Source organism: Balaenoptera borealis (genome assembly GCF_965194805.1).
Source record: "Balaenoptera borealis genome assembly, chromosome: 13".
Lineage (NCBI taxonomy): Eukaryota > Metazoa > Chordata > Mammalia > Artiodactyla > Balaenopteridae > Balaenoptera > Balaenoptera borealis.
In genome coordinates, this window is record NC_138870.1 from 74,453,063 (window position 1) to 74,696,855 (window position 243,793).

General features: G+C 35.0%; 6 protein-coding genes across 21 annotated transcripts; 2 read left to right on the plus strand and 4 right to left on the minus strand.

Annotated features, from left to right (window-relative positions):
• Positions 1-27,997: 27,997 nt before the first annotated feature.
• LOC309609835 (uncharacterized protein C12orf50 homolog) lies at positions 27,998-64,080 on the minus strand. The gene is made up of 12 exons (XM_082351827.1): positions 63,961-64,080; positions 63,489-63,609; positions 50,818-50,976; positions 49,536-49,613; positions 49,341-49,454; positions 42,263-42,373; positions 40,978-41,085; positions 39,508-39,624; positions 37,950-38,054; positions 37,495-37,698; positions 36,002-36,094; positions 27,998-32,882 (listed from the first exon to the last, which is right to left on the minus strand). The coding sequence occupies exons 1-12, from the start codon at positions 63,970-63,972 to the stop codon at positions 32,857-32,859; spliced, it is 1,248 nt and encodes a 415-aa protein (XP_082207953.1). The 5' UTR covers positions 63,973-64,080; the 3' UTR covers positions 27,998-32,856.
• Positions 64,081-70,089: 6,009 nt separating this feature from the next.
• Positions 70,090-83,427, plus strand: RLIG1 (RNA 5'-phosphate and 3'-OH ligase 1). 5 transcript variants are annotated; one of them, XM_082351844.1, is made up of 8 exons: positions 70,152-70,379; positions 73,439-73,556; positions 76,171-76,266; positions 77,047-77,163; positions 78,773-78,970; positions 80,028-80,197; positions 81,238-81,369; positions 81,486-81,603. In XM_082351844.1, exons 1-7 carry the CDS (start codon positions 70,290-70,292, stop codon positions 81,328-81,330), a joined length of 882 nt encoding a protein of 293 aa, XP_082207970.1. In that variant the 5' UTR covers positions 70,152-70,289; the 3' UTR covers positions 81,331-81,369; positions 81,486-81,603. The 5 variants fall into 5 exon arrangements, with proteins under 5 accessions (XP_082207969.1, XP_082207972.1, XP_082207968.1 ...); XM_082351842.1 differs by lacking the exon at positions 81,238-81,369 and having other exon boundaries at positions 70,143-70,379; positions 81,486-83,427; XM_082351843.1 differs by lacking the exons at positions 73,439-73,556; positions 81,238-81,369 and having other exon boundaries at positions 70,090-70,379; positions 81,486-83,427.
• On the minus strand, positions 82,275-176,759 carry CEP290 (centrosomal protein 290). 11 transcript variants are annotated; one of them, XM_082351777.1, is made up of 53 exons: positions 176,644-176,759; positions 175,802-175,931; positions 175,573-175,650; positions 174,516-174,585; positions 174,104-174,150; positions 172,240-172,383; positions 168,037-168,090; positions 167,135-167,287; positions 166,570-166,752; positions 165,826-165,915; positions 163,047-163,169; positions 161,981-162,104; positions 157,908-158,080; positions 157,015-157,177; positions 155,351-155,451; positions 155,191-155,278; positions 153,355-153,467; positions 151,680-151,764; positions 150,999-151,141; positions 144,109-144,273; positions 143,563-143,712; positions 141,847-141,962; positions 140,493-140,595; positions 139,833-140,063; positions 136,223-136,396; positions 132,006-132,117; positions 128,079-128,284; positions 126,987-127,138; positions 125,280-125,391; positions 124,201-124,656; positions 123,234-123,398; positions 122,225-122,332; positions 121,871-122,005; positions 120,391-120,657; positions 119,658-119,765; positions 113,698-113,897; positions 111,352-111,565; positions 110,250-110,387; positions 108,097-108,318; positions 107,427-107,549; positions 103,360-103,505; positions 102,862-103,017; positions 100,670-100,793; positions 96,360-96,494; positions 94,911-94,997; positions 94,059-94,223; positions 93,411-93,533; positions 91,568-91,740; positions 88,454-88,595; positions 87,247-87,320; positions 86,580-86,674; positions 83,634-83,713; positions 82,275-82,673 (listed from the first exon to the last, which is right to left on the minus strand). In XM_082351777.1, the coding sequence occupies exons 2-53, from the start codon at positions 175,901-175,903 to the stop codon at positions 82,440-82,442; spliced, it is 7,425 nt and encodes a 2,474-aa protein (XP_082207903.1). In that variant the 5' UTR covers positions 175,904-175,931; positions 176,644-176,759; the 3' UTR covers positions 82,275-82,439. The 11 variants fall into 11 exon arrangements, 10 of the variants coding, with proteins under 10 accessions (XP_082207903.1, XP_082207899.1, XP_082207902.1 ...); XM_082351773.1 differs by having other exon boundaries at positions 176,549-176,699; XM_082351776.1 differs by having other exon boundaries at positions 176,521-176,659.
• Positions 96,501-100,662, minus strand: LOC309609845 (uncharacterized protein). The gene has a single exon (XM_082351856.1). It carries the CDS (start codon positions 100,259-100,261, stop codon positions 99,563-99,565), a length of 699 nt encoding a protein of 232 aa, XP_082207982.1. The 5' UTR covers positions 100,262-100,662; the 3' UTR covers positions 96,501-99,562.
• On the minus strand, positions 152,079-153,348 carry LOC309609844 (uncharacterized protein). Its single transcript, XM_082351855.1, has one exon. The coding sequence runs from the start codon at positions 153,073-153,075 to the stop codon at positions 152,332-152,334; it is 744 nt and encodes a 247-aa protein (XP_082207981.1). The 5' UTR covers positions 153,076-153,348; the 3' UTR covers positions 152,079-152,331.
• An 11-nt stretch (positions 176,760-176,770) lies between the features above and the next one.
• On the plus strand, positions 176,771-242,562 carry TMTC3 (transmembrane O-mannosyltransferase targeting cadherins 3; the record flags this gene model as incomplete). Of its 2 annotated transcripts, XM_082351800.1 has the most annotated exons (14): positions 176,771-177,057; positions 190,755-190,971; positions 193,286-193,504; positions 194,851-194,950; positions 199,932-200,047; positions 200,509-200,681; positions 206,565-206,817; positions 211,962-212,110; positions 223,651-223,771; positions 225,697-225,808; positions 231,762-231,865; positions 233,145-233,314; positions 235,034-235,260; positions 238,430-242,562. In XM_082351800.1, the coding sequence occupies 13 exons, from the start codon at positions 190,783-190,785 to the stop codon at positions 239,242-239,244; spliced, it is 2,748 nt and encodes a 915-aa protein (XP_082207926.1). In that variant the 3' UTR covers positions 239,245-242,562. The 2 variants fall into 2 exon arrangements, with proteins under 2 accessions (XP_082207926.1, XP_082207925.1); XM_082351799.1 differs by lacking the exon at positions 176,771-177,057 and having other exon boundaries at positions 190,738-190,971.
• Between the last annotated feature and the right edge of the window lie 1,231 nt (positions 242,563-243,793).

The following is a 243,793-nucleotide window of genomic DNA, read 5'->3' on the forward strand; positions in this document are numbered from 1 at the left end:
TGAAACTTCCAAAGACTTGGGATTCACATTGGATATGGCAGCTCCCTGCTGCCCATCCAAGACAACCCTATAGCTGGAATAAAATAGTATTATAGTATGTATGAAATAACAATAATAAGATTAATATGAATTTTCTCTCAAGGAACTTATTATTATGTTCTATAGAACCATGGGGGATATTTAGTTATATCTATTTTACTTATGCATTTAAATCCCCTGAGAGGAGATGTAACTCAAAGTAAAAAAAAAAATTCAAAAACTTAAAATTACACTAACTTAAAATGTGTGAAATGGTTTTACATAGTTACAACATCAACATTCCCACAGGAATTGCTATTTTGTGACTCAGGAACACCTGGGTATGAAGTAAACTAGGAAACTCCATTATGGGAAGTGAGGGGCTTCACTGAATTAGGTTTAACTTTGATGTAAATTAGTGTAGCAAAGGAGAAAGAATGAATCAACACCAAGCAGTGGCTACCTCCCAAATGATAACGTGGTGGGCCCAAGAGGTTGTCAGCACAGGCGAATGCATGAAACGATTCTGGGAAGTGAGCTGTGGGAAAACAGAAAACCAACTGCCGAGCCAGGGACAAGCCAGCAGAGCTCAGTTCTGCATAATTCTAGCAACAGTAAGTAATTAATAAAGCCGGTAGGTACATATATACAATGGAATATTACTCAGCCATAAGAAGGAACAAAATTGGGTCATTTGTAGAGACATGGATGGATGAGAGTCTGAGTGAAGTAAGTCAGAAAAACCGATATCGTATATTAACGCATTATGTGAAATCTAGAAAAATGGTACAGATGAACCTATTTGCAGGGCAAGAATAGAGATTCAGACATAGAGAATAGAGGTGTGGACACAGGGGAGTGAAGGGGAGGGTGGGATGAATTGGGAGATTGGGATTGACATATATACACTACCATATGTAAAATAGCTAGCTAGTGGGAACCTGCTGTATAGCGCAGGGAGCTCAGCCCAGTGCTCCCTGGGGACCTAGATGGGTGGGATGGGGTTGGGGGTGGGAGGGAGGTCCAAGAGGGAGGGGATATAGGTACACATATAGCTGATTCACTTCGTTGTACAGCAGAAACTAACACAACATTTTAAAGCAACTATACCCCAATTAAAAAAAAAAAAGCCAGTAGGTGTGCAATAGTGAATAATATGTAACCATTTTAAGCCAGTGTTTCCAAACATGTTAAATCACAAGAGTTGCAAAGAGTATTGATTAAAGTAATAGATTCATGGATCTTCCTCTGTAGAGCTTCACAGTGGGTATCAGATAGAAACAAATATTTGCATTTTAAACAAATATCCATAATGATGAGTCTTGAAATCTGGAAGATTTAGGAACCACTGACTTTAGACTAATTAAACCAAAGTTTATGGTCATAACTATAAAACGGATGCAATACAAGTCAGTTTAGTAGAGATTTGTGCACATTCTTTTTAGTTTAGAGATGTGTACAATGTACATTCATGAGCTATTTGTTGGCTACATACTACATGCTAGCCATGGTGCTGTAAGTGGAAAGTTGTGATGAACAAGTTGTGGCTTCTTTTGTTGACTAAGCACTTCCAGAAGAAGAGATACACAGTCAACAGGCAATTATAATACACTTTGATAAATTCAATGTTAGAGTTAAGTATACAGTTTTACAGTAGCAAATAGAAGCTTGTAACCTAAATTTAGGAAGCCATACCTAAATTGAAAGTTGAAAGGCAAATGGAGAATAAATGGAACATGTGCAAAGACTGAAGGTCTTCCATGGCTGACATGAGGTGGGGGCAAAGTACTCAGAAGTAGGCAGGAGAGGTACATAGGAAATAGATAATGAAGGGTCTTCAGAAGATATGTAGAGTCACTGTAGAGATTTAAGCAAGGCAGTGACATAATCAGATTTGTGTCTTGGAACAGTGACTGCAGAGTAAACAATGAATTAGAGTAGGACCGACCTCACAGAGGTTAATTAGGAAGCTGGGGCACTAATTAAGCCTTTGATGATAGTCACCTATTGTATTAATTTTCTTTTGCTACATAATAACATCACACACTTTGTGGCTTAAAATAATACGTGTCTGTTTCTGTGGATTAGGAGTTCCATGGCTTCCCTGGCTCAAGGTTTTATAGGTTTACGAAGTGTCAGTCAGGGCTGTGTTCTCATTTGGAGACTAGGGAAGGATCTGCTTCCCGACTTTCATGGTTTTTGGCAATCTTAAATTCCTTGTGGTTGTAGAACTAAGATCTTCAGTTTTTACTGACTCTTGCCAGGGGCCATCCTCATTCTCAGAAGCTACCAGCAGTTCTTTGCCATGTGGAGTTCCCCAACATGGCTTGGGTGGTAGAGGCATCTTAAGATCTGTCCACCACATCTGAATTTTTTAAAAGTCATTAGGATTGGAAAGAAGTGGATAAATTTGAGCTATATTAGATTATTTTAAATAAGAGATTACATTGTTTACATCAATTACAATTGAGCCACTCATGAACCTGTATTACATTCATTAAATGTAAAAACAAAAATATCTGAAATTTCTCTTTTGGAGGGATAATTTACTCTATTAGATGCAAGTGCTGGGTTTATAGAATAATTGTTTTCACTACCATGCAATGATTATAAATTGTTTGCTCTAAGTAGAGAAATAGACTGGGGAGGAAAATTCTCCCCTAAGGAGAGTGAGTTTGAAGACATTCTTTAATAACCAAGAAAAGGTGCCCAAGAATGATGTGCTTTTCCAGCAACACTAACAGCAGGCATTAGTCACAGTCTTGGCACATGAGCAGATGCTAGAGTCCTGGAACTTCACTTGCAAGTAGTTAAAACCAAGCACATCATTTCGACATGTCACAGTTATTTGACATTTCAGGACAGAGATTACCAATTAGTTTAAGTAATCTAGCCAAAACCTTAGGAAATTTTTCCAAATTATTTCCACCTTGTAGCCTTGCCATATGTGTGTCTAAATTCTACTTCTCCTATATATGTCCCAGGTGTGTTATTATTCAGAGAGGTAAAAACCTGTTCAAATCATTCACAGAAATCCCATAAGCTCTAGCAGTGTCCTGGGCAGTTAATAAGACTAAATTAGGAATCTTTCATTTATCTTCCATGCTAAAAGTTCAAATTCTTGTGTGTTGATCTAGCAATAAATTATGAAGTGTTCCTCAACAGTTATACAGATGAAGTATTATTTTTAACTGATTTCCCATATCATTGTTAGCATATAGGAATAAAAATGGTTATTTCATTGGTATTGGCACTGCTAGATGATATCAATTTGAATTTTAAATGCCTTCTTGATCACCAAGGTGTTATATCAGACATGAAAACTGGATATGCCCACAGTGAGCACCCCAGCAGGTAAATTGAAGCTGGAAACTGAATGTTGCCCACGGATGTGTTGGATTATACAGAGCAGCTGCAGAATAGCCTCGTGCTCACTTCCTTTAATAGTTTTATTTTCTCTAGTTTGCTGCTCCTTCAGGTAAGACACATGGGTAAGGAAAGCAAGCGCTGCTTTTAGTCTACAAGTATAAGTTAGACTTTAGAGAAATAGATACAGCTAACAAAATAATGATAACAATGCTTTATATTATTAATTGTAATACTAATAGTGACAAATAATATAATTATATAATAATGCTAGCTCATAATAATAATAGCTAGTATTTTGGTGGTATATGTAGATAAGGTGTTGAGGTACGTAACCACCCTAAGCCTATTCTTAGTCCCCATTTTAGAAAAGAAACTGAATTTTGGACCTATTCATATGTTTTATCCAAGATATCGCACTCATAAGTGCCAGAGGCAAGATTCACACTCAGGTGTATCTTCCGTGAAGTTTTTGAAGTCCTTAAAGATATACAGTATGGCCAATTTCACTCCAAGGATGTGAAAAAAATAAAATAAAACAAAACACACAATCTGAATAAACTACAGGTTGAAATAAAAGAAAATTTTACAGCACGTAGGGTCTCTTCATTATGATGTGTAGCAAAGAACACTTGCCAGTAAACCATTACCTCCTAACTCACTAAAGTTCAAGGCTGTATCACTCTGCTTATGACTTTTTTTCCTTTTCTTCTTAACTTGAATTCTGGACACATAATTATGCCATTATAAATACTGCCTGTGGGAAATGAGGAAGTAGAGCCATTTGTGTACTACACCAACTGACATACCAGATGACAGCCAACTGCATAGCATTTAGCCAGTAAAACAAACAGAAACCACATTGAGGCTTCCACACATGGAGGAGAATTGCAAGCATATGCTCACCATGCCTTTCTTAATGGAAGCCGCTCAGCTTATTCTAGATATTTTATGTATCATGTTCCACCCAGAGCATTACAGAGGGTGTGAGGAATAGGATAAATAGTACAGAGAAACAGTATGATGTTTGGGAGTGGAGACAACTTTCCAGTGAAACGATTGCCTCTCTTTCTACTTGCTTTTTCTCATTTTCTTCCATTCCCTACATATTGAGAACATGTCTAACTAACCAGTAATAAACTGAAAGTGAAGTCAATGCCTAGCACATTATCTACAGCTCCCTCCTCAAAGTCTTTCTTCTTCTTTCCCTTTCTCTTCTTCACTCCTGGAGAGTGTAATGAATAGTCCACAGCACAGTTGAGAAATATTGTACTTCTTAGTACCCATCATCATTTCAATACAATCAGTGAACACAGAACACAGCTTTGTGGGGAAAGTAATTCTGCCACATATTAAGTCACTGTCTCTCAGTTCCAAACGTACCTTCTCCTACTCTTTGTGATGGGACTCTGCAATCCACTTTTCTTGTTCACAAACTGCTGCCTGTTAAGCTCTGACAGTGAGAAGAGCTAGAAGGAGCCTTCTAGTTTGGAGGAGGAGAAGGGCCTTGCTTTTTCCTGTTCTCTATTGGTTTCTGGTTGGTTTCCCGACTGCCATGGTTCCTGTAAGCATCATATCAGCAAGGCTTCTTCACCCTGGCCACTGCCAGGGCCATTTCTTCCCTTAGAACAATAGAGGAAGAGTAGGAAGCCAGACACAAAAAAGGAAACAAGCTTATCTCCATGTGTTCCCTGTGTGCTTCTTCTGGGATTCCTCTTTGCCTTAGTTTGCTGAGAGCATCACACCAGCAGCACACTGTCACCCTGACAGAGGCAGTTCCTTCCCATCGAAGCAAGTGAATCCAGTTTTCAGTCGCCCCAGCAATGGCAGAACCAGCTCCGCTGATACCAGCTCCATCTCACTGGCACCCCCTCCTCAGAAGTCTGGCTGACAGCCCTGTGGGACCCCTCTTCCGAGCTCAGAGACGGCCGCACCAGCTGAGCAGCACCCTCTCTTCAGAGAAGTGTGGCATGCTAGAGCCTGGCTTGCCTGGGCCAGGATAAAGATGGCTGAATGACAAAGTATCCGACTCTGTCTGTGAACTCTAAGGAACTTCACCCTTCTGCAGAGTGTGCTAACAGATTAAATGGGAGATAGAGAGCATGATTTAAAGCTGAAGAATTAATTTTTCAGATGCTGTTAAACATTTTTTACTCTGTTTTTAGAGCTTGTTAATATCACTGCCTTCACTAATTTTAACTGCTCCATTTGCCCTAAGAGCTTATGTATCTTCGAAGACCAATATTGTAAGCATGTAGAGGGTAGGAACCTTCTGTTTTGTACGCTCAGTACATTGACAGTGCTCAATATATCTGAAATGACAACAACAAAAGAATTGCTTGGCTTCTGCTGTAGTTCCTGATTTGTGAACAGCAGTTTGCTGGAAAGGCTGTCTACCTACAGTGTATGGAGATAGGGTTGTCCCAAAGGAATGGAATGGTAACAAAAACAACCTTAATTCAACGTGTCAGCAGGGGAGAAAATGTAAGCAGCAGCAAGAAATGGCAAATTGCAGCTTCTCCATGGCAAAGGGAAAAAAGAGCCAAAGAAAATACAAAACCCAAGAAACTCAGGACAGTTATATTAAGATTGCTCCAGTAAAGCTTTCTTAAAAGAGCAGTCTCTGGCGCCTGCCTGTTGCCATCATTAATATCATCGGCTCAGAATAGATGCTGTGAAACGCTATGAAGCTTCCAAAGAGTGAAGAGAAACTGAAGGGGTGAATAATACACTGAAAGCACAGTACTGCTAGGCTTATAAGGCTGTTTATTCTGCAGCAATTTCATCCAGAGCAAGCTGATCGCTTTTCTAATGCCTTGAACAGCAGGTATCTACAGCCTCAAGGTAAGAGGCATTAAGGTAAGAGGTAAGAAGCATTAAGCATTAGCCAACTTTCAGACTTGAAACATTGCAGAGGTGGAGTTGGAAGACTTCCCACGGTGGTTTTTCTTCCAATTTTTTTTTCCTTTTTTTGCCTTCATATCCTAAAAACTGATAATAATACAATTCCACTTCCATATCCCTATGTTGTTGTGAATTTCATCATCTTCCCTGTACAAAGATGAACACTTTTTATATGATTCATGGCCTAAATTTCAGTCAAAACCCATCTAAGTGTTTTGGAAATGTTTATACTCAAAACACTTCTGTTCCTTTTTTTTTTTTTAAATAGAAGCCTATAAGGTGGAAATTCAAGATCAAGATAAAATGGGCTGTGGTCCTCTTACTTTGTCTCTACAAATAATAAATCTTAAGAGATATTGGCATCAGTTCTGGAGAAGTTTCCAGAGGAAAATGTCCTGGACTCAAGAATCGTACAGCCAAAATCTCGGTATTAGAAGGGACCTGAAAGGTCATCTAGATCAAGAAGCAGCAAACTTTTCCTGTAAAAGGCCAGATGCTGAATACTTTAGGCTTTGCGGGCCATAGAGTCTCTATTATAATGTTCAGTTCTTCTGTTGCAGCATGAAAGCAATGTCTACAATACATAAACAAATAAGCATGGCTGTGTTCTAATAAATTGTTATCTACAAATACAGGAGGAAGTGGGCTGTATTTTGCCCATGGGTCAAAGTTTGTGACCCTTGATCTAGACTATTCAGCCATGAGATGGAAAAAGAAAACAGAAAGAAGAAACTCCTTTAAGTTGGAAAACAAAAGAGGTCCTAAATATCTGACCTCTATTGATTATTCAACTTTTTATTTTTTTAAGGTATAATATTCCAGCAGTTAAGGACATAAATCTTATATGTACAGCTTGATATAGTTATTTAAATATATATATCTATATCTATCTATAGATAGATAGATATAGATATAGATATATAGATATATATATACATATATATACCCCTGTAGAATCACCCAGATCATCATGATATAGAACATTTTCAACATACTCAGAAGTTTCTCTTGTCTCCCTTCTGAATTACTTACCCACAGAAGTAACCCCCATTCTTACTTTATCAATATAAATTAATGTTACCTATTCTTGAATGTCATATAAAGGGAATCAGGTAATTTATAATTTGTTGTGTGAGGTTTCTGTTGCTCAACACTATGACTGAGGACTTACTATTTTATAAAATTCTTGCTCTAAAATGTGAAATTTCAAACATGTTTATTACAGCATTACTTATGTCAGTAAACTATATATTCAATGATAGAGCAATGGTTACATAAGTGTGGTAGATCTTTTTGTGCCCACTGTATTTGTTTATAACTTAAATTATATTAGAATTGACTTGAGCCTCCACCTAACACATTGACAGAAGTTTTATTATCACACTCTTGGGACTCCTTCTCTCCCCATCAGCTCATGCCCCTTACCCATCATCCAAGAGCCATAAGGGCTTATGCAGTACAAAAGAGGGGTGGGCCAGGCTTCCTTTCCCAGGCTAGGGAGAGATCCACTGTATACCAGTCTGCAGCTGCCGTCACTGTAGTTGATCCTCCCAACCTCACAGTTGTGCTGTGCAGAAGGGTTTACCCCAGCCCTGCTGGCCCATGCCACAGTGAAGTCTCTCCCCAGGTCTTTCCAAGTCTTTCTTGCTGAGCTCCCGAACCATGATCCTTTGAAAGAGACCAATGTACCAGCAACTCCACTCTCTCCAATTTGGGCTAGGCCACAGACAACCCACATTTAAGGTCCCAAAGCTTTGTAGTGCTAAGTTTTAAAGGAATTCACACAGCTAGTTACTTCCTCAGAATACTAACCTAGAGGAGAGTCAGGACCCTGAGAGGCAGTTTGAGTGTAGTAGTTAAGAACATGAACTCTGGATTCAAACAGCTCAGATTCAGTTTCTGGCCCCTTTACTTACTAGCTGTGTGAACTTCAGTAAAACACTTAACTAATCTGTGCCTGTATTTTCCTGTGCCAAATGGGGATGATAACAGTACCTACCTTATAGGGTTGATGTAGGATTCAATTAATTAATGCACATAAAGCACTTGGAATAATAGAATAATGCCTAACACATAGTAAGCTACACTACAGAGCAACAACAATTAACTTTGAAATGCAAAGTCTTCCTGCTTACCTCTTTTGTAAAATAATCTAGGTATTATTATTCTAGGCCCCATAGTAATAAAACTTAATTGCCCAGATAGATTTTGTCAAAGGTTCCAAACTGGGCTGATACAGAAATAAAAAGAATAAATACAAAACTGAATATATTGGTAGTAATTAGGGGGATGCTAAAGATGGCAGAGGATTAAGACGTGGAGATCCCCTTCCTCCCCACAAATACATCAAAAATACATCTACATGTGGAACAATTCCTACAGAACACCTACTGACGCTGGCAGAAGACCTCAGACTTCCCAAAAGGCAAGAAACTCCCCATGTACATGGGTAGGGCAAAAGAAAAAAGAAAAACCAGAGACAAAAGAATAGGCATGGGGCCTGCACCTCTGGGAGGGAGCTGTGAAGGAGGAAAGATTTCCACACACTAGGAAGCCCCTTCACTGGTGGAGACGGGGTTGGGTGGTGGGGAAGCTTCGGAGCCACGGAGGAGAGTGCAGCAACAGGGGTGCAGAGGGCAAAGAGGAAAGATTCCCGCACAGAGGATCAGTGCCAACCAGCACTCACCAGCCTGAGAGGCTTGTCTCCTCACCCCCTGGGGCAGGTGGGGGCTGGGAGCTAAGGCTCTGGCTACGGAGGTCAGATCCCAGGGAGAGGACTGGGGTTGGCCGTGTGAAGACAGCCTGAGGGGTTAGTGCGCCACAACTAGCCGGGAGGGAGTCCGGGAAAAAGTCTGGACCTGCCTAAGAGGCAAGAGATGATTGTTTTGGGGTGCACAAGGAGAGGGGATTCCTTTCACATGTGCCCACAGAAGGCAGAACACCGCCTAAGTGAGTTCCAGAGACGGGCGCGAGCCATGGCTATCAGCTCAGACCCCAGAGACGGGCATGAAACACTAACACTGCTGCTGCAGCCACCAAGAATCCTGTGTGCAAGCACAGGTCACTATCCACACCTCCCCTCCTGGGAGCCTGTGCAGCCCACCACTGCCAGGGTCCTGAGATCCAGGGACAACTTCCCCGGGAGAACACACAGTGTGCCTCAGGCTGTTGCAACATCACGCTGGCCTCTGCTGCTGCAGGCTTGCCCCGCATTCCAATTATGACTACCCTACCCCTCCCTCCCTGTACCCCGGCCAGAGTGAGCAAGAGCACACTAATCAGCTGCTGCTTTAACCCCCTCCTGTCAGGGCGGGGAACAGATGCCTGAGGGCAACCTACACACAGAGGTGGGGCCAAAACCAAAGCTGAACCCCAGGAACTGTGCGAACAAAGAAGAGAAAGAGAAATCTCTCCGTGTAGCCTCAGGAGCAGTGGATTAAATCCCCACAATCAACTTGATGTACCCTGCATCTGTGGAATACCTGAATAGACAACGAATCATCCCAAATTGAGGAGGTGGACTTTGGGAGCAACTGTAGACTTGGGGTTTGCTGTCTGCAACTGATTTATTTCAGATTTTTATGTTTATCTTAGTTTAGTTTTTAGCGCTTGTTATCATTGATAGATTTGTTTATTGGTTTGGTTGCTCTCTTTTTAAAAAATTTTTTTTTAATTTTAAATATTTTATTTTATTTTATTATTTTATTTTCTTTTTTTCCTCCCTTTTCTTCTGAACCATGTGGCTGACAGGGTCTTGGTGCTCTGGCCTAGTGTCAGGCCTGAGCCTCCGAGGTGGGAGAGCTGGGTTCAGAACACTGAACCACCAAAGACCTCCCGCCCCTATGTAATATCAGTTGGCAAGAGCTCTCCCAGAGATCTCTGTCTCAGTGCTAAGACTCAGCTCCACCCAGTGGCCAGCAGACTCCAGTGCTGGCCACCCTATGCCAAACAACAAGCAAGACAGGAACACAACCCCATCCATTACCAGAGAGGCTGCCTAAAATCATACTAAGTTCACAGACACCCCAAAACACAACACTGGACGTGGCCCTGCCCACCAGAAAGACAAGATCCAGCCCCACCAACCAGAACACAGGCACCAGTCCCCTCCACCAGGAAGCCTACACAAGCCACGGAACCAACCTCAACCACTGAGGGCAGACACCAAAAACAATGGGAACTACGAACCTACAGCCTGTGAAAAGGAGACCACAAACACAGTAATTTAAACAAAATGAGAAGACAGAGAAATATGCAGCAGATGAAGGAGCAAAGTAAAAACCCACCAGAACAAACAAAGATGAAATAGGCAGTCTACGTGAAAAAAAATTCAGAGTAACAATAGGAAAGATGATCCAAAATCTTGGAAACAGAATGGAGAAAATACAACAAATGTTTAACAAGGACCTAGAAGAACTAAAGAGCAAACAATGATGAACAAGACAATAAATGAAATTAAAAATTCTCTAGAAGGAATCAACAGCAGAATAACGGAGGCAGAAGAATGGATAAGTGACCTGGAAGATAAAATAGTGGAAATAACTACCACAGAGCAGAGTAAAGAAAAAAGAAAGAAAAGAATTGAGGACAGTCTCAGAAACAACTTTACAGTCTCTGGGACAACATTAAATGCACCAACATTTGAATTATAGGGATCCCAAAAGAAGAAGAGAAAAAGAAAGGGTCTGAGAAAATATTTGAAGAGATTATAGTTGAAAACTTCCCTAACATGGGAAAGGAAATCGTCAATCAAGTCCAGGAAGCACAGAGAGTCCCATATAGGATAAATCCAAGGAGAAACACACCAAGACACATATTAATCAAACGATCAAAAATTAAATACAAAGAACAAATATTAAAAGCAGCAAGGGAAAAACAACAAATAACATACAAGGGAATCCATAAGGTTAACAGTTGATCTTTCAGCAGAAACTCTGCAAGCCAGAAGGGAGTGGCAGGACATATTTAAAGTGATGAAAGGGAAAAACCTAACACCAAGATTACTCTACCCAGCAAGGATCTCATTCAGATTCGACAGAGAAATTAAAACTTTTACAGACAAGCAAAAGCTAAGAGAATTCAGCACCACCAAACCAGCTTTACAACAAATGCTAAGGGAAGTTCTCTAGGCAGGAAACAAGAGAAGGAAAAGAACTACAATAACAAACCCAAAACAATTAAGAAAATGGTAATAGGAACATACATATCGATAATTACCTTAAATGTAAATGGATGAAATGCTCCAACCAAAAGACATAGACTGGCTGAATGGATACAAAAACAAGACCTATCTATATGCTGTCTACAAGAGACCCACTTCAGACCTAGGGACACATACAGACTGAAAGTGAGGGGATGGAAAAAGATAATCCATGCAAATGGAAATCAGAAGAAAGCTGGAGTAGCAATTCTCATATCAGACAAAATAGACTTTAAAACAAAGACTATTACAAGAGACGAAGAAGGATACTACATAATGATCAAGGGATCAATCCAAGAAGAAGATATAACAATTGTAAATACTTATGCACCCAACATAGAAGAACCTCAATACATAAGGCAAGTGCTAACAGCCATAAAAGGGGAAATTGACAGTAACACAATAATAGTAGGGAACTTTAACACCCCACTTTCACCAATGGACAGATCATCCAAAATGAAAATGAATAAGGAAACACAAGCTTTAAATGACACATGAAACAAGATGAACTTAATTGCTATTCATAGGACATTCCATCCAAAAACAACAGAATACACTTTCTTCTCAAGTGATCATGGAACAATCTCCAGGATAGATCATATCTTGGTCACAAGCCTGGGTAAATTTAAGAAAATTGAAATCATATCATGTATCTTTTCCAGCCACAATGCTGTGAGACTAGACATCAATTACAGGAGAAACACTGTGAAAAATACAAACACATGGAGGCTAAACAATACACTACTAAATAACCAAGAGATCACTGACGATATCAAGGAGGAAATCAAAAAATACCTAGAAAAAAATGACAATGAGAACACAATGACCCAAAACCTATGGGATGCAACAAAAGCTGTTCTAAGAGGCAAGTTTATAGCAATACAATCCTACCTCAAGAAACAAGAAAAATCTCAAATAAACAACCTAAACTTACACCTAAAACAATTAGAGAAAGAAGAACAAAAAACCCAAAGGTTAGCAGAAGGAAAGAAATCATAAAGATCAGATCAGAAAGAAATGAAAAACAAATGAAGGAAACAGTAGCAAAGATCAATAAAATTAAAAGCTGGTTCTTTGAGAAGATAAACAAAATTGATAAACCATTAGCCAGACTCATCAAGAAAAAAAGGGAGAAGACTCAAATCAACAGAATTAGAAATGAAAAAGGAGAAGTAACAACTGACACTGCAGGAATACGAAGGATCATGAGAGATTACTACAAGCAACTCTATGCCAATAAAATGGACATCCTGGAAGAAATGGACAAATTCTTAGAAAAGCACAACCTTCTGAGACTGAACCAGGAAGAAATAGAAAATATAAACAAACCAATCACAAGCACTGAAATGGAAACTATTCTGAAAAATCTTCCAACAAACAAAAGCCCAGGACCAGATGGCTTCACTGCCGAATTCCATCAAACATTTAGAGAAGAGCTAACACATATCCTTCTCAAACTCTTCCAAAATATAGCAGAGGGAGGAACACTCCGAAACTCATTCTACAAGGCCACCATCACCCTGATACCAAAACCAGATAAAGATGTCACAAAGAAAGAAAACTACAGGCCAATATCACTGATGAACATAGATGCAAAAATCCTCAACAAAATACTAGCAAACAGAATCCAACAGCATATTAAAAGGATCATATGCCATGATCAAGTGTGGTTTCTCCCAGGAATGCACGAATTCTTCAATATATGCAAGTCAATCAATGTGATACACCACATTGACAAATTTAAGGATAAGAACCATATGATAATCTCAGTAGATGCAGAAAAAACTTTCAACAAAATTCAACACCCACTTATGATAAAAACTCTCCAGAAAGTAGGCATAGAGGGAACCTACCTCAACATAATAAAGGCCATATATGAGAAAACCACAGCCAACATCATTCTCAACGGTGAAAAACTGAAACCATTTCCTCTAAGATCAGGAACAAGACTAAGTTGCCCACTCTCACCACTGTTATTCAACGTAATTTTGGAAGTTTTAGCCATGCCAATCTGTGAAGAAAAAGAAATAAAAGTAATCCAAATTGGAAAAGAAGAAGTAAAACTGTCATTGTTTGCAGATGACATGATACTACACATAGAGAATCCTAAAGATGCTCCCAGAAAACTACTAGAGCTAATCAATGAATTTGGTAAAGTAGCAGGATACAAAATTAATGCACAAAAATCTCTTGCATTCCTACACATTAATGACGAAAAATGTGAAAGAGAAATTAAGGAAACACTCCCATTTACCATTGCAACGAAAAGAATAAAATACCTAGGAATAAACCTTCCCAAAGAGCCAAAACACCTGCATACAGAAAACTATAAGACACTGATGAAGGAAATTAAAGATGATACAAACAGATAGAGAGATATACCATGTTCTTGGATTGGAAGAATCAACATTGTGAAAATGACTATAGTACCCAAAGCAATCTACAGATTCAATACAATCCCTATCAAACTACCAATGGCATTTTTCACAGAACTAGAACAAAAAATTTCACAATTTGTATGCAAACACAAAAGACCCCAAATAGCCAAAGCAATCTTGAGAAAGAAAAACGGAGCTGGAGGAATCAGGCTCCCTGACTTCACACTATATTACAAAGCTACAGTAATCAAGACAGTATGGTACTGGCACAAAAACAGAAATATAGATCAGTGGAACAGGACAGAAAGCCCAGAGGTAAACCCACGCACATATGGTCACTTTATTTTTGATAAAGGAGGCAAGAATATACAATGAAGAAAAGACAGCCTCTTCAATAAGTGGTGCTGGGAAAACTGGACAGCTACATGTAAAAGAATGAAATTAGAACACTCCCTAACACCATACACAAAAAAAAACCTCAAAATGGATGAAAGACCTAAATATAAGACTGGAAACTATAAAATTATTAGAGGAAAACATAGGCAGAACACTCTATGACACAAATCAGAGCAAGATCCTTTTTGACCCACCTCCTAGAGAAATGGAAATAAAAACAAAAATAAACAAATGGAACATAATGAAACTTAAAAGCTTTTGCACAGCAAAGGAAACCATAAACAAGACCAAAAGACAACCATCAGAATGGGAGAAAATATTTGCAAAGGAAGCAACTGACACAAGATTAATCTCCAAAATTTACAAGCAGCTCATGCAGCTCAATATCACAAAAACAAACAACCCAATCCAAAAATGGGCAGAAGACCTAAATAGACATTTCTGCAAAGAAGACATGCAGATTGCCAACAAACACATGAAAGGGGTTCAATATCACTAATCATTAGAGAAATGCAAATCAAAACTACAATGAGGTATCACCTGACACCAGTCAGAATGGCCATCATTAACAAATCTACAAACAATAAATGCTGGAGAGGGTGTGGAGAAAAGGGAACCCTCTTTCATTGTTGATGGGAATGTAAATTGATACAGCTACCATGGAGAACAGTATGGAGGTTCCTTAAAAACCTAAAAATAGAACTACCATATCACCCAGCAATCCCACTACTGGGCATATACCCTGAGAAAACCATAATTCAAAAAGAGACATGTACCACAATGTTCATTGCAGCACTATTTACAATAGCCAGGACGTGGAAGCAACCTAAGTGTCCATCGACAGATGAATGGATAAAGAAGATGTGGCACATATACACAATGGAATATTACCCAGCCATAAAAAGCAGTGAAATTGAGTTATTTCTAGTGAGGTGGATGGATCTACAGTCTGTCATACAGAGTGAAATAAGTCAGAAAGAGAAAAACAAATACCATATGCTAACAGATATTTATGGAATCTAAAAATAATGGTTCTGATGAACCTAGGGGCAGGACAGGAATAAAGACACAGGCATAGAGAATGGACTTGAGGACATGAGGAGGGGGAATGGTAACCTGGGACAAAGCTGGGACGAAGTGAGAGAGTAGCATTGACATATATACACTACTAAATATAAAATAGACAGCTAGTGGGAAGCAGCTGCATAGCACAGGGAGATCAGCTCAGTGCTTTGTGACCACCTAGAGGGGCAGGATAGGGAAGGTGGGAGGGAGATGCAAGAGGGAGGGGATTTGGGGATATATGTATACATATAGCTGATTCACTTTGCTATACAGCAGAAATTAACATTGTAAAGCAATTATACTCCAATAAAGTTGTTTAAAAAAATTAAAATAAATGTAGTAATTATAAGCATTTAAAAAACCCTGAATATATTATATAATCTTTACTTAAAAGTTACATAGATATGCATAGAAAACACACCATAAGGAAATGTCTAGATATTAGCAGTCATCTTGCAACTGTGAGATTACAGATAACTTTAATTCTCTTCCTTATATATTTTTATAATTTCCAATACAATAAGCAAATGTAAGTTCTAATTTTAACAGTAAAACTGTCTTCATGTGTAGCTTATTTAAAATAATGTATAAAACTTGTTTTTGAGTGCTGGAACTTCATATAGTAGAGGCATAATCATGAGGCAACTGGCATATCCAAACTCTGGTTTGCTGGTGTCTAAAAGAAAAATAATATCCCTACTTCAAAGGCAGAATCACATGAGGAAACCCTTTTATAATGTAATATACTATACAAATGTAAGAAATTTCCTTGATTGTACTATTGGGTTTAAAAAGGCAGATAAGGCAATATTTTCAGAAACTCGAGGTGTTCATTTATACTCAGACCATTAGGGAAAAAGTGAACAAAACTTCCAGCTGAGAAAGTGATTTAAAAGCTTATATTAATCCATGGTTCCTTCACTTTCATAATGAATGGTCATAGGACACTGTTGGCTGGCTTGTGCCTGCTCATATGAGAGAAAACCCACGTGAATACACCAAGAGTGCTAAGATGTTTCCAGTACTACAAAAATTGATTGAAAGTCTGATATGAGCCAGGCATTATGCTAGTTATTAGGGTTATAAAAATGAGTAAGACAGATCATTATCTTTAAAAACTTTACAGTGTAGAAAATTTGGAGACAATTTCATGCATTTTTATTCTACCTTAATCTAGCATTGTATACATTTTTAACTTTTGAAGAACGTATCTTGATTATTGTAGTTCCTTTATTTGTTAAAATAGCTGAGGAGTGTAAGTTGTCCTCCATCCCCCACCATCGTAGACAAAGAGAGAAACACAGCAAAAGTCATGTTCTGAAGATACTACCCAGCAGCTGCATCAAAAGAGAGAACGTGTTCTCAATCCCACCAGTATCCAATTCTGTCTTTTATAAACTGGGTGATTAGTGGTGATAAGACCCAAGAACAACCTCTCTTTTCCGTACTCAAGGCACTATGAGACAGTGGCATTGTTTCCATTCTCTATGTAGCAATCAAAAACTAGCAAGTAGCAGACACAAATTCCGAACAGAGAGAGATATAATGATTTTTAAAAACATTGTTAATTCCTATGTTCTCCCTTTGTTGTAACATGTACAAATTATATATCTTCAGACAGAACAGTCAGGACCTACAGTACCTCACTCTAGGAACACTGGTGACCATTTTTCCATGATGGCGAAAGAAGAGCTGTCACAAGACAAAAATCCAAAACATTTCTTAGCCTACGAGCAGGATTTTCCAAGGGCACCTCGGGATCCAGAGGGGGTCAAATTTCTCAGTTATATGTTATTGCTCCATGTAGCTCTCTTTAGGACAATCACAAAAATATGATTTATTTATGTGGTTAGTTGATTTATGGCTTTCACATCCCCTCAACAATAAGTTTCATAAGAGCAGGGACCTGTTTGTTTGTTTGTTGTTTTTTTGGCTCACCGCTTAATCCCCGGTGTCTAGAACAGAGTTTGGCATGTAATTGGAGCCCAATAATAGCTGGTAAATAAATAAGGGGCAAAAAAAGGGACAGTGGCAGTTAACATTTATTGAAAACTTTCCATGTACCAGACAGTGCTGAGCAGTCCACATACAGCTGCCCTGTGAGATAGGCATCCCATTATTCTCCTTACACAGGTGATGAAAAGGTATAGAGACAGAAGCTTAGAGAGGTGGGGTCCTTTGGCCAAGGTCACACAACTAGAAATGTGCATAGCCAGGGAAGTCCAAAAGTTAGCCTGACTTAGTCTGGACTCATATTTTATCCATTCTGTTCTTTGTTCTTGTTTTCCTTTTAATCTTACGGAATGAATAGCCCCTTTTCTACTGTAATAGTACATTAAAGAAAGAACTAATGGTCAAATTATGTAAGTAGTTTTCACATAAAGAAGCGATTTCAAGATGTAGGTTGTTCCTTAGCTAACTGTTCTACCTGAATCTTTAATAGACTAAAGTGAATTTCTCAGCTATAAGGGGAGTCCATATTATGTGGAATTTCCTAAAATAATCTGACCACAAATTCTTCAATATAATAACTTTCAGGACTTTTGTTCCACTTTGGGAATGTTTAAATTAAAACAGCAATATGTAAAATCACTTGAAATTAGAATTTACAAAGATTAAATATTTTCAGAAGACAACTAAATTATATAAGCATGTTAAAGGAACTATCCTATAGTTTACTCACTCTGATGGGAAATCTGGTCCATTATAACCACAAATTTGAATTTGGTATAAAATATCTTCTTATTATTACCTGTCCCATTAACATTCTTCTTCCCTGCTCCATCATTGTTAAACTTAATATAAACTGGCTCCAAGTTTCCAGTCTGGCATGTAAGGAGATTTAGAAGTTGCCACTCCATCCTAACAAGTAAAGCTGAACAGACTGAAAATATCAACAACTCTTCTTAGATCTGGCAGAAAAGTGAAGTCACAAGGCAAACCATTGCCCCCAAAATTGGAAAGACAAATAGACAGATACAGAGAATCACAACTTATCAGAACAGAAACTCACTAGCAGAAACCTCCTCAGGAACCAATACTGGGCTAGGAAAACCTTGAACTGCAGCTGACAAATTTCTGGAGGCTCAATGTAGACAACTCTGAGAGTTAGAACCTCCAGGGGGAGTTTTACCTCCAGGAGTCCTGCTAAGTCCTCACAGTGAATATTGGAGAAAATGTTTCAGGCCAGGAAGGGGAAAATAACCACCTTGAATCCACCAGAGCATTCTGTTCTTCTTAACAAGTCCTTTACTACAGCCTAACATGCTGGGGTTTTATCAGAGCCTAACCAGCCTGGAGAGAGGGAAACAGCCAACTGCAGCTCACCCAAGTGGGGGAAAAAAACTGAGAAGCACTGATAAAACTCACAGTCCGGGACACAGGCTCACAAAAAGACTGAGATCTAATCATGGGACTATAGAAGGCTTGCCCTTCCCCCATACCTTACTCTACATTACAAAGGCCTTTTTCCTGCAGTTCCTCTTACACAGTCCATCATATCCATTTTTCAACAAAATTTATAAGGCACACTAAAAGGCAGAAAATGCAGTTTGAAAAGTATTTGAAAGTAGCTTTAACAGGAGTCAGATATAACAGGAATAATCAGGTCAAGAATTTTTAAAGCTATGATAAATATGCTAAAGGCTTTAGCGGAAAAAGTAGACAACATTCAAGAAATGGATAATGTAAGTGGCGAGATGGAAATTCTAAGAAAGAATCAAAAATAAATGCTAGAGATCAAAAACACTGTAACAGAAATAAAGCCCTTGATGGGCTCAATCGTAGACTTGAAATGACTGAAGAAAGACTCTCTGCCTGACAGAAAACGATAAATGCTGCATGATCTCATTTATATGTGGATATTTAAAAAAAAAAAAAACTGAGCTCATAGATACAGAAAACAGATTGGTGGATGCCTGAGGAGGGGTGAAGGGGGTCAAAAGGTACAAATTTCCACTTACAAAATGAATATATTGAGTTGGCCAAAAAGTTCATTCAGGTTTTCTGTAAGATGTTACAGAAAAACCCAAACAAACTTTTTGGCCAACCCAATATTATGAAGACATACAGCATGATGAGTATAGTTAGTAATACTGTATTGAGTATTTGAAAGTAGCTAGGAGAGTGGATCTTGAAAGTTCTCATCACCAGAAGAAACATTTTTGTAACTCTATGGTGATAGATGTTAACTGGATTTATCATGGTGATTGTTTTGCAATGAGAATCATTATGTTGTACACCTGAAACTAATATAATGTTATCTTAATTATACCTCAATAAAAGAATAAAAGAATCTCTGCACTTAAGGATATGACAATAGAAACTTCCAAAACTGAAAAGCAAAAGGAAAAAAGAGTGAAAAAAAAAACAGAATATGCTAGAACTGTAGGACAACTAAAAATGTGTAAAAATGTGCATAATGAGAGTACCGAAAAGGGAGGTGGGGGGAGGAAGGGAGGGAAGGAGGTGGGGAGGGAGGGAAGGAGGTGGGGAGGAAGGGAAGGAGGGAAGGAGGGTGGAAGGAAGGAAGGATTTGAAGTGATAATAACTGAAAATTTCCCCCAAATTAACATCAGACACCAAACCACTGATCCAGGAAGCTCAGAGAAGAGAACATCAAGCAGGGTAAATGCAAAAAGAAAAAAAAAAAAAGACCTCACCTACTCATATCATATTCAAACTTCAGAAAATCAAAAATAAAAAATCTTGAAAGAAGCCAGAGGAGAAAAACACCTTACCTACAGAGGAGCAAAGATGAAAATTACACCTGACTTCTCCTCTGAAACCATGCAAGGAAGAAGAGAATGGGTGGGATGTTTAAAGTGTTGAGAAAAAAATCACCAACCTAGAATTCTGTATCCCAAAAAATTATCCTTCAAAAAAAGAAGGAGAAATAAAGACTTTCTCAGACAAAGAAAAATTGAGGGAATTTGTTGCCAGTAGACCTATCTTATAAGAAATGTTAAAAGAAGTTCTTCAGAGAGAGGGAAAATAATATAGGTCAGAAACTTGGATCTACATAAAGAAAGGAAGAGCACAGAAGAATGAATAAATGAAGATAAAATAAAGACTTTTACTTTTTCTTAATTTAACAGCAGTTTTTTCATAATAATAATAGCAACAAATGTATTCAGTTATATATGCTTATGTATATGTGTGTGTGTGTTTATGTAAGCTTATGCATAAGTAAAATGAGTGACAACAGTGATACAAGGGACAATAAGAAGGAATTAGGATTATTTTGTTTTTGTAAGGTACTTGCACTACCCATGTAATAGTATAGTGTTATTTGAAAGTGAACTTAGACTCATTGCAAACTCTAGGGCAACCACTGAAAATATAGTTTTAAAAGGAGCATAATTGATGTGCTAAGAAAGGAAAGAACTTGCTAAAACTTTGGAGCAACCAAGATGTTCAGTAGGTGAGCAGATAAATAAACTGTGGTACATCCAGACAATGGGATACTATTCAGCACAAAAAAGAAATGAACTATCAATCCATGAAAAGACATGGAGGAACTTTAAATGCATATTACTAAATAAAAGAAAACCAAACTGAAAGGCTACATACTGTATGACTCCAACTATGTGACACTCTTGAAAAGTCAAAAAACTATGGGGACAGTAAAGGTTTTGAAGGGAGGGAGTAGGCAGAGCACAGAGCTTTTTTAGGGCAGTGAAACTATTCTGTATGATATTGCAATAGTGGATACATGTCATTATACATTTGTCAAAACTCAGGACGTACAATGCCAAGACAATCCTAATGTAAACAACAGACTTTGGGTTATAGCAATGTTTCAGTATAGGTTCATCTATTATAACAAATGAACCAGTATAGAGTGGGATGTGTGGCAGGGGACAGGTAATATATGGGAACTCTGTACCTTCTGTTCAATTTTGCCCTGAACCTAAAATTGCCCTAAAAATAAAATTTATTAATTAAAAAAAATTATTATAAACCATACCTCATCCTTCAAGAGCTAGGGTCTCTGGGGCTTCCTTGGTGGCTCAGTGGTTGAGAATCTGCCTGCCAATGCAGGGGACACGGGTTCGGGCCCTGGTCTGGGAAGATCCCACATGCCACGGAGCAACTAGGCCTGTGAGCCACAACTACTGAGCCTGCACGTCTGGAGCCTGTGCTCCACAACAAGAGAGGCCGTGACAGTGAGAGGCCCGTGCACCGCGATGAAGAGTGGCCCCCGCTCGCCACAACTAGAGAAAGCCCTCGCACAGAAACGAAGACCCAACACAGCCAAAAATAAATAAATAAATTAAAAAAAAAAAAAAAACTTTAAAAAGAGCTAGGGTCTCTCTAGCTTTTAACAGGATGCAAACTAATAAACCAGTTCATAACACTGAAAGCATTCTCTATTGTATTGAACAGTTGGAAAATAGGCAGGGGAAGACAGTCACTCAATTCTTCATTGCAAAAAATTATTCTATATTAGCTACAGAGGTAGTTGAGAAAGAGATCTAGCAATGAAGGAACTAGAAGTGAAATAAGAATCACAAAGAAAAGAAGTAATATAAGTGTTCTATAGAAACATGAAAAAGGATATAATGAAGGGTGAGACTGAAGTGGCAGCACGGTAATTTTGAAAACAGCAACATAAATACTTCATGCAACCTACTCACTATTTGTTTGATGATTATGAATTTTCATGTGTGTCATTTGACTTCTCTAATCCTTTCATCATAGGTATAAAGTGAAAATAATGATGAATATTCTACTCTCCTGTGTTAGGAGCTTTAAAATAGAGAAAATGCGAACTCCTTTGATATAGCATTTATTGAGCAGCACTTTATTTGTGCTCATATCTGTCTATCTAACTGATCCTGAGTTTCTTGGGAGCAGGGATGATTTGTCCTCTTCAGCTCTCTAATCTTGCCATCTAGCATAGTGTCTGCTGTATAGTGAGCTTAATACATACTCATTAAATACAAGAAGACAGGAGGAAGGGCGGGAGAGAGGGAGGGAGGGGATAGAGGAGGGAAGGAGCCAAGAAGAGAGAGAACAAGGGATGTTACAAGGAAGAAAGAAGGGAGACAAGGAGGCATTAAGGAAGGATGGAAGGAAAGGAGGAAGTCTGGCTTTAATGATCCAAGAAAGAAAGAGAAAGTGGAACAAAATGTATCAATACCTAAAGTCCTAGTCAAAGTTTTTCGTATATACGAGATAAGGGGACTGTGGTTGAAAGGAGCAAAGATATATAATTGATCTCACAGGTGAATGAAGTAAAGATAAAACGAGAACTTCAAGTGGATGCAAATAATGAGTTATATTTATAGAACTTTGTAATCATGTGTGCCTAATTGGCTTTAATCGTTTTTTAGTCCATTTACCTCTTCAGGGTTTGGGGGCAATAAATTACAATGCATTTGTCTTGTATCCCTGTAAAAAATATAAACATTTATATATTTCTCTATTCCACAGGAAAAATGAGGCAGCAATTTTGACACATAATAATGTCATTCTATGAGCATGATATTTTTAAATACCATTGTGAAGAAACATATCCTGATTGAATGTATTTTTAGCATTATAAATAGCAGTTTAACAGAAGGTAAAGCAGTACCTGGAAAAACAGATATTCTGTGTCTCTGCCTCTGTATTTCTCACACAGACACACACACACACATGCATACACACACACACACACCCCTTTTCAATTTGTTGATCAAAATAACTAAATTTCTCCAATAGATAATCACCCTCCCTCAAATTTAAATCTAGTATGTTAGCTCCTGGTAGTTTACTTATCTGTATCAGTACCTACTCTATTTTCTAACAAAAATAGATATACCACCTATTTTACACAAGTCTGTGTGTTCCTTTCACTCATATTCAAATAAATAAATATTTCTTTTTTCTCATTCTTTCCAGCAGACTCTAAAGTTTTATTAGTTTTGCTGTGACTCTGTACTTTCTTCCTTTATGCACTATTTCTTTTCTTGTTTTATTTCTTACATCTTCCTCTATTCCCTGTTGGAAAGAAGATTACCATCCCTGACTCAAGCACTCATGACCTACTGGACCCAACAGCTACAGCCGATTTAAGTAGGGCCTCAGGCAGTACTGTCACCTTTCTTATTAGGAGGCACATATACCAAAGCTGCAGCCTGGCCCTTGAGAGGAATACCAGATCTAAACTGGGACAAGCTGGGCTGCTCTGTTCTCTATCCTAATGTGATTAATTGCTGCCAGCATGATTTCAGCAAGGGCATCCAGAGAAAAATATGCCCCAGAGTGTCCTTTGCTCCATCTGTCTTTATGCTTTTATTTTCAAATACTATAGAAGCCCCCAAGCTACGTTATAGCTTCTATGGATCCTTACAAACTGAAATAAATGATTTTTTCTTTATATAAAATGTCTTCGATGAAAAGGTTATGCTTTGTTTTTATTCCTGAAGACTCCTACTGCTAGCATCAGTGAGTTAGAAATAAATGTTCTCAAACTGTCTTATTGTGGTTTCTTCCTAGATGCATTTTCTGTTTGTGTGATACTGCTGACCTCTAGTGTTCAGAACACCAATATTTTCTTTAACTTCACTTGTGTTTAGTATTTTCAAACTTTATGGGTTTGGCTCTTCTTTTAGTGGAATCTGATAAAAATTCTAAGTTTAGTAATAAGCAAATGACTGTCTTTTTAATATAAGTACTGAATCTGAGAATTAAGATTTGGGGTCTTTTTAAACTATGAATTGTTAGAAGAGATGTAAACATTTTCAGTTGTCATCACAGGCATTCCCTTTGAAGCATCTCAAACTGAACATAATCCAAAACCAAACTCCTTATTCCTCTTACAGTCGCCAGCCTGCCATTTGTAAATCTTGGAGTTAACCTCGAATTCTTTACTTCCCTCACCCTGCAAATCCATGAGAAATCCTATGGGTTCTACTGCTGAACACATCAGCATCCAGCCACTATTCACCCTCTTGCCACCGCCCTGTCCCAAGCCACACGCTCCCTCACTGGGATTATGGTGATAACCTTCTAACTGGTCTCTCCCAGGCTACAGCTCTCCTCCTATACGGAGTCTGTTAGCTTTAGCAGCCACCGTACTCCTTCAGAATAATGGAAGGCAGATCGTGGCATTCCTCTGCTCAGAACCTTCAGATGGCTTCCTGGGCTCTCAGAGAAAAGGCTGAAGTCTAGAGATGACAGCAAATGCCCATCTGACCTGCCTCCACAGCCCATCTCTCTAACTCCATCGTTCACAACACTCCCTTTCTCTCTCTTTCCCTTCCATCCAGCTGCACTGGCTTCTTGGCTATTTCTTAAACAAAGACACTGACCAAGATGACCTGAAAGTTCTCCTCAGCTTGGCTAAAGTTTAGACAGTGTTCTTCCTGCCTCTAGGACTTTGACTTCCCTTTCCTAGTGTTATTCACTTTGCAAAGCATCCAAATGAAAATGTGAACCCTCCATGACCGTTTTGTAACAACAAAGAAGAAAATTAGTGTTTACAAGACTGAACACAGAGGTTGAGAACATAGATTCTAGAATCACAAAGACTTAGGTACAAAAAGGAGCGTTACACTTATTGGCTATTGACTCGAGTTACTGAGAAATTTGGAATCACAGCATTCTCATTTATAAGGTGGAAAGGTAAAATTAATGCATATTTGAAAGAATATTATGAGAATTAATAATATAATTATTAAGAATTAATAATAATAATACATGTAATTCATTTAGCATATGCCTACCATGGAGTAAGCACTCTATAAAGTTTTGCTATTACTGTGGGTGTTATTGCTGTTATTATTTGCAGAATCACAATCAACATATAACACTTCAATAAAATATAACTTTTGCTAGAGATGAAAGTTATTATTAATTATAGTATTATGGATTTTATTATAATTTAATATTCAACTTTAGAAAAATACTAAGGCTTGTTAATTATTAAACGCTCTAATCTGTTTTTCTCCTTAAAAACCATTTTGTTTCATTTTCTGATAGACTGTAATCTTGTTAAAGACAGAGATTGAGTCTCCTTCATTTGATTCAGCATCCTTATCGCCTACTGTGTGTCAGCCATCATTCTAGGCTCAGAGAAATCAATAATAAACTAAAAAGAAAAAGTCCTTACCTTCATGATGCTTTATTCTTAAGGATAAAAACTGGCAATAAACAAACAAACATACAATAGGTATATTATATAGTTAGTGGGATATCACCAATACCTTGAATAGGAACTGGTTCAGAATAGGCACTCAATTAATATGAATTAAATTTAATTTGATTATGTTAAATTATTTTATTATTACATAGAGAATACGCAGAGGTGTGCTGGAGTGAGTGCTTTCCAGCTCAGGAGAGCCAGTTGTGTGCGTTCCTTCCTAATTCTGTGTTCAGTGACTTCGATTTGATAGCTTTAAATCAACCATGGTGAGAGTTTTTACACTACAGAAATCACCAATGCTACAGACTGAAGCTGTTTTTCTTGAGAATCAGTTGTCAAACATTTATCAGCACACCACTGGATAAAGGCTGACAAAGTGTGGAATCTGAATTTTATGCACTTCTGAAAATAAATAACCCTTAATACATCACATTAATACATTAACATATATTAATATAATAGCACGTTAATATGTTAATGTTTCAGAGAGTCAAATTTACAAATTATATAACACAATGCTAGTCTGAAGATGATTCAAAAATATATACTTAGTTAAATGGAGCTATTTTCTCCCAATAATGAGTAACCATCTCTTGATTATTCAGGCCCATGCAAGAAGCAATAATGTGCATAAACTATAAAATCAACCAACTAACAAATGTTCTCTCTATAATTTTAAATATAGCTTTTTGATAAAACAATTTGCATTTTGAATAAGAATTTATATAGTATGATGAAAGCAATTTTATATCCTTTAAACATAACCCACTAGCTATGGAGGGAAAAAAGAAGCTTCTGAATGTCAGGAGGGAGCAAATTTCAAATTATTTCCCTGTGGAATGCAGAGCTGTAGTGCCCTGGGCTAGAAATGTCCCGGGGCCGCCTGCCTGGGGAGTATAAATTATTAAATCATAATTTAAAAAAAAAAACTAAAAAGGAATCTTTTAAAAATTCTCCTATAACTTATGACTTGGTATTTAATTTTTAATGGTATAATGTATCAAATTTATTTCATTCTTATTGTGTTTTATATATATATATATATATTCCTATTAAAATTGGATATAGATTTGTTATTGAATCAAAAATATAAGAAAGGGAAACATTTCTGCATCCTTAGTTATCAGATCTCATAGGAAAGGAGCAAGTGAGTCTGAGAATTATCATTCTCTTCTCAAAAACAACTTCAAACTGTATTTCTAGCCTATGCTCCAGCAGAAATATACAGATTTTATTATACTAAGTTGCTGTTTAATATCAGGCAAAGTAAATATCAGATTAAGTCCTAAGAGTATGGTCACATTATTTCTATTATATTGATCAACAAGTAGTGGTAACCTGTCAGATAATTTCCAGTAATAATAAATGAGTATCATTTATTGAAAACCACCTCTATCCCAGACACAATTCTTAGCACTTCATATATTATCTCTAATGCCCATAATAACTCTATCAGGAAGGTGTTATTACAAATGAGGACATTTATGCACAGAGAGACTAAGTATTTCCTCCAAGGCCAAATGACTAGCAAAAGGCAAAGCCAGGAGCCTAAAAATGTCCTCTGGCTCCAAAGCCCATGTGAGTTTATTGAACTCCTTGGCAATTACCTACTCTTCTTGATAATCACCCTTAATTTGTTCTATGGCAGCTTTTCCCTGGGGGAAAGAACATAAATATCAACTTGGCAATAGAGACAATTATCTTCACAAACACTGCCATCCAAAGCCAACCCAAAGCAGAATGAATTGGAACCAGAAGTTCTCCCAGCCTACTGTGGATGATCTGTTCTGATTAGCTTGCAAATGGTACAAATTGTCCTGAGTTTATGCCAGGAGCAAAGTAGAAGTTGTGGCTTTTATTTTTTCAGGCAGTTTAAACTCCAACTTGTGACAAAATAATTGTAAGTAGAAAGAAACTGATTTCCAGGTCAAATGGCAGCCTCTGGTAAAAGGAGCCAAAATTCATTTTCAAAGGAAATGCTGTCTATAGAAAATTTTTCTTAAAGATGGCATAGATATGTCCTAAGATTAGAAGTGAAAACAAGCTATTTGGATCCCTCAAGTAAATCTAAGAGGATTTAGGTAAAAATGTAAAATAGTCCTTATTGTAAGATAAGTTATTTACATCAAAGGAATAAAGGCTTTTAACTAATATGAGGATATATAAGACCAACCCTCTTTTTTTTTTTTTTTTTAAAGCACTTTTCTTTTTTATAGCTACTTTATTTATTTATTTTATTTTATTTTTGGCTGTGTTGGGTCTTCGGTTCATGCGAGGGCTTTCTCTAGTTGAGGCAAGTGGGGGCCACTCTTCATCGCGGTGCGGGGACCGCTCTTCATCGCGGTGCGCGGGCCTTTCACTATCGCGGCCCCTCCCGTCGCGGGGCACAGGCTCCAGACGCGCAGGCTCAGTAGTTGTGGCTCACGGGCCCAGCTGCTCCGTGGCATGTGGGATCTTCCCAGACCAGGGCTCGAACCCGTGTCCCCTGCATTAGCAGGCGGATTCTCAACCACTGCGCCACCAGGGAAGCCCAAGGCTTTTAAATAAGAGAAATAAAACACAGCCCCTTAAGTGATAAATGCAAGAGGACTAGTGCCTAATTTTTATAAATGTGCCCTTGTTTATTTGGAAAGTATATTTAGGGGGTTCTTGTGACTTTAGGAGTGGAACATGCTTGCCTGTCCCTCTTCCTGCCTTCCTTTACCCAAATATTGGCAAGCATAGCAGTAAAGAGAGGTTTATCAAACTTTTCCTTCAGTGGTACATTTCTAAATATTCTATGACTCATGTATACATTCAACAAGCAGTTTCTGTAGAGTTTAAGTTTTGCCTGTGCCATTGTGTTTGATTCATTTGAAATTTACTTCTTGTGTGATATTAGGGATCCATTGTCTTTTTTTTCTTTAGGGATACTCAATTTTCCAAAACATTTATTTAATAACCTCTTCTTTCTCTACTGATCTACAATACCATTTCTGCCATATGTCAGATTTACATAGATAGGTAGGTTGGTTTTCTAGGCTCTCTGTTCTCTTCGATTTTGCCTCAGATATCATAATAATGTCAATAGTATGCTGTAGCAGATATAAAATATAGTTTTATAATATTAGATAGCTTTAGAGCAAATCGTGATATATGACAGGCAAAGCCCCACACTTTATTCTTCTCTGTTGGTAGTATCTTGGTTATTCTTAAGGCTTTGGAATTTCATATTAGTTTCAGAATAAGCTTGTCAAGTTTCATGAAAAAAGCCTGTTAGGATTTTGATTGACATGATATCATGACTAGGTCAATTTGCAGACAATTGACATTTAACATATTGTGTTTGTCTATCCATGATTATGGTATAGCATTTCATTTATTTTTTTTAGGTGTTGTTAGTAACTTTCATTAAAGTTTTATAGATTTATGCACAAAATTCTTGCCCATTCATGAGTCAGTTACTTAAAATAAATTTCTTTCTCTTTACACACACACACACACACACACACACACACACACCCCATTGGTCATGTTTCTCTGGAGAACCCTAATAAAAATTTTGGTACTGAGAGTGGCTCTGTGGGAACATAACCTAAGGATAAGTTTTCTGAATTGGTTCTAGGGTTTCTGCCCTTGGATCTCTAATCTAATTAGTTTTAAAGGCACTAATTACTCTATTTCTAGCAGTAGAGCATTGATAATTAATGGTGTGATGTGGCAATAGAAATATGCAAAAATGTCACCATTGGATACTCATAATCAAACACTTCTATGGGGCAAGGATCTAGGTGACCATGTATATGATACTTTTGAGCATTTTTGTCAAACTAACAAATACAATGAGATTGGCTGGTTGTTCCTAATATCACTGAACAAAATGAAAAAAAGAAAAAAATGAACTCAGGAAATTGAATATTTAAAAACAAACAAACAAAAAAGGAACAAAAAGTACCACTCACCATCCAGTTATACTAAGGGTTAAATCACAACCCACGGCAGTCACCCACTGACAGAGCATGCCCTGAGAGGAATTCAGGATGGAGAAAACAGGATGAGACATTCTGAGCTTTGGAATAAACAGACCCCTAGATAGTTAGATATATATCTCAGGAAGAACTTCAATAATCCCAGATTCTTGCATCTTCCCATACATAGAAAAGCAGTAAAATCATTTGTTCTTTGTGATTAGCAGTAATCTTTTACTAAGATATATGCATGATTGATTACGTTTTTTCTAACCAAAAAATTCATATTATATACTGGCTTCTTCCCTGCTTCTTCAGAGCTGGTTACTCAGAGGTACTGAGAAGCTATCTCCCAGGTGATAGTCCTCAGTAAGACCCTGAATAAAACTTAAACTCACAACACTCATGTGCATTTTTCTTTACATTGACAAATTCCTAGCTCATACATCACATAGAAAGTGAAACCTGAAAGTTTCTATGTCTGCCCTGAAAGAAGGCTCTTTATTTGTCATAGGCACAGGGTTGAGAATGCTGGAAAACAAACCTAAAATCTCATTCTGGAGTGACTGAATTACAATGCAAATTGAATTCACAGGCTCACAGGGTATTTACTGTTACAATTATGGCATTGATTGCGAAGGAACATAATCCTGAAAGTTGAAATAGGGACATATAGGAAGACTTTGATGAAACTGGGAACCATAAGGAAGTATGCTACACTCCAAAGTAACTGCTTGAGTTTTCTAATTTATACAGACAAAAGTCCAAGGAATATGTGTGGGAATGAATTTTAAAGAAGTGGAATAATCATGGAAGGAACATAGAATTGGATCAAGCCAAATTTGTTGATATGGGCCCACTAAGCAGATGTTCTGCACTTAGTTGCAGCTTGGGAAATTAGAAAGGGTTCTAATTGGTTGGTTGGTTGGTTGGTTGGTTGGTTGGCTGGCTGGTTTATATATGGACTAAAAGGTAGTCCAGAGTGAGCAAATCTAGAGTGAGTCCAGACCTGCCTTGATTTATTGTAGAAGAAGGGATTTAAATGTTTAGAGAGATTGGAGTGTTAGAGTACATTTGTCACTTAAAATCTACTCACCCACCCTGGAAGGGTCCCAGAGCCACCTTTGTGTCCTCCCAAAATTCATATGTTTTTGAACGCCTAACCCCCAGTGCCTCAGAATGTGACCTTATTTGGATATAAGGTCTGTACAGAGGTAATCCAGTTAAAATTAGGTCATTTGAATGGGCCCTAATCCAACATGACTGTGTCCTTATAAAAGAATAAATATGAACACAGAAACACACATTAAGGGAAGATGATACGAAGAGACACAAGGAGAAAACAGTGATCTATAAGCCAAGAAGACAGTCCTGCAATAGATCCTTCAGAAAAAACCAACCCACTGACACCTTGATTTCAGACTTCTAGCCTCCAGATTTGTGAGACAATAAATTTCTGTTGAGTCACTCAGTTTGTGGTACTTTATTATAGCAGCCCTAGCTAACTAACATACTAAACACCCAATAAATGCTATTTTTATTATTATTTTTATTACTGTTGCATTTTGAAAAGAGTAGAATCATTGAACACCAGTGAAATTCATTGAAAGTTTTTGTATGTGCCAGATAAGCAACTGCCCAACAGTGGCGCTGTGGAATTTAAGCTTAAATGCACTCCTTGTATGTTTAGGAGTCAGTAAGCATTGCATCTTGCTGGCTTCCAAAGTTTGGTTGTGTACTTACCTTTATCATCCCCTATCTTTTCTTATTTTGGGGTTTGTTATCTTCTTCCTTCCTGGTTACTGGTTTACCCCCATTTAAACCAAGTGCCCTTTCTCTAAATCACAAACATTAAAACAAGGTTGATTAATGCCACTGTCTGACTTGGTCCTTTAGACAAAGTTTATCATAATAAAAATGTACATTTTTTCAGGAATTATACATGTACACATTCAGAAGAATCACATTCAAGCCTTCCTTTATATTTTCCTCTTTCCTCATTGATTCTTCAGCATTTGGCATGCAATGCAGATACACACTGAGAATCTGTACTTCAAGAAAGAGATCTTGAATTTCCTTCTTTGAACCCCTCCTTCTTCATCACTAGTTGAAAAGTTTTAGAAGGACACAGATCTGTCTGTTAAATGGAATTATAGGCTGTTTCCTATCTCCTTCCATCTAGACAGCTTTTCAACTCAGCTCTTTTCTTACATCCCTCTCAAACTATCTTACCAACATATTTTGCTGACACAGTTTTCATTTCTATCTGCTCTATCTGTAAAAACACCAGTGACTATAACCTCAAGTTTTTGCAAGTGTGGAGACAGAGCACCATTAGAAGCCAGAAACTAGGGTTTATTATTCCACAAGCTGGAATCACACCATATAAAATGTTTTAAAATAAAATATTTCTAAGAACCCTGATTGCCTCCCTTCCCCAATAAATATTGAACAAGAAGCTACCAATAACCACAAGATGCATGCAAATATAAATACAGGGTGTTCTAAAGTCTTAGTGAAGTTCTGAGCCTTCATAAACTCAGAAGTATAAGTGTTACAAACTTAGAAAAACATCATTTGAAAGGTTAATTACTTATACTGCTCTCATATTTTTTTTTTCTTAATTGGGGTATAGTTGTTACATTTGTAAGCATTTATACTTCTGGAGTTTACTGAAGCCTTAAAAGCTCACTCTAGACTTTGTGGATACCATGTTATTAATTCACTTTTTTTTTTCCTTTTACAAGTTCTTTTCTCCAGTATGATCATATAATTTTTGTTTTCATGGTAGGAAAATGTTTATTTTTCAGTTTTGAATGTAGCACATTTCAGCAGATAGATTTTGTAGTTGCCAATTAAAAGACATTGTTCAGCAACTGCCCTGAATAATAAACCAATCTTTGTCTCTTTCTACAACACATTGAAGTGTATTTCTATTAGAATTCCTCTCATACTCACCACCAAACTGTAATCCTGGGACTTCATTGAATTTGTTTACATTTTATCTGTAACTATCACCGACGCCCAGCTTAAAATCTAGGTAAAGAAAGAAAATGTGAGGTTTCTTCCTTAAAGAATATTGCAAAATAGAAATCAAAGGCACAGTTTTACTCCTCAATCTGTGCAATCTTAGTTTACAATTAAAGAATGATTTTAATTGTCAAACTTTTAAATTTTATTAAATGTTTGTGGCAATGCACTGAATGAATTCCAGACCTATATAAATACACAGGCAGCTGTTTGTAATTTGCATTTTTATCAGTTTTGAAAGAGCACAATGTACTTCCTGCATCTTATTTTCAGAATTTGCAATTATCATCTTTGGCTATCCAGTATACAGTATGGAGTACTTGAGTTATCTCATTCTTTGAATTTTCATTTTGATTGTAAACCAGATGATCTCTGGCACTTTTCTCTTTTCTCATTTTTCTCTTCTTTCAACCTCCAGGTTTACTTGCTCCCATTTCTTCTTGGCTCTAATAATAAAATAGAAAAAATATTTCAATTATTTTCTTTTTCAGCGTTTTTCAGGGTACCAAAAATTTGCATTTCTTTTGCTAATCACTTACCATAAATCTAAAGACAAAACAAAAACTAAGCTTATTGTTCTAATTCATAAATTTTCAGAATGCCATTCAAACTAATTCCACTTCTTTCTGAAGCCCGCTAGCTGTGATTTGAATTTAGATGGAGGGGTGGAGAGGAATGGAAATAATACTACAGTATATAGAAGGCTGCGCCATGGGGCACCCAGAATGAACAGAATGAATGTTCCCTCCTCTGGAGAAAGGCACCTCCAGTCACACCAGCTGTATGCCTATCAGAAAGGACAGGTGGCCTCAAGGAAAGGCTGACAACGACATCTCTAACTGCCTTCAGCTCCTTTCCTCGATTCCCGCAGACACATTTTCCTCTCTTATTGCATTAGCCTCATAGCAGCCAACATTGTCCCAAAGACTCCTCTCACCCAGTTACACTTCTGAGGCCTTGGCTCCAGATATTCCTTAGAGGAGTAGACTAGTGGCTCTCTCCAGCAGTCCACCTGTCCCCTGGGAAACGCTGAAATCTCTCCTTTGTGCCCTAGCAGGAAGTGCAGGGGAGGAAGCACAAGCTACTCCTTCTCTCCCTACTCTGGTGATGACAACAACAACCGGAAAGGATAAGAGTTTAGGGGTTACACATTTCCCAGCAAAAGCTCAGGTAAATAAGAACACTAACTTTATTTTGTTATAATTCTATTTAATTTCTTGATTCTAAATTCCCATTCTGCCTGATGTAGAAAATGTGCATATAAACTTAGTCCCATTCAGTGCTTTCTTAGCTACTTCACATGTATATGTCAATCACATTCAGATTTGAAATTCTGAGGGTTTTTCTCCCTCCCCTACCTTCCTGCTGCTTATCCTAATTTCTAGGGTTGGGACTGGGGAGGATGGTTCCTGCTGTGTGACAGGTAGGAAAAGAATGTCCTCTCAACAATCTTGGGTTTCAACAAGGTCTGGGTCCTGTGCTGGTGAACAGTGGCCCAGATAACATAGTCTAAGGTTTCACAGGCTTTAATGTGTATCCTAATCACCTGGGGATCTTGTTAAAATGCAGATAATGATTCAGTAGGTCTGAGATGGAGATTCCACACTCCTAACAAGCTCCCAGGTGATATCACTGCTGGTGGCCCTCAGACCATACTTCACGTAACAGGGGTTTGATCAGTGGATGATGGTTTGGTTTCTAATCGACTTCCTGGCACAGCAAACGGTTGAGGTTCCAGCTGAGTCCTCCCCGGAATAGCACCCAACCACAAAGGCATCTTTTTGATGCTATCCCTTTAGGCCTAGCCAGAAGACTTTGTGTAGACCTGCTGGTCCTCTTTCCCAGGAACTCACTCTCACTTGAAACTCACAGGGTTATGGGATGCCCTCCCAAACAACCCTGGAGCTCGGCAATCTCAAGAGGCTCTGTCTCCAGCCCTCTTGCGTTAGACATGCCTCGTCCTCCCCACAATCCCACCACCAGATGGCGTTGAGAAACTCTCCAAAGCTTCCCCCCTGGATTGCATCTGGGAAGTACAATGCAGAGCCTCTTTATACTCAGATTCTTAAAATTTCCAGAGGAATTCTATCATTGACCTTTCTATCCCTGGGCCCTGGCATAGCTGGAGGTGGTAGGAGAAGGGGAGGAGGGAACTAGTACTGCGTAAATGGCTTCACAGTTTTTGCTCTCTTGCTGTCTCTCCATACCCTCCTCCTTACTCTTCAGATTGAAAGAAAAGAGCAGTTTTGTTGGCTCACATCCCCTGTCACATCCCTTTTCCTGTGGTATACGTGGATGGTACATGCTTCATACTCTGAAGTGACCCCTCCTTTCTCCAAATCCTTTGGTGATTCATGTTTCACTGTGTGGGATGGGAGGGGAGAAGGCTGCTGCAATACAAGAGTAGTCACTGGGACAGGGGCAGGGGGGTGAGAAGCACATCCTTTAATGCTCCAAATAACATCCCACCCACAAGGAAACCATGGGAGAAAAAGATGTGACTTGACAATTGGTAGTTTAATCTAGGATTTTCATTGCCTTTTCACCTCCTTCCCCCCAAAATTAAGTGCAACCCACGTGAAATGAAGAGGAAATATAATCAATTAAATAGTGCCACAGCAGAGTTTTCTTGCAGTACAATATGATTTGGGAGGAGATGGGAAAAAAGAAAACAACTGACTCCAGTATAAATATATATACAGGTCTGCATACTGCATCACAGTTATAGTCAAGAGTTTATGGGGAAATACTGCTTTAGAAGATCTCAGCTGTATATTTTGGAAAGTGTACAGTTTCTAGTCTGGATGTGTTCTGATTCATTCTGGGAACCTCTTGTATAAGACTTTATGGATTTCAGATGATTCTGAAAGTTCTAGGCTACTGATTTAGGTAGGAACTCCCTATCTAGGTCTTTTTCTGAAAGGTTCAGTTTTCCAAGAAATAACTGAAACCATTTTATCCTGTGCGGTTTTCCAAACCTACTGAGCCAGCCCCCGAATAAGCTGGGAGAAGACAGCAAACTTTTTAGTAGAAGAACCAGATCCCAAACCTGAGGCCGGATCTGCTACAAACCTTTACACTGAGGAGGTTTCTGGAATCCCTGCGCCCTCCCAGAGCACAGAGCACAGGGGGAGACCATAGTCACTTTGAACGTCCCAGCCTGGAAACTACGTCTTAGATGCCCTGTCAGCCAGCACCAGCCAATATGTGTCCATGGTGGATATAGTAGGGCTTTAATATTTTGTGTCAAAATATGGATTTATATATTGCTTTGTAGTTCAACAAAGAATGCATCTTATATTACATAACTGCTGAAACTGCTATGCTTCTAAGGAGAGAAATATATCAAAAGATTTCTGATAAAATAAAAATGGGCAAAGGAAAACACAATAAAAAAGTAAAATTAAATTACTAGTAGAGAAGATATCTACTAAACTCCAAGTAATTATGTTCAGGTATATGGTGAAAACTTTCTAAATTTTCTAAAATATGTTCCTTGAGCTTAAAAACTTGTCATTTATTTTCAGAATTGTATGATACATTAAAATCACTAGTAAATATTTACCTGTATATATCTTTTCAGTTTTTGAATATGTTTTTGAAAAAGGAATTCTTTTTCGCCAGGCTGAACCATTATATGATGTTGACATATATTTATCTGAGAGAAAAAGGAAACAGGAATTAAATATTTTATAATGTAAAAATCATATTCCAGGAGCATTTCAAAGTTATAAATATCTCAGAGGTGAAGCTATTCTCTAATAATTCATTTTACCATTTCAAGGCTAAGGCATCAGGGATACAAGTGAGCTTATTAAAACCATTTAAGTTATCAATGAACACGGTTATACATCTCTTAATTGACTGTTCAGTTCCTCAAATAAGGTTTGCTCCCACGAGGCTAAGCTAGAGAAGAGTATGATACATGTATGTAATCAAAATGTTTCATTGCCTGGCCTTACCATGATTTTACATAAAATTCTGTTAACATTTGCAGAGCTGAAGAAAGGAAGGAAAGAAAGGAAGGAAGGAAAGAAGGTAGGTGAGGCCATCTTAACACAAATCTAGACTGTGGCATCAAACTGTTCCGGTAGTTACTGTATTCTTCACAGCTATCCACTCACAGTAAAATAATAATAAAATTAATAATAAAATAATAGTAGTAAATAAAATTAAAAGTCTGTTTCGCTTAAGAATATCCTTATTTTTATATATAAATCCATACATCATTCCATTCTAAAACAAATAGAAGAAAATAATTTAAAAGCCAACTTCTATTTAAATTGTAAAAGGAGGACCTAAGAGAGACATAGAGTTTTCACTTATGTTTCAGAAAGTACACAACATTCAGAACTCTACTAACTAGACTGTGTACACAGGAAAACACAGACATGAAATTACAGGGAATTGAGTGACCTTTTGTTAAGTTGAGAAGACAAACCCAACTTTAAAAGAGCCAAATTCATCTGAGAGAGGGAAAAAAAAAAAAAAGAGAGATTTGGTTCCCTCCTCCCTTGCGTCCTTGTACTTCCTAAGAAATACTATGACTTTGCCTATTACATGATGAAATGATTTAGAAGCAATCTGGGCATGGGTCGGAGAGATGAGAGGTTGTCAAAAATATTGCAATTAACCCCCAAACTAACCCTTTCAGAAAGTAATCGTGAAGGCCTAAAGAAAAACCACAGCATTAGACAGAAAGTGATAATTGAACAATGCAGTCAGTGGAACAAGAAAATGTCAACCATTCAAAAACAATCCTCAAGAGTGAAATAAAGTTATCCAGGGGGAACAAAGTGCAGTGCTCTGAGACAGAATTCTAGAGGGTCATGTCAAGCCATCTGCACCCAACATGTTTTCTCCAATATCCTTTAAATCATGTGCACTCCTGCACATGGACAAAAATCCTCTTACTAGTTTTCTAAGATGTTACGGTGGTGATGGCCTGGAAAAAGAAGGGGGTGGATAGCAATTAAGATTGGTTGGACCATCAGGAAATTCCATGGGAATGCAAACCACAGACATGAGTAAAGAGCCTATATAAGTGTAGAACTCCACCTGAACAGAGGTTGAATTTGGGTTCCTTGTTAACATCAACTTTATCGTAGGACCCGTTTGTGGGCCTGCTGCGGGGAGGTGCATTCATTGAGACAGTTCTGACAGCATCTCTCTGAACATGGATATAGGAGGCATTCTCAGAATTTCTGTTTTTATTATTGCGATGGTAACTCATTTTATTTTGGGGATTTGGAGCCTGTACTGCTATAAAAGAAAGGGGGAAGAGAGTGAGGGATAAAACAAGCTGGTTTCACACCTGTAAATAACATATTGCACTTTAAATGTTTGATAGCACAATGGAAGATAATGTAAGCTAAAAGAACTAAGTTTATAGGAATTGGGCTGACATCTAAAATAACATGTTGCATGACAATGACTTGTTTTTCTGCTAGAAAATATTATTTCATCTCTTTTCAAATTACAATTTAGGAATATCAAATACATAGACACTTTACCTCTCCGCATTCCTGGGCCAGGAAAGTTCTTTGGTTCATCATAAATCCATTTTCTTTTTTTCACGCCTTTAAAATGAGGCTTCCTCACTGGCTGGACATCATGTACTTAAAGAAGATACAAATTTTTACAGTTTTTAAAGAGACGCTTTCATCTGAAAATTACTGTAGGTGATAATTACATATCTGTGCATTCACATGTCAAGTAAGAGAAAAAAATAAATGTACCACCCCAATACTTTACTTTCTAGAACAAAGGGTGATTTAATTTTAAGTACCAAAAAAATCTATCTTGGAAATTGATTGATGAGAAAACTTTCAATAAGTAACGTTCCTTTGGAGAAAAATGCTTTTCTCCAAAGGAATGTGTGGATCTTTTTAGGTTTAAAAGAACATAAAATTACAATCCAAATATAATTATATATCCCATTATAATGTTATTTTTAAGTAGTTTTAGAATTGTGATTTTGAACATAAATCTTTCTGTACTTTTTAAGCCAAAACTACTACTTCTTAAGAAGTTGGATTAGTGTAAAATACTTTAATGACTATTACCTTACTGTTTTAAGATCTTAAGAAGTTGGGGGTATAGGTAGTTTGGTGAAACAAGCCTCAGTAATCAGAATTTGTAAGTGCTAATATCACTAAGTTATTCACTTCTTGCTTGTATGTTTTTACACGGAAAATTTTATGTGCATGCTCAATTTTCCAGGAATATCTAAGGTACATTTCTCCAGAGTATCTTAAAACGGTTTAGTAAAGAGGAGCATTCTTTATTATTTCTCTGTGTGGAGATCCTAAACATTCACAAGTAGCTACTACGCAGAGAAAATGAACATCAAATTCACTCTGTAGATTACGTTAGCTCTCTACAGCGGGCTGATAAATCTCTCTTCGCCCTAGCTCTCATCTTCGGCTCCAGCAGTAAGCCTTCAGTGAAGCTCTGATTCACCACCTCCGCTCCAAACATCATGCCCCACCCTTACTCTCATGCTCCCACTCCTAGAACTTGGAAACCATATTTTTCACAAGTGTCACTAAACTAAGCTTCTCTGAGGTAAACCATCACGGTTCCCTTTGTTTCCCAGCTGGGGCTGAAGAATATTACAGGGGTTCAATAAATGAAATAAGGAAGAGGAAGGAAGGAGGGAGGGAAACAGGAAGATTCATGAGCCTTAATTATATCAAGAGAAGAAGCTCCAAGTACTAAATAGCAAGGAGAAGCCAAATCAAGAAAAATATTCTGAAACATAATAAAAATTTGTCAACGTATCCCAGCACAGGTTAAATTTAAAATGTACTAATGAATCTTCAGAGAACGTAGTATATTATTAACTTTAATATCTAAATTAATCTAGTGGGAAAGTGTAAAATTTACTAGGACCTACATCACAATTCATTGTCAATTAGAAGAATATTGTGTCTTTAATTCCTAATCCTGAATAGTTTTCAAACCATCCTTTTTTCTTTCTTTTTTAAAATTCTCCTTCAAATAAGCAAAACAAATCCATGATAAGGCAAATATATCTAAGGCCCAAAAGTGATAGAGCTGATGTCTCACTTGAAGAGGGGTCCTCTCTGCACTTCATACTGATATTCTCAGTAGCATTTAATACATGCGTTGTAGGTACTAGTCGGGTAGTTAGGGAACGCTTTGGATGAGGACTGTCCTTGTTATCTTTTAAAAGCAAATTAAGAAAATAGAATGTCACTATTAGTAAAAAGAAGTGTTTCAGTTGGTATTTCACTTTGCAAGCATTATATGATGGGCATACCTATTTAAAATATATATACGTATATTAATTTTTAGAACCCACCACTGAAATTCCCTAATTACCACACTGAGTCCCCCAAATTTGTCACTAACAAAACATTAAAAATTCAGAGATAACAGCCATTATCTTCAATATGTAAATTATATATTTGTGGCAATATTTTTAATACCTCTGTATAAAAAACTAAAATACAAAAAAATAAAAGGTTATCAATTTTACATCAAGTGTGCCAATTTAAACCAAGGATGAAGAAATATCTGTAACAATCTTCACTTGTTCTAAGCTTTGGAGCAGGACCATCCAATAGAGTTTTCTACAATGATGGAAACATTCTAAATCTGTGCTATCTGAAATGATAGCCACTGGTCACATGTGGATATTGAGCACTTGCAATATGGCTAGTGCAACTGATGAGCTGAATTTTAAAATTTTTATTTAATTTTAATTAACTTAAACAGCCACACGTGAATGGTGGCTATGGTTATTAGTGTAGTTAGAGGTGTGTGTTTTTTGATGGATTGAGCAAAAGAGAGGAAACAAGATTTACATATAATTTTCCATAAGGAGAATTTGATCACAAGTGTCTTCCTGTTCTTGAGAATATTTATTTAATGGTGGGGAAAACAGTAGATGTAATTGGTTAATACTTAGATGGAGAACATGTGAAGTCCTCTAATTAGAGGACAGCTGTACTGTCTGTGACTGAGAGAGCTGCCCAGCAGAGGTCCCATCTGGGGGATTCTAAGCACGATAAAGGCAGCATAAAACTATAGAGGATGTATTTTATTATCATATCTCTGGATTATTCACAGACTATAATTAGTAACAATCATAAAGTGGGCAAGTCAGCATGAGAATTAATACTCTTCTCAGTATATATATGTTCACAAACAAAGCTTTCTAAGAAAATTCAATCACACTGAATATTGGAAGCTGAAAAAAAAAAAAAAAAAACTAGAGGACTGGGTATTACCATTTAAGAGAACCAATAACTTTAGAGCTAGCAAGACTCCTAGAAATTATGTAGTCCAACAGGCTAATTTTTCAGATAAGGAAACTGAAGCTAAAAAAAGATGAAGCCCCATAGGCAAATAATTAGGGATAGAGCCAGGACTGGAAACTTAGGGCTTCTGACTCCTACCTAGTGTATTCTGTGTATATTTTTATTTATTACCTTGCCTCTACAACAATCATGCTTTATATTTAAATTGTCTATACAAATTACAAATGGATCAAAATATAGACTGTCTCATTACCTTTAGCATTTGAACATTTCGACATCGTGATTTCTTTCTCTTCAGTTAAAGCTTCATTTTCATCTACTCCAAGAAATATGATCCTCTGTGGAATGTAGCAGTCACCTCCTATGACAATAACTTACTGTCAGTGGCAATGATGGCAGAAAATTGTACAAAACTATCTTTTAATACAGGATAATCCTCCCCTAAAATACCCCTTTTGCACACTTTTATGTAAATACTTCTCAGTGATACCATCACCATCTCTATACATATATATGTTTCGATTAATACATGTGTATATATATATATGAAAATACAGTATGTACATTTACAGATAATTGGAAGAAAATGCACACAGTCAACACAATTTTCCATATAACAATCTTTACCACACTTTAGAGATACTCAGAGTAAATATAATTTATCTTCCACATAATATCTTCAGATATATGAAAGCAGTTTTTATGTTCCTTAAAGATCTTCTATATTCCAGGATAAATATCCATAGTTGCTTTAAATATTACTTAAATACTTAATTTCAGATCCTTCACCATACAAGTTACCCTTTCTTAACATAAAATATTTGTTTCAAGTAACCTTGTTTAAAAATGATGCCCAAATGTGGACTACCCTGTACAGAAATCAGTGGAACTAGTATAATAATAGATGACATTTATAGAGCATCTTTCTATAAGTCATACACTCTACTGAGTATTTTAAATGACTTATCACATTTAATTATTTTCCTATACTACTCCTAATAATTCAGTGTAAGTTTACCTTAGCTATTCGGTAGCTGACACATGTTACTGAATTATTTTGAAACCTTGTGGCCAACAAAAACATTTATTTTTTTCCTCACAATATATATCATGTCAGGTCTTTCCCAACTTGAAGAAAACCTACCGGTAATGTCTTGGACTTAAATGCAAGAGATTATGTTTATCACAGTTTGAGTTTACGTTGTTAAATCTGGCTCATTATTCCAGCATATTAACTTCCAGTCATCTGTAAATTTTATAAACGCATCTCTATACATCTAGTCATTCAATTGTTTAAATGTAAAATCATTTATTCTACAAATATTTACGGAGTGCACATCATGTGCCAGACATTCTACTAGAGATTCGTCTAGAGCAATTGATTATACACAATTCCTGACCTCAAGGAGTTTATCCAAAGCCAATGAATAAAATGCTAAAAAGATGTTGATGAAACAAATCAGTTATGAGAGAGAAAATTCAGACTCATTTATTATATGGTGACATACTCAGAATCAATCAGTAATAAACTAACTTACCTCCATTTTCAAAAGCAGCACTGTCAGTCCTTGGTTTCCTATCCAGTGATGCTTTTATCTCACCTTGCCTTTCAAATAGGCTGAATTTTGTTGGAACTGTCAGACTGTCCCCTAGGAAAAAAAAAAAAAATCACTCCAGGAACCATTACGCGTTTACCTAAGTTTATGATAGAATTTATGATGACAGTAAAAAGCCTAAAAGTTAATGGAAATATTGTTTGCACAATGATTTGATGAACAATAAATTTATAATTATACAAATTTTAAGCCAATTTATAATTAGGAGGAAAGCAGAAGGCAAGTTTATTTTCCTATGTGGATAACGTATCAAGTGGCAGTTAAAAAATTTAAGCAATCTAACTCTATAGTGTATGTATATTTAGTTTATTTGATGTGCTTTTCATATAATGAATTTTGTAATATTTATTTTGTTTTCATCTACTAACCATGAACAGAGTAAAAAGTATTAGGGTCAACTACTGATTAAAAAATGCTAATTATACTGATAATTAATTCTCACCATTTCCTTATACATCTCTAACTAATTTTCTCCAAAAATAAAATATTAAAAGGAGAATAAAAGAGCTATGACAATCTGATACAACTCGTGATTCTGGACTGGATTCTAAACCAGGGAAAAAACTTCATTTTGTTATAAAGGACATTTATGGCACAATTGGTGAAAATTTTTTTAAAAAGTCTGTAAATAATATTAAATCAGTAGTACTTTCCTGATATTGATATTTATACTGCATTTGGGTGAGAGTTATGTAGGGGCATCATGCCTGCAACTAACTCTCAAACAATTTGAAAAAATAACAACAATGTGTGTGTTGAGAGAGAGAGGGAGAGAGAGTGAAAAATCAAATGTGTAAAATGATAACATTTGGGGAAATCTGGGTAAGGGGTATTCATGAGTTAACTGAAATTATTTAAAAATAAAAAGCTTTTTAAAGCCATAATATAAAGCAAAAATGCATATAATTGTCTTTATAATCTGCCATTTTTAATATTCATTGCTAATGTGTTTGTTTTTGTTTTGTTATTGTTTTATTTTTTCTTGTCTCCATAATTCAAGAAACCTGTCCTTCACTAGATGGCTCCCATCTATCAGCTAGGTCTTTTTGATTATTCTACCATCTGATGGCATGGTGCTGCCACCTACTGCCATATGTTTAAATAGTTTGCCACACATACGTACTTGCAAGAAAGGCATTCTACTTTTTATGCTATACTCATATTGATTCTGGGAGACTTTGCCAACTATCGTTTTTTTTTTCTTTTAAAGAGGAGAATAGAATTCAGATCTCTCCTACTCCTGCAAAACTTGTTTTTCAGCTCATCCCAGGGGCAAGAAAACTACTTAAACTCATGGCAACCATGTATTTTTTTCTCTGAGTTCCTTTTTTTTTTTGAATTTTATTTATTTATTTTTTTATACAGCAGATTCTTATTAGTCATCAATTTTATACACATCAGTGTATACATTCAATCCCAATCGCCCAATTCATCACACCACCACCCCCACCCCCCCGTGGCTTTCCCCCCCTGGTGTCCATACGTTTGTTTTCTACATCTGTGTCTCAATTTCTGCCCTGCAAACTGGTTCATCTGTACCATTTTTCTAGGTTCCACATATATGCGTTAATATACGATTTTTGTTTTTCTCTTTCTGACTTACTTCACTCTGTATGACAGTCTCTAGATCCATCCACGTCTCAAAAAACGACCCAATATCGTTCTTTTTATGGCTGAGTAATATTCCATTGTATATATGTACCACAACTTCTTTATCCATTTGTCTGTCGATGGGCATTTAGGTTGCTTCCATGACCTGGCTATTGTAAATAGTGCTGCAATGAACATTGGGGTGCATGTGTCTTTTTGAATTATGGTTTTCTCTGGGTATATGCCCAGTAGTGGAATTGCTGGATCATATGGTAATTCTATTTTTAGTTTTTTAAGGAACATCCATACTGTTCTCCATAGTGACTGTATCAATTTACATTCCCACCAACAGTGCAAGAGGGTTCCCTTTTCTCCACACCCTCTCCAGCATTTGTTGTTTGTAGATTTTCTGATGATGCCCATTCTAACTGGTGTGAGGTGATACCTCATTGTAGTTTTGATGTGCATTTCTCTAATGATTAGTGATGTTGAGCAGCTTTTCATGTGCTTCTTGACCATGTGTATGTCTTCTTTGGAGAAATGTCTGTTTAGGTCTTCTGCCCATTTTTGGATTGGGTTGTTTGTTTTTTTAATATTGAGCTGCATGAGCTGTTTATATATTTTGGAGATTAATCCTTTGTCCATGGATTCGTTTGCAAATATTTTCTCCCATTCTGAGGGTTGTCTTTTCGTCTTGTTTATGGTTTCCTTTGCTGTGCAAAAGCTTTGAAGTTTCATTAGGTCCCATTTGTTTATTTTTGTTTTTATTTCCATTACTCTAGGAGGTGGATCAAAAAAGATCTTGCTGTGATTTATGACAAAGAGTGTTCTTCCTATGTTTTCCTCTAAGAGTTTTATAGTGTCCGGTCTTACATTTAGGTCTCGAATCCATTTTGAGTTTATTTTTGTGTATGGTGTTAGGTAGTGTTCTAATTTCATTCTTTTACATGTAGCTGTCCAGTTTTCCCAGCACCACTTATTGAAGAGACTGTCTTTTCTCCATTGTATATTCTTGCCTCCTTTGTCATAGATTAGTTGACCATAGGTGCATGGGTTTATCTCTGGGCTTTCTATCTTGTTCCATTGATCTATGTTTCGGTTTTTGTGCCAGTACCATATTGTCTTGATTACTGTAGCTTTGTAGTATAGTCTGAAATCAGAGCGTCTGATACCTCCAGCTCCATATTTTTCCCTCAAGACTGCTTTGGCTATTCGGGGTCTTTTGTGTCTCCATAAAAATTTTAAGATTTTTTGTTCTAGTTCTGTAAAAAATGTCATTGGTGAATTGAGAGGGATTGCATTGAATCTGTAGATTGCTTTGGGTAGTATAGTCATTTTCACAATATTGATTCATCCAATCCAAGAACATGGTATATCTCTCCATCTGTTGGTATCATCTTTAATTTCTTTCATCAGTGTCTCATAGTTTTCTGCATACAGGTCTTTTGTCTCCTTAGGTAGGTTTATTTCTAGGTATTGTATTCTTTTTGTTGCAATGGTAAATGGGAGTGTTTCCTTAATTTCTCTTTCAGATTTTTCATCATTAGTGTATAGGAATGCAAGAGATTTCTGTGCATTAATTTTGTATCCTGCAACTTTACCAAATTCATTGATTAGCTCTAATAGTTTTCTGGTGGCATCTTTAGGATTCTCTATGTATAGTCTCATGTCATCTGCAAACAGTGACAGTTTTACTTCTTCTTTTCCAATTTGTATTCCTTTTATTTCTTTTTCTTGTCTGATTGCCATGGCTAGGACTTCCAAAACTATGTTGAATAATAGTGGTGAGAGTGGACATCCTTGTCTTGTTCCTGATCTTAGAGGAAATGCTTTCAGTTTTTCACCATTGAGAATGATGTTTGCTGTGGGTTTGTCATATATGGCCTTTATTATGTTGAGGTAGGTTCACTCTATGCCCACTTTCTGGAGAGTTTTTATCATAAACGGGTATTCAATTTTGACAAAAGCTTTTTCTGCATCTATTGAGATGATCATATGGTTTTTATTCTTCAATTTGTTAATATGGTGTATCACATTGATTGATTTGCATATATTGAAGAATCCTTGCATCCCTGGGATAAATCCCACTTGATCATGGTGTATCATCCTTTTAATGTGTTGTTGGATTCTGTTTGCTAGTATTTTGTTTAGGATTTTTGCATCTTTATTCATCAGTGATATTGGTCCTTAATTTTCTTTTTTTGTAGTATCTTTGTCTGGTTTTGGTATCAGGGTGATGGTGGCCTCATACAATGAGTTTGGGAGTGTTCCTTCCTCTGCAATTTTTGGGAAGAGTTTGAGAAGGATGGGTATTAGCTCTTCTCTAAATGTTTGATAGAATTCTCCTGTGAAGCCATCTGGTCCTGGACTTTTGTTTGTTGGAAGATTTTTAATCACAGTTTCAATTCCATTACTTGTGATTGGTCTGTTCATATTTTCTCTTTCTTCCTGGTTCAGTCTTGGAAGGTTATACCTTTCTACGAATTTGTCCATTTCTTCCAGGTTGTCCATTTTATTGGCATAGAGTTGCTTGTAGTAGTCTCTTAGGATGCTTTGTATTTCTGCGGAGTCTGTTGTAACTTCTCCTTTTTCATTTCTGATTTTATTGATTTGAGTCCTCTCCCTCTTTTTCTTGATGAGTCTGGCTAATGGTTTATCAATTTTGTTTATCTTCTCAAAGAACCAGCTTTTAGTTTTATTGATCTTTGCTACTGTTTTCTTTGTGTCTATTTCATTTATTTCTGCTCTGATCTTTATGATTTCTTTCCTTCTACTAACTTTGGGTTTTGTTTGTTCTTCTTTCTATAGTTCCTTTAGGTGTAACGTTAGATTGTTTATTTGAGATTTTTCTTGTTTCTTGAGGTAGGCTTGTATAGCTATAAACCGCCCTCTTAGAACTGCTTTTGCTGCATCCCATTGGTTTTGGATTGTCATGTTTTCATTGTCATTTTTCTCTAGGTAGTTTTTGATTTCCTCTTTGATTTCTTCAGTGATCTCTTGGTTATTTAGTAACCTATTGTTTGGCCTCCATGTGTTTGTGTTTTTTACGTTTTTTTCCCTGTAATTCATTTCTAATCTCATAGCGTTGTGGTCAGAAAAGATGCTTGATATGATTTCAATTTTCTTAAATTTACTGAGGCTTGATTTGTGACCCAAGATGTGATCTATCCTGGAGAATGTTCCATGCGCACTTGAGAAGAACGTGTAATCTGCTGTTTTTGGATGGAATATCCTATAAATATCGATTAAATCTATCTGGTCTATTGTGTCATTTAAAGCTTCTGTTTCCTTATTTATTTTCATTCTGGATGATCTGTCCATTGGTGTAAGTGAGGTGCTAAAGTCCCCCACTATTATTGTGTTACTGTCGATTTCCTCTTTTATAGCTGTTAGCAGTTGCCTTATGTATTGAGGAGCTCCTATGTTGGGTGCATATATATTTATAATTGTTATATCTTTTTCTTGGATTGATCACTTGATCATTATGTAGTGTCCTTCCTTGTATCTTGTAACATTATTTCTTTTAAAGTCTATTTTATCTGATATGAGTATTGCTACTCCAGCTTTCTTTTGGTTTCCATTTGCATGGAATATCTTTTTCCATCCCCTCACTTTCAGTCTGTATGTGTCCCTAGGTCTGAAGTGGGTCTCTTGTAGACAGCATATAGCTGGGTCTTGTTTTTGTATCCATTCAGCAAGCCTGTGTCTTTTGGTTGGAGCATTTAATCCATTCACATTTAAGGTAATTATCAATATGTATGTTCCTATGACCATTTTCTTAATTGTTTTGGGTTTGTTTTTGTAGGTCCTTTTCTTCTCTTGTGTTTCCCACTTAGAGAATTTCCTTTAGCATTTGTTTTAGAGCTGGTTTTGTGCTGCTGAATTCTCTTAGCTTTTGCTTGTCTGTAAAGCTTTTGATTTCTCCATTGAATCTGAATGAGATCCTTGCCGGGTAGAGTAATCTTGGTTGTAGGTTCTTCCCTTTCATCACTTTAAGTATATCATGCCACTCCCTTCTGGCTTGTAGAGTTTCTGCTGAGAAATCAGCTGTTAACCTTATGGGAGTTCCCTTGTATGTTTTTTGTTGTTTTTCCCTTGTTGCTTTCAATAATTTTTCTTTGTCTTTAATTTTTGCCAATTTTATTACTATGTGTCTCGGCGTGTTTCTCCTTGGGTTTATCCTGTATGGGACTCTCTGTGCTTCCTGGACTTGGGTGGCTATTTCCTTTCCCATGTTAGGGAAGTTTTCGATTATAATCTCTTCAAATATTTTCTCTGGTTCTTTCTCTCTCTCTTCTCCTTCTGGGACCCCTATAATGTGAATTTTGTTGCGTTTAATGTTGTCCCAGAGGTCTCTTAGGCTGTCTTCATTTCTTTTCATTCTTTTTTCTTTAGTCTGTTCCGCAGCAGTGAATTCCACCAGTCTGTCTTCCAGGTCACTTATCCGTTCTTCTGTCTCAGTTATTCTGCTATTGATTCCTTCTAGTGTAGTTTTCATTTCAGTTATTGCACTGTTCATCTCTGTTTGTTTGTTCTATAATTCTTCTAGGTCTTTGTTAAACATTTCTTGCATCTTCTTGATCTTTGCCTCCATTCTTTTTCCGAGATCCTGGATCATCTTCACTATCATTATTCTGAATTCTTTTTCTGGAAGGTTGCCTATCTCCACTTCATTTAGGTTTTTTTCTGGGGTTTTATCTTGTTCCTTCATCTGGTACATAGTCCTCTGCCTTTTCATCTTGTCTATCTTTCTGTGAATGTGGTTTTTGTTCCACAGGCTGCAGGATTGTAGTTCTTGCTTCTCGTGAATTCCTTGTTTTATATGCAGAAAATAATGTTCTTCTTATCTTGCCTTCAAGAGCAAGATGTTCACCAACAGAAAAGTCAGATTTACCAGAACATAAGATCCATAAAAGGCATAGCTTTGGAATTATTCACCTGCTTTGCCCTTGAAATTGGCTGGTACACAGGAGGCACTCATTCAATTAACAAACGTACCCTTGTTCTGCCATTAATGTTGTTCTGTGATCTCCCTTTTGTCCTTCTAGGGCTAAGTTGTCCCTTCTACTTATAAAGAAAAATCTACACCTGTTTCACAGGGAGATTTATTTTCATAGCCAAATAAAATGGTAAAACCAAATTATTTACAGAATGATTGCATGGGGTGTGTAGTGCTACCATGTGTTTATTAAGTCTATTCATTCTGTGCTTCCTCTGGAAAATACAATTACATTAATAGCAGCTTTTCATATTAAATTTAGGTCATCGATAAAATCACTTCCTTCTCACTCTCAATTCTGATGTATTATTTATCATTTGACTTCAGTGCATACCTTACTAAATAATTCACAGCTATCACACCAAGTACCTCTTATTCATCACCTTGAAATGCTTCCTTTTCATTCCTTACCTTCCTGCAATTCACTGCCATTTTCCAAAGGCTTTTCTAACTCTTTTTCCACCGTAGAGGCTATGCTTTTAGATGATAAAGTATCTGGAGGAGTATGAAATCTGTAGTATTCACCTAATCTCCCACAAGAAAATTAACAGTTAGTGTACTTCTCACATCAAATATTAGAAAATCCACAAATGTTTGATTTCTTACCAGATTTATAACACATCTCCTTTATTGCTCTTTTTTCTTCAATTTCTTCAGGAGTCTTTGTCCATAAACTAGAAGCATCTATAGGATATATATTTTTTTAATTAAATTGTCCCAAAGCCAAATAATCTGAAAGTTTATAAACCAGAATGAAACATCCCACACATTGTTCTCATGAATAGATTACTGTTTTAAAAAACATTTAAAATCAATAATTTGCACACCGTCAAATGTTTCTCATTGCTATATTTTACATTTTAGAAAGAATCAGTCAAGAGGAAAGAAATAACTATACATTATGTGTCTTGAGATGAGAAGCTTCAGGTACAGATTCACATTTGAGATCATCTTTGTTTGCTTGCTTGCTTGTTTGGAGAAGGAAGATGTAAGTATGGGAGACACAGAGCTACAGCAGAAAAGGACACATCTCCTTCCTCCTCTTCTTCCTCAAAGTTAGTTTTTAAAATTAAAGGATGGTGAATGGGTTACGATATATCCTCCTGAGGTTTCAGGGGCTCCCGACTCTGGGACAGAGGTGCAATTCCCTCCTGAGTTTGTTTCTGTAGTAAAATACCTACAGAAAAAATGTCACATTTCAGTTTTTCAATGTGCCCACATCCTGTGTCTCCGCGGAAGGACATATTCCAGGATAGAGACAGACTGAGAGTTTATTTTTCCACATGCCTATCTTGTTTGTACATACTTATTGGCACTGCAGGGCTGTGATGATATGGGAGGAATAGCATGGGCTACACTGCAAAAGACCTGGGTTCTAACCTTGTTTATACTTTGGCAAGGAGTACCTGGGATAATGCAGATGATAGTGCTTTATAAATTATAAACTACTCTATTGATCTCTATAACTTCAAGGATTAAATGTGAGACAGATGGATATAATCATGTAATAGATTGACACTCATGTATATCAATGTTAAGTTATATATAAATAATAAAAGTTATATAAATCAATGTTATCAATATTAAGTTATAAAAAATAAAACAGGTTATTAGTATACCTACAAGCAACTGTGTGTTTTTAAACATGAGATCTGTCTCCTAGCCATCATACAACAAAAAACTTCCAATCCAAATGATAAGCATATGTGTACACATAGAACAAATTAGAACATAATGAATTTAATATACTTAATAAAGTGAAAGCTATTTTCTCACCCAAATCTGCCTTATATATTACATTATACACTTCTAATAGTTAAACAAATATGTAGAAAATACCATGAGGTTTTTGAATGTGCACTGTGAATCTGAGAAAAGGTTTACTAACCATTTTGTTCATCTTCTTCCTCCTCTTCTTCCTCAAAGTTTGTTTTTAAAACTAAGGGATGGTGAATGGGTCGTGATATATTCTCCTGAGGTTTCAGAGGTTCCTGACTCTGGGTTGGGGGTGGAATTCCTTCCTGAGTTTCTTTCTGCGGTGTGATATCTATAGAGGAATGGCAACATTTCAGTCTTTTCAAGATACACGTTTTGGTGCATGTTCAATGATCAACTGTTGTCCTCCTGATTAACTGCATATTTGTTAAAAGCTGTCTGATCAACCGTTGTCCTCCTGATGAACTGCATATTTGTTAAAAGGTGTCTCTTCTTATTTCTGGAAAGGTTATTGAATTAACTTGCAAAAAAATATCAACATTTTGCTGGTAAGGTTTGGAAAATATGCTAATTCATAGACTTTAGATAGTAATTATAACCATAACTTGGTATATATCATACTTTGATATAAATACAAAGTGATCATAAGCATTACTGTATTCTTACATTACATCCGTGGGATAAGAATAACTTAACTAATCACATTACAATAATTTAACAAAAGCAAACTCATATAAGACATAGCTTATAATGGCAGAGTATACGTGTTCAAAAGAGGAAAAAATCCAATGGCTGGGGGTTGATAACTTCGAAGTGAGAATAATACTTTCAGATTCCTTTATTGACTCACATGTGTCAGATTGACCAAAGCTCTAGGTCATATTTAAATGTTCTATAACCTTCAAAACTAACCAGCAAATAACAGAAAAAGCCAGTGAACAGCTGTATCTTCTATCATTACTTATTCAATTCCCTTGGTTTTTCAAACCAATAGTTATCAAATTTGGCTAATTATCAGAATCAGCTAAAAAAATTTTCAAATCATCTTTTGGCTCTCTGTTTTTCAAGTTTCTGATTCAGCAGGTCTAAATTAAAGTCTAGAAATCTGATACTATTTTTTAATGTCTCCGATAATTACAAAATCAGCCAAGTTTGGAAACCACGGCCCCAAATCAATGATCATCTATCTGGTGTCCTGGGTCATGGGAAGGCTTTCAGTGGGTTTGCCATCCCAATAATTTGAAAGCCATCTATCGTATTCCAGATCCTTAATTTCCACATCCATTTTCACCCTAAAATTAGTTTGCCTGAGAGCAAGGCTCAGTTCACAGTAACCTTTTCTCCACTTTACAAAATAAAGCTCTACTTTACCCATGCCAAAATTTTCTATAGCACATTGCCCAAAAAAGAAATCCTCCTTTACTGATTAATCAAACCACCATGAACTCATAGGGCTTTTTCCATTACCTTGACTTATACACATTTCTACCAGGAGAAAATCATTTTGTGATAGGCAGAATAATATTGTCCCAAAGATGTCCAAGTCTTAATCGCTGAAACCTGTGTATGCATTAGGTTATACAGGAAAGAGGAATTAAGACTGCTAATCAGCTGACCTCAGAATTGGCAGATTATCCTTTATTATTCAGGTGGGCCTTTGAAAGTAGAAGAGAAATACAGAAGAAAAGAGCTAGGAAAAGAAGTGTGACAGTGAAAGCTAGGTCAGTGATGCAGTGTCAGAAGGACTTGACTATCCATTGCTGACTCCGAGGTGGAGGAAGGGGGACATGAACAAAGGAATACTGAAGACCTCTAGAAACTGGAAAAGGCAAGGCAACAGATTCTCTCCCAGAAATCTCCAGAAGGAATGCAGCCCTGGAGACACCTTAATTTTAATTCAGAGAGATCTCATCAAATTCCTAAACTATAGAACTACAAGACAATAAACTTGAATTGTTGAAGTCACTTAGTTAAGGGTAAATTGTTACAACAGTAACAGAAAATGGATACACGTGGTATTAGAAAAAAGTGCTATCTGGTTGGAATGTTCTGAATTCAAATGCATAATCGAGTATGTTGCTAGTTAAGAATTTTTGTTGAAAAATTTTGCTTGCTCCATTTCTAGACTATTGTGAAAGAATATGTCACTCTTGAAAAAAAAGTCTTGTGGTGTCAATGAAAAGAGAGCACTAGTAAGAAACTGTGAAGGAAAAACATGGCTTTAAACAGAACTTTTTAGCTATTCTCAATACATATTCCCAAGACTTGTCATTAGCTTCAAAGAAAAGCTTCACTGAACATTCAAAACAATACAAGTTAATATCACATTTTATAAAAGCTTTATTGAGATATAATTCACATACTATACGATTCCTCATTTAAATGTATAATTCAATGTTTTTTAGTATATTCAGGGAGATGTGCAACCATCACCATGATCAGTTTTAGGATATTTGATCACCCCAAAAAAGGAAACCCATACCAATTAGCAGTTACTCTTCATGTCCACCCAATGTCCCCAGCCTTACAGAAGCACTAGTATACTTTCTGTTTCTATGGATTTGCCTATTCTGGATATTTCATATAAATTGAATTATATAATATGTGATCCTTGTACATGACTCCTTCCACTTACCACAGTGTTTTTTATAGCCAAATAATATTTCACTGTATGCATATACCACAATTTATCCATTCATCACATGATGGACACTTGGGTTATTTCCACTTTTTTTGGTTGTTATAAATAATGTTGATACGAATATTGTTGTGCAAGTTTTTGTGAGGACATATCTCTTGGGTATATACTTAGGAGTGAATAAGTAGGACATATAGTGACTCTATGTTTAATCTTTTGAGGAACTGCCAGACTGTTTTCCAAAGCAATTGCACCAATGCAATTGCAATTACCTCGTCAACTCTTATTATCTTTTTGATTAAACTATTCTAGTAGATGTGAGTGGCATCTCACTGTAGTTTTGATTTACATTTATCTAATGGTTAATGATGATGAGCATCTTTTCATGAGCTTATTAGCCATTTGTATATCTTTGAGAAATATCTATTCAGAGTCTTTGTCCATTTTGTAATGGGATTGTCTTTATATTATTGAGTTGTAAGAGCTCTTTATATATTCTAGATATGTCTCTTATTAGATGAAAGATTTGCAAATATTTTCTCCCATTCTGTAGGTTGTCTTTTCACTTTCTTGATGGTATTCTTGAAACACAGAGTTTCTAATTTTGATGAAATCCAATTCATTTTTTTCATTGATTGCTTGTTTTTCTGGTGTCATAACTGAGAGGGGTTTGAATAACCTACAGTTTCTTATAAGAATTTTATAATTTTAGCTCATATTTAGGTCTTTGCTCTATTTTGAGTTAATTTTTGTAGAGTATAAAGAAGTCCAAGTTTGTTTGTTTGTTTTTAATATGGCTATCCAGTTTTCTTAGCACCATTTGTTGAGAATACTATTCTTTCCTCCATTGAATGGTCTATGCACCCTTTTCAAAAATCAATTGACCAGAAATTGATTTACGGAAAGGTTTAGTTCTGGTCTCTCAATTTTATCTCATCGATCTACATATTGATTTTTATGCCAGTACCAGATGGTCTTGATTACTGTAGTTTTGTAGTAATTTCTACATTTCAAAATCAGTAAGTATGAGTTCTACAACTTTGTTTTTCATTTTCAAGATTGTTTTTACTATTCCGGGTCCCTTGAAATTCTATATACCATTGACCCTTGAACAATACATGCTTGAACTGCAAGGGTCCACTTGTACACCGATTTTTTTTTTTAAATAGTAAATACTACAGTACTTGACAATCCAAGATTGATTGAATCTGAGCCTGCAGAACCATGGATATGGAGGAACTGCAGATTCAGAGAACCCTCTGAATCTATAGTTATCTGAGTATAACTATAAGTTATACTCGGATTTTATATGGCTTGGAGGGTCAGCTCCCCTAACCTCCTGTTGTTCAATGGTCAACTGTACATTTTAGAATCAGCTTGTCAACTTCTTCAAATAAGTCATTTGGGATTTTGATAGGAGTGGCATTGAATCTATAGACCAATTTGGGAGGTACTGCCATATTAACAATAAAACCAATCTATGAACATGGTCTATCTTTCCATTTTTAAAGTTTCTTTAATTTTTTTCAACAACGTTCTGTAGTTTTTGAATGTTTTGTTCTTCTTTTGTTAAAGTAATAACTAAATATTTTTAATGCTGTTGTAAGTGGAATTTTTTTTTTCATTTCATCTTCACTTTGTTCATTGCTAGTATATAGAAATACAATCAATTATTGTATATTAATCTTGTACCCTGCTGAATTTATTACTTCTAATAGTTTTAAACAAGTTTTTTAGATTTTTCTAAATGAAAGATCATGCCATATGTAAATAGAGATCATTTTATTTCTTCCTTTTCAATCTGAGTGCCTTTTATTTAGCTTTATTGCTCAATCCCCCTGGCTTTAATATAAATGGCAAGAAAACATCCTTATCTTGTTTCTGAATAAGGGGAAAGGCTTTCAGTTATGCCAGTAAGTATATTAGCTGTGGATTTTTCATATATGTCCTAGATCAGGTTGAGGGAGTTTCCTTCTACTTTTAGTTTGTTGAGTGTTTTTATCATGAAAGAGTGTTGGTTTTTGTCAGTGCTTTTTGTTCAATATACTATGATGACCATGACCATGGTTTTTTTTGCCCTTTATTCTACTGATCTGGTGTATTACATTAATTCATTTTTTGTAGTTAAACCAACCTTGCATTTCTGGGATAAATCCCACTTGGTCATGAACTAAAATCCTTTTTTTAATGTTGGATTTAGTTTCCTAGAATTTTATTGAGTATTTTTGTGGGTATATTCTGTATAATACTATTAATATTATATTACATCTGTAATGTGTTACAAACCCCAAAACACATTGTTATAATTATTACTTTCTATAACTTTATATTTCTTAAAGTAGTTGAGAGGAGAAGGAAAATACATATCTATAGAGTTTGATACATTAGCTTTCTTATTTATCATTTCTAGTTTTCTTCATTTGAGTTACCACCTGGTATCATTTCTTTACCATAATACAGGTTTGCTTTTGCCTGCCTCTTTTGTGCTGTTATTGTCAAATATATTACATTTCTAAATGTTATAGGTTCAAAATACAATTATATACATGTACATATTTTTTTTTTTTCTTTCAGTACTTTGAGTATGTCATCCTACTGCCTTCTGGACTACTTTTTTTCTGGAAAAGTCAGCTGTTAATCATACTGAGGTTCTCTTATATGTGACAAATCATTGTTATTTTGCTTCTTTCCAGAATTTGCTTCTGTTTTGGCATTTACTCTTTTAACTGTGATGTGTCTAGATGTGTCTATCTTTGGTTTATTCTACTTAGCATTTGTTGTGCTTCTTGGATATGTAGATGAATAATTTTCATCAAATTTGGGAAGCTTTCAGCCATTATTTCTTTGAATATTTTTTTCTATTTTCCCTCCTCTCATTCTGGTACTCCCACTATGCATGTCCCACATTTATCTGAGGTTCTGTTCATCTTTCTTTTTCTTTTTTTTAATTGAAGTAAAATTGATTTACAATGTTGTGTTAGTTTCAGGTGTACAGCAAAGTGATTCAGTTATACATACATATACTTCTATTTTTTTCAGATTCTTTTCCTTTATAGGTTATTATAAAATATTGAGTATAGTTCCCTGTGCTATATAGTAGGGTCCTTGTTGGTTATCTGTTTTATGTATAGTAGTGTGTATATGTTAATCCCAAACTCCTAATTTATCCCTCCCCCTCCCCCTTTCTCCTTTGGTAACCATAAGTTTGTTTTCTATGTCTGTGCGTCTATTTCTGTTTTGTATACAAGTTCATTTCTATCTCCCGCCCCTTTTTTTTTAGATTCCACAGATAAGTAACATCATATGATATTTGTCTTCTATGTCTGGCTTACTTCATTTAGGATGATAATCTCTAGGTCCATCCATGTTGCTGCAAATGGCATTATTTCATTCTTTTTTATGGCTGAGTAATATTCCATTGTATAGATAAAGGGAGAGGGCCCAAATCAATAGAATTAGAAATTAAAAAGGAGAAGTTACAACTGACGCCACAGAAATACAAAGGACTGTAAGAGACTACTACAAGCAATTATATGCCAATAAAATGGACAACCTAGAAGAAATGGAAAAATTCTTAGAAAGGTACAATCTACCAAGACTGAACCAGGAAGAAATAGAAAATATGAACAGACCAATTACAAGTATTGAAATTGAATCTGTGATTTAACAACTCCCAACAAACAAAAGTCCAGGACCAGATGGCTTCACAGGCAAATTCTACCCAACATTTTTCTTTTTTCTTTTCAATTCTATACCTTTTTCAGACTATATAATCTCTATTGATCTATCTTTAGTTTGCTGATTCTCTCTTCTGTCAGCTTAAATCTGCAGTTGAACCCCTCTAATAATTTGTCATTTTGGTTATTGTTCAACTCTAGAATTTCTATTTCATTCTTTTTCATAGTTTATATACTTTTCCAATAAAATTCTAATTTTATGTGCAGTAATTATTTCTCTAAGTTTGTAATGTAATTATGTTGTTTTAATAAATTATATATCAATAATAATTGCAATGACAACTCAATCCTAAAAAAATGTATTCAAGAGGTAAGTTAATGACTATAAGTCTCCATAATGTGGAGGCTTATTCTTATAGGAATTTTAAAAATTTAGATTTTAATTTATTCTATTTTATTTTATTTTTATTATATTTAAATTTGACACCTATTTGCTTTTAAACTTGGAGATGATCACCAGAAGGATTAGGCCTCTTTTGAAAATGTCTGGTTTAGCAACATTTAAATGAAATCTTTTTTTTTTGGCTGTGCTGGGTCTTAGTTGCAGCATGCAAGATCTTCGTTGCCACGTGCAGGATCTTCGTTGCGGCATGCAGGATCTTTAGTTGTGGCGTGTGGGATCTTTTAGTTTGGCATGCAGAATCTTTTTTTTTTTTTTTAGTTGCGACATGTGGGATCTTTTTTTTTTTTAGTTGCGGCATGTGGAATCTTTAGTTGTGCGTGCAAACTCTTAGTTGCGGCATGTGGGATCTAGTTCCCTGATGAGGGATCGAACCCAGGCCCCTGGCATTGGGAGCATGGAGTCTTAGACACTGAACCACCAGGGAAGTCCCTAAATGAAATCTTTTTCAAAAGAGTCCAAAACCTTTTTTAATTTTTTAGCAGATTAAAGTTTAAATTGCATAAAGACTAACTGGCAGTTTTATATTCCCAGACAAAAAATGCAGGACTCAAGTACTGAACTTAGTGCTTAAAGATAACAGACAATGGCAAATCAACTAATGGGAAATTGCTTTTGGCAAACACCTCATTCTGGAAGAGCACAGCTGGTAACTTAGATAGCATTGCTGTGGCTCCAACTCACCTACTTAATATGGACCACATGATGGGTCTCAATTCCTTGATCAGAGGCCCTAGAAATTTTCACAGGTTACACATTTAAATGTGTAAATTTTATCTTATTTTGACTGGCTACAAACTTACACATGAATTGCACAGTGCTATGTATGAAACAATAGTTATATTTCGCTACCAAAAAATCGTCATTAATCCCACCCTGAATTTGTCAATCACATGCACCTACTGAAACATAAAGGTAGATTTTAAAATAAAGGTATAACTTTGTAATTTAATTTTTGTCTAAGGTGAGATGATTTATTTTCCCGGATTTGGTTAATATGAACCTTGGTAGGTAAATGTCTCTGGAAATATTTTAGGAAATATTAGGTCTATAAAAGATCAAATTATATCTTCTGAGGTACTGAAATATTTTTAGAATGAACAGATGATGCAGTGGGTTCAACACATAATTCAAATGAGCTTCGTAGTTTCCTCTAGTCTGGAAATTGAATCCTCTTTCCTAGAGCACAGACATCTGTCCGGGCAGAGAAAAAATATTTACCTGCTTAACATGAATAAATACTTTTCTGGACTTCCTGGGATAGAATTAGCCACTATGTGAAAGGTAGTACTATGTACCTATGTTTCGTGGTTGGGATTCATCAGTAAACAAAATAAAGATTCCTACTCTTACGGAATGTTCATTCTATAGGGAGGAATCAGACAACAAACAATAGATGTAGTGAAGAAATAAATTATACTTTATCTGAGAAAATGATAAGGGAAATGGCAAAAGAAAGCAGAGCAAGGCCAGGAAGAATGTGTAGGGAGGAAGTGGGAAGGCTGCCACATTTCAAACAGAGTATTCAGGGTAGACCTCATTAAAAGATGATATTTGAGTAAGGCCTTGAAGAGGTAAAGGAGTTGACCATAAAGCTGTTGAGAGAAGGGCGTTTCATGCAAAGCCCTTGAAGCAGGAGCCTACTAGCAGGGAGAAGCAGGGAAACTGGTATGGTTGGAGCAGAGTGGGCAAGTAGAACAGCTGCAGGAGATAAATTCAGAGAGGAAACAGGGCACCAGATCAAGTACAGTCATTTAGGCCTTTGTCAGGACTCTGATTTTACTCTGAATGAAATGAAAACCAATTGGAGGGGTGATGTCTGATTTATGCATAAGAGTATCACTGACTGTGCTTTGAACAGACATAGAGGGACAAGAGTTGAAGTAGGAAAACCATTTAGGCTACTGCAGTAATCCAATCAAGAAATGATGTCGGTGTTTTGGCCCAAGGTGGGAATAGTAGAAATAGTGAGAAAAATCGGATTTTGGATATATTAAATACAGTAGAGTTAACAGGATTTCGGTATGGATTGGATGTGGGATATGAGAGAAACAGAGTTTGAGGATGATTCAGTTGACCTGAAGGATAGAAGGATAGAACTGCCATTAAACCAAGATAGAAAGGCTATGGATATAGCAGGTTTGGGGATATAGGAGTAAAATTGTGAGTTGAGTTTTGAATGTGTTAAGTGGGAAATATCTACTCAAGAGCCCAAGTGAAAAGTTGAATATAAGGATCTTTGAAGTTCAAGAGAGAGGTCTGGAATAGATATGTAAATTTGGGAGTAATTTACATGTGGATCATAATCAAAGGCATGAGACTGGATGAGATTACCAAGGGAGTAGGCAGAGAAGAAAACAGAACCAAGAACTAACTCCTAGAACATACCACATGTAAGAGGATGGGGAAAAGAGGAAAAACCAGTGAGGGAGAGCAAAAACAGAATACTAGGTAGATAGGAGTAAAACAAAGAGGTACAGGGTCTTGGAAGCTAGATAAGGAAATTATATCAATGAGGGAGGAGTGATCAAATCTGTCAAATGCTGCTAATCATTCCAGTTATGAAAGGACTGAAAATTGACCACTGGGTTTAATAATTTATATATCAATGGTGAAAGAGGCTGAAAAGGATGATTTACATGGGATTAAGAGAGAATGGGTGGGGAGGATTTGATAATACCAAGGATAACTATTTTGAGAACTGCTACAAAGAGAAAGAAAAAAATGGGGTGGTAGCTTGTAAGAGGATGGATTAAGACAAAGGAGATTTTTTTTTTTCAGTTCAAGTTTAATAGAAACTACAGAAGATCAAAAGTGATACCCTACCACTGTACACATCAGCTGGCCTGTCCCATAATACAGCTCAGGCCATTCCCTCCAGAGGAAGAAAGGCTGGCAATTAGTATTTAGAGTATTATAACTGAGAGAGTGACTGAGATGGGGAAGGGTAAGCTCAGTGGAGGAATTGAGTTCAAGGAACTGAGAGGCTAGGGTGGTAGATCATATACTTACATATTGGAATCACCAAGAATTGACACAGGAGTACAGTTAGAGTGACTATAGCCAGGAGTTCATACTTCTGAAAAATGGGGAGGAAGGACGTGAACAGATGTAGACAAAAGCAAAAAGAACAGCAACACCGAGGGGGGATAATGGCATGAGATACAAACTGGATGGTTTTAAGGAGAAGTGATAGAGAACAATCTGAAATTGGCAATAGGACCCAAGGAAACCTTCTACCTCATCTCCAGATCAAGTGGTACTTGAGAACTGGGGATAAAAACCGCCACCACTTGTAGAGTGCTGCTGGAGAAGGAGAGGGGAGTGACGCTTACACTCGACTATGAAGATGAAGGGAAAGTTCAGGGAAGAAGTTGAAAAAGAATTCTGCGGATAATGAAGGTTGGGGAGGAGTGGATGAAAGGGGCCAAATAAGGAGAGGAGTGAGTCATTTGAAAGATGGGGTTTCTAATATTGACTGATGTGAAATAATAGAAAAGAAATACATTGGTCTCTGCCCCCAGTTCCTGGCACAGAGTTCCTAAAACCTTGGTGATTTCCTAAGTAAAAAGAGCACTGGGAACATCTTTTGTTCTAATATTTGGCCTTTGACCCTGGTTCCTGACACAGAACTCCAAAATCCCTCAGAGTTTCCTCAGTGATGGCAATGTCCTTTGTTCTAATGAGGTGACTCTGGGTGGGCTCCTGGTAGCTTCATGAGTAGGGTTTGTCACCAGAAAGACCAAGCCAGCATTAGAAGCTTGGAACTCTCAGCCTCGCCCCCATGTCCAGGAAGGGGAGAGGGGCTAGAGATTGGTTTAATAATCAATCATGCTTACCTGATGAAGCCTCCATAAACATCCCGAAACTATAGAATTCAGAGAGCTTCCAGGTTGATGAACACATCCACGTACTGGATGGTGGCACACCCCAACTCCACAGGGACAGAAGTTCCTGTGCTCGGGCCCTTCCAGACCTCACCTTATGTGCCTCTTCATCTGGTTGTTCTATTACAGTAGAGGATGCCATCCTCTATGGCATCGTCTATTACAATAAACTCGTAAACATAAGGAAGCGTTTCCCTGAGTTCTTTGAGCTGTCTAGCAAATTATTTAATCCAGGGAGAGAGATCATGGAAACCTCCAATTTGTACCCAAGTTAGACAGAGCCTGTGGGTAACCTGGGGACCTTCTACTTGCAATTAATGTCTAAAGTGGAAGGTAATCTTTGGGGATACAGTCATTAATCTGTGGGGTCTGTGTTAACTCTGGTTAGTGTCAGAATTGAATTAAATTATAGGACACCCAGCTAATGTCACAGAGAATTGATTGGTGTGGGAAAAAACCCATTTGTATGGTGTCAGAAGTGTTGTGAGTATGGTACTAGTGTGAGAATAGAGGAGAAACACACAGGAGTATTTTTTTTTCCCCCTAGGGAAACTGACATAAACAGGAATAAAGGGCAGAATAAAATTAGTCCTGGTGAATTCAAAACACATAAGTGGATTTGTCCCCTGTAGACAGATGAAAGGAGGTTTGAGGAAGTAGGGTATTAGCAGCCTATGAAGCCTGCTTATCCCCTCTCACGATGGAGGTAGAATGGCTAGGGGAAGGATTTGGTCCCAGTGCATGGATCTGGTTTTGACCCTATTGAGAGAGGGGAAACCTTATTCCAAGAGTCAGGAGCAGTTTTGACACATGTTGAAGAAATTGAGACTTCCAGAAAAGCTAGAATTTATTTTTGACATCCAGATTCTATGCCTAATAAATGAGAATAATAAAATGTATCCCTACAGAACTTAGCCCAGGGCATGTCTTATAGTGGGGAGCCCAATAATTGTTACACAGACACTCTACCTTTCCTTTGCCCAGAGATGCAGTCTTTGTTTTCCTCTAGTCCTAAAAGAATTAGTTTGAAAGATAGCAATTTTACCCATAGACCTTTAGGAAGCAAACTATTACACTAGATATAGAGAATTTAGTACAATGTCCTCATGAAATAAAATCACACTAGATGTAAAACAATGGGATGAAGTTAACCACTTAGTAAGTGTAATAACTTGCATCCCAGTAGGTTACCTTCAGTAGTTATCTATCTGTCCCCATCCATCTATCCATACATCCAATTTTATTGAGCATCTGTGCTCCAGACACTGTGCAAAGCATTGGTAAAGAAACTAGTTATGATCCCCATCCTTGTGATGTTTACAGTCTAGTGAAGAAAAACATTGATCAAGGTATCACATGTATGATGAATGCTATGAGATCAGAGTTTTCCAGAAGACTATAACAAAGAAACATAATTTTTAGTCATTCATTTGCCAAGGATTATCTGAAGCCAAGTTTTCAAATCCAAAGGACTGATATTCTGTAAACTCATTTCTAGAATAATTCCATCATAAGAAATATGGTGGCCACAGCAGGAGAGTGGCATAGCTATAGCATCAGGAAAACCTGACAATCCCAACTTCTTAAGCAAAGTTCTTGCCATTCACTGTTATAGGGCTTGGTGTCTTCCCTATCCCCTTCCCAGAACCTAGTTTAAGGTTCATCACATAGTAGAACCTCAGTGTCATTTAGTTGGATTGAAGTATGCCACTTACTCTGCAACAATGGGATTGCATTTTATCCACAAATGAAGTCTTAGGAAGAACCACACATCTAGCTGTTCTTCTAGAAGCAGAAGTGTGCAAACCAGAGCATGCCCTTGCTCTCCCCACCTATGAGATAAGGGCACAACGGTGAGGCCAGTTGTGCGATGATTTGCTGAGACAGTTCCCCTCTACCTAGTGAGGTCAGTAGTCCTCTCACTTTTCAGATGAATAAATCCACTTTAGAAACACAGAGAAAGTTTGACTTGCTCTTTGTTCACTACATTTTTGTTGGCTACTTGATGGCTCATTCTAAGCTTCATCTCATGATTCTTGATAGAACCATCCCAAATCATTCACTGGCTGTTAAACTGCATTACTCACCTTGTCATACTTTATTTAACGTGTCATTCTATGCTGCTACTCCAAAACCAGATTATAATATGGTATATCCGTGTTATTCAAAAGAAATACTCACTGCTACTTGGTGGCAAAAATAATCCATTGATATTTCGAGGTTTGCTGTGATAAAAGATACAACTGATCTTCACACAACCAAGAGGCTGTGTTTCCCAGAAGCATGAAATGCTGCAGTTTTGCTAGACAAAGGAGGTGGGGGAAATGTAATGATCAGATGCCATATTCACAGTACATACAATGTGCTACAACACAACACAATGTGACAAAAACTACTGCAATTGCTGATTTAAGATCACCTGTGTTTCTAGGCTTTGAGTGTTTCTAAGCTCTGCTATTTAAAAGATGCAATGGGTTTCCTAAAATATACTTGCCCATTTTTTTTAAGAATTTAAATTGAGCAAAGTGCAAAATGCCTAAAATTAAGTAATGGAAGGAAAAATCATTTCTTCTCAATTGTGTTGTAAGAGTATAGTTCAGTATTATCGAAGGGAGATGCTTTTATCAAACGTGATGATGCTGAGTAATTCTACCTGCATTTCCATGTGTCTAGATCTACAAAGTGGATCTAAACATTTTCCTTCTCTCCATAATGAGCACACAGTGTCACTGCCAAGGGCCTCTTCACAGTGTCGGAATCGGCACTGGGAACCCTAAAAGGAAAAAGTAAACAGTATAGAAAACTCAATATATGAATGTTAGTGTTTAACAACAGATTACTAATCAACTAAAGAAAATATGAGGAGATCAAATTAAAACTTAAAAAAATACTACAAATACAAGGCCATAACGTCTAAATTCTAGCAAACCAGTCTAATTTTAATGAAAGACACAAGATAATCTAATGATTAAATAGTACAACACGCCATGAGTCACTGATAAAATTCTCCTTCTTGTTATCAGTTAATCCATATGGCTCACTAAGGATAAACATATAAAAGATCAGTGACACTTTTAATCACAATCCAGTGACAGAAGGATCTAATTTTTCTTTCTTAAGAAAGCCAGAATTTTTTAAAGAATCATCATCCATATTCTAATTGTAGAGATGATCTCTATTAATCATATCTTTTATTAGATAATTGTTTTCTTACTCAGTTTATGGAGATACTAAGTATATTTATATAGGGAAAGTGAATGGAGCTTAAACTTTATATTATTGTGGAATTTTAAATAATTAGCACATTGTGCTATGTTACATTACATGTATATGCCATATGCCCTTGGTCTACAATTGTGCCTATACATTTACACATTTATATCATTATATCCCAACAAAAGCAGATGTAGATTATTTTAAAGGGCTGCTATTTTTTTATTTTATATGTTTTACACATAGGTCCACAGTTGGGAAAACTTCAGGTCATTGGCTTTTGGGGCAGAGGGTGGGTAACATAGAATAAAAATATCCTATTAAACTCATCCCTTTTTTAGACACGTATTTCAGGGTTGTTCCTTATTTTTTTTCCCACCCTCTTACTCTCTGTCTTCAGTCTCTCTCCCTTTTAAGGTGGATCTGTAGGTCTCGTAGTCCAGGATAGTGGGCAGGAACCAGATAAACTGGTATTTGAACTCTATTTTGCCCATAATCAGAAAGTCAATCTGCTACTCACCCTCTCTGTGCCTCAGTTTCCTCACCTGTAAAAAGGGAATAAAGTGCCCTCCTCACAGATTGTTGTAAAAATTATGGGAGATAAAGTATTGTGATTGCTACTATTACTTTTATTTTTTCATTTATTTATTGAGAACTTACTAAGTATTTGAGGATACAGCAGTGAAATAGACAAAACTCTCTGCCCACATGGAACATAAATTCTATTATTTCTTATCATCCTAGGGTTTAATCTTAAAGTAACAGGTAAGAGAAGTAGATCTCATTCTTACAGTCAAGTTGACTCCATTCAGTTGTCCTAGCAGAGATGAAATGCTTCAAACCAGACACAGCATGTCTTTCACTGGGTTCATTCTGATATGAACATGAAGCTCCAAACACTGAATTTCTACATCTCTTATTTGGTTTCATTGAGATCCATTAATCCTAATCACATAGATTAAATATTTTTTCCCATTTTAACTTTATAAACTTCAATTAGTGTTTAGCCAATTTGTTTGTATTACTTTCTTTTCCTTTTTCCATGATATTATTTGCTGTTACTTTGACAGGGGAAAATTCAGTAATTTCGTTAATAAATTTCAAAATAGGGGGTAAATTAGATTTATTTAACTGTTTGATAGTGACCTGAATTTAACTATTCAAATTTATATGACTGGGGCTTCCCTGGTGGCGCAGTGGTTGAGAATCTGCCTGCCAATGCAGGGGACACGGGTTCGAGCCCTGGTCTGGGAAGATCCCACATGCCGCGGAGCGACTTGGCCCGTGCGCCACAACTACTGAGCCTGCGCGTCTGGAGCCTGTGCTCCGCAACAAGAGAGGCCGCGACAGTGAGAGGCCCGCGCACCGCGATGAAGAGTGGCCCCCACTTGCCGCAACTAGAGAAAGCCCTCGCACAGAAACGAAGACCCAACACAGCCAATAAATAAATAAATAAAGTGAAATTCTTAAAAAAAAAAAAAAAGAACCTCTATTTGAAACGCTGATAAACACCAGGAACAGCATTTAAAAAAAAAAAAAAAATTTATATGACTGGAATCACATTAACCAAAACAGTATGATGTATCATATAATGTTTCAATATTAGGAATTTGATGTTTCAAGGAGCCATAACATAGGCAAAAGTGCCACACTGAGGATTAAAAAGCCAGGGGCATATAACTGGCATATAGAAGGGTAGTTTCAAACAATTTTAAATTATCTCAGATTTTATCAGAGAAATTCAATATATCAAAAATATATGATAAGGATTTACTTCAGATTTTAAATACATAAAGTATTTTGTGGGAAAATAGTAAATTTTGATTCAGCAATGCAAATTATTGCCATATATTCCTTCATTCTACTAAAAAGCTTAAGCATGTGAAGTACCGTAAATTGTACAATATTTACCTTTATGCAGATGGAATTAAAAAAGAAATAGCAGTCATTCCCAACTTCTGCCATTTTCAACTCTCTTGCTGCTAATCCTATGTTTTTTAATATAAGAATTGCAGGAACGCAAATATAAGAACTATGAGTGTGTAAGGGGAAAAAATAATTTCTTTTCCACAGTCTTTCAGGCTATCAGTAGTATTTTTAAAACTGACCTCCTGTTGACAGTATATTACACAACAGATAATTCTTAAATAAATTTAAATTAGAAGATACCTTCTCTAGCTTTGCAGAAATGTTGAAAGTGGTTGCTAGTAAGCACACAAACTCAAACTTCCAGAATTTTGCTCACTGTTACCTAACCCATTATTTGCTCATCATAAATGACCTCACATCTAACTGTAGGCTAGGTTACCTTAGTGAATACTGTACAGTAATTTCTCTTACTCAATTCTAGTATATTGACCAGAAAAAGCTAATAAAAATAAAATAGTATGTTTTATCCTTCAATGTTCTGATTGAAATTGGAACATAAACTAGTTCATCACTTCATAATTAAAAAGTATTAAGTATTTCACAAGTAAATATTTTCTAAACTCATTTCTATATATGATTTGGAAACAAAACTAAAATTTTAAAATAGGTAAATATACTATCTATATTTCAAGATAAAAGTAAAATTATTTAATTATGTACTCACCGCTATCCACTGATTTGAAAAAAATCATTCAGATTGCGATATTTAATAGATGCCTGAAAATAAATTGGACTACTTATTCATCTTGTAGCTATATTCCATTTACTCTTCACCCATCATTAAAAGGGGAATAGCTTCTTCCTATAGCAGAAAGATTCCAGAATGCTTGCAAATTTTGAGAATTTGTTGAAAGCAAAATGAAGTACTCTGATTTCCAGGATGAGACATTTCAATCAGCAGTTACTGAGGTCTTCATCTTAGTATCTTTACTAAAAGAACTAGAACCTAGCAGAAATTAATAAAAATATCCATAGACGGTAACTTAGAAAATGCCATAGAGATGACAAATTACAGTAGATCAAAATGTATTTTTAAATTGCAGTGTACTTTTAATTGTAAATTTAAAAGATCAAGACATATAGATTTTCATTTTGGTTAAGTAAAAAAGACTAAGTTGGTATGAACTTTTTGAATACACTGCTTTAGGATAAAAATCTAGGAAATAAGCTAAAATTTAGAAAAGAGTTATTCACCTATAACTGTAAATAAAAGAAAATAATAAAAAGAACTACGCATTAGAAGTAAATGAAGTAGAGAATAAAGACTTGACTAAAACCTTGGAAATAATAGCAATGATATATAGAAGAATCTAATATCTCAACTTTTGTTTTGCCCTACCTTCTAACTCTAGAATAACAATGTACCCATCTTAAGCACATAGGTTACTGGGAGAAACACCCCTAAGGAATAGCTTTAAGTGGTCTTTGCCTCCAGATAAACTTCCTCTCCACCTGTGAACTTTTAGCTGCATTGGACTATTTTCAAATACTGTTACCAAACACCACTGTTGCGTGATTACATTAACATCATGATTAAAGCCATTGTGAGAACCCATGTTTTACATAGGGGAAAGGCTGAAGAAATGCTTTTACCTCTTGAAGTTAGTTTTGAACAATTATGTTCCATTAGAAACAGCAAAAACACATCAAACCCAGAAGGGAATTTTTTTTTTTTTGCCATTGTAAATAGACCTGTGCATTTTGGTAGTGTTTAGAATGCCTGGAACCCTAATTTCTTCTTTATTTCCAACTCTCTTTTCCTTTCCTTTTTTTCTTTCTACCCACCCCCCCCCCCCCACACACACACCTTTTCCTTATTCTCTTCACTCCTTTCCTGTTGTGAAATTCATTCTAGTTTTTCAGGGAAAGCTATGACTATAACCAGGACGATTTTTTCTCCCTGTAATGAGTAAAGAAGAGTTATGAGAAATTTGCCTGCACAGCTCAGGGTAGGCCTGAAAATTCTGTGTTTTTGTGTTGGCCAAGGTACACTCTGCACTGAACTTTCATTTTTGGTTCATGCCAGAACACTAACACATGAGAGAAAAAAAAAGTCTTTCTTCCAGTTCGTGTTAACACCACTTTAAATACTGGGGCTGGTAGTCACTCCTTGCTGACTCTTCAGACTTATGAGAATCGGGCAAAGGGGTTGGCTGCTACCATCAGAGAGAGTAGGAGTCCAGATTGTAACTGTGAATGGGTTCTGTGGCTGTCCCCTGCGTTGGACTCTCCTGTTTCTGCCAGAAGCTTTGCTCCAGGCACTGATGAAATCAAAGCACTAGAAATAAAGAGTGCTTCCTAAAAAATGGTTAGCTTTGTTGCTACTTTCAAACAGCAAGTGGAATGTTTTGGAAGATGATCTTTTCTCAGAAATGATAGAATGTTGGGACTAAAAGACTCTGTGGCAGTTTGGGAAATGACAGTTGAGAGTTGTGACGGTTATTTAATTGTTGTCTCCTTGAGACCAATGAAACAAGCTGCTTTTTAGGATTCCTCTGGAGGAACAAAGTCACGGTTTTTGACTACAAAATGCTAAGACGTTTCTGGTCCCAGGATCTCACATCAGGTGTTTTTGCCCCAAACCCCCTTATTTATTTATTTAATTTATTTTTCCTAAGAGAAAATCAAAGATAGCAGAAGAGAAAGTAAATACTTTTATACAGCAAATCTCTTCCATCCCTCCCCTCTGAATCCAGCAATCAAAAACCAGTGAATTTTTCGGAGGGTTATTTTATTCTTTGGGAATTCCCTTATACATAGATAACTCCAAGTGAGATATAGTCGTTTAATTTTCTGGGGGCTAAATCAGGAAACTGCTGGGCAGTCTGATACCTGCAGATAAGACAATTATAGGAATGAGACCTGGGCATTGTCCAGACATATAAAAGATGGCAGTAATCAAAACTCCCCTACTAGGGACTACTAGCTTCAATGAGATAGAAAGGCTACTATTACTAAATATTTAATATTTATTAATTTTTATTCAGTCATTGACTGTCATTACTTACCCTCCAAAGTTCTTTTGAGCAATAAGTCAAAGCGGTTTTTACCTCTGCAGTTGATTGACAAGTACTCAAGCCATTTGGACTCTGTTGGAGCTCATACTTAACTAAGGTAAGTGAGATTCCTATGAAAAATTGAGATTGAAAGCTGGTTGTTGGTATTCGTGTGGTTTTGGATTGGTCTAAGGCCACACTTTGCATTCACTCTGGAAAAGACACCAGAAACAATTTTGACCATATTATGCTGCACAATGAGGCGTAATACAAACGGTAATTTTTCTTTTTTGGGAGGGTCCTAGATGTTTTAATTGTAGCGTTTTCTAACATTTTTCCAGGGAAGTTACTTTTCATTTCGCCTTGAGATGTCTCCGGATATTTTTAAGCTTCTACAGTGCTTCTCCCAGGAACATATTAAAGGGAACAGGCAAATCGGTTTCATCAAAATGGTGTTAAATCGCCACCTAAAATGACTCATTACTTATCACTTGATAGCATTTAATTTTCATAAATATCATCGGCTACTAATACACACACACCAGAAACGGATCTTTGTGTTTTCAAGGTCATCACAACCCTGAGGGACGCTGGCGAGAGCACACACGGAGGTACCTTGGCTTCCGCACTACAACTCCCAGAAGGCTCCGCGGCCAGGAGGCCGCTTCCGGGCGTGCGTCCCGGCCCACCTCGGTGCCGGGGGACGCGGGAGCGCGGCCGCTGGTCCAGCGCGCGGAACGTGCGTGGCTTGAGTAACGCGGCTGACTGCTGTGGATGTTGTCCTGGCGCGGACCCGGCGCTGTTCGTAAGCGCGCTTTCCACTCGCACTGCCTGTGGACCCACCATGAGGCGCCTGGGCTCGGTGCAGCGGAAAATGCCGTGTGTGTTTGTGACGGAGGTGAAAGAGGAGCCTTCCACCAAAAGGGAGCATCAGGTACCGAGGAGCGCGGGGCCCGCGGGGCGGCCGCGGGTGGGCTGCTCCCCGCGGCGCGGGCTGCGTTTGAACCCGGACAGGGTTCCCAGGTGCGGTGGAGCCGCCCTGTAGACTGGGGGCGGGGGCGGTTTGCAGGTTTCGCTGGGGCGGTCTAGGGTACGGGTCTTCTACGCCCCGAGCTCCAGGTTCTTGTACCTTCTTAGTTGCAAGAGAGGGAATCTGCGGGATAATTTTTCTGATCTGGCGATTCAAACTTGCCATCGCATGGAAATTGAAAACCCGCATCTTAAATAATGTTCCTTTCTTCTTAGGTTACCATCTTTTGAGGAAAATCCTTTAAGTAGTCGCATAGTCACCGCAAAACAAGCTTTCCTACTTTTCACGAGTGTGGTGTCAAAGTGGAGATTTTAGAAGACTTGGTTCACCTGTTCAAACCTGGGAACCGATGACAGTGTTGACAACTAACCTAAATAGGTCACTAAAGATCAGACCTCGTGTATTGTTATCAGTAATTAACTACTTGATTCTAATTTTGGTGTTCCCATCTCAAGGTTTTCTATTCTCGCAGCAACGTGTTTTACGTATAGAAAGGTCCCTTAATAAATACTGGTGAATGATCCTGTATCAGGATAACTCTTTAATATATAGTAAAGTCCTTAATAGCAAAATCACCACTTATTGGTTGGGTGCTTCAACTCATCATACAAAATCAGCATGTGCATTTAACTCCACCTCCACTTCCCGTTAACTTCGTTCACACTGGCCTTCTTGTCTCCCAGGCTAAAAGACTTTTAAGGCCAAGACTGCTGTGTTATTTCTAGTCCCAGTTTTTAGGACCTGACACATGGCAGGCTACTGGATAAACCCTGGTGTCATTTCATGCCAGTTTTCCATTTACCTTGATGCTTTTTACCTTATAACATCTCACTGCCACCGCTATTATAGTTATTAATATTTTACGCCCTTATTGCACTAAATTGTTCTTTCTTGCCGCTGAGAATGATCATCATTATTCTTTCCTAGTCAAAACCCCGCAGTTACTACTAAATGTCTGTAGCAGTCGTTGTCAGACTTTTACTTTTTAAGCCCTAACAAACTTAATTCATACGAAACAATGTCATCCTGAATAGTGGTTCGCTCTAGCTGTGATTCTCAACTTTGTACGTTGCAGGTGGGAGGGGAGTAGTTTGTAAAAGCACCCTCCACCAGGAAAATAAGCCCCTTCTCTTGTTCCTTTGCAGTCAAGAATAGCTTATAGTGTTGTTTATAGCATAGCATTCAAATTCTTAACTGCAATTCAAGGATTCTCATTAATCAGGCCCAGTCTTAAAGTGACTGTTGGGCCCACAATGAGGTGCCTGAGCTCAGTGCAGTGAAAAATGCCATGTGTGTTTGTGACAGAGGTGCCTACTTAAAGTGACGTATCTGTTCTAGCAAAGTCTGTTTCATCCTGTGGACATACCAAGCACAATCCTGTCTCTATGCTCAGGCTACACACTCTGCCTGGATCACTTCCAGGATTTTAAAAATTTGGAATCAGAACTTCTCTATGAAATCTTTCATCAGCTTACTTATCCTAGCGATTTCCCCTACCAAGAAATTGTAGAGGACCACTCAATTGATACTAGCTATTACTTTTTATACATACATGCCTTCTGTTTCCAGTCAGAGTTTAAAGACTTAAGTGACAGAGAAGGAGAACTTTGCAAACCCCTTGGTATCTTATGCTGTCCTTTGGACATGTCAGTAGCATAGAGTGGTAGGTAATTCATTCTTATGGAAGGGATATTTGTACTCATCAAGAACTCCATAAAGTCATCTCCTCCCTAGAATCTTTGATAAATTTAAACACACACACACACACACACACACACACACACCAATTGGGCCAAACCTTGGTCCTACTGCCACAGGTTAAATTGATATCCTCTGATACCAATGTTGTAAGTTACTGATAAATCCCTAACCATTCAGTTTTATCTTAAAAATACTGAATCCCGAATTAGTACCCGAATGGGGCTAATTTCCTGTTTGCCAGACTCTGAAACAGTACTTCATTTATTAGTCTTAAGCCTATCACACCAGTATGTTTATATTGTACAGTGTTTTTTCACATTATGTAAGGTGAGTGTTACTTCAGATAATTTAGACTATAAAACAGTGGCAGAGTCTTTCTCATAAATGAAAATAAATTACAGATAAAAAGCTGGTAAGGATCCTAGAAACTGTCTTTTCCTCCATTCTTGATACTGTTTTGGCTTGTCTTCCTGACAGTAGAAAAACCGTAAGTTAAACATGCAAACAGTTTACTACTGATAAAGCTGAAAGGGTCCGCATTTGTTTTTCTCCTCAGCACTTATCATAGCTAACATTGTACTATACATTTTGTTGCTGTTGTCATCTCCCTCCTTAAAATGAACCTTCCACCAAAGGCAGGTCCTTTTTTGTTCATCTCTGTCCCAGTGCTGAGAACAATGCTTAACCCATAGGAGGCATTTAGCAAATAATTGTCAAGTAAATGACTGAACACACTTAACACCTGTGCTAGGGATGCAGCTCTGCATAGGACATGGTTCCTGGTGTCAAGCTTATTATGATGGATAAAGAAACGTGAATACAGTTGACCCATGAGCAATGCCAGGGGTTAGGGGCTTGGATCCTACAGCAGTGGAAAATCCGAGTATAACTTGTGGTTGGACCTCATATTCGAGTTTCCTCCATAACCAGGGTTCTGCATCCAGGATTCAACCAACCTTGAATGTGTAGTACTGCAGTATTTACTATTGAAAAAAAATCTGCATATAAGTGGTCCCTTGCAGTTCAAACCTGTGTTGTTCAAGTCGACTCTGATTACAAATCTGTGGGGAAAAACATGTATTGCTATGATAGCATAGAAGGGGAGTGGGTGATTTGTAAGAACTTCACAGGAGAAATATTTTGAAGGGTAAACTGGTGATCATCCCTTAGAACTAGTGAAATTAAGAACTTCCAGGTAAGAGTGTGTGCGAAGGCATAGAGGCTATTTATCTTAAACCAGTTTTCTCTTTCTCTTTTTTAAGCCATTTAAAGTTTTGGCAACTGAAACGATAAGTCACAAGGCATTAGATGCAGATATACACAGTGCAATTCCAACAGAAAAAGTGGATGGAACATGTTGTTATGTTACTACCTACAAAGGTAATATAAAACTGTACTACAAATATTACTTATTTTTCTTAGTCACTTAAACTATATATATCTGAAATGGGGCATTGCTCTTCATAAACCCTTGGAAACCTAAGTATAATAGGAAAATAATAAAATCACAGTTGGTATATTATACTTATTATATCATTGTATCTTTCTCTTGGGGGAAGAAGGAAAGATAACTAATATTTACTTAATACCCATTAAGGGCCAGACAGTATGATAAATGCTTTATATGTGTTATCTCTAATTTGCACAATAAGCCTCTCCATTTCACAGAAACGGAAACTGAAGCTCAGAGAACATAAATAATTTGTTCGAGACCATATAATTAATGAAGGCTCAACTGGTAATGGGGTTTATCTGACCCTAAAGCTTGTTCTCATTCCACTGATCCCAGTGCTGATGCCATTGTTTTTACTACTATTGGCAATGTCTCTAATTTATTTCATTTCAATGTACTTTAAACTCAAATAGAAATTGTCAACTATGTTAAGGGAAAAAAATGCATTGAAAAGAGAGAAATAATCTTTGTGATTTTTTTTCCGGATAGTGAAATTACCTCTCAATTCCAGCAAGAGAAATAGAACCGTTAAATGCATATTGGGCACATTCTTTATATCAGGAAATCTCTTCTGAAGTGCCTCTTTTTTCATGTTTAATTGTGATAAAATGCATATGACATAAGATTTACCATGTTAACCATTTTTAAGTGTACAGTTCAGTGGTGTGTGCAGTTCTCATCGTTGTGCTGCTGTCAACACAGCCATCTCCAGAACTCTTTCCATCTCGCAAAACTGAAACTTCATACCCATTAAACAACTCAGCATCCCCACCTTCCAGACACCATTCTACTTTGTCTCTAGGATTTTGACTACTCTAGGTAACTCATATAAGTGGAGTCTTAACAGTATTTGTCTTTTTGTGGCTGGCTTATTTCACTTAGCATATTGTCCTCAAGAGTCATCCATGTTGTAGTACATGTCAGAATTTCCTTCCTTTATAAAAGGATGAATAATATTTCATTGTATGTATATACCACAAGTTTGTATATACTACATAATTGTGTGTATATACCATTCATCCATCAGTGTGTACTTGGGATGCTTCCATCTATTGGCTCTTGGGAACAGTGGTGCTATGAACATGGTGTACAAATATCTGAGTCCCTGCTTTCAATTCTTTGGGGTATGTATCAAAAGATGGAATTGCTGGATCATATACTAATTCTTTTTAAAATTTTTTGAGGAACTGTCATACTGTTTTCTGTAGCAACTGCACTATTTACATTCCTAGCAGGACTTCAGAAGGGTTCCAGCTTCTCCATATCCTCACCAACACTTGTTTTTTTCTGTTTTTTTGATAGTAGCCATCTTAATGGGTGTGAGTGCAATGCATTCTTTTATGTTTACTTGTGAAAAGAACAAAAGGTCCGTTCAACAGAAATGACAATGTAGTTTTAATCTGGTTCTTCATATTATGTATTGGTATAGCTAATGAGTAATATACAGTGCCTAAACCAAACTTTAATCAATAATTTTTAAGATAAATCTCTGATTTATATATTTGAAGAAACTAAAAGATTTTTTTAGACTTATATTAAGAAATTTCAGTGTGCATCATATGTGTAATCATGTATAATGGTGGCAGTTAAACAAGATTGGATTGCTAAAGAAAACGTACAGAACCCAGAGTGACAGTGCTTGCAAATTCACAGTTTATTACAGGTAAAGGATAGGCAATGCAGCAAAGGCATTAAAAGGATGCGCATCACAACCAAAGACTCTCTCACAGCAAAGGGTCTGGTGAGACCAGGTGAAAGCTTCTATGGTCCCCTGCCCCGACTCCTCCCCCACCTTCCTGACAAATCCAGGCAGGACACACTTTCTTAAAGCAGGGACCACCACTGATATAGGCAGGGAACACCTCAGAAACCGGGAATCTGAAATGGAGTCTCAGCTGGGGATTTTTATATTTTGCTGGTCATGAAGGCATCTTTCTGCTAAGTAACCAGCCTCGACATCAGCCCTCTAGGAGTCTCACTGAGACCAGGTGCAACTCATTAGCCTCACTGTTGTCAATAAAGAATGCTGGCACCCGCCCTGAAACTTCTCAGATCCCTGACTGTAAAGCATTGTTATTAATCAGTGTTCCGTGCCTTGACCCCAGGGGTCAGAGCCATGCAAAACAGTTTAGCCTCACTCCACATTTTTGGGAATTAACCCTCATAGCACATAGTTCGGTTTCAGAGAAAGTGTGAATACAATTTTCTGGTTATGTTTCCATTTAGTATAGAGGTAGCTTTGGTTTCTCACAATTGCTAGTTTCTAATAAAATATGGCTGTGGAATGTCCTTATGAAGGAATCACATTTGCTTTTTATCTCATCCCCATCACTCTTTAACCAAAGACTTAAGTCTTATACATCAGGTACTGTTAGGTAGGACGTCTGTTATACTGCATATTTCCCTTTGTCTTCAGGGTTGTTTCTCTTAGAGGAGATGACTCCTACTGTTTATTGAAAAATTTTATACGGAAATGTCTTTCAAGATAAATTTTATTGTTTGCATCTTAAAACTTTTTTTTTCCTTTCATTATTTTTTTAGGTCAGCCGTACCTTTGGGCTCGGCTAGATAGAAAACCTAACAAACTAGCAGAGAAAAGGTTTAAAAATTTTCTACATTCAAAACAAAACTCAAAAGGTTAGTGGGTCCTTTTTTTTCTTTTTTTTTTTTAAAGCTTTTCATGATTTAAGTTGAAATTTTTGGCTTATTTCTTGCTATGGTGTTCTATATATTATATCCTTCTTTACAATTTAAGCACTTTGGGAAAAGAAAAAATTATAATTGAATATCTTTATATGTAAAAGCATATTCTTGAAAAATATTTCAAAATATTTTCCTAACACTTCTGTGACTCTTCATTGTAGCATGTCCATTTTATTAAAACATACAAATTATTGTGTGTGTATATATATATATATATACACACATATATATATATATAAAATGAGTGACACATTTTGGTTTTGTCTACCTAAGAGACAAATGGGTAATTTTATAAATCAGGCACAAATCTCAAAGGATTATTAATATTTTTAATTATTACAGTAGATGCCTCTAAATATTATATAAGTAGATATATACATTTATTGTTATATATCCACTCATTCATACACATAATCTTTATATATTTATATTCATAGTGCATTAAAAATTTACCATAAATCACACATGCTGGAACATTGGTTGCTTTAGTTAGACTGTTACTACTGTTACAGATAGTGGTGGGTTCAAAATTGAAAATTTAAAGTGTTAGTACCTTAACCCTGAGAAGTAGTCACATTGTGGTGGTAATGAATGGAGACTAATTATATGGTACCTGACATTATGGGGTTCATTAGCTGTTCCCACTTTGAATTTGTTCAGTGTTATATTTTTTTTTAAAGTATTGCCACACATAAGATTATTTAACTCTTTTAGAATTTTTTTGGAATGTTGAGGAGGACTTCAGACCTGTTCCAGAGTGCTGGATACCAGCGAAGGAAATAGAACAATTAAATGGGAATCCAATGCCTGATGAAAATGGACACATTCCTGGTATTATACATTCAATTGGAAATTACAGAACTTAATTTTAACATGGTACTTCATGGTATTTATCTGTATAGCAAGAATTTTCTAAGTCTAATTTAACGATACTAAAGATGTTTCATATCAAGAACGTCCTCTCAAGTTTAGAATCTTTTCTCAGGTGGACCGTTTACTACCTGTAGTCTGTGAAGATTAATAAAGCATTGAGTGTGGGAATAGCCTTGAAGTGTTGTTAGGATGATGGTATGTTCTAATCTGAAATGGGATATTAAGACTTTTACTTTTTAGACTGGGGATAACAATATGTATATATTTTTTGCAAAGATCCTAGAAGACTGTCTCAAAGGGAAGTGAAAATAGGTGTCTCACAGTAGTTTTTCTGGAGATGGGAAAATTTTGCAAAAGTGCGCTGAGTAGAAGGATAACTCCAGATTAAAAGAACCTGTAATGTGCAAAGTACTCTTTGATTCTAGTAATACAGAAGTGAGGAGGATCAGAACCTTTATCCTTGATGATCTTTTAGACAACAGGAAAAATCTACCAATAATAGTATGATTTAAGAACTAAAAGGAAATAATACACAGGGTACAGTTGGAGAAAAGAGGAAGAACTCCTAGTTCAACCTGTGGTGGTTAGAGGAGGCGTCTAAGGAGAGTGGACATTGAAACTGAAGCTTAAGAACCAGGAAGTTAGTTGGCAAGGGAAGGGAGAAGGTCAGCTTAGGCAAACTCCCACGAAGGGGAGAGATCATGGAGTCTTTGAGAAATTTTAAATAACACCTTACTGTGGCTGGAATGTTTAGAGTGTATGACACTTGAAGCTATAAAAGTAGAGGCTGGAGATGTGGAATGGGCTCAGATCTTAAAGGGGTTTATATTCCATCTGAAGAAGTTTGAAGTTTATCCTGAAGATGATTATTAAGGAGAGCTACAGCAGAACTAAATTTAAATTCTTGAAATAGAATTACAAGGGGTGGGGAATTAGAGATAGTAGATCAGCAAAGAGGTTATTACAGTAATCTGGGCGAATAATGAATGCCAAAGATGTGATGGTCATAATAGTGTTTATGCCCTAGTTTGTCTTTTTTTTTTTTTTTTTTTTGGTAAGGAATTCTCCACAACAAAGAAGCCTAATCTGGCATCAGTAGTAGTTAGGAAGGGAATAGCAGTAACAATCAATAAATTGTTCAATAAATACTGGAACAATACAGTAAATTGCGGAACACTTGCATCTGTCTATCGTCACTGAAACTGGAGAGAAGGTAGAGAGAAAACTTAATTTAAAAAGAAGTTTTAGTGCTGTGTCTTAGAATGGTGCTCAATTCTTATTGAAAATGTGAATTTTCTATTAAAAGAATGCTGGGTGCTCTGAAGTGAATAATCAAACGGGTTAATTCCTCAGCAGAATCAAGAATGAGACCTTATGATTAAAAAAAAAGATTATAATTTACAAAGTAGTAAAACTGCTAACATTTCCACTGATGTTAAAAGTGATACCTGTGTGTGATAGAACATCCAGAAAATACAGAAAATTTGCAACAAAAATTAAAGTTACTTTAGGTCTTAATCCAAAGAAAAACAGTGCAATAAAAAACACTTCCTTCTTTAAATGATAGGTTGGGTACCAGTGGAGAAAAACAACAAACAGTATTGCTGGCATTCCTCTGTAGTAAATTATGAATTTGAAATCGCCCTGGTACTGAGGCATCATTCTGATGATCCTGGTCTTTTGGAAATTAGTGCAGTGCCACTCTCAGATCTCTTAGAACAAACACTGGAGCTTATAGGAACCAATATTAATGGAAACCCATATGGTGAGTAAATCCTTTTTCTTGTTTAGTTACAGTAGTCATTTTTAAAGAAAACTTCCTAGGTTCAACTGAAAAAAAATACACACTAAAGAAATGACTAATAAACTTGGGTTATTTGTTTTGGTTTTTAGATTCCATATATAAGTGAAATCATACAGTATTTGTCTTTTTCTTCTTTCATTTAGCATAATATCCTTTAGGTCTATCCATGTTGTCGCAATTGGCAGGATTTCATTATTTATGGCTGAGTAATATTCCATTTTCTGTGTATGTGTGTGTGTGTGTGTGTACACACACACCATATCTTTATCCATTCATCTGTTGATGGGCACTTAGGTTGCTTTTCATGGCTAGGTAATTAGTTTAGCATTAATTAACAGCTAGGAGTAAAGTAAATAAAATAATTAGCAATGAATAGCATATCAAGCATTCGAATATATACCATGATGGTTTGAGTACAAGTCCTGAGGGCACTATGGAGTATTGTTAAGGGATGAACACAGACCCAAGGTCATTAAAGCTGGAATAGCAAAATCCTATATAGAGATCAGAAGTAGACTGATTGGCAGGTGAAAAGAATCTAAGACAGTAATTATACAAGTTATCAGATACAGCGTGGCTGTTTGGTAAATACTGAATGATAGTTGAATGTGGCTAATGGTGTACATACAGCAGCAGTTGGTGGACTTTCCTATAAAAGCTAGATAGTAAATATTTAGGCTTTCTGGGCCATATCTCTGAAACAGGCCATAGAGAGTACTTAAATGAATGGGTTGGCTGTGTTCCATTGAAACAATTTACAAAAACAGGCGCCTGGCTGGGTTTGGTTGAAGGTCATAGTTTGCCAATTCCTGGTATAGAGCACACGAAGGTGGAATTTAGATTTAATGGCATAAGGTGCCGACTTTCGAGTGAGGGCACTTGTCTCTCTTCAAGGAATCAAACTTTTTGGTAAATTTATTCCTCAGTGTTTTAGAGGCTTTTTTTAATTTGGAGGGAGAAATTTCCTCATGCTTTTTGAAACTTCTGTGTGGCTAATGGCAGAGTTTTACAATTTTAGGGTTAGGAAGCAAGAAGCATCCATTACATCTTCTTATACCACATGGAGCATTTCAAATAAGAAATCTACCTACTTTGAAGCACAATGATCTGTTGTCCTGGTTTGAAGGTTGCAGAGAGGGTAAAATTGAAGGAATAGTGTGGCACTGCAGTGATGGCTGTTTAATCAAGGTAATGGCAGAAAATAATTTGTGGGATTATGTCATTTTGTCTTCTTAAAGTAGAAGTGGCACTAAAATGCTCTACAAATTGCAGTAATCCTGATATGTAGTAATTTAATTTCTTCATCTCACATGCCACCATCTTTATGTGATAAAGTTGTGTTTCCCAGTATGTATTTACCCTGTGGGGCGTTGGTTCTTCTAGAAGCGCTTCAGAATTAGAGTGATGAAAATGTCCGGAAATCCCTGCGTACTATGTACTGCCTTCTTGGAAATTCATGTTGACCAGTAGTGTTCTCTGAGACATCTGTACTAATAACTTAGTTTAACGCAGCATTTCTCAAAGGTACCTGATTATAGAATTTGTTGAGTTAAAAGAGTGCCAAGGTGACAGTTAATATATACAGAATGAATTCTTTTACACTTTGCGCCCTTTCTGTCTCCTGGACTTGTCTGTTTGATTTCACATAGGTTCTCAAATGTTCAAAACTGGACCCTAGTCCAGTTTGGACCAACCCCAACTCCAAACAATTCACTGAAGCCAAAAACTTAGACATCATTTTTAACCCCTCTCTCCATCACTTCGTACATCCAATTATCAGTTCTAAAAGATTCTCATCTATTGCATCTGTGTACTTCTTACCAATTGGCTGTTGATTTTAATTTAAAACAAGATTCATGCTTGAATTATTTTATCACCCTCCTCAGCGTTATCTTTCAGTCTTATCCCTGTCCTGTCCATGCTTCACAAATGAATGAGAATACTACGTCCCTGCTTAAAAGTGTTCAGTGACATTAAGATTTTTCACGATCTGGCCCCTGCTAAAATTTCCAGAACTCTTTACCCCCATCTCCCAAACACCCACACTGTATATGTTCTTAACCAAACGCAACCAGAGCAAAAACACGATTCTATCACATGATATTTCTTTTGGTTAGAATGCCTTCCGCCCACATTTTTCAATTGGCTAACTTCTGCACTCAGCAACAGACTCTATTATTCATTACATTTTTATGGAGCCCCTGATTATGTTCCTGGCATGTTTCCAGGTGCTGGAAATAGAGTCAACAAAACAATGTCTCTGCCTTCATGAAGCTTACATTCTAATGGGGAAGATAGACAATAAGCAAGTTAATATGTAATATGTCAGGAGGAGAAGAGCTATGAAAAAAAAAAAAAGGGTAAGATGACATGGAGCCTTAAATAGTGCCTGGGAGATAGTAGGCACTCAAAAGATTTGTAAGTGAATGAAGATAATACAGGCTAAAAGCTAATACCCTTTTTTTTTTCTTTTCAGGTCCATCGCCATCATCTTGGTTTATGCTGGCCAATCCCAGATACTTATATGAATTCAAAACCAGTTATTATCAACATGAATCTGAACAATTATGTGTATGCCTTTGATGCTAAGTGTTTATTTAATCACTTTTCAAAAATAGATAATCAGAAATTTGGTAGGCTCAAAGATATAATACTCAATGTATAAACTGGAAATGCAATTAAAAACCAGCTTCTTTGTTACTATATTTCAATATTGAATACTCTGCCACGTTTAGAAGGTAAAAATATCTCAGAGTTTCTATTTATTGTTCAGCGTCTAATATAGCAACATGTCTTCTAGCATTTGAAGAAATGAATTTCCCACCTGCAAATATCTATTCAAAATTTTATTGAGAAACAGCAAGTGAGTTTTAACCTCTGGAATTTAAAATATAATAATAAGCTGCCCAGCTTGTACAAAGGTTGGATTCAGTCCATTATACATGGGTGGTAGCATAAAAGACAAACCAACAATTCTGGACCATTTACTTTAAAAATTAAATAGTTTTTAAGCTGAATTTAATATTGTTAGACATTTAAGAAAACTTACGGCTCAACTTCATAATGTATTTTTATCTATATATATATACACACACACACACACACATATATAATTTGAGAATATGTAAGTATATATAAAACCCCAGTTTTAAATGTTTAAGAAACTTAAAACATTATGAATGTATAGGAATTCACCATAGCTCATTGCCTATTTGACAGATATAACTTATCCTAAAAGTCTTCAAAAATACACTTTTCTAATATGTTGAAATTTTCATATAATTTTATTTACTAAAAATTCCAGTTTAGGTAAAGGTACAAGGTATTGGGAAGGAAATCATGTAGGTCAGAGACTTGCCTGATTTCCAGATGGAATTTTAACTTATAAAGTTAATAAACAGTTAAATAAAACTATAGTTAGAGGTGGCCCTTAGTATATAGGGAAATTAACAGGATTTTCCTCCTCTTCATCTTCAAACTGTTCAGAAGCAGCAACAGGACTAGTTAATTCAACTCCAAATTGTTCAGAGAGCTTTTTTAACTTCTCTTCTAAGAGAATATTTTTTTTCACTTCTTCTTTGTAATTATACTTCAGATCTTCGATTTCTTCAAAAAACGAAGGATCAAAATTTTCCAGTTCTTTTTTCAGCTTTTTTATTTCCTCCTAATAAGAACATATTATCTTTAAAAGGTATATATAGGAAAAAATACATTCTTTCTTTAGGTGTGAACTAAAGAGATTTAATTACAAACATGAAAGCCAAAGTAACCTGAATAGTCAAATATACGGCAGAAGTATTTTCTTAAGATTTTATTAATAAGGTTTCATTGTACAGTGTAAGTAACTAACTTGTTAACTGTCAAATTATTTGTTCTCTAAGTAAGTTATGCCCTGGTCTTGGACTAAAATTTATCAGCTCTTAAATCAGAGGGGATTTAATCTTTCTCCAAAATAATATTAAGATACTCTCAGTGAGGCAATCAAAAAACTTGGCTATTCACAACATGGAAGTTATTTTGGTTAAGATTCTTTGGTTAGGCTTTACTTGTATTTTCTTTACAAATATCTAATTTTCAATGAATAATCGTCACTTGCTTTAAATATATTTATGATCAGGTAAACTGTTGGGCTTCTGCCTGGCTAAAAGTTAGGCATCTGGTAAAGAAACAATTTGAGCTTTAATGACCATGTAGAATAGCCAGTGATCACTAGTGAATTTTCATATTTATGCTCTTTTGTTCTGTTTACAGATTCTTAAAGAGATAAAGCATATCAAATATCTTTCTTTAAGGGAACTATTCCTGAAAAGAATTTCAAAAGGAAATAAAAGACACTGTTCCCAATGTGACCCAAAACTTAGGAAAATATTACAATAATGAGCTATATTTGTGACAATTAAAAATAATTTACTCTTTAATCCTATTTGTCTCAATTTTTTGATAGTTCTGTTTTAATAAATATTTTTTAATACAGTCAGATGAATATAATCAACTTTGTAATATCAAGGTTAAATGTAAGTATAAAATGTGATCCCAGGAATATTTAGGATACATACTTAAAACTCGGTGATCATAAAAACAGTTTTCAACAGCTGTTTTCACAAAACATTTATAAAATAGTTACCTTCAAATGCTGCTTTTCTAGATCTGAGGTTTTGAGCTGTGTCTCTAGATCTTTGACCTTTTCCTTTAGTTGATCAGGATCTGCCTCCAAAAAAGTGAAAATTAGACTAAGCTTTTCCCACTCTGAATAAGTTCAAGATAAAGGATTTATTTTAGAGGATAAGGAGGAAACTTATGAAACTAGAGCCTGGAAAATTGTCTTTTATGGTTGAAACACTTCTCAGGCTGTGAATTCTGTATGCTACCTCTGTATCGGGTATTATAATTCCATTAGCAGACAAAGAGAAGAGGCATATGTTAGGTGTTAGAAGTATCGATCCAGGTTCATTCTTTACATGGAAGAAACCATTATTTTCAGAGAAAAATTCTAGAACCAAGAAAATTTGTTAGGTGCTACTAGTACAACATTAGAATAAGTAGACTGTTAGGGAAGGGGCTACAACCGTAAGGTGGCCAAATGCTCCTGTTACCCAACAGCTTTGACTATTCCATGTACTTCAGTGCGTATTTACTGTAATTATTGGATTGGCCAAAAAGTTCATTTGGGTTTTTCCATAAGATGTTATAGAAAAACCTGAATGAACTTTTTGGCCAACCCGATACTATGTGAAAAATGTTCTGGGCAGGATGCATAACACAAAGATGAACAAGTCCTAATATTTTGGTAGGAAAACATAAAAAGCACAAGGGCTTTAGTTTATTGATTTCTCCCAGAGTTAACATATCTCTAATTTTATAATGAGAATCAATGGGCAATAGGATTTTTGCTTTAATTGCCATCTTTGCTAGAAACATACTTTCTTTAAACTGCATATAATGTGCCATGTGGTCATATTTTACAGCCACTGAGGGGTAAAATTTTTAAAATAATGCTGAATTTTGAGAAAATAATGGTCAGCAAATACATTTTCATGGATGGGACAGGAAGCATATTCTATTAAGGTGACCTTGGAATGGTCCTCCAATTACTGTAAGGTGGAGACAAATATTTTCCTCATACTTTTCAAAGCTTCCCTCACCACTGCAGAAAGTACTAATGATTTTTACAGAGTTGATTCTTGATCACTGGAATGCTATATTGAGTTGTCTTAATCAGTGGGATGCTATATATTACACAGATTGGTAATTAAATTATGCAGTAAAAGTGATTATTATGTATAGCACTTTCCAAAAGTTAGCTTAATGATCACGTATACTTAAATAGTGCTTTAAAATTTCCAAAACAGTTTTGGTTGGATTTTGAGCCTTAACAATCTTTGATCCTCATTTTTAAATAGGAGATGAGGAAATGAGGGTTCAGAAGTTCCCTCTCAGGAAACTGAGGTTTAGAAAGAGAACTTGCCTAACATCAACAGCATTAACCGCTCTTTGGTGCTGTGTCTGGTTTAGTACACCAAGCTGGCTGCTGGAAGAGATGTTGTCAAGAGAGGTTTACCTATGTACTTCTAGTCACCAAGAGAGGAGGCAGTCTAGTGGTCAATAGCAGGGAATGGCAAGGAGCTTTGGAGTTTCACAGATTTAGGCTTCATCCTGCCTCTGCCCCTTCCTAGCTGCTTTGAATCTGTTTAACACAGGTAGAATGGAGACAGAGGTACTCAAAATTCAGGGCTATAAGAATTAAATTATAAAACGCTTGTAAAGCATTTAGCACAGTGTCTGGTACGACTCATACATGACAGCTTTAATACAAAGTAGCAACAAGACTACTTGGTAGGATATTGAAAAGCTATGTGAAATAGTCAAAAACTGTTCAGCTATAAATTAGTATAACCCTTTGGAACAGAATTTGGCATTTTCATAAAAGCTATCAAATACAATATGCATACAAACAATCGATTCTTATTATTCGCAGTAGTTATGTTCTATAAAGTCAACATGAACAATGAATTAGTGAATACTGAACCACTGCTCTTAGGGAAAATAAACCTACATACACATACATCTCACATCGATTTCATAATCTTAAATCCTGGAAACAACTCATCTTGGTAGGTTCTGTTTTCTTTGTTTTACAAGAGAGAACAAGGTTCAGAAGTATCAAGTGACTCCTGAGGCTGCCCCAATAACAGGCATCAGAGCTGAAATTTAAACCCAGTCCGGCTGGTCCCGGAACCAGAGGTTCCTGCCCTGTGCAGCAGTGCCCCCTGTTGTCTCCTCCTCTGGTCATCCTTGTATGAGAGCTGAAACAATTCAGAGCATCACCTTGCTGAATCTCATCTGGGAAAGTGTGGATCATAGAACTTAAATTTTTCACTGCTCTGTGTGTATGTCTGCAAAAGTACCACACAGTACTGATTTGGGGTTACAAGTAAATTTTACTGAGTAGGTGAATATGCAAATACAGAAACTGCAAATAATGAGGATCAACTATTCACTTATGTGTGTCCACGCATATACATATACATTACATACATATGTGTATATGTGCATACCTATGCACACAGGAACAGCGGAATGATTAGTAATCACTTCGGAATGCAAATAGAAGAGGGTAGAAGGATAGACTTTTTTACTTTGTAAAAGGAAAAAAAGGATATAGGCAATGTTTACTTATACACATGTAGTTTTTAAATTAATAACAAGATGAAAGTAACATTTAGAAGAAAATGTTCAAAGGGCTTAAAAGGGCCTATACTGAGAAACTGGAAGCAACAGACCTAATATTTATTACTTAGCATTGTATCATGGTTAAATCCATAACATCCAGATGGAATACAAGGAGAAAGACACTTGAATACTTGCTACTCAATATTACAGCCAACTCAAAGGGCTCAATGGGAATATTGTTTCATGGAAGACAGAGACAGCTTTAAAAACTTAAATCAAGGATTTGATTTTATAAAAGGAAGACAGTTATCAGAAATCTGTGAACAAACAAGAAAGGCAAACCCTAATTCAAAAACTTGGGTTATCTAACATGCTATGAGTGTGTTAAAAAATATACTACCGGGTATGGTGCTTTCAGGTCCATTCCGGTCTTTGTTAACTTCTATCTGATGGATTAATTCTTCTTTTTCTTTTTCCAGCTGACTATTAGCTAATCTAGAACACAATGATAATGTGTTAGAAAAAGACAGACAGACACTGCTCCACAAAATACATGAGCATTTCTTTAATTGTGTGATGTACAGTGCTTAGAACTTGCTGATATTTATAAAGGTAAACATTTGTCCATTTACTCTTCCTGCTGCAATGCTACCATTCTCAGAGATCAGAGAATCAAAATCCTTCATGTTCTTAAAATCTGATCTGATGTCAATTTCAAGAGTAGTTTTTCTCTTGCAGGGAGGAGCCTCACAAAAGTATGCTACACAGAGCCTTGGAAGGTTTTTTTCCCTCATTTCTATTAACATTTGCCTTTGGAAGCTAAGGTTTAATATATTCTATGCTATTAAGAAAGTTTAAATTACAAACTTGACACCTACATTAAGATCTGGTTTACCCTTTTTTTTAGCATCCATTACATAAAAGAGTGATTGGCATTAGAAGGATGAAATGAGGCTGAAAAACCTATTAGGCAGCAAGGTTGAAAAATCTTAACTTTCTAGATATAGCAAACGTGGTTATATTAAAAAATAATTTTTAAAAAGTAGTCATATGAACAAATAATATACCTAAGAACTTGAAGCTCCCATTGAAGGCCTTGCTCTGTTTCATCACCTTCAGGAACATGTTTGAGAATCTCAATCTTTGGGCACAATGAAAAGTTAGAAGACAAAGTTTGACATGGAAATATGAGGTTTTATAAAGATACTTTCAATGAAGCATAATTTTAAAAGTTGAGTTTTCAAAAGTTCACATCGCACAGCTATGGTCATCTATCCACTATTCATTCAACAATTATTTACTGAGGAACTACTGCATGCCAGGCATTGTCCTAGGCACACTGGATACAGCAGTGAAAAAAATAAGCAAAATCCCTTCCTGCATGATCCTGTGGTCCTTACATTTTTAGTGGGGGAAGACAAACAGTGAGCATGTGATGTGACTGGATAACACTTCAAGATGGTGGGAAGGGCTATTAAGAAAAATAACCTAGGGTAAGAGGACAGAGTGATGGAAAGTAGTATAGGTTTGGGAGGGTCTGAGGAGCTTGCATTTAAGCAGAGACATGAAGTGCAGGAGTGAGCTATGAGAATATTTGGGTAAACAGTATTCTAATCAAGGGAAACAAAAGCAAGGCCCAGAAGCTTGAATGAGTTTGGTTTGTCCCAAGGATTGAAAGAATGTCAGCATGGCTAGAGCACTATGAGTGCTGGAGAAAGTAAAGGTGAGGCTAGAGAGGAAACCAGATGCCATACCATGTAGGTCTTTACAGGCCATGAAAAGAACTTAGGATTTTGTTCTGGGGTAATGGGAACCACTGGAAGATTCTAAGGTGGGACTGCTATGATTTGCTTTATACCTTTAAAAGGATTACTTGGCAACTATGTGGAAAATAGGTCAGGGATAGGGAGAAGGTGAAACAAGGCAAGAGCAGAAGCAGGGAGACCAGTTAGGAAATTACTGCTATTCAGGTGTGAGAGAATAGCTTAGACTAGACTGGCAGTGTTGGAGGTGCTGAGACATCATCAGATTTGGGATATGAAATAGAGCTGACAGGATTTAATGAAAAAGACACAGGGTATGAGTGAAAAGAAAGGAGTCTATGATCCAAGGTTTTTGACTTAAATAGGTGAATGGTGGGGCCATTCACTTAGATGGTCCTTGTAGGAGAGGAATTAGTCCAGAGTTCATTTTTACCTACATAAGACAATGCCAAGGGGTGGTTTGAAATATGATGCATTATTTTATCACATAAAGAAAAATGACATTACTTGCCTGTTGCTCAAGGTCTTCCGTGTATTTCTTAACTTTTTGTTCCCTCTCTGTTGCTTGTCTTACAAGCTGTTTAAGATCAGTAAGGCTTTTAGTTTTTTTGGCAATATCAGTCTCCAATTCTTTCAACTTGGTTTCATACATTCTAAAAGTATAAAGGAAAAAAAATGGTGTAGACGTGGAAAATAATTTCTCTCATTGATTTAAAAGCCAGTTCAAGTTACTGCACTAAAAATAAAGAACATCTTATTACACTGTTTCTTCTAGTCAAATCTTTTCCTACATATTTACTTAGCATTAGGTGACAGCAAGGGATAAGTACCCCTAACTAACAGACAGGCCAATTAAATAGAGGATTTAGATGTTTCCCAAAGTTATAACAAGGATGGAGCCTGAATTTTACCACTGTCAAAGATTAAAATCAATACCTTTTTCAATCACAAAACAAAGAAATAGAAATTAAATTCATAAGAATATCAAATTCTGTATTATTGAATATTCTTAGGAAAATACTTAGAGATAAACTAAAGCATTTAATACATACACACGCGCGCACACACACACACACACACGTAGGAGGTATCCAGGTAGAGCAAAACCAAGACACTGCTGGGAGAGGGAAAAGAATGTGTAAAAGCAGGGGTAAGAAAAATGGCATAAGATGCGGGAGGGATGAAGCTTGTAAAAATCTAAATAGATATGTAAATTTTCAAGAAATTATCAATAGTTCAAAAAAAAAATCCAGACTCCAAAAGAAACTTCTAAAACACTGAGCCAAAATGGTTTTACAAACCCATCATACTACCTTAAAGGAGACAATGCTTATAACATTCAAATTTTTCCAGAGAAAAGAAAAGAAGGAACACTTTGGCAACAAAATCAGGTAAGGACAGGATAAGGAAGGAAAATCATTATCTCAGTATTACAACAAAATAATATAATTATTATCAAAGAGCCTGTGATAAACCTTAGGAACCTAGATTAGAAGGCAACGCTCTTAACCTGACAAAAGCTATCAAAGTGGTGAAATAGCTGAAGCTCACTCCGTCATTCAATTCCCAGCTCTAAATGCCACCCAGTCAGAGAGGCCTTCTCTGACCACCCTATCTAAAACAGCTCCTGCATCACCCCGGCCTGTCTCAGCAGTCAGTACTATAAAGCTGGATGTGGAATAGATGTTATTAGTTTGTTGAGTAAATAACAGAGCAACTATAAAGATTTCAGCATGAGCATAATGGTTAATGGGTACCAAAAGATTATCTCCAAACCACTTTACCGAACTGGGTGTCTAATCCCATCTGCAGACTTTAGTAATTTTTTTGGTGGATTTAGGGAGGCTTGAGGCCAAAGATCAGAATTAGCCTTCTGTCAAGTGCATTCTACTAGGACTTAGTTTTTTTTAAATGTGCTTACTGAAGGCCTACTCTATGCTCAGTTACCTGTACAGTTCTCAGACGAAAAACACATAACTGATCTAAAGGGCAAAGTCATCTTCAGTTATGGTTAAATCTCATCACCCCTTCAAATATTTATAAACTTTATAAACCCTTTTCACATTAATAATCTTTTCTGCAGCCTCACAGAGCCCTTTTTTAGAAAAGAAGAGGACAGGGATTATCATTTCCACAGCTTTAAAAAAACTTAAACTCACAGAATAACTATAATTTACTTAAGGGCATAGTGAGAAATAGGTATTTCTAAGCCCTGGAAGCTACCTGGCTCTCTGAAGGAACCTAGTCAAAGCAGGCCTTTTAGAAATACATCTAACATAAAGCAGAGTCTGGCATGCAGCAGGTACTGAGTAAATACCTGCTGGATAAATACATCTCGAAGCAACTCAAAATTCTTTGAGTCCATGTGTGATTGTAGAAGGAAATAAAGGACCAACCAAGAAATCAACTGATAGGGTTGCTGGTTGAGAGCCTCTGCTGGAGTCCAAGCAGGCAAAAGAAGACCCCTTCTCCCCTTTATACTATCACACATATTATTTCATCTAGCCCTCACACTAGCCCTCTGACAGAATTAAGAAACAGTTACGGGGGAAGAGTAGATTCTGAGTACTCTCAGTATGATGTTAGGACAGGAACCAAGGACCCTTCTCCAAGACTGCCTGGCCACCTGGGCCTTCTTATCTACCTGCAAAACCTTTCTCTTTTCTCCTTAGACTTGTCTGACAGGGGCAAGTGAGTGCAACAGGCCCACTAGGGGGCGTGCTGTAGCCTCACAGGGCTAAGATTCCCATCCCAGCTGCAGTGATGGTGACTGCCAATCCACATCAAGTCCATTCTAAACAGCAGGTAGATATCCAAGGGGATACTGAGATGCACAGACAGAAGGAACTCTAGGGATATGGTAAAATAAAGATGCGTTTGCCTTCTGAAATGGGGCCAGTAGATGTCAAGAACACCACTTCATACAGGATGACTTTATTGGGGAAGGACGTGGGCAGGATCTCACTGGTCTCTGGCTTCTACATATACTCCTTAAAGCAGCTGCTTAACGTTGGAAGTGAGAATGACACCAAAGCCTTTTACTGACTTACCAGAGTTATGATGAACCACCTCTGGTGATAGTGACAATGAACATATGAATGTTTACTAGTGAATTCCTATCACCTCTTTCATAGCCACAAAATTGATTTGACAGGCAGGAATTGCACATACTTGCAGAAAAGGCTCAAGGGATGGGAGAAAATCAAGTGCCAGAAAGCAGAGGCCAGTAAGACACTAAAACTGTTTGCTGAATTCATCTGTTGAGGCTATTTGAAGAGCAAGATGCCCAGAACATAACTCCAAAATTGCAGTTGTAGCTGGAGAAAAGCAGCACCGAGGACAAGCTGGGCACCATCAGTCCAGGCTCATGGCTGACAGCAGCTTCGTGATGCCCACCCAGCTCCAACACCCTTAGCCCAGCCCCAACTCTCCTCTGTCCCATGCCGACACCCCAATTAGTTAAATATTTTAAGGAAGAAAAAGTGAGGATCATGTTAAAACAAACAACCAAGCAGTTCTTCACGAAAGAACTAAGTGAATCAGGATACTGTCACATTCTTTAAAAACAATAATGGCAGAATTAGAGCTCATTAAACTGTGCAAATTTTAAACTGTTTGTTCCTACCTTGTAACAACAATTGATTTCCATCTCTTGCTGTCAGCCCCTTCAAGCTGTGGACCTCTACTTTCTGCCAACTGTAATCTCTTACCAGTCTCTTCTAGTTGAACTGTCATCTTCTCATTTAATATCTCCAAATTATTCTTAGCTATCCGTAATTTTTCTGCCGCTTCAGTTTCCTATCATTAAAAGCTAATTAGTATATTATGCCAAAATGTAATACTGTTCTCATGGATATAGTATATTCAAAATTATCAATCACTACGAACGAGAAAGAAAATAACCTGGACTTCTAAATGCCGATTAACATTCCAATAAAAATCCAATGTTTCTTTTACTCTAAAACAGCAATATGGTCATAATAATTAGAACAGATCATGTAAATGAGGTTAGAAAAATACATTTACAATATTTTACTCTAGTGGTTACTTTAAATTTGTCATATTTGTTTGTAATAGTTAGAGAAAATGGGATAGTTTATGTCTTCAGATTTTTAAAAGATGTTTTGACTTTTTAATACCTGAGAGACATAACTATAAGTATAAACTATGTGTAAGTACCACAGATTATTTCCACTATTAAACATCCACATTCACAGCACAGTATCACTCTGGCCTCACAATACATTCATATACTACTGTAACTAGTTTAAAAATATTAATTGCAATTTATTCACTGGATCATCCATATAAATAACAACACTTATTTGTCTGGGGCAAGGAATATATTTTGCCACTTAAATAGAAAGGAATCTTACTGTTTAACAAAATAGTTTCATATACAATTTATGGTACATCAAGCATTATTCTAAGACATGTGCATAAATATTAACTCATTTAAACCCTGTAGCAGCTCTGTGAAATAGATATACTCAATATTCCCAGTTTTATAGATGAGGAAATTGAGAGAAGGAGAGGGAATAGTAGATTCCCCTAGTTTCCACAGTTAAGAAGTAATAAAGCGGGCTTCCCTGGTGGCGCAGTGGTTAAGAATCCGCCTGCCAACGCAGGGGACACGGGTTCAAGCCCTGGTCCGGGAAGATCCCACATGCCGCAGAGCAACTAAGCCTGTGAGCCACAACTACTGAGCCTGCACTCTAGAGCCCACGGGCCACAACTACTGAGCCCACGCGCCACATCTACTGAAGCGCACGCGCTCTAGAGCCTGTGCTCTGCCACAAGAGAAGTCACCGCAATGAGAAGCCCGCGCACAACGAAGAGTAGCCCCCGCTCGCTGCAACTAGAGAAAGCCCGCACACAGCAACAAAGACTGAACACAGCCAAAAATAATAAATAAGTAAAAATAAATAAATTTATTTTTAAAAAAAAAGTAATAAAGCTAGGATTTGAATCCTGGCTATGTGGCTTCTACATTATACTGCCTCTGAATTTATTAATTTTTTATTTTCAATGTTCCTCATAGTGAAAGGATGGTGGGCATAAAAACACAATTCCTGGATGAATTGGGAGATTGGGATTGACATATATACACTAATATGTATAAAAAAGATAACTAATGAGAACCTGCTGTATAGCACAGGGAACTCTACTCAATGCTCTGTGGTGACCTAAATGGGAAGGAAATCCAAAAAAGAGGGGATATATGTACACATATAGCTGCTTCACTTCGCTGTACAGCAGAAATTAACACGACATTGTAAAGCAACTATACCCCAATTAAAAAATAAATAAATAAAAATAAAACAAAACAAAACAAAAAACAACACAATTCCTAAATCTCTTAATACCTACTCTGAGTAGGTACTCTCATCAACTTTTTCATTCCGTTTTCCCAAAATGTAGCAGTTAATTAACATAAAAATAAGTATAGTCAATAATGAAAGCCATACTTTTTTAAGTTCTTTACGAAGCCTTTCATTTTCAGCAACAATTTTCTCTGTGCCTTTGGTCTTGGATTCATAGTGCATGCTCAGCTGACGTCCAAGATGAACTTTGAGTTTTTCTAATTCAGCCTAGTAATTAAAAAACTCTACATTATCAAAACAAGGAAATAAACGATGATCTTGTAAACTCATAAAACTTAGTTTAACGTGGTTTTAGAGGCCATATTTGATATAATTAGAATTAAATTCTTCCCTTTAATACTGGTCATCTAGAGCAGAGGTTCCCAATCTTGGCTTAGAATGAGCTGATGACTTTAAAAAAAAATCACAATCCCGATGGTAGGACCAATCCCAAAATAATCTGATCAATCTCAAGATTGGGGGCTTAGGCAGCTGTATTTTTGAGAATAGATACAGTTAATTATTTTATGCTGCCAGAGTGAGAAGCAATGGCCTGGAAATAATAAGATGACCAAGTGGTGCTACTCTAACTACTCTTAGCCTTGTCTCCAACATTTTTTTTTCTGTATGTGTAAAATATCTACTGCATCCATTAAAGCTACTTTATACACTATATTTTAAATTGTCCTTAAAAATTAATAAAAATTGTATCAGTAAAACATTCTGTACAAATGACCACATTAAAAATATTACCTTCAATTTTTCGTTTTCCATTTCAATATTAGCCATTTTTTCACTGGTTAATATTCCTGATGCTTTTTTCAGCTGTTCATTTTCCCTTTGGACTTTTTCAACTACTTTTTTCATTAAACCAATGGTTTTTTCTAGTTCTGGGATTGTCTTTCCACTTCTACCAGACTAGGAAAAAATGTTAACTTTTTATTTAATCAAATATTTTAGAGAGTATAATGTAAAGTACCAAGAGTATAAGAGGTTTATTATTAAACTCATTGTTGATTCCTAACATTTGAAGCCAAGGCTTGTATGACTTCAACTCATTATAATAACCCTGTGAAAGAGGAATTATCCTTACTTTACATACAAGAAAATCAAGACTCAAAGAATTTGATATTCCTAAAGTCATGCAGCTAATAAGTAACAGCTTAAACCCTGGTATACTGGAAAGAACATTAGTATAGTAGCATTATAACTAGGAAGCTGCCATGGATATCATAAAAAATAATTATAAAATGTTAGAATCAGACCAAGGAGCAGTTAGTAGTTACCTCAATGAACAGATGGAAGATTCCTGGAAGTTAAATGTTTTCAAGGTGTAGAGGGATATGCAATGAAAAAAGAGATGGTATAGAGTCCAAGTGGAATAAAAAGCATGTAAGATGAGACAGATGATAAAATACATTAACTTGAAACAGAGAGAAAGCTTAATGATGTTTTACATTATAGATGCAGCAGAATAAAATTGAAACTAGAGGCACTAGTAAAGGCATATCAGTACAGTTATGACATATCCAAACTTTTTTTTTCATTTCCAGCTTATCACTTCTGAAGCCAAAACAAACATACGGCATACTCTCACATACTCACCCCTCTAACGTGGCCAAGTTTCCTCTCTACTTCTGCTTTTTCTTTCTTAAGAAATTCACACATTTCCTTCAAATCTCTTACCTGATTCTAGAAGATTAAAGAAAACATGTAACAATTTAACATAGCTATAGCCATTGAAAAGGAAAGGCAAACAATTCATCTGAACTATCAGTCTCTTCAACTGTATAGCTGAATTAAACAAGTGGGTCTTTACACCAATGAGGAGGATTTTGAACCATGACATATGCTGAATTAATACAACAGCATTTTGTATATGAATTTCAAGAAATATTTCCTGCATTATTGCCTTAGTATACAATATAAATTTGAGTTTAGAACTCCTGATTTCAACTCTCCCATAGATTACATATGTAGAACCTTACCCATATAGTACAGAGAAAGAGACAACTGATCTTCTGACACTGGTTCTAACAGTGTAAAAATCAGAATGAGAAGCAGGATATAGCTTAATTATACCATTACCAGTGGAATTAACAGATTGCTGATATTCTAAGTTAAAAAACACAAATGAAACAATCGGTCAAGAGAAAAGGACTCCCTTAAATAGGATAAGATTTGGAAAACCAAAAATAAACTTATTATAAACATCAAAATAAAGTAAAATTTCTAAAAGAGACAATTATCCTAAAATATTTTTTTTAATTTAAAGACTTTATATTTTTAGAGCTATCCTAATATTTTAAAGTGTGACAAGGGTTAATTAAATACATCAACCATCATCTTGCCACACACATGACATTTGAACTTGCTATTTCTGTTGCCTGGAACTCTTTTTCTAGTATCTGTATGACCTACTTCCTTACCTGTCCCCTAGCTCTCTGCTAAAATATCACTTTATTAAGGAAGCCTCCCCTTACTACCCTATTTTAAAGAGCAATCCCATATACAGTTGACCCTTGAACAATGTGGAGGTATAACTTATAGTTGGTCCTCTATATCTGCAGTTCCTTTGCATCTGTGGGTTCAACCAACCACGGATCAGGTAGTACAGCAGTATTTACTACTGAAAAATATCCCCATATAAGTGGACCCTCGCAGTTCAAGGGTCAACTATACCCCTATGCAACACACACACACACACCCTTCACACTAACTGTGCATTTTCTTCTTAGCACTTTAACATCAGCTGACATACTACATATTGACTTGCTTACCTATTATGAGCCTTCCCTTACTGGAATGTAAGCTCTACAAGTGCAAGAATTTTTTTGATTGCTGTTTACCAGCACCTAGAAGAGTACCTGACACAAAAAAAGGCCCTCAACAAATAACTGTTAAATGAGCAAATGTAGAAAGTATAACACTACCATGATATTTTATGAATATGAGTTTCTGACGTCTTCATAAGCTAACATGGTAAACATAACAATTAAGTAGGGAGAAAAAGGCATTAGATTTCCTAACTATAATAAAGAATATTAAATTTACCTTTAATCTTGGCAAATCTTTATTTGCTTGTTCAAGCTGAAATTTTAATTCAATATTTTCAGATGACAACTTCAAGTTTTCCCTCTGGAGCTCCTGTTCTTTTTGATAATGATCATCTGACTCTATTCCTGAAGTCTTCAGGAAAATGAAGTTAGGAATATTTTTAAGGTGTAACATATAAAAGCTACATAAGGCACACTGGATAAGAGAATACTACGTTGAAAGGGCACATTTTTCCTCAAAGGAATGAGAAAATTGGAGAGCTCTAGAGAAAACAACCATAAACGAACAAACAAACTCACATGAGAAAAGGTAATCAGTCTGTTGTAATTAATATAGAAAGCAAAGTCAGTATGAGTTAATAATGTCCACGCATATAATGCCTCCATGTATACTCTCATAATGACTAAACGAATTTGTGGTGGTCCTTCCAGGGCAAAAATAAAGTACTGTTACCTGTTACAGATTGTCTCATGCCCCAACCCCCACCCAGCCCCAAGTTCATATGTGAAGTCCTAACTCTCAGTACCTCAGAATGACCTTATTGGAGGATAGGGCCTTTTCAGAGATAACTAAGTTAAAAAAGGGTCATTAGGGTGGGCCTTAATCCAACAAGGTCTGATGTTCTTATACCAAAGGGAAATGTGGACATACAGACATACATAGAAGGGAGACACTGTAGAGACGGGGAGAAGCTAGCCATCTGTGAGCCAAGGAGAGAGGCCTGGAACAGATCCTTCCCTCACGGCCTAAAGAAGCCATCAACTCTGCCGATACCTTGATTTTGGACTTCTGGCTTTCAGAACTGAGAGAATACATTTCTGTTGTTTAAGCCATCAACTCCGTGGTGTTTTGTTGTGGTGGCCCTAGCAAACAAATCTACAAGCCTACAAAAATGCCTCAATTCCTCCTCCTTTACAAAGCTATTCATCATTCCTTGAGCTAAAGTAATCACTCCCTCCTCTGAAATCCAGTAACACTTTATTTGCATTTCTTTTGGCATGAATCCACCTTGGGTTATTATTTATGTTCATTTTCAGTTCTCATTCTAAGCTATAGATTATTTGAAAGAGAAATCTGTGCTTGGTTACTTTTTCCTATAAAGTGGGTAGAATACCCCTTACCCTAATAAACTTGTTAAGAGCATTATATGAGATAATTTTGTGAAAGCACTCAGAACAGCTTTAGTTTTTTCTCCCCCATTCCATTCTCTATTGGCTTGATCGACTGTCAACTCAATAACTCCACAGACATTATTATGATTATCATATTATTATATTATATATTTATATACTACACATTACATTATTATTATTAAAGTATAATATTCTATAAATACATTTATTATACATGGCTCTGTAACATCTTTTTAATTAGCAGTAGGCTAAATACATTCTGACATATTCACCATTAGGTTAAAAAAAAAAAGTAAAAAAAAGAAAAAGTTTTCTTAGGTAAAGTGCAGTAAAAGTAAAGAAATTAGAAAATAGGATACAGAAATGTAAAGAAATTCTGGGCTGACCTTTGATTCTGACCTGAGGGCATACAACACAACACTGGCAGAAACACTGCATGTATCTACCTGATTTCTAACTGTTTGAGGGAATGTGTGTGCGTATGAACATATATAGTGGCAAGAAAAAGAAGACAGACATATTTCATGGTGTCAGTAAACTATAGCAATATGTTCCTACTTATTCTCTGTCAGATAACCCAAGTATACATTCTGATTCTACTACTATTAAGGTTAACACTAGGCAAATCATGCCACCTGCAAGGTCCTTTGTTTTTGCATCTTACAAATGAAGGCACTAGACAGGATGATTTTTAAGATCTCTTCAGACATGGAAATCTATAGTTCCCTATCCCTGAGCTCTTCTGTCTCCCTTACTTCATCTCTTCAGTCTATGATAGCTATTTAATAAATGATAATAAGTACCCCTAACTGACAGATACAAAATATACAAAATTTCATTCACAGAAGAGAATAATTCTATCTGATGATATTACATGAACTGCTGAATTTTTTCAACAGTTCTCCTCACTAAAATATGGATGTAATTCTTTGTGTAAGTGAATGTGGATCATTTTTTCCTCCTATTCTCAGAAAACAAAAGTATTAGTTGAGATTGTCCAAATTTTTGGAAAATAAATTCTAATGAAACTTCTATAAAAGTAAAATAAATAAAATCTTTGTATAATCAATTTTGGGGGAACTTCCAAATTGTTCTATAGAAGAAGAATCCTGTTAAAAGGTATACACTGCCAAAAGTCAAATTCTTAGTGGATGAGAGTTAGCGATAACACACAGTGGAAGTCTCAAATTCTCAATTACTTATTATCAAGTGAAAAAAGAAGCATTATGTACCTGGATAAGGAAACGAAATAAGAATTAAGACATTTTCATCCATTTTCTCTTAATTTAAATGTCTGATTTAATGAGAATGAGGACTTAGGTGACTGGAATATCTGAAGTGGAAAGGAATGAATGAATGAATGAATGCTATTTGATTTCAACTGGGAACAAACTTCTTATTCTGTTGAATAAATTGACCAAAAGTAGTGTGTGTATGTAGAAAGTGCATAAACTGTAGAATCAGACCTGCATTTAAATCCTGGTTCTGCATCTTCTTGATCACTAGAGATGTTACTTATTCTCCAAGCTTCCCACATAAAGTAGAAATAATTCTCTGCAGAGTATTGTGAAAAGTATACCTAGGCAATACATGTAAGCTTCCTTTTCTCATTATAAAAAAGTATCTGTTACAATACAAGGCAAAAAGACCATCAAAGGAACTTGCTATATATGTTAGAATGTTACACAGCATCATAACAGATTTTTACTGATATTATTCATTGTAGTGAAATTTTACTTGCAGTGAGATCTTACAGCATGCTGAAGTAGAAATTTCTAAGGCAAAGCGAACTCATCTAAAGTGCCTTATTTTCGTTATTCTGTTATCTAATCTAATACTTTTTAAGCGAATACCAATGGTAAAACAGTGAGTACTAAAATGAATCAGGAAATGTACAACCACTAAGTTTTTGTAGGAACTAGTCAAATATTAGGGTTTAAGGAGAAGTTTATTAACAATTAATATTCTTTACAAATCCTACACAATTTGTTTCCATTTGCACCATATACGTATACTACTTGCTATGAGAAAACTCAGCCAAGAGAGAAATAAAGGACTGCCATGTACTCAAACCTGGGACGCTTCATTTCTTGGCTGGACTGACACATCAGTTTCAGAGTTTGCCTGTGCCTCCTCCTCAGCACACTGCCTCACTGCAGCAGCGCTTGTGGCGTAACCACAGTCCTCCCCAGCAGATTCTTCTGGATCCATGTGGTTGTTGTGACTCACATCTTCAGCTATGTGTCCCTTTTCTTTCTCATTCTTGCCTAGCTCATTCTCTTCCTTGTTTTTATATTCCTGTTTATTATTTTCACAACAGTCTTGATTAATTTTTTCAACTTTACAATCTGGTTCCTTTTCAAAATTGGAGTTAAAATCCGTCAAGGTACCATTAGTTGACCTAAATGGACTTGATTTACTATTTGGTCTTGACTCAGATTTATTTAACTCAGTAGGATCTACAATATCTTGTGCTTTGTGTTTTTCTTCATTACTGTAACACTGTAGAATATTCCTAGGTACCTGATGATGTAAGTTGTCACTAACATCTATTCCTTTCCTATTTTTAATTCTGAGTACTGTTATGGGGTTTTTTTGGTTCCTGTGTAAATTGTTCTTTTTGTGAAAAATATTATGCCTGTATTTATTAACACTGGTAGCAAGAGGAGAAAGCGTAGCTGTGTCACATAACAGATTCTGCTTGAAGCAGATGAAAGAGAAGAAACAGGAAAAGAAAAGGAAAAAAAATAATAAAAATATACACATGAATGTTTTAAAATAAGATACCACAAATAATTCTACATTAATGAGACTTTATAAAGAAAAATGAGAAATGTATCACATATTTGAATGGAAATAATGTTATAACATACCTTCTTATTTTATCTAACTATATGTTCTTGTCACAGCAAAACTCATAACTACATTTAAAAATCTCCAGAAATCATTTGTAATGACATTTTATGCAAAGCATAAAAATCATAAGTTTACCATTATTATATAAAAAGGATTATAGAAGTTAATATACATCACTACCTAGTAAAAATAAAAGTTGGATTTATTTCATTAATATTAATGAGAAGGATCTACTGTTTTTAGCTAGATAAAGGTAGAAGTTGATTTCACTTTTAAACTTTAGAATTAAAAAAATGAAAAGAAAAGATGTGCACTTACTGAAGGCCTAGAATACGCATCCTTTGAAAACTGTTTTTCTAAAGCATGAAGTTTTTCTTGGAGGTATTTATTTTGTAAACGTAAATCTTCTATAACAGAATCTCGAGGAAGAGCCTGATGGGCCCTATGAACAACAATCACAGACTCTTTACTGTTCAAACTTCCAACTTGTTACTGTTTTATCATATTAAAAAATAGAAAAAAATATTTTTAACACTGTATTTCTTTTAAATTCTACAAAACTTGAAAACTTTACAAAAATTAAATTAAAATATGACTATATTATAAACTGATCCTCTACAGAGGATTCACGGCTGGCCTCCTTTAAACTATGAGTTAAAAAGGGTATTTTGATTTAAAAAAAAAAAATACATTAACATTTGTAAAGAACATGCATCTATTTTGGGGATTGTGTAAAATAGCTGAATAAAAATACCTACTATTTTTAAAATATTATATAATAATTTCATAACATCCATGCGCTTCTCAAGATGGTCAAGGATTTTATAAGATTCTTAGTGGAGCCAGATAATAATCTATTTCTTCAATTTATACTACTCACCTGCATGGCCTACAAGGCCCTCCGCTATCTGGCACAAGCACACCTGTTCAGCACATTTGTCCAGGACTCTTCCCTTACTTCGGCAAATAAATCCACTCTTACCCACACATGAAAGATTCACTCCTGCCGCTATGTCTCTGCTAGGGTTCTGTTTTCTCGGAATGTCCTTTCTGCCTTTAAAATCTAGATCTGATTCATAAAATTCGGAAATTCACATTTGGACTGAGAATACAAGTTCAATCTCTTTTATAAAGTCTTCTCCAATTACTTCAGCCTCCACAGATTCATATTAGAAAAAAAGCTATTAAATATCTAAAAGTATTAGAAGGTTTCCAAACTAAAATATTTTGATCCTTGCGAAAACTGCAAAGGAGAATAAAAGGATTCGGTTTTATTCTGAACATATGTTTAGACTAAGAAAAACAGGGAGGCTAGGACCAGACAGTAGCTATAAATAGATGTCAAAACAAAGAAAAATGTTTCAATCATTTTGTTCTTCTCCATCATGGAAAATTCTGAAGAATTTAAGAAACAATAACTTAGAAGGAAATGAGATGGAAGGTAGGTTGAAAGCTCACAAGGACCTTGAAAAGTAAGTATTTTACAGATTGGGACAAAACACGAGAATCTGAAATATCAGCAAACAGGTGGTAAATTTACCTTTTCCTTTCCTCTAGTATTTCCTGACCTGAATACAACACAGCTTGAAACCTGAAGATGAGCGTCAGCACAGAGGGAGAGAGCTCCAGGCAAGGCTTAAAGTTCTAGCTCCACTAAGGAGAAAGGATGCTTAACAATTCTCACAGACAGTGCAAAAATCCCTCTTATTTTTCTCTTCTATGCATTCTCTCACGTCCCAACCCTCAGGCAATCTCAAGGCAGTGGTGGCAGAGGCTGCAATGGGAACTCACAGGAGCCAAAATTTTTAGGGAGAGGAATCTTCTTCTCCAATTGGTAGAGCTGTAATTAATAAGGTGGGAAGGCAAAGTGGTGCCCCCCGCCTCCGCCACATCCCCTTTCTGCCCTCCTGCTGCTGGCTTAGCTGCAGACAAGAGCACAATAGCTGAAGTGCACAGCGCAACAGATTTGGTTCAAAGTACCAAAAAGGGGAGCCCGAGAGAAACCAAATGTATCAGGGAGATCACAGAAGGAAAGGAGCTCAAGAAAGGAACCTTATAAAGTTGTTTATGAACTTCTGGGCTCACCCCTGAGCATGAATGTATGGATCTGATCCTAATCAGAATATTAAAGACTCTGAGAACTGAACAGAAGACAGCCCACATACCAGACTGCCAATAGGGAGTTGCATAGGCAGAACAGGGCCAAAGAGCATTGTAAAAGCTTTGAAAATGATACCGGAACCATAGCCCACATAAAGCAGGTTAGCACATGGGGCCTGAACCTATCCGGACTTGCTAAAACAAAAATATATCGGCATTTTCCATACAATTTAACCAAGATCCAGAGTCACAGAATATAATATTCAAAAGTTCAAGAATATAATCCATATTTATGTGGCATAAAAAAGCAGGAATATCTCAACTCACACGGGAAAAGAATCAACAGAACCCAAGTTTAAGATAACACACATTTATTATATCAGTTTCTACATTTCCATGTAGTAGCTTACCTCATATATGATATGTCATTTTCTAGGTCAAGATTTCTCTTTTTTAATTCTTCTAACTCTTTTTCTGACTCCAGTGCTCGCACTTCCATAACATGATCAACAGTCATGCCAGTTGTTTTTAGTTTCCTCTGTAAAGTAAGTTTCTCTTTATCAGCTCTGTGGGATTTAATACAGAATCATGAAAATATACCATTCACTGTTGGCTTGTTCAATTTATTAAATTGCAGCTTCCTTATTGTAAGGCCAATATACAAAAATTGGATCATTCTGTATTTGCTATGAGCTAACTTATTTCAAAATTATAGGAAACTACACTTATAAATTGTTAAAATATATTTAATACACATTTTAAAGAAAATAAAAAGTGAACTATAGATAATAAATGGTAATTAAAGCTAAAAAATTTTTCATATTATCAAGTACACAAAAACTATATAACTTCCAGGTCAATTAAAGACTATACATAATTAATTAGGTTTACATTAAATTTCAACTCACTTGGCAAAAAGATCCTTCAAAGTATTCAATTGCTTTGTTAGAATACAGACTTCCCCCTCTTTCTCTTTTAACCTGTTTCGAATACCCTCTATTTTGGTTTGCCATTTTTTACCTTCTTCCCACCTAATTACTTCTTCTCTGGCACTCTGTAAATAATAATAAAGGAGGAAGGAAATTACCAATATTGTTTTTTAGATTGATCAATTACAATTTACTAGAACAATGGTAAACCAATACTTCCTAAAGAATATGTAAACAGGTTCATTTTGCTATGTCACTTCTAGAATCTTTAGGCCTGCCAAGCTGTAAGCAAAAATGCCCTTCGGTCTAAGATTCTGTATTCTATAAGTTGACAGATGAAATTCTGGGGAACAGTCTGGACTAATGCCAACACTCCTAAAGGAGTCTAATACAAATGGATGATGACTAAAGTAAACTTCCAACAAAGAATGTATATGTATAAATGACCAACCCGATTTTGTCAGACCATAGCAATCTCCTAGTATCACAACTCCTTCAAATCTTCAATGCACATTATTTCTCTTATTCAACAGATATTTACTTAGTGTGAATCATGCACCAGGTACTACTCTAAGTACTAGGAATAGAAACAATGAATAAACCCGACAAAAAAGACTTATCTTCATGGGTATTACAGTCTAGTTTATGTTGGTTGGTTGGTTGGCTGGATTAGGGGAAGGGAGCAAAATATAGACAAAAAACAAGAAAAAAATTTTTTGGAGTATGTTAGCTGGTGATAAGTGCTTTAAAAAAAAAAAAAAGGGAAGGAACTAGGACACTTCAGGGCTAGGTGTTGTGGTTTGTTATAATTGATAAGGTGTCCAAGGAAAGTCTATGTAATGCAGAACAGTCCCATGTACTGAAGAAATATCAAGTGTCCTACTGAACATTCATATAGTTAAAAATTCTGTTCACAATTGTCTGAGCTAAGAATTTATGTCCTTTCCACCAAGCAATTTTTTAATGGTTTTACTATGTACTGAATTTTCTAGGAATACAGCAGCCTTATAAAAGTGAAGACTACAGACGTCATTTTGCTGAGAACTATAGAAACAACTGTTTACTATTTTGGAAATCAAATTAACAAATGGCAATGCCTTTGTGACATGTTAGGAGCCAACAGACCACATTTGTATTAGTCTGCATTTGTAGCTCTGAATTCACATCAATGTTTCCTAAAGGGGAAGCACATGACTACTTCATTATGTTTTCTATGAAGCATTTACATGGTGAATTATGAAAAATATATTAATATGTTTATTATTTTTATAAATTATTTTCCTTTTATGTTTCTCCTTCATATTTCATTTAGGGCATTTACGGTGAAATTTTGAAATTATGCACGTAGGTAGTTTATATTAACTAAAAATTTCATTTGGAATAGTAAAGGGGACATTATGAAACACTGTATTTACTATAAAAGAGAATGTTGGGGCTGAAAGGATTAAAAGCCATAGTTTAAAGTCAAATACCCAACTAAGATAAGTAGCCCTATCAAAACGATCTTCTCCCATACTGGCCAATTTTTTACCTTATTTATCTAGTTCAGCTAACATGTATCCTTTAAAAAAATGTAAAAAACTTCAGCAAGCGTTTGATAGTTATTAACTTTTTTTTTCTAAAATACATACAAGGAATTTTGTGTATTTCCAGAAATGTAAGTATTAGTTGAGGGCAAAAGGTATATGTAAACAATTCTGCAGCATGGTGTACTCTGTAGAGATTGGGCAGTTCTATCCCATCTGATATTATTCTCTGAAGTAGGAGTGAAGTAGGGAAACAAGACTGAAGTAATTTAAAAATAAACAGAAAAACAACAAAGGCAAATGTCACCAAGGGTCTGATCTCAACTGGGGGAGAAAAGAGGAGAAGAGAGGATGAGAAGTTCTCTTTTTGTATTTTCTGTACCAATAGCTTCTTATCATAAATTTCAGGATAATGTTATTGCATTTTAAAATTTTCATTCATCCAACGAATACTGAACATCTACTATGTGACAGGGACTGTTCCCGTGGCTGAGGATACAAAAAGTTCCTGCCATCAAAGTTAACAGTCCAAAAGATCAACACATGGATAAGTAACTTTCTAGTATGTCAGAAAGTAATAAATGCTACAGAGACAAGTAGAGAAGCATAAGAAACACAGGAACGCAAGGACTGGGGGTGGGTTTTGTTATCTTATATAGATAGACCTCAAACGTTGTTTCTTTTTTAAATTAATTAATTAATTTTTAAATTAATTTATTTTTGGCTGCGTTGTGTCTTCGTTGCTGCACGTGGGCTTTCTCTAGTTGTGGTGAGCGGGGGCTACTCTTCGTTGCACTGTGTGGGCTTCTCATTGTGGTGGCTTCTCTTGTTGCGGAGTACAGGCTCTAGGTGCGCAGGTTTCAGTAGTTGTGGCATGTGGGCTCTAGAGCACAGGCTCAGTAGTTGTGGCCCACAGGCTTAGTTGCTCCATGGCATGTGGGATCTTCCTGGACCAGGGCTTGAACCTGTGTCTCCTGCATTGGCAGGCGGATTCTTTAACCACTGTGCCACCAGGGAAGCCCCTCAAACATTGTTTACAGAGAAAAAGGTGTTGAAATTTCAATATGAAACCACTTTTTGAGTAAAAAAAAAATTATAAATTAGAAATGACCAGTGCTGTGGAATCTGAAAGAATATTCTCAGCAGATTCCTGAATATAGATTGTAATATTATTGTAGCTCTCTGTTCTCATTCTTTTTCTAATATCATACCCTGGTATAGACTTGATGGCTTACAAAGACTTTCATATATTATTTCATTTCATGTCAAAATAATCTTGAGAAGCTGGAATTACAAATAGTATTATTTCTATTTTAAGGAGAAATAAACTGAAGCACAGAAGTTAGAGGTTCAGGCAAAGCCACAAGGCTACTGAGGTATTCTGATAGGAATCAGGTTAGGAACTAGTACCCAAGGATTAGACTTATGACCAAGTAGGGAGGCAGCAAAGAAAGCAATCCTGAATAGTAAGGACATTTTGACCTGGCAGTTTTCACCAGCAAAGCTTCTGACAAGTATGTTGTGGTTCCATGTATATAAATGCAAACATTTAGATCAAAATTATATTGACGATGATAAATTTTCATAAGGAAAATGTTTTTCTAGAATATACCCTACTAAAACATTTTAATCCCATTACCTATTTTCTATTCAGTGCCATTAAAGATACTTAATTTTCTTTCATGTTATTGAAATTATCTTATAGATATGAATATTTTCTGGGTAAACGTTACAATAAAAATTCTTCCTAACTATGGCTCCTCCACTGAGATTTTCTTCAGGGACAAACATTACTACTAACACCAATATTTCCAAGGTCACTTTTTTTTTTTTTTTTTCAAGGTCACTTTTGATATTTTCAATGCTACTTATATCTTAAGTCTCCAGTTTATTATTTATAACATATTTAATTATGTGGATTTTAGCCAATTTTAGTTTTTCCTTGGGTTATGTCTATCAATAATTTTTATTACAAAATAGTTTACTAGTTAACTTGTAAGAAAATTTTAAACTATTTTTCTCACATTACAGAATCAATTTATGAGTGGGTTGGTTATTGATTATTACTGCAAATATTGAATATACTCCAAGTCACTTTTTTTACCCTGAAATAATAGTCCAGTCCATTGAAGGATTAAAAAGGATACATTTGGGTCAAGATAGCAGAATAAAAATGCCCAGCTTTCTTTCCCAAAGGTCTATATAAACCAATCTATATAAACAAATGAGAAAAGTGATAAATACAGCTGGATATGTATGGTATGAAGGGATTTGGGATGTACTGTAATATCAGGAAGATGATATAGTAATTTCTGAATAAGAGTTACATTATTGGTGTCTCTTCAAGTAGACCTGTAAATTCCTAAAGGACAGAAACTTGTCTTAAACTTCTCTGTGTTATCCAGTACCATTTATGGTATATGTATCAGGTCCTCAGATCAATGAATTATCTGTTCTTCAATTACATATTTAACTAAGTCTATCAGTACCTTAAACATATCAGTACATTTCTTCACGTACCTTTTCTTTCGTAGGTTTTATTTCTACCTCATCCACCTTTTTTTCCAGTTGGCTTTCTAGCTTTTTAATTTTCTTTTGGAGTTCTTCAATTAAACTTTGTTTGTTATCTGTCAGAGCTTTGCCCTGAAAAATAAGATGTATTTTTACATTTTACAAATAAAAAAGTATCAAACAAAATACACAATAAATACTCCAGTTGTAGAAACTTTCTGAGACTACAGCTAACCATGCTTTCTAAATGACACTATTGATATTTAAGAATAACATGATCAGCTCTGTGCTTTGTGACCACCTAGAGGGGTGGGATAGGGAGGGTGGGAGGGAGGGAGATGCAAGAGGGAAGAGATATGGGAACATATGTATATGTATAACTGATTCACTTTGTTATAAAGCAGAAACTAACACACCATTGTAAAGCAATTATACTCCAATAAAGATGTTTAAAAAAAAAAAAAAGAATAACATGGTAGCTACTTCTGTATTTTAATAAGATATGTTACCCTAAAACTACGAATACAGTAAAGGTCACTGAGAGAATTAGCAACTACATTAATCAAAGTGATTTGAAAGCTAGTTTCAGCAAATATTATAGACAGAATTAAAAAGTGGGAATAAACTACTACCTGTATATTATAAATCAAAACATTATCACAATTAAATATAAAATTACCTGTAATCCACTGGTTAATCTTTTAATTTGCCTTTTCAGTTCATCATTCTCTTGATCAATTCCATCTTTCTCTCTAAGCATTTTATTATAGGCTTTTTGGTTTTTTTGTAGTTCACTGGTTAAGTCATTCAAATTATCAGTTAGTGAGTTCTCTCTCTTTTTACTTGTTTTAAGAGCTTCTTTAAGTTTTAAAATTTTTTCACATAAATCTTCAACTTGTGACTAATACAAGATAAAGAAAGGTTTAATTCATGAATCTTCAGCAAGTATCAATGATAAAAGCAACAATAATAGAGAAAGTACACCATTAATACTTACTAAGAAGAAAGTTTCAGTCTAAATTTTTAAGCACATACATGCAAAAAAAACACCACAAACTACATAAATTTTTCTAGCTTCATTTCAAATGAACCAAGTCTACTTTGAGGGGAAAAAAAAACAAAACATGAAGAAGCAGTCTAAAGCAATTCATCTTTAACAAACACCTAGAACCAAAATTTTATCAAATAAGCAAATGTTTCATTATGGCTGAATTAATTTATTAGAAAAACAAGTACATATCAACGTACACAGCAATTTCTTTTTTGAACACTGAAGCATAAGAGTAGTATAAAATAAAATCTCTTACTCTAAGTAGTTTCTAATCTACTTTGTAAAGACAAGACATAAAAGGGTAGCTCACAATACTAGACAGTATATATAAGCCACTAGAAAGGAGTTCTTAGCTGTCCCATATAGTAACATTGATGGGAATACTGGTACTTATTATATGTTTTGTTGAATAAATTATTACAGGCCAAAAGGGATTACCAATAGCACTAATAGGAAACTAGTAGTATTATAGTGCAGTTATGAGAAAAACAAACTCTCCTGGAGAGTCAAAAAAGGCTTCAAGAAAAATGACTGGAAGAATGTAAAGAATTCAGAGAAGAAATTTCAGGCAAAGAGAAAGGTGTTGAAGAAGACATCATCAAAGGGCTATACCTATTTATAAATTTATTACTGAATGGATTTTTACTGTCAACTATGCTAATAATCTTGATAGGCACAAGAGATTTTAAAAATCTGACTAAAATCCAGTCCTTACATGGTTTAATGGCAATGAAGGGTATATGGTTTAATGGCGATGAAGGGTATATACAAATAAACCAAGAGCAAATAAAAATTACAAACAAAATAAAACATACACAAAATAGATTTTTCATTTTACTCAAAATATACTATATGAAACTTTATGTAAAGAAATTTGAAAATCATCATTAAATGTATATGTTTTGGAGAAAAAATTTTATACAGTACCAAACTTAACAATTGGGTAAGAAAATAATAAAATACATTGTCAAAAAATAATAAATAACTTCAAAAAAAGGCTTTAAAGTTAGGCAGCTCTGTAGATTAAATGTCAAGGACCACATGATTTCCATAAACTATTTCAGGGGCTAAAAAGGGAAAGCTAACTAACTCATTATGAACTTAGCAAAAACTAAACGGAAAATTCTGAAAAGGCAAAAGAAATAAAACAAAACAAAGGAATCTGTACAACTATCTCACTTATCAATATAGAATTTAAAATCCTAAGAAAAATGTTTCTTAAATTTAATTCTGTTAGGAGAAATAGCTTATAATGGCCTATCCTTTGCTAATCCCCAAGATGATATTCAGTGAGTACAATAAAGATGCTTAGTGTTCAAAACTGTGTGTAGGACTTCCCTGGTGGCGCAGTGGTTAAGAATCTGCCTGCCAATGCAGGGGACACAGGTTTGATCCCTGGTCTGGGAAGATCGCACATGCCACAGAGCAACTAAGCCCATGCGCCACAACTACTGAAGCCCTCGAGCCTAGAGCCCATGTTCCATAACAAGAGAAGCCACCGCAATGAGAAGTCTGCACACTGCAACGAAGAGTGGCCCCAGCTCACTGCAACTAGAGAAAGCCTGCGCGCAGCAACGAAACCCAAGCAGCCAAAAATAAATAAATCAAATAAATAAATTTATTAAAAAAAAACCCAACTGTGTGGATATGTGTATATCCACCAATAATTCATTAGAATAAATTCCCTATTCATTATTAAAATTACTATATATCCAAGTGGATTCTCTTCCAATGGGAATTAGCAGAAATTCTGTTATATTAACGCACATGTTGATACTCACCTTTAGCTCTTTAGTATGTCGATCAACAATCTGTTGAACATTGAGATTTGCCTCTTTCTGAGAAGTCATGGAAATAATACGTTCTTCAGCTGCTTCTGTCATTTCTGCCCGAAGTTCCAAAAGTGCCCGACTAAGGGCCTAAAAATTACAACATACATAATTTTTTTGAAAAATTGGTAAGCAATTTTGTATATAAGCAATACAAAATATATATAAGCTTTATTACTTTAAACTGTTTTCCTAAAATACCATGAAATACCATGTGTTTAATCAAACAGAATTCACAAACTAACAACCCAACTTTTTCAAATGAATTTCCTTTAGTAAGTGAACTCAATTCTCTCCAAATTGTGAGAATTCAAAATCTTGATAATAATAATTGTGAGAACCCAGCATCAAATCAAGCAATCTGTACTACAAAACCCAGGCATGTTTTGTTTTCAAACTTCCAAGTTGACATATTTATTTAAATTACTCACTTAGTACATACTTCCATGTGAAATAAATTGAATTTAAGTAGACAAGGAAAGTTACAAGATTAGAAGACTTAAAATTTGCCAATAAATTTCATGAGCTAGCATAGAAAAACAGCAGCACCTTCTAAAACAGTTAAGTATATAAAATCTGAGATAAATAAAAAAACTAATAAATCTGTTAATCCACTGACCAACTCCTTTTCATAACAGTATCTCTGTGATCTCCTTCTTTAATCTTTCCTCCTCTTATCCTAACTCCCTCTTAATCCCCAAAGTTACTTAAAATTTTCCAATTATTCAAATTGTTCAAAATTGCCTCAGTAACATACAATCCTAATAGGAAAGGAGAGAAAATAAATAATGTAATGAAGATTTCCCTTTATTTCCTACAGCTAACCCACAAATCAGGTTGAAAACATAAAAAGATAAATTAGACTATATCTGAAGTTAAAAACACCAATCTATAAGGCTACTTAAAAGAATTATAAAGACCCAACCCTGCTCAAGATAAGGCTTATACTTTTTATTACGAGAGAGACACATGTTATCATCTTCTACAAATCTTCTGTAAAAGCAACCTACCCCATGTTTTTCTTAAATATTGATAATTTTCTATTGTTACTAACTTTTTGTTGTTTCTCTTTCAAGGCTAATTGGCCCTTCAGCCTTTCTACTAGATTCCTCATTGTAGTTGTTGGAGCTCTTGAATTTGCTTCTTTTTGAGCCTGAAGTTCAGATTTTAAACTCTGCGACTCCTTTTGTGACTGGGCCAGAAGACACCTCAAATCCTCTACTTGTGCTTTTATTTGTTTCACTTCATCTGCATGATTTTCTTGGAGCCTAATATAAAGCAAACATATGTACTTAATAGAGTAGTTGCTGCAATTAACAATTTGATTGACACAATTTTACAAAGAACAAATGTTTGGTCCTCAGCATCCTTAAAATCTAAGATTTGATCCAAATCCAAAAGATGAACAATTCTTTATTCTACTTAACTACTCTTAAACTTAACATAGAGTTTTTTCTTCCAGTTTCTACTATTTTTTGCAGCAATTGCATCAAGTAATTTGTGGCTCTAGATGAAATAATATAGAGAATGAACAAAATAACACTTTATATATTATGGTTCCTGCAAGATGTGACTGCTTCCTTGTATCAGGGATTTCTCAACCATGGCACTATTGACATTTTTGACTGGATAATCCTTCACTGGGGCGGGGGTTACTGTCCTATGCATTTTAAAACATATTTAGCAGCATTCCTTGCTTCTACCAACCAGATGCCAGTAGTACCTCCTAGTTGTTCACCAAAAATGTCTACAGACAATAACAAATGTCCCTGGAGGGGGGAGAGGAGAGCAAAAGTACTTCCGCTTGAGAACCACTGCCCTATAATGACATGTTACAAAGACAAAATATAAACCTTCACAGAAATCACATGTATTATGGTTCTAAAGTCACTAGTATCGTATCTATAACTCTATCTATAGCTGTATACTATATAGAAGTAGATACTATCAAAAGACTTAGTTAATTCAATTAATTCTACTGCTCATTCAGTATTAATTAGCCTTATAAACTGAATTATATCCAGTTCACTGTATTTATATAGACACTGCATTAATAAGGTCACCAATATGGAGATTCAAATGATTAAACTTTGATCAATGAGAGGAAGGTCTGTTAAACCACGAACAGGTATTAAACACTCTGAGACTTGTTGCTTATAGCAAAAACTTAAGTCACTTTAAATAATCATCAAATTGTAAAAATACAAGGTTTCACTAAAAAAATGACAAAGAACTATAATTTCTTTAGATGCATTAAAATATGCATGCCAATGTGCACACAGAGAACAGAAGTATAATTTTAGGCTAAAATGACATGGTAAGGTACAAAACAACAACTTTAAGTATTTCATGTGGCAAAAAATTATATATACAAGGTAATGTCAATAAAATGATTATTTTCTACATCCAGGAATTAGATTCAGAAATGCAAGAAATTTTATGCTCTAAAATATGACAGAAACTAACTATACCAAAAATAGCATCTCATGTATAAAATATAACAGAATGGGGAAAATTAGATTGAAAATATACCATATGCTATTGCTAATTCTCTTTTCTCTTAGAGAATAACTTATTTAAAGTAGCAGCTTCTTAAGCACAAATAGTGTTAGTTTTGTCAGAAGCATCTTGGATAAATGAATAAAGAATCAAAGGTTCTAATAAGGGCTTCAGAGATGGAATGGAATTATAAGTCAAGTAGTTAATTTTCTTATTTTTTTCAGATAAGAAACTGAGCCTCAGAGAGATAGTTCTACAATGATTACAAAATACCTAAATATAAACCTATTTTAGTTTTAAAATACACATTCTGATAAATGGTTGAACAATGTTTAGAATCTCTAATACAGAGAATGCTATAAGCCCTCTACTGTCACTGTGGTTAATAAAAAAGATTGGTTAATTTTTCATTCAACAAATATTTGAGCCTTTAATGTATGCTGGAAACTGTTATAGGTATGTAAATAAAAGTTTTATATTTATATATGTTACTTTACAATTTTCAAATTACTTCCATATATATCATCATTTGGCCTTTATATAATCACCTTGAAAGAGCCCAGGTAACTACTGTCATTTCACTTTTTAGATAATAAAATGGAAATTTAAAAAGGTTAAAGATGAGATTCTATACAAGAATCTGAGTTGGCTCTTGAGTCAGACTGACTAGATTCAAATCGTGGCTTTCCCATCTTCTCCTAGGCACATTACTGAGGCTTCCTATAGCCTAGTTTCCTAACTGCAAAATGGAGTGACTATCCTATGTCACAAGTAGTACTGCGTATAAAATGAGATAATATATTCAACATTTTTAGAACAGTACATGACATAACAAATGCTTACATTTATCTTTATTATATCATTAATCCCATTTGCCAATATCTACATTTCTAAGACTTACCGTAATTTGATATTTTCAAACTCTTTAACTTTTAATTCAGTGACTTCTTTTTGTCTCTCTAAATCCTGAGATACTTTTTTTAGTTTGATCACAAGTGAGGAGAGAGAGTCATCTTGTTCTGCTACTCTCTGTTCCATCTCAGCCAAACGAATAAAATGCTTGTTGGTAGGAACTGGAGTAGGAGACTGTTTTATTAAATCCTATGAAATATGGTTGGTTACATTAGCCAAGAGCAGGTACAATGCAATGCCATACTTACTCCATAATTTTAACTTGGTTCCTTAAATGATCAAAATATAATATCAAATCTAATATGTAATGATTTAATAGGTAATGAAGGCTTAAAGAAGATAGGACATATAGACCTTATTCTTTGTATTCCCAGTATCTGGCAAAGTGCCTACATGTAGTGGAGGATCAATAAATAAATGTTGACTGAATTAATGAGTTAAGGCTTGAGGAAGCTAAGGTTTGCTTAAGGTCATTTTGCACATATAGAATACAATGATGAGCTCTACCCACCACCAGAGCCTCCCATCAAGCCTCTTAGATAGCCTCAACCACCAGAGGGCAGACAGCAGAAGCAAGAAAAACTACAATCCTGCAGCCTGTGGAAGAAAAACCACATTCACAGAAAGATAGACAAGATGAAAAGGCAGAGGGCTATATACCAGATGAAGGAAAAAGATAAAACCCCAGAAAAACAACTAAATGAAGTGGAGATAGGCAACATTCCAGAAAAAGAATTCAGAATAATGATAGTGAAGATGATCCAGGACCTCAGAATAAGAATGGAGGCAAAGATCAAGAAGATACAAGAAATGTTTAACAAAGACCTAGAAGAATGAAAGAACAAACAAAAAGAGATGAACAATACAATAACTGAAATGAAAACTACACTAGAAGGAATCAATAGCAGAATAACTGAGGCAGAAGAACGGATAAGTGACCTGGAAGGCAGAATGGTGGAATTCACTGCTGCGGAACAGACTAAAGAAAAAAGAATGAAAAGAAATGAAGACAGCCTAAGAGACTTCTGGGACAACATTAAACGCAACAACATTCACATTATAGGGGTGCCAGAAGGAGAAGAGAGACAGAAGGGACCCGAGAAAATATTTGAAGAGATTATAGTCGAAAACTTCTCTAACATGGGAAAGGAAATAGCCACCCAAGTCCAGGAAGCGCAGAGAGTCCCATACAGGATAAACCCAAGGAGAAACACGCCGAGACACATAGTAATCAAACTGGAAAAAATTAAAGACAAAGAAAAATTATTGAAAGCAGCAAGGGAAAAATGACAAATAACATACAAGGGAACTCCCATAAGGTTAACAGCTGATTTCTCAGCAGAAACTCGACAAGCCAGAAGGGAGTGGCATGATATACTCAAAGTGATGAAAGAGAAGTACCTACAACCAAGATTACTCTACCCTGCAAGGATCTCATTCAGACGGGCAAATCAAAAGCTTTACAGACAAGCAAAAGCTAAGAGAATTCAGCACCACCAAACCAGCTCTACAACAAATGCTAAAGGAACTTCTCTAAGTGGGAAACACAAGAGAAGAAAAGGACCTACAAAAACAAACCCAAAACAATTAAGAAAATGGTCATAGGAACACACATATCGATAATTACCTTAAACGTGAATGGATTAAATGTTCCAACCAAAAGACACAGGCTTGCTGAATGGATACAAAAACAAGACCCATCTATATGCTGTCTACAGGAGACCCACTTCAGACCTAGGGACACATACAGACTGAAAGTGAGGGGATGGAAAAAGATATTCCATGCAAATGGAAACCAAAAGAAAGCTGGAGTAGCAATACTCACATCAGATAAAATAGACTTTAAAATAAAGAATGTTACAAGAGACAAGGAAGGACACTACATAATGATCAAGGGATCAATCCAAGAAGAAGATATAACAATTAGAAATATATATGCACCCAACACAGAAGTACCTCAATACATAAGGCAACTGCTAACAGCTATAAAAGAGGAAATCGACAGTAACACAGTAATAGTGGGGGACTTTAACACCTCACTTACACCAATGGACAGATCATCCAAAATGAAAATAAATAAGGAAACAGAAGCATTACATGACACAATAGATCACATAGATTTAATTGATATTTATAGGACATTCCATCCAAACACAGCAGATTACACTTTCTTCTCAAGTGCGCACGGAACATTCTCCAGGATAGATCACATCTTGGGCCACAAATCAAGCCTCAGTAAATTTAAGAAAATTGAAATCATATCAAGCATCTTTTCTGACCACAACGCTATGAGATTAGAAATGAATTACAGGGAAAAAAACGTGAAAAGCACAAACACATGGAGGCTAAACAATACATTACTAAATAACCAAGAGATCACTGAAGAAATCAAAGAGGAAATAAAAAAATACCTAGAGACAAATGACAATGAAAACACAACGATCCAAAACCTATGGGATGCAGCAAAAGCAGTTCTAAGAGGGAAGTTTATAGCTATACAAGCCTACCTAAAGAAACGAAAAATCTCAAGTACAGAATCTAACCTCACACCTAAATGAACTAGAGAAAGAAGAACAAACAAAACCCAAAGTTAGCAGAAGGAAAGAAATCATAAAGATCAGAGCAGAAATAAATGAAGTAGAAACAAAGAAAACAATAGCAAAGATCAATAAAACTAAAAGCTGGTTCTTTCAGAAGATAAACAAAATTGATAAGCCATTAGCCAGACTCATCAAGAAAAAGAGGGAGAGGACCCATATCAATAAAATTAGAAATGAAAAAGAAGAAGTTACAACAGACACCGCAGAAATACAAAGCATCCTAAGAGACTACTACAAGCAACTCTATGCCAATAAAATGGATAACCTGGAAGAAATGGACAAATTCTTAGAAAGGTATAACCTTCCAAGACTGAACCAGGAAGAAACAGAAAATATGAACAGAGCAGTCACAAGTAATGAAATTGAAACTGTGATTAAAAGTCTTCCAACAAACAAAAGTCCAGGACCAGATGGCTTCACAAGTAAATTCTATCAAACATTTAGAGAAGAGCTAACACCCAACCTTCTCAAACTCTTCCAAAAAGTTGCAGAGGAAGGAACACTCCCAAACTCATTCTATGAGGCCACCATCACCCTGATACCAAAACCAGAGAAAGATATTACAAAAAAAGAAAATTACAGGCCAATATCACTGATGAATATAGATGCAAAAACCCTCAACAAAATACTAGCAAACAGAATCCAACAACACATTAAAAGGATCATACACCATGATCAAGTGGGATTTATCCCAGGAATGCAAGGATTCTTCAATATATGCAAATCAATCAACGTGATACACCATATAAACAAATTGAAGAATAAAAACCATACGATCATCTCAATAGATGCAGAAAAAGCTTTGGACAAAATTCAACACCCATTTATGATAAAAACTCTCCAGAAAGTGGGCATAGAGGGAACCTACCTCAACATAATAAAGGCCATATATGTCAAACCCAGAGCAAACATCATTCTCAATGGTGAAAAACTGAAAGCATTTCCTCTAAGATCAGGAACGAGACAAGGATGTCCACTCTCACCACTATTATTCAACATAGTTTTGGAAGTCCTAGCCACGGCAATCAGAGAAGAAAAAGAAATAAAAGGAATACAAATTGGAAAAGAAGAAGTAAAACTTTCACTGTTTGCAGATGACATGATACTATACATAGAGAATCCTAAAAGTGCCACCAGAAAACTACTAGAGCTAATCAATGAATTTGGTAAAGTTGCAGGATACAAAATTAATGCACAGAAATCTCTTGCATTCCTATACACTAATGATGAAAAACCTGAAAGAGAAATTACGGAAACACTCCCATTTACCATTGCAACAAAAAGAATAAAATACCTAGGAATAAACCTACCTAGGGAGACAAAAGACCTGTATGCAGAAAACTATAAGACACTGATGAAAGAAATTAAAGATGATACCAACAGATGGAGAGATATACCATGTTCTTGGATTGTATGAATCAATATTGTGAAAATGAATATACTACCCAAAGCAATCTACAGAGTCAATGCAATCCCTATCAAATTACCAATGGCATTTTTTACGGAACTAGAACAAATCATCTTAAAATTTGTATGGAGACACAAAAGACCCCGAATAGCCAAAGCAGTCTTGAGGGAAAAAACGGAGCTGGAGGAATCAGACTCCCTGACTTCAGACTATACTACAAAGCTACAGTAATCAAGACAATATGGTACTGGCACAAAAACAGAAACATAGATCAATGGAACAAGATAGAAAGCCCAGAGATAAATCCACGCACCTATGGTCAACTAATCTATGACAAAGGAGGCAAAGATATACAATGGAGAACAGACAGTCTCTTCAATAAGTGGTGCTGGGAAAACTGGACAGCTACATGGAAAAGAATGAAATTAGAATACTCCCTAACACCATACACAAAAATAAACTCAAAATGGATTCGAGACCTAAATGTAAGACTGGACACTGTAAAACTCTTAGAGGAAAACATAGGAAGAACACTCTTTGACATAAATCACAGCAAGATCTTTTTTGATCCACCTCCTAGAGTAATGGAAATAAAAACAAAAATAAACACATGGGACCTAATGAAACTTCAAAGCTTTTGCACAGCGAAGGAAACCAGAAACAAGACGAAAAGACAACCCTCAGAATGGGAGAAAATATTTGCAAACGAATCAACGGACAAAGGATTAATCTCCAAAATATAGAAACAGCTCATTCAGCTCAGTATTAAAAAACAAACAACCTGATCCAAAAATGGGCAGAAGATCTAAATAGACATTTCTCCAAAGAAGACATACACATGGCCAAGAAGCACATGAAAAGATGCTCAACATTGTTAATTATTAGAGAAATGCAAATCAAAACTACAATGAGGTATCACCTCACACCACTTAGAATGGGCATCATCGGAAAATCTACAAACAACAAATGCTGGAGAGGGTGTGGAGAAAAGGGAACCCTCTTGCACTGTTGGTGGGAATGTAAATTGATACAGCCACTATGGAGAACAATATGGAGGTTCCTTAAAAAATTAAAAATAGAATTACCATATGATCCAGCAATCCCACTACTGGGCATATACCCAGAGAAAACCATAATTCAAAAAGACACATGCACCCCAATGTTCATTGCAGCACTATTTACAATAGCCAGGTCATGGAAGCAACCTAAATGCCCATCGACAGATGGATAAAGAAGTTGTGGTACATATATACAATGGAATATTACTCAGCCATAAAAAGGAACAAAATTGAGTCGTTTGTTGAGACGTGGATGAATCTAGAGACTGTCATACAGAGTGAAGTAAGTCAGAAAGAGAAAAACAAATATCGTATATTAACGCATGTATGTGGAACCTAGAAAAATGGTACAGATGAACCGGTTTGCTGGGCTGAAGTTGAGACACAGATGTAGAGAACAAATGTATGGACACCAAGGGGGGAAAACCACAGTGGGGTGGGGATGGTGGTGTGCTGAATTGGGCGATTGGGATTGACATGTATACACTGATGTGTATAAAATTGGTGACTGATTTAAAAAAAAAAAAAAAAGAATACAATGATCAAAAGAGGCAAGAATGAACTGAATTCAGAACATGGAAAGCAGTTAGACACAGGTAAACTTAATGTGCAGATTTGAAAAGAAAGACTGAGGTCAGATCATGGAAGGCTTTGAGTACATGGCTAAGAAACTTAAGCATGATTTTGTAGGCAGCAGTAAGCTACTAACAGATGTCGGTCTAGGGAAAAAAATGATTAGAGCTGTGTCTTCAGAAGATTATTCTGGCAAAAAAAAAAAAAAAAAGGTAGGATGGCTTCTAGTCCAAAAAAAAGGAGACCTAAATTTTCAATTGCATGGTCTCAAAAATCAATAAAGAATAGAACAAAGTTCTTAGAATCTTACCCAAGTTGTTTCTTTGAATTTACTGAGTGAACTATCAGCCTGTAGTTCTAATTTATGATGAAGACTATGAAGTTCCTCTTCATGTTTCTTAACAATTTCTCTTTGTTCCTGTTTTACAAGAAATCAAAACTATATCTTACATTATGATTCAAATAAATTCACATTCTAAAGGTCTTAAATATTTTCTTATCTTTACCTTCTAAAATCCTTATGAGATAGGGAAGGAACAACATCTGCCATCTGCATGTATATATTTAAACCCGTATACATTTCCCCTAGCACATGTTCAAACTGACAAGCCCAGCCTTAGAGCATAATTTATTCTTAATATTAGAATAATATGTATCCATCAGCTTTTAACTTGTTTCCAGCAAATTTTTAAATGTCAGATTTTTTTTTCCCCTCCAAGTTCTAGCAAATTTGATTTCCACTGATACCTGTGTGACAGATTTCATTCTAACTTACTGCCTCAGTCTTTACCTATTAACTCAGATGATATTTTTCAAAATCACACAGTTTCACCATGAAAGCCATTAGCAATTTAGTCGGTCCATAATACAAACTGCCAGTTTTACTGACAGATCTGTAATCCAATCACGTGACAGTAACAATACCTGAATAGAATCATTTGAAAACAAGAAACGAAATACCACTTCAGGGCAGAACAGTATTTGACATTTGTCTAAAAAACATCATAATAAATAAAAGAGCATAACATAATATAATAAAATACCTCTCTGGCTTTTTCTAGAAGATGTTGATACTTCTTTAACACTTCTTCCTTTTGATTTAACCTTGCTTGCATGTTTGCAATGGTCTGATGAGCAAGTTTCAATGTGTGATGAGATTTTGGTTCCACCTCTTTTCTTCCTAGCTCAGCTATAAGCTTTTCTCGTTCTGCAGTGGCAGGCAATCGAAGCCTCAGTTCATTAATTACTTTATCTCTTGACAGAATATTTTCCTCTGCTAATCGTAAAGCAGATTCTTTTTTTTTTAGCTCCTGCAATGATCAAATCATAAAAAAATACATTTTTCTTTTAAAAATGCTTCATCTGAATCTTAGTCAGATTAGCTATAAGCAAGGAAAGGAGTTTCATTTTATTTTTCACATCATACTTATAATAGCCAAATGATACTTAGTAAGGTTAATTGACTGTATTTCTATGTGACAGCAGTTATCTACATGTATATTTTACTTATTTGTAAGATTATCACATGTGTTAGAAACTTCACTGTTATGATGAAAATGAAATTTACTTACAGTACTTTATTTAGGTCTAATAGATTTAGAACTAGAAATGTGTGGTGGTGATAGGTTTAGAAAGAAAATGTAATAAACCATTCCTTTTATTTTGGTCCATTGACTATTAGAGCACTAGAAGAGCAACCTATAAAGTCAACAAAGTATAAAAATTGGAATTTTAGTGGCCTGAGTCAATGGGTCACTATTATAAAATCTGCAGCTTATCAAAACAAAACAGAAGAAAGTGTGTTCTCCTCAACAGAATTAAGGCAGATATTTAAAATCTAGTAACTCAGTGGCAATACACATAAACAACAAATTTACAATTACAGAAGACAATCTAAGTTTCCTCAGTTGGTTTAAAAGTGCACAATTTAAAAAATTATTTTAAATGTATTTACAGTTAATATGATTTTCATTTTAGTTGACATCTAAACATACTCGGTTTATACTATTTTCTGTATAATTTAATAAAGAAGACAGATCTAATCATCTATTAACCAAATTTAAGACCTAGATTGAACTAAGAAGTAATTTCTAATTTACCTTCAAACCCTTTAACTATCTACAAAAAGGAATAAACTGAAAATTGATTCAGAGTATAAAACATGCACTTCAAAATAGAACATAAAAATAAACAAGGATGAAAACAATTCTTGATCATAGAGGGGAAGGAAATACATTGTTCATAAAGCTACAGTCAAATGCTCTTCTTGTTTCCTTTCATGCTAGCAACTGAAGAGCATGCCCAAAAGTGGCAAATAATGATTAAAAGGAGAGTAATATCAAATTAGCCATATCTGCTGTTCTTTATCAGCTACTAGAAACATTATAGGAGAATGAAAAAGGAGAGCAGAATAAGCAACAGATTCATCATTTTATGCTTCATCCTCATTTAAAAATATTACTTAGAAAACGCCACAAGCATACCTAATAAGGCACTAATCAAAATGCAAATTCTTCTAATTACCTCTTCTAGTGATTTGCACGTTGCCTGTGTTTCTAGGATTATTCGAATATTCTCCTTAATTTTTCTTAGAGCAATCTCAAGTTGATTTGGAAGGGGCAAACTAGGGTCTGGCATTGATCCTGTAGCCTCTTCAAACTATTGAAAAATAGAATTTTTTTAAAAAAGCAGTTGCAGCATTGAGAAGAACAATATTAATTTTTACAACTATATGACATGACATGGTTAAACTCCACTTATAGTTGAAACATAAAAAGATACCATCAATTAAAATTCCATCCAACTTTAGAAAATATTTCTATTTGTTAACATTACAGGCCGTGCTACAGAGTAGCAAACAAGACTAATCATTCATACCTTTTGTGCTGCATTTAGTATTTCATTTTGCTGACGGTCAAAAACATCTAGTTGACGTTCTAGCTCAACTTCTCTCTGATCCCAGGCCATTTGTCTTTCTTCATGAAACTGAAAAAAAGACAGTTTGGGTCAGACGCACACAGAGATACTCACCAGGAATTTTTACATACATTTTTCTTATTTAATCCTCACAACAACCCTTTGAGGTCACTATTATTTTCATTTTATGGAAGAAGGAAGTAAATTCAGAGATGAAGTGATTTGCCTAAGATCACAGAGACAGGCAGATGTGGAGTCAGGATTTCAATCCATCCATGTACCCATCCATCCATTCATCCAAAACATGTTTAATGACACATTCTGTGTGGCAAGCACTATTCAAGACAATAAGAACACAGCAGTGAACAAAACCAAGTACCTTTCACTACAGAACTTATATACTAGTGAGGGGGAGATAGTCAGTAGATAATCCCTATTCAGGGAATCTTGATGATAAGATTTACTGTTGTAGACTGAGTGGCTAGTGAAGGCCTCAATGATAAGGTAAGACATTTGAGCTAAGACCAGAAGGCAATGAAAGCATTATCAATACTGGTATCTGGGGTAAGAACAATCTAAGCAGAAGGAACAACAGAATTTCTGAAGCAAGCAAGCATGTGCTTAGTGAATATCATCTGCCTCCAAAGCTTTTGTGCTTTATTCTACACCAAGCTGCCTTCTCCTATTCCATCAGTGAGAGCCAGTAGAAACTTATAACTATGAAAAGTCAAATAACTAATATTGAAATAAAAATTAACTTACCAAGTAAGTTTGCTTATGAATTATTCCTTTTAAGACTATTAATGCAACTAAATATATATTTTTAGAATAGTTTAAAAAATAAGAAACAATATTTTATAACAAGAATAATGGGAGCTACACTCAATTAGGAAAATAATGTGGTCACCAATGCAATGTTGTTATGTTAAAAATCTTAGCAACAAATACGAAAGTAAATATAAAATGAAACCTTATTCTGCTGTACAATTTCTTCCTCCAGACTACTGATTGTATGCTCATATTCAGAAATTATATTATTCAAATATTTTATTTCTTCTTTATCTTTGACTAATTCTCGACTGAGTTTAAGCTCTTGAAGACGGAGTTCTTCTATCTTCGTATGCCAAACGATTACCTGAAGATTTACAAATTATACATACAAATGTAAATACTATATAAACAAATATTTCTCCACTAATCTTAATGATTTTAATTCAAATTAATGGACATTCTATAACAAAATAAGATATAAAATTATCCTTGGCTGTTCCACAAGGAAAAGTTTATTTAGAATTTCCAGACTTTTCTAATACATGGGATCTTAACATAAAACATTTTTCAAATGATGTTGGAATGGATATCACTAACATTCACTTTCATTTATTCATTTACTTTCATATATTTACTGGGTCCTTAGTGTATGTATGTAATTGCAACATTCATTTTACTTTCATAAATAAAAATCTTAAATGTTTCTAGCCTAGAGAATAAAATTTAATTTCAAAATAATTATTTTTCATTTAATTCCTTCCAAATGAGGGCAAAACCAAAATTATTTTAAAAAATAAATGTGGGCCTACTACTTGTAAATAATTTTAAACACAATAATTATGAAGAGTAGAATTCAACTAACCACTATAATGTTTAAGAATAATTATAATTAGTATTTAATTAATATATAAACTTTCCTAGAGTGTTTAAAATTCTTTGATATTATACAATCTAAGCATTTCTATTGAAACCATGGCTTAGAGGAGTCCCATTTTATTTATAAAAGGATATCCAAATAGCCCAAACTCCTAATTTATAAAACCTGAATTAATAAATTATACATGGAATTTTGTTCATATATTAAGCATTACTCACATAGGCACATATTAACCCAAAGTTATTACGTAACTCTTTTGAAATTACTGAACTTAAAATCAATGTTTTACCTTTTGGGCTCCCCTGGCATCCTTTAAAGTGCTTATTAACTCTTCCAGCCCCTTTAACTTTAATTCCATCTCCAGTGTTTTGTTCTTCATATTTCTATGTTCTTGTTGAGAATTTTTCATTTCTTGCATTATCTTCAGTTTGTCATTTTGTAACTGAATCATTGTTTTAGAGAACGTTTCCTGTTGTGCCAAGGGTAAAGCTCCACTAAATTGCCGTCGTAGAGACTGAATTGTTTGGCGCAGATGTGTTGCTCTGTTTCTCCCCTCCAAACGGGCAGAATAGAGAGCTTGTTCTTTTTCATCAAGTTTCTGCTCTAAGCGCAAATTATGGGCCTCCATCTTCTGCAGCTTAGACGTAACTGACTCCAACTTACCAAGAGCGGTAGCCTCACTAACTTGAAGAGAAACAAGGTGTTGGTGCAGCTTGGCAATTAGTGCCTTTTCATCAGACTGTGCCTAATATAAAAAATATATGTTTGTAGGAAGTTACAAGTTTTCCCAATGAAACTTACCGTGGATTTAAAATCACAATTTACTAAATAAAATTTAAAACATGGTGCTACATGAGATCCTACAAAAATCTAACCTTGCTTTAACACAAATTGCAAAAGAAGTGTAGAAACCTAGAATCAAACTTATTTAAAATCTAAATCTGGCAGCTAACAGTTGGAATATTACTGTTTTTTTGAAAACTTCCATATATTAATAACAGTATTGATAATAATACTAATGCAGACAATGTGGGTTTTTTTTGATCCTAAAAAAAACTTAGAATGTGAGAAGATGTGAAAAACTATATATAAATACAAGAGAAAATATTGTTATGAAAGACATGTTTCTCCTCACTGTCTGGACTTTGAACAGCAGCCAGCACAATGCATCTGTAAGCATTGAAATGCTTTTCTGTGTTATGAATGGCATTTCAAATTAATGAGTTTTTCTAATCAACTTACAACTAACAAAAATAGGAGCCTCTATTTGATATATCCTCTGATTAAAACTACAAAATCATCCCAATATCTAATGTAAATTTAGGAAAAAGAAAAGAATCTATATAGAAGAGTTAATCCTGCACATACCTGATAGTCTAACAGCTGCATTCTGATGGACTCTACTTCCTTTTCCCTGGACTGTTGTTGTGTATTCAAAATTTCAACTTGCCTTTTGGCAATGTCAGAAATCTCTTTTAGTCTAGGAAGTGATAAGATACTTCAGATACAATTGGGTACATTTTCTAAGTAAATAAATACTAAAATTTCAAATTTCTAGACCCTTGGAAAAGCCATTAGTTTGCAGCATCTCTTCTTTGTATGAAATACTAAAGTAAAGTTTCCTGAACTGTTTCATGAAACATAATTCCATGAGGAGTTAACAAATGTTCTGTAAAAAATACTCCATTCCCAACATTCCTCTCCCTTGAAGACTCATATACATATCATATCAAATGCTCTGAGAGGTTCTAGAGTAAAAAATTATTTCAACCTGTACACATATAGCATTTTCCAAATGTATATGGTCAAAGAACTCCTCTCTCACACTTTTTTCATGAGATGCTTATTATCATGGTTTGGTATAGCTGGAATAAGACATTAAGTAGGCTTACCTGATAAACTGTACAGTTAAGAATACAGAAATTTAAAATTGCCAGGTTCCCTAGATCAATAAATGTATGTTTTGATTTGCTTTATTTTAATTTGCTAGTTACCAGAAATGTGAAAAAGAGATTATACATTTACTACAATTGCAAAAAAGGGTGGAGCTTGATGGTAAGTTATTAAATTTCCTATATAACTACTTTGATAAGATTAAACAGGTAAAATAAAATGCATTTTACTTTGGGCTAGAATAATTTTAGTTCAGCGTTAACAGATAAGTCAGGTTTCCTCATATTGATTAGAAGTTCTTACTGCCAGTTATGTAAGTTTTCACTAATTAAAATATAACAAAATGAGTAATTATAAATTAGTTTACTTCAAAAGATGAAGTACATGAGGTGAAAGGAAGAATAAAAAATGGGGTCATTCATAGTGAAAAGGGCTGGGAATAACTGATATTCCCAAAAGGACTATCAAGACACTAAAACAGTGGCTATAACTTTATGGGTAAGCCATAAACCCTTTTTACTAATTATTTGTGCTAGACAGATCAACTCAGGGATCCTCATACTTTTCTAATGAAGTAACACATAATTACAAAAGAGTGATTAGACAGCATCTACCTGGTGTACACAGTATTTCCTCCTTACATATATTGATATTTGAATTCTATGAGAATAAACTGTTTCCTTATGTAAAATGAAAACAACACTGTTATCAGAGTTATTAAGTGTAATTAGATGAGTCAGTATATGTTTAATAGATGTAAACTGAATCAAAATCTGTATTTTCTTTATATTTTTACAGCAACCTTATGAAATAAGTATTATTACTCCCTTAATAAGTTAATTTTAAACAAATTAAATGGCCACAACCCTTCCCTCCAAAAAAATATTAGTATGTGGAAAAACTAGATCTCAGAGAGTCCTGATTTCAAGTTCAGTGTTTTCTGTAATACTATTCCTGGGCTCTGAAAAATGTAAATCTTGAGAAGTTATTTCCTCTTCAATATTATTACTTATGCAGTTAAAAAGCAATCTTGTTAATATTGTTTAACCCTGTTCTAATAAAAAGAAACCAGTAACAATTGCCACTAGGATATTACCCCTTTACCACTGTAATTAGAGTTCATAAACACAAATTAGAGTAGACACAGCTAATCAAATGACTAAAAACTCCACATGAACTTACTTTGATACTTCAACTTTTAGTTCCATTTCACTCTTCTCTAATTCTAGAATATGTTGCCTATCAGCATCACTTACTGTCTTGCTCACACTATCAGCTAATTCATCTCTTAACATCTGTTCCACTTTCTGTGCTTCCAAATTGATTTTGGTAAGCTGAGAAAAAGTAACAAAAAACATTCAGAAACGTTAGTTTTTGGTGAGGTTTTCCTTTTAATATACCTTTCAGCATACTGCAGTCCTCTTTACTTTGCATTAGTTCAGATACTGCATTGGGTGTGAAGTATTAAGAATAGATTGACGAAGATAAGGGGAGAAAAAGCCAGGAACAAATTATGAAAACTCTAGTTATATGTCAACCCACCCAAAGTCATTTATATTAATCAACTCACAATCTAATAAGATATGAATCTCTGATATTCTTAATTTACTTGAAATGCCATATGCTCATTATATTTTACTGCAACTATATCATCTATAAACAAATCTAAATAGTTAATAAAATCTTATTAATATATATTTAATGACTCATTTAAAATAAACAAAATAACATGATTTGAGAAATACACATTCTCAAGGTAAAGAAATATTATTAGAGTGCTACTTCATCATAAATTGTTGAATATTTGCAAACTATATTATTGCCAGCCAATTTAGTAATTTTGACCATATCAAAAGTCTAAAACTTCCTATTAGAATGAAGTCCCTGAGAGGAGAGATTACTGTCTATTTTATTTCATGCTGTAACTCCAGTTCCCATACAGCATCTGGCATGGAATAGGCACTCAGAAATAATAACTGTTAAATGAAGGGATGGTAGTGGAAGGCAATTACATTATTAAGCAAATAACATCTTTTTGCACATTAAATCTAATAATGTAATGCTGGTGAGAAATACGAACTCAATCACAGAAATACCTGCTTTCTTTTTAAACATTTCAGATTTAAAAATACATTATTTACCCATTACATGAAACACAAGCACTATGTTAATATGCTACTTCAGAGTTACAAACAAACCTCTTCCAATAATACAATGGCTACCATGACTAATTTTTTACTCTCTAACGGCATGAAAAAAATTATAATATCAAACCTCAGCAAATTTGGTTTCCAATTCAAAATTACGTTCTTCCACTTGCTTCAATGAAGTCTTCACATGTTCATACATTTTTTGAGAATGTTCAGCCCGCTGCCTTTCATTTAATTCCTTCATCTCCAGCATAGTGATTTTTTTTGAAATAGAAACAATCTCACTGTTGGTTATTGATTTCTTTGCCTTATCCATGTTAGATTCATTTCCTAAATGCAACAATACTTTGGTAAATCTCGCACTGTTCTTATCAAAAATTTATCCCAGATATTTTAGACATTGTATATAAGGAGGCAATATTGTTCTGCGGAAAACACACGAGCCTTTTGAATTATGACAGACCTGGACTCTAGTCTCAGCTCTGTTACTTCTTATCTGTATGCTACCTAACCTAATGTCTCTGGGATTTACATGTTTCGTCAGTCAAATGATAATACAAATTATTCTTCATAGGATTACAGGCATACCTTGTTTCATTGTGCTTTGCTTTATGGAGCTTCGCAAATACTGCATTTTTTTGTTTTGGTTTGTTTTTAAATTGAAGGTCTATGGCAAACAACCCTTAGTCGAGCAAGTCTGTCGGTGCCATTTTTCCAACAGCATTTGCTCACTTTGTGTCTCTGTGTCACACTGGTAATCCTCACAATATTTCAAACTTTTTATTATATTTGTTATGGTATCTATGATCAGTGATCTTTGATGTTAGTATTAAGACAAAATGAAGGTTCAGATGATGGCTAGCATTTTTTAGCAATAAAGTATTTTAAAATAAAGGTATGTACTTTTTTTTTAGACATAATACTGTTGCACACTAATAGACTATAGTATAGTGTAAACATAACTTTTATAGGTACTGGGAAACCAAAAAATTACTGGGACTCATTTATTGCAATATTTGTTTTGTTGTGCCAATCTGGAGCCAAACGTGCAATATGTCCAAGGTATGCCTGAACTGAAATAACAATGTAAAAGATGTAGTGTAGGAGGTGTCACATGTAGATAGTCAAAAAAGGGCAAATAAATATATTTTGTTAACTGAAAGGAGATAAAGTGTATAAGAGGCAATACAGTGAAGCAACACTACTTTGTGAATACAAGTGCAATGACTCAGAGTAAAAAAGTAAAATCTGAAGCCACGTGATTTAGGGATTTCGCCAAGTATCTTCTTTAACCCTGACTTTTATTTGGCCTTTGTATACATCTAATATCAAATATTTTACTTTAAATTATTTTATCAGTTATTATACCCTTATCTCATATATGCAGCTGTATAACTTGTCCTTGGACACAGAAGTTTGTGGTTAAATGAAAAGAGAACGAAAGCCCCCTGATTTACCATGAAAAGGCATCACGTAGGATTATCATTAGTTAGTCACCTTTTAAGAAGAGAAAACTAATACTTTTGTTTTGCATAACAGACATGCTCCAGGAAAAAAAATTTGGTAGAGTGTTTTATTTTTTTAGAGAGTCAATTAACCTTATGTTCAGGGAAGTCAATTATTTTAAGGAACTAATAAGCAGTGATTTACTCTGTAAACAGTCGTAACACCAATAATGCCCCCGCCTATCTTTCTAGCTTCAGAAGCTTGAGTTTTATAACTGAGTTTGCTCAAAGAAATATATATATTTTTGAAACTAAACAAACTGTTTTGGTGTCTGTCTCAGCTTTAAGAAGTGCTTCATTTTGTTCTGTATGTGTCTTTAAATAGTATATGATTTTAGAATAGCTGCTGCAAGCAGTGATCAAATAACTAACAGTAATGTTACTGAAAGAAGCTAAAAGTGTTAGGAAACCATTATGGTATAGAGACTCATTCAGGCAACCCTAAGCACCATGAAGGAAAGAAAAAAAAAATTGCAGTAAATACAGATATACAAGGAACATAAAACCTCTTCTCCATTCTCTTTAGTGCTAAACTTTGATAATGAAAAGAGGCACATCACAGGGGCTGCAATGGACACTAGTCTACTCTATATTCTTGTGTTTGGAGTGTCCTAGAGAGAGGGTAACAGCCCAACACCAATCAATTCCTGCATGAAAAAAGCTAAAAAAGTGACACTTTTAAACAAAGATATAAGGGTAACAGGAAATAAAAGCTTTTAAACTTCAGTGATATATTGTGGAGTTCCAGAATTTGGAGGGAAGCTTCTCATGTCTCTGTTCAGAATTGAGGGGTTGACATTCGAACCATGGCTTTGGAAGACAGGCAATGGTGAGGTCATTCCAAGATAAGGAAACAGCTTAAACACAGGTATTTAAACCACATCAGAGCTGCCTCTCCACAGGACCTTGCTGGAGGCTGTACTTCTCTGGCTTGTCACAGAGCACTACAGGATGCATTAAGTGCACTTTTCTGGCAGCGCAGTTAACCTTTACTTTTCCTCTATAAGATTTGGACCCTGGAGCCAAACCAGGGAGCTAGCAAGAGTAAGGCAGGCTTGTAAAATTATAGCCATGTGCAGCTGTACAACAACAGTACTACCACTAGCAGCTATGTTAAAGTATTTATAGAGAGAAAATTTCAGAACTAAGCTGAGTAATATAGTGGATAAATATTTGTGAAAAAATTTATTTTTTACTTATATTTTTCTGAGAGGGATTGAAGCTGTAAGCCTCATCTGATGGAAGATATGAATAATTCACCTATGTATGTTTGAGGTTGACAGACTTGTAAAATCTTTTAAAAAATAAAGCTAGACTTTATATTAAAAAAAAAAACTTCAGTGCTATAAAGCCATGTATCAGAGAGATTAAGGTATTTGAAAATTAAGGAATTTCTATAGGGAATTCAGCACTTACTAAAGAAACACAGGATAGAATGAACAAAGAACTTACTAAAACTGTATATAATATTCTTTTCAATATCTTAGTTAAAATGGTATCTTCTTTTGTGTAAGAGCTACATGGAAGTCAATTCACTTTTAATCTCTTAATGAATTAAAAAGTACATTTCTAAAAGTAGCTTATTTTAGACTTCCCAGTGTTAAGCCTCTCTAAGCTACATGTCTCAGTTACCAATTTAATAGTAACAGAAACTTTGAATAGCATTAGCGCTCTAAGGTCTAGAAAACAAATTAAAACATTTTATCCAAAGGGGCAAATTTATTTGAAAATTATAAAGCATAATGCTAGTGAGATAAAATTATTTAAATGTTGTGAACTAGGATAACCATTTGAAAAACTAATATGGAAAATCCTAGCAGAAGCCACAAAGATTTTAATACCCTTTGAGACAATAATATCTCTGTTAGATATAAATGAAGATGTTCACTGCAGCACTATAAGCAATAGCAAAAATTAGAAAAGCTAGTGATTTAATCACCCAAACACAGTAACTTATTGCATGAATATTTATAAGTATGATGAATAAAAAATGAAATTTTTTGATATCTACTAAATAAATATAGCATATAATGTTTATTATAATTTAAAGTGTATAAAATATATAAGCATGTATAAGGTCATACAAAAAAATGATACAGTAGTGGAACTGTGAGCAATATAAATTCTTCTCAAATTTTTCTGATGTTCTAGGTGATCTTTTAATTTAAAAATATAAAATGATATATTCCTAATATAACTTTATACACAGTGAAAAAACTCATAATACTATCATTAAAATACAGGTATTTCAAAATTATCATCAGTCTTAATTGTTAAATGGTTCAATATAGCTAATGCTCAGTCATACATTTTTAACATATATGATTTCATTAGAAACAAATCCAATTTAATAACTAAAAACCTAACTTTGGTAAAGATTAATACAAGATATTACTCATCAACCGCCTGTTAAATTAAACTGTTAGGCAGAGAGTGCATTTTTATCAAAATATTTTCTTTTTATCTGGTATAGAAAGGCACTTTAAATGAAAAATATTCACTATTAGATCTTAATCATTTTATATTATCAGAGTCATAATACTTACCTAATTTAGTTTCTTGTTCCCAGGCTTGTTCAATAGTGTGAAGTTTTTCCTTGGTAATCTCCAGTTCTTTACTTACAGACTCCATTTGTTCTTTTAGGGATGCATTTTCACACTGAATAAAATAGAAACATCACTGAGCAACTACATTGTAATTCAGATTAATACCACAGATGTGACACTGTCTGAACTTTATATAATAATCTCCTAAAGCTCACAATCTAGTTTTCTTTTTAACGACTGTAGAAGTTCCTCTGCATGTAATACAGATAGACATACACATAACATATATGTTGTATACACACACACATATATCATTTTAAAATAATCATCAAAATCTTGTATTTCCGATATGTGGCCCTGAACTCCTAAGTATTAGCTTCTGCCATGTTCACTTTGGCCAACGTGGAACACTCAAGAGTCTCACAATCTTCATAAACCACTGCTTACTTCCCTCATTCATACCAAGGGTTACTGAGCATCCATAGCATGCCATCGGTGACAGGTACTGTATGTTCATGATGAAAAGGAACAGACAAACTTCTGGCCTTCATAGGCCTCACCATTTGGTGTCTGTGGGTATATGTGTGGTAGGAGTTGGGGAGAGTGTGGAATGCAGCAGAGTGTAAACAGATAAGCAAAGAAAAAAATTGACTAAACAGGTCAAGATCTAGAATGAAACAGAGTACAAAACCAAAGAATAATAAAAAGTAGCATATCCAGATAGAGTGCTTAAAGAAAGTATTAACCACCAAAGAGGTGGTATTTAAGCTGAAACTGATGGTAAGAGAAGGAGCCAATCTTGACAAGAAACCAGCCATGGAAAGAACTGGTATACTACTGGTAAACCCAGATGCTCCAAAGCAGGAAAGAGTCTGGAGTATTAGAGGACTTGAGCACAGTGAGCAAAAATCAGAGTGAAGAGGAATAAAGAAAAAGTTGGAGAGATAATCGGGGGCCATACCAGGCAAGGCATGGTATGTCAAGACAAGTAACTGGAATTTAACTTAATGTATAATAGGAAATCATTTAAAGATTTAAAGGGAGAAGTTTTAACCAATCATTCTGAATAAAATGTGGGGAATAAATAAAGGGGTAAATAGAGAAATGAGAAATTAGTCAGGAAGATACTGTAAAGTCCAGATGAGGGATGACACTGATTTAGATTACAGTTATAGCAGGGAAGATGGAGAAAAGAGGACACATAAGAATTAATTACATTTGGGGGGAAAATGATAAAGGAAAGGAATGACTAGAGAATAATTCTAAGATATCTGCCTTAACTAAATGAGTAGATAATAGTGGCATACACTGAAACAGGAACAGCTATGAGAGAAATAGACATCAGGAATTAAATTTGGACATGTTAAATTAGAGATTCCCTTGAAACATGAGTTGTTAAGTAGGTAATTCCATACAGAAGAACAGAGTTCTGAGAAGTCAGGCTGGAAACATAAAATGTAGGAGTTGGCACATAAGTATAATATTTTAAGCTCATTTATTCTTCATTTTAACAAATAGAATGTCTACTACATGCCAGGTATTCTAAGCACTGGACTGCAATGGTAAACAAATTCCATCCTAAAACTTGTATTTTAATGGAGCAATTGGAAAATAAGCCAATATATAACATACTGTCAGGTAATAAGCATTATGAAGAAAAATAAAACAGGGTAATGAAATTTTTTTTTAAATAAATTTATTTATTTATTTTTGGCTGGGTTGGATCCTCGCTGCTGCGCGCGGGCTTTCTCTAGTTGCGGTGAGCGGAGGCTACTCTTCGTTGGGTCCACGGGCTTACTCATTGTGGTGACTTCCCTTGTTGCAGAGCACCGGCTCTAGGTGCGCGGGCTTCAATAGTTGTGGCGCACAGGCTTAGTAGCTCCACAGCACGTGGGATCTTCCCGGACCAGGGCTCGAACCCGTGTCCCCTGCATTGGCAGGCGGATTCTTAACCACTGTGCCACCAGGGAAGTCCCGAGATTTTTTTTTTTTTAAAGGGCGATGTTATAATGAAAAGGAAGATAAGGGAATAAAACATGACTTTCTGGTAACATGCACAATTACAGCCCAGTTCCTAGATACTGTAAATTCGTAGGAGAAAAACAAAAAAGGGCTTAAGGTGTTTTAAATATCTTGCTACCCTTTTTGCTTCTCTTACTTCCAGACTCTTTCAAAGGATAACTGTGGCCTTGCTCCACATCCCATTTTCATACCCCTGCCCTGGTACTGCACCCTCATTTATTACCACTCTTACCTCTAATATTCAATCATTCTCTCCCTTTTAGCTCTAAATTTTCTTTTCCTTTCCTCTCAAACTTCATTGGTCTCCTTTTTAAAACACTTTTTTTGAAAAAAACACAGCAAATCCTCTTCTTAATTTTACCTTAGTCCATATCTATTTCTCTTGTCTGCTATTATCAAATTTCCAGTTTTTTAATTGCCTTATCACCCATTCGGTTTTTGTATTTCTTTACCACCCACTCTGTTTTTCATATTCTAAAATTTGATTTTCATCACCTTTATTCAATCCCTGAAGTTAACATCTATTAGCTCTAACTCTGTGCTAAACAGCAGGTACCAAACCCACAGAAATGAATTAAGTAGAGTTTCTGATATCAAGAGGCTTATATTCCTGTAGGAGAGGCACACATATAAACACATATAATATGATGTGATATAAATAGCAGAACTAGGTACAAAATATAGAAATAACAGAGAGGGTGAGTTTTTTCTATAAAGAAGGATGCTACAGAAAAAAAGATAGTGTCTGAAAAAAGTTTTGAAACATGAATAGAAATTCACTGAGCAGAAAAACTGGGAGAGGAGGAAGGGCTTTCTAAACAAAGAAAACTGCATGTACAGAAGAACATACGAAACACTGTGGTGGAGAAAACTGGTAGTTCACTTTCTAAAACATTAATTGTGAAACTCCTTAGAATGTCACAGTAGATGACATGAGTTACGTGCGGGCTAATCACAAAAGTCACTTATTCTTTAAGTGACTGGCAGCTTTTGAGAGGTTTTAAGCAAGGGAAGGACATGGTCAGATGCAGGTTTAGAATGATCACTTTGGTGGCAGCCAAGAGGATACAACACTGGAGGTAACGGTATGGGTAATGGTTACCACAGTAAAGATAATAAAGAATAAAACTAAGACATTGCCAATAGAGAGGGACATATGTTCAGAATTATAACTGAGATACAGGAAGTAAAGGAGAGAAAGGGATACAATACAGAGACAAAATTTTTTAAGGTTTGAGTAGAGATGAAACATATTATCTAGGAAAATAAATTTTAAAAGTTAAAAATTACTCATTAATACACTATCTGCAGGAGATTTCTTATCTATGATTGTCTAATGCTAGAGAAGAGAGGACAACAGACATGAAAGATGGGAAAAAATAAATTTTTATCACACTTAAATATTTAGAATTTTCCATAAAAATTAACATAATCATCTCTCTTCAAAAATAATAAAAAGTAAACTGATCATGATTATTTCTAGTTAATGTTAATAAATAATGACTCAGATAATTTTGTAGGAGTCATTGAAAGCTACTCAGAATGTTTTCTTGAACGTGTCCCCCTAAGCAAGTGAGAGCTTTTGAGCCAAAAGAATTATATCTCCTTCCATTCCAATGAGAGGATCATAAAAGAGAATGAACCAAAAGACATAAGCCGTTATTTTTCATAAAGATAAACAAAATCAGGAGCTTGTTTTGCCTGCTGTAAAAGGTACGAAGGTCGAGTGGCTAGAAGACAATTACAAAGTGTCTGGGCCATATTCATAGACTCCTTGAATTAAACTAATGATACTCCATCCTATTCTTCTCTCTCTCTACAGTAAGAAAGGATAGGGATTTGCAGAACTCATCCAAGGTCCAGGAAGAACCATGGCTATCTCATCTACTCTCTGCTACATCCACCCCAAAGAGCCATGGACCATGAGGGAATAATTTACACTGGGATCAGGGCAAGAGAAAGGAATGGGTACTTAATAATGCTTCCTCTTCTGACTACATTATCCTATCTGTTCCATGTTCTTTTTTCTTTTTTAAGTACCTGATGGAAAGAGATTTCATTCAGCTAAATCACACAAGTGGGCTAAGGAAGATAACCTGGAAGAAGTAATCCAGAAGTCATTTTGCACCTATAGGTAAGATATCACCAAAGAAGAATGGCTAAAATCACAAGGTTTAAGGATCACACCTACTTACCTCTAGGTGTTCCAAGTTATTTGTTCTTTGAACAAGCATATTATCTTTTTGCAAGATGTCTCTGTACTTAGCAGTCAGTTCATTGTATTGTTTATTGGCCAATGCTAGTTCAGACAGAGAGACACTATTATCTATAACTTTTTGGAGTGCTGCAATCTTGAAAACAGCCATTTCCTATGTAAATAAAGATACACTGAATTAAGGTGGTGTATTTTTTTCTGGTAAAGCACTAGCCACTTTTGAGGATAAGGTAATATAGCTGAAAGCAAAACAGATTTTAAAGTAATTAAAAAAATTAGATTTCTCAAGTAAGAATTGCATATATTGCATATATTACAATATATTACAATAATTATTAATTACTTTCATACAAGAAATAATATTTGGAAATTTTAAATCATAATAAAAATAAAGTGAATCCTTTTATAACTCCTGTCATAGTTAAATGAAATTCAGTTAATTTGAGAAAAGCGTAACATACAGCAGCAAGAAAACATATCACTTAGAATATATCTTTGGATGGCTTTTCTAAATTTCATAAGATTAAAAAAAAAAACTTGTCTTTTGAATGGCAAAATTTGCATCACCACAGGTAACATTTACAACTTTGCTATTTCTGCTTATTTATAGTTAATAACAAACTAGCTTTATAATAAAAGAAAATTTTTTGTTCACAGGAAAGAAACATTATTTAGGGAAAAAAAACTTCTCTGCATCATAGCTATCTGTAACAAATAATATCAAAGGCTTTAAATTACTTGGTTCATCTTCAACTCTTTAGCTACAGAGCTATAAGAGTCACTATTCAAAGACACTGTATTAACACCAAAAAGAAATGACTGAACATAAAACCAAATTTATGAAGTGAGGAAGATAAAGAATTTATGAGTTCCCTGGAGGACTCATACATTGGTTAGGACTCAGTGCTTTCACTGAGGTGGCCTGGGTTCAATCCCCGGTCAGGGAACTATGATCCCGCAAGCTGTGCGGCTTGACCAAAAAATTTAAAAAATAAAAAAATTTTTTAAAAATAAAAAGAATTTATGGTTATAATTCATTCTGAAGTAGAGTAATGAGGGGAAAATATTTGTAATAGTGTTTCAGATCTCATTTTGAAAACTTCTCTATATAAATAAATACACCCTAGTCTACCTTACCCTTGGGATTCAGTTTCACTTTTGCTTTGTGGTGAGGGAGATCATGTTTCCCATCCTTAAAAATATCCCTTTTTTTGGCTTTCCAATTGTTGCAAAAACAAACAAAAAATCCAGGTTGAACAATCAGGTTGAAGAGGAAGAAGATTCTAGTTCTTTCTTCCCTTCTATCTCAAACACTAGCTATATTTGTAATACTCTAAGAGAAGTACATTCTACAAAATCTAACACAAAATAAAAACAAGAACATTTCATATTGAAAATAGGTTTATTAGCATGACAATTTCACCCATTACTATATTTAAAAGGGGGTGGCAAGGAACTCAAGTTCATTTTAATTTTACTTTGAATTCTTCTATTTACATGCTCCTATGTAAATTTAGACATGTCAAATGAACATATACATGCTTAAATAAGGTATGATCAGATGTAAAGCAAGGTGCAGAAGAATCGCATGGCATGCAACTTTTTGTGTCTTTGTTAATAACTTGCAAAAGGAAACATTAGAAGGATTATCAGTTACCTAAAGGGGGTGGAAGGATGAAGTAGAATGAAGTGAAAGGTACAAGGACAGAAGTAAGATTTCTCTGTTGACATCTTTTGTACATGTAAATGTTTTATATATCAAATTTAATTTTTTAAAAAGTTATCCCTAAAACTGAAAACAAATGTAAAATAAATGAACCTAATTATATAGCAATTGTATAGCATAACCACACAAAGAGGAGAATTACTTCAAGTCACTATAGAATATGTTACCATGACGATACATCCTTAGTGAGAGATATTCTAAAGAAAATAAGAACTGTAAAGAAACTTTATATCTAGTAGCACTGGTATTGTTATTGTTAATACCAATACAAGATTACTGTTTTCAAATTAATGTATGAATATTGTAGTATAAAACAAATAATTATTTTAATGTTATTTTAATAGAGATTTCCATGATAAAAAAATAAAGTACAAAATCAAAGGTTAGTAAAAACTCCACACTATTACTTATCCTAAAATGTTAAATTTGAATTAAAAATAACACTACGAACTCATGATTTAAATCTATACATATTTTCCTAACCGGACTAGTAGCAATGATACTCCAAGAGCAATGACACCTAGGACCGGTTTTTGGTATCTAAATGCTGTCCCCACTAAAACGAACCAGGGCTCTTTAGAGAAATGGCTTATGCCAAGTCTGTCTAAGAAGTATATAAGGTACATCTTGGACATATGTTGTTCCAGAAAACAAACTAAGCTTTGCACCTTCGTTCAAAGACTAACGTATTTCTGTCAAAAAGGATACAAGAACCTTCTTTAAAGGGCTCTCACTGGCCAAAGATGAGACAAAAGAATAATGACTACACCTGAGTAAAACACACTGAATATTTAAAAGTGTGTGAGTCTGTTATGATACTTAAAGAAGAGAAAGCTGGAGGGTGCAGTGGGTGGGAGGGGATAGGTAGAAGCAGACTACACAAACTCTGTATTCTGAAAACTGGTCATTAAAAGGAAAGAATGACCAGTTTTTATCTTGCCTTTCTAGTTAGGAACCATACTTCAAGATAACCAAAGAGCTTGGGCTAATGAGGAGAAGCTCCTTATTTTATAAAGAATACCTGCTAATAAATGAAGAGAACATAATATAATTAGAAAATCATGATTTTTCCAACTCTTAATGAAACAATTGGGTCAGGCAACAACAATAACCAGTAGACACTAAAACCATTAGGAGAATTGATGAAGAACTGGTTATTTGCATGGTATCAAAATATCATCAAAGAATTAACTAAATCACTTAATAATAGAGATACACGGCTGTCTCCCCCTTAACAAAGTAATCAATCATGAAACATGGGACTACCAGACATTCCATCTCTTGAAGTGATACACTGTAAAGTATTACTTATAAAGTACAAAACATTACTTATGAAGTGTTCTTGCCAAAAATGTTTAACCTTAATATAACCAAGGCTTCAAAGCTAACTTTTAGTAAATACAATGGATACAGGAACAAGTAAAATTATGAAAAAAAATAATCAGATAAATATTCATCATTTTTCAGAGAGAGGAGGAAAAAATGGGGGAGATTCTATATTAAAAAGACTTAGAACATGTAACATCCAAATACAATGCAGGGTCCTTGACTGGATCCTGGGACAACTGAGGAAATGTGAATATGATCTGGACGTTAGATAATATAAGGTATTGTTGTCAATTTTGTTAAGTGTGATAAAGTTATTGTGGTTATGTAAACAGAAAAAGACTTTTTTAGAGATGCACACTAAAATATTTAGGGGAGAAATGTCTGCAATTAAAATATTCTTACAAAAAAACAGATGAAGCAATTAGAGTGGAATGTTAATAAATGTTAACTATTAATCCAGGTGATGGGTATTCATCATACTATCCTTTCTTCTTCACGTTTGAAAATTTTCAGAGTTGAAAAAAATCAGACGTACCTTAAAACGTTGCAAACGTCCAATTTTTTCACCAACTTCAGCCTCCATTGATATCAATTCATTCTTCTGTTTCCAATTTTCTTTTCTAAGTTGTCTCTCCATTTCTACTAAAGTAGTATATTGCCTTATGAGTGACTTTTCATTCACTTGTAAGACTGTGATCTTTCTGCTATTTTCTGAAAGTGTTTTTTTCATTTCATCTGAATCCATCTGAAGAGCACTGAGCAAATTCTGCACAAAGTCACATTTATATTACTTGTTAAATCTAGCTATCTTGGGCTTCCCTGGTGGCGCAGTGGTTGAGAGTCTGCCTGCCAATGCAGGGGACACGGGTTCAAGCCCTGGTCTGGGAAGATCCCACATGCCGCGGAGCAACTAGGCCCATGAGCCACAACTACTGAGCCTGAGCGTCTGGAGCCTGTGCCCCGCAACAAGAGAGGCTGCGACAGTGAAAGGCCCACGCACCGCGATGAAGAGTGGCCCCCGCTTGCTGCAACTAGAGAGAGCCCTCGCATAGAAACGAAGACCAAACACAGCCAAAAAAAAAATTTTTTTTTAAATAAATAAATAAGTCAGGAGCTCTTTAAAAAAAAAAAAAAGAAATCTAGCTATCTTAGTTTGTACAGTATTGTATATTGATTTTAAAAGTACTTTACTTACATTATATTCTTTAATTTTTATAGCATCTTGTTGGATTTGATCCTCAAGTTTTCTCTTTTCCTCTTTCATTGTTTCAGATTCTGTTTTCCAGGCCTCCTTTTCACTTAAAAAAATAAAAATGACAATACAGTAAACCTAATAAAATATTTAACTATAGGAAGAGATAGCTATAGATTATGGAAATTTAGTTTCCATAAAATAAGATGAATCATAACTAGTCAATATCTGATAACATAAGTAGAAATTCCACTTGAAAGGATTTATCCTGAAAGTTATATTTTTATTTAATAAATGAAAGGTAAAGAAATTATTTTATCAAATTATTTTCATTAATCTACAAATTATTAGTCTACAATTGTTACAATATAACAATTATAGCTGAATCTTATAAACATTTTATTAAAAACAGAAAACAATTAAGAAAATAATCAATACCCCAAACTAATTCTGGAAATCAAGTCTCAGTATTCTGACCCTACTCTTAAATTTGAGTGTTAAATACTTATAAAATATCTAGAATACAAACAAAATGAGAAATCATTAGACTTAAAAAAAGGTGTATAAGACATTGTTGCCTACCCAGACCTGCAATCTGCTTGGCATAAACCAATTATGGTGTCAGCATTCTCTTTGAACTGAATGATTCAAACCTGGACATATGACTTGGACAGCTCATTAACCCAATTCTGACTAATGAGATCTAAGTCTGCCAGCAGCCTCTGGAAAAAATTTCATGTAAAAATAAAAAGTTATGTGAAAAAAAAATGCCCCTCTTCTTCAATGGTCATGGTTCCATCTTCCTTGAACTCCTTCCTGCATCTATTTTATAACCACCATAGGAGATAATATGACCTATACTATAAGACTCCCAAACATGACCTACCCTATAATTAGCTTTGGGTTTCTTGTTACATCAAATCGTAGTCACTCTTACTGTTTAAATCACCTTTGATCAGGTATTCTAACTATTACTAAGGATATTAGCCCATTGGTACAGATGAGATGGCAGAGATAAGCACAAACAAGTTAGTTCCCCATGAAAATATATGAATAATGATGACGGTGATGATGAAGAACGATGCTAACAGCTGACATTTATACACAGTTCATATGTGCTATAATATTCACAAAATGCTCATATCTGGGCATTTTCACATAATTCACTTAAGTTTCATAATAACCCTATGAAAAAGTATTACTATCACAGAATTTTATAGATAAGGAACTAAGACACAAAGTGGAGGTGAAGAGGCAGGAAGAAAAAGTAAAAGAAAATATCTAAATATTTTTTGTTACTTAGCTTTAACACGAATATTCTACAATAATATTTATAAAGTTTTGCTAACACCTATACCTTAGGTATTCTTTATATAATAAGCTTTGTTGATGACGAATTACTGCGAATTTTCTGTTATAGTCTTCAAGAGAATCTTCTAAATTCTTTAACTTATTTTCTTTATATTCTAGTTCCTAAAAATTGGTTTAAAAATGAGAATGAAAAAAGCATCAGGATATATTTTAAATTTGAAGGTATAAATTCATATTCTGACAAGATTATAGAAAAATATACAAAAGATAATAGCAAATCCATAAGCAGCACAGGTCATTTCTATGATTATTCTGAACACCTTATGGCATATGGAATGAGGTAATATGTGTAAATGAGAAGTGCTATGAAACAGGTAAAATTATTTTCATCATACAGAATAGTTACAGTAACCATACAAATGATCAGATACAGTGGTTACAAACTTACCTTTAGCCACTCAGTCCCACATACCCTTTAGTGAACATATGCATTCATAGCTCCAGTCAAATTGTCCTTTCCAATTATTTCATTTTGAAGATGAAGAAACTTGAGACTTAGAAAGATCAAGTGACTTACTCAACATTAAAAAACTCATTAATACTACTCTTGGTAACCATTTTCTAAGCACATATGCCAAGCTCAGTGCCAGGAGCTTTACATATTGCAGATCTAACACTTGCAGTCAGGTCTGGCTGACTCCAAAGACCTTGCTACTTCTATCACTCTATGCTGCCTTAGGATTGGGAGTCCAAGTACTTGTTTTGCCACTTTGAACAGGTTTTCAGATTCCAAATTGGTTCTCTAATCTACCACAATGCTTCTCATGTGCTTTTTATATAAAGATGAAAAAAAATGAATCTTATCACAAGTAACATGACAATGCAATACTTCTATCACTTATTGACAGTGTTCCTATATTTCAGAAGAATAAATTCATGAAGAGTGCTAAAATTATAAATTTAGAAGTAATGATATAACATGAATTATAAAGTAATGTTCTAATAAGTAAATTCTAATACTCAAAAGAAGATTAATTAATATAATTTACAAATACAAATACAAGCATTTGATAATCATAACTCAAGTATATTCACAAATGGATTATTTAGGAAAGGGAAACAGCAGTGCTTATAATCAAAAACTTACTTTCATTGATTCATTTTTGTGATTATATTTGCAATGTATGTGATATTACGGGTATTCACACTCAAATGAAATAATGAAAAGCATCTTTCATTAGGCCATTCATAATGACTATGATATAGACAGCAAAACTGAGAAACAAACACAGGGCAAGCAGTATCCTTTCTAATTTGCTAACAGATTAACTAACACCTTACAGGGTAAAGGGAAGAAAGAGATAAAAGACAATTTTGTTTAAAAGTTTCTTCTTGTAGTTAACACAGAAAAAAAGGAACGATTCTAATCATTACACAAAAAGCTGTGTCAGACTTTATTCATGTGAATTGCTTTTCCAACCAGCAATAAATAAAAGAGCTCACCTTATTTATACATTACTACCTCATAGTAGCTGTGTGTTATTCTATCTGTCAATCATATATTTCATATGAATGGCACGCATGCTTCTCATTCAGATGAATGGAATAAACTGCTTTTATTCATAACATTCCATCTAATATCAAAATCATTAAAAAAACATTTCACTGTTAATATTCTAAGAACGCAAAGGAATATATGATGATTAAATTATAAAACATACTATCAACTATTTTTGTTACTCACATATAAAATTTTCAGTACCTGTAAGATATGTATTAAATATTCATTCTGAGAATTAATGATATTGGCACTAGATGGTGCTATCCCATCAGGTAAGTCTACTCCTTTAAACACAACATTTGATCCTTCTGATTGTCGTAAAAGACTGGTCTCTTTTTCAAGATGATCTATCTGCAAACGAACAGTTCAAAAATGAGAATCTCATCTCTTACACCCAAAGAAAGACAAATTTAAAAGCAGTAACTAACACTTCCTACTGAACATCTTGAACAAGTAGATATATGAATGCTCTGCCAAGTATTAATTAAATTATAATTTAATTTATAATTACTACTACTTAGAAATGTCTAGGAATATATTTAGAATTTTTGTATCCTTTTATGTTATACGGTACTTATTTTTCCACTAATTTAATTTAAAAAATTCAAACAGAAGCTTTCCGAATGCTGAAAGAATTAATTCAAGGGGCATTTTCTCATAAAATAGTCATTTAAAAAAAATTAAATGTTTCACATAAAATTTTTATTCATATGTTTAGCATTTTCTTTTATATAATAAAATTCTCACCTTTAAATTTGCTTTTGTCAACTGCTGAGAATAATTTATAGCCTCCTTCCGAGATTCCCTGAGCTCCTGTCTTAATTCTTCATTCCTTCCAGTAAGTTGATCAACTTGGGCTTTTAAATGCAGATTGGCATCAAATATTCCTTCTGCATTCTTTGATTCTATAGCCTAATATATTTAAATTATATAGAAGAAATGTGAAGAAAAACACTAAAGTCATAGTAAAAAATCTATGTTTAAATAAAATTCACATTTAAGCATTTTACTATTCCCATGTGTAATAAAATATACCAAATCTATCTCTTATTTATAAATTTAAATTTATAAAATACCAGTTTAACCTACAACAGTATTACCAAGCATACTAATCACTTCATTCTAACAATTAACAATATCTAGCTAATCCAAGTAGACTGGTAGACCAGAAAAACAACTAGACAGGAACAACATGACTAGGGTTCAAATATTAACCAATCTCTTATTTGCTGGGCAAGTGACTTAAAATTCCTTATACCTTAGCTTTCTTAACTCTAAAGAAGAGGAAATAATGTTAGCTCTGTCTACTTCACAAGGTTTTTATACAGTCAAAATGAGATAATTTATATGTAAATGCTTTGAAACCATGAAGCATCTGAATTTAAAGCATGAGCAAAGGAATGAAATAGCTACTACATTTAATTAATTAAATTTTTCATTGATTCCTCTCCATACAGTTGAAGCATACATAATAACAAAGGCAAAGTATGATAAAATAGTGTTATCCAAGAGTGCTGGATAAACAAAAATAACCTGTCAAATATTAAAATACTATCCAAGAGGCTTCACTGCTCCTAATTCCCCAATAATGGCATATATAAATACACCTATCCCCATGCACACATATACACAATACATACATAACAATAGATCTGGACTTTATGGAACAAAACTGTTAAATGCAAAATAAAGCTTCAGAAATGAAGGCAGAAGACAAAAAAAGTAAGATGAGTAAAATCATATGTAATCTCCTCTTCAGGAGGGTGATCTGGGATTTAACTCATGGCAGTAGATCTGTAAGAGTAAGCCTTTACCCTAAGGAGATCAGAGCAGGCCATGTAAAGTAATAATTTATACTAATTCAAAGGGGATAGCAGAAAGAAGTAGGCAGAAGGAGGTATTCTGACAGATGACAAAGTAGTCTAGTTAGTTGTCTTGCTGAAAAATAGCAACATGTTATCTATAAGTCCTTGTGGTAAAATGAGATTGAATTAGATGGTGATTAGGGGCCCTGAAAAACACCCTATAGCAATAGAAAGTGAACTTAACTGCAGAAGCTGGAATTATCTGATCGAAAGTGTCATTGATTCTGATGATTTCTTAGTTACGTCATTCAGATGGGGCATATCAATCAGAAAAAAAAATGATAACCCAGAAGAGAAGCAGACAAAATCGATGGAAACAAGAATCCTAGGAAGGCCACAGGCTGTCAATTAAAATTAAAAACCTTAGAATCTTTCTGGGCTATTCATTCTGTTTCTATTTTGTCACTAAACAGAGTTTCCCTTGTAGAACAGAGTTTGATCTGAGTATTAGTAGTGGGTAGCATCACAGACAAAAGAAGTTCACATAAGAAAGTATGAAGAATCATTTTAGATATTTAAAATAGTGGAGAAAAAACAAAGTCACCAACCAAAGAAGAAAAGTCAGAAATATAAAGGGATATATAGGGAATAAAGGGAATCAAAAGGGTTTCATAAATTTTGTTAATGATTTTCTGCCTCAGGAAGTTTTTAACATACTAGTATCACTCTCTGCTAATAAAATGGTATTATTATTAAAAAAAAAGTTCCATGCAAATGGGAATCAAAAGAAAGCTGGAGTAGCTATACTCGTATCAGATAAAATAGACTTTAAAATAAAGAATGTTACAAGAGACAAGGAAGGACACCACATAATGATCAAGGGATCAATCCAAGAAGTAGATATAACAATTAGAAATATATATGCACCCAACATAGGAGCATTTCAATACAGAAGGCAACAGCTAACAGCTATAAAAGAGGAAATCAACAGTAACACAATAAAAGTGGGGGACTTCAACACCTCACTTCACCAATGGACAGATCATCCAGACAGAAAATTAATAAGGAAAGACAAGTTTTAAATGACACAATAGACCAGTTAGATTTAATTGATATTTGTAGGACATTCCATCCAAAAACAGCAGATTACACTTTCTTCTCAAGTGCACACAGAACATTCTCCAGGATTGATCACATCTTGGGTCACAAATCAAGCCTCGGTAAATTTAAGAAAACTGAAATCATATCAAGCATCTTTTCCGACCACAATACTATGAGACTAGAAATCAATTACAAGGAAAAAAACATAAAAAACACAAACACATGGAGGCTAAAAAATATGTTCCTACGTAACCAAGAGATCACTGAAGAAATCAAAGAGGAAATCAAAAAATACCTAGAGACAAATTACAATGAAAACATGATGATCCAAAACCTATGGATGCAGCAAAAACAGTTCTAAGAGAGAAGTTTAGAGCAATACAATCCTACCTCAGGAAACAAGAAAAATCTCAAATAAACGGAAACAAGAAAAATCTCAAATAAACAATCTAACCTTACACCTAAAGGAACTAGAGAAAGAAGAACAAACAAAACCCAAAGTTAGTAGAAGGAAAGAAATCATAAATATCAGAGCAGAAGTCAATGAAATAGAAACAAAGAAAACAATAGCAAAGATCAATAAAACTAAAACCTGATTCCTTGAGAAGATAAACAAAATTGATAAACCTTTAGCCAGACTCATCAAGAAAAAAAGGGAGAAGACTCAAATCAATAGAATTAGAAATGAAAAAGGAAAAGTAACAACAGACACTGCAGAAATACAAAGCATCTTAAAGAGACTACTACAAGCAACTCTATGCCAATAAAATGGACAATCTGGAAGAAATGCACAAATTCTTAGAAATCCACAACCTTCCGAGACTGAATCAGGAAGAAATAGAAAATATGAACAGACCAATCACAAGCACTGAAATTGAAACTGTGATTAAAAATCTTCCAACAAACAAAAGCCCAGGACCAGATGGCTTCACAGGTGAATTCTATCAAACATTTAGATAAGAGCTAACACCTATCCTTCTCAAACTCTTCCAAAATATAGCAGAGGGAGGAACACTCCCAAACTCAATCTACGAGGCCACCATCACCCTGATACCAAAACCAGACAAAGATGTCACAAAGAAAGAAAACTACAGGTCAATATCACCGATGAATATAGATGCAAAAATCTTCAACAAAATACTAGCAAACAGAATCCAACAGCACATTAAAAGGATCATACACCATGATCAAGTGGGATTTATCCCAGGAATGCAAGGATTCTTCAAAATATGCAAATCAATCAATGTGATACACCATATTAGCAAATTGAAGGAGAAAAACCAGATGATCATCTCAATAGATGCAGAGAAAGCTTTCGACAAAATTCAACACCCATTTCTGAAAAACACCCTCCAGAAAGTAGGCATAGAGGGAACTTACCTCAACATAATAAAGGCCATGTATGACAAACCCACAGCCAACATCGTCCTCAATGGTGAAAAACTGAAACCATTTCCACTAAGATCAGGAACAAGATAAGGTTGTCTACTCTCACCACTATTATTCAACATAGTTTTGGAAGTTTTAGCCACAGCAATCAGAGAAGAAAATGAAATAAAAGGAATCCAAATTGGAAAAGAAGAAGTAAAGCTGTCACTGTTTGCAGATGACATGATACTACACATACAGAATCCTAAAGATGCTACCAGAAAACTACTAGAGCTAATCAATGAATTTGGTAAAGTAGCAGGATACAAAATTAATGCACAGAAATCTCTTGCATTCCTATACAATAATGATCAAAAATCTGAAAGTGAAATTAAGAAAACACTCCCATTTACCACTGCAACAAAGAGAATAAAATACCTAGGAATAAACCTGCCTAAGGAGACAAAAGACCTGTATGCAGAAAATTATAAGACACTGATGAAAGAAATTAAAGATGATACAAATAGATGGAGAGATGTACCATGTTCTTGGATAGGAAGAATCAATATTGTGAAAATGACTCTACTACCCAAAGCAATCTACAGGTTCAATGCAATCCCTATCAAACCACCACTGGCATTTTTCGCAGAACTAGAACAAAAAAGTCACAATTTGTATGGAAACACAAAAGACCCCGAATAGCCAAAGCAATCTTGAGAAAGAAAAATGGAGCTGGAGGAATCAGGCTCCCTGACTTCAGACTATATTACAAAGCTACAGTAACCAAGACAGTATGGTACTGGCACAAAAACAGAAATATAGATCAATGGAACAGGATAGAAAGCCCAGAGATAAATCCACGCACATATGGTCACCTTATCTTTGATAAAGGAGGCAAGAATATACAATGGAGAAAAGACAGCCTCTTCAATAAGTGGTACTGGGAAAACTGAACAGGTACATGTAAAAGTATGAAACTAGAACACTCCCTAACACCATACACAAAAATAAACTCAAAATGGATTAAAGACCTAAATGGAAGGCCAGACACTATCAAACTCTTAGAGGAAAACATAGGCAGAACATTCTATGACATAAATCACAGCAAGTTCCTTTTTGACCCACCTCCTAGAGAAATGGAAATAAAAACACAAATAAACAAATGGGACCTAATGAAACTTAAAAGCTTTTGCACAGCAAAGGAAACCATAAACAAGACCAAAAGACAACCCTCAGAATGGGAGAAAATATTTGCAAATGAAGCAACTGACAAAGGATTAATCTCCAAAATTTACAAGCAGCTCATGCAGCTCAGTATCAAAAAAACAAACAACCCAATCCAAAAATGGGCAGCAGACCTAAATAGACATTTCTCCAAAGAAGACATACAGATTGCCAACAAACACATGAAAGAATGCTCAACATCATTAATCATTAGAGAAATGCAAATCAAAACTACAATGAGATATCATCTCACACCGGTCAGAATGCCATCATCAAAAAATCTCCAAGCAATAAATGGTGCAGAGGGCGTGCAGAAAAGGGAACCCTCTTACACTGTTGGTGGGAATGTAAATTGATACAGCCACTATGGAGAACAGTATGGAGGTTCCTTAAAAAACTAAAAATAGAATTACCATACGACCCAGCAATCCCACTACTGAGCATATACCCTGAGAAAACCATAATTCAAAAAGAGTCATGTCCCACAATGTTCATTGCAGCTCTATTTACAATAGCCAGGACATGGAAGCAAGCTAGGTGTCCATCGACAGATGACTGGATAAAGAAGATGTGGTACATACATACAATGGAATATACTCAGCCATAAGGAAGAACGAAATTGGGTCATTTGTTGAGACGTGCGTGGATCTAGAGACTGTCATACAGAGTGAAGTAAGTGAGAAAGAGAAAAACAAATATCGTATATTTACGCATATATGTGGAACCTAGAAATATGGTACTGATGAACCAGTTTGCAGGGCAGAAATTGAGACACAGATGTAGAGAACAAACGTATGGACACCAAGGGGGGAAAGTGGCGGGCGTTGCTGGTGGTGGGATGAATTGGGAGATTGGGATTGACATATATACATTAATATGTATAAAATAGATAACTAATAAGAACCTGCTGTATAAAAAAAAAAATAAAATTCAAAAAAAAAGTATTCAACTATTGACCAGTCATAAAAAAAGCAATTCAATGAATAAGACTTTTTTCTATATAAATCAAGCATAGTATAATAATGCATGTTAAGTATGTTCAGATTATGTAAATGACATAGATTTAAATATTAAAAATCTAAAAATGTATACTTTATTCAAGTTTATATAACAGACACTCATCAGTACTGTAGAACTCTTAAGTCCCTATATGGTAAATATAAATAGAACATCATTTAATGGCTAAAATCTTTCTCATAGTAATTCTTAAGTCTTTAAATATTCAAAATATTCTTACTACAGACTATTACACTTCTAGGTTTGTGGTGTAAGGTCCTAGCAGACCTACCCTCCCACATTTAACAAGTGAATACAAAAAACTACTACATGAAAGTTCTAGAAAATGAACAAAAGCAACAGATTTTGGAGGGGACTTGAAACTTGGAAGACAGGACTAGCAAGCAGTAAATTTGTTGTTTTTAAGGCTTAACTGTGAGGGCAAGCTGCAGTTCCAGTGACCTGTCTTCTTTCTGGCCTAAAAACCAGAGGATAGGGCCCAAAGCCACAGAATAATGAGAGGGGAATTCCAGAAATAAAAGAACCAACAAAAGGGATCTTCAAGTTCTTTGTAAAAGCTCTGCCAGGTCTCAAGCTGACCGTTAAAACAGAAAAATGGAGATGACAGAAGAAAGTATCAGTGAACTTGAAGATAAATCAATGGGAATTATCCAACTGGGAACAGAAAAGATAAAAAATTAGGAACAAAAAAATGAACAGAGCCTCAAGGAGTTGTGGGACAATATCAAAAGGTCTAACATGTTTCACTGGAGTCCCAGAGAGAATGAGGCAAAAAAATGATTGAAGAAATTAAAGGCGGAAAACTTCCCAATTGTGGTGAATAGCATAAATGAACAGATTCAAGCTCAGCAAACCCCAAGCAAGTTATACACACACACACACATACATACACACACACACACACACACACCCTTGGCACATTGCAGTCAAACTGGCGAAAACCAAATAAAAAGAGAAAGTTTTGAAAGTAGCCCAAGAAGAACTACACATTTCATACAGGAGAACAATGACTCGAACGACAACAAATGTTTCATCAGAAACGGTGGAGATCAATGAGAGTGGAACAACATCTTTGAAGTGATGAAACAACAAAATAAAACCATTAATATAAAAATAACTTACATTAACTAGTCTTTCAAGACTGGGAATAATTAGAGATGTTTCCCCTCCTTTAACATCAGGATCTTTCTGCATTTCCTTAATAGCTTGCAATATTTCTTTCATACCTTCTTCAAGTTGCTTATTTTCTTCAACTAATTCTTTTACTAAAATGAAATACTTTTTTCATTGAATGAATAGATTTTTTTACAATTTACACTATGCTATATAGATGACAGATACTTCACATGCAGTAAAAATAACCCATTTATAAAATGCAAATACAAATAAATGTACAAAAAATTCAACTATAAACCCAATGTGTGAATAATGAAGTTAAGTCGCACACCTATTTAAATCTTATGCATAAACATATATATCTCATGGCTGAAAGAAATAAATCATAAGCATACTTTGCCTTTACATTAAAAATTTCTTAAATTTGTTTTTCTAACTGTACTTTCATTAGAGAATAAAAGAGAAAAATAGACTTATTTATGATCACAATAAATTCAGATTAATAACATGCTCTGAAAATGAATATAGCAAGGCAAACCAAATAGATGAATGAGAGACGGAAGTCTATACATTATAGAGTTAGTTAAGGCTAAAACAGACTAGAAAACAGAATGTAGTAAAGTCCTTTCAACCCCATAATTTTCAGTACAGACTAAATAAGAAAAATAAGAGATAATAGTGACTTACATTTATTCTGAAATTTGGCTATTATTGTTCTACTTCTTTCTAAATCTCTTTCCTTTTCAATTAGTTCTCTTGAAAGAAATTCATTCTAAACAAAACATAAAGAGAAAAAAATTGATTTTTTAAAAAAATGACAATAGTTTATAGTTTTGAAGTTTAAAGAAGTTTGACCAATCGAGGTTTAACACACCCACAGCAAGCTATAGAAATGTAGCAGCACTCACAAAAATAAAATAAAATCTAAAAGGTAAAACAGATAATGATCCTCCTCCCACCTTCTCCCTCCCCCCCACCCCACACCCATGGCAAAAGGCAAACAGATAAGGAAGGTTTTTGTCTTTGGCACCACAATCATCTCTTCTAATGATCTGCCTTTACACTACCCGTTCTGCCTGGTTTCAATGGCTTCAATGGCTTCTATGACGTTCAAGCTCTATTTCTGCATTTCTACTCTGTGCTTCTTTGATCAATAAATCCTGTGCTATGGCTTCATTCTAAAGAAACATTTAATAAATTAGGCAAGTCAATGAGTTCATTTCAGATGTATTGCATTTTTAGATCTTTTAAAAGACAGAATGTGTATAAATTAGTGTTAATGTGCAAACATAAAAGAATTCTTATTATAATTGCTACTTATCGAATTTTGTTAGAGAAGTCATAAAAAAGAATTAAAAAAAAAAATCCCAGGAATGTAATTTGGAGGAGAGCTCACCTGAGATCTAAGAAATATTAGTTCTGTCCGTAGCTGTTCTATAAGATTTGCAAGTGGATCTATCTGAGATAATTTTGATTGTGCAGTAATTGGCACAGGGTCCAGAACATTAACTTCAAGTTTACTTTTCAAAATCTCTGTCTGTACGGGTACTTCACTTTTTCCTACATCTTCTTTGAAATTGGTATCAGCGTAGTTTATTGGGGTATGAACCTGTTCATCTTCTGATGTTGCTACTTGTGATTTAGCCACGTCAGCTCTATTTTCATGAATTTGTTGACAAAGTATTGCAGATTTTTGCCTAAGTGATAACTTCTGCATTAAGTCTGAAGCTGTTGATAAGGCTCGTAAAGAAGAATCACTTTTTTGTGTGAAATTAGTCTTCTCAAGTGCCTGATGGCTTCCTGATACTTTCTTCATAGACTCATCAGAAACAGAGTATAAATGGTCATTTATTTCTTCATGATTCTCCCTACTAAAGGTATTGACTAATGATTCTAGATTTGTTAAAGACTGTAGACAGGGTGCTTTAAAAATCTCTCTTATTGTAATAGTTTCTGGAGGTGAAATATTATCTTTCACTTGTATAGATGAAGAATGTCTAGTTAAAGAGACAAAAGGATCCACTTCACTTTCTACACTATGACGAATTTCAGATAACATTCTTGATAATGATCCTATGGTCATATTCTCTTCAGGCTCATTCTGATATGACTGTGGAATATTGAATGATGGTCTCCTATGTGCAGCTCTACTTTATCTGAACTCCTAATCTGTATTCAGAGTAAATAATGTCTCATTAATGAATTTTGGGATTGACAGGTTATTGAAATAAAACATTTTCCTTTTATTTAACAAGTATAAAAAGAAGCAATGTCCAAAATGAGATAATGGGGGCAGAAATGAAAGCCCTGATAATAATATTTTTCTTTATTCTCTTCACCATAGCAGTACCTTACTATTTACCTTTGATTGTGCTTCACTCATATTTTTGAGGCTCATGAAATCAAATTTTTTTTCTCCCATTTTATTCTCTTGAGAAAAGTTTTCAGTTAGGTTCAGGTCCTCAACAGTTAATCCTACATATAAAAGAATTAACAAATGAGAAACATAAAAATAACTCTGCTATTATTCTAATACTTTAACTCTTAAAAACTAGAATCAAGTTTTAACTCAAACAAAAGGTAGAATATTTCCAAAATCCTTGATCTATATGTAGCCTCCCATACAACTTCCTGATTTAGCTCACTTTTAATAAGATATTAATGAGTTGTTTATTTTTTGATATTGAGCTCCATGAGCTGTTTGTATATTTTGGAGATTAATCGTTTGTCCGTTGTTTCATTTGCAAATATTTTCTCCCATTCTGAGGGTTGGCTTTTCGTCTTGTTTATGGTTTCCTTTGCTGTGCAAAAGCTTTTAAGATACAATGGAATATTACTCAGCCATAAAAAGAAACGAAATTGAGTTATCTGTAGTGAGGTGGATGGACCTAGAGTCTGTCATACAGAGTGAAGTAAGTCAGAAAGAGAAAAACAAATATCGTATGCTAACGCATATATATGGAATCTAAAAAAAAAAAAATGGTATTGATGAAACTAGTGGCAGGGCAGGAATAAAGACGTAGACATAGAGAATGGACTTGAGGACATGGAGGGGGCGTGGGGGGAAGCTGGGGCAAAGTGAGAGTAGCACTGACACATATACACTACCAAATGTAAAACAGATAGCTAGTGGGAAGCAGCAGCATAGCACAAGGAGATCAGCTCTGTGGTTTGCGACGACCTAGAGAGGTGGGATAGGGAGGGTGGGAGGGAGGTTCAAGAGGGAAGGGATATGGGGATATATGTATGCATATGGTTGATTCACTCTGTTGTACAACAGAAACTAACATAGTATTGTGAAGCAATTATACTCCAATAAAGACATATTCAAAAAAATAAATAAAATAAAATAAAAATAATCTTAAAAAAAGATATTAATGAAAAACAATTACAAATTTTATCTTCTCTATCATTCTTTTCCCCTATTAATAAGTACTAAAATAGTTAAAAGACACATATTAAGAACGTAGATAAGAATCATGAGTAATGACTAAATTGCTTAATACACTAATAAATTATGAAGTTTTGCCCTTCTAGAAATTTTTGATGTATTGTACTATAGACAGCATAATGCTAAAAAAAACAAAACAAAAACAAACAAAAAAAAACCTCTATTATTCATAGATACTTGTGGGTTTGGGCCAAGTTAGAAAAAAAATTCCTTCTCTATGGTCTTACAAAAAAGCACTGTAATAGCTATTAAAAAATAAACCAACTGTTCTCTTTATATCATGTAAGATAAAACAAAACAAAAAATTGTTAATTTTTATTCAATAAAACATTACTTTCACTTAGTAAAGAATAATGTACAATTAAAGTTTCCAATGCATAGCTTTTAAGGAAAAAGAAAAAATTAACAGTAATTTATATTGACAAAAATTACTAAGTTTTATTATTACTAATCACAACATACTGGGATTGTCTAGAAATTAATACAGACTATACTGTAAATTTTTCAAAAGTCCATGATTCTGATGTTTGTTTTTTGTTCACTTATTATTCTTTTAACTGTTTAGATTTAGGACTGAACTCAATGACACTCACTCATACACTCTTCATCAGGCCATTATTTTCATTTATCAAACTTGTAGCAAAACCACAGTAATACAGCAATACCTATTTCTAACATATAGAAAATTACAGATCCAGACAGTTCATTTTCCAATGATTCTTTTAAAGGTTTGGAATAACAGTATACCTGAAGTTGCAGTTCTTTTTCCTTTTTCTTGAGCCATTTGACGAATTTTTTTCTTCAGATCAAGTCTTTCTTCCTCTAGGCTTTCAATCTACAAAATTAAAATTGTTAGTATTTTTCTTTACTTCAACCAGGAAAATAACCAATTGACTACTGCACTTGCCTCTTTCAAAAGAATCTGGTTTTCAGCTCTGTACTGCTGCTGTTTTAAACTTTTGCTATTTCTGAATTCAGTTAAATCAATCATTGTCTTTGGTTCAAGGCCTAAAATAAAAAGAAAAATGATTAAAACCTTATTAATATTCAAATGAACTATGAAAACTTCATCCAGCAACTGGTTATCATCAAGCAACTGGTTATAATCTATTTAGCCAGCATCACTGCAGAATGGGGGACTTTTTGTTCAAGAATTTTTCAGGTATTTGAACTGTAACCATACAAGCTAAAATTTTATCACAATTATTAATGGAAATCCTGACAAAGACATATTATGATCTGTCTTCCATGTTGGACTGTCAGAGAGGTACTATAATGTATTAAAAACAGAAGCTTTGTAATAAAACAGAGTTGGGTTCAATTCCCACTTTCAACTATTAACTGGTTGTAGGGATAATACTATATGTATTACACTACATGTGTATGAATCTATACACGTAGGGATAGTACTATATGTATTACACTACATGTGTATGAATGTATACACGTATTTCTTTTTGGCTTGTTGTCAGGGGTATAATAAAATTAACCCAAATAAAGTACTTATAGCAGTGCTTGGCACATAGTAGTCAATATTAATATCAATATCAATTATATTTTATCATGACTAGACTGATGCTCTCAGTGTGCCTCTTTCCTAACTTCCCATTACTAAGCAGCTATGCTCTGAAAACCAGATATCAAGATTGTCTCAAGTAATTATAAAGCAAGATTTGGGGTCTTTAAAAAACAGAAAATCTGGTGTTTGTGATGGCTCAGTCACCTTTAGGAATGTCCAGACTGAAGTTGGCCATGATCTGATAGATCAAGTTGATTAGACTAAGTCTAACTTGAGATCCTGGCATGACTCTGGGTCCTAGATAGACACTTTTTTACAAATAAATAATATGTATAAAATATTTATTTTTCCTTCCTTTAGAGAATAGTTTTTACAGGTGATCATTTTAGCTCTAAGAAACCATTAACTGGTATTTACCAAGTATACTGAAATCATGATTTAGATATTTATTTCCATTTTAAAGTAGCAATTTAGATTGGACTGTTGTAACATTCAAACTAGTAATATTCACTAATGAAATATTTATTGATATCAATATATAAACTCTCAAGCTATATTTACTAATTACTTCTTAGAATCAATAGTAACCTTAAAATACTCAAGTAAAACTTAGTGCAAATTATAAAAGTCAAGTATTTAAAAGTCTTAAAAAGGATTAAACAGTATTTCTAAATGTCCCCATGCATTCATCTGAAACTAGAGCATTTTGCAAACTAAAAACTACTTTTGTTGGAAAAGAAAAAAAAAGGTTAACTTCTAACAGTGGTATTAACTAAGTAGCTTTCCTTTTTTTAAGCATGCAATTATTATTGAGGAGATCTCGGACTGAATATAGCAGTGCTCCAGGTCTGCCCGACCACCATCCCAGCTCCATCAAATCCATAATCCCACTTCAACTGGAACAGCTCCATTTTTACTTGTTTTAAATATTTTTATAGGAGGAATTATTAAAAAAAAAAAAAGCATCCAACTATTTAAAAATAATCACAAACAACAAAAAAATGACTTGACAATTAGGTTGAGCAAACTACATATCTTAAAAGATGACTTACCCATACGCTCTTTAAGTGCCTCATTCTCATCGAGGAAATCATTGATCTTCAATTCAAGTTTATTGATTTCCTTTGTCAATACTTCAATCTCTCGATCTCTTATTTTAATTTGGTTTTTACAATTCTTTATTTCAATAACAGCATCTTCTAAGCCATAAACTCCCTGAAAAATACCCATTATAATTTAAATATAACATTGTTTATTTGAATAAATTGTCAAATTCATGAATTTGTTTTCTTATTAAGTCTGAGGGGAAGTGCACATATAACTAAGATTGACATCTGTAAACTGTGTTTTTTACTCTGCTTTTAAAAAACAAATCCAGTAATAATAATAATGGGAAATGGAACAGTTGAAATTTCCCAGTACAGCATCCTAATGGCAAAGTGACTCAGAATATTACACATAAAACACTTAACAAAATATAGAAAAGGAATAGTAAGGGAGAATCAGCAATACCATTAGAATATGTAGGTTATTAGTTGCCTGACTTAGCAGTAATCAGATTTAAAAATATAGAAAGTACAAAGTAAGGCTGTGTTGGCACAGTAGGTGTTAAAACTGCCTCTGTTACAACTTTTAGACAACTAATCAGTGGTGTCACATCTACATGGTGGTACAATGACACAGATTACGAAGAATCTAATCCTGCTGCCTCACCAAAGCTGATTATCTGGGCAAAATGCTTTAATCAAATGGTTTGAAAACAATTCTGCCAAAAAGTAAAGGCTGCACAAAAGTTTGAACACTTCAGTATAAATCAATTAGGATAATCTTTATCACGAGATACTTCTGGAATGTTTTTAAATGGTATACAGAAAATGGCACAGAACAGTCTATAAGTGGCAAGAATAATTCTAAGCTCCTTGATTGACAAGATAAAAATACATACCGATTCATAATCTTTTAATCGCTTCAAAGTCTCAACTAGTTCTTTATCCTTTTCCCTAGCATCAGCCTCAGCCAGTTCAGCTGTTCTCTCAGCCTCTTTAGTTCTGTCTTCTAAAATTTGAATCTTAGACTGAATTTTCATGTAATGAGTCTGCTGAGAAAGTGCTGAAGCTCCTACAGGGTAAAAATTAAAATCATGAATGAACTGAATTGACTACTTACTCCTATAAAACACTGGTTCCAGTATGGGAAGCAGGAAAAGTGGTATGTCACTAAAAAAAGTCCATTTAAAATTGTAATTTTATATTTGTAAAATAAAGTTTTGATTTGGTTTTATTTATAAAACTAAAAAGGAAATTTTAATAAAATCTTAGCTGAAAGGGTACAGATTATAAAAGATTGGAAAACACTGCTTTACAAAGAATGATAATTGTGGCAAAGGCTGCTGTTTCTAATAGTTAAGCTCCCTTTCGTCCACTGTAATAGAACTATGGATTTTTAGATGGACACATGGCCACTTGAAATAAAGACTAAATTTCTACTTACATTCCAGTAGCTAGGTGTGGTCATGAGACTAATAGGATATAAACAGAAAGACCATGTGCACATTTCAGGAAATGTTTTTAAAGGAGAGGAGTGAAACCTTCTTTTCTCCTTCCTCCTTCCTGCCAGCTGGAATATGGACATTAGGGCTGGAACTCAAACAGTCTCCTTAGAACATGAGATGGAAGCCACATGCTGATAGTCAAAGCAACAAGATATAGGGTCCCTGGTATCTGGTATTTCTACAAGTAGCTCACCTACACTAAACTAGTTGCCTCAACTTTGATTATATCATGGAAAAGTACATTTCCATCCTGTTTAAACCATTGTTACATTTGATTTTTTTCTGTCACTTGCAGCTAAACTTAACTGTAACTAATAGTTTAAAAATTCCTACTTGTACATCTTAACAAACTATTGCTAAGACCAAAATATAGTATTCGTATCATTCTAAAATTTACTGACAATCATTCTTACACTCATCCATAATAAACATCTACTGATTTATAGGGCATATACTTACATACGGGCACTGGACTAGTGTGGGAGATCACACATGTTTATAAGAAGTGAGCCCTGTTCTCTGGAGTGAACAGCCTAGCTGGAGAATGTGACAGAGGCTCCTGTCCCTAAAATCTATTCTCCCTTTCTTCTGCAAGGCCCTCCACAATATATTACCTGCCTATCCTTCAGTACATGCCCTTTGCTTCTTGCCTCCTCTTCCTCTACCTCGCTGTTTGGGATTGGATGTGAGGGTAAAGTTCCATTTTGCATGAGGCAGATGAAGGCAATACCCTAGACTGCCTAATTCTAGACCAATACACAAGTGAGAAATAAACTTCTATCTTGATTTTGCCACCATTTTTCAGATGCTTCTGCGAGCTAAAACTAATCCTAACCAATGAAGGGAGAACACCATTAACTGTCATGTACAAGTTAAATTCAAGATACAGAGTATACTCTAGTACACACACCTTCTGTGGACTTTAGGAATTACATGACTACAGACTGACAGAAGTGTCACTATATAAGACCTCTTCCTTATTTGACAGCAGAGATCAACCGCCACTTTTTCTCCTGGTGCCTGGAATATGCAAACCCCACAACATCAGTGATCCTTTTAAAGCAATTTAAGCTGTCAAAGAATAATTCTAATACATACATAATACAGACACATGTAGAAATAAGTATAGCAAGTGGGCCTTGATGCTGCTCAACAATCACACTATACTTCCCTGGTCTGGTTCATTCTTCCAGATGACCATTTCCTACCTTCTCTTGACTTCTCTCTCCTCAAACTTCTAATATATCTGCCTCTATCCTCACTTTCAGCTGAGAACCTTGCTCCCTCATTCACTGAGAAAACCAAAACTTTTACTGTCAGGACATCTACCCAGCCACATCTGACGGTAACTATACACTCCACCTTTCTTCCTGTTACTATGGATGAACTCTCTGTGCTCCTAAGCCAACTACTCCACTGAACACTAGATCCTATCCCATTGCCTTCTCAGGAATATTACTCCAGAAGTCCTTCTCTCCCTCCCTTGCTTCATCAATTCATGAACTGCTTCCTCTTTAATGGATCTTTCCTATTAACTTAGAAGCATGATTATTTCTTCCATTTAAAAGAGAAAAACATTTTCTTTATCCCCCTTTCCCCTCAAGCTACCACTCTATTTTTCTCCTTTCCTTCACAGAAACAGCACTCAAAAGTCTCTGTATTGGCTCTATTTCATCTCTACCCATTTTCTCTTGAACCAAAAATGATCACTGCTAAATCCAGTGGTCAATTTTCAGTGCTCCTCTTGTCTTAGCAGCAGCAGTGAATACCGTACGGAACACAGTTGCTTATGCTCTTCCTTGATGACATTCCACATGTGAGTTCCAGGGCTCTACATGCTCCTGGTTTTCCTCCCATCTCTCTGGTCATTCCTTCCCAGTCTTTTTGGTTGTTCCTTTTCATCTCCCCAAGTTCTAAAGTAAAAGCATCCCAGGGCTCAGTCTTAAGATTTTTCTTTTTAACCAACATTTTCTCCTTTGATGATCTCAGCCAGTTTTCATGACTTCAAGTACCATTTTTATGCATAAAGTTCCCAAATTAATATGTTTAGCCTAGACTGTCCTCATGAACCTCAGACATATATACAAGTACCTACTTAACATTTTCACTCAGATGTCTAATAGGCATCTCACACTTAACATGTCCTGTTTAACTAAGTACCTGACCATCTCTAAACCTGCTCTTTCCACAGCCCTCCCCAGCATTCAGACCAAAAGCCCTGATAACTTTTACATCCTACATCTGATCTGTCAGCAAATTTCGTTTCTATCACCTTCAAAATACATCCAGAACTGACTACATGTAACTCCACTGCTGCCTCCACGCTTTAAACTACCATCACCTGTCTCCAGGTTATTGCAGTAGTCTCATAACAGGTTCCCTGCTTCTCTCCTTACCACTCCTAAAGCCTATGGCAGACACAGTCCAAGTCAAAATATATCACTCCTTTCTTCAGAAATTTTCTTTGATGTCCATTCTCACTTAAAAGAAAAGCCGAAGTCCTTACAATGAACTGTGAGGCCCCATATGATATGGCCCCTCGTTACCTCTCTGATCTCATCACCTACTACTGCCCACTTGCTCCCCCTGCTCCAGCCACAAAGGCTGCTTTGTTGTTCCTCAGACATGCTCAGTACACTCCTGCTTCACTGCCCTGCACTTATTCTCACTGCTTAGGGACATCCACATGGCTCACTCCCTCATCTTCTTTAAGTCTTTGTTCAAATATCTCCTCAGTGAGGCTTCTGCCTCACTATCTAAATTACAACCACACTACCATTATTTCACTTACACACAAACACACACATAGACTCACTCATTATTTCCCCTTTGTGTCTAATTTTTTTTTATCTTCAGCAATTACAATAAATATGTCATGAACTTATTATGAATAGTTTGCATTAATGTGCTCTGGTATAACTACAGTATATAGTGTTTTGGAAATATAAGATCACTAATGTTGTAAGGGCTTACATTCAAAGGATGTGATGAGTTAGGTAAGCTAGCATGACCCAAGGTAGGGAGAATATGATGACATATCAAGTTGGGTAAGGTTAATTCAAATGTTGACAAGTCAATTACTTCTGAAAAATCTCTGCGATGTTGCTACACTGATCAAAATTTTATTTTCTTCCATTCTTTGTTAATTACAAAAAGGAGGATAAATACAATTATATCACCATTTTTCATTTCTTTTATACAGCCCATCTGGTAATAGAGGTTAATGTAATTTTCATCAGAGAAAAACTATAGAAAATACTGCCATCATTTACATGTGTAAATACTAATATCATAAATACAGTAGTCAATAATACCTTGTACAATTTTTTAAAAAATATAAAATTCAAATAAAGAAAAATCACTAATATATCTGTTGGCATAACATAATTTCATTTTAATACAAATAAAATATTTTAAAAACTTAATGGTATATAAAATGACTATATACTTATAAAACATTGAATTACCTTTGTTTCTTTGGAGCTCATTTTTCAAATCTTCAATAATAAAAGTATTTTTTTCCATTTCTTTCGTATATTGCTCTACTTGGTCAGTGAGCATCTTAATTTGACTATCTCGTTCTTGTATACCCTATAAAATATTTTGAATATTACATAGTATCACTTTATGAATATTAATCTACATTTTTAAAGTAAGAGAAAAGGTAGGTCTTGTTTTTTTCAACAAGACTATAGAATATATTTTTTGTGAGTCAAAACTGTGCCTTTTACTATTTTGTATACCTCAACTGCACTAATCATTGTAGGAATACTGCTATCACTCTAGTACTTAAAGATGATATAAGGGCTAGCACTCTCATAAATATGAATTCCAGAACTCTCTAATATTTGTGGCTTCTTATGACTCCTTTTGTGTTACTTTTCTTCATCATCCATCTAATTCTATCTTTTTATCATTTTATGTTTGTGTTTTACCTTGTGCTTGTTTCCTTTACACAACTTAGCTTTCACCCCTGCAGTACTTCATTCAAAAATCTTGTCCCTTGCAATCGTCCTTATTCTCCAAATACTTCCCAAATTTCCTTCTTTCTTTTGGACTATGACTAGAGAGCACAGCTGATGCAAGTGTAACTTCTTTCTATATGAATATATTTGTACTATCAATAAAAAAAAAAATTTTATACAGTACAAATTATAACCATACTTTAGCTTATTTCACATTGTTCAGGATATTTCAGCACTAAAACACAATACAATAGACTTTAGTAACAGAGTATTAAGATATTTTTAAAATTTCTAAAAGTTTTTTATTAAATAATTCCCAATCAAAACAATAAATGTATTATCTGCATCAATAGAGAAAAATACATAAAATAATTTTATTCCTAAGTCTAAACTTAATTCTAATTTTTTCTTGGGACTGGACGGTGTAAGAAACTTCAAAAGACTTTATTATATACCCAAAAGTGCAAGTGACTAGATTAGGCACAGGAGATAAATAAGACATAATTCAGAGTTTCATTGCCAACTTTAATAAACCTTGTTGATAAACCAAATTTTGAGAAAGTTTTACCTGTTGTAGAGCCATAATATTACTTTTATCAGCATCAAGCTGGGCATTTTTCAGTTTCTCCCTCAGGTTATGTAACATTTGCTGGTACTCAATAATTTCATCATCTTTAGAAGACAAAATTAACTAGAAATAAACAAAATAGGATCTGTTACATATGAGGAAAATTAATAAACCATTCCTCATTTATGGTAAATATTTTTAATATATACCATTAGCAGATTTCGAGAAAATACAGGAAATAAAATTCTTTGAAGTGAGAAAATAGCAACTATTGGAATGACCACTGTTCTTTTGTGCATACAACCTGAAATTCAGATAAGAAATGATTCAAAAATATACACTGTATTTTTTGCTTTTTAAGAAATTCAATCTTTTAGACAATCTCAAGTTTCCAAAACCCATTCCTAGAACACTAAGCTATAAATAACTCCCTGCAATTACAAAAGGTTTTGTACAACTAATCTCTTATGAAGAAAACATTAAAATGACACTAAGAAGCATAAAATATCTTGAATGAATAAAAGGTATCTTGTTATGTTGTACGAAAGGAAAAGGCTAGCATTCCTCTAGACAAGAATGGCAGAGGTCCTCAGGCTTGACAACATGCATATGGTTATGGCATTGCCATCCACTTCATGGCCTCTAATCATCATTTTTTAATACTGTACTGCATATTTGAAAATAGCTAAGAGAGTGGATCTTCAAAGTTCTCATCACCAGAAAAAAAAAATCGTAACTATGTATGGTTACAGATGTTAACTGGACTTACTGGGGTAATCATTTTGCAATACATACAAACGTCGAATCATTACACTGTATACCTGAAACTAGTATCATGTTATGTCAATTTTACCTCAATTTTAAAAAAATGAAAGGTACCTTGTGTTCTTTGCTAGGACCAAATATCAAAATCAATCTATAAATTATTTTATAAATTTAATACATATCCAATAAAATAAGTAAAATATTTTAAAGAACTATTTCTAAAATTTGTATTTAAAAAGCACATTTATAAGAATCTAAAAAACATAAATAATGAGAACAGCTTTTTCAAATATTTAAGCATAATAATTAAAACAAGTGTACACGGTTAGAAAACAGATCAATCAATATAAAGAAGAGAGTCCCAAAATAAATTCAAATTCAACAGTTTTGTATGTAATAAAAATGGAAGTGTATCTTAGTAGGAGAAAAATGAAATATTCAATAAATGATGTTTAGACAACAGAGTAGCTCGGTTGCATCCATATCTCACTCTTCATACCAAAATAAATAATATATGCTTCAAAGATTTACATGTAAAAGATGAAACTAGAAGATACCAGAGAAAATATGAGAAAACAATTTTATACTCAGAATCCTTTCTAACTATGATACAGAGGCCAAAAGCCATAAAAAATAATAAATTTATGCAATATAAAAAAAAATACTTCATAGTAAAAAATACCATAAAGCCAAAAGACAAGTGACAAACTAGAGGAATATATTTGCAATATATATCACAATTACACTTGTAGCATTTATTCTACAGATACACATTTTAAAAATAAATATACAAGGATATTCATTAAAACATTGTTTCTAACAGCAAAAATTGGAAAGCTCCTAAATGCCACATAATAGGCAATCAATAACATACATATCTACAAAGAAAAATTACATTAAAAAGAACAAAGTAATACCATATGTACTGATATAAACTAAGTAAAAGATACTAAGTAAAAACAAAGTGCAAAAGAATACATTTGCTAACATCTCTCCCCCAAAATTAAACGATTAAAAACAACTCTTTTTTTTCCTGGGGTTGGTAAACTATGGCTCATAGGTCAAATTTGGCCTGCTGCCTGCTTCTGTAAAGTTTCATTGGGAAAACAGCCTTGCTCATTTATTTATGTATTGTCTATGGCTGCCTTCATATTATAATAGCAGAGTTGAATAGATACACCAGAAACCAAATATTCTAAAATATTTACTCCCTGGCCTTTTACAGAAAGTTTATTGACCTCTGATTGATTCTATAAACTTCATTTCCACTGCTACTGCTCTTGTTTAAAATATAGGTTAGCTGAGATTCCCACATGATCATTTCAAATAGCCAACAAGATTTATGTGAACCTTGTTAGAAACAAGGACTATAAAAGTGATAGCTTTTAAAATTAGATTTATTCAGAATCATTTTAGACTTTTTTCAAAATATATAATCATCACAATCCTAACTTCTGATATGGTAAGGCTGGGGGTTATGGTTGGAGTTAGAGAGTGGTGAGGAGGAACAGATTTTTGAAAAGACTTCTCAGTTGATTTTGAAAGATCCCTTCCCTTACTTCCATTCCTGATCCACTTCCTTACTCTCATTTCCACTGAATGCCAATAGTTTGATTAATCTAACATGGAAGGAGAGTCAGAAAAACTAAAATTAAACCTGGAACTATATAACTAATATATACAAGGTACCTATGGTTTACGTGAAAACATTTAAATTTTATTTATAATTATCTATTTTAGATGACATATTATATTTTAGACTTAGATTTCTATCAGAAAATTTAAAATTTAAAATTTAACTCATTGATGTAGAAGAGCTCATTCAACAACAGATAAGCTAGAGGTCTACACACGACAGTTCTTAGAGTTTTCTAGCTAAAACATTTAATACACTTTTAAAAATGCCTAATAAAAATGTCATTAACTAGTACAAGAACTTTAAAGAAAATTAAGACTAAAAAATTGACATCTAAAATGAAAATGAAAAAGCTATTATAGCAATTGAAAAAAGCACCTTCCATTCTTCTACTTTTGCATTGACAGCTGCCATGATTGGATCATCTTCTTCATTTTTCGCTTTCAGAAGATTTGTAAGCTCCTGCACCTAAAAGGCAACAATTATTTCAAGAACTGTTGCAAATTAGTGTAATATACATGTATTTGTTGTATATGAATATTTACACATATATTACACACATGATAAGCATACACATGCACATATATACATATACATTACAAATGCATATTCATTATGGGAGCAGTTCTGTAGTTAAGGTGACCTTTAATTGTTTGTGCATCTTTACAGTTGTATAATTATTTTTTGTCATTAGAGTATTGTATTTTTAAGTATTACTCTATTTTTTAAACAGGTTTAATCCCATGTAAGTAGTAAACAATATATTGGCTTCTATGATATTTAGAGTGTATTTATTTTAAGGTATAAAATTAAGCTTGATGGTCCACAGGACTTCTAAGAGGCTTTAGCAGAAAATTTGCAGGATTGCTATCTACACATTCATTCAGGTATCACCCATATACTCTACATGGCAGGAATTACAGGGTATATGTAAGGGGACTAGAGAAACACATAGAGACAAATATATTACCATGGCAACAGATTACAGTATAAGATGACATACTAGAGCATAAGACAAAAATTCATACCCTAGAAAGTTAAAAGTACTTTCTAGTTTCAAATAAATAGTAATGAGGCAATATGAAGTCTGCCCAAATAAGTCAGTCTAACAGGAATTCTTACTTGAAGCTGGTAATGATCATTTTCTTTCTTTAACTGGTCCATTATATTATCTGTCTGATGCACAATAGCTTTCATCCTGTTATATTCATCAGTCATCTTCTCCATTTCCTGTACAGACTCTTCTAGATTTTTTCTCATTTCTTGATTCTGAAGTTCAAGTTTCTCATTAGCTTCTGTTAAAGTCTAAGAAAGGTAAAGATGCTACAGTTAAAAACAATTTAAGAAACTAAAATTTAAATTAATACTAAATGGAGTCATAAGTGTCTGCTGGAGAAAACAGAATTCTTCATAGATATTTATTATCAATTGCTGTTGGTCAGTTAAATCAAATTAAATATCAAGAAAAGTGTAAGTAAGAATCTTAGTTCTTAAACAATGGCCAAGATAGGCATATAACAAGAATGAATTTGCAAGATTTGCAACTTCAAAGATGCAATTTATTTCATGTTTTACAAATACGTAGTTGCAGATTTATACTAAATATACTGAAATACTAGATTTATATTATAATGAAATTAAAGTTTTATAAAGATCATTGCTTTGAAATGACTTCTATCCATTTTACCTGAATTTCATCTAGATATTGGACAAGTTCATAGTTTTTTTTAGACAATTGTGATCGGTAGTCACTGTCTTCTCCTCTTCTTGATAAAAGTGTTTCTTTTTGTGAATCTATTTGTTTTTGATAGTCAATAATATCCTGACGAAGCTGTTCATTCTGAAGGCAGATCAACACAGTATTCTATTAAAAAAACTATCCAAAGAAACAAAATTTCACCCTCTGAATAGTGATCTCAAAACACATCTTTAAAATTCCAAGGTTTCACCACCCTTAAAGCCTCACCTTTTTCTTTAGACGTTTGTTCTCCAGAAGAGGATAGGAAAAAGGTAATTAGAAATGAGAAAGGAAATATATAATTAAATATAATAATTAGAAATTAAAGAAAACAAAAAAAAAATTTTAGGAGAATGAGATATTATTTTGGATAATCAAAGAAAGAAAGAATATTAATTACCAGCCAAAACAAAAAAAACTTTTGATTATGTTAAAAAGATAAGCACTATCAGGATAAACAATGTACAAACATTATTTGGCTCAGAAGAACCAAATAATAATCAGAATTTGTAAGATTTAATGAGAAACAAAAGTTTTAAAAGAATGCCAGATAAAATAAGAGGAAATAAGGCAGAAATCCAGTCATATATTCAGTTAGCAAACTTGCAAAGAACAGCTTAAAAAACAAAGCAAGATTTACCCACATAGACCTAAGAGATGAATGTAGTACTTAACGGCCTCACCTTCCAATTTATTTTCTATTTCCCTAAGACAGTCATATCATAAAATCACGGTTCGAAAACATCAATTACTTAGACGATTCCAGTTCTGCTTACAGAATTAATTTATGAACACTTTTTTTAGTAAGTATCTTTGTTGAACCACCACAACTACTAAAATTTTTTACCAACCTCTCTCCTTAATTTGCTGTTTTCATTTTCCGCCTCCTCATTTCGAAGAGCCAACTAAAACAGCAAAAAACAAATAAGATAAAATTCAGCAGTAGTTCTATATAATGCCAGGTTTTCAGTTCCTTTCCAATAACGTAGAGAATGTTTAACTACTGAGGACTTCATGTCGACCCAAGACATGAATAATATGCCAAAAATTTGAAAACTGACTAACTAAGGATTAGGAAGGATGAAGCAGGTTGAGTTTAAAAGTTTATAAAACAAAAAACAAAAACCTCTAACCAAAGGATACAGAAAACAAAACATTACCCTCTTCCCCCAGCGTAAAACCTAATAATGAGTAGTCTTCCATCCAAGATCTTCATCATTTTGCAGTTCTATTACCAGAGCTAGAATACTCTTTGCTCTCAGTGAGCATTAAATTACTTAGAAATACAAAGCAGTAGAACATAATGGTTAAAAGAAGCATGGATGCTTGGATATTGGGTGGGGAGACTAAAAGGACATTATTGGGCCAATAGAGGAAATCTGATTATGGACTACATATTAGATAACAGTACTGAATTGATATTACATTTCCTGAGTATGCTAATTATATAAGTAGTTATATTGGAAAATACCTCTCCTTTCAGTGGAAACGCACTGAAATATTTAAGAATGAAATATCATGACATTTGCAATATTTAAGTATGAAGTATCATGATATCTGCAATTAACTCTGATGTCTCAGCAAAAAAGAAAGGAGGGGAGGGGAGGGGAGGGGAGAGAAGGAGAATAAGTCTGTGTGTACAAAGATAAAGCATATGTGGCACAGTGTTATCTGGTGAACCTATATGAAGAGTATGTGTTTACTCTTTTTCTTACAATCTTTATGAAGATAAGAAAGTTTTCAAAAATAAAAGTTTAAAGAAAGTTCATAATAAAATGCAATGTGCTATACGAATCTTAGAATTTTACCATTATTATTATTATCATCTGGAAGTTAAGAAACACTTCCATCCTGTTTTGAATTGGAAAATTTTAACAAGAAGAGACATGTCAAGAACTTAAGGCTAAAGCATTTAATACTACTGATGCTCCTTTCCCTTGGTTTTGAAACATCATACTCTTGATATTTGTCCTTTCTTGGGCTGTTCCTTGAAGCACCTCTTCCTCTTGCATTAGACATTTCTATACCTCAGACATCTGCCTTACAATCACTTCTATTGCTTCAGTATCTATGCTGATGACCCACAAATTCTTATCATCTACCCAGTATCTCTCGAGTTTCTTATCCAGATATCCTTTTTGAATATGCCCATAGGGACCTCAAACTCAACAGGTACAAAACAAATAATAATCACAAACCTTCTAAACTCCCCTTGTGTCACTTCTAAGTGAATGGCGCTATCTACCTATCCAGTGGCCCAACCCAGAAAATTAGGTGGACTACCCATTCCTCCCTCTTCACCAACAACCAATCATTCATCATATCCAATTACATTTACATCCCTCAAACATGTCTATGTCCCTAATCCCCCTCAGTCACTAATTAGTCCATCATCACACTGACTTAGCACAAATGTCTCCTTACTAGTCTTGGCCCCCTTCAATCCACTCTCCACAGAGGAAAGTAAACTTGAAAAGTACAGATCTGATCATGATATCCCTGAGTTCAAAATCCTTCATTGGCTCCTTTTTGGAAAAAGGACCAAATTCCTCAGGTACTGGCCTTTGCTTATCTCTCTAGAGGATCATAAATGTTAAAGCTGGAAAGGTAGGGTAGCACAGCAGATAAGAGCACAGAATTTGAGTAAATCTGGATCAAATCCTGGCTTTATCATTTATTAGTTGTGTAACCATGGGCAATTACCTACCCTTTCTGTGTCTGTTTCTTCACCTGTAGCCTGGGGGAAATGTCACCTCTCTCATATAAGTATCAAATGAGGAATAATGAATTAATGCATATAAAGTATCTGGCACATAGTAAGGACTCTACACTAGCTATTTTTACCTATATTCCAGCCAGAATGAATAACTGTAGTTCCCTGAATACACCATGCTATCTCTTACCTCTAGGTCTTAGTAAACACTGTATCTTCTACCCAGAATGCCTTTTCCTTAACCATCACCTACATCCCATTCCCTCTTCCAGGCTAACTCTTATTTCAGGTCTCAGTTTACAGATCACTTCTTGAACCTCAAGACTGACTCAGGTATACCTCCCCAGAGTACTCCAGACTATTCTTATATCCTATGTATCCCCAGACTATCATATTATCTTATGTTACCTTTGTTATTGACAGTGAATATCGTTGAGAAGCAGAATAGTGTTGCCCACTGTATCCTCAGTATTTAGCACAGTCTCTGGCATGCTATAAGTACTCAGTAAAACTGAATGACTGGTTAAGGGCAAAGAAGAAATTGCTAAAGCAACTCATATCCATATTCTACTTCAAGAAATCTAGCAGCTGGAAAGGTACATAAGCCATATATTCAAGTTGTCTGTGTGTGTGCCTATGAATGAAGATAGTAGTCTAAGATATGAATGGACATGGTGGTTCTGATTAGCTAACAGTGTATGGTATCAATGGTGAGAAGTTGACTAATATATGGGCTAGACAAAAGAACAATAGCCCAGAAAAACACATACACGGACACCTCCCTAAGCAATTCTATTACTGTATAGCATAGGTTGGACCCTTCATGATTAAGAAATCTATAGATCTGTTATGTTTCACTGAGTCAACTAAACAAATAATCCTCTAGGAGCTTATTCCTAACCTTCAGGTGGCATCAATCCATACTTTTTCCACTGCAAAAACTGTACAGGTGGCTCACTTTTACATGACTTCCAAACTATATAATAAAATAGATATATCAAGAATGGGGATGCTTTTCCCTACAAATCAGTCTATGATGAATTCTTTTTAAATAGCAATGTTACCTCATAATCAATGTCGTTTACTTAAAATTTATAACCATCTATTTCCAAGAGAACAATGGACAAAATAAGATTATCAGGATGTGATACAATATTGACCTTATAAAGGACACAAAGGGAGAAAAAGCTTCTGGGCACCAGGGATGGGACAGTTAATACATGTAGGCACCAGATTTTGGACTAAGTTCACTGACAGCTGAGGCAAAAAAAGAAAGCATACTATTTTCTGACAGGAAATACAAACTTATCAGCAAAAAAATAATTTTTTCCTCAAACTAAATTTAAATGAACATTGCATGAATTATTTTATAAATAACAAGTATAACATAAGAGGTAATAATAAACTATGCTTGTATAAAAGATGACATGTCATGGTTTAAAATATGAATTGATTTACAAAATGGTGAGATTAACACTTTTTAAGAACCTACGTATTACATAAAGTGAGGTACACCTGAAAATTTAAAAATTATTATTGAATACATCACTAAAAGATTAATTTCCAAGTCTACTACTAATATAAATACAAATAAATATCTTTTTCCCCAAACTATGTTATGAAAAATAAGAAAATCAAAAATTTTTTTTTTAATTTTATTTATTTATTTTTGGCTGCATTGAGTCTTCGTTGCTGTGCATGGGCTTTCTCTAGTTGCAGCGAGCGGGGGCTACTCTTCATTGCAGTGCACGGTCTTCTCATTGTGGTGGCTTCTCTTGTTGTGGAGCACAGGCTCTAGGCGCGTGGGCTTCAACAGTTGTAGCAAGCAGACTCAGTAGTTGTGGCTCTCACGCTCTAGAGCACAGGCTCAATAGTCATGGTGCATGGGCTTAGTTGCTCTGCGGCGTGTGGGATCTTCCCAGACCAGGGCTCGAACCCGTGTCCCCTGCATTGGCAGGCGGATTCTTAACCACTGTGCCACCAGGGAAGCCCAAATCAATTGTTTCTGAATGCCTATTAATTTCTTCATACCAATATTCCAGATCAAATCATCAACTTTATGTGAAGAATTCTAACGTCCGGAGAAAAAGGTACCTCCATGTATAAAGAATTAATCTCTAGGTCATATTCATTCTCTAGATGTACCTGATCCATTATATTTTAAAGACATGATGACAACATGAACTGTTACATAAAACCTTAGCAATAAGCGTACATCATTTCCCACAAATAACATAAAACATAAAAATTGAAACTGTCACTAATAATTATAAAAAGCATAAACAGGTGGTGTTTTTTGGTAATTTGAACAGTTAAGAGTCATTGAAAAACTGTGCCTTACTTGCTCATTAACTTTCTTTTCTTTCTCTAATTCTTTTTCCATGTCCTCCAATTCTCTATCTTTTTGTTCCAACTGCTTTTCAAGTTGGCGAATTTCATCTCGTAAAAAGCGAGTGTCACGTCCACCTGCAGAGTGCTGTGCCATCTTAAAGTAATAAACCAAAAGTATAAATTAATTCCATTATATCTGGAGATTCAAATGAATCAACAACAAAAATAATTATCTTGACTTTAAATTTTATCATAATCAGCACGAGATGTTTAAAATCATGTTGCTTAAAAACAATTTTTTTTTATTAAGCATATTTAAGCTTTAGTTCACAGGCTGACAACCCCTTAAGCTCTTCCTGAGCCATCCAGAGTATGAAGAATTCACAGTCAATCACTCAGGCTCTGTTATAGCCGCTGAGCCACAGACACCAGGGTAAAGTGCAAAGGCACACAACGATCTTTGAGCTGAACTATCTAGGCTTCCCCTGAGCATCAGAGCTCTGAAACCAGGCTACAAATCACCAGAGCCTCCACCCTAGCCACTGAGCCATGGTGCTCTTAACCTGCCCTTTCCCTCATACCACTGACTATTTAGACCAGTGTTATCTGAAAGGACTTTCTGGATAAAGGAAATGTTCTCTGCACTGCCCAATACAGTAGCCACTATCTACATGTGTCTACTGAGCACTTGAAATGTGGCTAATGCAACTAAAGAACTGAATTCTTAACTTTAACTGTAATTAATTTAAATGCTAATGTCCACATGTAGCTAGTGCTACTATATTGAACACCCAAAATTAGATTATCTTTAAAATTTTGCAGCAGACTAAATACATTTTGCTTCATTTTCCTGTTACTTTGGGTCATAGTCAAAAACATCAGAAATCCTTTAGTCATCTAATCTGTTTCACATTCATCTCCCTAGCATACAGTTCTGTAACTCTTCTACCTTAATTAAACTTTTCTTACTCTTAACCTCCTTCAAAAAGCACTTTCTTACCAACATCTCCAACTGTCCTATCCTTCTATTCTATAGTAGTTGCCTTGCTAAACACTAACACAGAATCGATCTTACTTCATAGCTCACTTAACAAGTATTTATTGAGAATGACTGGTATTTCCCTAGAAGCTGGATATACGACAGGGAATAGAAAATAAACCATCTAAATTCACAGAGTTAACATGCTAAAAAACCAGGGTTTGAACGTAAACTATCTGACTCCAGAGACTGAAATCTCCAGTTCATTCTCCACTATATTTCTGGTTTTATCTGACTTCTTTAAAATTTGACCACACATCTTTCACTCTTATTTTTAGCAGATGACCTCTCCATCCTCTCAAATTCCAGGCACTAAACCTACAAACATCAAAAACTTCTGTTCATATCCATTCTTCCTTCCTCCCTTTTACCAAGGAAAAAGGTCCTTCCTCCTTATAAAGGCTAATCCATTTGTATCACATTCTTTCCCACAGTCTCAGTAATCTCAATGTATTCAGTTCCTTAACAATACATTCACATTTTGGCTCTTGGATTTCTCAAAAGCTACCTCTTCTCCTACACCCTTCTGTCACTGTTCCTCAAATTCCAACATGCCTCATTCCACCTCAGTTATAGTAATCTCTCTGCATATTTCTCTGGACTATAAGCTCCATGAGGTTATTCAATGTTTTTATTTTGTTCACAATTGGATGTGCAATCCTTAGTAGAATTTAAGATACATAAATAGGCATGTAAAATATATACTGAACAAACAATTATAAACACAATATCATTCCAGTGATTTTTCCAGCTAATTATAAAGAAAAAATTTTAAAATAATAATTGAAAATAATATTTACAATGATTACACCCTAAGGAATACAAAAGAACATACCTCCAGCTCATTTTCCAGTTTCATTACTTTAGTTTTTAATTGATTTTCTATTAAAAAAAGATAAATGTTTCAATTGGTCAGATTTATCTCAAAACAAACTTTTCAATAATTTTCAATAAAATAATAAAATTAATTTTTAAAGAGTCCATCATGATTGTAATGATAAGGTAACATAAGAAAATACCTATTTTGTACCTGATCCATGAAATAGGAGTTCTAGAAAAATCTTTCAAAATAAACTGAGTATACACATTTTATAAAATATTGGGTTGGCCAGAAACTTTGTTTGGATTTGTCCATAAGATCTTACTTTTTGGTCAACCCAATATATTAAAGCCAATTCTCCACTGCTTAGTGAATAAATGAAATCCACTATTTAACACCATAATAATCTTTTCCCCAAGGCATTTACCAAATTTTGCTTGTTCTTCTCCAGCTTTTTCAACTTCTTCCAAAGCTAGCTCTACTTCTTGAGCTTTCATCTGAACGTTAAGAAAAAAAAAAAGTTATTTCAGTATGCCTTTACACTAGACTGTAAGCACTGAAAATAAGAATTTTGTTTTGTATTTGCTATCCCAGTACTTACTGCCTGCAATGCCTGGCACAAGGAGACATTCAGCAAACATTTGTCGAATGAATAGATGATTTTCTTAACGCTATAATTTCTAGATTCCTAAGAGTTTGAAACATCTTTGATTCCTCTTTTCCCTCAAGTCTTACATGTAGCATTGCAACTTTTCTCTTTGTAATGTTTTCAACTATCTCTTTTATTCTATTCTAATTTTCATTATTCTAGTCCATAATTTTGTCTAACTTCCTTCATAAGTTTAACTCTCTTAAGGCATATTTTTGTATCTACCAATTATAGCTCAAAAACCTTTAATGGCTCCTAATTGCTGATAGCATAAAATACGTCTTTAAAGGCCCTAGACAGCCTATTCTAAACTATACCCAACATTGTTTCCTCTACAACCTGCTATTATAAACTTTCTGTACTTGTCTCCTTAAATGTAAAGAACATGCATACTTTCTATTCCTAGTTTTTATTTATAGTAACCTCCAGCTCTAGAATCTCCTTAACACTTTACCACTGCCCTCCACTTACCTAAAACTACTCATCTGTCTTTGACCTTTATAAAGTTTTCTCACACCTAAATCTCTTCCCCTCCTAACAAATCCCAACAGTAGTCAGCTACTGTAACAAACTGTAACATAATTAACATAGGACCTCCTTATGCTTTTTTAAACATAACCATTCTGTTTCCCCTACACACTCTTTTAGGAACTTTAGAGCAGAAACTAGCAATGTTTTTCACCTAAAATTCTCAGTTGACATTTGAAGATATCTCATTTTTTAGTGGTCATTTAGATTTTACAAAGTACTTTCACAGAGATTAAATTATCTAAGAAGAGATTCTTACACTTTCTCTAATAGTCAAAGCTATTATTAAAACCTACTGTATACAAACCTTCATTAGAGACTGAGTAATTCTGAAAAGGTGTATCATATTTTCTTGACTTTCACTTTTTAGCTCATTTACTTCCACCTAAGTAAAGAGAAAAGCAACTATTTCATATTTTATAACCCTTAAGCAAAATACAAGAAATCTTCCAGTTGTACCATTCAGTGATTTCAGGGACAACTTAGACTATCATAGTTGTATGTATATATCTATACATTATTTATCAATTAAGTACCTTGGATAAGGAAATCAATAAATTATCTGCCAGTTCTTCCTGACGAGGCAACTCATCTGGGTCAACTTTTCTTATTTCTTTCCAGTTTATATTAGGTGGCATCTTGAATTCTTTCACTGTGCTTTACTTTCTGTAACAAGACAAGTGGGTATTAGCATTTTCAAGTTAAACAGCATTACTGTTTTTACAGATTATGCTATTACAACTCTCCACGATGTTAGCAAAGAGGTATGGCTCCTTAATTGTATAACAGATATGTGGGTAAAATAGCCTTGATCAAAATTACAGCAGTTGCGACAAATCATCAGATATTTTATCGGCTAAATTATGACGGCTTCCATGGTTAAACTAATCTAAGCCAGAACTAAGATTCTGTGCCCCCTTCCTCCACGCCCCCATATCACCAAAGCGCTCGATGCTTGGGAGGCTGAAATTGACCCCTGATTCTGAGAAACAGGAGCTAGGATTAAGGGGAAAAGAAAAAAAAAAAAAGCGAGAAAGTAAACGATTGAAATGAGTGCAGTTGGGCCCGAGAAACCAAGGCTGAAGCGAGGGGAAGGCAGATGGACTGCAAATCAAAGGCTAAGGGGCTGTTGTTTATTTGGGCCGTTAGGCTTAAAGAACCTTTGCGGGAAGAACTCTCTGTCCGCGCTCTCCAGGATCCACCCACCTAAACCAAGCCTGGCATCCAGAGGCGGCCCCTCAGCTACCGCACCCACCCAGCCGAGCCCCGCCGCCACGCCTCACCGCTCCCCAGCGCGGTTCCAATCGGACACTGGATCCCGCCAACGGATCTAGAGCGAGTAATAGCGGCGGCGGCTGCTAAGCGACACATTTCCCACCTAGCCGAGGCCGGAGCAAGAGCCCGGATGCAAGCGTCGCCTACTATTCACGACCGTGGGTGATGCTTTACGTTTAGATTCCGCAGCGGGGTCCCTGGACTCTGTGTTAAAGGCGGGGAGAAGGCCTGGGATGAGGACTGCAAATCCCAGAGTGCAGTTTGCTTGGAGGCCGGGGCGTCCTGGACGCTGAAGTCTGAGAAGTGGAGCTAGGCCGTTCCCGGCGTGCAGTGCGGGAGGCTGAGACTGTACCGGGGTGCGGGGGAACCGCCTCGAGGCGGGAGGCGCGGCGGCCGAGGCGTGTCTGCACTGGTCGCCTGAACAAGGCGGACCATGACTGTGCCTTCGGTGGCGTCTCTCGCCGGACCGCTCTTCCCGAGGTTTCTCTAAGCCATTCCCTGGTGGAACCGCTCTCAGGTGAGGTCGGGCTGTCGGTCAGCGGTGGGGGAGGAGTTGAGGGTAGCGATCCCAGCTGAAAGAAGCTCTTAATGTTGGGGCCGGAGTCTGAAGAGGTGGGAAGACCCCGCCCTCTCCTTGGGCGTTTGCCGGCGACGCTCCGGGTGGTGCCCTCTGTAAGAAGAAAAAGTTTTAGCCTTCTTCTGTATCAGAATCTGTCTGTATAGTGGACTGGGGGCCGCGATCATGGTTTGGGGGCGAGTGAGGAATTGGGGACACCGCATCCTCTGACCCTGGTCCCCTTACCTGTAGCGCTATTACCTTCGCGGATTGAAGGACTTGAAGGTTGAGGAGCTAGTAGGTGTAGAGGGAAGGTTCTAGAGAGGAGAGGTTATAACTTGCCCAGGCCACTGCGGGGGGTGGAGAGAGAAGGGGCCTCAGTACTCATCAGCCCTGTTGCTGTCACTTGCTTGGTGACGGAGAGTGCCTTTCTATGAAAACGACTTCTCAGGTGTTTACAGCTCTTATTTTGCAAGTTTTGCTCATCTGGCTGCTCTCAGCCATGCTGGAGTATGATACAGCACTAGGAAAACTTTCATAAGATGTAGACTTGAAAACCAAATGACATTTAAAACTCTTTGGAGCAGTGCCTCTCATCTTTATCTTTTTTTTTTTTTTTTTTTAAGCACTTTCTTTCATTTCTTCCCTATAATTGATATTGAAGTTTACTTTTGAAAACAATTGATTTCTTTCCAAACCGTTCAGTAGAAATAGCTCAGTAGAAAATAAAAACAGATATACTGATTTTGTGAGATACATTTAAAGACAGAAGATCTGTAGGAATTATAATTTTGTCTAGTCCCTTTACTGTAAGATGGTATGTCAAACACTGTTCATTAACGTTTGTTTTTTTTTTTTAATTATTTATTTATTTACTTACTTATTTATGGATGTGTTGGGTCTTCGTTTCTGTGCGAGGGCTTTCTCTAGTTGCGGCAAGTGGGGGCCACTCTTCATCGCGGTGCGCGGGCCTCTCACTATCGTGGCCTCTCTTGTTGCTGGGCACAGGCTCCAGAAGCGCAGGCTCAGTAGTTGTGGCTCACGGGCCTAGTTGCTCCGCGGCATGTGGGATCTTCCCAGACCAGGGCTCGAACCCGTGTCCCCTGCATTAGCAGGCAGATTCTCAACCACTGCGCCACCAGGGAAGCCCAATCAGATTTTTTTTTTTTTTTGCTATTCAGTTGTAAGAGTTCTTTATATATTTTGGATATTAACCTGTTTCATATATATATTTTTGCAAATATTGCCCCTCATTCCATAGGTTGCCTTTTCATTTTGTTGGTTTCCTTTTTTGTGCAGAAGCTTTTTAGTTTGACATAGGCCCACTTATTTATTTTTGTTTTTGTTGCCTTTACTTTTGGTTTCAAATCCAAAAAATCATTGCTAAGACCAGTGTCAGGGAGCTTACCCCCTTGTTTTCTACCAGGAGGTTTATGGTTTTAGGTCTTACGTTCAATTCTTTAATCCACTTTGAGTTGATTTTTGTGAGTGGTATAAAATAGGGGTTCAGTTTATTCTTTTGCATGTGGTTCTCCAGTTTTCCCAACACTATTTATTAAAGAGATTATTCTTTCCCCATTGTATATTCTTGGTTCCTTTGTTTATTTCTCGCCTCCCTATTCTGTTCTATTGATCTGCGTGTTTGTTTTTATGCTAGCTGCAAACTATTTTGATTACTATAGCTTTTTCGTTATTTAATCTTCATAACAATCCAATGAAATAGCTGCTTAATTTGTCCTCATTTTCCAACTAAGTTAAGAAAGCAGAGTTTGGAAAGGTTAAATACTCTGCTCAAACTTAAATAGTATGATGGAACGTGAATCTTTCTGGCTAAAGGATATGTTCATAACTGCTATATTGCCTTCTCAGGCATGCTGGGAACCAGTACTTGTAAAGTGCTTATTCTTCAGTCTTACAATCTATATTAAATATCATCATATTCTAATTATGTAACTTTGATTACTCAAGAATTTGAATTAGATATTCTTCATGTTCAGTGTTTGTTTGTTTGTTTGTTTTTTGACTACACTGCACGGCTTGTGGGATCTTAGTTCCCCCACCAGGGATCGAACCCACGCCCTCGGCTCTGAGCATGTGAAGTCCTAATCACTGGACCACCAGGGAATTCCCACATTCAGTGTTTTTAATTCATAATTTAGCAGGGGAAGGCAGAGATGAAAGCTAATGTTTCTGGAGCACATATTATGTCATTTACTATGCTTAAAATTGCATATTTATTTTTGTAGTAGTAATCTGTTATTTTTATTGCAACACCTTATTTTTCTCCTTGTTTTTTCATTCATTACAACTGTTATTTTCTATTTATTTATTTATTAGTTTCGTTTTGTCTGTGTTGGTCTGTTCTACCCTTACTTCCTTCACCTTCTTATTCACATTTATATTCTCAGGAACTGAATGAAGGTACCTGGCGTAATGGCAAGTTTTATTCTCATTTTTCTGAAGTGAAAACAGGTTCTGAGAACCTAAGCAATTTCATAATAATTAATGAAGCTAAGGTTGTAAGCCAGGTCTCAATTACAGTCCCGACTAAGTGCAAAATCTTGCTTAAATTTTATTACTTTACTCATTCTAACAATATTTTTGGGCTTATACACTGTGCTAGACACCAGGGATGCAGTAGGAAACAAGTTAGCTAGGGTCTAGGCTGTAATGCACTAAAATATATTTGTACCTAACTATGAACCAAGAAATTTTTTTTTTTAAAGATTTATTTATTGATTGATTGATTGCTGTGTTGGGTCTTCGTTTCTGTGCGAGGGCTTTCTCTAGTTGCGGCAAGTGGGGGCCACTCTTCATCGCGGTGCGCGGGCCTCTCACCGTCGTGGCCTCTCTTGTTGCGGAGCACAGGCTCCAGATGCGCAGGCTCAGCAGTTGTGGCTCATGGGTCTACTTACTCCGCGGCATGTGGGATCTTCGCAGACCAGGGCGCGAACCCGCGTCCCCTGCGCTAGCAGGCAGACTCTCAACCACTGCGCCACCAGGGAAGCCCTGAACCAAGAAATTTAACTCAAGTTCTAGTTCAGTTGCTCACTATATATAATTTTGAGGAAAATCACTAAAACCCACTATTATTTTTCGTGAAGTTTTCTGAATCATTCAGTTTTCACCAAGGGAAATTATCTGACAATTTTATAAATGGCTTTACTACAGGAACGCTTGCCTGAATCTGCCTTTCATCTCTGTTGTTTTATGAGCAGTTTTATCTGACCAAAATCACTTCACAAGAAAGACTTGCCTTTTAAAAGTCTACAAACAATAAATGCTGGAGAGGGTGTGGAGAAAAGGGAGCCCTCTTACACTGTTGGTGGGAATGTAAATCGGTACAGCCACTATGGAGAACAGTGTGGAGGTTCCTTAAAAAGCTAAAAATAGAACTACCATCCGACCCAGCAATCCCACTACTGGGCATATACCCGGAGAAAAGCATAATTCAAAAAGAGTCATGTACCAAAATGTTCATTGCAGCTGTATTTACAATAGCCAGGACATGGAAGCAACCTAAGTGTCCATCAACAGATGAATGGATAAAGAAGATGTGGCACATATATACAATGGAATATTACTCAGCCATAAAAAGGAACGATATTGAGTTATTTGTAGTGAGGTGGATGGACCTAGAGTCTGTCATACAGAGTGAAGTAAGTCAGAAAGAGAAAAACACACCGTATGCTAACACATATATATGGAATCTTAAAAAAAAAAAAAAAAAGGTTCTGAAGAACCTAGGGACAGGACAGGAATAAAGACACAGACATAGAGGATGGACTTGAGGACACGGGGAGGGGGAAGGGTAAGCTGGGACGAAGTGAGAGAGTGGCATGGACATATATACACTACCAAATGTAAAATAGATAGCTAGTGGGAAGCAGCCGCATAGCACAGGGAGATCATCTCGGTGCTTTGTGACCACCTAGAGGGGTGGGATAGGGAGGGTGGGAGGGAGGTGCAAGAGGAGGGGATATGGGGATATATGTATACGAGTAGCTGATTCACTTTGTGATACAGCAGAAACTAATACACCATTGTAAAGCAATAATACTACAGTAAAGATGTTAAAAAAAAGACTTGCCTTTTATAATTGCTACCTCTGTTCTATGTACCAATCAACCTATATTCCAAATGTTAATCTCCATTCTTTTTATGCTGTCTTATCAAGAAAATGAATGGTAACTTACTTTTCCAGCTTCTAATATAAAGCATGGCCGTGAGAAATTTAGTCTCCACTGTGTACAGAAAATGTTTTGTTTTGCCTTGTTCTCGTGGAGAGGAATCAGTGTGCAGCAAGCAGACACTTGTCTTCTCCCAACATGAGGAGACTGGAAAGATTAGTAGGAGTCAGTGTGAATACAGACTTCGCAAACTATGCAAGCCAAAGTTTTACTTATTGAAAAAGATATAATCATGAAATTATTGAGCTGAGAAGACTATCCTTTCCAGACTAAATATTCCCAGATTTCATATAAAATTTTTCTATAGGCTTGTTTTTTCCATAATTGTACTGTGGGAGTATTAGGAAAAGTGAGCATTCAGTACAATTTTGTTGAAGGAATTATATTGTTTTGTATGCCTGTAATGTGCTCATGAGTGGTCTTCAATTGCATTTGGATTCTTTGCACATATGTGGTGACATCCCATTTTGGTAAGCAAACATAAATCAGTCATTCCATCTGCTCAAACTATGTGCATCTGGGTGAATATGCTTCTGTGCCTAGAAAAAGAACTGGAAGTTCCCTCTCTTAGTCTGTTTTTCTGCTCTAACACGATACCCTAGATTAGGTGGTTTATAAACAATAGGAATTTATTTCTCACAGTTCTGAAGACTGGGAAGTCTCAGATCAAGGCATCAGGAGATTCAGTGTCTAGTGAGGAGCTGGTTCGTAGTGGGCATCTTTTCACTGTGTCGTCACATGGCAGAGGGGGCAAGGGATCTCTCTCAGATCTCTTATATACGGGCATTAATCCCATTCATGAGGGCTCCACCCTCATGACCTGATCACCTCCCCAAGGCCCCCTGCCTCCAAATGACATTACATTAGGCATTAGGATTTAACATGAATTTTGGGAGGACACAAACATACAGTCTATAGCATTCTCACAACTAACATTTAACAGTGATGTGTTACATTGTTACAATAATGGCCCCCAGTGAATTATGCTGCCCTCTATCTGTGTCCTTATGTAACCCTCTCTCTTTCCCCTAACCTCTTCCCTTGCAGGTGGTTTTTTTTGGACAAAACCTAAGATGACTCCACAACTAAGCTCATGACATGCATGAAAAGTAGCGCTCTCTCTCCCTTTCTCTCATAATATGCTTTCGTGGAGAATCTTCAAAAGTAGTATTGTCTTGACTCTTTATAACCTCTCCCACATTGCTTCTGGGTTTACCTTGCTTGACTGATAGTAAAAAATACGCGGTAAGCAGAGACTTGAAAAGTGCTTGTCCGTTGGGATTTGCCCTCCGGCTCTCCTGATGACACCATTTAAAGAAGTTTAGGCTACCTATTGAAGGATATGACCACAAGTAGCAGAGGCTAGCTTTCCAAGCTGAGACCCCCCACCCCACCCTTTAGATATCCAGCTTTAATCAAACCAGATAACTAAGCATATATCAAATATATATCAAATAAAGACATTTATATGAAAGGATGGACTTAGAGGATTTTGGAACTGGTGAATCCAAAATCCGTAGGGTAGGCTGGCAGGCTAGAAACTCTTCAGCAGGACCTGATAATGCAGTCATGAGGTAGAGTTTCTTCTCAGGGAAACTTCAATTTTGCTTTTAAGGTGATTCAACTGATTGGATGAGTTCCATCCACATTATGGAATATAATCTTCTTTACTTAAAATCATCAGACTATAGGTGTTAACCACATCTACAAAATACCTTCAGCACAACACCTAGATTAGTGTTTGAATACTACTATAGCCTAGGCAAGCTGACACATAAAACTAACCATAATGGTGGTAGTCATGAACAGTAAGCATTTTGCGATGCCATCCACTCAGTGAAGATTAGCACCCCATTGATAAATCCACTTGGTGCTGCTTAAACACCTCACCCATACCAAGTTTATAAAGGGCCAAGAAAATAGAATTTTAAAATATTACCCCAGGGAGCTTAATAATGAGAGAAAGGGAGAGAGCTAGTTTTAGTGCATGCTCATGAGCTCAATTGTGGACTCATCTGAAGTTCTGCCCCAAAAAGCCACTTGTGAGAGTAGAGCTTGGAAGTAGGGTGGTGGTTGCAAAGGGACCCAGCAAAGAAAAGCTGGATACCACCGGTTTCCAAGGTGGAAGTAAACATAAAGGGAATTTCAGGTGACAGTCCCTAATGATGTGGGGTTTGTCCCCAAAGAACCCTCAAACACCTGTAAGAGATTTATCTTGAATATACTGGTCAAGTAAGCTCTTTTGCTTTCCTTCCTTTCTTCTCTCTCCATTCTGCTCTAACACTATAGTGCTCAAAAATTATGTTTAACAAGAATGTAGGTAAAGAAAGAGAAGAATAAACCATATCCTCATTCCATAACAACACGCTTCTCCTACGCAGTGATTCCAAGCCTAGAGCAGAGGACAATCCCCAAAAGTTAAATCGAGTTCAGGGTCTTGATTATTATGTTGGAGTTGAGCATTTCAATTACTGAATGAATTTGCTTTGCAACTTAAAGTGACTGCATAACTTTTTATTACCTAATTGTATTTAGAAATCATGAGATCAGTCCAAGTATCTTTAAGTAACATTTTATAACCTTGTGTTCTTTAAGCCTTTAAATTCAATGTACAGATCTTATTCTGTTTATAAAGTAACATGTCCCTTTTTAACGTATAATAAATAAATAATAATTGAAAGGACTGAATACCCTTAAGCAGCGAATTTAAAACTTAGTTAAGTTGCCGGAATTTAAAACTGCATTTATAGTTTTAGTATATTCATTTTATTCCAGGACTTCAGATGCCTAACTTAACAAGCAAAACTTTCTCAAACAACTTTTATAAAGCTACTAAACTAAACTTAAAACTGTAGCAACTCCCAAGGTCTTATAAAAATTTCAATATTTATTTGTAAACTTGTCTAAATTCTTAATATTTTTCAACTAAAAGTCTTAAATCCAAAAATTGCATGGTCAATAATTTAATATTATGTATGTTATATATATTATTATATAACATTGTATTTCAAATTACAGTTTTGAAGCTAATATATCAGAATCTCAAGTGTATGTTAATTACTCTTTTTTTTTTTTCCTTTTATTTCTTTTTCTTCTCTGATTGCTGTGGCTAGGACTTCCAAAACTATGTTGAATAACAGTGGTGAGAGTGGACATCCTTGTCTTGTTCCTGATCTTAGAGGAAATGCTTTCAGTTTTTCACCATTGAGAATGATGTTTGCTGTGGGTTTGTCATATATGGCCTGTATTATGTTGAAGTAGATTCCCTCTATGCCCACTTTCTGGAGAGTTTTTATCATAAATGGGTGTTGAATTTTGTCCAAAGCTTTTTCTGCATCTATTGAGATGATCATCTGGTTTTTCTTCTTCAATTTGTTAATATGGTATATCACATTGATTGATTTGCATATATTGAAGAATCCTTGCATTCCTGGGATAAATCCCACTTGATCATGGTGTATGATCCTTTTAATGTGTTGTTGGATTCTGTTTGCTAGTATTTTGTTGAGGATTTTTGCATCTATATTCATCAGTGATATTGGTCTATAATATTCTTTTTTTGTAGTATCTTTGTCTGGTTTTGGTATCAGGGTAATGGTGGCCTCATAGAATGAGTTTGGGAGTTTTCCTTCCTCTGCAATTTTTGGAAGATTTTGAGAAGGATGGGTGTTAGCTCTTCTCTAAATGTTTGATAGAATTCACCTGTGAAGCCATCTGGTCCTGGACTTTTGTTTGTTAGAAGATTTTTGATCACAGTTTCAATTTCATTACTTGTGATTGGTCTGTTCATATTTTCTGTTTCTTCCTGGTTCAGTCTTGGAAGGTTATACCTTTCTAAGAACTTGTCCATTTCTTCTAGGTTGTCCATTTTATTGGCATAGAGTTGCTTGTAGTAGTTTCTTAGGATGCTTTGTATTTCTGCGGTGTCTGTTGTAACTTCTCCTTTTTCATTTCTAATTTTATTTATTTGAGTCCTCTCCCTCTTTTTCTTGATGAGTCTGGCTAATGGTTTATCAATTTTGTTTATCTTCTCAAAGAACCAGCTTTTAGTTTTATTGATCTTTGCCATTGTTTTCTTTGTTTCTATTTCATTGATTTCTGCTCTGGTCTTTATGATTTCTTTCCTTCTACTAACTTTGGGTTTTGTTTGTTCTTCTTTCTCTAGTTCCTTTAGGTGTAACGTTAGATTGTTTATTTGAGACTTTTCTTGTTCCTTGAGGTAGGCTTGTATAGCTATAAACTTCCCTCTTAGAACTGCTTTTGCTGTATTCCATAGGTTTTGGAAACATCGTGTTTTCATTGTCATTTGTCTCTAGGTACTTTTTGATTTCCTCTTTGATTTCTTCAGTGATCTCTTGGTTATTTAGTAACGTATTGTTTAGCCTCCATGTGTTTGTGTTTTCTACGTTTTTTCCCTGTAATTCATTTCTAATCTCATAGAGTTGTGGTCAGAAAAGATGCTTGGTATGATTTCAATTTTCTTAAATTTACTGTGGCTTGATTTGTGACCCAAGATGTGATGTATCCTGGAGAATGTTCTGTGTGCACTTGAGAAGAAAGTATAATCTGCTGTTTTTGGATGGAATGTCCTATAAATATCAACTAAATCTATCTGGTCTATTGTGTCATTTAAAGCTTGTGTTTCCTTATTAATTTTTTTTGGATGATCTGTCCATTGGTGTAAGTGAGGTGTTAAAGTCCCCCACTATTATTGTGTTACTGTCGATTTCTTCTTTCATAGCTGTTAGCAGTTGCCTTATGTATTGAGGTGCTCCTATGTTGGGTGCATATATATTTCTAATTGTTATATCTTCTTCTTGGATTGATCCCTTGATCATTACGTAGTGTCCTTCCTTATCTTTTGTAACATTCTTTTTTTTAAAGTCTATTTTATCTGATACGAGTATTGCTACTCCAGCTTTCTTTTGATTTCCATTTGCATGGAATATCTTTTTCCATCCCCTCACTTTCAGTCTGTATGTGTCCCTAGGTCTGAAGTGGGTCTCCTGTAGACAGCATATATATGGGTCTTGTTTTTGTATCCATTCAGCAAGCCTGTGTCTTTTGGTTGGAGCATTTAATCCATTCACGTTTAAGGTAATTATCGATATGTGTGTTCCTATGACCATTTTCTTAATTGTTTTGGGTTTGTTTTTGTAGGTCCTTTTCTTCTCTTGTGTTTCCCACTTAGAGAAGTTCCTTTAGCATTTGTTGTAGAGCTGGTTTGGTGGTGCTGAATTCTCTTAGCTTTTGCTTGTCTGTAAAGCTTTTGATTTGCCCATCTGAATGAGATCCTTGCAGGGTAGAGTAATCTTGGTTGTAGGTACTTCCCTTTCATCACTTTAAGTATATCATGCCACTCCCTTCTGGCTTGTCGAGTTTCTGCTGAGAAATCAGCTGTTAACCTTATGGGAGTTCCCTTGTATGTTGTCGTTTTTCCCTTGCTGCTTTCAATAATTTTTCTTTGTCTTTAATTTTTGCCAATTTGATTACTATGTGTTTTGGCATGTTTCTCCTTGAGTTTATCCTGTATGGGACTCTCTGCGCTTCCTGGACTTGGGTGGCTCTTTCCTTTCCCATGTTAGGGAAGTTTTCTATTATAATCTCTTCAAATATTTTCTCTTGTCCTTTCTCTCTCTCTTCTCCTTCTGGGACCCCTATAATGCGAATGTTGTTGCGTTTAATGTTCTCCCAGAGGTCTATTAGGCTGTCTTCATTTCTTTTCATTCCTTTTTCTTTTTTCTGTTCTGCAGCAGTGAATTCCACCATTCTGTCTTCCAGGTCACTTATCTGTTCTTCTGCCTCAGTTATTCTGCTATTGATTCCTTCTAGTGCATTTTTCATTTCATTTATTGTATTGTTCATCTGTTTGTTTGTTCTTTAATTCTTCTAGATCTTGGTGAAACATTTCTTGCATCTTCTCAATCTTTGCTTCCATTCTTTTTCTGACGTCCTGGATCCTCTTCACTATCATTATTCTGAATTCTTTTTCTGGAAGATTGCCTATCTCTCTTTCATTTAGTTGTTTTTCTGGAGTTTTATCTTGTTCCTTCATCTGGTACATAGCCCTCAGCCTTTTCATCTTGTCTATCTTTCTGTGAATGTGGTTTTTGTTCCACAGGCTGCAGGATTGTAGTTCTTCTCGCTTCTGCTGTCTGCTGTAAATACTCTTAAACATTATGAGTACTTTAAAAATCAAATACATCTTATTCCCAAATATAATTTCAAAGTATTAAAACCATAGTTTTAATTTACTTTTTTTTTCCTCTATTAATTTTAAAGTTTCTTTTTGTGAGAACATTTAATCAAACAGCAGTTTGTCACCCCAACCTGAGAGGTTTCTGAACCCATACACAAGACTTGATTTTCACTCCCCGATGGTGGATATCCTGACTTGTTTTGTTTTTCTGAATTACAATTACACACACACAGTTTAAAGGGAAAATAGTTCTTTATGCTGTGTTTAAACACATCAGGTGTTCTGTCAGTTATATCTTCTTGGGACTGTCATTCAGGAATGTGCTGACCTATCTAATTGTTGCCTGGGTAGTAGACCTGGTTGCATGGCTATAGTTCTGTGTTGCATCCCTTATCTCCTGATTTTCCTATCTTTACGTTTCTTAGTATACTTCCTTATGTTATTGGGGTATCTCTTCTATTAGTTTCCTGAGAAGAAAAACATTAGAGGTACATTTTTGAGACCTTGAATGTTTTAAAGTATTTTTAATCTACTTTCTACTTGGCAAACTTGGGTTTATTAATATAGAATTTTATGGTGGAAATTATTATCCATCAGAAATTTGAATCATTATTCCCTTTTTGTTTTCTGAATTTCACCCCACCCCCACCCCCCCAGCTTCTAATGTTGTTGGTAAAAAAAAAAAAGTGATTTATTTGGATTCCTAACCTTTGGTATGGAACCTGCATTATTTCTTTCTGGAAGTTTTTAGTACCCTCTCTTTGTTTCCAATGTCATAAAATTTTATAAGATTCTGTTTTCAACTGGTAGAAGATAACTGGGGGGTCTAAAACTATACTAAGAAGAGTAGCGAGGGCTACTCTTCGTTGCAGTGCATGGGCTTCTCATCGCGGTGGCTTCTCTTGTTGCGGAGCGTGGGCTCTAGGCACGCGGGCTTCAGTAGTTGCAGCACAAGGGCTCAGTAGTTGTGGCACACGGGCTTAGTTGCTCCGCAGCATGTGGGATCTTCCCAGACCAGGGGTCGAACCCATGTCCCCTGCGTTGGCAGGCGTATTCTTAGCCACTGTCCCACCCGGGAAGTCCATCTATTCCTAGCCCTACTTCCTGAGATCCTTGGTATCAGTTTTTGAGATGATGCTGGCAGGAGTGCAGAAAACTTTTCAGCTTTTCCCCCTTCAGCTAAGGATTCACTTTCCTGATCTCTATTGAGTCACTTATTAAACATTTTACCTTTCCAGCTTGCAAAATGTGCTGTGGTCTCCTCTCCAATTGTCTTTATCATTGTGAATTTATAGCCTTCCTTTTTTAAAATATATTGACTGTCATTTTACTGTGGTTGAGAAGGAGCTGAGCCAGATCTCTCCAATCTTTAAACACACACCATCAACTTTTTTATGATAATAATGTGTACAAGACCATACCATTTAGAGATGCTAAATTTCTTCTGGATTCAAGATAAACTCTTAGGTAATTTTTCTGTTAATTGAAAACTAGACTTCTTCAAAAGGTACAGCTAATTTCCTTTCTGATTTGTTGGTTTCAGTTTAACATTTCTTTTAAAAGCCTAATGTATTCTGAAATTTTTCTGTCTCATTCTAAAGAAACTTCAATACCTTCCCATAGGTGTTTTTATATATATATATATATATATATATATATATATATATATATATATATATATATATATTCTTATACAGCTCATATCTGATTTAAGGTCTCTACCCTATTCTTCTCTGGTCTGACCAGAATTCCTGCAGATATATCTCTGGTTCCAGATCTTCTGGCTCTGTGAGTGATGTATTAATTTCCTATTGCTCCTATAACAAATTAACACAAATGTACTAGCTTAAAATAGCAAATTTATTATTTTACAGTTCTGGAAGTCAGAAGTCCAAAATGGATCTCACTAGACTAAAATTGAGACGTCAGTAGGGCTGTGGTCCTTTTAGAAGCTCGAATGAAGCATGTGTTTCTTTGTCTTTTCCAGCTTCTAGAGGCTGCTGTCAATCCTTGGCTTGTGGCCCACAGCCAGCCATCATATCACTCTGACCTCTGCTTTTTCAAGTCTCCTGCCTCCCTCATTCACTTGTGAGGTCTCTTATCATTGAATTGGCCCACCCAAGAAAATCCAGGATAATTTCCTCATCTCAAAATCCTCAACTTAATCACACTTGTAAAGTTTCTTTTGCTCTGTAAGGTAACATATTCACAGGTTCAGATGATTTACATATTTGGGGGACCATTATTCTTCCCTCCACAAGTGATAACACTAAAGTGACACTAATGACACTACTCAAGCTAGAAAAGTATCTCATCAGCTTGTTTTTTTAGAGTATACCTTCAAACCTTATTTTTATAGTAGGGTTGATTCTCCAGTATCCTCCAGTTTATATAGTTCTTTTTACTCTATAAACATTCCCTCACTGAATCTTTTCCAAAGCAATGACTTAGTTATGAATTGTCTTGTATGAAGTCTCTAGATTAAAAGCTTTTGTTGCAATGGGAAGGAGAAAAACCATAGTTTATATCTGTTTCATAAACTACTCCTATGCCCCAGGGGCCAATCAGATAACATAAGTCCATCAAATAACTCAATCCGAGTAAAAGATAAAGGAACAGTAGTTAAACTGGCTAGTATACAGTTAGCATAAAGGCATGTAAGACAAATATTTTTAAAAGGCTTTTGATCAAGCTGAACAGGGCTTCAGGCTACAAGTTTGGACTCCTGATTTAGGTAATAGTTGATCTTTATATTCATAAGGTACTAAAACAGCTTTATCTACATTTCAGAAAACCCATGATCAGTGTCTTTTTACGTATGTATTTGTTTTCCCACAAGGATTCATTTAGATACTGTTGGAGCACATCATGCCAGGTTTTTTTTTAGATATCTTATATGTATTTTTTTTTATACATATCTTATATGTATTTGTTTCCCAGGTGACCTGACCTGTGACAGTTGATAAGGAGTTCACTATCTAGTTAGCTAAAGAGATAGGTTTAAAGATTGAGTGATGTGATAAAAGGCTGTATTAGAGGTATGAAAACACATATGAAAGAGCAATTAATTCTGTCTTAGGTTAGGAATATGGAGAGGTGGTCAGCTAATACTCCTTAAGTGGATGGCATTTGAACTGAGATTTAAAGAATTAATTCTCTGTGAGAATTAGCATTCTATCTTTATTTTACTTATTCTTCTATTAAAACTGTACTTATCGGAGAAAAAAATGTTGCTTATTTCATTTTATCTTCATGATTTTCCCCCCCAGATTTTGTCCACAGGTGCTTGTGGAAAACATGGCTGATATTAACCTCAAAGAAGTAACCTTAATAATAGGCGTAGTTGCTGCTTGCTATTGGAACAGCCTCTTTTGTGGTTTTGTTTTTGATGATGTGTCAGCAATACTGGATAATAAAGACGTGCATCCATCTACACCTTTAAAAACTTTATTTCAGAATGATTTCTGGGGAACCCCTATGTCTGAAGTAAGTATATATTACTTATATGTATCTCAGATTTTAAATTATTCTGGTAGTTTAATACTCCTAATTTTTTATCAACATTGCATTGCCATCATCATAGTAATTATGGATTATTTTCCTCAAAAATTTTATACAAGACATAACATGTTTGTAATAAATTAGATAGGAAGTTGAAAATATGATCATATTTTTTATAGTACTTGATTCTTTCCTTGGTTTTATACCTTGGCTTAATCTCTCTAAAAATAATATATGTGTGTAAAAACCAAATGTGTTAGAACAGTAGGCGTAACACAAATCAAACTGACTTTATTTCTCTTTTTTCTCTCTTATGAGTCAGGCAGAACAGATGACTGCTTGTGGTATTTAACCATTTAAAAATATATGTAACTTCAATATAAATAGATTAGACTTTAAGGGTAAAAATGCTAAGTATACATATTGCCTATTTTTCTACAGAAAGAAATGATTTATTAAAAATTTTAATTTGTGCCATATCTCCTACCTAATACTAAATTTGATTTTATATTGAGAACCCAAAAGTTTAGTTCATGTTTATGGAGATATTTTTACTTTGCCAGTAACTTTATTTTGAAGGTCAGTGTTAAACTGTTTGGGATTAAATCTTTGTTAGCTTGGGATCATATAGATTAGATTCTAATTTTAGTTCTAGCGTGTAAAACCTGTGTGAAATAGGTGTGAACACAGCTTTTAGATGACTGAGGCATTTTCCTGATCTATAAAAGAATAATACCTTGAGGATTAATTAATTAATCTGTCTGTAGTACGTAGCACATAGTTGTTGAAACATAACATGTAACACTTTTTGTCATTTGTCATTCTTGGCCCCTTTCCGCCTTCTCCAAATCTGGAAGCTTCTCAAGGAGGGGTATGGAATCTTTCATTCCTCTAGTCACAAACAATTATTTTTTCTTATTAAATAAGCAGGTTATTTATTTTTCTGCAACCTTTCCTATTCTCACCCAATTCTAGCCTTTAGAAGAAATAAGTCTTTTGATAACAAGGGGAAAATATGGTCCTATTATAACATATATTATTTTCTAGATAATTTATTCCCCTCTGCCCATACCCTTTATCCCCAGAGACTCTTAGAAATATGTGTCCATTCCCCCAATTTATGCTAATATCTATTTTGATTTTAATCATGTCATTAGATTTTGACCTAAAAGGTTTGAAACCAAAAGGTTTCTACAACATTTTTCTGCTTTCTGTTACAAGTCATTTCAGTTCAATACATTGCCTTTAAAAACAGTTTTGTATGCTTGAGGTGAAATTCGAAGGATGTACAGGAATTAGCCAAGCAGGAAAATGCATTCTAGGTAGATAGCACTCATGTTGTGTATAGTCAATACAGACAGAGATATTAAAATGCTTTTAATTTCAAAATGGGAAATGTTTGTTTCTTGTGCTTCCTAATGTTCCCTATTGGGGATGAGCCGGCTTAAGTCTATAGCTGTATACCAGAGTTACAGCAAAATATGGTAAGAGGTAGGAGAGCAAAGAAGGTGAGTGTGGATGCCTTTATAAAAAATTACAAAAAATAAATAGGATAATATTTTATATCTTTTTAACTTGTGTGTTTTATTCCTAAATCTGGTTTGATTTTGTCTTAGAGTAAAAATATTTCCTGTTAAATGTAACTTTTAGTTTATAAAGAAATTCAGTACCTCACATAGAATTTGATTTATTGCTAATAGAGACTACAATAACAAAGGTATCTATTCTCTAAGAAAGTTTTTGCTCTTGTATTACTCTCTATGTAGTATGTTTGGTTTAATATATTCAGTTTTATACATTATGGAGGTATTTTTTCAAAAGACAACTAGATGGTACCTTTTTGAGTCATCATTGTTTAAACTGCACTGGGTAAGCATTCTGTTCTTATGTTTTCTTTTGAAGACCTAGCCAGCAGTTACGTGAATGCTTATATTGGTAATAGTTTGGGTAGCAGGCTTTGGAGAGAAATCCTGTGCTACAACTTGATTAATATCACTATTGTCCTACTTTTTTAAATCTGTGTATTGAAGAGGAATTAGTAGTTAGGTCTTCTTTTACTGTTAATTCTTGGACTACTATACTATCAGAGATGAAATTGCCTTGTTTTTGTACAAAGGAAATAGGAAAACACAAAAAAACCACATAAAGCTATCTTTTATGTTTGTATTATTCTTGGGGCATTTCATTATTTTACTGTTATTTCTCAGCCAAATGTAGTAAAAGCAGTGACTAGTTTATGTACCCAGAAGGACCAAGATACTTTAATAATCAATGATTGATGGTTGTTTTTTCCTTTTAGGAGAGAAGCCACAAGTCTTACCGTCCCTTAACAGTATTGACATTTCGCTTAAATTATTGGTTTAGTGAACTGAAACCTATGTCATATCATCTCCTAAATATGATTTTTCATGCTGTGGTTAGTGTGATATTTCTTAAAGTCTGCAAACTCTTTCTGGATAACCGGAGTAGTGTGATTGCTTCTTTACTTTTTGCAGTGCACCCAATACACACAGAAGCAGTAAGTAAAACTATAAATTGATGTTTTTTGCATTATTCCTCCACATGTCTATAATGGTATATATTTTTAAGGAAAAAAAAAAATTAACCATGACTTTAATCCAAGTATTTGAAGACTCCTATTGGTACAGTGTCTTAACTTACTAGTGTAGAGTCTAACTTTGCTACTATGTAAAATTTTTTAAAACAAATTTTGAAACAAACATTTATTCAAGAACATAAGATGTAATCACTCAACTTTAGTGATGTAAAATATAAATGAATACAGTAATTTTCTTTGCTAATTTTTTTATGAATAAAGATTTTAAATATTTGTCAACTTGGCATTTTTTTTGTTTCAAAGGACAGAAAATAATAAGAAACTTACGTAAGGGATGAAAATTTATCAAAATACATGCAAACATGGACAGATATCCTAACAAATGATGATGCTCAGTAATTTCTTATTGTCTATTGCCATGTGTTTAAAAATTGTGAGCTGTCTCTACTATTGCCAATATGCTCATCACCAGCACATTCACAAACTATAACTGTATTTTTCTTGGTAATCTTGAGACTCCAAAATTGCCTCTCAGCAGAGCAAAGAGGACTCTATTCAGTTGCTTTGTTACAGGCTTTCAATTTTAAACAATAGTCTGTATGCTTAAACTCTGCCGGGGTGTGTGTGTCTTGTGTCTGTATATGTGTGTGAGTGTGGTGTGTGTGTGTGTGTGTTGGAGGGGAGTTGTGTGTCTCTCCCAGTATCTTGAAACTTTTGGTGTCTAGCTGAACATTTTTCTATACATCTACAAAAATAATAGGTTGTTTAAGTTTTATAGTGAGTTCAGAATACTTTAAAGGGATTTTGGGGCTTTATATTTAAATGTTTTGAATTTAAAAGGATGTTTTAAAGTTTATTGTCTTTTTAAATTTTAGTTTGCAGGTTTATTTGTGAGCTATAATGTATTGAGTTTATTATATTTTTGTATTTTAAGAACACTTGTATTTTAAGAAAACATGTAAGAACTACATCTAGATAGTGTACTATAATTGTGTAAGATGTTACCATTAGAGGAAGCTGGGTAAAGGGTAAATAGGACTTCTCTATACTATTTTTGCGACTTCCTCTGAGTCTATAATTACATCAGAATAATAAAAGAACTGTTACAGTCACTGATAAATTTACTTTTATGGAAGACATACAAATTCACCACATGAGGGCACTCAAAGAATGCTTAAAAAAACAGAAATGTGCACTTGAAAAGTTATGGCAGTTTAATTTCTAATTAAACTGCTGTTGCAATTATATTATAGTTAAATTTTCAAGATGCTTTTCATTAATATGAACCCCTCTCCTTCCCTTTCTAGGTAACAGGTGTTGTAGGAAGAGCAGAACTTTTGTCATCTATCTTTTTTCTAGCTGCATTTTTGTCATTTACCAAATCAAAAGGACCAGATAATTCCATAGGTAAATGTCTACATTTAACTTTTTACTTTAGCTATAAAACTCGATCAGGTAATTTCTGTTTACTTCAAGTGGTTCTTATAAAACATGTGCCATTTTTGGTATTTATCTTTATATATCATGCTATTGTACTTTAGCATCTATGGACATAAGAAAAGTATGTGACATTGTCAATATTAAAAATTACTGTTTGTAGTTTATATTTTATCATGACTAACAGTTTCTATTTGATCTAATTTTTAAAAATTTCCCAAAATATAAGAGTTTTAGGATCATTCTTAGTTCCATTTGCTGTTACCTGTAAATGATTAAAGTACCAATACTTCAGTTGTCTTTCTATAAATAACACATGTGAAGGCTATGAATTGTATTGTTTAGGCAAAGTTAAAAGCCTGTTAGAGTATAACTTTTATTATGTGTTGATCATAGTTCAACTATTTATTGAGTCCCCTCCATGTAGCCTACCCTGGAAAATGCTGTGTATACATTAACCCATTAGCCCTAATGATGTCAGAAAACAAATTCCAGGCAATAAAAATGATTTTTTAAGAGTGTGGGCCCAATGGGCATGAGAGGGCACATAATGTGAAGCGCATTATGACCTTAACCTGTACTTGGTTAATCTTAAAATTTAATGCTGAGTTTTTTTTCTATGTTCTTAGAGAATTTTCTCACTATAAACCCAAGGCACTGATGATAAGGAGCTTAATTTTGTATGTATGAAAACAAAGTTTCAAGAGATAAGCAATTTAGCTAAACAGCTTCTTAGATTTGTAATATGAGTAGGTTTCCCTCTTGCTGCTATGCACAATGCCTTCTTAAAACAGTTTTGAGTTCAGTATAACATAGTAGTTAAAAGCATGGACTCTGGAGTCTGGTTTCACATTTCAGGTCCACCATTTAGTAGCTCCATTTACTATGTTGGTCAGATTACATAACCTCTCTGTGCTTTAGTTTCTTTATAAAATGTAGATAATAATAGTCCCTACCTGTTGAGAAGGATTAGTTGAGTTAAGCATGTTAAGGGATTTAAAGCAGTACCTGGCTCATAGGAAGCAGTGTCCCTATTTTTCCCGTTGCCTGTAATGCAGTGAGAGGTAGTTCAGTAGCTAATATAGAATTGCAAACTAATATCGTCTTTAAATACCATCCTAAGCAAAACATGAATGATAAACTTAGAAAATACTGTGAACTTCAAGACCATGATCAGGCTCCAGCCTATCTCTCTAAACATGTCTCCTGCAGTTTTGCCCTAGTCACTTCACTATAGCCAAGCAGACCTTCTTGCTACTCTTAAACAGGTGAAGCACTGGCCTTTATACTTGCTGTACCCTCTTTCTTGAATTCTCTTCCTTTAGAGCTTCACATAGTTGTTTCATTTATATTCTTTACATCATCAGGCCTCAGCTCAACGGTCTCCCTCTTAGAGAACTTCTTCATTCTAACTAAAATAGCCTTTCATTTTATTATATTTTTGATCCTTAATAATTTTACTTGGTCCTTTTTAATGATTTCTTACTCTTTATAACTCCAGTATCTTTCCTTATTTCCTTTAGAATTACTTATTTTAAATTCTTAGTCTTTTCGATTAATTCTTAATTAGTCATGTATGTTGTTGTTATGTTTGTGCTCTCTCTTTTATAACTGTGGTACCCTTCAGGTATCTACTTATTTTGGCTTATGAGCTCAGGCCACATGTTCTCTGAAAGTTATCAACCACTGTGTATAATAAAGAGAAAGACCAGCACCACTCTGTCCATCTGGTGACTCATTAAAATCCAGGGTGGAGATCTCCAGGTTCCCCAGGGCCACTGTTGATCACTATTGTTGCCATTCTACCAACCACCTGCTCTAGTCTCTTTAAGAGAATCAGCATTAAGAACAGGCCAGTCTTCCACCCCCCTGCATTTAGTTGGAAGGTCTGTGGGTGGAAGAGACTGCTGAAGAGTGGTTGGTCATTTTGTACCTTTAAAAAAAATCTTACTCCTTATCCCAGCAGGGCTTCTGAAGTATTCTCATTTAATCCCTGGAACACCCACAACCTACGGGAGCTGCAGATTTCTACAGTAAAGGCGCAAATAAGGATTTACCCAGGGCAGTCAGGATTGGCTAGGAAAAAAGTTTAAAAAAAATTTTCTCATTCTTCTGCTTTAGATGTAGTCCCTCGTAACACCCATGCAAGCATACATGTTTAAGATAACCTTCAATGCCCAGGAATTTCTCTCTTTTTTTGTTTTTAATATCTTAGAAGCCATATTTTCCTCTCACTTAATCTTTCTAGGCTTGATTTTGGGGAAAGGGGCCAACAGGTCAACAGGTCATGCTAGTTTACCACTTGACCAAAACAAAAACCAAATCATGTTACTTTCTATCCCTTTAACCTACATTTCTCATAAGACTCATTTTTAATCTAAAAATACATAATTTTTTTTAACCCATTGATTGTTCTCTTACAATAGAATATAACCTTCATTAGAGTAGGTAACTTTCTCTCACTTTCTTATCTCCATTTCCTAGAATGGTTCCTGTATACAGTGGGTGTTCATTATATATTTGTTTAGGAAATGATTAGGTGAATGAATGTAATATATTTTAAATTCTAATTGAAAACATACTGAAACTTGCTCGGGACCTCTCTCTGTCCTCTTTTCCCCTATGATATTTTGTATGCCACATTACATTATTTCACTCTTGAGACCACAAACAGTTTTGTCATCATCTTTGTATTCTCCATTCTATCTAAGGTATTTGTCCTATGCAAAGATTTTCAATTTGTAATTATTTAATTACTTTACATTCTGGGTTATTCGTGTCCCATACCCTTTTCACAAGCATCATTCATCTTAGGCCCTTTGCACTTGATTTTTCATTACTTTAGGTTTCTGCTCAGATGTTATCAGTAGCACCACTCATCTTCCCCCCTCCGTTTTATTTCCCTTCACTTTCTGTTTTTCTCTATAATACTGAGGTCACCATTTGACAAAACATATTTATTTATTGTTATCTCTCTCCCCTACAAATGCAGTAAATACTTAAAATAACTATTTAAATACATGATTACTGAAGGTATGTATCTTTACACATGTAGAGTCAGCTTGGAAACCTATATTTTGAAATTGGAATAGATTTTGATGATTGAAATTGATTCTACACTTATACATGTATTTTTTTTTCAGTGTCAACTTATTTAGCAGGGGTACTTGTTTTGGACAAAATCACACATGGTAACTTTAGCCACAGAGACCTGATTATAAAAATCAAAGTGTATATGTCCATAAAGTAATTTAGTCACCAAAGAACTGATGTGACTGGTTTCAGCAAAACGTTTGCCTTTATTAGAACTATTAGTTGCTTAGATTGAATCCAGCATCTTGGAAAGCATCTGTTTGATTTCTCTTCCTTGGAGTGAAAATACAAATTAGTGAGAAGCTCTGAATTTAGTATCAGAAGAACCAAGTTAAATTCATGGTCTCCTTATTGTGCATGACTCTTTTTAAACCTCCAAAATTCTTTCCTCATCTTAAAAATGAGTACGATTGCACCCGCCCTCATATCCCATAAGGTGATTGAAATGCAATGAAATATGCTAAACTGGTTATATAAACTGTTTAATATACCTACTTTCAAGGCCATTGTTTCCCACTAGTTTTTAATGTGTGCATACCCATTCAGGCATACCATTTTGTATCATCTGTATCATTCATTTGCCAAGCTTATTCCCTCCTCTATTCCTTTATTCGTACATACCCCTTTCCCAATTCTTTCATGTCCTGTATATCCTTCAAGGTCCAACTTAGGTTCAACTTGTTTTGTAAATAATCATCTACTAATTTCTTTGCTCTGTGAATTTCTTGGTGACTTTAGCAGGATAGTTCAACCCTTGATATAATCTGTTACATTAATATTGATGGTTTAGGCCTAACTAGAATATGAGATACTTTTTTGAGGAAGGAATACTATTATATCGATACTTAGTATTTCCAATAGTGTTCTCATTTTTTTTTTTTAGTTGTTTTTCCTTTCGGTAATGTTAGTCTATAGAGTATTTTAAAATTGAAAATGATTTCAAAAACAGATGTTTCTATGTTAAGCCCAGTGATAAAAGAAAAATGTATTAGATTCATGAATTCTGTTCTTACTTATACCTGGATTTAAGTCAGTTATTTGAGTTTACTTTGATTAATGTCGTTAATAAAAACTGAGGTCACACAATCAAAGTACCATATATTTCATAAACTGGAAAAGAATTAGAAATCATATTTTCCAATAAGAAAACTAAAGCTCAGAAAAGTTGCCCAAAATCACAGAGCAAGTTAGTAGAAGATCCAGATTTACTCTCACAATTCATGGTTCTTTAATCAAATTACTACTAAGTAGTAGACATTTACTTAAAATTGATGAAGTAGGTTTTCCACTTAAATAGAACTTGTGAATATTCTGTTACAAATTTTTTAAAGAATAGTATTGATTTAAATGCTTATTGCTAACATGTTTTAGTTTTTATAGTCTTTTTTTAGTAAGAATGGTACTGTAGTTTGCCCAGTAGTTTTCACTTCCAAGTTTTTTTTAATTACTCACAGATATAATAAAGTATATAGGTACCTCTATGATAATTTCAGGTATTTATCTTCATTTCAAATTGATAGTTCATTAATTACACACTCAACCCTGTAAGTTTCTCTTCAGATTGGACACTCTACCTTTGTTTTTAAATGTTAGCATTTGGTTAGATAATTTTCCTGTCCACAAAAATTTTTTAGTTCAAATTATATATCTTGATTTTTTTAATAAATAAAGCAAAAATTACAGCATTTAAATATGTTTTAAAATATGAGGTATGTCAGTGGAAAATAACAAAGGTGAATATAGAATCACAAGTAAACTTTTTCAGTAATGTCTAATAGTTGTCTAACTTAAAATATCCTTTTATGATATTATAAAATTGTTTTGTGTGGTTTTATATTTTTCTGTTCTTAAATTGCAGTGTGGACTCCTATCGCGTTGACAGTGTTTTTAGTGGCTGTTGCAACACTGTGTAAAGAGCAGGGAATAACAGTTGTGGGAATTTGCTGTGTGTATGAAGTATTTATTGCCCAGGGGGTAAGGAGAAATCTAAATTTCCTTGTTGCTGCCTTTTATCCTATTTGAATCAGATTATAATAAACTTATTTTCTAAATGTATTATTATATAAATTGGTCTGTTTACCAATTATGATTACTAAAAATTTGCTAGAAACAAGCATGTTTTGCCTTCATACCCACTGAAAATTACTTAACATTTTATATTATACCTTCAGTTTTTTAAGAACAGCTTTTTAGGTTTCAATAATGAAACCATTAAGCAACTTGGGAAAGCACACAGTAATACTGTACAGTATAATTAATTATTGGATAAGATTATTGGGCTCAGTTTTATTCATTATCAGCTCCACCATTTGCTCCATGTTGATTTTATAATTATGGTCAATTTTTATTTAATCTTGCATTTAGAAAGTATGATAATTGTTGAAAAATTACAGTAAATTGCTATTTGTTACTTAAACATTTTTTTCCTTTTCTAGTATACTTTGCCATTATTATGTACTACTGCTGGACAGTTTCTTCGCGGAAAGGGTAGTATTCCATTTTCTATGCTGCAGACACTAATAAAACTCATTGCTTTGATGTTCAGTACACTATTACTTGTTGTGATTAGAGTCCAGGTTATTCAATCCCAACTTCCAGTATTCACCAGGTATGATATTCTGGTTCTTTTGTTTTCTTCCATCTTTTTTTTTTAAACTTTGCATTTTAAGTGATTGTAAATGTTCCAGAAAGTCTTTGATTTGCATTGAGGTTTTTTAACAGCTTTATTGAGGTATAATTAATACTTTTTAAAAACCTGTATATATATAAAATGTACAAATTAATAGGTTTTGACATACGTGTACACTCATGAAAACATCACAGTCAAGATAATGACCCCCCCAAAATTGGTTAAGTGTTAAGTCTTCTGTATCCATAGTGAGTTTTGTCTACTTGTTTTATTAATTATTGAGAGAAGGATGTTGAAATCGCTGACTATAGCTGTAGATTGGTCTATTTTGCCTTGCAGTTCTATCAGTTTTTGCTTCATGTACTTTAAAGCTCTATTATAAAGTATATCAGTGTTTAGGATTGTGATGTCCTCTTGATGAATTGATCCCTTTATCATTATTAAATGAGCTTCATCTGCAGTAGTAGTCTTTACTAAGACATTCATTTTGCCTTATGTTAATGTAACCACTCCAGCTATCTTTTGTTAGTGTTACATGGTTTATCTTTTACTTTTTAAATCTATCTATATCTTTATTATTTAAAGTAGATTTCTTGTAGGCTGCATATAGTTGGGTCTTCCTTTTTTGTTTGGTCAGATAATCTGTCTTTTAAATGGGGGGTTCAACTGTTGATAGTTTGTTGTAAATCTACCATCTTGCTAATCGTTTTCTCTCTGTCTTGTCTGTTCTTTGTTCCCTTTTTTTCTCTCTCTCTTCTTTTGAATTGAGTATATTGTAATACTCCGTTCTTAGCTCCTTGTTGGCTTATTAGCTGTATATCTTTGCTGTGTATTTTAAGTGATTGCTTTAGGGTTTTTTGTTTATGTCCTTTGCTTATCACAGTTTATCTTAAAGGCATATTATAATTGCAAGTGTATGTAGTATAAATGTCAGCATATATAGTACAAATATCATATATACAATAAATAAGTTTTTATATAAATATATAAACTTATTATAAATAAGAACTTAGCCTTTGTGCTATTTGCATACATTTTTATTGAGTATACATTGTAAATCTGACAATACATTGTTAACTTTTGCTTTCAACAATTATCTTTGGAAGAGATTTAAATTTAAAAATTCTTTTATGTTACCCCATAGAGTTACCATTTCTAGTGTTCTTCATTTCTTTGTTAGATCAAGATTTTCATCTGGCACCATTTTTCCTTGTGACTGAAGGACTTCCTTTGACATTTCTTGACATGTAGGACTGCTGGTGATGAATTCTTTAAGCTTTTGTATATTAAAAAATCTTTATTTTACCTTCATTTTTGAAGAATATTTCCCCTGAGTGTAGAATTCTACATTGACTGTTTTTCATTCAGTAATATAAAAATGTTGCTCTGTATTCTTTGGCTTGTGTTATTTTAAATGGGAAATCTTCTTATCCTTATCTTTATGCTTCTGCATGTAGTATCTTTTTTTTTCTATGCCTGCTTTTAATAGTTTCTCTTTATCATTGTTTCTCTCATATTTTTTAATTGAGACATAATTGACATATAGCATTGTATTAATTTTAGGTGTACAATATAATGGTTTTATACACACACACACAGAGACAAATGATTACTATAATAAGTTTAGTTTACATCCATCACCACACATAATTACAAAATTTTTTTTTCCTTTTGATGAGAACTTCTGAGATCTACTTTCTTAGCAGCTTTCAAATATACAATACAGTCTTGTTAACTACAGTCGTCATGCTGTACATTACATCCCCAGGACTTATTTGTCTTACAACTGGAAGTTTGGGTGAAGATGGACAAAAGGTACAAACTTTCAGTTAATGTTTCTTTTATCTTCTTGTTTCTTGTGCTTAGGTTAATTGAGCTTTTTAGAATCTGTAGGTCTTACTTTATATAAATTTTGGAAATTACTTCTTGAAATATTTTTTACTTTGCTCTCCACTCTTCTTCTAGGACTCCAGTTACATGTATTTTAGGCTTCTTGAAGTCATACTGATGCTCTGTTTATTCCCCTTCCCTCCAAAGCTGTTTTCCCCATTTTCATTTTGGATAGTTTCTTTTGTTGTATCTTCAAGTTTACTAATCTTTTTTCTGCATAGTCTAATCTGCCCTTAATTTTTTCTAGTTATTTTTCATCTTAGACATTGTTTTCATCTCTGTTTGAGATTCCATGTTTCTACATGTTCTAGTACTTTAATGTCTTTATCTACTAATTTTATCATTTGTGTCATTTGTTGGTCAGTTTAGATTCAATATATTTTCTCCTCATGGATTGTATTTTTCTACTTCTTCACATGCCTGGTAGTTTTTTTAATAGGTGCAATATGTGAACTTTACCTTAATGTATTCCTATATTGTAGACCATTGTTCTGGGATGCATGTAAGTTATTTGAAAAATGTTTCATCTTCACGTCTTTCTTTTAAGCTTTGTTTTGGGAGACCACAGCAGCATTTAGGATAGGGCTAATTTTGCTTCCTTGCTGACACAAGACCCTTCTGACCACTCTACCAATAGACTTTGAATTATGAGGATTTCCACTCTGGCTGCTGAGGAACTATTCCCAGTTGTATTTGATATTTGTGAAGGTTTATCTAATCCTTTCAGAAGGTATTTTCCTAACTATTAGTTTTCTTAGACATGCTTTAACAAATTACCAGAAACAGAGTGGCTTAAAGCAGCAGGAATTTATTCTCTCACAGTGCTGGAGGCCAGAGGCCAAAATCAAGGTGTCAGGCACAGTTGGTTCCTTCTGAAGGCCCTGGGAAAGAATCTGTTCTGTGCCTCTTTCCTAGCTTCTGGTGTTGACATTCCTTGGCATGTCGCTGCATCACTGTAATCTGCTCCATCTTTACCTGGCCTTCTTCCATGTTTGTTTCTCTGTATTTTCTCTTCTTTGTATAAGGGCCTCAGTCATTGACTAGTGGGCCCACCCTCATCCAGTATGACCTCACCTTAACTGTAATTACACTGGCAAAGACCCTACTTCCAAATAAAGTCACATTCTGAGGTTTTTGATAGACATGAACTTTGGGGAGACATGAATCAACCCACTACACTGTCCCTAGGTATTTCCCCACATATGTGTGCTGATCAGTTCTCATTAGTACTGGAAACTGGATCCTCTACAGATCTGAGTTCTCTCTCAGCAGCTTTCTTCTCTCTGGTATTCTGCCCACTAATTCTAACCCCCTGGGCTTCTAGGGCTCCCAGCTCTATCTTCTCAACTCAGGGATCCAAGTGGATTCCACTGAGGTTCTCTCTTGCTGCACAGACTAAAAACTCTATCGAGGTACTAATCTCTCCAGGTAGGGCTCCCCTCATTTGTTTTTTTTCCTATCAGGCATTGTCCTTCTTTGCCTGATACTCAGCATATTAAAAGAAGTTTTATGTATATTGTCTATTTTTTAGTTGTTTAAGGCTAGAAGCAAAAGTTTTACTGAATTTTAACAGTCTTCATGTCGTTTTTTCCCTGCTCTAACATTAGCATTATTCCATTTCACCTTACTTATCTAAAGTTTAAGAGGAAATTTAGACTAGTTCCCTATTCAGTTTTAAGTGACTGACATTACATGCAAGAACTATGCAAGAACTTTTTTTTTAAACAAAACCCCAAAATATTGTTCATGTTGCTATCCATGATAGTTCATTTCTGACCCTGGTTGGAATAAATTTTATTCAGATAATTTCTTTTATGCCCAACACATTCTTTGTGGTTTTCACATAATTATCCTTTTTTTTCTCTCTCTCTTTCCTTTTTTTTTTTAATTGAGGTATAGTTGATTTACAGTGTGTTAGTTTCTGGTGTACAGCAAAGTAATTCAGTTTTACATAAATATATATATATATATTCTTTTTCAGATTTTTTTCCATTTTAGGTTATTACAAGATATTGAATATAGTTCCCTATGCTATACAGTAGGACCTTGTTTATCTGTTTTATCTATATATATAGTAGTGTGTATCTGTTAAACCCAGGCTCCTAATTTATCCCTTTCCCACCTTTTCCCCTTTGGTAACCATAAATTTGTTTTCTATGCCTGTGAGTCTGTTTCTGTTTTTTAAATAAGTTCATTTGTATCATTATTTTAGATTCCACATGTAAGTGATACCATGTGATATTTGTCTTTCTCTGCCTGACTTACTTCACTAAGTATGATAATCTCGAGGTCTATCCATGTTGCTGCAAATGGCATTATTTCATTGTTTTTTTATGGCTGAGTAGTATTCCATTGTGTAATAATTATCCTTCTTAACAGCATTTTTTTTCTTTAAAAAATAATTACTTTTTAACTTCCAGCATTTCTACTTCTGAGTCTAGCCATGCTAAACTAAACAGCTCATTTAAGCATGATAGTATGGGAAATAAATTGAATTGTAGATAGATATTTTATATTTCCTTCTTCACTCCTTAGTTTCAGTGTTTTTGTTCTGTTTATCATTCCTTTTAGAGAATTTGAATCAACTGTTTTCCATCTCTAGTTCTACAATACGTAAATGTGGTTTATAGGTGTGAACGTATTTGTTTTGTATATGTGTGTGTGGATGACTGTATGGGGTATGTTATATATAAATATATATTTTCCAAATATAAGCATTTAAAAATGTGTATGTGTGTATGTATTTGTGTGTGTTATATAAATTTTATTCTATTACCCTGTGAGGTTGATTGTAATATGATTTGACTTGCTTTGACATGTACTCTTTGACTGCAGTTCAATTATTAAATCACCTATCCTAGATAAACTGTTGATTTTTTAAAATGAACTCTGAAAGTGGATTACAGGGGAAAAGCTTTGTATTCAGTTCTGTTGGTTATTTTGAGAATTCAAGTCCTGACTTTCAAGACTTAGTATTTTTCATATATGTATATATTCAAATATGAAAGTTTATAAAATATTATTCATTCAAAAACTATGTACTTTTTCTCAACCATTTGATATTTTTAAGAAGACCAAGTCAAATAAGTAGTAGAGGTTGATTTTTCATTGGCTTATTCATTTTAAAATGAGAAATTGGGTTTTTAGAGGACTATATGTTAATATAGCCAATACAATTTAGAACATAGCCTAAGAAATAAAAATCTGAAATGATTCATTTAAGTATACTTTAAAAAAAATGATTTGACATAATTTGCAAACAATAGACTGAATGAAATGTACATTTAATGTATCATGGCCTATATAAACTAAGATATAAGCTTATATTAAGTAGAACACAAATAAAATGTTACATAGGGCTGTACAGTTACTCCTCTATACTGGGAATTTGGTTTTTAGCTTTCTAGAAGTCTAAGCAAAGAGGAAAAGCCCATAGGTAATATAGTTTTCTCTGTTCGTGACAAAAGAAAAACATAGTAATTCTTTCTAGGAAGCATAAGTTTTATTAGCATTTAGTGGTGAAAGAAACTCTCATGTAGGAAAACATTGGTTAGTGTTCTCAGAAGCATTCGTAAACACATGCAACAATGAATCTTATAAAACTTTTCTTATGACTTTTAATCAGAAGGTCATAATTTAATGAAAGCACTTCTGCAGAATGTCATAATATTATAGAATGCATGTCTGAATCATAATAATAAACTAAATATAGATAACCTACTTGCCCTTCAAACAGTTCTTCATAAATATCACTCCTCTCAACTAGGCATTTCGTAAAGGTTAGACAGTTTGAACTCTGGCAAGAATCTGAAATATCCATAAAAAATATTTGTCTTCGGTTTAACAAGATTACATGTAGACTATTGCTTTTATTATTATTGTTCAGTACTTTATTTATATCTGTTATATATTAACTTTGTGTTTTAAAAATGTTTTAGTTTAAATAACTTTTTTTTTTCATTCTTTATACAGGTTTGATAACCCGGCTGCTGTAAGCCCAACTCCTACAAGGCAGCTAACTTTTAACTACCTCCTTCCTGTGAATGCTTGGCTTTTGTTAAATCCTTCAGAGCTCTGCTGCGATTGGACCATGGGAACAATACCACTTATAGAGTCATTTCTAGATATTCGAAATCTTGCCACATTTATTTTTTTTTGCTTTTTGGGGGCTTTGGGAGTATTCGGTGTCAGGTACCCTGGTAATTCCTCCAAGACTGTTTTAATGGTAAGAAAGTTTCTTAAATTTTCAGGTGATATTATATTCAGTTTATTAATTAAGAGTGCCTTTAATTCATCAAAAGCATCTTTAAAGAACTACTGTCTTTCTTTGTTCATGTCATCCTAATTTATGAACTTACTTTAGGTTATCCTAGAATTATATATCAGAATTTGACTAATGCTGCACATTCAGCATATGAAACAAAGAGTGATTATGAATTTCCATAATTTGGTGGGAACTCTGAAATCATGAAGCATTCTTTTTAGCATCATTTTTTTAAAATATATTTCTTACCTTTACCCAACTAGATTTTACACTCTTTAAAGAAATGAGTCATATTATATACTTCTTTGTTTTCTTGGCACAGAGAAGAGTGTCATGTAAGATAAGCAACTAGAAATACATAGCTCTTTATTTTTCATTAGCAAGACTTTCATTACTCCCTGAGGTATTTCTTACTGTGTTCAGAGAACTCTGATTAAAGTCTTTTCTTGTTTTCTGAGATCTGTTTCTTTGTAATTTTCTTAACTCTGCCCTCACATCTTACTCCTAATAATTCTGTTGCCTCTTACTTTAAATTATGGAAGAAAATAATAATCTTTAACTTTTCTTGAGCATTTACTATATGCCAAAAAGTGGTTTTAATACTTTGTAAATATATTATTTCTGGCTGCAGCCACTAGATTCATTTATTCATTCAATAAAAATATTTGATTTTCAGCCTATGTACCAGGTAGCATTTTAGGCACTGAGTATATGATAATAAAAGGAAATACAGGGTCCCCATTTCTAGAGAACTTGCATTCTAGAGAAATTTGAAAGAATATAGGATTTGAAAAAAGATCATATTTACTGTTATTTTTGGACCTGTTGAGTTTGAGGTACCTATGAAATAATACGATGGAGATTTCGAATAGCACTTTGTGCCTGGAGTTCAGTGGCGAAGAGTGAGCTACATGTAAAAATTTGATTGATTACCATAGAGAAACTTGATAATTGCCGTAGAGATAGTAATTGAAACCAGGATGTGGAGAAGAAGGCCTATGGAGAGGTTATAGAGCAGCCTTTGTCAACTGGGATTTTGTCATTTTTCTTAGAGATGGTAACTAGCTGGCACCATTCTAGGTGTACAGAAGTTAATTCATACACGTAATGCATGCCTTAGAGTATTTGGTCTTAATTTTCCCTCAATAAATAGTTGAAGGGGCTTTATAGAATGAAAGAGAAGAAGCCTATATCTAGGTCTTGAAAAACTTCCACATTACATACCATATAAAGGAAAATGAACCTAAATGGGAGGTACTCCAAATGTACAGAAAGGTAGGAAAGTGTTTCAAGAAAGAGAATGGTTAACACTAACAGCTGCTGTCAAGTAGAGAAGTGAGATCAGTTGGATTTGACCTCTTTTAGGTGTATTAGTTACTTAAATGAAATTTATTTCTGTGGAGTGATTTGATTAGGAAGTGAGGAAGTGAAGATTGTTAGTGTAGGTAACCTGTAGGGGTGATTTAACTTTGAATATTTCAAAGGATGAGACAAGCTTGAATTTCCTAACTTAGGAAAGACAGCCAGTCAGGCAAGGGCTTCAAGTATAATAAACTGCTGATCTTCTGTAGGGCTTGGGGGAAGCACAGAGATCTGGAATTGATGGACCTTCAGAGGCTGGAGTGGGTTGATGGTGGGGGAAGACTATTGCTTGGTTGGCATGTAGAATCACTTTCATTGGAGCACTCAGTTGGCTGTCTTTTTCTGACACAAAGAGACATCACTAATGGGTTGGCTTACAAAAACATATTCATTGAGTTGAAATGTTGATATCACTAATGGGTTGGCTTACAAAAACATTCATTGAGTTGAAATGTTGATTAAGTGAGGTTACAACCAATTACTTGTTATCATGGCTCCAAAAATCTTTTCCTAAGATTGTGGGAACTTGTTTTATACTTAAGGGGCATAATGAATTGGGTAAGATAACTTAAAGATGTGTTGTCAGAAGAGAAGATTTTTAAGGTTGGAGAGGCAAGAGCATTTTTAACATAGGAAGTTCATAAGAAAGTGATTAAGTAAATGAAAGAAGAGATGATTGGTAGTGAGATTAGAGGTATAGAGCTCAGGTTTGGCCTGAGATAGATGGAGACACCGCTTATGGTTATAGGAAGGATGGAAATGAACATGAATGTGGATGTTGGTAGCTTTAGTAGCGGAGAATTGAAGGAATTCTTGTTTTATCGCTTTAGTTTTCTCTGAAAATTTGGAAGTGTGGTCACCTGCTGAAAGTGACATGGGTCAAAATTTTGAGAAAAGTAGTCAAGATTCAAAATAGTCAAAGACAGTGGGAGTGAGCCTACCAAAGAAACCTAGGAATCCTGAGCAGTCTTAAGGATCAATCTGAAGTTGATCATGAGTTTATGATGATATTAATCTATTTTGCTTTGGGACTTTCTAGTAGTGCTTTGCTGCTCACATAAATAAAGACGAAGCACATATGTGGTATATGTGCTTTGGAATACATCCAAAGCCGGGGTTCTACTAAAAGAAAGGCAAAAAAGGAGGGGTGGGTAAATACAGAGTTTTGGCAAATAAAATAATGATTTGTGTAGTTCAAGCTGAATGAAAAATAGGATATTGTCAATGAAATAAACATTTATATTAATTACATTAATTATGCTTTATATGTATAAAAAAGGAACACTTGTGACCTTAGGTATAACTGCTTTAAGTATAGTCCTAAGCATACTTTTTTTAAACTTTTTTTTATTTGAAATATAGTTGATTTACAGTATTGTGTTAATTTCATAGAAAACAAACTTATGGCTTCCAAAGGGAAAGGGGAGGGAAGGGTGGGATAAATTCGGAGTATAGGATTAACAGATACAAACTACTGTACACAAAATAGAGAGACAACAGGAAACTATATTCAATATCTTATAATAACCTATAATGGAAAATAATCTGAGAATATATATGTATAAAACTAAACATGCTATTTTTTAATGGTGATAATTTTCTGAAGATCTCTGAACAAGATACATAGAACAAAGGAGTATCTCAAATACCAGATACCATGTAAGCACTTATTAAATAAGATGTCATATGTATCTCAACAGTAGTAGTAAGTAGTTATTAATCCCCGATTTATTTATAATGAAATGAAGTCACAAGTTAATTTGAATAGTTTACCTTATGTTATATAACAAGAAGTGAAACAGATTTGCCTCCAAACTCTTGGCTTAGTCCACTACCATCCTTCCTTTTTTTTTTTTTTTTAAATTTATTTACTTATTTGTTTTTATTTTTGGCTGTGTTGGGTCTTTGCTGTGCGCGGGCTTTCTCTCATTGGCGGCAAGCAGGGGCTACTCTTTGTTGTGGTGCACAGGCTTCTCATTGTCGTGGCATCTCGTTGCAGAGCATGGGCTCTAGGCGCGTGGGCTTCAGTAGTTGTGGCACGTGGGCTCAGTAGTTGTGGCTTGTGGGCTCTAGAGCACAGGCTCAGTAGTTGTGGCGCATGGGCTTAGTTGCTCCGCGGCATGAGGGATCTTCCCCGACCAGGGCTCGAACCCATGTCCCCTGCATTGGCAGGCGGATTCATAACCACTGCGCCACTAGGGAAGCCCCCATCCTTCCTTTTAAGGAGAGTTTACATCACTGGAAGAAGGATATTATGTTCGTTACAGTAAACTTGGTTGGCATACATTAATAGAGAGCATATTAGAACTTCTGAGTAAGTTAATCATTGAGACATTTCTTATTCAAGAACCAGTAGATTTTTTTGAGAGATGGTTTTTCTTTTTTGTGTAGCTTATGCATCAGTCTGTGATACATCTTTGGCTGAATTTAACACTTTTAATTTTTTCCAGTGAAATTGCCTTAGGGCATCCATGAATTAATAGGGAATATATTTTTTTTAAAGGATCATGTATTTAGAAACAAATCTCTGTTTCACAGCTAGCTGGTTGTTTTTAATCAAGCACTTCTGGGAAGTGGAAAGTGAATTATGCACTCTTAATGTTTTACCTTTTTGATTAAAAAGAAAACACTAAAATTTCAGACATATAAATCGATATGATACTGAGCAATTCGATGGTAGTGCTTTTCTTCAGATTCAGTCTTTTGTATTATTACAAGTTATTAATTTGTGATTCATGGAGAAAGTATTCTTTTCACTGTATTTACATTTCTACATCGATTTTTACTAATAAAGGATGAAAAAGAAAAGGCATTCCTTCCTCTCAAACTCTTAGAGGACTCTCAAACTTCTGAAGCTGAAAGAACAACTTATTTATTCCATTAGGTACTATAAAACAAATCAGGGTAATGAAATATGGAAGCAGATGTCCATAGAAACAGATGTCCTAATGACAACCAACTTATTTCTTTCCATAAGTTATTTGTGTGCTAGTTATTTGTGTCTTATCTTTTGTAATGGCTTTGTAATCTGGAAAACATATGCCATCCCATTTTCAAAATGGCAAAAAGTCTAAGCATTTTGTCATGTTTATTTCTAACACAGTGTGCAGTGTTAGAATTTTAGAAATTCTTATAGAATAAAAGACTGTTGATTTAAAGGGGCCAGGTTTATTTTTATACATATACTAAGTCTCCGTTAAATGTATGTGACCCTTCAGAATACTGTGCAAAGTAACGCTGAAGTAATGTATAGAAGTAGTCTTCTGTCTTGTCTGAAACGTACCTTATCAATTTCCAGTATTACAGATGGTAGTAAAATAATAAAAACTGATATGTTTGGCTATTTTATCAACCTACAACTTATAGTTTTATTTTATTAAAACCTAATATATTTTCCTGTCAATTTATTTTTACCACAAGCACATAAGTTAGATATATAAAAATTACTGTTTTTTTATTTTAGATATATTTTCAAAAAATATTTTTTATTTATTGATAATTGAGTGAGCCTTAGGTATAAGTTCTAGCATTCAAGAAGACTTCATTCCACCTTGCTGACATACCTCCTCATGTTTGTTGTTACCATCCTTAAGCGTCCTTTATGTTTAAATCAGTATCCTTTATAGTATTATTAAAAACGGTCCACCAGTACATTATCCAAATTAAATGATAAAATATTTGGATTTGACTGTTTATGTGCATATATTTTTTAATTTAATAAAATGTCTTTTTTTTCTTTGTAGGCACTTTGTTTAATGGCATTACCGTTTATTCCTGCATCAAACCTTTTTTTCCCAGTTGGATTTGTTGTTGCTGAGAGAGTATTATATGTTCCTAGCATGGGATTCTGTATTTTGGTAGCCCATGGATGGCAGAAAATATCAAACAAAAGGTGAATTAAAATGTTAGTGCATTTAATGCTTATTAACTGTAGAATTCAGTATGATACATTTAAGTATTTAAAATGTTTATTTAGTTTTTATAAGTCATATTTTATACCTTCTTGTTTTTCACATTGACAGTCTCCTCACTGTCTGTAATGCAGGTTAGAAAAGCTGCGTAACCCCTACCTCATCCTATGGTCTTCCTCATATTTATATAATTTTATTTTACAGCCTGAGACATAACAAACTTTCAGTCAGACCCAAATGCAAAATAGAATATTATTGAGACTAAAGTTTCAGGTGATCATTGCTACTTCCATATGCAGTGAACTAAGATAACAGTCTTCTACCTTAAGTGAGTTATATCGGGTTAATATATGTAAAATGCATATAGAAGGCAATCTATAATTTCTTGCTTCATCGTAACCACCATGTCCTAATTGCCTTAAACCAATAGTTAAGGAACAGAATAGTCACTATCTCCTTTTTCTTACTTTCCAGTCACCCTTCAACCCACAGAATTCTGACTTCTCTCTACGTCACTTTACTAACATGTAACAAATTGCCTCTCATAGCTAAATCCAGTCAATGCTTTTATTTAAAGTTTATTTCCCTGGCATCTATAAAGTCTCTGTCCCGATTCTCTTCCACATTTGTTCATTTCTGCTCAGTTTTCAGATTCTCCCTGCTGCACCTGCTCTTTAAATATTTTTTATTTCTCAGAGTTTTACTAATAGCCATTTTCCTCACATTACATGTTCTCCCTGGATGATCTCATCCATGATTACAATTTTCAATGCCATCTACCAAACCTTTTCTCTTAGCTTCTATCCATATATCCAGTTATACTCACTACCAATTTTGGAGTGCCTATCATGTACCAGCTCCAGGATACACTCTTTAGATTTTTCTCATTTAATCTTGACACTCCTTAACTCCATTTTGCACATTTGAAAATTGAAGCTCATACAAGTTACCTGAATTACACAAGACCACACAGCTAGTCAACAGCAGAGTCTTGATTCAGATTTACACCTGACTGCTTCCAATGTCCATGTTCCTTCTGATCCACGTACTGTTATCCTGGTTAAGTGGATCTATCGAAATGAAAGAAATCGAATTCTGTTACTGAGACAAAAAGCACAGACTCAGAGAACATTAGTACTATTAATACTAAATAAGATCATAGGGATTATTGAATTATAACCATCTTTTTAATTTTTTTATTTATTTTTTTTGAATTTTTGAATTTTATTTATTTTTTTATACAGCAGGTTCTTATTAGTTATCCACTTTATACATATTAGTGTATATATGTCAATCCTAATCTCCCAATTCATCACACCCCCAACCCCACTCCCCATCATTTACCCCCCCTTGGTGTCCATACGTTTGTTCTCTACATCTGTGTCTCAGTTTCTGCCCTGCAAACCGGTTCATCTGTACCATTTTTCTAAGTTCCACATGTATGCGTTAATATACAATATTTCTTTTTCTCTTTCTGACTTACCTCACTCTGTATGATAGTCTCTAGATTCATCCACATCTCTACAAATGACCCAATTTCGTTCCTTTTTATGGCTGAGTAATATTCCATTGTATATATGTACCACATCTTCTTTATCCATTCATCTGTCGATGGGCATTTAGGTTGCTTCATGACCTGGCTATTGTAAATAGTGCTGCAGTGAACATTGGGGTACATGTGTCTTTTTTTTGTTTTGTTTTGTTTTAATGCAAATTTAATATACGGTAGTTAAATTAATCATTTTTCTCATTTTTTTTAACATCTTTATTGGAGTATAATTGCTTTAGAGTGGTGTGTTAGTTTCTGCTTTATAACAAAGTGAATCAGTTATACATATACATATGTTCCCATATCTCTTCCCTCTTGCATCTCCCTCCCTCCCACCCTCCCTATCCCACCCCTCTAGGTGGTCACAAAGCACCGAGCTGATCTCCCTGTGCTATGTGGCTGCTTGCCACTACCTATCTATTTTACGTTTGGTAGTGTATATATGTCCATGCCACTCTCTCACTTTGTCACAGCTTACCCTTCTCCCTCCCCATATCCTCAAGTCCATTTTCTAGTAGGTCTGTGTCTTTCTTCCCATCTTGCCCCTAGGTTCTTCATGACCATTTTTTTTTTTCTTAGATTCCATATATATGTGTTAGCATATGGTATTTGTTTTTCTCTTTCTGACTTACTTCACTCTGTATAACAGACTCTAGGTCCATCCACCTCACTATAAATAACTCAATTTCGTTTCTTTTTATGGCTGAGTAGTATTCCATTGTATATATGTGCCACATCTTCTTTATCCATTCATCTGTTGATGGACACTTAGGTTGCTTCCATGTCCTGGCTATTGTAAATACAGCTGCAATGAACATTTTGGTACATGTCTCTTTTTGAATTATGGTTTTCTCAGGGTATATGCCCAGTAGTGGGATTGCTGGGTCATATGGTAGTTCTATTTTTAGTTTTTTAAGGAACCTCCATACTGTTCTCCATAGTGGCTGTATAAATTTACATTCCCACCAACAGTGCAAGAGGGTTCCCTTTTCTCCACACCCTCTCCAGCATTTGTTGTTCATAGATTTTCTGATGATGCCCATTCTCACTGGTGTGAGGTGATACCTCATTGTAGTTTCGATTTGCATTTCTCTAATAATTTGTGATGTTGAGCAGCTTTTCATGTGCTTCTTGGCCATCTGTATGTCTTCTTTGGAGAAATGTCTATTTAGGTCTTCTGCCCATTTTTGGATTGGGTTCTTTGTTTTTTTAATATTGAGCTGCATGAGCTGTTTCTATATTTTGGAGATTAATCCTTTGTCCGTTGATTCGTTTGCAAATATTTTCTCCCATTCTAAGGGTTGTCTTTTTGTCTTGTTTATGGTTTCCTTTGCTGTGCAAAAGCTTTGAAGTTTCATTAGGTCACATTTGTTTATTTTTCTTTTAATTGCCATTACTCTAGGCAGTGGATCAGAAAAGATCTTGCTGTGATTTATGTCAAAGAGTGTTCTTCCTATGTTTTTCTCTAAGAGTTTTATAGTGTCTGGTCTTATATTTAGGTCTCTAATCCATTTTGAGTTTATTTTTGTGTATGGTGTTAGGGAGTGTTCTAATTTCACTCTTTTACATGTAGCTGTCCAGTTTTCCCAGCACCACTTATTGAAGAGGCTGTCTTTTCTCCACTGTATATCCTTGCCTCCTTTGTCATAGATAAGTTGACCCTAGGTGCTTGGGTTATCTCTGGGCTTTCTATCCTGTTCTGTTGATCTATATTTCTGTTTTTGTGACAGTACCATATTGTCTTGATTACTGTAGCTTTGTAGTATAGTCTGAAGTCAGGGAGTCTGATTCCTCCAGCTCCGTTTTTTTCCCTCAAGACTGCTGTGGCTATTCGGGGTCTTTTGTGTCTCCATACAAATTTTAAGATTTTTTGTTCTAGTTCTGTAAAAAATGCCATTGGTAATTTGATAGGGAATGCATTGAATCTGTAGATTGCTTTGGATAGTATAGTCATTTTCACAATATTGATTCTTCCAATCCAAGAACATGGTATATCTCTCCGTCTGTTGGTATCATCATTAATTTCTTTCATCAGTGTCTTATAGTTTTCTGCATACAGGTCTTTTGTCTCCCTAGGTAGATTTATTCCTAGGTATTTTATTCTTTTTGTTGCAATGGTAAATGGGAGTGTTTCCTTAATTTCTCTTTCACATTTTTCATCATTAGTGTATCAGAATGCAAGCGATATCTGTGCATTAATTTTGTATCCTGCAACTTTACCAAATTCATTGATTAGCTCTAGTAGTTTTCTGGTGGCATCTTTAGGATTCTCTATGTATAGTATCATGTCATCTGCAAACAGTGGGAGTTTTACTTCTTCTTTTCCAATTTGTATTCCTTTTATTTCTTTTTCTTCTCTGATTGCCGTGGCTAGGACTTCCAAAACTATGTTGAATATAGTGGTGAGAGGGGACATCCTTGTCTTGTTCCTGATCTTGCAGGAAATGCTTTCAGTTTTTCACCATTGAGAATGATGTTTGCTGTGGGTTTGTCGTATACAACCTTTATGATGTTGAGGTAGGTTCCCTCTGTGCCCACTTTCTGGAGAGCTTTTATCATAAATGGGGTGTTGAATTTTGTCCAAAGCTTTTTCTGCATCTATTGAGATGATCATATGGTTTTTATTCTTCAGTTTGTTAATATGGTGTATCACATTGATTGATTTGCATATATTGAAGAATCCTTGCATCCCTGGGATAAATCCCACTTGATCATGGTGTATGATCCTTTTAATGTGTTTTTGGATTTTGTTTGCTAGTATTTTGTTGAGGGTTTTTGCATCTATATTCATCAGTGATATTGGCCTGTAATTTTCTTTTTTTGTAGTATCTTTGGCTGGGTATCAGGGTGATGGTGGCCTCATAGAATGAGTTTGGGGGTGTTCCTTCCTCTGCAATTTTTTGGAAGAGTTTGAGAAGATTGGGTGTTAGCTCTTCTCTAAATGTTTGATAGAATTCACCTGTGAAGCCATCTGGTCCTGGACTTTTGTTTGTTGGAAGATTTTTTTTTTTTTTTTAACCTCTGCATTTTTAACTGTAAAGTGCAGCAGTGGTTACTTATACCTCACTGGACTGTTAAGGAATCCGTGCTTGGTCTGCAACATGGCAATCATTCAATGGTGGCCATTGTTATTGGATTTTAAGGGGCCCTATAAAACTAATGAAATAACCCACAAACAAAATAACAACCTTAAAGGAGAGGAAACCATCCTCAATCTTGAAAGGAAATAAGGACTGTTACAAGTCTTTTTCAAAGTCAACAAAGGCTTAAGTTTTCAAGTGTCCTTAGGAACTGTCTAAAGCAGAGAGAGAGAGGAAAAAAAGGGGTCTTTGGAAATGTTTACTAGGATATGTGATTAGCTAGACAATTAAAAAAATAGTTCTAGAGTCACCCTGAAAGTAGGCTTTGAGAAAAAAGTTGAGACATTTTGGAGATCTTTATCATTTTCTTAACAAAAACAGGCAAAAACTGTTTTCTACAAAGGGGAATTTAAGAACAAAATAGGAAAAAATGGGGAGGCTCTAACCTCAAATGTTAACTTCCTCATGAAAAACTTAAGAACTTTGCAAAGCCAATCTAATCTGTTGTGAAAAGACCGTAGATGTGGTGGCTTTATTTCATTTAGAACATTACTTTTTTTCAATGTAAAGGTACTGTTTCAGGAACAAATACCAAAAAAAAAAGACAGAAACTGACTTATCTTTACTATAAATCGTATTAGCACTTTCCAAGAAATACTAGGCAAGCAAACTAGTTCTGATTTTTGGATCAGCCTGTATCAATGAGACCTATATAAAAACAACAAACATAGCCTAGAAAAAAAATACCAAGCTGTTAACACAATTTTAAATCAGGATAAATTAAGCAGATTCGGAAAACAAACTATTTTATAGGGTGACTCTCCACCCCGTGTGTATGAAGAGTACACAATAAAGAAAGCCATACTCTATTATCTCTTCAAAACTCAAAATTTGAACCTAGAATTCTATTTATAAAACGAAACAAAGACGAACTCTAAACACATAAAAAAAGACAATCTGCTCTAATACCTTAATAAAGCTGTCTCGGCAACTACCTAAATGGCATTCCCTAATTATTCAGGATAATCCACCTCAACCTTTCTTTGCAACAGTGTCATGGCTAATCAGAATGCTTTTTAAAGAATTCCTAGTGTTAGCACCAATTAAAATACCAGCAGTTGAAATACTAAAATAACTTTAGTCAGTTCTATATGAGATTTTAAATATAATTTCCTAAACATTATGCTAAGTGAAAAAAAGCCAGTCACAAAAGACCACATGTTGTGTGATTTTAAATGGGTGAAGTCTATGATATGGGAACTGTATCCCAAAGCTGTTAAGAAAAAGCATCTAACAACAGAGGCCAAAAGAGATAAAATTCCTTTATAACGCAGAGGCATATACTATTTTCCGAAGTATAATACATACAGTAAGGGTTTGATGCATTAATAACTTTCTAAATGGTAGTCCACTGCTGCTAAAAAATGAGAAGGAACTTCAAAATTTGGTCAATAAGTGGTGATGAAATTCTTAACAGGTAATTTTACATCATTTCCCTTTCACTGTGCTTGCTCCTTAATTGAATTTTTTATTTTTTTGGCTGCACCGTGAGGCATGTGGGATCTTAGTTTCCCGACCAGAGATGGAACCAGTGCCCCCTGCATTGGGAGCGCGGCGTCTTAACCACTGGACCGCTAGGGAAGTCCCATCATTAATTTTAAATAAAAACAAAATTAGAGACACCTCTAGTACCTAAAGGTGGTGAGGTCTCTAAAATGATCAAGTTCTTCTCTAGAACAATGTTACCAGCCACTGCAGCTCAGCCAAGAACACCAGAAGAACACAGTTATTAAAAATATAAAGGCAATTAGATGCATTTCCAGATTATGATGCAGATGAAAAAGAGGGCAGAAAAAAAAGATTTCTAGAGTAATCCAATCAGGGAAACTGTTATATCACATACTAGGAAACTAGTATAGGAAACTCTGGGCTGTCTTTTCAAAGTCCACAAGAATCATAAAACATCTTCACCAACAGGAAGAGTTTTTTGTTTTTAAAGCTGGAAAAATAGGCTGCCTGTCCCTTTTGTACGGTCTTCAGCGAAAATTACAGAACCAGTTCTCCGACTGTTCCAAGGACCGAAAATCATCACAGCATCACATGACTGAACTTGCAGTTTGTCTTTCTGTTGAGCAGGCTTATTTTCTTGGTCAAAACGTTACTACAGTCCTACACCAAATAGAAAACATGCTTAGCTACCAAAAGAAAATAAACCCTAACTGTATTTTGAAGAATCTTACTTCTACGGCCTTAACGCCCAAACAATCTCTGCACAAAATCCAGCCCTTGGAGATTTAATAATTCAATTCCTATACACACAGTTTTGCCATCACTGGTTGTGTTTTAACAACCGTTTCCCCAAAATAAAACTCCTACTTAAGTTCTAACCCAATCAATATTTGCCAAACTACACAAAACCATTGCTAAACCATCCCACCCCCGCCCACAGGTTCCAAAAGCCTAGTTCCACAGTTCACTGGATCCAGACGACCTATTTGAAATAAGTCCATTTCACATTCCTATCTGGTAAGTCACCCGCTTTTCTGCTTACAAAACAATTACCCACAAAGTCTTTCGACGTTTAAGAGAAGCGTGGAAAAAAAAACCCTTTGGAAAATGAGTACGTACTCTTTTCGAAGTTCCAAATCTGGACTATAAGGGCCGGCTAAGCGTCCTTTATTCCGCCCCGGAGACTTTTCGTTTATCTAGCTGCCCTAGAGACCAAAGAGCTAGGGAGAGTACGCCCCCTTCCCCCCCTCCCTGCCCGGCAGCCAAGCCTGGCTTAAAAACCTTCGCCACCGGGTGGCGGAATTACAAAGGAGGCCGTCTGGCTCCTTTGTCCTGGATTTGGGAGTTGAGCGCCTTCGTCGCCATTGGCTTTCCTCCCCCAGCTCCAGCCTCTCTCATCTTGGGAATCTGCGTCAGAAGTCACTCGCAGTCCCGCCGGCCCAGGTAGCCCAGCCGAGACTGCGGAGGAAGGGAGGCCGCGGTGGGAGGCCAGGCCCATCTGGCGCCATTTCCATCGGGAGCACGCCCGACGGCCCAGATCCTCCCGCCACCCAAGTGCCCGGCCTTTCCCTGCTCGCTTCCTTCCTGTTGGAAGATTTTTAATCACAGTTTCAATTTCATTACTTGTGATTGGTCTGTTCATATTTTCTATTTCTTCCTGGTTCAGTCTTGGAAAGTTATACCTTTCTAAGAACTTGTCCATTTCTTCCAGGTTGTCCATTTTATTGGCATAGAGTTGCTTGTAGTAGTCTCTTAGGATGCTTTGTATTTCTGCGGTGTCTGTTGTAACTTCTCCTTTTTCATTTCTAATTTTATTGATTTGAGTCCTCTCCCTCTTTTTCTTGATGAGTCTGGCTAATGGTTTATCAATTATGTTTATCTTCTCAAAGAACCAGCTTTAGTTTTATTGATCTTTGCTATTGTTTTCTTTGTTTCTATTTCATTGATTTCTGCTCTGGTCTTTATGATTTCTTTCCTTCTGCTAAGTTTGGATTTTGTTTGTTCTTCTTTCTCTAGTTCCTTTAAGTGTAAGGTTAGATTGTTTATTTGAGATTTTTCTTGTTTCTTGAGGTAGGCTTGCATTGCTATAAACTTCTCTCTTAGAACTGCTTTTGCTGCATCCCATAGTTTTTGGGTCATCCTGTTTTTATTGTCATTTTTCTCTAGGTGTTTTTTGATTTCCTCATTGATTTCTTCAGTGATCTCTTGGTTATTTAGTAACATATTGTTTAGCCTCCACGTGTTTCTGTTTTTTACGTTTTTATCCCTGTAATTGATTTCTAATCTCCTAACACTGTCGTCAGAAAACATGCTTGATATGGTTTCAATTTTCTTAAATTTACTGAGGCTTGATTTGTTACCCAAGATGTTATCTATCCTGGAGAATGTTCCATGCACACTTGGGAAGAATGTGTAATCTGCTGTTTTTGGATGGAATGTCCTATAAATATCAATTAAATCTATCTGATCTATTGTGTCATTTAAAGCTGTGTTTCCTTATTAATTTTCTGTTTGGATGATCTGTCCATTGGTATAAGTGAGGTGTTAAAGTCCCCCTCTATTACTGTGTTACTGTCGATTTCCTCTTTTAGAGCTGTTAGCAGTTGCCTTATGTATTGAGGTGCTCCTATGTTGGGTGCATATCTGTTTCTAATTGTTATATCTTCTTCTTGGATTCGTCCCTTGATCATTATGTGGTGTCCTTCCTTGTCTCTTGTAACATTCTTTATTTTAAAGTCTATTTTGTCTGATATGAGAATTGCTACTCCAGCTTTCTTTGGATTTCCATTTGCATGGAATATCTTTTTCCATCTCCTCACTTTCAGTCTGTATGTGTCCCTAGGTCTGAAGTGGGTCTCTTGTAGACAGCATATAGATGGGTCTTGTTTTTGTATCCATTCAGCAAGCCTGTGTCTTTTGGTTGGAGCATTTAATCCATTCACGTTTAAGGTAATTATCGATATGTGTGTTCCTATGACCATTTTCTTAATTGTTTTGGGTTTGTTTTTGTAGGTCCTTTTCTTCTCTTGTGTTTCCCACTTAGAGAAGTTCCTTTAGCATTTGTTGTAGAGCTGGTTTGGTGGTGCTGAATTCTCTTAGCTCTTGCTTGTCTGTAAAGCTTTTGATTCCTCCATAGAAACTCAATGAGATCCTTGCTGGGTAGAGTAATCTTGGTTGTAGGATCTTCCCTTTCATCACTTTATCATGCCACTCCCTTCTGGCTTGTATAGTTTCTGCTCAGAAATCAGCTCTTAAACTTATGGGAGTTCCCTTGTATGTTATTTGTCGTTTTTCCCTTCCTGCTTTCAGTAATTTTTCTTTGTCTTTAATTTTTGCCAATTTGATTACTATGTGTCTCGTCTTGTGTCTCCTTGGGTTTATCCTGTATGGGACTCTGCGCTTCCTGGACTTGGGTGGCTATTTCCTTTCCCATGTTAGGGAAGTTTTTGACTCTAATCTCTTCAAATATTTTCTCGGGTCCCTTCTCTCTCTCTTCTCCTTCTGGCACCCCTATAGTGTGAATGTTGTTGTGTTTAAGGTTGTCCCAGAGGTCTCTTAGGCTGTCTTCATTTCTTTTCATTCCTTTTTCTTTATTCTGTTCCACAGCAGTGAATTCCACCATTCTGTCTTCCAGGTCACTTATCCTTTCTTCTGCCTCAGTTATTCTGCTATTGATTCCTTCTAGTGTAGTTTTCATTTCAGTTATTGTATTGGTCATCTCTGTTTGTTTGTTCTTTAATTCTTCTAGGTCTTTGTTAATCATTTCTTGCATCTTCTCAGTCTTTGCCTCCATTCTTTTTCCGAGGTCCTGGATCATCTTCACTATCATTATTCTGAATTCTTTTTCTGGAAGGTTGCCTATCTCCACTTCATTTAGTTGTTTTTCTGGGGTTTTATCTTGTTCCTTCATCTCGTACATAGCCCTCTGCCTTTTCATCTTGTCTGTCTTTCTGTGAATGTGGTTTTTGTTCCACAGGCTGCAGGATTGTAGTTCTTCTTGCTTCTGCTGTGTGCCCTCTGGTGGATGAGGCTTTGCAAGTTTCCTGATGGGAGGGACTGGTGATGGGTAGAGCTCAGTAAAACTTTAATCTGCTTCTCTACTGATGGGTGGGGCTCAGTTCCCTCCCTGTTGGTTGTTTGGCCTGAGGCGACCCAACACTGGAGCCTACCCAGCTCTTTGGTGGGGCTAATGGCAGACTCTGGGAAGGCTCACTCCAAGGAGTACTTCCCAGAACTTCTTCTGCCAGTGTCCTTGTCCTCACAGTGAGCGACAGCCACACCCTGCCTCTGCAGGAGACCCTCCAACACTAGCAGGTAGGTCTGGTTCAGTCTCCTATGGGGTCACTGCTCCTTCCCCTGGGTCCCAGTGCGCACACTACTTTGTGTGTGTCCTCCAAGAGTAGAGTCTCTGTTTCCCCCAGTCCTGTCGAAGTCCTGCAGTCAAATCCCGCTAGCCTTCAAAGTCTGATTCTCTAGGAATTCCTCTCCCATTGCTGGACCCCCAGGTTGGGAAGCCTGATGTGGGGCTTAGAACCTTCTCTCCAGTGGGTGGACTTCTGTGGTATAAGTGTTCTCCAGTTTGTGAGTCACCTACCCAGCAGTTATGGGATTTGATTTTATCGTGATTGCGCCCCTCCTACTGTCTCATTGGCTTCTCCTTTGTCTTTGGATGTGGGGTATCTTTTTGGTGACTTCCAGTGTCTTCCTGTCGATGATTGTTCAGCAGTTAGTTGTGATTCCGGTGCTCTCACAAGAGGGGGTGAGAGCACATCCTTCTACTCTACCATCTTGAGCTGATCTCTCCATAACCATCATTTTTAAATGAGAAATTCAGTCCCAAGTGATTAACCTAAAGCTATATAAGTAACTTACATCTATTTTATAGTTAATTTTACTATGACTTTTAATAAATAATTCTAGTTTTAAAATGTAAAATTCTTCAAGAATACCATGATAATCTGTGGTGTTTATTGTAAACAATAATGTTTTTAAATATAGCCAGGGATAAGATTGACCCTTTATAAACAGTACTAAGAATATTCAAGTTATAGGTAAATGGTACAAAAGAACTCTAAGTATAAAAATTCACAATTAAAAATTGGTTGTATCAATTTTTTGTCATTAAATGTAAACAAAACTTTTGAAATAAAGGCAAATATTGAAATATTTAATGTAATTGAAGACTGAAGTATAAGTGTATAAGTGTTCATAACATTTAATTTTTTTGGTGTTGTTCCCTCTCAAGTTGGATGATTATTAGAACAATCCCTAATCTTTAGAATAAATTCAAACATTATATTTAGAGATATTTAGCATATTTCTTACCTCTGTTTTGGTGATGTAGACAATGTTTTATTGTTCTGCTTTTTTTTTTCTTAAATAGTGTATTAAAAAAGTTATCCTGGGTTTGTCTGTCTATGGTGATACTCACTCATGCCTTAAAAACACTCCATAGAAATTGGGATTGGGAGTCTGAATATACGCTGTTTATGTCAGCCTTGAAGGTAAAGTATTATTCAGAATATGTCATCAGTTATTTCTTATAGCCATCCCTGATACAGTGTTTTAACTTTACTTTAACTAGGCAATTAACTGTCAATGTTAAGTACTTCACCAAAAAATTAATAAAAAGAATTTGTTCTTTGTATAATATATACCATAACTAGTGCCCTGACTAGTACTTAGGTGTATGTCTAGAGCATATGTGAATAATTGCACAAATGCTATACTGTTGTTAGACACTCAAATGATAAAATGTTTAAATATGAATGCTTTGTTTCATTGGTTCTTAAGGTGCACCTTTTTATTTATTTATTTATTTTTACCTTTTAACGTCTCTGAAATCAGAATAAATCTTACAGTAAAAGGTATCTTACAATTAATTAGTGACCTTTTTTCTTTCTTAATGGTACATAAAATAATGGTGAGCCTTATAATTGATGGCATCTTAGATTGAATGAAATAAAATACATGGCAAAAAATGGTGCCCTGGGCTTCCCTGGTGGCGCAGTGGTTGGGAGTCTGCCTGCCAGTGCGGGGGACACAGGTTCGAGCCCTGGTCTGGGAGGATCCCGCATGCCGTGGAGCGACTGGGCCCGTGAGCCACGGTTGCTGGGCCTGCGCGTCTGGAGCCTGTGCTCCGCGGCGGGAGAGGCCGCGATAGTGGGAGGCCCACGCGCTGCGATGAGGAGTGGCCCCCGATTGCCGCAGCTGGAGAGGGCCCTCGCACAGAGGCGAGGACCCAACACAGCCATAAATAAATAAAAATAAATAAATAAATAACAATTTTTAAAAAAAAGAAAAAAGAAAGAAAAAAGTGGTCAAGTACTTAAAAAAAAAAAATAAAGCTAATATTTAAAAAAAAAAAAAAATGGTGCCCTTCCATATGGAGAATAACCAATGGTTATAATACTATAGGAAAGATAGAAACTGACAGAAAGGAGTGATACTGCATTTTTATAGAATGGACAGCGTAAATGCGAATAAGTCACAAAATTTGTTTTCTGCAAAAGTTATAAGCAGTGATTTTTTTTCAGATACTCCCTCTCTTCAGATCTCTAAATTCTTAACTTCCTTTTGGCTGTTTCTGTACTCTCCAGGGTTCCCATTACCATAGTAGACTACATAAATAGCTTTATGTCGAGCCTCAAAATAAGTCATCAGTGCAGTGTTTAAACATATTCACTTGTTCAAATTCTGTCTTTCCCTAAAGAACATAAATAATAGAGCAGGAGTTTTCAAACAGTTCTATGTTTTGATGAAATAAAAGTGTTAGTAAAATTTTAATATGTAAAGTAGATAAACTGTGGTTTTAGTATTTTAATGTTGAAAGGGAGGAGAGGGTAAACTTCATGAAGCAGTGTTCTTTTGACTTCTTCCTTATCTCCATGGAACACTCCATTCCTAATAATATACCAAACAGATATCTATGTTAATTGGAGTTGTATGTATACATGCACACACACATATATATACACATTTTTTTTTCTGGGAGAAATCGGAATGATTACTTTCCAGTTTTATTGAGACATAATTGACATATAACTTTGTCTTTAAGGTGTACAATATAATGATTATATGCATGTGTGTGTGTGTATATATATATAAAATGACTACCAGAATAAGTTAACATCCATCACCTCATATAGTTAGTTTTTTTTCTTGTGATGAGAACTTTTAAGATCTATTCTGTTACCAACTTTCAAATATGCAATACAATATTGTTAACTATAGTCACCATGCTGTACATTACATCCTCAGACCTTACTTATCTTATAACTAGAAGTTTGTGCCTTTTTACCCACTTCATCTGTTCATGGACATTTCTGTGGGGTGCTCCATTCCTAATAGTATACCAAACAAAATCTGTGTTAATTAGACTCATTTTTTTTTAATTTAACTAATTTCTATCTGTACTTCCGTATTTAAGGTAAATAAAAATAATGCCAAATTATGGAATAATGTGGGTCATGCTCTGGAAAATGAAAAGAACTTTGAGAGAGCTTTGAAATACTTCTTACAGGCTACCCATGTTCAGCCAGGTAAGCATTATTAACTAATAAAGCTATTGTAGTAGTTTATTTTCTTTTAAAAAACATGATTATATTTGTGGAAAATAGGTAGAGTTTATTTTCAAGCTTTATCCCAACTGACTGGAATGGTACAGTGTTTGGTGCTGGCTTATTTTTGAATTGGATTATATGTTAGAGCTATTTATATCAGCCATTTAAGGAGTCTTTTTTAAACAGAGTTGTTGGGTGGCACTGGTGAGCAATTTTGGTGAAGGGGTAGATGCAAAAGCTTGATAGTAGTGAGTTTAAGAGAGTGGGAGAAGAATAATTGGAGACAGTTGATATTAAAAACTCTTTTAAAGGGTGTTGATAAGAAATGTTGGTGCTGAATATGGGGTCAAGAGAGGGTAGTAGGATGATGGGTTTTTCTGTTTTTCAGGAATTTGGGGGTTTTGTTTTAAGGTGAGAGAAGCAAAACGTGTGTGACTAATCCATTGAAGCTGGGAAAAATAATAATTCACGGTGGGGAACCGAAGTACTGGGTCAATGTCCTTGAACAGATGAGAATAGATAAATAGGATCTAGTGCTCAGGGTGAGGATTTCATTCAGTCAACTGAACCAATAGTTAACCTGTGGTAACCGGGAAAGCAGAGTGTAGAGACATGATATAGGCAGGTGAATAATAGATGAATAGCTTCTGGAAGTTGTCCTTTGTTTGCTTCTGTTTTCTCAGTGAAATAGAAAGTAAAATCAACAGTAGAGTGTGGGGAAGGGAGAGGAAGTGCTGGAAATCTAAGACCAGGAGAGGGTCTGAAGTAGTCATCTGGGACATAGCTTCACAAACTTTAATGTACCTGTAAATCACCTGGAGATCATATGGTTCATGTTCTGATATGTAGAGATTTAGAGTAGGGCTTGAATTTCTGCATTTCTAATAAGTTCCTAGGTGATACTTAGCCCATGAATCACGTGCTGAGAAACAAAGATCTAGGAAAATGTATAGAGTTGGAAAATATGGTATGATTGTCAAGCAGCTCTAACACCCTACTTGAGGTTAACAATACTTAATTACAATTAAACCAGTTGATGTGGTTAAAAGTTTTCTCCCAACTACTTTAAAAGTGCAGTGGTACAGGCATGGAGAATTTGGTTAAACAGGTTTAGAATTTTGTCAGATGTGTATTACTAAACAAAGGGATAAGGGAATATTGAGACACAACCTAAGCTGGTTATGAAGGGATGTGAGAGAGATTGAAAGATGAGGAAAAGGTGATCAGATCAGTCGTTTATAGATCTGAAAAATTGTTGGTGTCTGAGTAGGGTCTAGCTAGAGCACTTTTAGTTTTCAGTGTTCCAGGATATGTACCAAACGTGGCCGCCACCTTCCAAGTACAATCATTACTTTCCATTCAGTATGATGACCAAAAAGTACTTCCCCACATATACATTTCTAAATATACTCGGAGGGGTGGGGATTGGTGGGCAGTGCCCCCTATATTTCGACTAGATATGACTGTGGCCATTGAACTGACTAGTTAAAGGAGAATGGAGGTGAAAATTATTGGAAGAAAGGATATCAAGGCAACTATTGGAAGATACATCTATATAGATTTTGAAATTACTAAGAATTTTGACAACTGTGTGATGTTGGAAAGAACAACAAGGAACCAGGAGCTATATATGAGATTGGTGACTGCAATAAGGAGGGATAGTGGATAATAGAGTTTAATGATCTGAAACTCAGAGATGAGTGATTTTAAGGAATTACAGTGGTCTGGAAGTGGTAAAGATCAAGGAGGACACCTAACTCCAGGCCCAGTGTTGCAAGGGATAAGAAAAAGACCACAGTCACCACTTGGAAAAGCTGTCAGTGTCCCCAAGGCAAAGCCAAATTCCAGTTAGAGAATGTTGTAGAAATATATTACTGATGGTCTAGCTATCTTTACAATTTTACCTCCCCTGGCTCTTCATGTAGTTTAGTTTTTCTTGAAATCTAGGGTACATGTCATGAGCTTCCTCACCTCTTTGCGTTTGTTCGTGTTCTTCCTTGAGCCTGGAATTCCTCCCTTCTCCTTTCCTTCCCATCCACCTTCTACCATACCCTACCGATCTTTTGCAACCCATCTCATATGGCTTCTTTTCTAAACAAAACAAAATAAACCCTCCTATCTTTCCAGTTAGAAGCAAATATTTCTCATCTTCAAGACTCCTTGCAACTTTTGTATCTTTTCTGTGATATTTGTTATTTAAATGTTCGTTTAAAATATTTATTTATTTAAACTATCTATGTATTTAAACTGAGGAGCTTCCTAGGGGCAGCATGAACATCTGATTCATCTTCATAGGCCCTGCATCACCTAACATAGTCTTACACACAGTCAGTGGTCACTAACTGTGGCAGTTTCAATTCATTGCTTTCTGAAGCCTTTTAGGTTCATTCTGGGAGTTTTTAAAAAGAGAAGCAAAGTCATCTTTATGTCAGACACACAGGGACCTGGAGACTTAGAAGACGATATTTAGGCTCCTTCAGCCCTATCTTTTCCATTTCTAAGTTGGGACAGTAATTTCTATCTCATTGTATTGTTGTCAGGATGAAATGAAATCGTGTTGGTGGGTGGGTGTGATTGTGGATGTTTAGTTTAAAATCATTTTTCCTATCATTGTCAGTTGTCACTTTTGGCTATTTTTAAGATACTTACTTGAACCTGTCTCCTTTAGTTAGTATGACTTACCTACCATACTCTCAAAATTGCTGTCTCTAATAAAAAGTGGGCTAGGAAAACAGGCGAATCATTTTATTACAATTTATTATGAAAAAGTACATAATCTTGGAAAAATTGAATTTGTCATTCAGAGACTTCTTGGCTCATTCTGTGTTTTTCAGCTGTGTTCTTCATAGATAGATTTGACAGCTAAAATGACATGTAGGGAAGGAAATCAAGAGTCTTTTTTGTCCCTGTTAGATATACAGATGGAGATAGAACTATAAGTCTGGAGATAAGGGGAATGGTCAGGACTAGAGATAAAAATTTGAAGTAACAAGCATATAGATGGTATTTAAAACCCTAGAACAGTATTGGATCACAGAGGGTAGAGATTCTTAACATTTAAAGTAGCTTAAAAAAAAAAAAAAGACATTCAGTCTGAAGGCTTTTCTTGCTTAGCCAGAATAAAAATATAAACTATACAATGGTCTTTGACCAGGCGACATGAATGTCATGTTAGACAAACAGTTGATTACGGTCTTTTGTTTGTCTTGGTGGTTACAAGTTTTTTGAAAAAAAATCAATTCACAAGATAAAATTTTTGCAAATTGAATTACAGTTTCCATAAACACCTTTATAAGACAAGGGTAGGTTTTTCTCGAGAAACACCAGATTTCTCCAAGGTTTATTTTTGCCTTAAAATCAATGATTTCATTTTTATCTAACTTCAAATCTTTGAAACGAAAATAATCATGCACTTGTAGTTCAACTTTGATGCCATCAAGGTAGAAATGATTTTTAGAGTTTTCAGGAGTTTCCAGACATTTATAAATTTATCTTTTTAAATAAATTGACAAATTTGTGCATAGGAAATAACTGGAAAGCAACACATGTGCCTGGGCCATCAGTGTGACAGTACTTAACTTCACTGTTGGTAGCTGAAGAATTATTAGGCACAGAGTTGCCTGATATTTGCCAGTCCTCGTTTACATTGAATTAAAGACAGACTGCTAGATTCAGGCTACTGTTGGTTTGGATAGGGCACTCATAATAGCAAGATTGTTTTTTGAAATTCTGTAGCTTTTTAGTCATTCAAATGTAATTGATTTTTATATCTTGCCTGCTTTCTTACCTTTTTTTTTTTTCGAATATAGATTTACCTTACCAGTAATGCTGTTTCCTCCTAGAATCTTAAACTTTGTAACTTATTTTAAAAATTGCTTAAAAATTATGTTTCATTTTATTAGCTGGGTTGTGTAGTTTATTTGATGCTAAATGCTATCTAATTGCTATCTTTGTTCTTTGAGAAAGTAAGGGTGCCTTACTCTAGTGTCTTTGGTCTTCACTGATGACAGTATCTCCTTGCCATAGTTCTAAGAACCTGATTAGTAGGTAGTAATTTGCCTTGTCTTTCATCCTAATGGATAACCTCTTTTCTAAGGTTGGTTGGGGCTCCTTTCAGTAACATTTTAAATACTTACCTGACATAATTTCACTTTTATTTACTTAAACTTTCAGTTTGTTCTTTTCTTAGATTAAATTTTTACTGTTTAAATAATTTTTTCAGGTTCTATATACCTAGTTTTTTCTGGGTAACTTTCTGATCTCTATAGTAAATGGTATAGATTTATCTGATGTTTAAAAAAAAAGAGCTTAGATAAACAAGGTCCTATTGTATATAGCACAGGGAACTATATTCGATATCCTGTGATAAACCGTAATGGAAAAGAATAGGAAAAAGAATGTATATATGTATAACTGAGTCACTTTGCTGTACAGCAGTAATTAACACAACACTGTAATTCAACTATACTTCAATAAAAAAAGTTTTTTTAAAAAGAGCTTTATAAGAGCAAAAACTCTATATGCTCTTGGTAATGCAATGTATTTCAACCTTGGCTCTACATCAGAATTGCCTCTGAAACTTTTTAAAAACATTTTTGCAATCCTATTCCTGAAGATTCTATTTTGATCGAGCTGTGTAGGGTAAGGTATCTGAATTTTTCAAAGCTACACAAGTATTCTGAATTGCAGCCAGTATTGGGAAGCCTTTTTTCTTCTTCTTTTCTTCTTTTTTTTTTTTTGGCTTGACTGCCTCCTGAGACCCCATGAGATTCAGCAAAACAAGAAATCAACCTCTTTCCCCCAATCCTGTCCCCTAGTTCTCTAACTAAACCCATATGGCATCTGACAGTTTTTGTGCAGTGCACACAATTGCCAACCTGAAACATAATTTAGCAAGATCTTAGGACTGTTACTCTCCTCCTAGGGGAATGCCTAAAATATATATGCTTGGCCCCTATGTGTCCTGGGAGTTGCAGGCAGAGAACTATTCCACAATTGCAATATCATCATCGGTGTCACAGGCAAGTAGTAATCATAATTTGAAACCTTGTCATGTCTGTTAGAGATTCATGTTGAGTAAAATTTGTCTAATTTAAGATCTCCCTTCTTTCTATCTTTATTCCAAAGCTTTGAAATATTTACTGGGAAGTATATCTTAAAACTAGTGTGCAATGAACCCTCATCTTTTTTATTTAAATTGTATATTTTTCTATCCCTGAATAAATTTGCTGAGGATTCGATATTAAGACAACCTTTTTAAAAGTTTTAATTAAATTATATGGGAATGTATCATCATTTAAGAGATCTGGGCTGCTGCATCTTAAGTAATACTATAGAATCCAGATAACTTGCACTCCAACCACATTCACAAAAATTTTTAAAAACAAAGTCACAAAGTTTTTTTCACAGGCTCTTTGCCCCTATGCCACCATGGATTCATTTTTGTTATTTATAATACTTGAAATAATTCTAGTAATCATGGTGATCCTTTTCACTTGTAAATCCTTTTTGCTTTTAGAGTTGAGCCATACTTTTTGAGTGAATTCCAAACCTGTGTGATTAAGGAAATAGGAGTAAGCCTTAGTATAGGATAGTAAAATATAGTGGGAAAAAAAGATGTAAATTTAATCATTACCTTTATTTCTCCCCTCTCATATCTTAACCCTTCCAGGAGCCATTAAAATAGTTTTTTCATGTCATATGTATATTTTCTGTTCTTATGGTACTTTATTTAATAATTTTCTAGTGTAGCCTTGCTCATAAGTTATAATAAGTTGTGTTAGAAGAGCTTTAAGGAAGAAGCAGGACCTATTGCCTCCTTTTGCATTCTTTTGATTTAGTGTGTTTGTTGCTAGAAACATGTCTTCTTAGTAGTTTACATTGAATACTATTTAGTGTATTTGCCAACAAATGATTTTTTTTTAAATTTTAGATGATATTGGTGCCCACATGAATGTAGGAAGAACTTATAAAAATTTAAATAGAACCAAAGCAGCTGAAGAATCTTATATGACGGCTAAGTCGCTGATGCCTCAAGTAAGTAGTCATAAATTATTTCTATTGTGTCATGTCTGCTAGATGTCCATATTGAATAGAATTATCCAGATGGAAAATCCTTATCTATTCTTCAATTTGTTGATATTAAAAGTAAGTTGTCCAGTGAACCATCTATTACTGTAAGTGTTATAAAAGATTACATTTACTTTTATAGCTCACTTAATTAAAATTTAGTCTGTGAAAACCAAATTATATTATGAATTTTAGATATTTTTGATTACAAGTTATTTATGAGTTAAGTGACTTTAAATGAAAAGAATTTTATTTATGTGCAATAAGCACTAAATTCAGCATTACTCCTATCAAAAAATAAATGAAGAAAACAAAGTGATAAAATGAGTGGATACATCTCTGTTGCTGTCTTGTGCCCATCATTTGCTATAATGTCACAAGTACAAGATTTCTTGGATATCCACAATGCAAAGTCAAAGTTAGAAAATCTGATACTGCCCTTGGCCAGCTAGCTGTGTGTAATCTGCAAAGATAGTTTACCCTGGGCTACAGTTTTCTCAATTGTAGTTTATATTAATATTGTATGAATAACAGTAGTAATATTGAAATGATTTGACAGTTTGCTAAATGTTTTAAAAACAGAGTTGGACCACATGATACATTAAGAATTATTTCAGTCCTAAGATCCTGAAGTTAAATTGTGTTCAATAAAGATTTTTATCAGATATAATTTATTATGTTCATTGAGAATTTGGGTTCATATATATTATATATAATAACCTTTACTTAACCCGAATAATCAGTTAATTAGAGAATTTTATTTCCTAACTCCACCAAACAAGTGAGGGTTTAGTATAACTCTGAAGTAAAATTAACTACCCTGTTATCACAACCAGGAAATATTTTGCTGACAACATGAAAGGTGACATGGTGTAACAAATACAGTAGACTGAGAGAAAAGATCCAAGTTCTATTCCTGGTCTGACTCAAACATACCAAGGGACCTTAGCCTCTAGAAGTTCTGATTTCTATGACTTCATAAAATAATACATATATAAAAATCTAACAGTAATCTATTGAGCTGGCATGAATGAAAAAATACAACCTTCATTGCTACTAAACAATAATTATTTTACTTACATTTTGTGGATACTGCAGATTCTTTCACATTTTTTATGTATTATTTTAGTATTGCAGTGTATCTTTTTATGTTCTATGTAAATTTTAAATAAAACACTAGGACTGCTTACTTCAGATTTTATTTGGTACTGAAATGTCAAATTATAAAAACACTTTTTTTTAACAGATTATTCCTGGTAAAAAATATGCAGCCAGAATTGCACCTAACCACTTAAATGTTTACATTAATCTGGCCAACCTGATACGAGCAAATGAGTCCCGACTGGAAGAAGCGGATCAGCTGTACCGACAAGCAATAAGCATGAGACCCGACTTCAAGCAGGCTTACATTAGCAGGTGTTGTAGTTCGCTTTAGGCTTTCACTATAGAAGATTAAAGTTGCATCTGCATATACTTTTAAGCTATTTTGACTAATTTGGCTTTTTTTTCTTCTTCTAGTAAATCTTAGTTAGCAACCAAGAGCATAGAAATATAGCCTGTTTTAGACTAACAAATTTAATTGATTTGATTTTAAATTGACAAGGGAGTCCATAACTTATAATAGCAAACTTAGGTTTATTTATACAAAAGGAAGGGTAAGAAAAGCTCCTCTTTAATTTCATTTGCTTCTCATCACCAAATTCATTTTTATTTAAAACAGCTGAAATTTACCTTTTATAATTCTTAATTGTTAGAAAATAAGTTATTTTTACAAGAAGTTATTCTTAATTATTATAGAATAATTAAGAAATCATTGTATAATTAAGAAATCATTATATATAAAATTAATTAAGAAATAATTATATAATATCGAACTCTCAAGAGCTTTCTTAAATTAATACTGAGAATTGACTGGTTATTGTTACTACAAAGAAACTTTTTAGTTGCCAGTAAAAAAATTTTTGCAATACATGTTAGAACTTGATATATTTTCTCATGTAAGTCTTATCATTTGTATTGTACCTGAGGAAAATTTTATGTTAAACTTTGTTTTGCAGCCTACTCCAGAAACCTAATTATAATTTGTCACATTGTTTATATGGGGAAAATGCATTCAGAATTTAAGTTTTTGAAATAAAATCCGTTCATAGCTGGAAGCTGTCTTTGTTCAGGCTTATCTAGTGCTTGCTGAAATTCACTAAGTTTACTGGGGTTGTATCTATAAATAAAACCTGTCATATGTCAATTTATAAAGAATTAATAATCTCTGCATTTAAAAAAATCACATTTTGGACACTTACTCTAGAAATTGGGAATATTAATAGTTTGATTTCATGCCTATGCTAATACTTCAGGAAAGAGTAGTATTATAATAAAAGTAACTCTCATTTCAGTACTTAAACTGATTTGCACATATGTAAAAATGACTTTTGAAAGCTCTGTAACAGAAAATGTAACCATATTAGAATGATTTGTAAAATGATTTTCAAACTGTGATCATTAGTTCCAGATGTGTTCCTCAAAAGTATCTACAGGTGGCGCTATTGCCCTTCAGTCCTACCAGATCGGCTTTTTAAATTCCTTTTTTTTTTTTTTTTTAACGAATGGTCATTTTATAATACATCGAAGAAAACTAAATAATTTTCAGGGGTAAACAATTTCTAATGTTCTTCTTTTTGTATAGTGAGACATTGCTAACAGATTTGAATACTGGAATTTCCCCATCACTACTGTATTTATATTCCTTCAAATGCTGTTACTTCATCTCCTGACAAATTGATCTCCCACTCTAGTTGCTATCATTTTTCTGATGTAGACTAGTCTGCTGTTTTTCAAGATACATTCAAAGAATATATTTTCTCTGTTCCCCTTTCTTGGATACCTCCCGACATCTTACCCTCTAGCGTCAGGCATGCTTTTTCCTTCTTTAATAATATTTGAAAACATATCAAGCCAGATTTGCTAAACTAATGTGTTCAGGTTTAAGGACATTTTCAGTTATTTTTAAAAGAAAATTTTAAGAACCTAAGTTAAAAGGAAAGCTGTGAATATGTGGAAAAGCTTAAAACTTGTGAAAAATAGTATGTATAGACTGACATGGTTACATAAGTGAAGCTGTGTTTGATTTTTCCACAGAGGAGAATTGCTTTTAAAAATGAATAAACCTGTCAAAGCAAAAGAAGCATATCTTAAAGCACTAGAGCTGGACAAAAACAATGCAGATCTTTGGTACAACTTGGCGATTGTTCATATTGAACTTAAAGAACCAAACGAAGCCCTAAAAAACTTTAATCATGCTTTAGAACTAAATCCAAAGCATAAGCTAGCATTATTCAATTCTGCTATATTAATGCAAGAATCAGGTACGTTTTTTCAAAATATTTCTATATTTAAACGTATTCTAGTTTGAAATATAATAAAACCTAATGTTACCCGCAGCAAACACTTTATGAATGGATGGTTTATATCAAAACTGCGTAAATAATTTATAGGAATATTTAAAATACTTGAAGTAAACTTTTCAAGTAATAACCTTAACATATATGACAATACTAATTGTTAGTTCTTCTGGTATATGTTAAAACTGATTTTTCAGACAATCTATTAAGCAATGCCATATTTATCTATTTTGTCATTTTATTCATGGAAATATATCTTATGTATAAATATACTATTCAAATCATCTGAATTTGTAAAAATTTTTGGGTAATTATTTCTAGGGAGCCAAGAGCATTATATGTTTTAGACAAAATAGTATTCTATTTTCTCTTGATTTATAAGTCCAAATACTTCTGATATCATTTTGTATCCAGTTTTCTGTTTTCTGAGATGTTATTATAATTTCCTGTATTTTCTATAAATTTAGCAAAACTAAATTATTCATCACAATAAATCAGGATCTTTGATACATTTTAGTACTGCTTCAGAAGGCAATATATATAATTTATAATCGTAATTTTTATGTTTGGAAAAATCTATTAATTGTTAGATACTTTTATAAAACTTTTGCAAAAAATGTAAGAATCATAAAATCATATTTTATAGCTAAAGAGGGCCTTTGAGTTTGTTTTTGCCAGTCATCTGTTTTGTAGATTAGAGAGTGAGGACCAAACAGATGTAATAACTACCCTAACTTTATATGGCTAGGTTAGTAACTAGTCCAAGACAAGAACTTAAGCCTTAAAATTTCACATTTTCTTTATTTATCATATTGTCACATAAAAGAATAGAGGAAGATCTTTATGCCTGTTATTCAAAAAAGCAAAGTTTAGGAAACTAATGTTTTTGTAAAGTTAGCTAACCTTAGTAATCATGAAAGGTGACCATTGTCTGACACAAGACTGCACCCTGGGGTGTGTAGTTTTAGAAATTGAATTTCTTTGTATTTATTTGCAATAGAAATTATCTCAATAAATATTTGTTTCCTAAAACCTGATTTATATTTATAAGCTTTATATATAATGGTGTATTTTTACCTTTGAAAAGTCCTAAAAAATTTTAAATAACATACAAAAAATATCTGATTTAATAAGATTAGAACATTTTGTTTATCCAGTCATAGTTACTATTTGCTAAGCATTTTTTATATATCTCATGTAATTATTAGAAAATTCAGTAGGTTAACCCAGACAAGTTAATAATTTGTTTAGTGCATAAAGTCATAACATTAACAGAATCAAGATTGAACTATGTTTTTGTTGGCAAATCCCATGCCTCTTCCTCTTAATTCTCTATTCTTCGTCTACTCCCAGTTAGAATCTAAACTATCAGGCGATATTTCATCCCTTTTAGTTTGTTTTTGTTTGTTTGTTTTCGTTTTGGTTTTTTTTAAATTTTATTTATTTATTTTTTATATAGGAGGTTCTTATTAGTTATCTATTTTATACATATTAGTGTATACATGTCAATCCCAATCTCCCAATTCATCCCACCACCACCACCCCCCAATGTGCCCCCCTTGGTGTCCATACGTTTGTTCTCTACATCTCTGTCTCTATTTCTGCCTTGCAAACCAGTTCATCTGTACCATTTTTCTATATTCCACATATATGCGTTAATATACGATATTTGTTTTTCTCTTTCTGACTTACTTCACTCTGTATGACAGTCTCTAGGTCCATCCACATCTCTACAAATGACCCAATTTCATTCCTTTTTATGGCTGAGTAATATTCCATTGTATATATGTACCACATCTTCTTTATTCATTTGCCTATCGATGGACATTTAGGTTGCTTCCATGACCTGGCTATTGTAAATAGTGCTGCAGTGAACATTGGGGCACATGTGTCTTTTTGAATTATGGTTTTCTCTGGGTAAATGCCCAGTAGTGGGATTGCTGGGTCACATGGTAATTCTATTTTTAGTTTTTTAAGGAACCTCCATACTGTTCTCCATAGTGGCTGTATCAGTTTACATTCCCACCAACAGTGCAAGAGGGTTCCCTTTTCTGTACACCCTCTCCAGCATTTGTTGTTTGTAGATTTTCTGATGATGCCCATCCTAACCAGTGTGAGGTGATAGCTCATTGTAGTTTTGATTTGCGTTTCTCTAATAATTAGTGATGTTGAGCAGCTTTTCATGTGCCTCTCAGCCATCTGTTTGTCTTCTTTGGAGAGGTGTCTATTTAGATTTTCTGCCCATTTTTTGATTGGGTTGTTTGTTTTTTTTAATATTGAGCTGCATGAGCTGTTTATATATTTTGGAGATTAATCCTTTGTCTGTTGATTCATTTGCAAAAATTTTCTCCCATTCTGAGGGTTGTCTTTTCATTTTGTTTATAGTTTCCTTTGCTGTGCAAAAGCTTTGAAGTTTCATTAGGTCCCATTTGTTTATTTCTGGTTTTGTGTCCATTACTCTAGAAGGTGGGTCAAAAAAGATCTTGCTGTGATTTCTGTCAAAGAGTGTTCTTCCTATGTTTTCCTCTAAGAGTTTTATCGTGTCCGGTTTTACATTTAGGTCTCTAATCCATTTTGAGTTTATTTTTGTGTATGGTGTTAGGGAGTGTTCTAATTTCATTCTTTTACGTGTAGCTGTCCAGTTTTCCAGCACCACTTATTGAAGAGACTGTCTTTTCACCATTGTATATCCTTGCCTCCTTGTCATAGATTAGTTGACCATATATGTGTGGGTTTATCTCTCGGCTTTCTATCCTGTTCCACTGATCTATATTTCTGTTTTTGTGACAGTACCATATTGTCTTGATTACTGTAGCTTTGTATAGTCTGAAGTCAGGGAGGCTGATTCCTCCAGCTCCGTTTTTTTCCCTCAAGATTGCTTTGGCTCTCCTTTTAGTTTTTGAGGCACTTTTGCTGCTTTAAAGGAAACGAAATGAGCTACCATTTCAGTGCTCATACACGTCTTTCCTATGAAAACTTTGAGATTTTTTCTTTCTGTTTTTTAATTTAGGTACGGCAATTAATTGTTTTGATGCTGTCTTTTTGTAATCTAGATAAATACTTGCAAGTGGCTTTGTTCCTCAGAATTATTCATTTGCTCATAATATAATTTTTTTTCTTTTTAAATTCTTAGGTGAGGTTAAACTCAGACCTGAAGCTAGAAAACGACTTCTAAGCTATGTAAATGAGGAGCCACTAGATGCTAATGGTTATTTCAATCTAGGAATGCTTGCCATGGATGACAAAAAGGACACTGAAGCAGAGATGTGGATGAAGAAAGCCATAAAATTACAAGCCGATTTCAGAAGTGCTCTGTTTAATCTGGCTCTCTTGTATTCCCAGACTGCAAAGGAATTAATGGCTTTGCCAATCTTGGAAGAGTTACTCAGATACCATCCTGATCATATCAAAGGTCTCATTTTAAAAGGAGACATTCTGATGAATCAAAAGAAAGATATACTTGGAGCAAAAAAATGTTTTGAAAAGATTTTGGAGATGGATCCAAGCAATGTGCAAGGAAAACACAATCTTTGTGTTGTTTATTTTGAAGAGAAGGACTTATTAAAAGCTGAAAGATGCCTGGTTGAAACATTGGCATTAGCACCACATGAAGAATATATTCAACGCCATTTGAGTATAGTCAGGGATAAAATTTCTTCATCTAGTTTTGTAGAACAGCCAGTATTCCCAGCTGGTAAGACTTCAGGTATAGAAGGAGACAAAATTCCAACTGAAAATGAAAAAGAAATCAAAAGTAAACCCAGACCCACACAGATAATAAAAACAAGTGATAATAAAAGTCAGTTGAAATCCAACAAACAGTTAGGAAAAAATACAGACAAAGAAACACCCCACAAAACAACAAAAGAAATCAAAGAAATTGAGAAGAAAAGAGTTGCTGCTTTAAAAAGACTAGAAGAGATTGAACGTATTTTAAATGGTGAATAGCATTACCCTTTATCACGTGACAGTGGTTTCAAAGAACTTCAGTCTATATCATGTGATTACTTATACTGAGAGCTTTGAAAATTAGCAAGGATACTAGCAGTCTATCATAAGCTGCCTCTACATAGGATCAAAATAAGATTTTCATTAAAGACCCTTTCATTACCCCAGGGTATGTATTATATATGACAGTAGTTTTTAGAGTTTTGGTGACTATAGCAGAAATTACAGGTGGCAAATTTGTATCTTTTCTCATAGAAGGAAGATTCTTTCAGCAGAATAATATTGATTACCCTCAGTTAAAAACAATCTGAGGCCTGAATGGTAATCCCATGGGGGGAAATCCAACATGTGCTGGTTTGTTCTGTGAATTCATATTTATTAGCTAACTTCATTTTTCCTTTAACTATTGGAATTTGACTATGGATTTGAAAACATTTATTGAACATTCTTTTTCTTCAGTAACCTTCTATTTCTAAGGGACTTTGCACTACAAAAGAATACTGGCTGGCTTTCTTTATGTTGTATTCTTTTTTTGATTTTTACAAGGAACGCCAGATTAAACATTTTAAAATAAGTCATATGACATGTTAGCTTAAGAATGTATTTTCATAACTGTGTGCCTGTCCTTAACTTCACTCTAAATGGCAATTTTTAATCAGGTAAAGTTTTAAATACATATACGCACACACATTTCTGATGGTGCTCATATATACTGTATTTTCATTTTTTTACGTACTGAGGGTTTCACAGCATGAACCACATAATCATGACTCTTTGACTTTTATTTCCCAAACTATTCCTGTTTATTAGGGTCATAGTCATATTGAGAAGTCCCAGTAACTATAACTTGATTAAACTTTTGAGCTAAAACATAGTAAGTTTCTCTTTCATCTTAGTGTTATCTTTCTAGTGTTACTTGAATTTTAATTTTGTTTCCAAAAACATACCTTAATTATTCTTAGATGCCTTAGATACCTAAATTGAGTCCTGTTTAACTGAAGGCAAAACAATGTGACAAAGTTTATTTTTAAACACTAAGTTCTTGATATCTTATGGTGTATATTTTTATTAAATATTTATTTTGACTGCTGAGCTTCCACAAAAAATTTAATGCTATTTTAAGTCCATCAAGTATGGAAAATAAATTGCTATTGCATTTTTCTATACATGCATATATTATGGTTTAACCAAAATTTCATCATTTTTGGCCTGTTGTCCAGCTAGAAAAAAGATAATTAGCCTAGTATATGATTAATAAATTAGTCAGTTGGTTTTAGCAAATTTAAACCTGAAAAATGTTAGTTTGAAGAGTAGATACAAATCAAATTTATTAAATCTGACTTTTTTCATGAGTTAAAATGCATTTTATAATACCTAATAAAGTTGGCTTTAATTTAAAATGTTAAATCTCAAGCTATCATCTTGGGATAGTAACTAATTTCTAATTATGTAGCATTTCAAAAACTGTATTTCTGTTCCTTTGAGATAATTAATTTCTAATTATGTTTCAAAAACCATATTCCTGTAACTTTTTTCTTAAAAGGATGTTTTATAAATAGGTCATAAGAAACATGGTCTGCATTAAAGACCTACTCTTACTAGGTTCTCTGAGGCGCTGTCATAGATTATTTTTTAGGCAATATAAAGCAAGCACTGACACCACTGGTAGTACATTTTTGATTCACTAAAGCAATACCTGATTTCAGTTTTTAAATTATAGCTTTGTGACTCCAGATATAAGGTGGAGAATACCTCATATACCATGACTTGAAAAATGAAATTGTTATTGTTACATTCTCTACATATATCTTGAGAAGAAGTTTGAGTTTGATCTATTCTGTTATAATATCAAGTGAGGATATTTCAAAAAAGTAGAAGGAAATCTTTTATGACAGCAGACCATAATAAAAGCTTTGAGTAATAATTTAGTAAAATTATGTAACTATTCAAAAGATAAAAGATATATTAATATCCAATGATTTTTATAGTAAAAAGAATTTTCTCCACATTAGCACTTAGAACAGTGCCTATAATGTGGGAAGTGCTCATATTTTGAATAATTTATTTAAATCAAATTCACCCTGAGTAATCAATAACTTTTCCAAATCAGTGTTTCTCAACCCTCATTTCATATTAGAATCATCTAGACCCCACCCTACAACAATTAAATCTGAATTTCTTATGGGTAGAGCCATGCTTCAGTTTTTCCAAAGGCTCTCAGAGTGATTCTAATTTGTAGTCAGGGTTAGGGACCACTGCTCTAAATTCCTTCAAGAAAATCCTCTTATCTCTCCCGTGTTAACTTTTAAATTAGTGATATAATCCAATTAATTTTGATGTTTTAACTTCCATTAAGGAATATGCCCTTCTGATACCTAGTATTTATTCCATGTTAAGTTCCATCAAGCTTGCTTATGTGTGAGGTGATTATTTCTTCTTTTTAAATTCATAATATAAATTTTATTCAAGCTGTTCAGGTGAAAAAGGCAATGGGTAGTTTTTCCTTTGAAACTGCCATTTGGGGGAAATGGAGGGTAGGGGCATTTTAGCCCAATTCACTAACCTGTGTTTCACAGTTGTGAGCATCTGTAAGTTTGAAAAAGAAAGCTTATCATAGGTTTATGTACTAATAAGGGGATGTAGTTTTAGTTCTTGCTGTTTTACAAAAGAATCTACTCCCTCGGAGTTCTAGGAAAGCTTTGACAATCCCCAAGGGACAATTATGCTACTCCTTCACTCCTTCTCAGAAGGAAGAATTAACTTTTTCTCATACTGCTCCTATATGTGTGTCCTTACTAACATTCAGAATTGGGAATTTTATCTTATAATAATTATTCCAGTAAGTAATTTTATGAAGTTGATGACTTGGAGGATAAAGCAAATATGTTTGCAATTTTGTCTTTACTTTTATGTAGATGTTTGGTATGTGAATTACTCAGTTCTATTAAAACCTCATGCCTTTCATCTAATTTGAGCTCTCAACTTCATGTTACAGAATGCTTCTTTAAGGATGCTTTAATGAAAAATATTATGAAAATATATAGATTTGTATGTCAGTTTATACTTCAGAAATCCATATATTTGTCATATTTATTTTTTTAAAAACCTAATTGTCTGCATGACTAAATCGTATTTAAAATGAAAACTCAGATATATCTGGTACCTTTGCCTAGAGTTTTATCTTTTGGAAGATGTCAGCCATCCATGTTAAGTTTTCATAAAATAGTTGATAATTGTATGCATTTTACATTACTGTGGTGTCTGTGTGTACCATATTTCTAAATATTCAGTATTAAATTGATAATTTTTAAAACCTTATCCTGAATTGCCTTTTAGTGTTAAAATGAAAAATATAATAGCATATCAAGAAATTTCTGCCCCCACAAAGAAAGAAGAGCTGGCGGGTAATTTTATAAGCAATGACCTGAGAAAGATACATGTTAACTTAGTTCCTAACAGTGATACATTTCCAACCCAGAGTGACAGAAACTCAGTTAAGAAAATGAGACAAACTCAAATGTGAAATTTTATATACGTACACAGTTGGAAGTCAGTGTAGTGAAATAATTAGGAGTTTAAGTTATGAATCTACCTGGATTCACATACTGGTACCACCCTTGCTAGTATAACTTAGGGGAAGTTGCTTAACCTATATGTCCTCAGTTTCCCCATCTGCAGGTTGGGGAAAATACTTTCCTCATAAAGTTATTAAAAGGGGATATATATATATATATATATATATATATATATATATATATATATGTAACATGTATGTAACATATTTATGTGTATGTCTTATAATGGATATATATATCTCTTATAACAAATTGGCAAGTATCTTTTTCTTTTAAAAATTTATTTATTTTTATACAGCATGTTCTTATTAGTTATCTATTTTATACATATTAGTGTATATATGTCAATCCCAATTGCCCAATTCATCCCACCGCCACCACCCCCCATCCCCGCTTTCCCCCCTTGGTGTCCATACGTTTGTTCTCTGCATCTGTGTCTCAACTTCTGCCCTGCAAACCGGCTCATCTGTACCATTTTTCTAGGTTCCACATATATGCGTTAATATACGATATTTGTTTTTCTCTTTCTGACTTACTTCACTCTGTATAACAGTCTCTAGATCCATCCACATCTCTACAAATGACCCAATTCCGTTCCTTTTTATGGCTGAGTAATAGTCCATTGTATCTATGTACCACATCTTCTTTTTTTGGCAAGTATCTTTATAAATAGTGCATGCTCAGCCATGCATGCTGTAAATAGCCTTTACCAAAAGTTTTGACCACAACCATAATTAACGTCACTCAGTGAATTGTGATTTTTTTTAAGCCATGAAAATTATTTGATGTGATTGGCTTAATTGTTTTTATGTGTCTCCAAGAATGAAACAGTTTTAACAGCTGTAACCAGTGGTACTGATGGATCCATCCAATGTTGTCTTTATTATATTTGATTGTAGTTTGATAGTATTGCATTGTCAGACTAGAAAAGCTAAAGAAACAAAATATTTTTAGGTTTGCTGAAGACTGGCCTT

Coding starts and splice junctions, on each gene's coding strand:
- LOC309609835 (XM_082351827.1), bottom strand. Junction 39,625..40,977: donor GAAATGTTCAAATGCTAAAG/GTAATGAGACAG, acceptor TGCTTTTAAAAG/ATAACAAGGACAGTCCTCAT. Junction 32,883..36,001: donor AACTGAAAAGATATATACAG/GTAAATATTTAC, acceptor TTTTATTATTAG/AGCCAAGAAGAAATGGGAGC.
- RLIG1 (XM_082351842.1), top strand. CDS start 70,290: ATGAGGCGCCTGGGCTCGGTGCAGCGGAAAATGCCGTGTGTGTTTGTG. Junction 70,380..73,438: donor CCACCAAAAGGGAGCATCAG/GTACCGAGGAGC, acceptor CTCTTTTTTAAG/CCATTTAAAGTTTTGGCAAC. Junction 78,971..80,027: donor TATTAATGGAAACCCATATG/GTGAGTAAATCC, acceptor TTACAATTTTAG/GGTTAGGAAGCAAGAAGCAT.
- LOC309609845 (XM_082351856.1), bottom strand. CDS start 100,261: ATGTGTATATTTTTATTATTTTTTTTCCTTTTCTTTTCCTGTTTCTTC.
- LOC309609844 (XM_082351855.1), bottom strand. CDS start 153,075: ATGACCATAGGATCATTATCAAGAATGTTATCTGAAATTCGTCATAGT.
- CEP290 (XM_082351777.1), bottom strand. CDS start 175,903: ATGCCACCTAATATAAACTGGAAAGAAATAAGAAAAGTTGACCCAGAT. Junction 162,105..163,046: donor ATATTATGGCTCTACAACAG/GTAAAACTTTCT, acceptor AATATTTTATAG/GGTATACAAGAACGAGATAG. Junction 127,139..128,078: donor TGGAAACCAAATTTGCTGAG/GTTTGATATTAT, acceptor ACTTTTTCTCAG/CTTACCAAAATCAATTTGGA.